This window comes from Euleptes europaea, chromosome 9 (assembly GCF_029931775.1).
Source record: "Euleptes europaea isolate rEulEur1 chromosome 9, rEulEur1.hap1, whole genome shotgun sequence".
In the NCBI taxonomy this organism is placed as follows: domain Eukaryota; kingdom Metazoa; phylum Chordata; class Lepidosauria; order Squamata; family Sphaerodactylidae; genus Euleptes; species Euleptes europaea.
This window is the reverse complement of record NC_079320.1, coordinates 63,910,329-64,198,686: the sequence shown is the minus strand read 5'-3', so window position 1 is coordinate 64,198,686 and position 288,358 is coordinate 63,910,329. Positions and strand designations below refer to the sequence as shown.

Here is a 288,358-nt window from a genome sequence, read left to right as displayed (position 1 = left end):
TGCTAATCAATTCCATTTGCCTTATGCAGTAGAATGTACCTGATTGCACGTAAAGCTTTTCCCCTCCGTGTGGACTAGCATGCTGCCTGTACATCATGCATAGTTCAACATGCTATGCCGAGGTTCCATGTAGTTTTGGATTAAAGGTACTCCCCTGTGCAAGCACCGGGTCATTACTGAACCATGGGGAAATTGAAATAATAAAGGAAGAGACATGGGGAATTTCTCACATCCCAATATAATTTATACAGCTCAAATCAAATTTATTAATATGGACAACTGACCAATCACATGCCAACACATCAAAATTTCCAGAGTCAATAGTTTTGCACCGCAGAATCACAGACTGCCCATACAAATCAAGGTGTAAGATCAATAAAAACAACCCCTGGTTAAAATTATCACTTTAAAATTGATAAAATTGTAAAATATTCTAACAATCATTCTCTGATAGAGTTCTGCGTATTTTAATAGCAACAGCGCAGAACTTGGCAGTTTGGAGCATAAGCTGAGGATCTTCTCCTAATAGGAGCTTCTTTGCCAAAAGCTCAACTGACTCTTCAGGGAATTTACCAAGCAGGGGGGAAATAAGCTTTGATCTAACTTTGCGGTAGAGTGGGCAACATATCAGTGCATGTTTGATGGTTTCAATGTCCCCTGTCCCACACGGACATAACCTCTCTGATCTAGGGATCTTCTTATATTTCCCTTCTAAAACAGCCGATGGTAGGGCCTGGCATCTGGCAAGGGTAAAGGCCTTCCTATAATTAATAATTTATACAGATCATAGAATCCAGCTCTTCCAAATACATATATTGGATTGCATTGATGCAAGGGAGACTTTTCTCCCCCAACCACAGATGATTTACAACTCTACATTCAAATAAAATGTCAATTTCTTCCTTAAGGGGGAAAATCAGTAGGCAGGTAATGAGAAACAGCAGACACTTATATAACCTGAAGCAAAAAGCTGATTGTAAACACCAGTTAGCTAGCACTGAAAGGCAAATTTCCTAAGGCTAGGGCCCCTTCTGAATAAGAAGCTCTTCACCATGTGATTTTCAAGGTGTTCAGACCAGTGCAAACCATACTAGCATTAGTGATATGGCTTCAGATAACAACCATCTTAGGCCTGCCTCTTCTCTTGCTAGAGGGCAATGTACAAACTGTTTTTACTCCTGCATGCATGCTAAGAGCATAAGAACAGGGCATGTCAAGTTGCATGTATCCTTCTCGGGAAGGAAACAGGACAGAGCAAAAAAAAAAAAAAAAGCTTTAATCCAATGCAGTAATTTTGGATGAGGAAAGAATTATATTTTCCTATAGCATTCTCTGTTTATTCCTTTTAACTGACAGACTGTTTCTGAATTAAGCTGTGGAGAATAGCATTATAGTGATGTCATGCAAACATGTGCGTGTACACACACCACAATTACTTGGTTGGCAATACACAGTTCCTAATACTTTGATGTATTATGAACTGGACATAATTTCTCTCACAAGTTCTACCTGGATGTGAAATGAGATTCTGTACCTGTGCAGTCTTCCGTCTCCCCACCATGAACAGCTCAGAGTAATTGAGTTGTATTTAATATTGAGGCTTTGGGACACTTCATCATCAGTTTAAAATGTCAACAAAATTGAGGCTTAGGGGAAATATTAGGAACCAAATAAATAAAAAGTCCTTGCTGGGTTGGGAAGCTTTTTGGAGGCTGGGACTGCGTGGCTTCTTCCCCCCCCCCCCCCAAGGCTCTCGGGCTATTCTTGGCAGTCTGAAGGTAAGATGGGAGAGAATAATTTAGCTCTGTGTTAGAGGTCCTTAAGAGTCCATTCCATGGACAAACACAAAGATTTAAACTGCAGCATATTCTTTGCATATATAGACTCTCATTTTACATGATAAGTCAATTTAGAACTCTTGGGGGGGAATGAAGGCTATTTTTTAATGATTTCCAATTATGATCATAATTGTGGATTCCGTTAATTTCCTAAATATTGAATAACAGTTAGGACAGCAGACACATTCTGTATTTTTGATAAACCTCCTGTAAATGAACTGTTTACAAATATCACTGAACAAACTAATTAGGGACACAAATATAATCTTGCTCTGATGTTTTAGACCCATCATGTGTATGTGTAAGCAGACAGGTGTTTGGGGTCGCTGAAAACTACACCTTTTGAATTTGAGTTCCTGATTTGTGAGGACAAGGTATAGTTAACTGATGGTGAGTGGCAAAGCTCATTGCAAAGAATTAGAGACAACCTGCTCTTTGTTCTTCAGTCACCTGTTCCAAGGTAGAGATCTTATGGAACCCAGCCCAAATCTTATTCACATTAGAATTAGGATTGGGGCTATGAGATAATTTTAAAAAGAGAATTTGGAACAGAATATGTGGCTTTAACAAAGCAAACTACTTTTACAGGATTATAGCAAGACTTTCCAAAATCCACATTACTCTAGATCACATGAACACATGAAGCTGCCTTATACTGAATCAGACCCTGGGTTCATCGAAGTCAGTGTTGTCTACTCAGACCAGCAACGGCTCTCCAGGGTCTCAGGCAGGGGTCTTTCACATCACCTATTTGCCTAGTCCCTTTAATTGGAGATGCCGGGGATTGAACCTGGGACCTTCTGCATGCCAAACAGATGCTCTACCACTGAGCCATGGCCCCACTGATCCACTTCATGTCCATCCAGGAAGTCCTCTGTTGTTTGGCAAAGAAATAAACTATGAGGCAGAATAGTTTATCATGCAGTTTACATTTAAAAAGAGAACAATTCATGCAGTATATAACCTTAAGAAGAAAATAAAAAGACCATAAAATGAGTGCATACACTCTAGAACAAAACACGCACACACAATACAGGACTTGTAGATCAGTCAATAATGAATCCAATTGTTCCTTGATTGCAAAAGGGAGGACGGGGTTCTTTTTGACCACCCAAAAGACTATGCTGGGGACTGTGAGACCTGCATGGACAAAAGCTATGCGGGATGTGAGTTGTTAAGAAGCAGAACTGGGTGAGATTGTGGGGAAAAACTGGCTGGATCCAGTCAAATGTTCTGAATACATGAAGCTGCCTTATTTTGATTCAAACTATGGATCTATCAGTCTCGTTACTGTCTACTCACACTGGCAGCAGCTCTCCAGGGAGTCAGGTAGAGGTCTTTCACATCACCCTGCCAGATCCTTTGCAATGGAGATGTCAGAGATTGCATCTAGAACCTTCTGCATGCAAAGCAGCTGCTCTACCACTGAGCCATGGCATTCCCAAATGTAATACTTATGCAAGTTCCTTCTAAGATTCACAGCTGGTAATGGATTTTGTACAGAAAATTATAGTGAGAAAGAAAATGGAATTCCACCTTTAGGTCCCAAACCTCTCTTTAGAAGAATTTTCTGAAGTACTCTGCATGGTTGCCTCTTTGTCACAAGGCTGTAGAAAAATAATTCATGTGATAAGAGCACAGGTCAGGTCCTGTTGATAGGGTTGCCAACCTCCAGGTACTAGCTGGAGATCTCCTGCTATTACAACTGATCTCCTGCCGATAGAGATCAGTTCACCTGGAGGAAATGGCCGCTTTGGCAACTGGATTCTATGGCATTAAAGTCCTTCCCTTCCCCAAACCCTGCCCTTTTCAGGCTTTGCCCCAAAAACCTACCGCCAGTGGCAAAGAGGGACCTGACAACCCTACCTGTTGAAGACCATGAAGAACAGCATTATATCTAAAGTGGACATATCAGCGGAGAGTTCCTGGGAAGCATTAAAGATATCAAACAATTTTATGTTTTATAGAGAGAGCAACAGTCAGATGTCAAATAACGCTGCTCAATTTGGGCTGCCTAGTATCATCAGGATTGCTGGACACCATTGCTTGCTCGCTCAGAGTGATTGTACTCCTCAAGACAGATATAGCATTTACCGCTAGGATTAGGGCTGCGAGGTCCCTCTTCGCAACCGGTGGGAGATTTTGGGGGCGGAGCCTGAGGAAGGCGGGGTTTGGGGAGGGGAGGGACTTCAATGCCATAGAGTTCAATTGCCAAAACGGCCATTTTCCCCAGGGGAACTGATCTCTATCGGCTGGAGATCAGTTGTAATAGCAGGAGATCTCCAGCTACTACCTGGAAGTTGGCAACCCTGCTGGGTGTAGAAGGGAGTCACTCTGTGTAAGAGCGCCCCAACACTCCTCAGTGTGACAGGGGGGAAATCAGAAGGGTGATAAAAGAGAGAGGGGTTTTTTTTGGGGGGGGGGAAGGTCCCTACTCTAGTCACAGGGGGAGGAATAGTCTCTGAGGAAAGAGGTATTCCTGGCCCAAGTATTGTAAGGGAACTGCTTTAAGTTCTGTGAAGTAATTCCATAGAGAGAAAGAGGGAGGGAGAATCTCCACACTTCCTAGTTTTAGGCGCCAGAGTATACACATGAACCTCTGTGTGCCGATTCTGGGACTAAGCTACCTTAAAGAGTTAAGTAAAATAAGTAAAATAACATCTGTGCTGGATTTGTTGAGCAACTCATGATTCATACAAAAAATGTGTACCTTTCCTTAACACTAGTTTTTCTTCCAATACCTTTCCTGTTTAGTACAATAAAATTCTGCTATTTTATTGTTGGACTGAATAAAGCCTCTGGCATCTCAATTATCTGAGGTAAAACGAAGAAGGGGACTTGGGGGAGATTCTCCCCCCCCCCCGTCACAGTCAGATACTTCCTTCATCAAGTAACTTTCAGGAATCAATGAACATATACCAACACAGCACTGCCTCTTTGAGTGCCTCTCTAAAGAAGGCATTCTGTGCAGCTGCGTACATGGATTTTAGGATTGCAAGGTTTTCAATTGTAGATGACGAATGGAAGCAGAAGAACACTTTTGCTCAACAGTCTTCTCCCTGGAATACACCTGGAATACATCTGGAATATATCTTGCTAAAGTTCAAGTCAAATTAGACTTTGTCAATGTATATTAGAGAGCTGGTGGAAGATACTCACTAATTGGTCCTGCCAATTAATTTCATTTGATTGTGTCCTAGCTTTGAACACCAATAAATCAGCATTCTACTTTTTTATGTTAGATGATGTATAGGTATACAGAAATTGCATAGAAAATTAGGTCAACATGAATACACAACACAGATGAACCTACTAGAACCAAAGCCCTAGACAAAAATATAAAGAAATACAGAAGAAATGGAATAGTAAGGGCCCATTCCTGAAAAAGGCCCACACCGCCAGCGCCCGGAAGGCACACGCCGACGTGAGCTGCCCCAGTGCCAGCGTGCAGGGCCAGGCGCCACTCCCTGACCAACGCCGCCGACCACTGGCACAGGCCACCGCGGCGAGCCGGGAGGTGTTCCTGCGCCCCAGGAGGCGTTCCTGGGGCATCACAGTGCTGGCTGAGGGGTGGGGCCGACATTAGTCGGCCTCTCAAGCACTTTCAGCTCGGGAATGCCCTTTTTTATTTTTGTTAAGATACGCCAGCTTTTAGCTGGCGTATCTCAGAGTTGCATGGGTTTTTGGCACCAGGCACCAGGCACTGCCGAAACCTCTTTAGGAGGCAACGCCGCCAGTTTGCCTCCTAAGCCCTGCGCGGGCATTCCTTTCAGGAATGCACTGTAAATACTTGATTATCTCTAGATACACAATATTCTAAATATGAATGTAGGGCAGTATTAGAGATGTTAAGTTCCTTCCTATTTTATTTTCAGCACATTTTATTATACTTCTGAAAACCGGATTTGACTTTTTTCATTGCCACAACAAACATGCTCAGCTGACATTTGAGGGAGCTTTCAGCCATGATGCCAATATATCTTGCTAAAGTTCAAGTCAAATTAGACTTTGTCAATGTATATGCAAACCATATGAAATAGATATGCAACCCAACAGGGGACTTTTTCATGAAAACAGAAAAAGTGTGCTTTTGAAACCATTAGTTTCCTTGTATTCAAATGTATTCAGATGTTTGCCTATTTATTTCTAGAACTCTGAACGTCAAAGTTTTCTGAGGACCCTTACACAAACCATTCAAAACCTTACACATACCAATATTTAGATATAAATGACTAAACATGGAGACAACAAGAACAATGTGACACCTAAAAAAAGCAGCAGCAGCTAAAGATCAGAATATTAAAATAGTGAGACATATGCAGATTTAACCGATTGATTAATCAACAAACCCTGTAAACCTAAAAAGAATTTTACCCTTCTAAGACCATTGACTTCAATGGACTTAGAAGGGTGTAACTCTGTTCAGGATTGCACTACATGATATGGTGATGGACCTCATTATTTCTAAAGTTCTTGGGTTTGCTATTTGTGTGTAGCATTAAAATGTGACAGATTCTCCAAAATTAAGTTTATCTGAATTCATTTCAGCCCCATGTACTGGGTTGGCAATCTTGTGTAAGTAATCCTGTTTATCCAGATTTCTGATCACCTAAGTGTCGAGCTATTCCTAGGCTATGCAGATAAATCAGAAAGTACTGAACTGCATTTCAAATCTAAAGCACAGTCCAAAGTACAGAGAAACAATCTATACTTCAGCACAGCGGCTTTGTGTTAAGATTAATTTAGACAAGGCTTGTACTGGGAAAAACTGACACAGAAGGTCAGTATTTTAAGGAACTGAGAAATGCAATCGAGCGCTACCAGTTAATACATTTCGAAGATATGTACATTATTGCATGGCTGCCAACTGGAATTTAGTTTCATTAAGATTCTTGGAGGTAAGAGCTTGAAGTTCCAATGTAAGCTTGCTGGAGTGACACAGTTCATTTTCCTTTGAGCTAAATTAAATGGGATTGTAGCTACATGTTTTGCTTCTCCCACCCTAAACATCATTTCAAGTCTTCACTATTTTCTGCAGTAATGTAGTATCATCAGCATATCTCAAATTGTTAATGCCCCCCCCCAACAATTTTCACCCCACCGTCATCTAAATCTAATCGAGCTTTTCTTATGGTATGTTCTGCATATAGATTTCAGAGGCTATCACTTATTTCTCATCATGTACAGTTTAGTCCTTGGGGTGCAGCTGGACTAGGCTTTACATTAGGAAGGATTAACCCACAAGGCTCATGTAATCCCTACCTAGTTATGGGCTAGCGCAAGAACTGCAGATTGTGCAGACAGAGCAGATATTCCATTCCGCAATGCCTAATAGGCAGGTGATAGCAATGGGGCAAGCCTAAACTCTCTACCAAGCTTCTGTAGTCAATCCTGGTTTTTTTACCTGAGTAGTGACAAAACTTCTATGTTCATATTATTTTCTGGTTGAGTTACAGTTGCCAGAATTTTGCCCAGAGAATAAAGAGAGTGTTGGGGCGCTCTTATGCAGAGTGACTCCCTTCTACACCCAGTAGGGTTGCCAGCCTCCAGGTAGTTTTGTAAATTAGCACAGGAACAAAAGATGTAACAAAGTGCAAAAGGTATATTAATATACTACACAATTATACCATGAAATATACTATGAAACTCTAATGTAACAACTATATCTATCCTAAACTAAAGTACAAGAGTAGTAAAAGGGTACACTATGAATACTAATGAGGGGGCGTGGCCACACTCATGAATATTAATGAGTGTGACCACACCCCCTCCACGTCACAGGAAATGGCGTTAGATGGCCGCACCCACCACCGGAAGTGGGTACACTCATGAATATTCATGAGTGTGACCACACCCCCTCCACATCACAGGATGTGACGTTAGATGGTCACGCCCACCACCAGAAGTGGGTACACTATGAATACTAATGAACTAATTTGTATATTTCATGAATATTTATGAGGTCGCCGGAAGTGATGTGAAATAACCAGTCCCACACTGCCACGTCACCGGATGTGATGCGCACACATACATATGCGGCCCCACCCCACACAGCAGCGGAAGTGAGGTTGCCAGGCCATACCCCCCTCCCACAGCAACACCAGAAGTGAACTTACCAGGCCGCTCTCTTCAATGTAAATGGATGGTCTTTCTCTAGTACAACCCACCTCTGCAGCATGGAACTTCCTCCAGCGCTTCTCCGCCCCGGAAAGGGGCTATCCACCAGTGGGAAGGGTTGAAGGCCACCATGTGACCACGTTGAGCAACAGGCCCCACCCCTTGACCAATAGTAAAGGGGCAGGGGCCCACTCTGCCCCCTGCTCTCCCCCCCCCCAACCCAGGGGTGGTTTAAAGGAAAGAAGCCATTTCTGTTAGCAGACACGCGCTCACGCTCTTGGGGAGAACATGGAAACGCCAGGCCAGCAGCTCGAATTGTTCAGCCCTCCACCCATGGTGAGACCAAGTTTTAAAAGACTTTATCACAGTGGGTCTGATGCAGAAGATTTTGTGCCTAAGAAACTCCAGTTTTCCTCGACGGTGCTTGATGATGAGACGCGAACTAGTTTCACCAATGGGGCAGGAGAAGAAGCCATTCCACAGCCTGAAATGGAAGATTCGCAAATGTTGGCTGCTGTAGAAGAATTGTGTCCAGATTCCCAGCCTTTGTTTCCATCATGGATTTCCCAAGCACAGGTAAGAAGAGAGATGGAGGGGTGGTGGTGGTGGCAGGAGGCAGAGATTTCACTCAAGAGAGCTTTTGAGTGAAAAATATGCTATTTATTTTGTAGGAACCCATAGTAATTAGTTCCAGTATTGAATCAATGCCTGAAATTGAAGATTTCCAATTGCCTGAAGTCCTATCAGAATTGTGCCCAGATGCCCAACCTTTATTTTCATCACCATTGCTCTCCCAAACACAGGTAATTTAAGAGCGAGAGAGAGAGGGTAAGGGTGTGGGGTGGTGGTGGCCCAGAGCTATGGGGTAAAATATGCTATTTATTTTGTAGGAACCCAGTAATGCAGCAGCAGCAGCAGACATGGTTCCACTGCCTGAAATTGAAGACTATTTGATGCTTCAAGCTCTAGCAGAAGTGTGCCCAGAGCCCCAGGACCTGATTTCAACAGAGCGCCGCCAGACACAGGTAATTTAAAAGAGAGAAAGAGAGAGAGAGATGGAAGGGGGGGGGAGATCTGTATACAGTACAGGCTATGTAAAGAGCTTCTGAGTAATACATGCTTTTTATTTTTTTAGGACCCAACTACCAGTACATCTGAATCTTCAGAGAAACGGACCAACGCTATTCCAGCAAAGAGCATTCCTCCACCGGGATCAGCTGTGGCTATTGGGATGACTCAGGTTGAGAGACTGGCGGCCATGAAAAGCTATTTGCGCTTGCAAATGGACGAGACTATAGACTTTATTCCGCCTCAGAAACGCAAAGAGGCCATGAAGAGCATTGTCAGAGCCACAGTATATGGGGTTTTGAAACACTGTGTTAAAGAATTTTTGTATGAATCTTGTAATGGATGTGTCCAGCAACAGCCAGCGCAAGAAGCGCATGAATGTCTGACTTGGTCGGTGAAAATGATTGATCAGAAAGTAAAATTTGTCTGTGATGAAATATGCACCTCTCCTATTATCCTGCTTGTAACTTCATTAGCTTATTGTTTTCAAGGGCTCATCTTTACACAGGAAAATATGGACCAAATTTTCAATTTGTTAAACAGAGTAGGAGATGCATTAGATTCACAGAGGACTCTTAAAATGATTTTGAAAGAGAGTGATAAAAGAATGTTACAACATGTTCAAGGATATATTAATGATAAACATTATAAGTCCTTTTTTATCAACCGGCAAAATAAATAAAATGCGCAATGTTACATGTAATTTTTTTGGGGGAGGGGAGATTGCAATGTCTTTTGGTTTTCTGTAAAAAAAAAACTTTAAATAAAGGAATCATGATGCTGACAATCAGTGCTGTTTTTGCCCAGACATGACCCATTGGGGGGGGGGGTATGTAGTGAATTTAAAAAGGGGAAGTCACCATTTTTCAGCAGGCCATGTGCTTGTAAGGGTGGGGTGGGGGGGGGAGGGGAGGCCAGCACGATGATGCATACCCACCATTTGAGGGAGATTGGGGTGGATGGGGGAGTCACCATTTTTCAGCAGGCCATGTGCTTGTAAGGGGGTGGGGAGAGGGGAGGCCAGCACGATGATGCATACCCACCATATGAGGGAGATTGGGGGGATATAGCTAATTTTTTTAAAATGGGGAACTTACCATGTGCTTGTACAGAGAGAGAGAGATGCATCCATAATGGCAGAAGGAGGGGGGAGTGGGTGGGGAGGGGTACTTTGTATGCATGTTTCAATGGCTGCAACACACCATGTGATTACAGTAGCCAACCATAAAGCCTCTTTAAAAGCACACAAAAGACTGGCCAGAAAGTGTCACATGATTAAATTACCCAATCAGGCTTCTTTAAAGAACAGAAGAGGCAGCAATTTAAAAAGATTGGACAGAATGCACCATGTGATTAAATCAACCAATCATGAAGCGGCCAGCTGCTTGGGAAGGATTAGTAGGGGTGTAGCATAGTCCATTTGGAAAGCACATGTTCAGGAAGATGGAGGAGGAGGGCAGAGCTCTTACGCTTGTAAGTAACTCAGACATTTTTTGCTTTATTGGGACTAAAATGTTAGATATTTGGAAGCCTGTAATATAGAACTAGTGTGGTTTTAAATATTCCATTGAAAGAATGGCGGTTTTGTTGCATTTTCACAAAGCAGGACAGACTTTGTTTTTGTAATGGGTAGCTGGGAATTGGGGACTAGCCTGGTTTTTAAAATATTTGTTTTTCAATTATAGAGGGAAAACTAAATAATGCTATGGCTGAAGGAAAGCCTGCAAAACAACCAGGTATCTTTTGTGTACTTTCTTACTCTGCAGTTTGAAGAGAGTTTGCATGTTAACAGAAACATTTTGTGGAGGGGCGAGGGGGGGGGGGAGGAAGGAGAGACATGCCCAGGCACGTTCCAGCGTGTCCAGGCCTGTTCCATTGAAAGAAGGGTGATGTAGTTATTTTAAATGGGAAATTTATTTTTATTTTGTTTGGCTCTATAGAGCAAGTCAGTCCTGAAAGAGCTTCAGGCATCCTACATCAGAGCCCTGGCCCAAGCCCACAACCTGGAACTTCGGGGGTCTCTTGCAAATCTACTGGCAAACCCACTAAGCATTACAAACATCAGCAGAAAAAAATAAACATTATGGCTGCAGGTATCTTTTAGATCTATTTCTTTGCTTTGCAGTTTGAAGAGAGTTTGCATGTTAACAGAAACATTTTGTGGGGTGGGGTGCGTGTGGGGGGGGGTGAGGGGGGGGAGGAAGGAGAGACATGCCCAGGCATGTGCCAGCGTGTCCAGGCCTGTTCCATTGAAAGAAGGGGGATGTAGTTATTTTAAATGGGAAATTTATTTTTATTTTGTTTGTTTCTATAGAGCAAGTCAGTCCTGAAAGAGCTTCTGTCTTCGTACATCAGAGCCCTGGTCCAAGCCCACAACCTGGAACTTCGGGGGTCTCTTGCAAAGCTACTGGCAAACCCACAAATCCCCACAAGCAGCCTCAGACCTGCATGAAAGGAGCATCAAAACCTCTCAAGGCGAAAGCATGCGGTAAATCAAAAACACAACACAGAGACACTATGGGCTATAAACGCAAACAAAAGGGATATGTTTCTGCACCACCCAGAAAGAAACAGAAAATGGACACTACTAACCTGATTGCTGCTGTGAATGCCATATGTGAAAGTTTTAAAGCGCAGATGGTAGCAGTGCTTCAGAACTTTGTAAATCCTATGGTGGTCAGGCAAAGGGGGGCAGGGCGGGTCAGCAGGCGTTGTCATGCACAACAAAGGAAAACCAAGCGTTTAAAACTGAAAAAGTTATGGCAAAGAGTTATTAAAAAACGTCTAAATAATGCTAAAATGGTTAAATCACGGCAAAAAAGAAGTGAATCTCTCTTAAAGTTCCTTAGCAAGGTTAAAAAGTCTAAGAGACCAAAAGAGAGTGCGGCTGATGGCCAACCCCTCCGCACAGAGGGAGATCCCTTAGCCGCTCCCATTTTGGCAAATAACTCAGCTGTGCAACCGGTATGTGATTCCCCTGGAGAGGGACCATCCACAGCCCTTTTGGCAAATAACACCGTTGTGCAACCGGTATGTGATTCCCCTGGAGAGGGACCATCCACAGCCCTTTTGGCAAATAACACCGTTGTGCAACCGGTATGTGATTCCCCTGGAGAGGGACCATCCACAGCCCTTTTGGCAAATAACACCGCAGTGCCCCCTTTATGTGATTCCTCTGAAGAAAACCCCTTAGATCTGCCCCCGCAAGATTCGCCCCCTCCCCCCAATCACCCAAGTGTTTACCTAGAAAGGGAAGACCATTGGGAACGGCAATTGCAGCGCCTGCCAATGGATCAATATGTAGAAATGTTCAGATTTGTGAACTTGGAACAGGTGGCCCATCCTTTGCAAGCACAGGAGGCTATTCGCCAGTCTCTTCAGGGGCTTCTCAATGACTTGAGGCGTAGAGTCCATGAGGGTGATTTAGTCCAGCTCCACCTCCAGGGAGGCGGTTTAAGTGACCCTCTTCGTTCTGTGAGGAAGTCCGTGGGGGATTTCTCTGCAGATGATTTTATTAACCAGATGTCAAACCTTATGCAGAGTAATGCAGAAATCCATCTTCATGGGTCCCTGCGTTTAGTTATGACAGTTATCAGAAACAGAGGTGGGCGGGCAAGGAGAGTTATAGGCAGTGTCCTCTACAGTGCAGTCATTTCTAAGAAAAAGCACTACTTATTAGATCCAAATAATGCCACTAATAACTGGTGCTTTGGGATAAGTCTCTTGGGAGTCATGTCAAAGGAGTTGGTTACCATCCCAGAACTAGCAGAAAGTGCTCGCCGACTGTATAGGGAACTGGGGTTTTCTGATGAGCAGAAAATATTACTATCTGACGTGGTCACATTTGAAAAACATTTAAAGGTTAATATAGGTGTGGTGATCAATGAAGGGAAAGGCTGGGAAATCTTTAGAAGCGGTCCACCAGTCTACCCCCAAACACACTTCGTCCTCCTGTACGATAATCATTTCTGTGGCATAAAAAATATTAAGGCATTTTTTGGCCAAAGAAATTATTGCACAGTCTGCGGCAATGTTTATAGCCATTCACATTCCTGCCGGTATAGATGCCGCTTATGCTTGGCCCCCCAGTGCGATCTGCAGCCGCCGGAGGAGAGGTGCCCTAATTGCAAATTATACTGTAAATCCAGAGCCTGTTTAGAAAGGCACAGGTCTCTGGCAAGCAGCTGCAAAACTAAAATCTATTGCCATTCATGTCATGGTTATGCTCCAAAGAATCACACATGCAGGGTTCGGTGGTGTAAGCAGTGTAAGGAGCCCGTTGGCGAAATTAACAGCCATTGCTGCTTTATGCCGCCTCTTAAAGAGAGTGAAATAACAGAAAAATATATCTTTTATGATTTTGAATGTACGCAAGAAACAGGCGTACATATACCAAATTATATTTTTGCAATGGGGGTGGCTGAATGTGATACCTATGAGTTCAAAGGAACCCAGTGTGTTTCAAATTTTGTTAAAAAATTCATTGACAAAAAATTCCAGGGGTACAGTTTTCTTGGTCATAATGCGAAAGGATACGACAGTTACTTTATCATTAGACAACTTCTGGTTGAAAAGGTAGATGTAAACCTCCTTACACAGGGTGGAAAACTGATGTGTGTTACTGTTAAAAAGCTGAAAATCAGGTTTCTGGACAGTTTAAACTTTTTGCCTATGAAGCTGGCCAAATTACCACAGGCCATGGGCTTTGATGGCTGCAAGGGCTTCTTTCCCCATTACTTTAATACGGCAGCAAATTATAACTATGTTGGGCCGATGCCTAGGGCGGAAGATTATGGCGTTGGTCATATGATGCAGGGGGAGAGAAGTGAGTTTCTTTCCTGGTACCAGGAGAATGAAGGCCGTGTTTTTAACCTCCAAAAAGATCTGGCCTACTATTGCCAACAGGATGTTAAAATCCTGAGAAAGGCCTGTCTCCTGTATAGGAAAGAGATTATTTCCATGGCTGGAATCGATCCTTTTAATCATATAACTCTTGCAGGGGTGTGCATGGCCATGTTTAGATTCATGTTTTTAAAACCAGATACAATTGCGCTGTTGCCACATGACCATTACCATAGGCAAACAAAGAGGTTTTCAACCCCCTCTATACAATGGCTAATGTATCTTGAATACAAAGAAGGCATTGAGATACAGCATGCCTTGAAGGGCGGAGAGTTTATAATAGGTTCTTATTTTTTGGACGGATACGCAGTGATTGGAGGCCGCCCTACAGCCTTTGAATTCAACGGGTGCTTCTTCCATGGCTGCCCAACCTGCTATAGTGCCACTGAAAGGAACCCTCTGACAGATTCTACCTTTGGTGAGCTGTACTATCGAACACAAATGAAAGAGAGTTATTTGAAAAGCCAGGGGTTTGCAGTTAGGGCTCTGTGGGAACATGAGTGGCGGGAGATGGTGGAGGCGGACGGGGATCTTGGCACTTTTCTAAGCAAGAAAAAATTCCCTTCACCTCTGATCCCCAGAGATGCTCTCTTTGGGGGACGGACAAATGCCATCTGCTTGTATTACAAGGTAAAGGCAGGTGAAAAAATAAATTATTACGATTTCACAAGCCTCTATCCATTTGTTAACAAAACAAAGAAATACCCAATTGGGCACCCCACAATTATTTATAAGGACTTTGCCCCACTATCTGAATATTTTGGCATAGCCAAAGTTAAGGTCCTACCGCCTCGGGGCCTCTTTTTCCCTGTTCTACCCCTTAAGACGGGGGGCAAACTTCTGTTCCCCCTGTGTCGTACATGCGCAGAAGGTAAACTGAAAGGGCCATGTGTGCATTCAGATGAGGAAAGGGCTCTAGAAGGGACATGGTGTACTATTGAGCTGGTGAAAGCTCTAGAGAAGGGCTACAAGATTATATCTATTAGTGAGGTGTGGCATTTTGAAAAAAGCTCTGAAGACCTGTTTTCAGAATATATTAAAATGCACCTTCGACAAAAACAGGAAGCTTCTGGCTACCCCAACTGGTGTACAGATGATGAAAAGAAGGCAAAATATATTACCGATTACCTAGAGAAAGAAGAAATTCAATTGCGTGCTGAACACATAGCTGTGAACCCCGCAAAGCGGCAAATTGCGAAATTATTTTTAAACTCTTTGTGGGGTAAGTTTGGCCAGCGCACAAACTTGGTGAATACAGATATAGTGAGGGATGCGACAAAACTTTTAGAATATGCCTTTTCTCCTGCATATGATGTTTCAGGGTTTGATGTAATTGATGATGAGACCGCAAGTGTGTCCTGGAAGCACTCAAAGGATTCTGTAACTTTAACAGGCAATACAAATGTACTGATTGCCTGTTTTACAACTGCTAATGCCCGGCTATGCCTTTATGAAGTGCTAGACAAGCTGCAAGATCGTTGTTTGTACCATGATACAGATTCGGTGATATTTGTAAGTAAGGACGGGGACTGGAATCCGCCTCTGGGGGACTATTTAGGTGACCTCACAAGTGAAATACCACCAGATGAACACATCACCGAGTTCACGTCAGGTGGCCCCAAAACGTATGGGTACCGGTTAGCAGGGGGAAAGGTGTGTATGAAGGCTAAGGGCATCACGCTCAATGTATCAAATTCTGAAAAAATCAACTTTGACACATTGAAGGACCTGGTCCTAGATTACGGCTCAGAATCCGAGACTCCGCCTAAAGAGATCCAAGTCCAGCAGCCCGCCATTAAAAGAAACAAAAAACAGTGGCTCATTGAGACAGGGCCGCTTAAGAAAACATTGAAAGTTGTTTATGATAAGAGGGTTCTTGTGGACAATTACAAAACCTTGCCATACGGTTTTTAGGATGGATGTGCGATGGAAACATCCATTTTCCGCAGTAGTGGCAGGGCCAAGTAACTGCGGGAAGAGTTTCTTTGTAAAAAATATTTTGGACAATGCCCCGCATGTGCTTTCTGTCATTCCTGAAAATCTTGTGTGGTGTTACAGTTGCTGGCAGAATCTGTATGATGAAATCCTCTGTAAATATCCCTTTGTAAAGTTTGTTGAAGGACTGCCTGAAACACTTAATGATGATCAACTGTTCCCCACTAATAAAGTAAATATGATCATCGTGGATGATTTGATGGACTCTGCTTGTGAAAACACCGAAATTGAGAAAGCCTTTACCAAATACGTGCATCATCGGAACCTGAGCATTTTATTTATTACTCAGAATATTTTCTTTCGTGGAAAAAGCAACCGCACCATCAGCTTAAATACCAAATATCTGGTGCTGTTTAAGAACCCCAGGGACAAATTACAGATTGCCACGTTGGCACGCCAAATGTACCCAGGGAAGTCACAGTTCTTTCTGGAGGCTTTTGAGGATGCCACCCAAAAACCATATGGGTATCTGGTTGTGGACTTAAATGCCGCCACACCAGATTCTTACAGATTAAGAGCGGGTCTTTTCCCCCCCGAATGGCCTGTGGCGTATGTGTTAAAAACAAAACAGACAACCACTGGTTACAAAAGGAAACAGCCAACCCACTAAACACTCTGTTAGACCTAAATCCTCCAAAGGGCAACATGTCCCGTTGTGTAAAGAGAAATTTGGAGCTCCTAAAACTACTTATCAAGGCCTCCCCACAACAGAGGAAGGCCATTCTCTGCGCAGCTTCAGATGATCTTGTCGCGGCTATCTCAGAAATTGCGCTCAATACTCTAAAAGGCAACATCCCCCTATCTCAGCGTCAGGTTTGTGTGCTGCGGAAAAGACGCCGTTTTATTAAAAACCTGAGTGACAAAAAAGTATCTCTGAAAAAGAAGAAGCGACTTGTAAAGCAGTCTGGGGGGTTTATTGCACCTCTGTTAAGCTTTGCTATACCCCTCTTAACTGGCCTTTTAACAAGCCAGTAATGGCATATGCTGAAAAAATGTACTTGGTTCCTAGCCATCAGCTAGAACAAATAAGGAATCCTGTTCCCCCTAAGGAGGAAAACATCAGAACCACCACAATGCAGGCCTTGGATACTGAAATGAAGGGGGTTCTCCAAAGGCGTGACTTAACAGAATATGACAGGGTCAAGCATTTTGAGGCCCTGCTGCAAAAATTTTTAGCTCATGTGAAGCTGAGGGACAATGAACAATCTAAATTGAGCCTGTTTCTGTCACAGCCCGAGACGGCCTCTGTAGAAAGCCCTGTGAGTTCTGATGAAGTCTACCAAGAAATAGTGGACACCATGCCTGCTAGAGATAGGAGCCGTGCAAAGCTGTTATTAAACAAAATGAAACAGAACAAAAGTGTTTCTTCTTGGGATGACCGTGGAACTTTTGTATATAGAGGAGAAAGTATTAAAGGCTCTCATATTATGGATTTGGTGAAGGGGATTACTCAAACAAATGCCGTGCCTAGCCATCGCCTGCCTAAAGGTTGGACTGTTTTCATGAAGTCCTTGGCTGAGCTGAATGTACCCGCTTCTGTTGTGGGCAACCCAGCTAATCGCCAAACTTTGGAGCAGCTGAAAAACCCTCCCCCCCGTTACAGAGACCCGTCCCCTTTCTCGCAGAGCCTCTAAAAAACAACAAGCTACCACTGCACCCCCCTGGATCAGCTTCTAATTCTGTAAAAAATAAAGTGGATATTTTTTTAGAAAATTGATTGTGTGCGTTTTTTAAAAAATAACAACAGGCAAAAGGTTATCTTTTAACCCCACGGGGGGCACTTTTATTTAAATACAATGTTGTTGTTGTGAAACTCACTGCATGTTACACATGCCTGGGCTTGCTCAAAGAAGTTGGGGGCAAGTCTGGGCTTGCCCTTCTTGTTTTTTACAAATTGCTCCACCATTAGATCATTCTGTGCTAAATCATCAGAATACAGCTCTTGAATCTGTTGAAAAGATAGTCCCTTACTGCGCAGCTGCAGAAAAAATATGCAATGATATCCACAGACCACAGAGTCAGATGCTTGCAATTGGCAGGGCTGGAATACAGTCTCTCTGGTGTTTTTTCTCAAAAACCTCACAATGGTTTTGGGAAACAAAGGGGAGTCTGGAGGGTGCCCATAAGAGTCAAAGAACTCGCCATGTCCATCCTCTGTCAAGTATATGGCTAGCCAGTGTTCCCCAGGGCGGTTGTGGGGGTGGGTATTCACAACTAGTCCTGCTGGTCTTTGCTGTAATCTCTGTTTGGGGAGCCAGTCACTTGGGAACACACCCATAAAAGTCTTTTTGGTGTAGGGGTTTGTAGATAGCACAGACATTAGCTGCAATGTGTCCATGTTACATATAGTCAAATAAAACATTTCGCCTATGGTTTATCTCTATAACGTTGTCAAAAACACCATAGACAATCATGTTGACGGTGTGCGGCAATGCTCTAGCAAAGCGTACTTCAGCCCGCAGGTTCCCTGTTTTAATCAAGGAATAGTGGTCTGCACATTCCTGATCTGGTGAAAGGTCAAAAGCAAGCAGCGTGTAGCCCTGGGCAAACTCCTCACGGTTAACTAACAAAGATCTGTCTTTCATATGTTTACCAGCTGCCTGAACGAGATGCATGTATTCCCTCACGCAGTTTCCCGATGCAAAGTCCGGTTGCAGAGGCTTAGCAGGTACCTGTTCGCCATCCATGTAGAGAGCCACAAAATTGATGTCGTAGTGTTTAAAGTTAAATGGATTTTTATTATGGGCCCCGCTGAAGGCATCGTTATCCACCAGTCCAATAACTAACAGCTTGGGCAATTGTCCCAAAAACAAATTCTCCTGGTTGCTGACACGGCTTCCAGCAGGGATGCTAAACACCTTCATGCCAACGCGATCCACAGGGTATTTGGCATTAGCTGTAAAGAGCGCCTCTGCGTGGCCTAAACGGACACCAGGGGCTACTCTTACTTTCTTTACAAAAAGGGAGGCTGCCACGATTTGTACTTTGCAACCCCTGTTCGGACCATCTGTCATGAGGCAAAAGGCATCTTTGCTACGTGTCAGTTTAATCTTAACATCAACTCCATTTAGCAGCAGCTTTTCTTGAAAAAATAGGTCGCTGTGAAGGCGTCCCAGCAAATCTATTTTTCGGCTTTCGGCTGTGAAGGTGGCTCTTTTAATAAACCCTTCATTATTTCCAGGCACGTCTGTTGACTCATGTCCTCCAGGCGTGTCTTTGTAAAACAGGCCTGCAGAGAACTGTGTGGCTAGCGTGTCATTGCTATAATTGAGGACCGATTCTATAAATGCCCTGTAAGGATAGCAGTTGCTACTCTGACTGATGAGGCGGTCTCCCAGTGTCACATCCAGCTGACTAAAGATGGACGCTATTGGGTAGTTCACCAGACTTACCCGTGCATCTCTGTCCAAGTTTGTCCCATCTTCTTTCACAATTTTGCAGCACAGATAAAGTAGGGTGTTATTTAAATCCATGTAATCTTCACCATTTCCAGCGATGAAAAAGTCCAGCGGTGCTGTTTCTGATAAGGCCGCCAGGGGTGGGACTTCGATATATAGGCATCTCTCAATGCTAGTTTGAGTAGGGGCTATTTGGAACAGGTCTAGTTCGGATTTCGTGCATTCTTCTGAGCCGCTGTGAATAAAAGCCATTGCTGTTTAAAATATATCTCCTGGGCTGAGAGGTCGTCTCTTTGCCCTTCTCTTTGCCTTCCGCTTCTGAGGTGGCTGCCGCTTCACGCCTTTTCTTTTAAAGGGCTGTGGGGGGCCAGTTAGTTTCTTTTAACCCCTCTCTTCCTTTTAAGATACATGAGGCCCAGCCCCTCTTGCGGCATAGGCGGGTTCACTTTATTCAGAACGGCTTCAGAAACATGCCCTACTACATCTTTAGCAATATTTCGGGCTGCAGTTTTCACGTGGGGTTTTATGAGTTCAAATCCCCTCCTCAAAAGCGGTACCGCTTTTCGAAAAAGGCTCCTAAATATGCCCCCTACCCCTGCACCGTACATAACCGGGGCTCCATGGTAACCAGGGAGGGCATAACCTGCTTGATTCCTGTAGTACTGCCTATAAAGATCAGGATCACCGTAGCTTTTTAAGATGACCATTTTGCACGCTTAAAAGACCAGGCCTTTCCGAGGACGAAAGTGGAGCTTTACTATTACCTTGCCAAATCGAAATGACACATTTTTACGTTGGTCCGTCTTAATTTCAATAGTGATGGTGTCTATGTGCTGCTTATTCACAGGGATGTAGTGAGGCTTGTCGTAGATATTGCTGATACAGTCACCGGTCTCCCCCCGCACTGGGATACAACGCAGTAAGGGCACATATGCATCTCCCACAATTTGGTGATCCACAATGTCTGTGTAAATGTACAAAGTATTGAACCCCCCCGTGATGTCTGCTGTAAACAAGATTTTTTTACTTGGCTGCTGCGGGACTGCCCCTAAAATGTAGGCCAATACTGAAGAAGCTGAAAACATGTAAGTAGGTGGTGCTTTTAGTATGACCTTCCTAAGCACTCGGTCATAGTCCAGGCGTATCTCAGGGGGGTTTTGGTGAGACTGCATGATGCTGTTCATTTTCCCCACTAGGTCAGTAATACTTGAATAATAGCCTCGAGGGACCGTGAAAGCCCACCGTTTCTTCCCGTCTATTATTCCAAAGGCAGAATCTTCATTGAGGGTGTTCCAACTGTGTGGATATTGTATCTCCACCAGCCCTACATCCCAGGCCCCTGGCAGCTCCAATGGACGCGCTAGATGGATGGTGAAGGCAGAAGCAGTGTTCTGTGGAAAAACAGTTGCGCTGGCGTTGCTCGGGAGGGTAACGTAAAAACCGCTGTCAGCCATTTTTTTTTTTTTATACAGGGTCGCAAAGTTGAGAAGCTGGAACCCAGCTGTTAAACTTATCGGGCCACCCTAACCACTTAACTAGATGGTATTTTCTTTTGCCCTGCCCTTTTGAGTCTATAATTTTTTCAATCCGATAGACTCTGTCTCCTTTACTCTTAATTTTCAGCAACTCTTCAGGATAGAACGACCCTATGACAGGGTCTCCAGCATAATCCTTTAGCCGGTATACCGGTCTCCTGCCTCTACAGATGACCTGCGCCACTAAGAATATCTCATCTGTGTAGCTCTGTTCATATCCCTTTACAAAAAGTCCTTTGCTTTTAGAGACACGCACATGGTCTCCTTTTCTAAACAGGGGTCTCTCCACATCCTTTTCATTTCTCCCAACATGGTCTCCATAAACCCTTTTCCATACTGTCTGTGCATTGGTTGCATTTACATCCACAGGGCGGGTCCCAATTGTCCTGTGAAAGCTGTGATTGTAACTTTGTATGAGCAGCGGCAACACATCGGTATATCTGAATGTATTGTTAGCTGTAAAATACCGCCACATTTTTGTTTTTAAGGTTCGATTGAAGCGTTCCACAATGGCCGCTTTGACTTCGTTATTGGTGAAAAAGTGGTGAACTCCATGCTGCTTTAGCAGTTGTCTTACAGACTGGTTTAGAAACTCTTTACCGCGATCAGTCTGAAGCTTGGCAGGTATTCTGCCTTGTTTGAAAATATCCTTAAAGGCCTTTGACACACCCTCCCCTGTCTTGTTTTTTAAGACTGATGCCCAGGCGTATTTAGACAATATGTCAATCACTGTTAAAATGTACTTGTAGCCATCATTATGTTTGGAAAACTTCTGCATATCCACTAAATCAGCCTGCCACTGTGCATCCAGACTAGAAACGATTGTCTTGTTTCTCTTAAAGTGGATCCGTGGCTGTTTATGCAATGTGTAAGCATCTTGCTCTGAAAGCCAGGTAGCAACATTATTTTGTGTAAGAGTTTTACACTGCTTTTTGGCAGCCTGGAAAAGAGGCCTCACCCCGCCAAGGCACCCTGCTTCTCCAGGTGTGTAATATATGTTCCTTAAGACCTCCTCTTGACTGGGTGTCTCCATTGCCCCCCCCCTCTTAACAACAGAATGACCACACAGGGCTAAAAAATACATGTTTTTATTGCAACAAAACTAGCTCTTCTTTTTCTTGTCACACGCTTGTACACTGGAACAAAAACACGATACGCAGGAGACATTCACGTCAACAGGGTTACCGATGTGAAGATTGGCAAAAGCCTGGATAAAATCATCATCAAGCTGCAACAGAGTAACAATAAAAAAGTATAGTACCGTGAAAATGCCTCGGCAGTTGCCATCCCCAGCTTTATTTTCAACCCACCACAAACATTTATTTACCTGATTACCTGTGAGCTTGATAATGTGTTTTCTACGTTCATGGTTTCATTTAAAGCATTTTCCTTGTCTTGCTCCTCCTCTAAAGCATCTTCCTTTTCTTGCTCCGCCAGCGTTTCCTCATCTGCAAACTCATCAACTGGGGTCCGGTAAATACACCGCAATGGATTGGGTATTCCAAAGTCCATCTCATCAGCAGGGTCACTGGAAAGTTCCATCTGTTTTAAAAGAGACCTCCCAAAGGCAGACCTCACCAATGGTGGCGGGGTGGTAAATTCCAAACGTCTGGCTGGAGTTTCCATGTTCTCCCCAAGGGCGTGAGCGCGTGTCTGCTAACAGAAATGGCTTCTTTCCTTTAAACCACCCCTGGGTTGGGGGGGGGAGCAGGGGGCAGAGTGGGCCCCTGCCCATTTACTATTGGTCAAGGGGTGGGGCCTGTTGCTCAACGTGGTCACATTGTGGCCTTCAACCCTTCCCACTGGTGGATAGCCCCTTTCCGGGGCGGAGAAGCGCTGGAGGAAGTTCCATGCTGCAGAGGTGGGTTGTACTAGAGAAAGACCATCCATTTACATTGAAGAGAGCGGCCTGGTAAGTTCACTTCTGGTGTTGCTGTGGGAGGGGGGTATGGCCTGGCAACCTCACTTCCGCTGCTGTGTGGGGTGGGGCCGCATATGTATGTGTGCGCATCACATCCGGTGACGTGGCAGTGTGGGACTGGTTATTTCACATCACTTCCGGCGACCTCATAAATATTCATGAAATATACAAATTAGTTCATTAGTATTCATAGTGTACCCACTTCTGGTGGTGGGCGTGACCATCTAACGTCACATCCTGTGATGTGGAGGGGGTGTGGTCACACTCATGAATATTCATGAGTGTACCCACTTCCGGTGGTGGGTGCGGCCATCTAACGCCATTTCCTGTGACGTGGAGGGGGTGTGGTCACACTCATTAATATTCATGAGTGTGGCCACGCCCCCTCATTAGTATTCATAGTGTACCCTTTTACTACTTACAAGAAATCACCACAATTAACATGAAAGTCACAATAGTACAAAGTCAAAGGTCTCCATACAGGTAAGGTGGTGGAATATTCACATAAATGAGATATAATGCTGTTATGTCTATATGTTCTTCTTATTCTCTAGGATCCTTCCACAAGGTATCAGAGCAGGAGAAATATAATCCAGAAGGGGACACAGCCTTTTCGGAGTCTTCAACAGTCCCACAGCTATCTCATGTTCAGGCAAAATGTTTAGTGTCTGTCTTCAAGAAGAAAGCAAGTTGTGGAGAAGAGAGAGGCAGACATTTTACCCAGTTCTTATCCAGTTCTTTGAAGAAACTGTTTCTGCTTGTATTTGCTCATATTTCCTGTGAGGTGGAAAGGGCTAGCATCAAACTTGGAGGAACAACCTGTAGTCTTTGTGACAACACCGTTGCTTCTTTCAGGCCCAGATTTGACATTGGCTCAGAGGAGGGGGGGGAGGAGGAGAAGAAGAAGAACAGTTGGTTTTTATATGCTGACTTTCTCTACCACTTAAGAAAAATCAAACCGGCTTACCTTCCCCTCCCCACAACAGGCACCCTGTGAGGTAGGTGGGACTGAGAGAGCTCTAAGAGAGCTATGACTAGCCAGAGGTCACCCAGCTGGCTTCATGTGTGGGAGTGGGGAAACCAACCTGGTTCAACTAATTAGCGTCTGCCGCTCATGTGGAGGAGTGGGGAATCAAACCTGGTTCTCCAGATCAGAGTTCACCGCTTCAAACCACTGCTCTTAACCACTACACCACTCTGGCTCTCTATGTTATGTGTGCGGCTGGAAGCTGCAACTCTGTTGAGCTTGGAGTTTCTCCAGGCTCCTGCGCTTGTGTGTCCTTATTGGCTTTAAGGGCTGCAGCCGCCCAATCACGGACTTGGGGTGTGTGGCCTGCGTGACCGAGGGGGCATATATGCAAGGGTGCATTACTCAGTTCTCCAGTTCTAGTTCTCGTTCTGTTCCTGCTCCCCGAATAAAGCAGTTGCTGTTGGAACTCCGTCTCTGGTATCGTGTCTCACCCACGCATACATAATACTCTACATATTAATCCACTCCCAAACTTAAAGTGCACTGGAAGGACAAAAGAGGAGGTAAGTGCTAGAAGCAAGTTAGTCGTTTCTGTCACTCTGGTGGAAAAGGAACTTTTTATTAAACTCCGTATTTGTCTAACAGAGCTGCCTTCTGAGTGCCATGCTGGGTCTTCTGGCTATAACCCAGCCTAAGAGCCAGAAGCCAGTCTTGCTGTGCTTCGTTCTCTTCCCCTTCTCATAAAAGGCAGCTCTCTTGCTTTATTGACTGCAGTCTGAGGCTGCCATTCGCTTAACAGTAAAAGAATCACTGATGTGCCCACAGTCATAAACCCACACAGAGTGAGGTGAGAGAAGGATCAGATCTCTCCATGTCAGAAGATTTCTTTCTTTGTCCGCAGGAACAGATTCATGCGCAAGCTCACCTGTTAAAAAAAGGTGAAGTTTTCCCACCACCACAAAACCAGACTGTGAAGGTAAGGATACACAAGCTATACTTGCTATTCATGTTACCTTGATGTGCTGAGTGCTTGGCGGTTAGACGTAATTTTTGTTCCCTTCAAAGCCTGCTCTGAAATGAGAATTTTAATTGCCTCTAGAATGTCTCTTTCTCCCATGCACCATAAATTTGGGAGGAGAGTCCATTGGATGAGGGGTACAAACCTTGAAAATGTCATCCTGGCTGGGTTGAGTGAGAAAGTGACTGATGAAACTATGCTTCCAATTGAGTCTAACAGAAACGGCTACAGAATTAAGCGGTACTAAAGACTCTAAACAAAATTAAGGAGTGGGAAAAGGAGCCAAAGATGAATATCTGAGCTCATCCTTAGACCGAACATGGAACTTTTAACACTGCCCTGAGGGGCTGTGGCTTGGTGGTAAAGCAGAAGGTCTCAGGTTTAATCCCTGGCATCCCCAGTTAAAGGATCAGGTAATCGGCGATGAGAAAGGGGCTATGGCTCAGTGATAGAGCATCTACTTGGCATGCAGAAGGTCCCAGGTTCAATCCCCTCTATTTCCAGTTAAAGGGACTAGGCAAGTAGGTGATGTGAAAGACCTCTGCCTGATCCTGCAGAGCTGCTGCCGGTCTGAGGAGACAATACTGACTTTGATGGACCAAGGGTCTGATTCAGTATAAGGCAGCTTCATGTGTTCAAAGACCTCTGCCTGAGATCCTGGAGAGCCACTGTCAATCTAAGTAGGCCATACTGACTTTGATGGACCAAAGGTTTGATTCAGTATAAGGCTGCATCATGTGTTCATAAGATATAGAACTGGTACAACGCAAGGAAGCAGCAATTTCATCAGCACTGGTTTGTGCCATATCCAAGACTTTCATTGTGCCATTTTTCTACTTGATTCAGTGCTTATCACATAAAAATTGGTGTTCCGTCATGTTTGTTTCTTAGTTCTGTTGCTGTCCTCATTGCCGCTGATGCTGCCAACTCCTTGGTTTTCACATCTATAAATCCTCGAAGAGCGGAAACTGTTCATTTCATGCCATTATTAGTTTCATTTTCCTGGTTCCTGGCATTGCACAACACTGATCATCCAAGCAGGATATCCAGTGTTCACTGTCGTGGTTACCTATCTCCTAGGCATTTTGGAGTGCCAGTGGCTTCATTGTGCATCATGGTCCCCATTCCCAGGTACTTCTATAAGCTCTATGATGCAGATCTGAATTGTTTTGTAGTGCACTGCAGAATGGCTTATACACTCACTCCCATCGTTGTGTGCATGTGCATGCGATGCCTCTTTGGGATAGGTATTGGCAACAAAGGATAAGCAATTTTCACATCAAGAGCAGAAAATCATGGCTATTCACTACAGTCCTAATCAACATTGCCCAATACCCTGTATCAACCAATCAAATTCTGTATGTCCTACCTGAAGACATGTCATCATGACAGAGGATGGTACAAGCTGTCTTACTAGGCAACTGGGCACATTAATTAAATATAGAAAAACAGCTAAAATTTTCAAAACAGGGCACAATGCCAAAAAAAAGTTTTGAAAAAATACCAGTAAAGTAATCTAAAATGCGAAAGGCAGTTTTAACCCAGCCGTTGTTTTGCAAATAATTGATTTTCTCTTTGCCAGTTTTTTTAGTCTTTCAGAATCAGAACGATAAATGCTATTTTGAAGAATTCTTTTAATTCACTTCTACTCAAAAGAATGTAAATCAGCACCTTTCCATTGAACATTTGTTCCCTTTCTGAATTCAGCATCCCTTCCAGCTTTTTCAAGGACAAAATCATTCTTATTTTTAAAAAAATCTGTTTGCATTTGGGAGCCAACAATGGCAGAGAAGTGCCAGAGTGAGACAATTGACAATTAGTCTATTGAACAGACCAGAATGGCTTTGATATATCTGCGAACCAAAGGGTCGCTTGATGCCCACCTGCATAGCCCGTTATCCCTGTGATTGTTAGGGGGAAGAATAGTTGCTCAGGAAATTAGTTATACTTTCAAATTATTATGTCTTATATAACCAGAAGCGCTAAACAGGCGCAGTGCGATGGTCATCTCAACTTGAGGTTGTTGAGTTGATGACAGGAAGAAAAAACAAACACAAGTACAATATGCTTCGCAAACAAAGAAATGTTCCTGACTGTCAGAGGGTTCTTAAAGCCCATGAAGGAGCAAGGGCCATGTGTGGTATGGCTTGTCTCATTTTCATGCTTTTGTCCCCCTCTCCCAGTCTAAAGCTGATTCAGAACTTCCACAGACCCCCATTTACCTTTATTTGTGTCTAGATTTCCTCTGCACTGGCTGTTATTTTGAGGTAGACTTTATGTTCCCACTTTCAAGGTAAAGACAGTGGAAATGTCCTGGTTTCAAGCATTTTTTGATAATCAGTATGACTAGGAAGATGTCTGCATCAAATTTTCTCTGTGTTTGAGAAGAAGAAGAAGAAGAAGAAGAAAAAGAAGAAGAAAAAGAAGAAGAAAAAGAAAAAGAAAAAGAAAAAGAAAAAGAAAAAGAAAAAGAAAAAGAAAAAGAAAAAGAAAAAGAAAAAGAAAAAGAAGGAGAAGGAGAAGGTTTTTATGTGCCACTTAAGGAAGAATCAAACCGGTTTACAATCGCCTTCTTTTCCCCTCCCCAAAACAGACACCCTGTGAGGTAGGTGGGGCTGAGAGCTCTGCAAGAGAACTGTGACTAGCCCAAGGTCACCCAGCGGGCTTCATGCGTAGGAGTGGGGAAACCAACCCAGGTCACCATATTAGCATCTGCCGCTCATGCGGAGGAGTGGGGAATCAAAGTCAGTTCTCCAGATTAGAGTACACTGCTCCAAACCACCGCTCTTCACCACTATACCACATTGGCTTTCCTGAAGTACCTTATCATTTTAATGTCTCAGTCACTGAGTATCCTGTCTTGGTTGCTTAACGCCCAAGGGGAAAGGATGTCTACTTGGAACTAACTGAAGCTGCATGGACAGGGAAACACCAAATGCATGAATGGAGGGCACATGATATCTTATGTATGTTCAAAATTTAAGAAATCTAAAGCTTGATTTATAGACACAATTAAATGAATCTCTGCCAAATTTTGTCTCTTTGCCTCAGTTTTTAAATTTTGCATTCAGATTATTCTCAGAAGATTAAATTTAGAAAATATATTATTACTGAAACCTTGTAACATTGGAGGCTGATGGCACAGGCTTAACATCAGTACACTGAGTGATCCAATACACTTTTTAATCTAAAAATAAAAGCTCTGGTGTGACTATTTGGGAACCAACTCTTCTGAAATCGCTGGAACTAAAATTGAAGCAAATAGATTGCATCTGGACAATGTTTTTGCTCAATCGTGGCCAATCCCCACTTCACTACAGCCTGTATGTGTGTGTGTGTAAAGTGCCGTCAAGTCGCAGCCGACTTATGGCGACCCCTTTTGGGGTTTTCATGGCAAGCGACTAACAGAGGTGGTTTGCCAGTGCCTTCCTCTGCAAAGCAACCCTGGACTTCCTTGGTGGTCTCCCATCCAAATACTAACCAGGGCTGACTCTGCTTAGCTTCTGAGATCTGACGAGATCAGGCTAGCCTGGGCCATCTAGGTCAGGGCACAGCCTGTATACTATTTTTGTTCATGCAGGTCCCATGATACCCAATAGAGTCTTTTTTGGTAATCAAGGGGGTTCGTTCTTTCCTTTTCACCAATGGAAAAACTGGCTGGATCCAACCCATAATGTTTATGTATCAAGAGCCACAGTGCTAGTTCCTTGCTCCACCTAGAATGCTGGATGACAGAGAGAAGTGCAGGCTCTTCAGGCCTGTACACTGTCACCATAGCTCAGAATCTTCCTGGTTGCAGAACAATCAGGGTAAGCAAGAGAGCCAGTCATCATCATCATCATTAACCTTTATTGGCATGCCAGAGGACAAAAATAGAATATACCTCCAAAGGACAATACATATAATTCACAATTCAGGTTAATAAAACTTTTCTTGTTCTTTAAAAACTCCTGTAAGAAATTCAGCCACAGTAGCCGTAATTTTAGGATCCTGATCCCTCAAGAGAAATTTACATTTCACTTCATTGCTCCTGTATCTCATGGACTGGAGCAAAGTAAATAACAGTTTGTCCCGCAGAGTCACATAAAGAGGGCAATCTAAGAGGATGTGATCAATTGTATCAAGCAAATTTAAACCACATGGGCATAAGTGTTCGTGCCTGGGGATCTGAAGATATCGGCCTGAGAGGATCCTAGATGGGAATGCATTAACCCTAGCTAATAAAAAAGCACGGCGTTGAGAAGGTACCTCTAGATCCAAATACCTAGCCATTTTACCCAAGACGTTATTAAGGCCGGAGAACAGATGGAGGGTAGAGCTGGGTTAAGATTCTGCAGTTCTACATCCAGGAGACGTTGTTTAATTCTTTTAAAAATATAAGATTAATTGGCTAGAGTAAGGTTATCTAAATCAATTCCAATTTGACAAAGTTTAGATCTAATTAACATGTCCCATGAAGAGTAGTGAAGTTCACTTTTCAAAAGATTTGAAAGGGAACCTGGCTCAGTTTGGAAATATAATTTGAGCCAATATCTTATTGTTTGAATCCAAGCTTTAGTGGTAATCAAGTTTTGCCCGATTTCGAGGCTTCTCCTGGCTGTGCCGGGACCTCCCAGTCTCCCGACCTCGCCTCGCGGGGAGAGGCGAAGAGTTTTAGCAGCTTTTGTGCTCACCCAGGATGCCATTATGATCTTCATTGATGCGGCCGCTCTTGCGTGCGTCCTGGTTTGAACTCATACTTACCAACTCGTTTGGGGATCTCTACATCATGGTCTCCTTTTCTCTATTGGCATCGTTTAAGCCTGAGATATGGTTTGGTAGTGTATATATTTATAAAGCAGCATAAGGAAATGAGAATTTACATTGTATTAAGAAATTTGTAAAACAATTATAAGAGTATTGTGATACATTGAGCTTGTGTGCTGTTGATTTCCTAACTACCTGTATTACAGCACCTTTGGTTTGTTTCTTGGTTGTAACCTGCCGGCCCATAGAGATCAGTTCACCTGGAGAAATGGCCGCATTGCCAATTGGACTCTATGGCATTGAAGTGCCTCCCCAAACCCCGCCCTCCTCAGGCTCCATCCAAAAACCTCTCGCCGGTGGTGAAGAGGGACCTGGCAACCCTACTCCCTAGCCATCTCTCTCTCCCTCCCTCTCCCTCCCTCTCCCTCCCTCTCCCTCTCCCTCTCCCTCTCCCTCTCTCTCTCTCTCTCTCTCTCTCTCTCTCTCTCTCTCTCTCTCTCTTTCTCTCTCTTTAAGTTTACTGACTCCTTGACTGCCTTCTGCCCCAGGAACTTGCCAGCCTTTATAATGCAATTCTTGAGGTTACAATTTGAAAGGTAGACAAAAACCCCTATCATTCTTCTCAGGCCTAAGGAAGCAATGAATGAAGCTGGGTAAATCTAAGTACTTTGGCCAAAGGAGATAGACAACTGTGAGGTGTTTTTTTTCCTTTCCAGGCCCTCTTTCCAAACTGTGAAGCCCTGATACCTACAACCATTTTGTTGTCTGTCATTGTGGGGTTTCTAGGAAGCCAAAGCCAGAGAGCCCATTAGTGTCAAGGAAGCAAGATTTATTTTGTCCCTGGTTTGTATTTCTAATGAACTGGTATGGGAAATGAAAAGGAAATAAATACTCTGCTTGCATGGGGAATAGTCCTGCAAACTCCTGGATGTTATCCTTTTAGCTCACATTTCCACCTGGATAGACAATGGAAGGGATCGGTTGTCATTAAAGCAGCAGAAAGCAAGCTGAGAAAGCCCTGGCCATATTATCTTCTACTCACTCAGCTGAAACCACACCTACTGTGGTTGCTGACATTTCTTTTCATTCATTTGTGCCTCTGTAACTTTTCAGGAAGCCTCCCACTATTTGCTCATCATCTGTAATGATATATCTGTATATGCACATCAGGGATTCTGAGCTGTCATGCTCTATTTGCCTAATTTTTAAAATTTCAAGTGAATCATAGAATCATAGAGTTGGAAGGGACCACCAGGGTCAACTAGTCCAACCCCTGCAAAGTGCAGAAAATTCACAACTACCTCCCCCCCACACAAACACCCATGCCCAAAAGATGGCCAAGATGCATCTCATGATCTGCCTAAGGTCATAGAATCAGCATTGCTGACAGATGGCCATGCAGCTTCTGCTTAAAAACCTCAAGGAAGAGTTTACTACCTCCTGAGGAAGCCTGTTCCACTGAGGAACCACTTTAACTGCTAGAAAATTCTTCCTAATGTCAAGACGGAAACTCTTTTGATTTAATTTCAACCCGTTGGTTCTGGTCCAACCTTCTGGGGCAACAGAAAACAACTCAGCACCATCCTCTATATGACAGCCCCTCAAGTACTTGAAGATGGTTATCATATCCCCTCTCAGTCTTCTCTTCAGGCTAAACATACCCAGCTCCTTCAACCTTTGCTACCGGTGGGAGATTTTGGGGGTAGGGACTGAGGAGGGCGGTGTTTGTGGAGGGGAGGGACTTCAATGCCATAGAGTCCAATTGCCAAAGTAGCCATTTTCCCGAGGTGAACTGATTTCTATCAGCTGGAGATGAGTTGTAATAGCAGGAGATCTGCAGCTACTACCTGGACGTTGGCAACCCTAGCTCCCAGCCACATGCATCACCTGCATGCTCTTTCCCCAGTGGTGCTGGGCAGCATGCGCAGCCAGGTGGCAGGCCAAGGAAGGCAATGGCAGTGGTCACATGGTCACATGAAGCTGCTTATACTGAATCAGACCCCTGGTCCATCAAAGTCAGTATTGTCTACTCAGACCGGCAGCAGCTCTCCAGGGTTTCAAGCAGAGGTCTTTAACATCACCTCCTTGCCTAGTCCCTTTAGCTGGGGATGCCAGGGATTGAACCTGGGACCTTCTGCACACCAAGCAGATGCTCTACCACTGAGCCACGGCCCACTCTCTGCTGGAAGGTCTGGGTCTTTGTAGTATGCTGATAGCAGCCCTGGTACAGAGGTATAAGTGGTTGCCCATTACAGGCTACCTCCTATCCTAGTGAGATTTGGACCTTGCTGAGAACAGGGCAAAGGCAATGTCAACCCACTGTCTATCAAGATAATGTTACCGAGGCAAAATGCAAAGCTATTACTTTATTTCTCTCCTTCTTAAATGACTGTCATTGTGAAGGGCACTGGAGGTCTCAAGAAAGTTGAAATATCCCTTTGGGACAGCATGCGCTGTTAGAACAGGAGGAAGAAGGGGGAAAGGGGGAAGAGTGATAGGAAGGTACATGGTAAAATGGGACAAGGGACTGTTTTGTGAGGAGGGGGGATGCTAACAGCTAGAGGATTTATTAGAAGACAAATAACTAGCCTGTGATGATGACCTTCAGTGCATAGATAAAAACCTAGCTCCACATTCTCTCTCATGTATTCAAAGACATCAAATAAAGAAGAGAAACCTACATTATCTTGTACTTGAAATTGCTTTCCAAACAGGGAGGTCACCTTTGGTAAACCGATGTATGCCTTACTTCAGAGCTTTCTATACTTTGTGACACCTTATTCATCGACTATAATATGGTGTTCCAGGAGCTCCTGTTCTGAGTAAAGAAATGGCAGGAAAGGAAAGATTTAACCAGTAGCTCCCCATTCTGAATCACAGTCACCAAGACTGTTCTGTATTTTACTATGCAGGTTTCCTATCAGCCCGATTTATAATACTTTTGCTCTTGGTGAATAGGTTTGAATCCCCACACTGCCATGGAAGCTTGCTGCATGACTTTGCCAGGTCCCTCTTCGCCACCGGCGGGAGATTTTTGGGGCGGAACCTCAGGAGGGCAGGGTTTGGGGAGGGGAGGGACTTCAATGCCATAGAGTTCAATTGCCAAAGTGGCCATTTTTCTCCAGGTGATCTGATCTCTATCGGCTGGAGATCAGTTGTAATAGCAGGAGATCTCCTGCTACTACCTGGCAGTTGGCAGCCCTGTGTAGAGGGTTCATATCTAAATAACTAACATGGCATCTGTGAAAACCCAAGGGCACGTGTCTGTGGACTTGGGGGCCACTACAGAGAATGCATTTGCATGGGCAGTTGATCTTACTGATTTGCAGGGTAGTACCTAGGGTTGCCAACCTCCAGGTTGTAGCTGGAGATCTCCTGCTATGACAACTGATATCCAGCCAATAGAGATCAGTTCTCCTGGAGAAAATGGCCACTTTGGCAATTGGACTCTATGGCATTGAAGCCCCTCCCCTCCCCAAACACTGCCCTCCTCAGACTCTGCCCCTAAAATCTCCCACCAATGGCAAAGAGGGACCTGGCAACCCCATTAGTACCTGCAGGTGGCCCTACTCAACTGAGCGAAGCTGTGGTAGCAGAGCTTAGCAGGAGAGGTGGTCCTGCAGATATGGGTGTCTAGGCCATAAAGGGCTTTATATGTGATGACTAGTACCTTGAAATGAGCCTGGTAGCTGATGGGCAGCCAACGAAGTGACTGCAGAATAGGTGTAATTTGCATATTCTGCCAAGCTCCTGCTAATAACCAAGCTGCGGCATTACACACTAAATGGAGTCCCCAAGTTGCCTTAGAGGGGAAACCTATGTAGAGTCTAGGTTCAACATTACTATGGCATGGATCCAGGTTGCCAGATTGGCCAAGTCTGGGGCCACCTTCCAGGCTAAAGTAAGTTGGAAGAAAGCAATTTTTTTCCATTTCTGGATTAATCTGTTTCTCTTGCCCCCAGGCTCTTAACCAACTCAGCAAGGGTCAGCTGATCCCTGCTGAAAACGAGAAGCACAATCTCTTTCAAGACCTCAGGCCTCCCAACCAACATTACCTGCCTTATCAGGGTTCAGTTTCAATTGTCTTATTTTCAATTTATTTTTATTTACTGTATTTACAGTCTGCCTTTCTCACTGAGGCTCAAGGAACCTAAACCTGTCTGTCTAGTGGTTGCTCCCAATTGTCTTTGTGTTCAAGGGTTTACATTTAGTTATAAAAGGGTTTTTTTTTACTCACAACCTTTTGGTATGAATGGACTACACAGGAATCTAACATTTAGCCAGGTTGCTCCGTCTACACTGAACAGGAGAGAGAAGAACAGAGAGAGGGAAAGAAGTGGGGGAAAGTCACAGAAACCCTAAAAACCTCTAGCTCGTCCTGATGAACACACACACCTCCCAGAATTTCTGGTGTATAAATAGGGTTTCCAGCTCCGGGTTGGGAAATACCTGGAGATTTTTGGGACGGAGCCTGAGGAGGGCGGGGTTACTTCAGTGCCGTAGAGTCCAATTGCCAAAGCGGCCATTTTCTCCAGGTTAACTGATCTCTATCGGCTGGAGATCAGTTGTAATAGCAGGAGATCTCCAGCTAGTACCTGGAGGTTGGCAACCTTATGTATAAAAGTGCCAGAACAAAAGCATAAAACAAGTGGGAGTCTCTTGATGGTGCCAGCTCAGCTACAAGAATAACAACCCCAGGTAGAAAGGTCTTGGAAAGGAAAAAGTTAACAGTCACACCTCAATGCAGGGCAGCTGGGGACCGGAAGGGGAAGTTTTGGGAGTGTGAATCTTCAGAATAAGAACCCTTAGCATTTAGATGGCTCAAAGTGCTTTACATTTGCAATCCTAGATATCTTGCAACAACCTTCCTAATGTAGGGCAGTGTAATGTAGGGCAGTGGTTTTGTGCCCCTGTAACGAATGAGGAGCTAAGGCTCAGAGGCAGTGGCTAGTAGTAGTAGTAGTAGTAGAAGGAGAAGAAGAAGAGAGTTGGTTTTTATATGCCGACTTTCTCTACCACTTAAGGAAGAATCAAACTGGCTTTCCACTCCCCACAACAGACACTCAGTGAGGTAGGTAGGGCTGAGAGAGCTCTAAGAGAGCTGTGACTAGCCCAAGGTCACCCACCTGGCTTCATGTGTAGGAGTGGGGAAACAAATCCAGTTTACCAGATTAGCCTCCACCACTCATGTGGAGGAGTGGGGAATCAAACCTGGTTCTCCAGATCAGACTCCACCGCTCCATACCACTGCTCTTAACCATTACACCACGCTGTATAAGGCAGAGGCAAGATGGAAACAGGGAAGTTTCTGATTCTTAGCAGAGCCAGCTATACCATTAGGTTGGCTGAGATAGCCATGGCAAATTTTGAGAGGCAGAAAAATATTAGTTATTCTTGCATTTTCACCACTGTGGAGGAAAGGAACAAGGCAGCATTTGTATTATTCTTTTTTTTTGCCTCAGGCATCAAATATTTTAGGCCATCTCTGTTTCGTAGCTGAGCCTCTCAGCTATTTTGTTACAACATCTCTTAATATATGAATAAATTAACATTTTCCTGGCCTGCCTTACGGTTCTTTCCCACTTAAGTATTCCAAACACCTCCCACTTTTCTCCCCTACTATTTTCCATTCACATTCCCCCCCACCCTCGGTCTTTCTCACATTTTCTCCACAGCTCCTATAGCATGGATGCACTGAAGTGACTGACATTTCCAACAGCAAGAAAACCTTATTTGGAATGTGATGCCTGGCGCTGACAGACAGGACAGGATAGAGCAGTTGCGGATTAGAACCTGGGAAGAATAGGTGCCAGCAGCCCCAAACAGAGAGGAAGTCCCAGCAAGAAGTAATTTAATTGGGGGAAAAAAAGGAACAGAGGCAAGCAGACTTGCAGGGGAGTTGCTGAGGTGCCAGCGATTAATTATTAAGAATATAATAGCATTCTGAACAGGACTTTGCCATCTCATACATTCTCGTATATTTTGTCATGTCACTCTTGGCAAACAATTGAAAAATAGCAAGACTGGCGTTCGATGCAGTCAGCAATATTTATGAAACTATTTTGGGTGTCTTCGATATTTTAATACATTGCCTTCCTCCTGATAAGCAGGGCGACTCTATTGTCCCTGGCACGACTTCATGAAAGGCCCACAGAACAATGACAAGCCAACGTGTCTTAGGGAATGTCTATGAAAGACTTATCAATGGACAGGTCCTTTTCTGGGATATCATTAATGCAGGACATTTTTTTGTGGTGTTATAGATATGGGGGTATTCTTCACGGAGATTTGCTGCTGTTTCGACGCTGATTTGCGTCAGAGTCAAATTTTGGTTATTCACTGCAGATCCGTGTTTTCCCCCACCGAGCAAAATAAGCCGCGTTAAAAGAGAGGCAATCCAAACCACTTTTGAGACGATCTTTCCTGTGGACACGTGTTTTGTTGCTCGGATGCCCATGAAAAAATGTTTGCTTCGCTCCCAGGACGTCTCCTTTCTCCTCCCCCAAGAACGGTGATTGGCTGGGAGAGTTTCGTGCTCGGACAAGAATACCGCCCCTTTGGCTGCCTGCCTAGAATCCTGGCACTTCTCTCCCTCCGTCCCCGCATGCCTTCCCCGCCCCTCACCCGGGATGGGCCTTGGAGCTGGGCCCACATCTCCAAGCCCAGGGGGATGTTGGACGGACGGCTCCAGGGGGAGACCGGCGGGGCCACGCCATGTGCTCCTCGTACGCTGGGGGTGGTGGTGGCGGCAGCTCAGTTTAGGGCAGCTGGACCCGTGGGGGGGGGATGTTCAAGGGAAGGGGCTGTTGGCCCCTCTGCCCCAGAGGGGAGGGGGGATTTTTGAGAAATCGGATGGGAAAAATGTGCATCCTGAGAGTGGAAAACCCAAGGCAAAACTCCCTCCCATCACTCTTCTGAAGAGTGGCGGCCAGCCTGCTCTTATCTCCCTCCTGTCTCTCACGATGCAATGTGGCCGGATCATGGCCGGCGTGCAATCCAGGGGCCTTCTTTCCTCTCCCCCCCCCCGCCATGCACACTGGCTGGATCGGGGCTGGTGAGCAAGCTAGGAGCCCTCCTGTCTCTCACGATGCAATGTGGCCGGATCATGGCCGGCATGCAATCCAGGGGCCTTCTTTCCTCTCCCCCCCCCGCCATGCACACTGGCTGGATCGGGGCTGGTGCGCAAGCTAGGAGCCCTCCTGTCTCTCACGATGCAATGTGGCCGGATCATGGCCGGCGCGCAATCCAGGGGCCTTCTTTCCTCTCTCCCCCCCCCCCGCCATGCACACTGGCAGGATCGGGGCTGGTGCGCAAGCTAGGAGCCCTCCTGTCTCTCACGATGCAATGTGGCCGGATCATGGCTGGCGCGCAATCCAGGGGCCTTCTTTCCTCTCCCCCCCCCCCACCATGCACACTGGCTGGATCGGGGCTGGCGTGCAAGATAGAAGCCCTCCTGTCTCTCACCATGCAATGTGGCCAGATCATGGCCGGTGCGCAAGCCAGGGGCCTTCTTTCCTCTCCCCCCCCCCCGCCATTCCCACTTCCAGCTAAACACTTCTCTGGGCACATGGATTCCCTGCCCCCCCCAATCCTGTCTATCATTAAAGGGCAATGGGTTCCACACCTATAGAAAATAGAGGGAAGCTTTGAGGAAAGCGCTGCCTTGCCCCCCCCCCCAATTTGGAATCTGACTGTTCCAAAAGCAGAACAGAGCGAGAATGGAAGAAAAGTGGAGGAGACCAGAGGGACTGGTGCTTGTTTTTTGCGCTGGGGCTAGTGAACCGCACGAGGTAATCTGCTGGGCGGAGTTGGGGCGGAGCTGGGGGCAGGCATAAACAATGAGCCTGTTGGAAGGGGAGGCCTCCTGCAAAAGGGACAGACCAAACCATTGTCAAATACAGCGTACTTTGTTCCCATGAAAAACCAAATCTACAGATAATTGACGGGGATAAATCGCGGCCATGAAAAAAACATTTAAATTGTATTTTTTTTTTAGTCTGTGGCAAAACAGAAGCAAAATCTACCGTGAAAAATGCCCCATAGATCTCCCTCCCTCCCTCCCTCCCTCCCTCCCTATCTATCTATCTATCTATCTATCTATCTATCTATCTATCTATCTATCTATCTATCTATCTATCTATCTCTTTATTAATGCGGCCGTAGACTAGCACGAATCACAGCAAAATTCAAAACAGGTAAAAGAAATAATTAAAATTAACTCCCCCACAGGTGTTGGCTTGTAATTTAGGGGGAAAGAACTTGAGTAGAATAATAAGGTGGTTAAAAATTCTGTAATATAAAGCTAAAAATGTAAACAGTCAGTGTTTGGCGAATTTTACAGACTGCCTCTTTAGATATGGGATTTTATTGATATGTTTTATTTTGTGGACTCTTCATCTGACTGATACTGTTTTTATTACAAATTTATGTTACTCCTGATTATAGAATCATAGAGCCATAGAGTTGGACCACCAGGGTCATCTAGTCCAACCCCCTGCACAATGCAGGACATTCACAACTACTAGATGTGTTCTATTTTTTGGTCAAGTGACCGTAAAATAAAAACTAACTAACTGACTGCCCACTGGTTTAGGCATGTACTGCAATAGTCTATGAGGCAGTCTGTAAAATTTGATAAGTAATATACAAGCGTAAACCGAGTCTAATCAACCGGGATACCTACTAAGGGATATGTTTTGTGGAAATCTGGAAGGTTCAGGGACACAAAAGACTGCTGGAGAAGGGAGTTATGTATATATGGGGGCAAGTGTCTGAGGGGTCTGGAGACCAAGTCCTATGAGGGACCTAGCAACCCTACTGGGAGCACAGATGTTGGGAGTGCTCACAGGGGGATGATATACCAGTTGGGCAGTGGTGGAGGAACTCAAAGGCAGGTGAGCAGGTGCATGGGAAGAGGTGCAGTCGGGGAGTGGCAGTAGGGAGGGGCCCCTGAACACTCTCTTCTCAAGGACCTCCCAGATTTGGAACTGGCCCTGCTCTATACAAAACCATCATTCTCACTGTCTCCCCAAGTAGCAGCTTCTCCTCTATAGGTGGAAAGAAGCTTGTGAGAGTGAATTTGAACAGACAAATAAGAGGACAGGAAAGGGCTTTCCAGCTGATTATCACAGCCGCTATAATAATTGGTCTGTGTACTCACACAATAGCCTCACTTTCATAACCTCTGGCACCTCAATTACTTTCTCTCAGCCATTAGAAGCGGATTTGCTTGCATCAGAGGTGAATCTATATAAGGGGTACCTCCCCTCAAGAAAAAATCAAGTTTCTTCCTGCCTTTTCCCACTAGTTTATGAGTATGCTAGTTTAAGCCATGGTGACCTTAGCTCATTAGGGTGTTTGTGTGAGCCACAACTCAAGATCATTTCAATTCCATTTTAAAGGTTTATTTAGCACCAGAGAGATACAAGGAGGATAAAAACAGATTTCAAAAGGAAATTAAAACAAAATCCTGTTGAAATGCCATTCTCTAGGCCCCGTCCAAATAATTAACCATCATTATGTGAAAAATGACCAGACAGCAGAGAATGGAAAGTAATTAATTAGACTCACAGGAGAAAGAATTTAAAAGGACAGTACTTGCAGGGAGCCTCAATAGAATTCCAGTTATCCATACTGGACAATCTACTGCCACAAGCGTATGCATTTTACACCCTCCTCATGTAGTTTGTGGGGGGACAGGGGGGAACCAAGAAAAACAAAACAGAATGTAATGGCCAAGGCTAGCCTGATCTTGACAGATTTTGGAAGCTAAGCAGGGTTGGTCCTGACTAGTATTTGGATGGGAGACCACCAAGAAAGTCCAGGGTCACTGAGCAGAGGCAGGCAATGGCAAATCACCTCTGAGTGTCTCTTGCCTTGAAAACTCTAAGGAATTGTAGTCATCTGTGACTTGATGACACTTTCCACCAACAATTGTTGAGGGTTGGGGGTACCCTGACTTCCGCTAGGAGCAGAGATGAGCTACTGGAGAGCCAGCAAGTTGCCGCACTAGGTGGCAGTGTTCTGACCACAGCAGGAGCTCCATGGCTATTCAACTGGGGCCAACAGCACAAATATTGCCCAGAAGGACAGGCTGGTCTTGGCTGTAGGCAGCAGAAGAGCCAACTGAGGGAAAGGAAGAGAAGGATGGGGTGAACCTTGAACTTCCTCCCCTTTTCAGTGCTGATGCCTTAAAAGGAGCAGGGGAGCAGCCTATTGGAAGGGAGCTTGAGCATGGACTGTGACAGCAACCTCATCTGGATAGTTTGTAAATAAATAAGAGTGCCTGAATCTTGGTAATTGTAGACTAAATGGCTCACATAAAACCAGCCTGTGTGTGTGTGTAAATGCCGTCAAGTCACAGCCGACTTATGGCGACCCCTTTTGGGGTTTTCATGGCAAGAGACTAACAGAGGTGGTTTGCCAGTGCCTTCCTCTGCAAAGCAACCCTGGTATTCCTTGGTGGTCTCCCATCCAAATACTAACCAGGGCTGACCCTGCTTAGTGTCTGTGATCTGACAAGATCAGGCTAGCCTGGGCCTTCCAGGTCAGGGAAGAACCAGCCTACCCTAAATGAAATAAAAGATTCTACAACCACTCACAAAAGCATTTTTCACTCAGTGGAAATGATGTAGATTAGCAACCAAGGCTGTGAAAGATAGGGCATTTTGGAGGACATTGATTCATAGGGTCACCATGAGTTGGAAGCGACTTGACGGCATTTACACACACACACACACACACACACACAGAGAGAGAGAGAGAGAGAGAGAGAGAGAGAGAGAGAGAGAGAGAGAGAGATCCATGATGGAACATTGAAGTCCTCCTGGTCACAATCTCAGTGAACACATGGGAGTTGGAGGTGTGGGGGAGTTCACACCTCCTGCCCATGTCTCTGAATATGTCTTCAGCAGAATGTGCGTTTATAGCTGTGTACTATGTATATATGCAAATAGCCCCTTGCCATGCACATGTTAATGAATGCACTGAGAATAGGAGATTGAGATTGCCACCATGACCCACCACTCCCATAAAGTTAATGGGAACATACTCTTCATGTGCACCGAGCTTGAGTGATTTCTTTACATCATTTCTTTATGTTATTTCTATAGATTATTTATACCGTGTTTCTCACTTGGACTAACTTGAAACCCAGAAATAAGCCAATTTCTGATATTTACAGGTATGGGTATTCGGCTTATTTCAGGTTTACCAAAAGAAATCAGGCCCAATAAACCCGAACCCGAAATTTACGGATTATTATTTTTTTTTTTTTTTGCACAACCATAATTTGGAGCAACCACTTTTTCAACTTCTACTTTATTTGCAGATAGCCATCAGAACAGGAATTAGACTGTTGAGAAAGACAGGTGCAATGCAAGCACAGAGACTGACAATGCAATCCTAAGAAAGAGTCTTTCTTCTAAGTCATTGAAGTTATTGGGCTTAGAAAAGTGCAAATCTGTTTAGGATGGCACTGCAAAAGACTTTGTTATTTGATCGGGCTTTCTTTCTTTCTTTCTTTCTTTCTTTCTTTCTTTCTTTCTTTCTTTCTTTCGCAAATACAGTTGTCTTAAGTTTCCCAGTGTCCTCCATAAACACCTTGTCCTCATATGAAAGGTTATTTATCTTACTGTGCCCTTCACTAAAGTCATCTGTTCCCTTAGGAATCTGGCACACACTTGCCCTGAACAATCAGGAACCCTGTATCCCAGTTGAAAGGAATTCTACAGTGATAAATATTTTATAGATGTAGATCCAGAAAACTTCAGTCAAGTGAAGGTTGTGTTGAACTGAGAAATGTAAATATATAGTTTGCACTGAAAAACATTTTCCCTACTTCTGTGGACTATAGAACTTTTCTTTCAGGTTTGGCACTACCGTTTCACAGATGGAGATGGCACATTTCATGTGGCACATTTTGAGTATTAGTAACTAATGGCAAACTGCAAATAATTCAGTTTTTTTTTATTATGTTTTTACCACAGTGGGGGTTACCACTGGGATTTTCTCCTTAAGACATGAGTTATCTTAGACTTATCTTTTCCCTTCCTGACAAGTGGTAAATAGTTTTTACTATATATAAAATGTGAAGAACATTGCTTGCTTCTAAATAGGATTGCCAACAATCCTGGATAAAGACGTCCTGTTGCTCTAATAGAGCTTTAATGTGTGGAAATAAGCAGTTGAAGCTTTTCATGGCATGGAGATAAAGAACGTCACCTGGTAAATAACATTCCATTAAGTCTCTGTTAAAGGTCCAGGAGATTATTTTTCTCCAGGCAGTTGGCAATTTTGAAATTTTGAAACCCTGAATTTACAAGTATGCACAGGACCAGCTTTCGATTTCGGATTGAGGCAGGCATTAAACTTGGGGTAGAACAGCATCCACAAAACATGGGGGAAATGTGAGGGGAGAGCGAGGCAACTTCTAAAGGTTGGGAAATGCATGCATATTGAAATCAAAGCCCCAAAATACTCGAGGCTTGACGACAATGGAAACAACCCATGTATAAAAGGCCCATGTCCCTAAACAAGAAATGTGGGGAAGCCTTATCATTTGGTGAAGCTCCCATCTTCACCACAGAGCATACTATTACAAAGTTTCAACAAAATCTGAGAAATAAAAGGTTAGGACACCTTTCACCAGAGAAAATGCATTGCATGGTATGGGTCATTCTTATCAAAGTATACCTTCAAGCATACTGATCCAAAAACACAAGAACGTTCTTCTAGGATTACTTTCTCATAAGTATATCGAGTCACTTAAAATCCAAAAACAGCTGATGAATATGTTTTTGGATTTAACACATATGAGCAATCCCTACATCAGAAATAAAGGGATTGAGTATATTGGGGCACTGACTTGCAACAGCAAAGGGCTGGATCCAAAAGTCATTTTCTGCTTGTGTAACCTAGCCAATTTTAGTAAAGTTCCTCCTTCCTGCTGCTACCCACTGAACCTCTTGGAATGCTGCTCCTAGAACCCCCAGAAATGTGGGGATGGGGCAGTGGAGATTGGCAGTGAACAGGGGAATTGGCAAAAATAGCCTTCCCTTCCATTGGTAAGAAATGAATTTGGAGTCAACCCAGCACCGATAGTCAGATAAAGGACTGGATAATTACTTGAATACATATTGATTATATAATTGGTCTATGTGAATGCCTTTCACTTTTATAAAACTAGCAACTGATTCTGAGTCTTGAATCTGAGATAATCTCTGCTGCTTTTCCAGTATCTTCCTGCTTTAAAAAGAGGGAATTAAATTACACACATCTCATGAGATGGTTTCTGTGATCTCAAGGACACTTTCCTGGGAGTAAGCCCAACTGAATAACATATGGGTTACTTTCAAGTAGACCTGCTTAGGTTTGCTCCCGGTGGCCCTATAAAAAAGGAAAGAAAATCCTTAACTTCACGGCCACGATCTGACAGATCCCTACCACCTGCTGTCTTCAGAGTCCATGGACTTGGGAGAGGTTAGGTGGCAGAGATCTGAATGTTGGGCCCCCTACAAAGTCCACATGGACTTCAGAGGGGGCAGGTGGTGCAGAATTGACCACTGGGCTCCACAGATCGCAATGTTCAGCTTTGTGCGGTGTATTTTTCAGGTTCAGGTTTACTAAACCGCAAAATATCCAGTTATTTAAAGAATAACTTTTGGCTTTTACAAATTTTTCGGATTTATTAATCCTGAACATGAAAAATACTGGGGGCGGGAGTGCACAACCCTCTCAGGAACCCATCTGTTGACAATCCCACCACTTAGGGTGGCCTGTCTGACACCAACCAGAGCCTGGGCTTTTCCCACTGTGGCTTTGGTTCCGGCCCCTGAAGAGCTGAGAGGGGCCCCCTCCTTGGAGATATTCAGGAAGCGCTGCAAGACGTACCTGTTTTGTAGGGTTGCCAGGTCCATGTTTGCCACCAGCGGGAGGTTTTTAGGGCAGAGCCTGAGGAGGGTGGGGTTTGGGGAGGGGAGGGACTTCAATGCCATAGAGTCCAATTACCAAAGCAGCCATTTTCTCCAGGTGAACTGATCTCTATTGGCTGGAGATCAGTTGTAATAGGAGGAGATCTTCAGCTAGTACCTGGAGGTTGGCAACCCTACTGTTTTGCCAGGGCATTTGAGAGGGTTTGAACAGCAGGTATCTTTTAAGAGTGGAGGGGAGGGAGTTTGAGCTTGTTATTTTATCTTTGGTTCTAGCTGGCAATGCGTTAATTATTATTGTTAGCCACCTTGAACCAGGAGGAAAGGCAGGATATAAATGTTTTAATGGATTAAGTAATAAATATCAAAACAGTTCATCTCCATAAATATCAGCTCTTCCTAAGATGAAAGTTTCCCTGCTCTCATCCATAACAGTAATCTTCCTTGAGTCTAAGCAAGAAAAGTGGAATATAAATGAAGTAAATAAGTAAGTAAATATGTTTCAGATCCTGAATCAGCAGCTCTCTGAGAGAGATGATCCAGTCCTTTATCATCATTGGTCACTCTCATGTCTCTCTTTAGCCCTGTTCCCATGACATCAACTAGCATGTTACTTGTACGATGTCTCAGTATGCACTGGCCGCAGGCAAAAATTTCCCTTCACATTGAATGTGCCGCAATTTATGTTGTTTGGGGCCCTGAAATTTTAACATTGCTTTCCATTGTATTGTGCTTTTTTGTTGTTTTAATTATCACTGCTTGGACAGTTGTCATTATATTGCAACAGCCTTTGGCCACATGCAATAAATATTTACCTGCCTTACAGCGTAAATGCATGTACATCCTATTATTGGGAGGGGGTTACGTTATTAAAGTCCCACGTGTGAATACTGAGCTCTGTTGATGAGGAGGTGGGGGTGGGATCCGTTCAACTCCTTGCTGACCCCTCCTGGTGGGCAAGGGGCTCACTGTGTCTACTCGGGAATGGATCGTGCCCTTAATTTTCAGTTATTTTTCAGGATGTTGACTTTAAATACACTTCAGAATAAAAAGCTTTGTTACCTTGCAGTTTTTACGAACGATAGGTTTTATTAACTAATCTTATCATCATAGTACCTTCAATATTAAACTAATAGAGAAAAACATACATAAATACATTCGCTAACAGTGTTAAGCTGCAGTACTGCAGTCAAAAGCTCTGCTCACGACCTGAGTTCGATCTCGACGGAAGTCGGTTTCAGGTAGCCGGCTCAAGGTTGACTCAGCCTTCCATCCTTCCGAGGTTGGTCAAATGAGTACCCAGCTTGCTGGGGGTAAAGGGAAGATGACTGGGGAAGGCACTGGCAAACCACACCGTAAACAAAATCTGCCTAGGAAACGTCGGGATGTGACATCACCCCATGGGTCAGGAATGACCAGGTGCTTGCACCGGGGACCTTTACCTAACCTTACCTAACAGGACTTATCATGGGATGCAGAAATTTAAAGTGTTTCAATAATTGAGCACTGTATATGATTTCTTGCCCAGTTTCTTTTTATAAAGGAAGCATCCTTGCTTTAGTTGTTGTTTTTCGCTTAGAGACAGGACTGCAGAGCTGTGCAACTTATTAAAGAGCATGTGCCTAACCACTTGAAACCGTAAGCTTGTAATATGCGGTCCTAATATGATTGGCAGGAACATGTAATAACTAAACTGTGAAATTGAGTCGTACAGTGCCCTGAGTCAAACGTTTCAAACAAAATGAACTCTTTGACTTCAGAAGAGGTGCACGTTGAAAGGACACAGAAGCTGCCACAGCCAAAGACTACCCATTACTGAAGGCACACCAGGACGGTGGGAGGTTATAAATTGCTACAGCAAGAGAGTTAGTGACCTAAATTTAATATTTTTAACTGTCCAAAGTTATTTTCTTAAAGAAGTTGCATATAATTGATTTGACAGTTTTGGCATAACAGCAAAATGGCTTTTCAAATATAGTTGTGAATAACTAAATTAGTATTTGTTTTTCTAATACCCTGGATGGAGTTACCATAGCAGATTTTATTTGGTTAACCACAGGGTACCACACTGTGGCGTGGTGGGGTGGTAGTGATTAACCTGGGAGGAGGATTTTACCCTTTGGTCCTCATCAGTTTGACATAGTTATCATTAGTTCATTTAAAAAAAAACCTTTTTTTGCTGTAAAGTAACATCTGACTTATAATGACCTCTGGCGGGGTTTTCAAGGCAAGAGACAGAGGCAGAGGTGGTTTGCCATTGCCTGCCTCTGCGTCACGACCCTGGTATTCCTTGGAGGTCTCCCATAGGTTTGTGCAAAAAAAAAAAAAAAAAAAAAGGTAAAATTTGGGTTTGGTTTTATTGGGCCCCATTTTTTTGGTAAACCAAGAATAAGCTGAATACCCATACTGGTAAATATCGATATTTGGCTTATTACCAGGTTTACCAAAAAAATTTGAGTCCATTATAGTCTTTGGAGATTTGTTTAAGCTCCTGTGGGGGCATTTTTGGAGGTAGAGTCCCCAAATTTGCAGCATGGCTGCAAGGGACTCTCCTTAGACAGTCACCAAAATTTTATGGGCCTGCAAAGAGGTTGCACCCATTCTCCAGGCATTTGCAAGCCGAGCTATCCATGGGTTTTCAGGTTCAGAAGTTCAGCATTGCCGAGGACTGGCGGAAAGAGCTGATTGGCAGGCTGGCACTTCAAAGTCTGGGGGTTCCCTTCATATCTGGGTTGCATACCATGATGTCCACGCAAATTAGCTTCCAAACTGAGGAAAATGGCTCAGAAAAATAAGGTATGGAAAACATTTCTTTTGGTGGCAAATTACTTCCTGTGAACAGTCCTTTATTGTGGTCTTCAGCTTCTGAACATTCTTCAAGAGTATCCCCAAGTACAACTCATTGCAGTAGTCCAGATTAGATGTAACTAAGGCATGGATCTTTGTGGCTAGATCTGACTGATCCAGGAACAGATGCACCCGACTCACCAGCTGATGCTGGCTAAAAGCACTCCAAACAACAGCAGCCACCTGGTTTTCTAAGGCGATCTCTGTGTTGATCAGCAAACCTGGCTTTTCAAGGGGAGTGTAACCCCATTCAAGAGAAGGGAGATGTCAAGTTACTGTTCTGCCTTTCTACTAACACAGAACACCTCTGTCTTGTGAGAATTAAGTTTCAGATTGTTCATCCTCGTCCAACTCATTACTGACTTCAAGGACTGCATTAGGATATTAACAGCTTGCTCAGAATTAGGTGGGGGGGGGGAAGGTAGCACTCGGTGGTTAAAGTCCTTTCTAGGAGGTCAGTCCCAGAAGGTGATGCTGGGGGATTCCTGCTCTGCCCCATGGCCGTTGGGATTCCTCAGGGCTCGATCTTATAGAATCATAGAGTTGGAAGGGACCACCAGAGTCATCAAGTCCAACCCCCTGCACGATGTAGGAAATTCACAACTACCTCCCCCCCCACACCCCCAGTGATCAAAAGATGGTCAAGATGCCTTCCCTCTCATCATCTGCCTAAGGTCACAGAATCAGCATTGCTGACAGATGGCCATCTAACCTCTTCTTAACAACTTCCATGAAAGGAGAGCTTACCACCTCCTGAGGAAGCCCGTTTCACTGAGGAACCGCTCTGTTAGAAAATTCTACCTAATGCCTAGATGGCAACTCTTTTGATTTAATTTCAACCCACTGGTTCTGGTATGACCTTCTTGAGCAACAGAAAACAACTCAGCACCATCCTCTATATGACAACCCCTCAAGTACTTGAAGATGGTTATCATATCCCCTCTCAGTCTCCTCCTCTTCTGGCTAAACATACCCAGCTCCTTCAGCCTTTCCTCATAGGACTTGGTCTCCAGACCCCTCACCACCTTTATCCCCCATGCTATTTAATATCTACATGAAACCACTGGGAGATGTCATTGGGAGGTTTGGGCTGCAGTGTCACCAATATGGAGATCATGTTACTCAGCTGAGGTGGGGAACAAACTGCAGAGCATTCCCCCCCCCCCGAGTCTAGGAGGTCTCATTGTATTGTGTTGTACCACCATGTAAACATGTGCAGACATTTAAACTTCTCGCACCTTACCTAACTTGTCTGTGACCCACTAGTATAAAGATGGGCTGTTTCTTCAGGATTTGATATTTTCTCTGCAGTTGAGTACCAAGGGCCTTTGGTACTTGTTGCTCATAGGGAAGAAAAGTATTTGAAAAAGAAACCTGTGTTCTGTTACTTGGCTCTGTTCAGATGTGGTTCCAGCTGTTCATCTTTGACAGACATTTTATGTTCTTTGGAACGCTGTTGGATCTCCAGGCGGTGCCAACCTTTTGTTCAGAGCATCTCAGCTTAACAATGTACACCCTTTTCTTCTCTGGTGTCACACAGTTGGAACCTCAAGATCTGAAACATAAAAATAAGTGTGTTTATATATTAACATATTGAGGAAAAGACTGACTTTGATACAGGCTCTGATAGTTGAACCTCTGCCTCATAGTACTTTGCTGATAGTGTATACCTTTGGGGATTCTTGCCAAGAACTTTTGCTTTGTTTTTCAGCATTATTTCTTTTCTGATCACCACTGTTTCTGTGTAACAATGCAAAAAAAAAAAAAAGAGGTAGTTTCAGAAGTACTTTAAATAACTTACCTTGAAATGAAGAGTTGATTTGATGTTTTTTTCTTTGTGTTGCTCAACACTTTCACTGAAAAATACTCATAACTTCAATCAATATCAATTTCATAAAAAATATAAGAACATAAGAAAGGCCATGCTGGATCAGACCAAGGTCCATCAAGTCCAGCAGTCTATTCACACAGAGGTCAACCAGGTGCCACTAGGAAGCCCACAAACAAGATGACTGCAGCAGCATTGTCCTGCCTGTGTTCCAAAGCACCTAATATAATAGTCATGCTCATCTGATCCTGGAGAGAACAGGTATGCATCATGACTAGTATCCATTTTTACTAGTAGCTGTGAATAGCCCTCTCTTCCATGAAAATGTCCATTCCCCTCTTAAAGCCTTCCAAGTTGGCAGCCATCACCACATCCTGGGGCAGGGAGTTTCTCAATTTAACTATACAGAATTGTGGAACTTCATTTGTAAAACACAATATCACATAGTATCTAACAACAGCCATAGTCCCAGACTGCCAAAAAATATAGATCATGCTAACTATATGGCCATTCAGCCCAGTGTTCGATGCACATCTCTCTTATGTTAACCAGATCCTACATTTCTAGATGACTACTGCTTTTCAGTTGTATAATGGTCTGGAGGGGGCCAAATGCCCATCCTGTGCACATTCATCTCCTGCCATCCAAATATATTTGTGACTTCTTCCCGCATTGGTTCTTTATGTCTCTGCATCCATGCAGACCACTGAAAAACACCGTGTGCTAAAAACAAAACAAAAAGTCCCAGACGTCCAGTTCAGAATGCAAGTAATTGTCCTCTGGACTGGGTGTCCTTTGTTTAGGGTTGCCAACCTCCAGGTACTAGCTGGCAATCTCCCGCTATTACAACTGATCTCCAGCCGATAGTAACCAGTTCACCTGGAGAAAATGGCCACTTTGGCAATTGGGCTCTATGTCATTGAAGTCCCTCCCCTCTCCAAACCTCACCCTCCTCAGACTCCACCCAAAAATCTCCAGGTATTTCCCAACCAGAACTGGCTCTGTTCTTCCCCCTCCCATTAACAGTTTAGTAGTTTCTCAGCACTGGCATGTACAATAAGGAAGAAAAGGTGGTAAGACCTTTAAACACCAACAGAGCCTCTTTTGCTAGAGGAAGTGCCCCTGCTGATAGAGGCGGGAGGAGAGATCTCACTTGACTTGCTATGCATGTAGGTTTGCCAGCCTCCCATATATGCAGATCAAAGGGAAATGTGGGGGAAAAGTTACTTCAAGTACCTTGCACTAAAGCTACTTAGGATTTATTTGTTTTATTTATAGTCTGACGTTCTCGCTGAGACTCAAGGTGGATTACAGGATATAAACAGTGCAATCCGGCAGCATAAAGTAACTGATAAATAACGCAATAGGAATAGGATTACAGAATTAGAGAGCAATGTGAACGACAACCTATCAAAGGCAGGTAAACTATAAATTATACAGAAAGTGGATTACAAGGTGAAGACAATGCAGAAAAAGTAGGGTGATTCATACAATAATAATTTCAGTGGACCATTCCACTATAAAGGTGCCCTCATGGGCACCATACAAAGTATATAACCCATAACACCCAGAATGACATGAATAAAAGTTTTAAAACGTTACATGATTTAAACATTATAGTTCCCCTAAAATATTCTTACTATGGCAACTTCGGAGCCTAATTTTCAACAAATTTCTTCCTTGACTTAGATGCGAACATGATTTAAAATAACCACACTAAGCGTGATCTTAGAATTAACATCTGGCATTAAAAAATCTAACTCGGCCCTCAACTATATCTAATACAACTGGGATATGCTGGGTTAATTTAAAACGAATGGGCAACTGAACAAAATATGTGGGAGGTCCTCTATTGAACCTGTGGAATAGGGATATCTTTTGGGTCCCATGCATTTAAGATTTCCAGCAAAGGCAATTTATACAATTGTAGGATTGGTATATTAATCTCTTTTTAAAAATGCCATCTTGAACTTTTTCATTTTGCCCATTCTGCGGAAGCATGGAAGTCTCCCTGACCTCCTCAGGCAAGCCATTCCATGAGGTGCAAGCTGCCACTGAGAATGCACGAGAACGGACAGCTGCCGATCTCACACCCCCAGGGTGGCACCTTCAGAAGGTTTTGCTCAGATGAGTGAAGCTGTTGCAGCAGAGCACAGCGGAAGAGATGGTTGTGCGGGTATATAGGTCCAAGGCCATTCGGGGCTTTGCAGATAAGAGTTAAAAACTTGAACTTGGTAACTGATCAGTAACCAATGGAGTATCTGCAGAATGGGTGTGATATGTACATCCCACCTGGTGCCCAATAGTAACCAGGCCATGGCATTCTTCACTAACAGAGGCCATTTATTCATGGAAGGTTTTGCATTGGATTTGTCACTCTATAGATGCACCTTTTCCCCATCTGAATTCTCAAAACTCTGCACGGCAGCTTATTGTTGAGTTTTGAGAATACGGATAGGGAAAAAGTGCATCTAAAGGGTGGCAAATCCAACGCAAAACCTTCCATGAATAAATGGCCAGAGTTGTCTTTTTTCAAAGATCAGGAAATCTTGGTCTGCACTGGTTCAGGAAGGATCATAAGCAGTTATTATCATATATCCTCTTTTACTAATTTTCATTTATTTTAGTATTATTTTATTCTATATTTTAGTGTTGACGAATGATTATCAATCATATGGAGTCTGATTGATGATATATTTATATTTATAACCTATGTTACACTTTTAGTTCTATGTGTATAACAACATTCTGGTCTAAGACTGTAATAAATATGTACTTACTTATTTACATAGTTGTCTTTAAGATCAGATCTATTTAGCGTGTGTTACAGTGGTCTAGCTTAGAAGTAGCCACTCCATTATCTCTCATATGTAAATTATTTCAAAGTCACTGCTCAAGGTCTATTTACCAGTCATCTTGTAAACTCATCTCTTTGAGCTCTACTATGTGTCAGTTTTATCCACACAGAATTTTTATACGCAGTGCTTATATTGGGATACATCCAATATCATTTTTTTTAGCTCTGATGTCCCAAAGACATCAGTGTGCTGCTCCATCACCTTTGTAATCCATCAGGAGTTAATATGTGAGTCTCACCCTAGGCTATAAAGGTTCTTTGGGGGAAAAGAGTAGAGGAGGTAACATCTAAGCAGCCTAAAATGAAAGCTGCAAAATGGACCTGACAAGGCCAGGATAAACCATAATATTTATATTCCTCCTTCTTAAAACAGATGGGGAAACAGTCATTGTATTTTTGGTGCTATGTATTGTTGGGCTACTACCTGCCTGTAAAAAAGAAACCAATGAGGATGCTATTGTCACACCAAATTACATCCTACATTTAAAAAACGGTAGCATTATTTATTCATTTAGCTTATTTATATGTTTCCTATTATAGAAGTTGTACAGAGAAATATCTGTAAATCTAGCTGCTAGAGAATATACCAAATGTGACAGATTATTTCAGTCCTGTTTCAAGAATCCTGTGGATGAATGCGTGTTTTTTTTTAAAAAAAATCTAATTCCCCCTTATTGCTGCAACACTCAGTTCTGTGGTGCATTTTGTTTGCAAGGCTCTCCCAAATCTGAAAGAGAAGTTTCCTTTAACCCAGGAAAGAAAAGTTTCCTTTTCCGCTCATTAGAAATCCATACATTTAGATGAGCTTTCTTATTTTCAAGGTGTAATGCCTTAGACTCAGCTGAGATGCAAGGGAGATAAAATAAAATTATTGCAGAAGAATGCAAATGCCTATTTTGTCTAGATCGAGTCAATTCTCTAGCCCACATTGTTTTACCATGTTCACAAAAGAGCATTGTATGAAATAAATATATCACTCCCTGGATAAAACAGTTAATGACAGTTTCTGAGAAGTGGATACTGTATTATCTGCGGTGAATTGCGTGAGAGATGTGGCAACGTTTCTCTTTATAGTGTCAAGAAAAAAATTAATCTTCAGTCTCCCCCCCTTTTTTTAAAGTGTGAAATGGCAGATGAATAGCCAATGGCTGTTAAATCTAGGGAGTGGAAAGAGGAGTTTAGTGATAAACTGATGGCAGGCTGCTGAGGAAAGAGAAGGCATGAAAAGATCTGTTGTTGCCATCATCTTCCACAAGCTTTTCTGCTGGATTCAACCAAGTGGGGCACCAGAAAACCTCACAGTGTGGCAGGTTTCAATTCACTTATAAATGTAAGAAATAATTTGGAATGCACTTTGAATATTTCCAATCTTTTACAAAGGATCTATGTGAAAGGCCTTTTCTACTAACCGAGGGGACCCACTCAACCTCTTATGGTTTTGGGGGACTGGATTTGTTTTAAACTGTAAAACTTCCCCCCAGTTTTGAGATGTTCTTAGGGTAGCATGTGTAAAGGCGCTGGATTTGCTGAAGCGAGGTAAGTTTTGGGCTGAGCCGATAGAACACGGAGAACACTGAGGCAAGGGTTGTAAGTAAATAACAAAGAAGATTTATTTATTTACAGGTTGGCTTTAAAGAACAGATCTGCAGCACAGGCCTCCAGACAGTCAAAGGCAACCTGGCTGAGGCACATAACTTTAAGCTTGTTATGGCTTCAGAGTGTGGTTTGAATTCCATTTAATGCTTACCACACAAACAGGCTTTTACTGACTTGCCACTAATTTAGATCCCTTCACACAGAGAGAACACCACTCACACCAGTCTTCCCTTTCCCAAGAGACTCTGTGCGAAAACACATGGTCACTTTAGCCTCCTTTATTCCCTGTTTCAGCCAGGATTCAGCCAGGATCTAACCCACGTTCGGCAAAATGCATGCGTTCGATCCTGGTGGAATCCTGGCTGAAACAGGGAATAAAGGAGGCTAAAGCGACCGCGCCTTTTCGCCCTATGGTATGCTCATCATCACCAGAGCCAGGCTTAACAATCAGGTAATCTATTCTCTCCCAGAGGTAGAATTAAACCATGCGACCATGCAGAGCTGCCCTTCATACTGTCTGTTCTTTTCCCGAGGCAGACCCAAAACTATCTCCGCACTCTCCCTGAGGCAGATCTGAACTGAACTCTCGCTCCGGGCGAAAACGCACGGTCGCTTTATCCTCCTTTAATCCCTGTTTTAGCGAGGATCGAGCGCACATTAGGTGAAACGCATGCATTTGATCCTGGCTGAATCCTGGCTGAAACAGGGATTAACGGAGGATAAAGCGTCCATGCGTTTTCGCCCTATGCTTCCCTAGAATATTCCTTCCCCCTCCTGAAAGGTGATTGGATGCTGGAGCAGCCCTTACATAGGCTCAGGTGAGTGGCTGTTTTTTCCCTTCAGGGGCAGGAAAGCCTCCTGTCTTCCCAGTCTGGTTCAAGCCCTTTTACTGGTTAGTACATTTCAGGTGGGTAGGGAAGGCAACGTAGTATAGCCCAATCTCATCAGATCTCAGAAACTAAGGATCAGTACTTTGACGGGAGACCACCAAGGAAGACTCTGCAGAGGAAGACCATGGCAACCATCTCTGCTTCTCACTTGTCTTTCAAGCCCCTTGCTGGGATCTCCATAAATTGGTTGTGACTTGATACCACTTACTAGGGTTTCCAGCTCCGGGTTGGGAAATACCTGGAGATTTTGGAGGTGGAGCCTGAGGAGGGCAGGGTTTGGAGAGGGGAGGGACTTCAATGCCATAGAGTCCAATTGCAAAAGCAGCCATTATCTCCAGGTGAACTTATCTCTGTCGCCTGGAGATCAATTGTAATAACGGGAGCTCACCAGCTACCATCTGGAGGTTGGCAACCCTAGCGCTTACATATGTAAATTTCTGATGGTACTTTCCAACTGGAAGGACTGATTCACTGGGAAATTTCCACATAGGTGGCAAAACAGAAGAGCATCGACAGGGGGTAAACGCTTAGAGGAGCTGGATATGATCCTTGGGCCCTGCATTTCTCACTCTTGACTTAGCCTTATGTCATTTGGATTAATTCTTTCCCTCAACTTTAATTAAAAGTCAAGAGCTAAAAAAACCAGCAAGAATATGTGAAATGCTGGTTGGATTATTCAAAGGTAGGAAATGGCCTAATAGTGAGACTATAATTAATTTGGGAGGGGGGTGTTGGTGGGAGACAGCATTGTCCTTGTTAGTACTGTGGAAAAATTGTATCAATGTGCATCATTGTACTTCTGGAATTAAATTGTCTTTATGTGCTCCCTTGCCTTTTAAACAAAGGCTTTCTGTAGAAAACAAAAGAGGTTTTCATCGTAAAGACTACTATAAATTCATTTGGATGGGGGAAAAGGTACATGAATATGGTTTAGACAAGAAACTGAAACAATTCCTTTCCATGATCTTTGCAAGAAATATGCTCTTTTTGTTCATCATGAGCCAATTATGTGTTCCTTCCCTAGTAACCATCGATGAAAGCAATTCTTTGAAGACTTATTTAATTACACAGAGCCTTATTACCTCTTTGTTAGATTCAAATTGCCAACACGTAAACGGTTATTGTCATTATATCTCTGTAAAGAAGTGACTCAATGCAATGTTAAAAGATCAGGCAGTAATAAGGCAGAATCAGAATCCTCTGGAACAGAAATGGAAATCTTTTGTGAAAGAGTTCATGGGCAGAACCAACTTTTCTTGTTCAACTCTGATGCTCTTCTCGACTTTCCAACTATTACACAGAGAATAGTTTTTCTACAAGTGCTAGAGCAGAGAGAAAATGTGTCAGAGACCGACAGATGAAGGCTTGGATCCTACCTAGAACTTCTATGTGGACAGGTTGGGGGTGATTCTAGCTGACTTGCCTCGCCAGTGGGAGACCTCTGATCCCCCCTCCAACCTATTCCTGGGATACCCCAGTTTTGAGGTACCACAAGAAGAGAGAACCAGGGAACTCTCTTGCCTAATCAAGGCTTTCTATATTTAAGAGTTTGGCAATATAAAAGTTGTTTCTCAGTTAATAAGTTGTTTCTCATTTAATAAACAGTTAAATTATTGGAACAACATGTTTGTATCATGCCTAAGTAAGAATTCTCTGGTGTGTGTGTGTGTGTGTGTGGTCACATAGGCACCAATCCTAAGGATGCATTCATGAGCATAAGCCCCTTGAATAACACGGGACTTACTTAGGGTTGCTTACTTTACGGTAGATTCCAACGAACTCCCCGGTCTATGAGACTTTGTCCCTGCTCAAATGATTCTGTAGAGACAGTCCCTGGTGTTTTATTTTACTGTGCTTTGTATGTTGCTGAGAGAAAATGGTTAATCGAACCTTTATTACAGCGTTTTACCTTAGCGGAAATTCCTTACACCAGCCTGAGAGCTTTTTCTTGAGATATCTCTTGGAAGACAAGAATACGGGGGTTACACGTTTGGTAGCAAAAATTTTGTTCATTGCAATTACCAAATGTAAGGCACTCACAAACAAACCAGGTTCCCCGCAGTCAGATAAACACTGAGACTTTTTTACCACAGTGTAAATTATTATGCATGGATTTTAATTGGTCAGTCATGTATAAGACCTATATAATGTTTATAATTAATTCTTAGGTGTTTACATGTTTTGGATTACTTTATATTCCTCCTAAACTTAATATTTTTATTTTCTGTATACGTGACGGATATTTTGAGTGGTCATGGACCATTTCAATAAACTGACTGACTGACTACTTAGGGTTGCCATTGCCAACCTCCAGGTGGCACCTGGAGATCTCCACTATTACAAGTGATCTCCACGCAAACAAGATCAGTCCCCCTGGAGAAAATGGCTGCTTTGGAGGGTGGGCTCTATGGCAATATAACCCGCTGAGGTCCCTCCTCTCCCCAAGCCCAGCCCTCCCCAGACTCCACCTCCAAAATCTTCAGGTATTTCTCCACCTAGAGCTGGCAACCCTAAACTTACTTTTTAATAGACCTATTTAGGATTGCTCCCATAAACTCGGAGGTTGCACAGAAACCTTGGTCTCAAGGCAAGGGAGAGTCCATGAGCTATGGTCTGTGGACTCCTTCAGGGACGAACTTTACAAATCAGACAGGGAAGGGGGGTGCGCACAGTTCCCTCTGAGCTGCAATTAATATCCAGAACTTGGAAAAACACGATTTTCATGTCATTTGCTTAGTGGTTCAGTGAAAGGTTCTGCCTGATCAGACATGCAAATTTCCATACAAAATTCAAAACTCACAACTCGGCTGCAAAGGGAAGCAAAGAGCCTGGCAGATTATTGCTAACATTTCAATACAATATGTTTCTCTTCCCCGCATGGGCTAGTGCAACCAATCGGGTTTACAGAAGATTGCTTTCATTTTATATGTATTAACTGCTTCAGAGTGCGCATCTCCCACCCCTGCTCCAATTGAAACTGGCATATTAATTCTGTGCCCGGGCCAAGAAAAGTAAGTGATTTCCATTTCATAAACGCAATTAGCATTAATAGGAAAACATGCACTTTGAAATTTCAGATAATATAGTTGCATTCCTTCCCTTCCCTAGTTGATTACAAATGATTCCAAAATAAGCCTCCCTCTAATTAAATTGTTTTAACAGGGATAAGTCAGCAGGATGAACGTTTAGAGCTCAGTAGTGCTTCATGTTTGGAATAACCTTTCTCAAAAGAGATTTAGGAGGATAAAAAAAGAAACTCGATTATCAAGGATTTTTTTTCTAAGCTGTGTTGTATGGAGATTTAGATCTTTATCACGGTGCAGTAAGTTTTTATTATTACTTTCCACAGCTATCTTTGAGCAATTTCTTGTAAATGTAAGTCCAGGCACATGCTTAGCTCTTCAGAAGAGTTTGTCCCAGTTTTTGGAGAGCCAGAGCGGTGTAGTGATTAAGAGCAGCGGACTCCGATCTGGAGAATCGGGTTGGATTCCCCACTCCTCCACATGAGCGGCAGACTCTAATCTGGGGAACCGGGTTGGTTTCCCCACCTCTCCACATGAAGCCGGCTGGGTGACCTTGTGTTAGTCACAGTTCTCCTTGAACTCTCTCAGGCCCACCTACCTCACAAGGTGTCTGTTGTGGGGAGAGGAAGGGAAGGTGAATGTACGCCGGATTGATTCTCCTTGAAAGATAGAGAAAATTGGCATATAAAAACAACTTCTTTGTTGGACTGTATACTTTTCTTTTTTGTTGCTACAAATACTCTGGTTTCTCTTCAGATCGTATGGATCTTTCGCCTTTTACTCACATATATAACTGAGTAATGAACCCTCCATTATTTTTATAAACAGAAACATTTTAAACCTGACCTACTTGACCCATAATCTTCAAGCATTTCCAGCCTGGGGTCTACGTTTACCATGCAATCCTGAAGAGGAGGAGCTGGCATGACCCATAGGAGCTGGCATGACCCTGTGCTGGCGTAAGTGCTCATTTAACCCATGATAACAGGCACATGGCTAGGATTGCCAGCTCCGGGTTGGGAAATACCTGGATATTTTGGTGGTGGAGCCTAAAGAGGGTAGGGTTTGTGGAGGGGGGCCTTCAATTCCATAGATGGGGTTGCCAGGTCCCTCTTCACCATCGGCGAAAGGTTTTTGGGGCAGAGCCTAAGGAGGGTGAGGTTTGGGGAGGGGAGGGACTTCAATGCCATAGAGTCCAATGGCCAAAGCGGCCATTTTCTCCAGGGGAACTGATCTCTGTCATCTGGAGATCAATTGTAGTAGCAGGAGATAGGCTTGCCAGGCCCTGCAGCTCCACCGGCGGGAGCTTCGCGGGGCTGTGGCATTAGCGCGATGTGCCTACGTCACTTCCGGGTTAAACCGGAAGTGACGGCGACGCTCTAGATATCCCATCAAAAACTCTATGGTTTTCATAGAGTTTTAGCCGAGGGTGCTAGAGCGTCTGCCCAAAAGTGACGTGTGCGCCGCATCTGCGCACGTGTGCCTGCAGTGCCTGCCGGCCCTCAGCTGGCTGGCGGGCAGCCCGGTGGATGGGAGGTAGTTTATCCGCCACCACTGGGCAATTGGCAACCCTAGCAGATCTCCAGCTAGTACCTGGAGGTTGGCAACCCTAGCCATAGAGTCCAATTGGACACCCCCCCCCATATTTTGTTTTCCTCCAACCCCAGCAGAGGTAAAAGCAACATGGGCATGCATTTTTCAGTAGAAATATAGCAAGGAATGGAAGGGATAAGAAGTCTCTCTTCCCCTGTGCCAATTTGCCCCTCAAAAAACCATCCCCATCTTCTGCATTTGGAGAATGTTTCTTTTAAAACAATTATGGAACTACACATAACATGTAGCTAGGGATGCCAGCCTCCAGGTAGGACTTGGGGATCTCCCAGAATTATACCTCATCTCCATACTCCAGGGATCAGTCCCCCTGGAGAAAATGGATGCTTTGGAGGGTGGACTTTGTGGCATTGTACCCCACTGAGGTCCCTGTCCACTAGGGTTGCCAGGTCCCTCTTCACCACTGGCAACCCTACTGTCCTCCCCAGGCTCCTTCCCCAAATCTCCAGGAGATTCCCAACCTGGATCTGGCATCCCTACCCTTAGGGTTACCAGGTCCCTCTTCACCACTGGCAGGAGGTTTTGGGGGCGGAGCCTGAGGAGGGTGTGGGTTGGGGAGGGCCACAGAGTCCAATTGCCAAAGCGGCCATTTTCTCCAGGTGAACTGATCTCTATCAAGTGGAGATCAGTTGTAATAGCGGGAGATCTTCAGCTACTACCTGGAGGTTGGCAACCCTATCTATCCCCATCCCCCACTGGTGGCCAAGGGGGACCTGGCAACCCTGCATGTAGTTCAGTGTGAATTACCTAGAGAAAGTCTAATGTAGGAATGACTTAGATCCACCAGAGAATTTCTGCAGACAGAATGGGGGTCAGCATAACAGGGAATGTTGTGGGCAACAACAGAAGGGGAGTAAGAAAGGGAAAGACAAATCCCTTCTGTCAGTGGAAATTCCTGGTGACGTATAACATTTGCTGTAATGCAAAAATCTGTTGGTGTAATGCAAAAATCCGCATTTTGATTTTACTTGTTGCTTCTACGAATCGACCCCCTGAAGATTTTCATTCTATTTTCTCTTTCACTGTACTGCCGTTTTTCATTAAAATGAATACAATTTCAGTGTTATTTTTCTGTGACTTGTGTATGAATGGCAGAAGAGAAACAAAGCAGCAGTGAAAAGCAGCAGTGAATGCCAGCAGTGAAAAGCAGCAGAATGAAATGGCTGACAACAACGAAAGGAAACCCGAACGGGTACAACTGGTACACCTCTTGTCCAACATATACCAACACTTCCAGAAAAGTAGCTCTTATCTGCTGCTAGGCCCTGAAATACTGAGAAAAGATAACTCACTGTCCATTTGCCTGGATTTAGATCCAATCCCTTTCTTATTCTCCCCACCCCAGCAAAAAAAAAAAGGGGGGGGGATGGAATCCTGGGCCATTTGGTTCATCAGGATTTATTGTACCAGTTTCTTGCTTGATAGAAGCACCATTTGTCTCTCTACACAAAGAAGACAGATGCACCACATTAATAAGTGATCTGTGGTGCTGTTAACATCAGTTTGCCTAGTAACAGTTAGGCGCGGCATACTAATACTGCCGAAGGAAAAGATACACATGTTCAGATGGGCTTGGGAAGCAGCTGCATTGCCACCTGTCTAAGTTTGATGAGGACATTTCAGCTTTTTATGGCTGTCACCTCAAATCTTCTTTTGGGTAGCTGCCAGGAATGGTGTTTTTCATGTTTACTGTCGGGATGCCTATAGAATGCGGCCACAGTGCAAATGCCCCCCCCCCCCCAAATACATCAGGGCAGTTTTTCAATTCTTTGATCAGACAGAAGCATTGGCATCAGCATATATATATATATACCGACTCACCTTCTGATCATAAACAGCTGCAGTGAGCGGCAAGGTTTGAAGAATTAAGTTAACTGCTTCCCAAACTTTAGCTGTGTTTGGCTGATGAAAAACACAGTTGCATGGCTGGAAGTAGGGTTGCCAGGTCCCTCTTTGCCACCAGCGGGAGAATTTTGGGGTGGAGCCTGAGGAGGGAGGGATTTGGGGAGGGGAGGGACTTAAACACCATAGAGTTCAATTGCCAAAGAGGCCATTTTTCTCCAGGTGATCTGATCTCTATCGGCTGGAGATCAGTTGTATTAGCAGGAGATCTCCTGCTACTACCTGGAAGTTGGGGGAGAAACAGGCACCTCTATACTAATACCAAAGGTTAGGAAAATAGTATAGGAGCAAAGAACATTTACAAACAAGGTGCAATTTATGTAAGCTACTGAGATACCTATATACATACAATGTACAAACACAAGTAACCACACTATAACCAACACACAGTATGTACAAAATATACAATCAAAGGACAAAAAGTCTTTCAAAGGTCTCAGCAAAGTACCAAGTAAGTAATGAGTTCAAGTTCATTATTCAAGATGAATGAGAAGCCACAATCTTCAATAAGATATGGCCGTTTCAAATTCACAATAATGTAGAATCCTTCTTCAGTCCTTCAGAGAATTGCTTCTAAAGAGTGTATAGTCATACACAATCATTTTCATATCCCACACAGGGTAAGTATAAATCAGGTTACTATAAGACATCCAAAAGGTACTTCACATCATGCAGCATTAGAGAATTAGAAACCCAATTCCAACACGGAAAAGAGTTTGTTGCTCTTTAACTTACAGCCGACATTCAAATGCCATTCAGCAGATAATTAAGAAACATTGGCATATGCTTTCCACTATCCCAGGCTGTTCTCCTCCGCCCCTCTTTGGCTTAAAAAGAAATACCTCTTTAAGAGATATGTTAGTTCATTCTGACATCGTAGCTAGACGCCTGCCCCCTACAGCTGTCGGTCATTTTCCTTGCGGCTCGTGCTCTATGTGTCCCTTGAGTCTTCCAGTGAAAGAATTTTCATCCACCACCTCCGATTTTAAATTCAAAATTACACACTTTTCCAACTGTTCCACGAGCCGTGTGGTTTATTGTGTCACGTGCAAATGTGGATTACTCTACGTAGGTAGCACGAAGCGCGCAATGAAGTTGCGCATCGGCAAACACAAGTCCAGGATTAGGTCGCAGAATTTAGATGCGCCCCAACTTCACATTTTATAGAGAAGCACCATAACGAAAATGATCTTAGATTCTTTGTTATTTGGACTTACAAGGGTAACACATTTGATGTTGAAAACGTGCAGAAGATCCTATTGAGACAGGAAAGCAAGTTCATTTATTTATTTAAATCTTATTCTCCCTTTGGTCTTAACAATGAATTAGACCTTTCCTGTTATTTATAACTAGTAGCAAGTTTTCTCAGACTCAGTCCCTTGCCACTTCTTTCTATACTTTGAATGAATAAATTCGTTAGCACTTGCTATGCAACTTTAGCTACAGCCATTTGGAGCAGCCCTCTGGCGCAGTTAGAACGAACTTACTTTTCTGCATAAGTTTGCTATTATTGCATCTACTAAGGTATGTTAATCTAATATGTAATTATATTATATTAAGGAAGGGTTCTGTTTATAAGAAACGTTTGTAAGAGAATAGTGATATATCGTTTTTATATAGCATGTAATTTTTAATATATGTATATATTTATTATCTTTATTATACTTTATAGATAAGTTATTTAATATTTATGAAGATGTTAGCTGATGCAGCTGCAATTTTGCAGTGAAAACGCTTGATGACATCCGGACGGCGTTACTATTTATTGTTCCATCTTCAACCTTCCTTGAGTCAAGGCTCTAAGAAGAAACAAAGATAAGAATCCATATTTACCTTTGAAGAGACTCTTTTGTTCAGTGGTCCTTTTTGGACTTGTTTGTTCACTTATTGTATTGACATTCACCTTCATGTTCACTTACTTGTAGATGTTATACGTGTTCCATAATAAATGTTTGCATAGTTGCTTGTGTATTATTACTTTTGAGCTAGTACTATAGTACCTGGAGGTTGGCAACCCTTGCCATGGAAGGCTATCCAGACTCCATCTTGGACATGTGCTACAGACAAAGGTGACAAGCCTCAAAACGTGGGACAGGGGTAATGTACTTTGGCAATAATCTTTGGCATGGAATGTGCTCCTGCGGCAATTTCACACAGTCCAGATCAACGCAGGGCCACATTCAGATGGGCGGCAGATACTTACCTATGGTGTGATAAACACATGTAACAAGGTGTCAGTTGTCCCTTTCTCATACTCAAATCATCCCTTGATCAGCATTATCAAGTAACAAGAAAGCAAATGAAGAATGTGTGAGGTGAATACTCAGATGTCAGAGAAAGTGCTCTTTATCAATAACAGTAATTAACCTTCAGACAAGTAAATTGCCTATAAGAATAATGGGCCACTCCATTATTAAATAACTGGGGTGGGGGGAGTCCAACTTTGTATCTTCCAATGTGGCAAAATAACAAACAAACCCTTCTACCCGGTGCAGGATCAATGATAAACTTCCCTTCATGCTTCAATAGGCTGGCAAGACACTACTCAGAAGTGGAGAAATGTGTAGGCAGTGTTTTCTATTACAGATGTTATGTTGACATGAATGAAGGTAATTCTTCTAGTATTTTGAGCACAAAGAATCGTTCAAGTAAATGGTGTAACATCAGTAAGGAGATGGAAAGCCAACCAATAGGGGCTTCAGTAATGTCTGGCTGTGCCACAGTGACCAGGGCCATCAATGAAGCTGAGATTAGGGTTGCCAGGTGGTGGCTGGAGATCTCCTGCTATTACAACTGATCTCCAGGCGACAGAGATCAATTGACCTGGATAAAATGGCTGCTTTGGAAGGAGGACTCTATAGCATATACCCCATTGAAGTCCCTCCCCAAATCCCGCCCTCCGCAGGCCCTGCCCCCCAAATCTCCAAGGGCAGGAGAACTTCCGGAGAACTTCCGGAGCCGAGTTACCATCTCCTCCGCCTGAAAAAGAAAATGAAATTGACCAAAAACAAGCCAAGCTTATCACACGAACTATTCTGTTATTAAAAATTAGCACTGTTGGCTGTTTGCTTTTCTTTTCTTGTCTTTGTACAACGCTTCATTGTTTCCTTGTTGCTTTGTAACCCAGGTTACTTAGCCTGGTTTGTGACTTTAGTCTCTTCTAAGTTACAATATACCTACAGTCTTTGACTGTGTGCATTCTATTGCTTGTTGTTTATTTCTTCAGCCTACTACTGTTTTGTTTGGTTGCAATATCTTTTACAGTAGAGTGAGTTGTTTGCTTAACCTCCAGGTAATGGCTGGAGATCTCCTGCTATTACAACTGATCTTCTGCCGATAGAGATCAGTTCACCTGGAGAAAACGGCTGCTTTGCCAATTGGACCCTATGGGATTGAAGTCCCTCCCCTCCCCAAACCCCTCTCTCCTTAGGCTCCACCCCAAAAACCTCCCACCGGTGGCGAAGAGGGACCTGGCAACCCTGGTCACTGGTGCAACAAAGAACCAGCTTCATTTCCATTTGCTCTTGAAGCTTCAGCTGCCTTGTCCCTGCCATTACACTGAAGACCAATTATACTCATTCATTAAAATATTGCCTTCAAACAAGGTTGTCTTCTTTTTTAAAAAAAGATATTTTATTAACATTTTCAAAAAAATATAACAAACAAACATATACATACACTTCCATCCGCACAGTTTACACTTAATTCTGGGGTCACCATATATCTTAAACATTACTCCATTATTATTATGATGTTCCCTTAATACTCTCAATCTATGATAATTAACCAATATTCTACTTCAAATTAATAGTTGTTGCTTTTATCTGTGTTTATATTCTAAGTTGATCTTAATCTATATCTTATTCCAAGCATCATATTCGATCTGTTGTAAATAAATCTAAGCTTTCCAGTTAGCATATTGAAAGTAATTTTCCCATTTCTTCTGTATATCTTCCATCAGTCTTCCTTTCAACATATTAGTCTGTCCATCACCGCAAATTCTTCCATTTTTTGTTGCCACTTTTCTAATTCTGGAATAATCTCTTGCTTCCATGATGTTGCCAACACTATTCTTGCTGCGGTTGTCAAATAACCGAATAGTTCTCTTCTGTGGATCGATTCTACCAGCAGGGGCATTTTGTCCCTATGGACGGAGCTGCTAGCAGAGCGGATCCATAGGACGCAACCTCTCAAACTACAACCTATATATCTAGTTCTGAAGTATGGCCCCTGCCTGTGGATACTTAAATCCGCAGATAGGGAGCCCATTTCCCTCCAACATGCCCAGACAACTCTCTTACCCCCTTAGAGCTCGGCGGCAGTTGTGGTGGCTCATCTCTCCTTTCTCGGCAGCTACATAATCTTACTTTTAGGATGTATATTCAGTGCAAATAGTCTACCTCTGGAATATATAAAGCAAAAACAGCATTAACAATGGCTTGGGAGTGCATTTCCTTTACTACCAGACCCCCCACTCATACATATCTGTGGGAAAGATACCGCCAGAGCAGCTCATACTAAGTGGTTTCCAGGCATTCTAGAGCCATGGCTTCTAACTCTCTGGGGCCCTCTTCCTTTCTTCTCTCCATCTGCCACAGTGGCCACTTGAAAATGTTATTATTTTCTTTATCAGAGATGTACATGCTGGGGCAGAAAGCTGCATCAATTATTGATAAGTGTAAAAATTAATTAATGGAGATATGCCGTGTTGGCTAACCAGCTGTGAAATAAGCATCGAGGTAAATGGCATCTGATTTTCCTAAAGTTCACTTACCATGATGCTTATGGCCGAACCAGAGACTGATCTGGCATGGTTAAATGATGCTTGGTAACACGCCTCATTATTGAATGTGATTTCTTGCTGTATACGCTGACTAATGTATTGTGAAGACCCATAGTAGGGTGGTCTCCAGTTCATGAGGTATGTATTTTTTAATATTTTTACGTGTGTGTGATCAAAATACGATAGCCTCAGTTTAGTCATTTTAGCTTCTAGGGTCAGTTCAGGCTTGATTTGATCTATAACCCACTGATTTGTTTTTATAGGGTAATATTATTCATGTGAATCTTTATAGGGTGATGGTGTTCTGGGGAAGTATTAGTATTGTTAGATACATCATGCTTTCTTTATATTATTATTCTTTCCAGCAATTATAACTGTCTATTGGGCTGATAAAGTATATCTTATATGAAATGGTGTGATTCTGGAAATACCGTTCCCGTTTTCATAAGATTTTTTGGATCATGCATATATTGGCTCCCTGATGAGTGGATGACCACGTGGGACCGTCCAGAAAAACCTTTGTTGTTCTTATAGAGACTGGAATTTGGCTTTTGGTTACCTAATCACCACATGGACACTATTTATCTGTTGATTATCTTTGGTTGTAATATTTATGTACACATGTATGGTATTACACTTTAATGAGAATATGTTAATAAGAAATACACAGTATATTGCTTATGAATAAGCTGGTTTGTGGCCATTTATGCTTTATTTTGAGTAGATTTATAGCCGAACTCAAGCAATGGGCCCCACAGAGGCTCTCTTGTGAGAGCGCCATCGATATTAATGGCTTCTTGGACTTTTGTCTTAGTTATTTTGGTGCTGGGGCAACAAGTCAGTCTTTTATCCGCGGTGTTCCCCACACCCCTCTTCTTGGCCATTATTCTAGGTATTATTCCAGCTCTTTTCAGCTCTTTCTGTTCCTAATGATAAGCTGGCAAGCTTTTCTGAAAGTTAATCTTCTGTTAGTTTTGCTATTTGTACCGCTGGAGTTGATTTGCTTTTTCCTAATCCAGACTGAATCTCTTCCTTATGTACATATGAGTATTTCCTCTAAAATTAGTTTCAGTCGCCTGCCAATAGAATTTAAATGAGATTGAGGGAATTTTTATTGGGTTTCCAGTGCACTCCTAAGAATGGTGATACCCTTTTAAATCCACTGAAAGCAATAAACTAAGAAGGGTTAACTCATTTGAGGATTGCAGTGTTAATTGGATGCTTGCAAACTTGCAATCTACTCGCCCTAGTGCAGTGATGGCGAACCTTTTAGAGACCGAGTGCCCAAACTGCAACCGAAAACCCACTTATTTATCGCCGAGTGCCAATGAGGCAATTTAACCTGAATACCACCCCCAGAGGGGGCCCAGAGGGAGAGGCTAGGGTTGCCAAGTTCCTCTTCGCCATGAGTGGGAGGTTTTTGGGGTGGCGCCTGAGGAGGGCGGGGTTTGGGGAAGGACTTCAGTGCCATAGAGTCCAATTGCCAAAGTGGCAATTTTTTCCAGGGAAACTGATCTCTATTGGTTGGAGATCACCCGGGGTGGGGCAGAGCCGGAAAGGCCAGCGGCTTGGAGGAACCGCGCGTGCCGGCAGAGAGGGCCACGCGTGCCGGAAGTGGCACGCGTGCCATAGGTTCGCCAACACGGCCCTAGTGCAATAGTAGCCATCTTGTTTGTATGTGTGCCATGGAATCCAAAGCATGAGATGATGCTATTCTAGTGCATACTGCAGCATGTATGTAGCCTCTTTCACCCTTGATTCAAGGTACAGTACTGCAAAGGCTGTCAAGAGGGTAGTCTGATATTAAGTCTAACCTCAGGCCTGTTGGCCTCCAAGTGGGGCCTGGAAATCTCCCAGAATTACAACTAGAGTTGCCAGGTCCCTCTTCGCCACCGACAGGAGGTTTTGGGAGTGGAGCCTGAGGAGGGCAGAGTTTGGGGAGAGGAGGGACTTCAATGCCATAGAGTCCAATCGCCAAAGCGGCCATTTTCTCCAAGTGAACTGATCTCTGTCGGCTGGAGATCAGTTGAAATAGCGGGAGATCTCCAGCTAGTACCTGAAGGATGTGCAAATCCCTAAGGAAAAAATTCTGAGTACACAGCCACTATGACCTTAAATATATTCAATAATGTTTGATTCTAAAGCATCAACATCAACGTGTACAAGTCTTTACAACCGTTACCAATTTTAAAGAACAACTCTTTATACTTTCTTCTTAAGTTTAAATAATACAAGGTGGCCCTGTTATACAGAAAAACACCTTTGGTAGCAAATAAAAACCCCAGGGGGAAAAAGTCCATACGTCCGGCAGCAAAATCCTATGTGCTGTGCTAGAAGGATGCACTGGATGTTGCGGTCAGCTGACAAGTGCTGGCCAATCACGCCTCTTAAATCTCGCGACTGTTGGGCAGGCTGGCGAGCCCGAGTCTCCTGGCTGCTGGATTAGCTAGCATTATTTCTACTAGCAGTAATGCTATGATATTTTGCACATAGATTACAAGATCCCGGTTGTTTCTTGTTTCGTGTTGAAGTTCAACTTGAAGTTCAACTTGCTTCCTCAGACTGTGCAATTTATTCTGACTGCAGACTTGCAGTTCATAAGAATGACACCTAGACCTAGATCTCCAGCTCAACAAGGTCTGTGAGTCTTGGGCGCCGCAAAATAAAAGTGGCTCCAAGTGAAGCTAGTTTTGTGTCGGGCTTTGCCCGAGCTGACTCGCGCCCGCCATTTCCCCTTCTTTTCCCCCCACCTCGCCTTTCTGATTATCCCCGCAAAAGACTCAAAAATAGTGGTTGCCATTTCGGGCGGGCCACATTAAGCCTGTTGAAATTACCGACCTGAGAAGAGTCTCCCAGCAATCCTGAATCGCAGAGACTTAAAGAAAACTGCAAGTAGAATTAAATAAAGAGATTTTAAAGAAGAGATGGGGTGGAAAAATAATAGGGGGCATCAAATGGGTGGAGAAGAATAAAACAGGACATCAATTAGGCGGAAAGAAGAGAAAAGGAAAAAGAGAGGGGAGATTTCCATCGTTGGGTCTCGGGCGACCGCATTTAACTACCCTGTCTTCCCGTTAAAGTCTGCTAAAGCTGCGGCCACCCAAAAACAAAAGCCCCCTTCCAATTTTAAACTGACTTAAACAGACTTTAAAGCTTCCAACCTTGCTTGTGCAGACTTGAAATAAGCTGTCAGCTCTGATCGGGAAAACATGGCTAGTTGCTAGAAGACTGCCATTGAATAAGCCAACAGTTTCGGTTTCTTTAAGGAAGATAATAGAGTGGAGTATAGAGAAGGCGAAAACCAACCAGAAGAAAAAAGCGACACCCAGTGGAAATTACAAAAATTACAATTTGCTATTAAAAGTTCTCCACAGCTATAAAATGTTTTGTACCAGTTTTCTCTCACTTCTTGAGAGACGGTGTATTTCATTTCGGAAGTACAAAGTTTTTCCCATAAATCCATATTAATCATTTCTCCAAAATTTTGCATCCATTTTATCATATTAATTTTCACTTGTTCCTCTTCTGTTTCGTATTTCAGAAGAAGCTTATAGATTTTTCCTAATAAGTGTGAGTCATTTTTGGATGTTATCTGCTTGAATTCTGTTAGTTCACAAAATGGCTGGGGATATAAACAGTCTTTTTGTAAATTAGACCTCAGTTGTAAATAAGTCAGCCAATTCAATTTTTGAAAGTCTTCTTGAAGATTGGTCAGGGTCTTAATTTCTCCTGTGGGCTCGATCATATGATTATAAGTAAAATGGACACCCGGTTTTAGTTTAACATCATCGTGATAAGCTTCAACTGGTGACATAATGGATGGTGGAGAGGGACTTATTCTCTTTTTGTATTTCTTCCATACTCTCAGTAACGCTGTTTTCACATCGCAGTCTTCTGGTATTTTATCCTTTCGGATTTTCGTTGTAGAGTCCCACAGAGCTTTGTGGAAACCTTGTCCAAGGTCCGCTCGTTCTAAAATAACACGTCTGGCGTTAGGGCGCTTTATCCATTCTGTAATCCAAGTCAAACAGGCGGCATGATAATATAATTTAAAATTAGGTAGTGCTAAACCTCCTCTTTTCTTTTCGTCTTGTAACACTTTAAATCTGATTCTTGGTTTTTTCCCGTTCCAAACGAATCGGTTAATTTGTTTTTGCCAACTTTCTATTGTTCTGTCTGGAATTTCAATTGGCAAAAATTGAAATAAAAAGTTCAATCTAGGAAGTACATTCATCTTAATCGCCGATATCCTACCCAACCAAGAAATATTCATCTTTGACCATTGACTTAAGTCCTTTTCTATTTTTCCCCAGATTTTCAAATAGTTTGACCTTAAAAATGTCTTATTCTGTGGAGATATATTGACACCCAAATATTTAACTGATTCCTTGGCAATCTGACAACCAGTAACTTCTTTGATATGCTTATCTTCATCAATTGTAGTGTTAAAGGTCATAATTTTCATCTTTGTCTTGTTCAATTTGTAACCAGAATGCTTTGCATATTTCATAATATGGTTATAAACCTGTGGAAGTGTTTGTCCGGGGTTCTGACAGATTAAAACAACATCGTCTGCATAACTTTTAATTTTGTGTTCTTCGTTTCCTATTGTAAGACCTTTAATCTTTGAATCATTTCTTATATAGTTCGAAAGTATTTGCAGTGATAAATCGAAAAGAAGTGGAGATAATGGACAGCCTTGTCTTGTACCTTTTGTGATGGCAAATTCTGTTGAGAGTGAACCGTTTATCAGAAGACGAGCTTTCTGCACGGAATATATAGCATTAAAAATGGTTAAAAGAGTGTCTCTACAGTCCATTTGTTGTAAAGTCTTAGAAATGAAATGCCAAGAAACGTTGTCGAAAGCTTTCTCCGCGTCTAGAAAAATAATTGCAGTTTTTAATGATTTAGACTTTATGTGTTTAATTGCACTGAGGATCAGTCGTACATTGTCTCTCATAAGTCTCTTCGGGTTAAAGCCAGTTTGATCTGGATGTACCAATTTACCAACATATTTTTGAAATCTTTTAGTAATTATAGAAACAAAAATTTTGTAGTCAATGTTCAGCAATGAAATCGGTCTGTAAGCTTGGGGAAGATATTGATCAGTACCTTCTTTTTATAGATGGTATTTGACTCCTAATATGCTTTCCCAGATGACGACCCCTGGAAAAAAAGGTGCCTGTTGGAAATGCCAAGATACTGATGGTTCTTATTTTCATGTCTGGTGGACATGCTCAAAGATACAAACATATTGGAAAAGAATTCATCAAGAAATTCAGTTAATGTTAAATATCAAGTTAACATTTGACCCCAAATTCTATCTACTCAGTATAGTGCCACTGAATTTACCTGCGAAATCTCAGGACGTTTTTAAATATGCTACTACTGCAGCTAGAACGGTTCTTGCAAGAACTTGGAAACAAACCAACATACCCGAAATAGAAGACTGGAAAGAAAAACTATTGGAATATGCTAGCATGGCTAAGATGACTTTCGAGATTAACTCAAAATCTACTGAATCTACAGAGCAATTCCATGATAAGTGGATGTCATTCTATACCTATATGAATTCTAGTTAATTGAATGTAATATGACGGTTATGTAATATTCAATTTGTTATACACAATAGTAATGTAATTTTAGACCTTCATACAATAAGAATACTAATATAAGTAATAACAGAATGACACTATGTAATAGTTTTTTTTAGTATAGAGAATGTCTCTTAATATACAATTGAGCTTATTTTTTATTATTGTATTGTTTTTATACTCATAATATTCAATCCCTTCCTTTTTTTTCCCTGTACCCCATCAATTATATAAATAAAATTAAAAAAAAAGTTCTCCACAGCTATTAACAACATTTGAGCCTGCTTGTAGATGCCAGAATTATCCCAATAACATTGCAATCTTAATCTTAACACTAATTAACTCTAACCAATTAATTTCAGGAACAAACTATTAACATGAATTAATTACCATAACAAATCTAATAATATTAATTAAGTTTTTATTTTTATTTTTAGCATTAATTTTGTTTTAAGCTTAATATTTTTAGTATTGATACAGTGGGTTGAAATTGATGTACTGAACTGGGAGAAAATTGTGTTTTGAATTGTTCATCTAAAATTGATTGTTTAATTAATTCTGTGGTTTTGTCCTGATTAAATCTTCAAATATAAAGCTAATAAGTGTAAAATATTTGAAAAGTGAGATCATAGAGAAGGCTAAATGAACTCAATGTTATTATGAAAAAGACCTTACCAACACTAAAAGAAGAATCCAAGGAAATTGTTCCAGTCGAATTAGAAAAGATAAAAGAAGACCACAAACCCAAGACCACAATTTCAATTTTATCATATAATTTCCAGAATTTTTTACCACATTCTGGGATGCCAAAACACAAAAAAAGGAGATGAAGAAGACACACAAATAGACGATCTTAAAAAATTGATTATACAATTAAGTGAAGAGAACGCCAAGAAATTAGAAGAGAGCCAAAAAAATTACAAGAATCATTTCAACAGAGTTTGTAAGAAAGTCATCAAAAGCTTCAAGACACTTTACAAGAATCTCTAACAAGAATTGAGAAAAAAATTGATGACAACACCAAGGAAATAAAGTCACTTCAAACCAAACAAAAGAGAATTGAAGAAGAACAAATACAACAAGCTATAACTTTGAATTTACATGAAAATAAACATAACTTCGCGGAAGAAAGATTTGATAATCAAGACATAATAAATAAAGAACAGAATCTTAAATTCAGAGGCTTTGGAGAAAAATTCGGGTTAACAGATTTAGAATCAGAATTGCAACTTTTACTCCAAGACACCTATGATCTTAAAAAAGAATTTCTTCAGATAGAAAAAAATTTCAGAATAAATTCAACTTATTCCACAAGATACAACACTCCCAGAGACATCCTGGTCAAGTTTACACATCAAAGGACAAGAGATCAGATTCTACATCTCCAAAGAGAACAATGTCTTCAACACGAAGGAAAAGATATCCTGGTTTTGGCTGATCTACCTTCAGCAGTGATTCAAAAGAGAAAGCAGTTTGATGAATTGAGAGCGGCACTACACAAACGTAACATCAGATTTCGCTGGATCGCTCCATATGCGTTGGATATTTCTTTACCGGAAGGAAGACGGATAGTAAGGAACAGAGAAGAAGCAGACCATCTTTTAGCAGAATTGGAAGTACAAGATAGGAGTGGAGCTAGCAGAAATTCTCAAACTAATTCCAAATCTTCGTCCGGTCATTCTTCAAGAGACGGGCACACAAGAAGATACAAATTAAGAGATTCTCTTCTGGGCTTAGCGCAAGTTGGACCTGGAACTCCTCAACCAGAGAGAAAACAAGTGAATGCTTTCATTGATGCAGTCAAGCCATTTGTTTCACCAGAGAGTTTGTTAGAAATTGAGAAAGAGGAGAAAAGGCAAGCAGAAATACTAGCTTCCGGAGGAGCAATATCAGAAGAAGAAGAAGAAATTCCAGAAGAACTCAAATTAGATGAAGCAGCAGCTACAAATTAAAATGGACGACTTGAAGATATTGTAGGTTAATGTTAATGGATTGAATTCCACTGCTAAAAGGAAGAAAATATTCCACAAGTTAATAAAAGAAAATTGTGATATTGTTTGTATCCAGGAACCCCATGTCAAAAATACTCATAAAAAATTCTTAGAATGTAAGAAATTGGGGAAAGCATATATATCATCAGAGTCCACAAAAAAAGGGAGTGGCAGCATATATAAAAGGCAATAAGGTGAATGTGATAGACATTTAAAATGACAAAAATGGAAGATACCAAATAGCTGTGACACAAGGAGCAAACGGAAGAATTACCACAATTGTGAATGTATATGCCCCGAACCATTCAAAAGAAAACTTCTATACCAAGTTTTTTTTTTAGAGATTTAATAGATATTCATCAAGGAGAATTACTAATCATTGGAGACATGAATGGTGTATTAGATCCAAACCTGGACAAATCTTCTCAATCAAAAGGGAGTCAACTACCAAAAACAGTCTTTCAGTTTATGAATGATTGGACCAGGATAGAAGCCTGGAGATTTAAGCATTTGAAAGAAAGAGACTACACCTACTTCTCTAACAGGCACAATTCCTAGTCCAGAATTGATTTGTGTTTAGCATCAAAGACTCTGTTGAACTCCGTAGAGGAAATCTCAATTCGACCTTCAACGTAGGCAGACCACAATCTGCTATATTTGAAATTCTGGCAAGAAAAGAAAGGTCTAAGAAGATGGCGCATGAATAACAACATAATATTAAGGAAAGATGTCGCAGTACAATTACAAGAAGAAGTAAAGGAATTTTTTGATATAAATTCTACCCCAGATCAAAACCCAGACTCAATTTGGGATGCAAGCAAAGCATATATAAGAGGAAGAATGATAGCAATAACATCAAAAATAAAAAAGCACAAAGAACGCAATGAGACCAATTAAACAAACAACTTCAACAATTAGAAGAGGACCATAAGAAAACAAGTAACAAATAATGGCCAAGATTCAAGAAATTAGACACAAAATTAATGAGATTGAAATGGAAGAAATGCAGAAAAAACTGAAATTATTTTTTTCGAGCATTCAAATAAACCAGGACGATTACTGTCTTCAAAAAGGAATCTGAAAAAAGGAGAATATTAGCAGTTCTCAAGAACGACCAAATGTCAAACAAAGAAGAAGACATACAGGAGGAATTTCTGAATTATTACAAGAAACTTTATCAAAACACTGACACACAACAAATTGGTCTAGATGAATACATACAAACTGCTTGTCCAAATAAATTTTCTGATGAAGATCGCCAATATTTGAACCAATCCATTACTATTCAAGAAATATCAGATGCCATAAGAAAACTGAAACCCGACAAGGCACCTGGCCCGGATGGAATAACCTCTAAATATTACAAACTGATGGAACATATTTTGACTCCACATCTACAGAAAACTTTTAACAAAGTATTACAAGAAGGAATAATTCCAGATTCTTGGAAAGAGGCCCACATTTCATTAATTCCCAAAGATGAAAGAGAACATCATATGCCAAAAGGCTTATTAAATGTGGTTTACAAAATAATGGCTGCAATATTGATTGAAAGACTGCAGAGACACATTTCAAAAATAATTCACCCTGAGCAAACTGGATTTATGCCTAAAAGACAACTGAAAGACAACATAAGAGTAGTATTAGCAGCGATTCACAATATCAAAATACATAAAAAGAAAGCAGCAATGTTATTCTTAGACGCAGAGAAAGCTTTTGACAACATTTCTTGGATTTTTCTTAAACAGACACTGCAATATTTCGACTGTGGATTACAATTTATGAACACTGTAAATGCAATTTATTCATCACAAAAAGCAAGACTACTTATAAACGGCATGTTAATGGAGCAATTTGACATCGAAAAGGAACAAGACAAGGATGCCCATTGTCACCCTTATTATTTAACTTGGCAATGGAAGTTCTAGCAAACAAGATAAGAAAAGACCCAGAATTATATGGACTGAAATTTGAAGACCAGGAATATAAGATCAGAAGTTACGTGGATGATGTTGTATTAATTTATCAACAACCCAAAAAATCCATAGAAAGAATTCTTCACCAAATTAATTCATTTAGTTACTATGCTGGATACAAGTTAAACAGAAATAAAAACAATTTGATGAAATTTATTTATCTCTTCAAAAAAGAAAAGAACTCCAGGATGTTTTACAATGTGAAATGCCAAGAAAAGATTCCAACAGGATCAGAAACATTATTTGACTTAAACTATAAAGTACTATGGGAAAAAATAGAAGAAGGACCTTGAAAGATGGAAAAAACTCTCAATATCTTGGTTTGGCAGAATTGCGACAATCAAAATGAACATTTTACCAAGAATAAATTTTCTTTTTTTGTCATTACCAATTGGAATTCCAAAGACTACTCTTGAGAAGTGGCAAAGAACCATCAATAAATTTATTTGGAACGGGAAAAAACCAATAATAAGATTTTCTGTACTTCAAGATGAAAAGAAGAAAGGCGGATTAGCCGTGCCTAACTTGAAAATCTATCACCAAGCAGCATCATTAGTGGCAATATCGGAATGGATAAAAAAAACAGAAAACCGATCGCTAAGGCTTCAGAAATCATGTATAGACGGAGCCTTTCACCATTGGTTATGTCCAGAGAAGAAAATACCAATTCCAAAAGACAAGTCTCAAGAAAACTTTACATTCCAACTATTAAGAAAATGGCAAGACTTGAAAAACATTGTCAGTCCAACTCCGCCAGAGATGATGTCTCTTACAGAGGCGTATTGGGACTGGAAAACTAGACAAAAGTATGACTTTTTGACTCACAAGGACTTAATTAACAATCAAGGTCACATTAAAACCTTTCAAGATCAACTGTTGAGAATATTAAAATATCTTGGTTTTCATACATGCAAATAATTCATGCACTCAAAATTGATTATCTCTGCAAGGGGAAAATAAGAAAGTCAACAGAATTTGAAATCATAATTAGTAAAACTCAGGATCATTTATTGTCTAAAATCTATAAAATGTTATTGACATTAGAAACAACTCCAGAACAAGTAAAAGTTTGTATGGTGAAATGGATTGCATTTGGTGAAATGATACCTCTACAGATATGGGGGAAAATGTGGCAACAAGACATAAAATTTACAGGTTCTCAAGCATTAAGAGAAAACTGGTACAAGATGTTTTATAGATGGCACTTTGCACCAAAAGATCTACAAAAAATGTACAAATCAAGCAAATTGTTGGAAATGCACAGAGACTCAGGGTACGTTTTTCCATCAATGGTGGAATTGTAAAAAGGCACAAAAGTATTGGAAGGATATACATGGGAAAATGCAAAAAATAATGAACTCAACCTTTGACTTTCAACCAAAATATTTCTTGCTAGGTATGTTCCCATCACAGATAAGTTCAATACACAAAGAGTTCTTTCAAAACAGAATGACTGCTGCAAGAATTCTATATGCACAATACTGGAAAGATAAAAGAACACCAACTCTAGAACAATGGATTACAAAAATGCACGAACACGCTGACATGGCAAGACTTTCTAACTGGATGAAAGAAAAACCACCAGATGAACATCAACAACGCTGGCAACTATTCTACAATAGATATGCGACCAAAGAAAGCACAAGACAACTAGCCTGCTCTAGTCACTCTGGACGTTGACTAGTCTATGCACGTCAGTAGATGAAAGGATTTCAGAAGATTAGATGAAGTAATAAGACTTTAAGATAATTGTGAAGTTTTTATTAACACTAACCATTTTAGGTAAAATCATTGAAAATAGCCAGATAGGATATAGAGTATAAATATTAACAAAAGCTCCTAATGTTAGACACTAGATTTTGGTAGATGTCGAATAATGAACCAAAAGAAATGATGAATAAGATGTGAGCCTGTCCTTAATGTCAATCACGTATGATATCATAACTGTTCCTATACCCTTTTTCCCTATTCTTTTTGTATAAGCCTAGTGGCTAGGGTTGCCAACTCTGACTTGTGAGATTCCTGGAGATTTGGGGGCTGGAACCTGGGGAGGGTGGAGTTTGAAAAGAGAAGGGCTCTCAGCAGGGTATAATGTCATACAAACCAGCCTCCAAAGCAGCCATTTTCTCCAGGGGAAACATTTCTGTCGTCTGGAGACCAGGTATAATTCCAGGAGCTCTCCAAGCCCTGCCTGGAGGTTGGTAACCCAAATGCTGACAACCCTAGCATAGTCCTGTAAACCTCTAACTTCTGCCAGTTTGTTCTTGGAGTCACAGTAATTAGAGGATTGCATGTGCACAGTTGATGAAGAGCTGAGAATTCCAGGTGCTCTGTACTGACCATTCATAAGTTAGCTCTTGAGCTTCATAAACTAGGTAACATCAGGATCATATTATAGGTACCCAACCCAACAGCAGGCCTGTACCACTGCTCTAAGAACAGTTGCATATGTAACCATGGCTAGATTATCAGTCCTCCCTCTCTCCTCTCTTTCACAGACTGTCTTCCTTGCTTTGCAGTTCAGGCTATGGTTAGTATTCTGTGTTCATCACTGATAATAATAATAATAATAATAATAATAATAATAATAATAATAATAATAATTTATTAATATGGTCACTGACAAGCAAAAACAACCAAACAAGCAAAAACAACCAAACAAGCAAACAAACAACAGCCACAATAGATAATATGAAAACCACAACAACAGCTGCTACTGCTACTACAAATAATCCAAGCCTAAAATTACATATTATGTGTATGAATAAATTTATATAAACATCGTATAACTTGGTGTGGCCCCCTTAATATTTTGAGTAATAAAGTATTTCTGTTACTCTAATCCTGTCAGGGTACAACGTATTTTAATAGCTGCAGCACAGAATATAGCAGCCAAGAGCGTAAACTGTGATTTTTTCATCAGTTAAGAGCTTCTTAGCCAGAAACCCATCTGGTTGGTCAGGGCAAGTGTTAAGCAAAGGGGAAAGAAGCCTTGTGCGGACTTCTTGGTAGAACGAGAGGCGTATCAAGACAAGTTCTGAAGTTTCTATTGCCCCTGACCCACGAGGGCAAAGCGTTTCTGCTATAGGGACCTTCTTATATCTTCCCTCCAATATCGCCAAAGGTAAGACCTGGCACATAGAGAGGGTGAAAGCTTTCCTATGATTGATAAGTTCTAATTGGGAAAGATATGCTGCTGGGGAGACTATGTACCTAGATTTTTCAGGTGATAGGAAAAACGGTGATCTCCCGAGATCTGCCTGATGTTCTAACCATTCACCCTTTGCTTCAGAAGGCATATTGTCTGATCTTTACCCTGAGCCAACAAGGTAAGTGGAGAGTCACTTTATACTGACTAGGGTTTGGTGCAGATGTAAACAGTAACCATAGCTAGCTCCGAAATTGAAAGAGAGGTGGTAATGACAGAAGGAGATAGCTGCAAGTGAGCGAGCCCATCTTGGGTTGCCAACTTCCAGGTCATGGCTGGAGATCGCCCACTATTACAACTGATCTCCAGGAGACAGAGATGAGTTCACCCAGAGAAAATGGCTGCTTTGGAAGGTGGACTCTATGGCGTTATACCCCACAGAAGCCCCTCGCCTCCCCAAAACCTTCCCTCTCCAGACTCCACCCCCAGAATCTCCAGGTATTTCCCAACCTGGAGTTGGCAACCCTAAGCCCATCAGGCCCCTCCAGCTGTTCATTCCAGGACAAATCATTGAGAAATCACAGGCCTGTCGTTAGATATTTAGCTCAATCCATATTTCACCCTGTATTGCCTAAGAATTCTGTTCAAGCACTTAGTTTCTGATGGCTGCCAAATCGAGTTGTCTTGGTTCAGGACTCTGATGACAGTTCGTTGCCAAGAAAGACGAGTTTTCAGGATTGGTGGAAAGTAAAGGTGGTAAAATCAGTTATTGCACTCAGGTCCTTTGTCAGACTGTCCATTTAGATATGATGATGTGCCATGATTAATATTCCCATTACAAAATCAGCGCTTAGGTATGAACCCAGATGCAATTTTTCTTCCTACTTATTCTCCAGTTTGCATCTTTGTCATTCTAATATTTCCAATAGCATAGATCACTCAGAATGAAAAATTATGTCACTTGTAACTTAACTTTGTTTTTTTGCCAAGTACCAGATTTGACTGTTTGGCAGGGGTGCTCCATCCTCAATCCCCAAAATCGTTAGATACTAATGAAGGGCTCAGGAAATATATTTTAGTTAAATACAGGTTGAATTTCTTCCAATGGGCTTTTTAATTTTTGAAATTATTAAACACATTAAAGGCGAAAATAAACGAACAGTAAAAGCTAACATTTTTTAAAGTACTGTTACCTATTTGTATTGCAACTTTGCCCAGGAAGTATAAATTCTAGTAGACTCAATTTATAAGAGCCCCGTGGTGCAGAGTGGTAAGCTGCAGTACTGCAGTCCAAGCTCTGCTCGTGACCTGAGTTGAATCCCAATGGAAATTGGTTTCAGGTAGCCGGCTCAAGGTTGACTCAGCCTTCCATCCTTCCAAGGTCGGTAAAATGAGTACCCAGCTTGCTGGGGGTAAAGGGAAGATGACTGGGGAAGGCACTGGCAAACCACCCCATAAACAAAGTCTGCCCAGGAAACGTTCGGATGTGATGTTCACCCCATGGGTCAGGAATGACCCGGTGCTTGCACAGGGAACCTTTACCTTTTACCACTACGGTATGCAGGTACCAGTTCTGTTCTCCTTTATTACATCTTTCAAACTCAATAAACCATCTGCCACATCACCTTAGTCAAAGACCAAGCTCTCCCCTGTTCTTAAATTGATTTGCTTCAGGATCCATCAGCAGCTTTACCAGAGCCATTAGGAACAGTTGCCAATGGAATAAGAAGTGCTTAAGGTTGACTCAGCCTTCCATCCTTCCAAGGTCGGTAAAATGAGTACCCAGCTTGCTGGGGTAAAGGGAAGATGACTGGGGAAGGCACTGGCAAACCACCCCGTAAACAAAGTCTGCCTAGTAAACGTCGAGACGTGAAATCACCCCATGGGTCAGGAATGACCCGGTGCTTGCACAGGGGACCTCTACCTTTTAGACTCAATTTATCTAGCACAATAATTCCAGAAGTCAATTGTGCAATGTTGAGGACTTTATATATAAGTAGGGTTGCCAGGTCCCTCCAACCCAAAAATCTCCAGGTATTTCCCAACCCAGAGATGGCAACCATATTCCAACCTCCAGGAGAGCCAGGGAGATCTCCCAGAATTACAAATATTCTCCAGACTACAGAGATCAGTTCCCTTGGAGAAAATGCCTGCTTTGGAAGGTGGACTCTATTCCATGTAGAGGCCCAACCAGCCCTCACTTAGCAGATGAGATTTGTAAGATCCAACCCATTATTTTTCGCTGGTTTTTCTCGCTAATTCTAATTTGCAATCATCTTACATTGAATTACACTTCTACTTGTTCTGAATCCAGACGTATTTTTAAGGTTAAAAAAAAGTGTATGGGCAATAAATCTTTTGCAGACAGATTATTGCCATGAGCCAAATCAATCAGTGAGACTACAGTGCTGAAGAGCAGCTTTTTAATATAACCACTTTCAATAGAAATAAATGACTTACAGATATTAATTTCTTTAAAAAGCAACAAACGAGTTCTTGAATGAATTTTGTTGGGGGGTAGGGGGTAGCACACATGAAGCTGCCATATATAGAGTCAGATCATTCATCTATCAAGATCTGTCTTGTCTACTCTGAGTGTCAGTAGCTCTCCAGGGTCTCAGATAGAGGATTTCCCACATCACCTCTTACTTTTAAATACCAGACAGATAGATGCGTGTGGTTACTGGGAATGCCAAGAATTGAACCTGCATGAAAAGAATATGCTCTACCACTGACACACACACACACACACACACACACACACACCATCCTACCTGCACAGTTCAATAAACACTTTATGGAGGAATTTATTTTTACAAAGGCAACTTTGCAATCAGTCTATTTTAGGCATTCTAAAACGACCAGCCAAATATTGAACTGTCTCTCCCAATTTTGGAAAGTTAGAAGAATGTAACATCAGATATATCAAGGGAAACATTATAGAAGTTTATAGAATTATGAACAGCATGAAGAAAATTGATAGAAGGAAAGTTTTCTCCCTTTTGTCACGAACTGGAAGTTAGCATCATCCAGTGATGCTTATTTGTGGAAAGCTCAGGACAAAAGTAATGCTTCATACCTAGCGTAATTAACTTAAGCAATTCAGTTTAATGAAATAGCTAGGAATTTGAAAAGAATTAGACAAACTCATGGTTGATAGATCTTTCAAGAATTTTTAGCCATGATCCTAAATAAATACATGCATAGCCCTGCATTAGACTAACCCATTTCATACAGTGAACACATGTTCAGTCCATGTGCAGTATACACTTGATATTTTAAATACCAGGCAGGTAGATGTGTGTGGTTATTAATAAGGGGAAAGCACTCTACAAATGTACAGAGAGTTTGCAGTTTCATCATTCAAAGAACTAGTTTTTCTTGGCATAGATTTGTGCAGATACCACTAAATCCTGTTGTTGTTGTTTTGTTGTTTTAATGAGAGGTGATGGAACTTAAGAATGTATGGATTCCCCACCAGCCTTTTTGCCTTTTTGCCCAGTAAAACACCTATTTTTCTGTTGTGAAAGATTTTAGTGTTTGAATCTCCTTGAGGATTATGCCTCTTCTGTCCTAATTCAAGATTGGGGGAATGAGGGAAGAAGAAGAAGAGGAGGAGGAGGAGGAGTAGTAGTTGGTTTTTATATGCCGACTCTCTCTGCCACTTAAGGGAGACTCAAACTGGTTTACAATCACCTTCTCTTCCCCTCCCCACAACAGACACCCTGTGAGGTAAGTGGGGCTGAGAGAGTGTGACTAGCCCAAGGTCACCCAGCTGGCTTCATGTGTAGGAGTGGGGAAACAAATCCAGTTTCCAGTTCACCAGATTAGCCTCCGCCGCTCATGTGGAGGAGTGGGGAATCAAACCCGGCTCTCCAGATCAGAGTTCACTGCTCCAAACCACTACTCTTAACCACTACACCATGCTGGCTCGATAGCTGCTATTCACTGGTGTGTAAAAGGCATTCTGCGCATGCTTAGAGGCATGTATTGCTTTACACAGACAAGTTACTGCAAGGTGGTTTACAATTCATGATTAAAAGCAGAAACCAGTCTGAGTAAAATTGGGAATTTGCTATTCTGCTCTCCTACACTCCTGTGACCCATTTACTCCTCAGACAAATATTCCACTTCAAAACAAAGGAGGCAACCCCAAAATAGAATAAATCTCACTGCAGTTTTCTGCCTCGTGTTTTGACTTACTAATGTGAATATTAAGGAGGAGAGAAACATGCAAGAGAGAAGCAAAAGGCCCAAAGGGGAAGGGTGATGAAGCAGAATAGATGAGAATGAATTTGGTTAGGAATAGGGTTGTCAAGTTCCTCTTCCCCACGAGTGGGAGGTTTTTGGGTGGAGCCTGAGGAGGGCAGGATTTGGGGAGGGGAGGGACTTCAATGCCATAGAGTCCAATTGCCAAAGTGGCCATTTTCTCCAGGGGAACTGATCTCTATCGGCTGGAGATCAGTGGTAATAGCAGGAGATCTCCTGCTACTACCTGGAGGTTAGCAACCCTAGTCAGGAAGGTCTAACTGCAGCTCACTCTCCCCCATTCTCTCCAAGGTAATCCAGATGCTTGCATGTTTTCCCTTGAATCTTGCATGTTTTCCCTTGAATCTCCTCAATGAAAAGGATAGAGACTTTCTTTTCTTTTCTTTTTTTAAAGGAAGCTAGGAATTCACAGGAGCGACATGACATATTTGGGCAGAAGAGTACACCAAAATGTTGCTTCCATAATTGTAGTTTTACTGCTAGATCAAACCAAAGACCATCTAGCTGTTTCACACAGTGGCCAAACAATACCCCCCGTGTCTTGAGCATGAACAATACCACCACCACCCCGGTGTCTTGAGATTCTGATATTCAGAGGTATACTGCCTATAAATATGGGTGCTTATTTTACCTTTGGCAGTAATTTAGCTGCCATGGCCAATAGCTATTCCCCAACAGGCAGAGCAATCCTGAAGGAGGGGGCAGAGCTGCTCAGGAGCTGGCGTGACCCCTACGCTGGCATAAGTGCCACTTGCACTGACTAAGTGGGCACAGACGTCAGCGCAGGGCCCTTTGGGGTATATTTTGTTAATGTTAATGCTGGCTTTGGGGAGCCGAACAACGAGGCTCAGGCGCCGGCACTGCCTCCTCGGCAGCATTGCTCTGGTGCAAGGCCTCGTGCCAGCATCAACGGGGGTATTCCCGGGAATGCCCCCTTTTGCAGGCAGCTGCTTGCACCTGCAAAATAGATGGTGTAGCCCCGTGAAACTCAATGGAGGACTTTCATGGGGGTTTGTGCCAATCATCTTTTTTGCTTGTTATTTTGGGCTGGGGAAAGTCTCAGGAAGCGGTGAGGCGGTTCGGCGGTGCCGTCCCCGGCCCCAACCCCCACCCACACCCACACCCCAGGATTGTGCAATAAAGGAGCTAGTGTCTTTACCCAAGATGGCTAATGGCTTCAATCATATCCAATGCTAGGGAATTCCACAAGTAAATGATGTGTTATGCAAAATAACTGTTCTGTCTGTTCTGAAGCTGCTCAAAATCAATAATGATGGGTGATTGCTTTTTGACAGTGCTTGGATTATTCAAAGAATACAGAGGCCTACTTTCAATGGCTCAGATTTCATCAAGAAAGTTACAGAATCTAGGGCAGCTGCTGGCCTCTCTTCTCATTGTCTGACCTATATTCTGGAGCTACATTCCAGTTCCTTATATGTCACAGAATGGTCTTTGCTGCAGTTCGCCCTGTTGTACAGGAGGGCTACCTATCCGACCAACCCTAAGCCCCAGTATTATAAAAAAAGAGAAATCTTTTTTTATTCTCATTCTCTGTATCATTCAGGCTTTTCTTAACTTCCATCCTGTCCTGTCTCCCCTGAACAGTTTTGTCCAACACTGTTTTACTTTTTCACTTCTGCTGCACACTAAGTTGAAATTTTCATTGAGCAATTCACTAGAATTCCAGGTTCTCTTTCCTGTGTACATGTAGCCAGTTCAGATCCCACCATTGCATATATCTTATAATATACTGAATATCATTCCTCTATGTTAATCACTTTGTGTTTAATTAATGTTGAACTTTATTTGATATTTTGCTGCTCAGATATTCAGTTTAGAGAGATCTTTTGAGTTCTGCTTGGAATTTCTCCATTCTCAATTATTTGGTTACCTCTCTGTTCCATATATTTTATGAAGAACAGACATAGAATCATAGAACCACAGAATCATAGAGTTGGAAGGGACCACCAGGGTCATCTAGTCCAAGCCCATGCACAATACAGGGAATTCACAACATAGACCCAGACCAGATCTATGGTTGCCAGGTCCCTCTTCACCACTGGCGGGAGGTTTTTGGGGCGAAGCCTGAGGAGGGTGGGGTTTGGGGAGGGGAGGGACTTCAATGCCATAGAGTCCAATTGCCAACGTGTCCATTTTCTCCAGCTGAACTGATCTCTATCGGCTAGAGATCAGTGGTAATAGCAGGAGATCTCCTGCTAGTACCTGGAGGTTGGAAACCCTAGCAGGATCTAGTTAAAATGGGGATTTGAACCTAGGTCTCCCTAACCACCACACCCCACGGGCTTCTAATTGCATTAATTAAATTGCATTGGCTATCTGCATCCTTCTCAAGTCAATGTTATATGTTTACATGACGATGCGTTTATCTTCTGTTTAGATGAGTAGGTCAACATAGGTTTCTCTTCGCTATTGGAGGGAGGTTTTTGGGGTGGAGCCTGAGGAGGGCAGGGTTTGGGGAGGGGAGGGACTTCAATGCTGCTCTGAGCCCGGCCTTGGCCAGGAAAGAGCAGGTTATAAATAGGGTTGCCAGGTCCCTCTTAACCACTGGCAGGAGGTTTTTGGGGCAGAGCCTGAGGAGGGCGGGGTTTGGGAGGGGACTTCAATGCCATAGAGTCCTATTGCCAAAGCAGCCATTTTCTCCAGGTGAACTGATCTCTATCAGCTGGAGATCAGTTGTAATAGCAGGAGACCTCCTGCTAGCACCTGGAGGTTGAAAATAAAAGTTACAGCCTGAGGCTTCAATAATGCAATATATTCAAAGATTATAAAAAGGGCAAAGTTTACTGAATTGCCTTTGCATATGTTTTCATCAAACAAGCACATCATACCGGAAGCTTGTTCTGCTCAAACGGGGGATTTTCATATGAAATTATGTATATTTATACTTGTAACCGTTGAGCTGTTCTTGTTTAGCATCAAACCATACTGCTTTGTGAAAACAATCAACAAAACAGTCTTGTGAAAATAACAAGCAAAGAAATATATGTGAGAAATACGGTATATGTGATTGATGAAAACATATGCATAGGCAATTCAGTAAACTTTGCCCTTTTTATAATCTTTGAATATATTGCATTATTGAAGCCTCAGGCTGTAACTTTTATTTTCAATACTAGTACTACAGCTTTATGTTTACTTATATTGAGTACCTGGAGGTTGGCAACCCTAGGTCAAGAGAATGAACGGGCTTTTTTGCAGGATTATATTTATTGAGGCTGTTTGCAATCCTTTGCACACTTAATTAAGAGCCAGTACCACTGCATATAGAGAGCCCCGTGGCGCAGATTGGTCAGCTGCAGTCCAAGCTCTGCTCACCACCTGAGTTCGATCCCAACAGGAGTCGGTTTCAGGTAGCCGGCTGAAGGTTGACTCAGCCTTCCATCCTTCCGAGGCCGGTCAAATGAGGACCCAGCTTGCTGGCGGTGAAGGGAAATTGACTGGGGAAGGCACTGGCAAACTACCCCGTAAACAAAGGCTGCTTAGGAAACGTCGGGCTGTGACGTCACCCCATGAGTCAGGAATGACCTGGTGCTTGCACAGGGGACCTTTACCTTTTACCACTACAGTGGGCAGGTACCAGTTCTGTTCTCCTTTATCTTTCATACTCGTTCATGTTCTCCTTTTATCTTTCATATCTTTCATACTCAATAAACCATCTGCCACATCACCTTAGATGACAGGGGAAGGCACTGGCAAACCACCCCGTAAAGCAGTGGTTCCCAACGTGGGGCACGTGCCCCAAAGGGGGAAATTTGATTTTTAAGGGGGGCAATTCAAGAATGAGTTATTAACAGTGATTTTTTTTCTTTTGCATTTCTTATGGTTCTTGGGGCCTCATATACAGTATATAAATATATATTGCGACATACACATTTTTTAAATTAAAATCAGAATGTACACGGCTGTCAGCTGGTGACGATGGAGAAGGGGGAAAGCCCGCTAATAGAGAGGAGCGGTGAATAGGAGTTCACTTTTTGAATAATAAGAATTATATGTCACAGGGGGTGGGGGCATCAGGATTTTAGAGATGCTTAGGTGGGGCATGGCCCAAAAAAAGGTTGGGAACCACTGCCGCAAACAAAGGCCCTTTATGCATGGGAGGTTTTGCCTTGGATCTGCTGCTCTCTAGGTGCCCATTTCGCCCATCCAAATTCTTCAAACTCAACAATAAGCCCCCATGTAGAGTTCTGAGAATCTGGATGGGGGAAATGTGCAAAATCCAATGCAAACCCTTCCACGCAGAAATGGCAAAGGCCTGCCTAGGATGTGACGTCACCCCACGGGTCAGGAATGCTTGCACAGGGGGCCTTCCCCTTTTTATCTCTGAAGGCAGCGCGATGCCCTTCTGAGCAGACTCGTTTCGTATAAGGGCATAGTAAGGGACCCCAAGGCTACATTATCAGTGGCAAGATTTGTTTCAATCCTTATATCCCTCCAACACTAGATACGTGCTGCTCAAGATCAACGGATCAAGGAGCTTCTAAGGGATAAAAGGAATATGCAAAAGGACAAAGTGGGGGGGGGGCGGGGGCGAGAGGGCGCCAGAGGCGCAGGAGCGGAGCAAGCCCGGGCCGCGCCCAGAACACTACATTTCCCAAGATGCTCGGCCCTCCCGAAGAGCGGCTCGAGGATTGGCTCCCGCCGGAGCCCAATCAGCGAGGAAGGAGGCGGCGGGGGATAACGGCGTTCGCAGGTAGCGGGCGAGAGGCTGGTTGGGCGCCGCTGGGGAGGCATGGCAGCGTCGCGGCGGCTCGGGCCGCACCTGCCCGCGGGGGGCTGCCTGCTCTTCCTCCTCCTCTTCCTCTGCGTCGAGTTCGGGGGAGGCCAAAAGAAGAAGGAGGTATAGAGCTGTTCTCTTCCCCCCCCCTCTCTCCCTCTCTCCCTCCCGTCTCATCACACCCGTTCCCCTCCTCCACGATGCAGAATCTTGGCTTCTGGTTGCTTCCCAGCACCTCTTGTGTTGTCCATATGAATGGCTGCGTGCAAAATATACCGGCCTCCTTTGTCTTAGCAATTAAACTTTCTTTCTTTCTTTCTTTCTTTCTTTCTTTCTTTCTTTCTTTCTTTCTTTCTTTCTTTCTTTCTTTCTTTCTTTCTTTCTTTCTTTCTTTCTTTCTTTCAATTTTTTTATTTTTCTTCATTTAATATATCAACAAAAACAATATAATAATAATAATAAGAAAAACAAATAGTGTTTCTTTATATATTTTTATTTTTCTTCATTTAATATATCAACAAAAACAATATAATAATGATAATAAAAAGAAAAACAAATAGTGTTTCTTTCTATATATTTTTATTTTTCTTCATTTAATATATCAACAAAAAATATAATACTAATAATAATAAGAAAAACAAATAGTGTTTCTTTATATATTTTTTATTTGTCTTCATTTAATATATCAACAAAAACAATATAATAATAATAAGAAAAACAAATAGTGTTTCTTTATGTTTTTTTATTTTTCTTCATTTAATGTATCAACAAAAACAATATAATAATAATAAAAAGAAAAACAAAGTGTTTATATATTTTTTAGTTTTCTTCATTTAATATATCAACAAAAACAGTATAATAATAATAATAAAAAGAAAAAACAAATAGTGTTTCTAATTTCACAATCAAATGACTAACCCCCTCTCCCTCTTCCATCTAATGTAAAATTGTATAATCTTTTGCTAACAGAACTAATCCCTGAAGTTTTCTTTCTTTTTTTAAAAAAGAAACCGCCCTTAAAAAAAAAAAAAAATTAAAACTCACGTTCAAAACCAAGCCCCACGCGCTTTCCTATTAGATTTCCTTCCTAGGAGTGTAGCCCTCCCCTCCTCCTTCTCATTGGCGGTTACCGCACTTTGTATTCCCAGTGGTGTATTAAGAGTGTGAAAATGTTGTAAAAAACATCGCTTTAAAAGGTTTTTTTTTGGATACCACGGCTTATGAATGGTTGGATGACATCTTCACAGCTAAAGAGGCCAAAGAAAGTGCGAACAGTATTTTTTTATAACGTTTTCAAACTCTTAATACATCGGCGGGAATACATAGAAAGTGCGAACAGTATTTTTTATAATGTTGTTTTCAAACTCAATACATCGGTGGGAATACATATAAAGTGCGAACAGTATTTTTTATAACATTTTCGAACTCTTAATACATCGCTGGGAATACAAGTGCGGTAACCCCCATTGTTTGTCGCCTTTATCCCTTAGAAGCTCCTTGATCCATTGATCTTGAGCAGCATGTATCTAAAGTTTGAGGGATATAAGGACTGAAACAAATCGTGCCACTGACAATGTAGCCTTGGGGTCCCTGCCACTTAGTTAAAAAAAAAAAAAGGCATTATGCCAGACACAGAGGCATTAGATTTATATGTTAAAAGGGGAGAGATATAACGTGATCACAGTTCCTCGTAAAAGCGGCATTCCAAGAGGGCCTGAGCTAATAAATCTCTAGAGCCAGAAGAGCAAGGACAGGTCCTTCTCGTTGTTTCTTGCAGTTCACAGGTTGAGCATATGAGAAAGGGGTTGAAGGTTTCTGACGATAAGGGTATGAAAAGCAAGACATATGTGTGTGTGTTCTACTCAGTAGACATGCCACCACCCAAAAGAATATTTGGAATTAATTGTGTCCACCACATATACGTTAGATTGCACATGGGCTTCACCCCAGTGCCAATATTTGATTATTGTGAATACATAGATCTGTGTTTGACAATATTTCTAGCACGGTGCAAGCAGAGTAAATGGTGTTGCTGGAAATTGTGATGCAGGATCGCATCAGGCAGTGCCTTTGAGCATGTGAAGACTGTCTCGTCGGGTGTAATTGCCACAAGATTGCACGTATTGTGAAATGGAACAATTCTGGGTCACAAGGTGTCATTTCAATTATTCCTTTTAAGTTGTTCTTCCGCGGTCTTGCTATTCCCCCCAAATTCCAGTGTTTTAAGGCCTTTTGTGATACTTCTGCATCACTTAGATAGTTCTGGGTTTCCTTGCTCAGAGTACATGTGAGTCTCACTTTTCCTTCACGTTACCGATAATAAAGACCTTCCTTTGGTTCTGCATTAGCATTTACCTCCATGGATTAGCAATACCGCTTTGTAAGTAGGCATTGGAGGGTGGGAAAAGAGCTTCTGAGTTATATTTAGTAAGGTAAATGAGTTATCTCTGAAAACTCTTTAACTTATAGGAGGCTTCTAGAGGGCCTGTTTGTTGGCTAGGGTAGAAAGTTCCTTCATTAAGAGCATTTGTAGTTCACACCTAAGCAATGTTGCACCCTTCTATACCTGTTGACTTGAGTGGACTGAGAAGGGTGTAACTCTACTTAGGATTGCCAGTGAGTGAGATCAAATGTGGCTGATTAACTTTCTGACATTATGCAATGATGATAGACATTAGGTGAGGTTAGAAATTCTAAATTTCAGTGTACAACATGTGTGATTCTCTTTGTTTTCTGGTTCGTGAGCCCGTCAGTAATTGTATCTTACCTCGTTGTATCACATTGTTTGTGGTCATAGAAGGTAGAAACATAATTTAAATGTGAGCAAAATGTTGTCATGTAAACAAATACTGTGATGACTGGCCTTAGCAGTTATTATTAGAGAAAGATTTTAAAAAGTAAGAGCCCGATGCTTATCTGCTGCCTGCATTAAGGGATTCGAACCTGGGTCTCCGATATCCTAGTCCGACACTCTTAACCGCATAAATCCTGTGTATACTGTAGACATGTACAACATACTTTCAAGGACACCTTTTTGTTTAAATGTAAATAATTTTGGCAACAATTCATAGGTTATAATGTGTTTAGTGGTAATATATTATTTTAAAAGTCCAACGTTACGACATTTGAGTTGATATTCAAATATGCTAACAATCCTACATATTGTGACAGTATGAGAGTGTTTCTGTCCAATTAATGAACTACAGAATTGATCTTCTACCTTCCATTTTTATTTTTTCCTATTTCTCAGATGGCAAAAATTAGGAGACGCGCTGTGGTAGTATAGGGTGAAACATTTTGCAACTTGTCAAGAATTGGGTGTATTTGAAAAAAATTTCTTATTAAAAAGAACTCAACATACTTTTAAATTCCACAAATCCTAAAATAGTAGGATTTTATATGCTAGCTAAGTTCTACATGATGCATTTTATATTGTTAAGTCACTAAAGTAGGTTTAGGTTTGCTGGGAAGAAGAGTTGGTTTTTATACGCCGACTTTCTCTACCACTTAAGGGAGACTCAAACCAGCTTACAATCACCTTCCCTTCCCCTCCCCACAACAGAGACCCTGTGAGGTAGGTGGGGCTGAGAGAGTGTGACTTGCCCAAGGTCACCCAGCTGGCTTCATGTGTAGGAAGGGGAAACAAATCCAGTTCACCAGATTAGCCTCTGCCGCTCATGTGGAGGAGTGGGGAATCAAACCCAGTTCTCCAGATCAGACTCCATCGCTCCAAACCACTGCTCTTAAACACTACACCATGCTGTCGTATGGTAAACGAGAGCTATGGTTTTGAAAATGTTGTAAAGCGGACAGCAGCATGACTTGGTGGCAGCCTAAAGATAGGGATCAAACAAGAGAAGAACCCATAAAGAACATCAAGACTTTGCCCTGATCTTCAGTTGTCAGTGGGTATGACGTGTGCACAAGAAGAGAAAGGCTTGTGAAGAAAGGTAGAATGATCCATCTTGGACTTGTTGCATTTGAGGTAGTAAGCTTGAAATATCCAAGGGGGAAAAGGAAGGTGGACATACATGGTTGGTTGGGGGTAGAAAGCCTTTCTCTATCAGAAGATGTCATTCTCCATTCTCCATACTGGTCTTGATCCCTTGACGAAAAACTTGGCAGAAGGGATACATAGGATCCATCCCTGAAATTCTTTATAAATGCTTAAAAAGAACTGTGCATTGTTGATGCCATTATCTTTGCAAATGACATTATCCTGAGACGGAAAGTAAGAAAACACTGGAATTTCCTGATCTTGTCCATGAAACGGAATGAGGAAATCTCTGAATCACCATTGCTCAGAAAGCACTGGATAAAGAGAGCAGGATGAATTGGCAAGAGGCAATATTGAGGAAAGCCTGCCTCCAATTTAAATCCAGGAAAAAAAAATAGGCTTTGGATATCTAAAGTTTGAAAAACACTCCTTTGCCTGGGGAGATGAAATGTTCTCCTCCACTCTCCTCTCTCTCTCAATTTGCGGCTATTCTTCTGCACTTGTAAACCTTTAAAAAAAAAAAAAGCAGCTGTTGTTCCAATGAAATGGATTCCTGCACCTCTTTCCTTGGACTCGCTCATGCCCATACACCTTTCTGCCCATGGGAACTCGGGAATCAAGCATTTATTTTTTCCCAAACCTAGCAAGCCTGCTATCTCTTGGCCTTCCTTTCCTTTAGAAAAAGAGAATCTCCAGTCAAAATGCAGCATGTGCAGAAAAGTCTTGGAATCAGACTTCGGATCAATTTTGTCTTAATTGTGCTGCTGTTGACTCTTGGCCAGGTTGCTATTACTGGAGAACAAATGAATGCCAGTAAACAGTAAAAGGTGAAGGTGTCCTCTTTTGCATTTTTGGACCGAATTCAGAAGCTGCTTGCTGAGATTCTCGACGAAGGTAGCTCTGGCCAATGAAATAGACGATGGACTTCTTCCACTGGAAAGAGCACGGCAAGGAGGAATCCCTAATTTTAGATGTAACTCTGCCTTTCAACAGTCTTCTGCCCGTGAAGTTTGCTTTGTTTCCCACTCCACCTGGTTTCCCGCAGAGATGACAAAGGAATACTTCAGAATTTCTGTGCCGAAACCTAGTTCACAGAGCCTTTTCCCGTGTGTCAAAGGCTTTCTAAAAATTCTTGAATAACAAATATTCTTCTAAAACTCTGGGGTGGGATGGGGAGGAACAGAGGATGACAGAATTGAAGTCAGCCATGTGGTATTTCAAACACAACCAGAAAGCTGAGCTTGTAGTAGAGAGCTTTTTGTTTTTTTAAAAGCCTTTTGTCCATTCTTCTATGCAACATCACAAGCTGTTTGAACAGTGGCTAGCAATATAGTATTGGGCGACGATGCAGGGCTGGGTTTTTCAGTTCTCTTCTGCACACTTGAGCTCTTGTTTGGTTTTCTTCAATTTATATCAAAGCACATTTGGATACATTTTTCTGGGTTTCCTTTCTCCCCCACCTAAAAGAAAAGATACATTAGAGTAAAACATTCTAGAGCAGTGGTTCTCAACCTTTTTTGCTCCATTCCCCCTTTCACCATTGTTCAGAATATAATTCCCCCCTTCCCAAGATAGTCTAACTCAAAAGGTGCATTCCAAATAATATGCATATTTGCTGAATAGTGGTCCCAATTCCCCCCCCCCCCCGAACCCTAAAATGCGCCCCTGGGGGAATTCCCCCCTTGTTGAGAACCCCTGTCCTAGAGCCAGCGTGGTGTGGTGGTTAAGAGTGGTGGACTCTAACTCTGGAGAACTGGGTTTGATTCCCCACTGCTCCACATGAGCCGGGTTGGTTTTCCCACTCCTCCACGTGAAGCCAGCTGGGTGACCTTGGGCTAGCCACAGCTCTCTAGTTCTCTTTGAGCTCTCTCTGCCTCACCTGCCTCACAGGTGGGGAGAGGAAGGGAAGGAGATTGTAAGCCATCTCTTCTTCTACTACTACTTTATGCTTAGGGATGCCAGCCATCAGATGGGACTTTTCCCCCTCCTCGGAGTCCAGGTCTACCGCCAAGGAAGCCAGTGGGTAGACATGGCCTCCCAATGGGTCTACCAAAGGAAGCCCGCCCCGCCCAACAGCTGATAGGCGGGGGGGCAGGAACCGCCGAGCCTCCCGCCCAGCAATCGCGCGGCTAGAGGGGAGGGGAGGCTTTAGCCTCCCAACCATTGTCGGCAAGGGAAAGGGGGACCCAGCCATTCTCCACAGCTGGGGGGGGGGGAGAGACAGTGCACCCGCTCGCCCGCTCTCTCTCTCAGGCGCGCTGGCTCCGCAGCCCGACTGCCGGCACGAGCGGGTGCGAGAGCAGGGGCTCGGAACCAAGTTCGGAGAGCCGCACTCAATGGGCCAAAGAGCCGCATGCGGCTCTGGAGCCGCAGTTTCGAGACCCCTGGCTTAGACCACTGAAGAAGGCTGTATGGCCGAAACGTGTATGGTCAGAGTCTAATTGTGTGGTTTTATGTCATTGTGTTATATGAGCATGTCAATTTGGTAGGCATTTGCAGGGCCTTATATGTGGTATTAGATTTTATCCTGAAATAAATATATTCATATTTTGTACTGACATAATTTTTAGATTGTATCACCTTTGGCCTTGGAGGTTTATTTTTTCTTGACCTTTTGGGTACTTAATTCTGAGATTGGGATCGGCCAGATGACTTCCCCTTAGAATAAAACAACCTCTGAGCATAGCACCGAAACAGCAGTTGAGCAGTAAACAAGATGAATGTTTGCAGGACTTTTAGGATTTGGGGCAAAATCCTCTCCTTCCAACACTACTTTTGTCCTGAAAAACAGAATGAGCAAACATTCAACAAAGCCCTAAATATATCACCTTTTGGACAGCCGGAATGGAATACTGCCAGTGCTCATTTGTTTGTGTTCACTGTGAATATATGCAAGCTTAACTCGTGTCCACTGATTATTATTGAGGCCAGGCTAGAAAAAATAGGTTAATTTAAAAACTGTAACTGTAATGTTATCCTACCCTAGTTGTTAGCAAGTGATAACATGTATAACCTCTAGAAGAAATCAGCCAATTAAACACCGTGGAAGAAAGCTACTGTGCACTGTCTTAACTCTTTTCTAGCTTTAGTTTAAGTTTTATAGTCATGGTGCCAATTCTCACATTGTATAGTAGACATATAACCTGTGCATGGCTTCCTCTAGTTTTCCTTTGGTCCCCATTCAAGACAAAGTTAGACGTAATTAGGAACAATGGGCTTTAAGTGTGGTTAAAAATCTGGAAATGTTAGACATGGGTGAAGTTATAGGAAGCAATACTCTTTTTTATTGCAGTAAATCCAATGGAAATGTGTATAAAACATGCTGCATAAAATTATATGAGTGAGAAGCAAGACTTCTGAGGAAACATGCTTAATTTTTTAAATTTTTGGCATAATATTTGAACCACATTGCATAAAAGTGAATCTTTAATCCTATACCTTTTTAACCCCCCCCCCCCAAATCCTAAGCAAAACAATTTGGTAACCTATGGTACACCTGGAAGGTATTTGTCCTGTTTTTTTTTTTTACAATTCAATGTCATGTTTGCCAATTGAAACGTAGCTGTGAATTTCAGCTAGGCTTTATAACTTAAGCTTGTCATGGCCTTTGGTAGGTTTGCCCTGTATGAAGAGATCCTCCTCAAATTGGGTGCCAACTTTATTTGACAACTATGTGAGGAATACTTTGTGCACCTTGTGGCTGTTCTATTTGATGATAGCATACCCATAATTTGTCAGCTTATCTTTGGGATATCTACTTCTTGCCTTTGTTAAACTCGATATTACCCATAGGATATTTACACTTTTTTCATAGTGCGGTAATTATAAAGCCATCCTAGTCTCCCAAAGCAGCTAATGCATTGTTTCTGCTTCTGTTCTTGCATCTGGAGGTAAATAACAGTACCTGCAGAGCTTCTTATTCCATTGGCAACTGTTCCTAATGGCTCTGAGAAGAAAGCGAGGTGGTAAAGCTGCTGATGGATCCTGATGCAAATCAATTTAAGAACAGGGAAGGACTTGGTCTTTGAGTAAGGTGATGTGGCAGATGGTTTATTGAGCATGAAAGATGTAGTAAAGGAGAACAGAACTGGTACCTGCACACTGTAGTAGTAAAAGGTAAAGGTCCCCTGTGCAAGCACCGGGTCATTCCTGACCCATGGGGTGACGTCACATCCCGACGTTTCCTAGGCAGCCTTTGTTTACGGGTAGTTTGCCAGGGCCTTCCCCAGTCATCTTCCTTTTACCCCCAGCAAGCTGGGTACTCATGTGACTGACCTCGGAAGGATGGAAGGCTGAGTCCACCTTGAGCCGGCTACCTGAAACCAACTTCCATCGGGATCAAACTCAGGTCGTGAGCAGAGCTTTTGACTGCAGTACTGCAGCTTACCACTCTGCGCCACAGGGCTCCTCACACTGTAGTGGATAAGAGTATAAAAAGTGAGCTGAGATACCACAAGTCAGATATCTTCTCAGTCATAAATTCACTAGGGAGCCTTAATGGCACTTCAAATGTGCCTTTCCACCTCCATGTGGCAACCCCATTTGTAGTAGTGCAAATAACCCGTTAATGATGAAATAGTGACAATTAAAACAGAAAAATATAAGAAAATTGTGGTAAATTTAGGGGAGTCAAATGACTAAGGTAGGTCAAAGGTGAACTGAAACTGACATCTTGTGTGGCAATGCTTAAGGGGGTATAGATCTGGCACAGGTCTTGTGAGTCAAAGAATTGAAAGTCTGAGCTGAGCAAAACAGTGGAGAAGGTCCTGTCATACATACTCACCTGGCTGTACTTCTGACAGTGATGGGCTTGTGCTGGTGACCAGCATACACTGTTAGAATCATGTGGGAGTAGGTGGTCTTTAATATTTCTGGAGACGCAAGTTAAAACAGCTGCAAAAACTCTGTATTTCATCTTCATTTAGCCTGGAAGATGGCTTAGGGTTGCCAGCTCTGGGTTGGGAAAAGCCTGGAGATGTTTGGGGCAGAGCCTGAGGAGGATGGGGTTTGGGGAGGGAGGGACTTCAATGCCATAGAGTCCAATTGCCAAAGCAGCCATTTTCTCCAGGTGAACTGATCTCTGTCGGCTGGAGATCAGTTGTAATAGCAGATTTCCAGCTAGTACCTGGAGGTTGGCAGCCCTAAAGATGGCCTTGGCCAATCCATTCCATTGTGACCCCTGACTAGACAATTGTAAGGCACTCTGTATGGGTCTGCCCTTGAAGTCAACTGAAACTCCAGTTGGTATGGAATGCTGCAGCTTGGTTTCTGTTGGGAGTTAGGTGGAGTGTACATACTACATGCATCCTGCAAGCACTTCATTAGCTATCTGTCAACTATTGGGTTCGATTCAAAGTGCTGGTAATCACATACAAAGCCCTTCATGGCCTAGGGCCCACATATCTGCAGAACCACCTCTCCTGCTCTCCTCCACCATGAATCTTGGCGCATCTGAGCTAAAGCTTCTGTAGGTGCCACAATGCAAATGGTAAATATCTAGCGCTGCCCATACATGTGTAATCTCTGTTACGGTTACCACCTTGTGGAATTGCCTGCTTGAAGGCTCTCACATGTCCATCATTCCCCAAACTACCACTGAGCCACAGGCCCTCCTTGGTGCAAAAAAGTACAAGCTTTTAATACAGGGACAGTACCTCATAGTTTTAAGGTTGTCTGGGTCTGTTTAATTATTATATATTCCAATTGGATATGTTACATGTTATCTTCTGAACATGTGTACCTGTACCAGGGTTGGAATTGTGCCCTTTGTTTTGGTAATCTCTTAAAGAATATTGAAATAAATTGATTTCAGGAGTACTGGTGGGTGCGATGCCTGAAAGTACCATCGTTCTGTGGAATTTTGTCAGATCGTAGCATATATGAATAAAAGAGTTCTGTATTGGAAACACTCTTCAAAAAGACAATGGTGGTACCTTTTTTTTTTGTTATGCCCAATAAATGAAAAAAAATTGTGCTTATAAAAGCCCAGAAGCACTCCTGTAATTAGATTATGTGGAACTTTGTTCCCATCCAGATGTCTGTAGTTGGCAGGACAGTTGCTGCAAGACAGATCAGCAACTTAATTGATCTTTCTCACCAAACTGTGCTGCAAGGACTTCGGCAGCACTTCTGGAGCAGCCACGTGGAAAATGCAGATTGTTTATTCCAGTTTAAGGTTGTTCTGAGTAAATCTTGTCGTAATGAATTGGACTCTGCAGTCACAGCGAAAAGGTGCTCGTTGCTTGTAAAACGTATTTCAAAATTGGTTGGATGCTTCGGGCTGGGTAATAAAAGGAGAAGAAAATAATTGTATCGAGATTGCATTTTAATAGGCAGGGTTTCTTGGACCCTTTGGAAAGCCTGCTTCAGCCATAGTATAAGGTAGGCATGCCAGGTTTCTTCGCTCCACTGGCGGGAGCTCTTCAGCAGTGCGCAAGCCGCGCCACTGCCTTGCGCGACGCACCCGGAAGTGATGCGGACGCTCTATCAATCTCTGCCAAAACTCTGTGGTTTCCATAGAGATGACAGCTGCAGTTGAAAAGGAAAGAATGAAAATATGGTGGCTTAATGGAAACGGATCAAGTTAATGACTTCCCATAGGTTCAGCAAATTACCATGACCATTTTTAGCTAAACAAGATGAAGAATGTTTAACCATTGAATTCCTTAGGCCTGGAAAGCTTCCTGGATATTGTACAAGAAATAACAATGGCTGTTTAGCTTGGAAAGAAGGCAGTTAAAAGGTCTGTAAAATTATGCATGGTATGGAGAGAATGGACAGGGAGAAGCTTTTCTCCCTCTCTCATAATACTAGAATGTGGGGTCATCTGCTGAAGCTGGAGAGTGAGATCTTTTCAGCCCCCCACCATCAGCCTTTCAGGGGTCTCAGGACTGCTATGGGTAGAGGAAGGAGCAGAAAACTTGCCTCAGCAATTGCCTTCAGCTTGCCATCCCTAGGGGGCAACTATTTGTTTTGTTTGTCAGAAGCACAGTAGATCAGGTGGGCACTGTACAAGTTTTAAAAGCCATGCTTTATCACTATTTTATAATTTTATTTTTTTCCATTACAGGTTTGTGTGTTTTGGAAATGCAATTCTATATGTAGCCCCAAGTTTGACCATTATGACTTCAGCACTGGTAAATATTTATGATAATGTGGACCTCTAAAGTCTGGGGATAAATTTAGCAGAGGAGAATGTCATAAGCATACCTTTACAGAAGTACTAATGGTATGTGTCTTCCTGGACCATGGAGGTAGGATTGGAAGAGTACCAGTTCAGATAAAATTTCCCTTGAAGACCAGATACACAGCTTGGGTGTGTTGTTTAATCCAACCCCACAAAATGTTGTCTGTATCGCGGTGCGGATTTTGCCAACTTCATTCCGTGTAGATAGATCGTGATGAGTAGCCGTGCTAGTCTGTCTGTAGCAGTAGAAAAGAGCAACAGTCTAGTATCACCTTAAAGACTAACAAAATTTCTGGCAGGTTATGAGCTTTCATGAACTGCAACTCTGAAGAAGTGAACTGCAACTCAGGAAAGCTCATACCCTACCAGAAATTTTGTTAGTCTTTAAGGTGCTACTAGACTCTTGCTCTTTTCATTCTGTGTGTCAGCTGTATCCCTTTTACCAGTCATTCACACCCTGGTACTATCTATCTATATATTTTGAGGATTTATATTCTGCCTTATCTAAGGCTGAACACAGCGTAAAATAAACCAGAGATAAAAATAAGAGTTGGTTTTTATACCCCCCCTTTTCACTACCTTTAAGGCATCATAAAGCAGCTTACAATCGCCTTTCCTTCCCCTCCCCACAATGGGCACCTTGTGAGGTGTGCGGGGCTGAGAGAGTTCTGAGAGAACTGTGACTGGCCCAAGGTAACAATACACCCTGTCTAAAAACAATCTAAAAAATCCAGTGACCCATTAAAGCAAATGAGGGTTAAGTAGAAGGATATTACCAATAAAAAGAAAGAGCAGCTTTGCAGGCCCGATGAACTGTGAGCGGAGGAGGCATCTTCTGCGCTTCAGTCGTGATTATTGCAATGCATTAAAAAAACTGAAGCTGCCTTTGAAAACTGCTCAGAAATTATAGCTGGCCCATGTTACTACACAAATGCAATCCTAAATAGCGTTACACCCATTGAAATCAGTGGGCTTAGAAGAATATAACACTGGTCAGGTTTGCACTGTTAGATTATTACTATTAAGTCCGCGTGGAGGAACACACGAGGTTGGAGACGGAGTTCCAACAGCAACCGCTTTACTGTACGAACAAGAACAGAACTAACTACAGTGACCAGACCCCTGCTTATATGCCCGCTTGGCCGCCTGCGGCCACTCCCCCCACAACCGTGATTGGGGGGGGGGAACCCCAGTAGCCAATGGGAGCATACAGTTCAGGAGCCTTGGGGAACTGTAAGCTGCCCAAGGGTTTCCCCTGATGCAATTACAAGGAGCTTCATTCCTTTGATTCAATCACAAACACACGCACACAAAACAATTACCTTCTACAAAATGCAATCCATATATTTTTTTTCTTGGTATGTACAGCCTTCCTTGGTTTTCAGTCATTTTCAAGGGGGGTTGCCAACCTCCCTCCAGATGGTGGCTGGAGAGCTCCTGCTATTGCAAGTGATCTCCAGGCGACAGAGATCAGTTCCCCCGGAGAAAATGGCCACTTTGGCAATTGGACTCTATGGCATTGAAGTCCCTCCCCTCCACAAATCCCGCCCTCCTCAGGCTCTGCCCCAAAAACCTCTTGCCGGTGGAGAGGGGGGACCTGGCAACCCTAGGGCCCATTACAAAGTTCAGGTTTTGATCTATTTAGTTGTCTGGAACCAGGATCTCTAAAGGACTTTGGAAGTTGGACTGTATGGCACTATACCTCATTGAAGTCCCCCCTCCCCAAACCCTGCTCTTTCTAGGCTCCACCCCACAAATCTCCAGTTATTTCCCAAGTTGGAGCTGGCAACCTTATTTTCAGGGCACATTAGGATTACAAACCTCCAGGTACTCGCTGGAGAGCTCCTGCTATTACAACTGATCTCCAGCCGATAGAGATCAGTTCAGCTGGAGAAAATGGCCACGTTGGCAATTGGACTCTATGGCATTGAAGTCCCTCCCCTCCCCAAACCCCGCCCTCCTCAGGCTCTGCCCCAAAAAACCTTCTGCCAGCGGAGTGGGGGGAGCTGGCAATGCTAGGGCACATGACAAAGTTCTGGTTTTGATCTATTTAGTTGTCTGGAACCGGGATATCTAATGGACTACCCCCTCACATGTGTACCTACCCACCTAAGATCTTTGTCTGGGGGTCTTCTCTGGGTTCCCCTGCCTTTGAAGGTATACAGATCCCTGCCAGAGAGCAGATAAGTTCTGGGCATCAGCTCCAGTTGTGGAATTCCCTTTCCAAACAAATATTTACGATGTTTACTACATGTCTATCAACTTTCAAATGCTTGGTCGACTCTGGTTACTCGGACATCCGATAACAATTCACTTCAATTTTTAAAACATGTTCTTATTTTATGCGGTTCTATTGCCGTTTCCTTTTGTTGTCATTGATGTCCAGTCTATTTTTAATGATTTGGTATTTTATTGTTTTATTTTGCATATAACTACCCTTAGGATTTTCAGCAGAAAGATGAAGGGAAAGCATACTTTAAATAATGTATGGAAGTACTAGGAACAGGGTTTTTCTCCACATATTTTTTTCATATTTGCTTTCAATATCTACTTTGTGTTGTGTAGAGATTATTTTCCTTGTTTATGGCAAATCCTCTGCATTACTCAATCAGAACCCACAATTGTGTAACATCCTTATATGTTCATATCTAAAGATGAATCTATTTATGGCCAGATTGACCCTCCTAAAGCATGTGGCATTGTTCATTTCTAACTGACAGAGAATATTCTTAAGAAATTATTTAAGCTTTAACAGTTTTTTTTGTTAGTACATTCATCTTGCTGTGCTTTATAATACACTGGGATTGGTGCCCTGAAGCCTCCTCTGCTTTCTTATACTGTATTATTCAAAATTCATTTCAATAAGCTATCCAATTTTCATTTCCCAAAGTTGGCTAGGACTATGTTAGTGGAGGAAAAAGGACTGAATTAAGTATCTGAGAAGGGGGGGGAAACATGATTGCATGCTGTTTTAATGTAATTGGAGCCTATTGCCACCCATGCTAAAGGCTCATGAGAGTATATCTTAGCTCAGAGGAGTCAAAACATTATTGCTTAAAAAGGCATGTGAAACTCATAACCCAGTGTTGGGACCTGCTGCAATCAGTATATGTGCGTACAATAGGATGTATTTGCAGTGAAGGGAATGCCCTTGCTGAGGACTACAAAGGACAGCCGAGTATGATGCTAGGGTACCATTTGGGAAACAGAGTAGCAGGGATGTAATCCCGTTCTTGTGAGACCAGTAACCTTTGATGGGGTTGGAGGACTAAAGGGACAGCACGTGTCTGTCAGCGCAAGGATTTGAGAAGACAGCAGGGCACAGCAGTGGAGAAATGTCAGCGAGTGAAAAGGGAAGAAAAAGCTGGTCAGTATGATCGCTCGTCTTCTCTCTGATCCAACACAATCGCTGCAGCTTCATCTGTTGCCGACATACATATCGCTATGTGAGTGAAGGGTTAAGGGATCAGTTGAGCTAACAGGTATTCTCTATGAGTGGCCAAAGGTGAGAAGGAGGTCCTGGGAATATTTCCACAGGAGGAAAGGGGTGAGTTCTGAGCTGGGAGACAGCGTGTGGGAGAGGTTCTTTAGTTATCCCATTGAACTGAAGTTTGGGTGGGAGTTACTAGCTGTCCCAATTAGATTACTGTGGATTGAACACCTCTTGACAGGGAATGCTAATGTAGGCTTGGTTCTTTTTACGGTCTGATTCTTTATACCACTATGATCAGTCATTGAGAAGCTTTGATGAATTATCTCAGGGCCACATTCGGTGTGAAGTTTAGTTCTCTAGTGCTACTGTCCCCAGTGAGTATGATGCAGTTTTGCCTCTTTATGCTGATGGACTCTCAACCTGGCAGATGGCTCAAAACTCATTTTCTGAGCCTCATGTGACTGGAAGGGAGCAGCTGGTCTTGATGTCAAGTTGGGAAGAGGGGAGGGGAGAAAGGCAGGACAAAATGAAGGCATTGGCAACAAGCAGGGTCAGATTTTTCTCTTAGCAACTGACCCCATAGAACATCCAAACTGACCCCCTAGAACATCCCAACTATCTCTAAATTTCCTCAAGTTTTAAAAGCAGTTAAGGACAATCTCAGGATTGAATAGCTTTTCAGAAACCGATCCATTCATGCATTCATTCGTCTGCATCATACTCTTCGCACAGATAGCAGTTCGACTCAACGTTACAATGATGGCTGTCTACTCTGGAGCTCCCCTGTCAAGATGCCCAAACTCCACGTGGTCTTTGATGGGTTCTGCAATTATTCCACAGAATGCAGCAGGAGAAGCAAAATCATTCAAAGACTTCGCATTCCAGCTGCTTCTGCAAATGCCAGGATAGAATAGCACATTGCCATTAGGGTATTTGAAGGCCTTGGCTGCTCGCTGAACCCTGAACTGGATATCCTGAAACCAGCAACCTCTTCTCGTCAAATCTCCATGATCCCTCCTGGAGTAGCGGTCAGGCTCTCCTCTTGGGCTTCTCCGTGATGAATTTCTTGTACGTTTGGTACAGAAGCTAGAAATGCTGTAAAGAGCCAGCGTGGTCTAGTGGTTCAGAGCGGTGGTTTGATGTGGTGGACTCTAATCTGGAGAACCAGGTTTGATTCCCCACTCCTCCACATGAGTGGCAGAAGCTAATCTGGTGAACCAGGTTGGTTTCCCCACTCTCGCACATGAAGCCAGCTTGGTGAACTTGGGCTAGTCACAGTTTTCTTAGAGCTCTCTCAGCCCCACCTACCTCACAGGGTGTCTATTGTGGGGAGGGGAAGGTGATTGTAAGCCACTAACTCTTCTTCTTCCTTCTCCTCCTTCTCCTCCTCTTCCTCCTCTTCCTCCTCTTCTTCTTCCTCCTCTTCCTCTTCTTCTCCCCCCCCCCATTATTCAACTAATTCATATCCAAGCAGGCAGTATTCTGGTGCTAAAACCTTCCCACTGGATCCAGATTTTGATTGTACTTTGATGTAACTGGCATTGTATGTTATTTAAAAAGCCAATCAAACAGTGTGTCCATTTTTTAGCTCACTGTTACAGTGGTAGCCTGTCAGTTGGTCTAAAAACCATTAGGAACCTAGAATGTTAAAAATGCCATTGGGGTAATCCATTTAGCCTGAACTACTACCGTAAGCAGCTGCTTCTACCCAACAGTACATCAAGGAACAGAAGTATTTTGATTTATTGTTTTTACATATGCTGTTGGTGGATGTACTTCTAACTGCAACCATCTATCTTGGGGGAAATGGGATGTATTAATCAACAGTTTAAAATAGGATCGAATAGCACGTTTTCTCCGGAAGCAATTTCCCTTGACATATTTTGGGGTTGCATCGCAAAAGCAACTGGGAGGCAAACTTGGGAAAACATAAATGAATTTGCAGAAGCGTATAAGAATTTGCATGCTCCATCTAATTTCAACTTCTTGCCAAAGTCGTACTGAGGAGAATGGCATGGATTAGCCACTGGAATATGTAGGTGTTTTACAAATGGCCATGAAGCCACAATGCCTTTCTAAGTGGCCATTAGTTTATCCCCAGAACATGGTGGTGATAGCCATCTTCTATTATTGTAACCATTTTTAGGATTTTGATGTGTGTGTGTGTGTGTCAAATTTGTGTGTGTCAAATGTTTAACATCACCTATTGAGCTGTTGCCCCATTGACCTCTTTGGAGAGCCCCTTTCAATTCCTTTTGCCAGCCCCCTTGGAACCTTGCTATCCTGAGCGATTTGGGTATGAACTGTAAAGTTGGCGAGTCAGAACGCAGAACCGTATTCATCAGTTTAGGCTGTGAAGATTATGTGAGCATGACATTTTGGTCTAATCTGTCAAAACATGAATATGGGGCGAGAGGAAAGACTGAACAGTTTTGACCCTCTGTTGTAAGAAAGCTTTCACTGCCTTCTCTACAAGTAATAATGTTTGTGTTGTAAAAAAAAGAAAATATTCCTCCTATGCTGCCTTTACCACTGAGTTGTAAAATTCCAGAGATCTTGATGGTAGTATTGCAAGGAATGGCCAAACAGCATGTGTGTTGCCAGTAGACCCAACAGTAATATCCTTCAGCAGCTGCTTCTGAATATTACTTAAAGTTTTATGACCTGGACTAATAATCTGGATTCTGTCCAGTAGCTGTTATGCACTAATTGGAAGAGAGAGAGAAGTAATGCAATGAAAATGATCCAGATTGTTTGGAAAGAAATATACAATATAATTAGGGGGCTGCAACTTTAATTGGTCGATTAATCATCTGAATTTCAGGTGATTAATTGATGGGGCAATTTTAATCAGCAAGGGCAAGTTTTAATGAGCAGACCAAGAGTTTACGGGCATTTTTTATTCTTTGAGGATATTTTTGTTCTGATGTGTTATCACAATAGGAAACAAAATAAAAGATATTAATTGCTTTACAGTGAATGGTAGCTTGGGTTTATGATATTAAATTTTTCTCACTTTCTTGATATCTCAGAGGCACTTATCATGAAGTTTTGGTATTATGTAGATTTAAATCTAAATCAATTAGTCTGATTAAAAAGCATACAACCAACTACAAATTATTTAATTAGCCTTGAATAATGCCATATGTTTGGAACCTCCACACTTGGGATGGCCCTGATCACAGGTTTTTTTGGGGGGTGGGAATGAAGTTACAGACTGAGTTTTGGGCAGAGGCTTTAAAAATCGTGAGAAGCTGGGGTGGAGATTCTTGTGGGGGTGTTTTATTTGGCACCCGTGCAAGACTCTGCCAGCCAAGCTCTGTATCTCTTCTCAGTTTGCAACCAGAATAAAAGATCAAAGTGAGTAACTACGTATGTGTTGGTTTTGTATATGTATGTCAGGTTTGCTTAGTATATGGGCACAAAATGTGGCTTACAGTGCAATCCTGAAGGGGCCGAAAGAGGTTTGCAGGCGGCATGACCCCTGCGGCGGGGTAAGTGTCACTCGCACTGTCTAAATGGGCGCTTTCGCCACCGCAGGGCCACTTACGACGGCACTGGGGGGGCCGCGTGGCAGCCTGAGGCATGGGTGCAGGCGCAGCTGCCACACAAGCATTTGACCAGCACAAAGGATTGTGCTGGCACCAAAGGGGGCATTCCAGGGGGGGGGGCAGGACCGACTTTAGTCAGCTCCCTGAGCCCTTTTGCCCCAGGGATGCCCTCTTTTGCCAGAGCAAGCTTGCACCTGCAAAAGCGGTGGCACAGCCCTGTGAAACTGAATGGAGCAGTTTCATGGGTAGGGCTGCCAATCTCCAGGTACTAGCTGGAGATCTCCTGCTATTACAAGTGATCTCCAGCCGATAGAGATCAGTTCCCCTGGAGAAAGTGGCCGCTTTGGCCATTGAACTCTATGGCACTGAAGTCCCTCCCCTCCCCAAACCCCACCCTCCTCAGACTCCGCCCCCCAAACCTCCCGTTGTTAGTGAAGAGGGACCTGGCAACCCTATTCATGAGGTTTTCAGTAAATTACATTTTTGGCTTTGGCACCAGGCCAGCAAGCTGCTCAGGAGGTGGTGCGACTGCACTGTCCCTGGCTGGGCCTGCCACAACTACCCCCTGTTTAGGATTGCTCTGCTCATGTGTTGGGTATAGTTGCCTTATCAGTAGGAGTTCTGGAATGTTCCTGGTTTCATTTCTTAACATTTTGTCAATGCTGAATGCTAACAAACCAGAGGGTTTCCCCCCCCACACACACAATGTTTTCTGTTCTTTGTTGTTCCTTGTTGTTGTTTTTTATGTCCATATTCGTCATACTGATTTACTGATGTACGAACAATGACAAATTTGTGCATATTATAGGAACTGCAAGGAAACACAATAATATATTAATAAATAATCCCACAATTGAATCAATCAACATTAAAAAAAATCGGAACTTTGAGGCTAAAACATGAGAAATTCAGAATCTCACCCCTGTTTACTTGGAAACAGATCGTGTTTTATCTGACAAATGTTGATCATCTTTCACTAGTAAGTTGAGTCTAATGGAAGTGTGTGCTACATTGAGATCATTAGGAAGAATTTTCTAATAGTTAGAGAGGTTACTCAGTGGAACAGGCTTTCTCGGGAGGTGGCGGGCTCTCCTTCCCTGGAAGTTTTTAAGAAGAGATTAGATGGCCATCTGTCAGCAATGCTGATTCTATGACCTTAAACAGATGATGAGAGGGAGGGCATCTTGCCTATATTCTGGGCATGGAGTAGGAGTCACTGGGTGTGTGGGGTGGAGGTACTTGTTCATTTCCTGCATTGTGCAGGGGTTTGTACTAGATGACCCTGGTAGGTCCCTTCCAGCTCCGTGATTCTATTCTATGATCAACACAGTCCTAATGAAATAAATGAGATCCTAGTAGAGTAACATAGTGGCCAAGCGTGGGAGCCATGAACCAGCTGCCGTAAGGATTACTGATGTCACGCTTGTTGAGCACTTCGGACACCTGGGATGCACTATTTCTTACTACTGGATGGCTCCCTTAGGTTTCTGAATACTGTGCTTGCAATCCTGAAGCATTTGAGCTCATGCTTTTTTGGAACAGTGGCTATCTCAGCTTTTTTTTATGTTTCGAAAATCAAGGGGGTTGCCTTTCTGTCAAATCAAACCTGTATATTTGGAGCCAACCCCCCCCCCAACCAAAATCCTTTGCTTGAAAAGAACAGTTAATGCAGCGTGCTTTCATGCAGAACTCATGCTTACTTTGCTATCAGAGAGTAAATTATAAGTTTGTTAGCTGAAACAGCAGTTTGTTTTCAAAGCAATTAAAGCTCGGCGCTGTTGTTACATGAAGAGAGATTTTTTTTCCACACTTGAAATTAAATGAGCAATTTTCATATGCAATATTGTCTTGGGTAACTGTTATTTTTCCTAAACTGTCTCACCAAACCCCTTTCTTTGGAGTTTTGATTATTCTATGCTAACTGCTGCTGTATGTAAATTCTGAAATTGCAGAGTATTGATGAATGGCACTTCATATCTAAAGCTCAAGTTCCTAAACATGTAATACAAAATTTGAACAACAATACCATTTGGGGGGCAAATCACCCGTTTCGTAGCTTTCATTCATTTTAGATTTCAGCGGTAACTTTCTGTTCTTAAAGTTATGCTAGCAGGCGTAATGGTTTCACTCTGCCATTCATCACTGTCTTAGTGGGGGGGATTGCTGTGTCCCCCCCCCAAAGTGAGCAAGTAAGTGTAGAATCTGTATCCAGACTTACCTTTCTTGCCCTGCAGCTGTATTTGCCACATCTCCACCGTTATTGCTAATACCACCCTTGTCTGTTAGAGCCAAGAGTGACAGGCCTATGATCCTCTTTCAAAATAAAGCAATACAGCAGGTAGTGTGCATATGTGTGCACACATGTGTCCTCCTTTTAGCTTTAAAGTCAGTTCTGGCTATAGTGGGTACCTGGAATAGTGCAGCAGTAGATCTGGTGGTAGGCACCAGTGGCTAGAAGCAGGCACTAGTCCAGGGGTGTCAAACATAAGGCCCGAGGGCCGGATCCGGCCCCTTGAGAGCTCTTATCCGGCCCGCAAGCCAGCTGAGGCAGCCACCACCCCACTCTAAATCTGGACTGACGAGGCATGACCTGGCCCGACCAAGAGGTATTGATGTCATATCTGGCCCTTGTAATAACTGAGTTTGACTCCCCTGCGACTAGTCCCTTGTTACCGCAGAGCTTTTGTGCTCGCTCGTTCGAATGCTGCTGCTTCGGCATTGTTAAATGGAAGATACGGTAACTTACCTTATTCAGATAGACGTTGTCCAAGTGATCTGAAGAGAATTGACACACTACTTCATATGATGTTGGCATGTCCCCAACACAATTCTTACCGCGGTCAATTGATTACCCCTATTTTAATCAAATTACCAGCCACTGTAACAAAGGATAAAATAGTCCCCTTTTTGCTGGTGGATAGAAATTCATGAACAACACTGGCGGCGGCCAAGTATCCCTCCACCATATTTTCCTTAAAGAAATAAAGGCTCCCCATTTACTGCTCAAGACCTTTGGGTCGTGGGAGCTTGAAAAAGAAAAGCAGACACTCTAGGGCATCTGAACTGTTAAATCCTAAAATGTACAACTGTTCAATCCTGTGTATCTTTGGCCCTGTTTACAGGAAATCCCCGTGCATAGAGAAGAATAGTATGGCATTGTTCACAAACCAGAAATGAATTGATATGGAACAACTGGATGAAATGTCCGGCATTGTTTAATGACCTTAATGGTTCTTCTCTGGAAAGGTATCTGACTAGGAGCAGCAAGAGTTCCTCGATATGCGTGCATGCCTGGAGCTCTGCTGTGAGATTAGATTGGTTGTGTGGGCATATCCACTCCCTATAAACCCAAGCCCTTACTAGAGCCAAGGTGTAACAGCATTTTTGTTTGCACAAAAGATCTGGTCTCAGTACACTGTTCTCAAGCCTGTCTTTCCCGCTTCCAATTTAACACTAAAGTACGAACTCAGAACTGGGTTGTAAAGACTTTCTTGAGCTGTATTGTCTGTGTTTGCATATTGAATCCACTTCCATGTATATATATATATATATATATAAAATGATGTACGTAGCCAAATAGCATGCAATTGAAAAGGCTGGGCTAAATCCTTCTCCCTGAAACTGTTGACATGTAAGACTGTACATGGCAAGCAGATGTAAAAGATCTAAGTGACAGCCAGGTGATTGGTGGTGTCACATGACAGCTCAATGACTGAGCAGAAAAACTGGCTTGTACTGGACTGAACTAGATGGTCCTGGAGACAAGGCAGCCAACAGTTGATTGGCTGGGAGACTATGCCAGATATGTATATAAGTGTATCATATATGTATTGGGTTGTGGGTTGTGAGAAGTAGATGCTTTGCGTAGCACTTTGTCACTGTATAATAAAATAGCAATAAAGGAGCATCCAACAAGCAATTGCCTTCCTGCAGCCTGAAGTGGTGGAATCCCAGAAGATCTTTGCCATTTCATAGAATGATAGAGTTGGAAGGGACCACCAGGGTCATCTAGTCCTACCCCCTGCACAAAGCAGGAAATTCACAACTATCTCCCCCTCCACACACCCAGTGACCCATACTCCATGCCCAGAAGATGCCCAAGATGCCCTCTCTCTCATGATCTGCCTAAGGTAATAGAATCAGCATTCTATAACCTTAGCTGACAGATGGCCATCTAGCCTCTGCTTAAAAACGTCCAGGGAAGGAGAGCTTACCACCTCCCAAGGAAGCCCGTTCCACTGAGGAACTGCTCTGACTGTTAGAAAATTCTTCCTAATGTCTAGATGGAAACTCTTTTGATTTAATTTCAACCCGTTGGTTCTGGTCCGACCTTCTGGGGCAACAGAAAACAACTCGGCACCATCCTCTATATGACAGCCCTTCGGTACTTGAAGATGGTTGTCATATCCCCACTCAGTTTTCTCCTCTGCAGGCTAAACATACCCAGCTCCTTCAACCTTTCCTCATAGGACTTGGTCTCCAGACCCCTCACCATCTTCGTTGCCCTCCTCTGGACACGTTCCAGCTTGTCTACATCCTTCTTAAATTGCGGTGCCCAAAACTGAACATTTGGTTCAGCTGCTTATATAAACCAGAAGCAGATGATGCATCTTTATAAATACCCTTCAAGGAGTGAGGTGTAAATCAGGATGGGCTCTGGTGGACTACTGTCCGTGTTTTAGTGCGGGGGGAAACTACAACTTAACTAGCACTTACTGGTTGCTGGCATTCTTGCAGAGAATCGCTGGATTAAGCAGATCTTGATCTTATCCCGCAAAGCACTTCTTAACAGCAGTTCAGATTTTGATCTTTAGATCTGTATGATCTGCGTGTTCAGTTTGTTCCCGGATTGCTCCATGGGGTACTACAAATGCTGAGGTGGTAGTAGAGTTTCTTTTTGAGTGTTTGTGTGTATCTATATAAGCACTCCTAGAACTCTGGAGAGCAATTTGTCCAAGTCCTCCTTTGCTGGGGCCCTGCGTTTAAAATGTATGCATTTTGTTATCGAAGAACCATGCGGGGAGAAAATGCCATGTCAGTGTAAAATTTTATTGGGGATGTTTGCCTTGCGCGAGGCAGATAATTCAATACTCTGAATTGTGTTTATTTTTAATGTAATTCTTTTTAAAGGTAGGTTTTTAAAAAAGAATAAATGGTGCTGGGGGTGGGGAGGAATAGACTCAGCAAACTGACCTTAGCGGGGGTTTTCCTTCCCAAATGTGCTTCATTCAAAATGGAGAAACTTCAACTTTAATGGAAACTAAATTGGACTGTTCGAATGTGGGGACTGCTGAAGGGACCGCTGCAGATGTTATGCGGAGTGTAAAACAATTTTCCAGAGAGTCTATTTTTATTTCCCCTCAAGGTTGTAGCCTCTGCCTCCCGCCTCCTTGTTAAAACATTTTAAAAAATGCAAATCTGTCTTGCTGGTTTGTGGTAATTGTGGATCCAGTGTTTCCATGCTGAAATTAGCAGTGGTGGCATTAAAGTCTAATGTGCTATGTAATAAATGTTGCCGTGCCAGGGCATCTTCATTTTTTGAATGGAAACAATCCACAGAAAAAGTAAAAAGCTTACTACTCAATTTACAAAGAAATTATGCTAATAAAAATGGAGAGGGCAGATGTGATTTTTAAAATGCGCAATTCTTACCCTAAAGCCTGGCTTTTCAAAATATGGCTGGAACCAGAGCTGAATCATTCTCTCAAATGGCTGCAACACAGTCTCTCGTGTTGTGCCTCAGCCAAAGCTCTTGTCAGCACTTCTTACAAATACGGAAAAGAAGTTAGCAGGTTCTCTGACGCCTTCTAGTCTTTGTATTAGTTTGGTAGTCTAGGGCTTTGCGCAGACCTTTAGGATCCCACCAAGAAGAGCATAGCCACCAACCGAACCTCAATTCTGTCATGGGGTTGGAAAGGATGGTTATTGGAAAGGTAGCCAAATGAGAAAAATAGCACGCTTCACTGTTTCCCCCCCTTTCTCTTCTCAACCTCAAAATATTCCCACTGGACCTGTTGCCCTAGAAGACTGAATTGGTCTTACCCTAGGGGGCCATGTATGATGCTATAGACTGATTGTCCCCAGATTGGTGCCTGTGTTAACCATGGTGCTCATCAATGGGTTTCCTGGTGCACATCTGCTTCTTCCTCAAAGCAAATGTCCAGTCCTGGCTTTCTGCTATCTCACTGTAGCAGGAGGAGCTTCAGAAGGTCCCAGGAGACATACCCTTTCTCTGGACTGAGAACATTAGCTACAATTTCTATAAATGCGAACGATTCACTGAACATATTTTTATTTTGGCTTTTGTCCTAGAACATCAGGATCTGCCTACAATTATAATGAAAAAATAAAACAGAAATAAAGCAAAGTAACTGGTATTTTTTTAAAAGCCTAAAATTAGTTTTTTTAAAGTATTTTGTGTTTGTGACAAAAGGTAAAAAGCCAGGGTTCCCCCCCCCTTGCAGTGTTGTTACAGTCCAGATAACCAAATTGCATGGAATGTGTGTGTGTGTGTGTGTGTACTCCCTGGTGTCTGCAGCAAACATGACTGCTTGCATTTGCGTGAGAGCCAGTGTGGGGTCATTATGAGAGAGTTGTTGCCTTGTAGCAAGCGAAATATGACTGTCTTGCATAAATTGAATGGTTGTTCTACATGAAGTATGGTAACGTCCAACTGAATGAGCGCAGATGGCGAATCCATAGACCATCTCATTGGGCATGAGTAGACATTAACAATGCAATCCTAAAGAGAGTTACTCCAGACTAAGCCCATTCATTTCAGTGGGCTTAGACTGGAGTAACTCTCTTTAGGACTGCTCTGTGACAGTATGCCTGGCCATATCGATGCAGTGCTATGAAAATCTGAAATGTACACTTCCTTATTTCTTCAGAACACATTTCTGGCGACAGGTTCTTAAACCAATGCTGTCGGAGCAATTATATCAATTCTGCAATCTGTTCAGGTTTGCTGTCAAATGACCCTTTCATGGCATTCTTTGTTACATTCAGCCACAAAACTGAGCCAGCTTGGCATCAGCGGGCACCATGGGACTTGCCATGTGAGTTTTATGATCTCTCATAGCTTTGTTGCATGTTTTCACAAAAATAGTGCAAGCTCAGTTGTACATTTTCCTAATAACCCCTTTCAAAACTCATCTCTGCTAAACCAAATCTATTCATATGTTATCAATTTGTGTGTAACTAGTTCCGTTCAGAGAATAAATGTGACATTAAAAAAATGTATTTTCCTCATTGAGTGCCTCATCAAGAATATCCATGTTTATTGACTTTATAGTGTATAGGGTTGCCAGGTCCCTCTTCGCCACTGACGGGAGATTTTTGGGGCGGAGCCTGAGGAGGGTGGGGTTTGGGGAGGGGAGGGACTTCAATGCCATAGAGTCCAATTGCCAAAGCGGCCATTTTCTCCAGGCGAACTGATCTCTGTCGGCTGGAGATCTCCAGCTAGTACCTGGAGGTTGGCGACCCTAATGGTATATAAGCTTATTAGCTTTAGTTTGCTGGAATGGTTACACCAGTCACTGTTCTAATACAGTTCAGGAAGTTGTCTGTTGCTCCTGTGTCCTTCTGCAATGCCTATTAATACAATGGCTGGCCTTGTGGAATAAGCGCATAAGTTATGTAGGCCCACTGCAGCCCACTCCAATGTGGCTGGGTGAAAGTTTCTTCCCCCTGCTGATTCCATGGCCATGATCCTGTGCAGTACTTAGTACTTTGGTCTGAACATAGCCTTCTTTGCTTTTCATCAGTTCCAGAATAGTTTAGCTACCATACCAAAATCTCCAGTTGTCTGGATCGTATCCTCTTCACTTACAAAAAAGAAAAGAAAAAGAAATACTGTATGACCTAGTGTTCCCATTATATCATTACTGATTTATGCTATCCTGTTCCAGGCTGTGTCACCAGAATGAGACTGAGACTTTTCTTTGAATTTTGCCCTTCTTCTCTGGTTATATTTAGGAATGAAAGTGTAAAATTGCCTGGAGGAATGAAAGAGGACATAGAGCGGGGAGGGGGATAGAGGCGAAAGTAAGGTGTCCCGCCCCCCAAAAGTCCTTGAGGGTTCCCTTTCATGCAAGTGGGCCTGGCCCTAGGGCTGCCAACCTCCAGGTACTAGCAGGAGATCTACTGCTGGTTCAACTGATGGTCCAGCCAATAGAGATCAGTTCACATGGAGAAAATGGCCACTTTGGCAATTGGACTGTATGTCATTGAAGTCCCTCCCCAAGCCCTGCCCTCCTCAGGCTCTGTGAAGAGGGACCTGGCAACCCCACCTGGCCCAGTGGCTGGCACCACAAAACTGTGCCATAGTTTTCCTTGGTAGAGACTGTCGGGGTGGGGGGGAACTGAATACAGAGAGGCGAATAAAGGTAGGTTTGCTGTTTGGTGGGAAGGAGAGAAGGAAGCAGAAAAAGGGGACAGGCTATGGGGGAGGGGAAGAGGAAATAGTGGGGGAGGGGAAATGAGATGCCTCCCGCAAGTCCTTGCGGGTTCCCACTTGTAGAATTATATTTGGAGCCTAGGTAGGGGATAAGAGAGTAGAGTTTAAATAAAAACACGTTAACATGTAGAAGTAGTAGTTATAGATGTCAGATGAATATTATGAAGACACGCACCCAGACTGAAAGACGACAAGCGTTTAATGGAAACATCAGAACGTATCCGTTTGTAACAAAACTGGCACATTGCCGAAACATCAGGTCAGCACTTGGGGATTCAGTTCAGAGCGCAATGCCCCCCTTAAAAATCATAGCCAGTGCTTCAGTTCTTTTTGATCCTATCCCCCCCCCCCATTCTTCCTTCCATTTTTATTATCCCTGAGCAGATGACCTGTCTGTGCACAGGCTCACTTTGCGAGGAAGGAAAGCAGGCATGAGTGTGCAGGTCCTGATGGCAGCTCCACATAATCACCACATTGTCTGCACAATGGGAGTGTGTGGAGGAAGTGTCAGGCGCATGCCCCTTCCCCCTTATCAGCAGCATTTGGAAAACAGCACTGCTGATTATGGGGAGTGGGTTGCATGTGGACACCCCCTCTACATGTTTGCACTTCGCAGATGACTCAGCAGTCACATGGGGGGAGGAGCAGCTTGCTCCTGTCTGCTCTTAGAATCAGAGTCATAGAGTTGGACCACCAGGGTCATCTAGTCCAACCCTCTGCACAATGCAGGAAATTCACAACTACCTCCCCCCCACACCCCCAGTGATCCCTATTCCATGCCCAGAAGATGGCCAAGATGCCCTCCCTCTCATGATCTGCCTAAGGTCATAAGAGTCAGCATTGCTGACAGATGACCATCTAGCCTCTGCTTAAGAACCTCCCAAGGAAGCCTGTTCCGTTGAGGAACCACTCTTAGAAAATTCTTCCTTATGTCTAGACAGAAACTGTTTTGATTTAATTTCAACCCGTTCTGGTCCGACCTTCTGGGGCAACAGAGAACAACTTGGCACCATCCTCTATATGACAACCCTTCGGTACTTGAAGATGGTTGTCATATCCCCACTCAGTCTTCTCCTCTGCAGGCTAAACATACCCAGCTCCTTCAACCTTTCCTCATAGGACTTAGTCTCCAGATCCTTCACCATCTTCATCCCTTCACTGTGCACAAATTGGTTGTCTGTACAGGGCTGTTGTCATGAATGGTACCCAGGGTAGCATAAGAGCAACACTTTCCCCATCTGCTCTAGAATGCCTAGATATTATTCCCCAGAGAATGGTTTGAGGACACATTATATATGTGTTACCTTGGTCATTATCCAGATGGAGGGGTGTGTTAGATGCTATGACTTGAGATGAATGCATTTGTTTTTTTAAAATAGGGACAAATGCTCTGTGGTAGAGCATGGTGTTTGCATAGAGACAGGCTGGGTTTGATACCTGTTTTCTCAAGATAATGCCTTGGATCCCCCATAGAATTTATGTTGGCAACATTTTTGCTGATTTCCCCCTTCTGGCAGTAACCCATAACCCCCCCATGCTGCTTTCAGGAAGGCAGGGGACCCCTAGTAATAGCTTGGAGGGTTAGCGGTATTCCATGGGAGGGACTGTGGCTCAGTGGTAGAGCCTCTGCTTGGCATGCAGAAGGTCCCAGGTTCAATCAGTGAAAGGGACTAGGTGGAACGCAGGTTTTTAGTAGGCAAGTAGGTGATGTGAAAGACCTCTGCCTGAGACCCTGGAGAGCTGCTGCCCGCCAGTCTGTGTAGACAATACTGACTTTGATGGGTCATCGGTCTGATTCAGTGTAAGGCAGCTTCAAGTGTACATGTGTGTATTCGTGTGGAAAACGTAGGTGAGATCCAACCCACATTATCATGGAAAATAGTTCTTAAAGAGCCCTCTTTTTGAGAGCTTGGAAAGTTTCTGTCTGACTGAATAGGCAATTGGGGGAAAGAAACACTAATGTGAGAGGCTGGCCCATCAGTTGATTGGGAGAAGAGAAGCCAGGTTGTTCTGCCTCTGTTTTACTTCCACTTCTTTGGCTACTCTATGATCACATCAAATGAAATTGCCTACTTCTGCTTTCAAAACTCTGTGATATTCTGGTCTTGAGATACCAGTGGCAGATTAATTGCACTAATTATACCAGTTTTTATGCAAGATATTGATGGGGCTTGTGGTGATTCTTTTACATGTATGCATGTAATGAAAGGAAATCGATTAATGCTGGACAGTACTGTTGTCAAACTGTGTTAATGTCACTCTGAGCCAATGGTCTGGAACGACAGCAGTTAAGTTCTCTAATGCATTTTGCATTCGCTGTAGTTATGGGAAATCATAATATCTTTATGCTCTGATTCGGTTAACTGTGTCCATCTCTTATGCTATTGGTGTGCATGTCTCATAAGTGATTTACAAACTAGATATTCGGCATCTGTTCATTGAACAGGCTTGGACCTGAATCTTTATCTTTAATTTTTGCATGACATTACTGGGGTTTTATGCTACAAATTCAGTATGCTACAAATTCTTTTTCTTTACTGATTGGGGGTAAATATTTAATCTTGAATATTTTTGATTGCTTCCCCCCCCCCTGAAATTAGATTGGGTTGGATTCTGTCCAGATTTCTGTAGGTGCAAGGGTGTGTGTATGAGTTTTGGCAATCCTACCCCCTTGGCTGACAAAATCTCCTCCTAAAGTTCTGTTCCTGTGGGATGGGGGGCCATATGAAGTTTGGTGGGTAACTGCAGGTCTCCTGTGTGTGGGAGAATTGGATGACCCCCCCAATGCTCTGAGAAACATAAGTGGTACCCAACCCTTTGTCTTATTTCTGCTTTATGAACTCTTGTGTAAAGAACATCTGCATTATCAGTGGTCTGTCTAGGGTTGCCAGGTCCCCCTTCGCCACCAGCAGAAGGTTTTTGGGGTGGAGCCTGAGTAGAACAGGGTTTGGGGATGGGAGGGACTTCAATGCCATAGAGTCCAATGGCCAAAGCGGCCCTTTTCTCCAGGTGAACTGATCTCTATTGGCGGATGATCAGTTGTAATAGCAGGACATCTCCAGCTAGTACCTGGAGGTTGGCAACCCTAGGTCTATCTGGTCCAACATCCTGTCTCACACAGTAGCCAGCGAGTTACTCTGGAGGGCCAACAATAGCCTCCTGGCACTAGTAGTCAGAGGTTTACTGCTTCTGGACGTGGGGGTTCCCTCTAGTCCCCATGGCTTGGTATTGTAACCACTGATATCCTCTATGACCCTGTCTAATCCCCTTTTAAAGTGACTATGCCTCTGGCAGTGAATTCCACATTTTAATCATTGTTGAGTGAAGAAGTATTTCACTTTGTCCATCCTGCCCATCAACTTCATTGGGCGCCCTGGTGTTCTAGTATTTTGGGAGAAAGAGAAAATGCTTTCTCTGTCCACTCTCTCTTTCCTCGTGCATACTTTTATAAACCCCTATCATGTCTCCCCTTATCTGATGCTTTTCTAAACTGAAAAGTCCCTGACTCTTCAGCCTTTTCTCAACCCCTGGATCATATTGGTAGCCTTTGTCTGTTCTTTTCCAGCTGTGCAATATCCTTTTTGAGATATGGAGACTAGAACTGCCAACACTATTCCAAATAAGGCCGCTCCATAGATCCATACAGGGGCATTGTAATATTGTCTGTCTTATTTTCGATCCCTTTCCTACAATCCCCAGCATACATAAGAACATAAGAAAGGCCATGCTGGATCAGACTAAAGTCCATCATGTCCAGCAATCTGTTCACACAGTGGCCAACCATGTGCTTCCAGGAAGCCCACAAGCAAGACGTCTTGCTTGTATTTGGATGGGAGACCTCCAAAGTCACCTTTGCCAGGAGCTGGACTGACCCTCATGGAAACATCACCCCGCCCTCATCCTGCAACATATCACCTCCCCCTCTAGAAGCCACCAGGAGCAAGGGAACCTTCATCTGCCAGTCACACCCCACATGGGCACATGTCAGTCCTGCCTTCAAACGCTCTCATGCACCCACCACACCATATCGGAGAGCATGCCTCTTGCCCCTTTCTCTACCCACAGTGCCCCCCCTTGCTTTGGGGTTGCGTGCCCACGAGCTCTCCCTCCCCCCACTTACCTGTCCTTGCCACCAACAGTTTGCCTTTTTTCACTTCTGTGGCTCATTGACTTGATATTTTCATTGAACTATCTGCTACAGCCTCAGTGTCTCTTTCCCTCTCATTCTCAGCAAGTTCAGACCCCGTTAGCATGTGCCTAAAGTCCCCCCCAATAGGCATCACGTTACACTTACCTACAGTGAACTTCATTTGCCACACTGTTGCCCGCTTGCCAGATTTATTGAGATTCTCCTGGAGCTCGTCTGCCTTGGTTTTAACCATACTGAATAATTTTGTATCGTCTGCAAACTTGGCCATTACACCGCTCACCCCCAGTTCCAGATCATTTATGAACAAATTGAATAGCATCTTCCCCAATACGAATCCTTGTGGGACCCCACTGCTTACTTCCCTGTTGAGAGAGCTGTCCATTTATTCCTACTGTTTGCTTCCTGTTGGTTAGCTAGTTTTTAATCCATAAAAGGGCCCTCTTATCCCTTGACTGCTAAGCTTCCCGAGGAGTCTTTGTTGAGGTACCTTGTCAAAAGCCTTTTGAAAGTCCAAGTATATAATTTCTACCAGTTCGCCTTTATCTGAATGGTTGTTCAGTTTCTGAAAGAACTCCAAAAGATTCGTTGGGCAGGGCTTCCATTTGCAGAAGACATGCTGATTTTCTCTCAGCAGGCTTTGTTCCTCTATGTGACTAATAATTCTGTCTTTGATTACAGTTTCTACTAATTTGCCTGGGACCAACATTAAGCCAACTGTCCTCTAGTTTCCTGGTTCTTCTCTAGACCTCCCCTGGTGCAATTTTGCTACTCTTTAGTCATCTGGTATATAGTGGTTGATTTTAGTGATAAGTTAGTAGGTCAATAATTTCAAATTTGACTTCTCTAAGAACTCTTGTTTGTATGCCATGAGGACATGGAGATTTATTGGTTTTCAGTTTCCCAAGTGGGTCTAGAACTTCTTCTCTTGCCACCTCAATTTGACTCTGAAGAACTGACTCCATTCCGGAAAACCATTGATCTGACCTGGGTATATACCTTGCATCTTATACAATGAACCCAGATGTAAATGTGTTAACTTCCAAAGCTGGCCTTTAACTTTTGTATTTTATTTTATTAAATTTGTATCCCACCCTCCCTAGCAAAACTGGGATCAGGGTGGTGCACAACATATTTAAAACATTCTTGAATAAAATTAGCCCCATAAAATCAAACTATTAAATATCTGCCTCATTTTTGGCGCACTTATTGCGATATAAAAAACTGTAGTGGATCTAATCAGCCAGCACCCCGATATACTTCAAAATAACAGTAGTGTGAATAGAAAAGGGGGTTGGGAGGCCAGCGTTGGTGGTGAAGTCCGTATCTGACCTCAACCATAGGCCTGGCGGAATAGCTCAGTCTTGCAGGCCCTGCGGAATTCCCTGAAGTCCCACAGGGCCCTGGTCTCATTAGAAAAGGTATTCTACCAAACAGGGGCCAGGGGACCACCAGAAGGTTGTTATTTGCTGAATGAAGTATTCTCTGGGCCACATACCAGAAGAGGCGGTCCCGCAGATGCAAAGGTCCCAGACCGTGTAAGGGTTTAAAGGTTAAAACCAGCACATTAATCCCGACCTGGTATTCCATCTGGAGCCAGTGCAGCTGTCAGAGCATTGACTGAATATGTGCTCACAGCGGGGTCCCCGTAAGGAACCTCGCAGTGGCGTTCTGAACCAGATGGAGTTTTCAGGTCATTCTCAAGGGCAGCCCTACATAGAGTTACAGTAATCTAATCTGGAGGTGACCATTGCATGAATCACTGTGGCTAAATCAGGGCAGGAGAGGTAAGGCACTAACTGCTGGGCCTGGTGGAGATAAAAGAAGAAGAGGAGGAGGAGTTGGTTTTTATATGCTGACTTTCTCTACCACTTAAGGAAGAATCAAACCGGCTTAAAATCACCTTCCCCTCCCCACAACAGACACCCTGTGAGGGAGGTGGGGCTGAGAGAATGTGACTTGCCCAACGTCACCCAGCTGGCTTCTTGTGTAGGAGTGGGGAAACCAATCCAGTTCACCAGATTAGCCTCCGCTGCTCATGTGGAGGAGTGGGGGATAAAGCCCAGTTCTCCAGATCACAGTCCACCACTCCAAACCACCGCTCTTAACTACACCACGCTTGCCCCGTCCGGGCCACAGCTGTGACCTGTTCCTCCATTGACAAGGAAGCATCAGAGATTTTGAAGTATCACTGGTGAGACTGAATTTCTCTTATTGTACAAGCTGTCCAGTACTGTATCTTTGCTCTGATAAAATTTACCAGCATTAATTTGAAGTGCTGAATTTTTTTCAGGGGATTGTGCCCCATCTTATAGGGTGGCATGGATCTTTGTCTGGCAGCTGTTAATCTGAGAAGAAAGCAGATGTTAAGATTCTTTGATTTATTTGGAAAGGTAAACGCTGCACCTTTTGGCTACTGTCTCTTTGGTAACGTTTTCAAGAGCAAATTAGCTGGGTATCAAGTTTTATATGAATTAGCTCAGTGCCAAGTTGGATGGTTGCAAGCAAGTTAGAGGCTATTGCTCTTCCTTTTGATTCTAACAGCAAGGCATCTGGATCTCTTTCATTTAGTATTAATGGTATTAAATTGAACGTTTGGAACAGTTGGAGGTATTTTTCTTGAATTGTTCATTCAATGTAATGGCATAGTTTTCTTCAGACATTTATAAATTGCATTAACATAGTGCCATCTTAAAAAGCACTTCTGCAAATTTATGTCCTTTTGGAAGAGTACAATTATACTTAGCGGTTTGTATAGGACTTCCACTGTTCAAATCATGTCACAACAATACAGTAATCCTCACAACAAGTTTGTAAGTTAGGCAACTAGTTATTATCCCCATATTGTAGTAGGAGACTGAGAAGAGAGTGGCTTGCTTGAGGTTACCTAATGAGTTTGTGGTGGGGATGAAATTGGAGCTGGCAGCCTTCTGGATCTCAGCTTATTTGTTTAGCCATCGGGATGTCCCTCTGCTGTGTAGGAATAGTTTGGGGTAACACTGCAAGTGAGCAACTGATAGGTAAGGTAAAGGTAAAGGTCCCCTGTGCAAGCACCAGGTCATTCTTGACCCATGGGGTGATGTCACATCCCGACATTTTCTAGGCAGACTTTGTTTACCGGGTGGTTTGCCAGTGCCTTCCCCAGTCATTTTTCATGACTCATGATTGTACGTATGGTACAGGGTCATGGATTTCCCCCGTCCTTCATGTGACAATTTTTATTGAGCCTAGAGCAATCATACTTTTTATGATGCTGTATTAAATTTGTCATTGTGTTATAACAATCAAGCTAGCTGTGTTTTAGGAGTGTTATTTTGTTCACCTTCCCCCCTTTTTATTATTTTCTTACATTTGTATATGAGGCTGCCTTACACTAATTCAGAGCACTGGTCCATCTAGGCCTGCACTGTGTACTTCGACAGGCTGTGCTACTTGGACACATGAAGCTGCCTTATACTGAATCAGAACCTTGGTCCATCAAAGTCCTTATCGTCTACTCAGACCAGCAGCGGCTCTCCAGGGTCTCAGGCAGGGGTCTTTCACATCACCTACTTGCCTAGTCCCTTGAACAGGAGGTGCCGGGGATTGAACCTGAGACCTTCTGCACGCCAAGCAGATGCTCTACCATTGAGCCACAGACCCTCCCTGATACTTTGAACTGGAGGTTCTCAAGGACAGAACTCTTCTGCATACGAAATACGTGATCCACCACTGAGCCACGGCTTTTCTCATCACTATTAAAGACCCTTCTTCCTTCATGGCTATTTCCACTGCTCGTATCTTCAGACACAGCACCTGAACTTGAATCATTTGGTAGTAATAGATTTATTTAGAATTTTGAATTTGTGTATCGTGTTTAACAGTGAACTGATATACTTTCAGGTATCCCATGGAGCATAAGGTCTGTTGCTCTAGATTTGCTGTCCTTGATTTTTTTTTAAAGAAAAGAAATGATAAAGCATGCCTCTGTAAAAAAAAAAGAAAAAAAAAAGATTGGACTTTCCTCTAAGGGATGGATGAAGGAAAATATGTATTAAATTGGGGAAACACAGCATTCATAATCAGACAATAAGAATAAAAGATGTCAGCTTAAAAACTAATTTAAAAGAGGCATAATCTTTACAGAGTGCTGTGCAAAATATGGATTTAAAGTTTTTCCCCTTCCAAATAGGCTGCTTTTGTGTTGATAAGTCACTTTTATATAAAAGCATGAGGAAAGTCTTGCTAGGTCACACCCAGGATCCATGCAGTATAGCATTTTGTTTCCAACAGTGGCCAGCTTATGTGTTTGGAAAGCTTGCCAGTGGCGTGTGAATAGGGTTGCCAACCTCCAGGTGCTAGCTGGAGATCTCTTGCTGTTACTTCTGATCTCCAGCTGACAGTGATCAGTTTACCTGGAGAAAATGGCTGCTTTGGCCATTGGCCTCTGTGGCATTGAAATCCCCTCCCCAAACCCCGCCCTCCTTAGGCTCTGTCCCAGAAGAAGAGGAGGAGTTGGTTTTTATATGCCGACTTTCTTAAGGGAGACTCAAACCGGCTTATAATCACCTTTCCTTTCCCTCCCCACAACAGACACCCTGTGAGGTAGGTGGGGATGAGAGACCTCTAACAGAGCTGTAACTTGCCAACGGTCACCGAGCTGGCTTCATGTGGGGAAACAAATCCAGTTCACTAGATAAGCCTCCACCGCTCATGTGGAGGAGTGGGGAATCAAACCCGGTTCTCCAGATCAGACTCCACTGCTCCAAGCCACCGCTCTTAACCGCTACACTACGCTGGCCGGTGACGAAGAGGGACCTGGCAACCCTGTGTGTGAAGGCGATGACCATCTCATCCCTGGCGTGTGGTATACATCCTCTGCCAAACATATTTGTCTCCCAAAGCCATAAAGCCATAAATCCATTCACTAGTGTGTGTGTTTCCCCCCCCCCAATAGTTGCAGTTCCTCATAAACTGACAACCTGTTTAGGCAGCTGTGCCCCTTTCTCTCTATTGTCTCTCTGGTTTTGGAACAGCTTAGTTTGTCCATCTTCAGGCTGGCCATGGGATCTGCTCAGCAGCTTCTCATTACTGGCTTGGTTAAAATCATGCATCATCTTGCCCTTCTGTTATTGGGCATTGCACGCATCATCTTGTGCTTCGTGCATTAATATCCTGGACTGAACAGCCTGTACTCCCAATTCATTCCCCCCCCCCTTAGTATTGGCGAAAGCACTTTCATAGTAAAATTCTTAATGGGTCACACAGCAAAATCTTGGATTAATGAGTTCAACTTGTTCGCAAAGCAGGTTGCTAAGTTTGGAAGCCAATAATAATAATAAAAGAACACATTGACCCTGCAGGACGAGGATAATGGCACTGTGAGGCAATCGGAGAAGTTAGCTTTTGAGGTCAGTTGTTAAAACCATTGGTCAGAAGACCTTCCAAGATGCTGCCATGCATTTCTGAATGTAGAGCCCCTGTATGTTATTTCCTATCTGAAATGTTATTATTACAGTGCAACCTCTAAATCAGGGGTCCTCAAACTAAGGCCCGAGGGCCAAATCCGGCCCCCGGAGGGCTTTTGTCCGGCCCGGGGACCAAGGAAGCCAGTCCCCCCTTGCCCCCCTCCCCAGAGCTTTTCTGGGCTTCCTGGCTGTGTACGCACAACTGGAAGCCTCCCTCCCGCCCCAGTCGACCCCTTCCCTGCTCCCTCTCCAGCCACAAACCCCTTTCCTGGGCACACAAGGCATCTTGCTGCTTCTCGTGCCGCCCGGTCGCCCCCTTCCCCCTCTCCCTCCCAGGCCCAAAACCTCCTTTCCTGGGTGCGCGAGGCGTCTTGCTGCCTCGCACGCCGCCCAGTCGCCCCCTTCCTGTCCTGGCGTTCCTGTTTTGGCCACAGTTGGCAGCGTTCTCACGGCTCGGGGCTCTCTCTCCTCCTGGGGGTATCCTTGTGGCCTGGAGGTAATTGTAGGGGCCCCTTGGGGGGGGGGCTGGGCATATCTCCAGGGAGAAGAAAAAGACTTGTGGCCATTTATGCACAGGAGGTTTTGCCTTGGATTTGCCGCTCTCCAGATGCACATTTTCCCCATCCGAATTCTCAGAACTCAAAAGTAAATTTCCCCCCCCACCCCAGGGGAGAGTTTGGAGAATTCGGATGGGGAAAATGTGCATCTGGAGAGCGGCAAATCCAAGGCAAACCCTTCCATGTATAAATGGCCTTGGTTTTTACATGCCAACTTTCTCTACCACTAAAGGGAGACTCAAATTGCCTTACAATCCTCTTCCCATACCCTCCCACAACAGACTCCCTGTGAGGCAGGTGGGGCTGAGAGAGCGCTAACAGAGCTGTAACTTGCCCAAGGTCAGCCAGCTGGCTTCGTGAGTAGGGGTGGGGAAACCAACCAGGTTCACCAGATTAGCCTCCGCTTCTCACGTGGAGGAGTGGGGAATCAAACCCGGTTCTCTAGAGTCCCCGCTCCCAACCACCACTCTTAACCACTACAGGGGGAATGACCGGGCTTGTAAGGAGGATGCTTTTCCGGAGAGCCCCCTCGCGCCGCCTCCTCCTCCCCCGAAACAGTCCGGCCCCCAACAGTGTTTGAGGGACAGTGAACTGGCCCCCTGTTTAAAAAGTTTGAGGACCCCTGCTCTAAATGAACACTTTGACTACATTTTCTTGCTTGTCAGCGTTTGCAACTCGGAAACATTGATTTTCCAAAGATTCCGGGGAGGAAAAAAAGGTATTTACATTGCAAAGGTCAGGATTCCTTTGAAAACCTTTTCACACTGTATCAAACCTTATGAGTCTCATTGTATCTTTGACCCAGTAGATTAACAGGAAAAAAAATGTGAGGCTGTACCCTTTTCTTTAGCTCCCCTGGCCTTGATGTTTCTGCATCTGAAATGCAACGGAAATAACGCTGCTTATGTTTTCATCTTTTTGCATATACAATTCATGGAAAAGATTAAGAGACTCTTATTCAGCAGGGTTGGTTGACTTTTATTCAGTTTTGCTTCAGAATAATGAGAATGTAGTTGTTTTTTTTTAAGTACTGTAAAACTAACCAGCCTAGCAGTTTAAGCATAACCGCTATGTAGTCGATTTCCCCCTAAAGGAGCAGGCTTATATATGGGGCAGGGGTGCCGCTGGTCCCAGGCCTCCTGTTGGATAAGCAGGTGACAGTGGAGGCCAGGGGTGTCTTTCACCAGCTTTGTCTGGTGAGCCAGCTGCAGCCCTTCCTGTGCCACTGTGCTGCAGACCCTGGTTAACACCTGGATTAGATTACTGCAATGCCCTCTTACGTGGGGCTGCCCTTGAAGACTGTCCAGAAGCTACATTTGGTACAGAATGTTGACTGGAGTGGGTCATATTACTCCAGCCTTGTTCCATCTACACTGGCTTCCAGTTTGCTTCCGGGAACAATTCAGGGTGTTAGTATTGACCTTTATATGGCTTCGGGCCAGCATACCTTAAGACCTGTGTACTCCCTTATAAAGTTACCTGTCCACTCCGGTCACTTTTGGAGGCCCTGGTTTGGGTGCTCCAGCCATCTGAGATTAGATGTATGGAAACCCAAGCAAGGGCCTTCTCAGTTATGCCGCTGGAACTTTCAAACTCTCTCCCCAGCGAATCATCCGTCTCCTTCTACTGTTGTATTCTTGAAGATTTTGTTTTGTTTTGTTTGTCATTGCACCATTAACTGTTCATGGCCCTCATCCCTGGTTGTGGTGTGATGTGTGTTTATATGTCTTATTGAACCGTTTAAATATTTTAGACCAGTGGTTCTCAACCTTTTTTGCTCCATTCCCCCCTTTCACCATTATTCAGAATATAATCCCCCCTTCCCAAGATAGTCTAACCCTAAAATTCCCCCGGGGGGGGGGATTCCCCCCTTGTTGAGAACAGGGGTTTTAGACACAATTATTTTAAATGCTGTTTTAATGTCTTGATGTTAAAATGTTTTAACGTTTTGATCTTCACTGTCTTGGGGACTCTACTTAAGTGGAAAGATGGCACAGAAATGTTTTTAGTAGTCAGGGAATAGAAAACTACACATTGTTTAAGAAATATTATGAATGAATTAAACAAATTTAGAAACTCATGGCAGACAGTGAACAGATTAAATTAACAATTTATGCATGGTAGATATCCTGTAAAAATATAAACATAAATAACTATGGTCATATAAATTGTGAAGATCTAATTTTATAATCATATTAGAAATAATAAGGGTGAATTACTGAGTTGTCTCTCTTCTCTGTTTCCTAATTTTATATTATTTACAATTAATGCTGCCAAAGAAGGAAAGTGGAAGAGAATAGCAATATTTTGAGCAAGAACTGATATATTTGATATAAAGTAGATTAGGCAAGATTTTGTAAAATTAAGATAGAATGAATTTTGACCAAGATGTAACAGTCTGTGTTGTGTTTGTACGGTGTATGTGTTAGATGTATAATGTTTGTAACCTGTAAGTTAAAAAAAAAAGTTCTTCAATAAAAGAAAAGAAATGGTTTAAATAAATGAACACTTCCACTAGGAGCCAATGAACTATTGTAAGTATGCCCTAAATCAGGGGTATCAGACATAAGTCCTGGGGGTAGATCTGACCCCTGGAGGGTTCTTATCCGGCCCACAAGCCAGCTGAAGCAGCCACACACACACACACTCCTGGGTTGGCAAGCCCGCTGTAGGCTCACCAGTCGAGGCACCCCCCAGTCCCGATCTGGGTTGCCGAGTCCGCTGTGGGCTCGCCAGCCAAGGCAGCCACCTCCTCCAGTCCCGAGGTGTCAATGATCAAAGACTGTTAAATAAAAGAAAATACTGCAAGAGCGTTGTCGTTTTAAGCACGTTTGTATTTTAAGAAAAAAATAAAGTTGATAAAAACAATAATTAATTGGCTTTGCCTGTGTCTTCTATAAAGTTTGTATCTCCGGTACCTGACATTAAATTTTATGGTACACATGGCCCGGCCCGACCAAGTGACATTTTTGTCATATCCGGCCCTCCTGACAAATGAGTTCGACAGCCCTTCCCTAAAGTCTTAGGCATGCTCAGGGGGGTGGTGATTTGATTTGCATGGCCTAGCCTGATGCCCCATCACAGTCTGCTTTTGAAACTTTGCATTCCAAGGGAGTTTTAATTAGAGACCTGGTGTACAAGAAACACAAAGCCCTCTTAGATGCGCAGTCTTATAGATGTATTTTATATGTACGCAAGGGTCAGTCACTGTGATGGGCCACTGTGATTGAAATCAAGTTAAATTGAAATTCAGCAGACTATTTGATTGTGTGGTTTCCTATTTAGTATGTAGTTCTGTTGGAGCACTCAAAGTACTTCAAATGGTATCGTTCAGAGTGAGTGGAGGGAAGGCAGCAAGGCACCCCTTTCATTGTGTTTGAACTCAGCTTTTCTTCCCTCTCAATGTCCAACTGCAGCTGCTGAGGCCATCAGGAGAGGAAGCAGCCAGGTATCATTCCAGTGTGCCTGGCCTTAACTTGTGCTCAGCTTCCCTCCTCTGGCTCCCCACCGCACTGGTGAAGCAATAAGAAGGAGCACTGCAAGATACCAGGTTTTTGCTTCTGCACAGAAAAAACAACCGCACCCTAAGACTGATCATGTTTGGTAGCTAACAACCCATTCCTGAGCTGAGTGGGCAAAAGTCATTTGGAGGTATGCACGGGCCCGCGCCAGCGTCAGCAGCACTTGCACTGGCATCTGCACCACTTGTGCCAGCACCCGGGCCACTTGCACCACCATGACTGGCATGGACTCTGGCATTGGAGCGCGTAAGATAGCCTCCCAGCGCTGCCACAGCAGCGCGGCCCCGGGACACTGGCATGGCCTCCCATGCCTCCCAGGGGGCATTCCGGGGGTGGAGTTGCCTTTAAGCGTTCTCCTAACCCCTTTTCAGGCAGGGAACACCCCCTTTGCCCTAACTTGCATTTATGCCACCTTTTTAGGTAGCATGGCCCCATGGAACGCTATGGAGCAGTTCCATGGGACTTGCAAGTAAGGGCAGCTTTCTGCCTTCAGGGGGGCTGAATCCTCCTTTGGAGGTGGTGTGGAATTTTAATTAATTTTGTAAACCTCTCGGAGGCTGTCCGTAGTGGAAAGGCAGGTTAAAAAGAGCTTCCAAGTTAATCATTTCAGGAATTTCAGTATTTCTGAAGCTAAGGTAGGGAATGCGTAGAGCTTGGTGGAAAGAATTGTATGTGCTCTGCTCTTAAAAGGTCAGAATGGTGGAATGCATGTTCTGCATTGCTGATTACACACTTCAGGTGTTGAGAAAAGCATGAGTTTTGGACTTGATGAACCAATGGTATAAGACATTCATAAATATTTATATGTGAAAAACATAAACCTTTTTGATCAGGATGATGACATGACACAAGAAAAGAATATGTAGCATTTCTTAAGTGATATTCCTCATCTGGATAGGCCAGGGTAGCCTTGTGTTGTCAGGTCTCGGAAGCGAAACAGTATTGGCCCTGGTTAGTACTTGGATGGGAGACTACCAAGGAACTCCAGGGTTGCGACCCAGAGGCAGGCAATGGCAAACTACCTCTAAAAGTCTCTTGCCTTGAAAACTCTACATGGCTACCATTAGGGGTGTGCATTTGGCTAAAGCCGAACCGAAAAACTCCCAAGAAAGACCTTTTCATTATTTTGGGGTTTTTTACTGGTAAAAAAATGCAGACAACTAAAGGGAGCTGAAAATGGATTATTTTTTTTTTGCATTATTCAGGGTCGCTTGATGCCATTTCCCTCCCCTTCTCCCTCCCCCCTCCCCCCTTACTTACCTGCTGGCTGAGTCCTGTGGAGCCCAGTGTTCAGCTCTGCACTGTGTATTTTTGTGCTGGGGTTTAATTAACCTGAAAAATTTTGATTTTTTTCAAAAAAGTTGAATCCTTTATATTCAGATTTTCCAAAAAAATCTGGGTTTATTAGACGCGAACAATACCGAAAATGGTGCTCAGCCCTAGTTGCCCCTAAGTTCGCTGTGACTAGATGGGAAGGAAGGAAGGAAGGAAGGAAGGAAGGAAGGAAGGAAGGAAGGAAGGAAGGAAGAAAGGAAGAAAGGAAGAAAGAAAGAAAGAAAGAAAAAGTTTTAACATTGGCTTCGGCTCCCTGCCAGTCTCTAGCTTTTGTGTTTCAGTATGGCCTGTTATAAAACTTTTCTGTACCAGCAAAATAAATTTAGGCTGGTGTGTACTAATCATTATGCTAGTAAATGCTGCAAGACTTAAGATTGTTGGTACTGCAGGGATATAACAAACGTTGTAAGCAGGTAGGTGTGCTCGGTAAGTGTTTGGTGCCAAGATACAAAATCTGTTGTTGTGGCATTTAACTACTTGTTAAAGCTAAAGCTTTCTGTGTGCAAAATAGTGACTCAGTCACTCAATGGATTACATTTTTTGTAAAATTCTGGTAAGCAGCCATCTGGCTGACAAGCTTCCTTTGATGGCATATACTTTAAATACTTGGATTCCATGGTTTTATTGATCTCCCAAACCATATGTCCTCATGCTTTAGACAAATTAATATTTTGATGAAAATACTTAATGTATCTTTTCACCTTGTGCTAGGAACGGTATGATTTTTGTCAGTTGCTGCAGAACAAGCACAAGGCTAATGTGTCTCTGGCATATTCCGAGGCAACTGTGTGTGTATTTCAAATGGTTGCCATAAATGTAATATCGCTAGTTAAACATCAAGCCGGAGAGTTGCCATCTAGATAACGACATCTTCAATGTGCAATATTTAGAACCAGTTGTTCCAGGCGGCCATTAGAACGTGTCTGTCTTTCGTATATTTTTAGAAATATCCATTTACTCTGCTGTAGTTGTACATTCTGAGCTGTGCATTCTGTTGCTTTGCTAATACTCTGGTTTCTCTTCAGATCGTATAAATCTTTCGCCCTTTTATTAATGTTGCTTTGCTAATTGCTTATTTGTCAGTTAACTTCCCTTTTCCATAGGGCTGGTTCATGCAAGCACTGGGCCGGTAGTCCAGCTTGCATGGTGGAACAGTGTCACAAGAGTCTCCCTTCTCAGGGTGGAAGGGTGGGTTCCACTGGCAGAATGCTCCAAACACCCAACCTACCAATAGCCCCCTCCTTTTAAATGTCCAGCGGAGACCAAACTGGAGCTGCCAATCTGCAGATCTGCCAGCCCTTCTCCCCTAGCCATAAAACTGGCCACGAGAGAGTGATGCAGGGCATGGCTGTCCAGAAATCTCCTGCTACCTTCCTTTCTACCACCCAGGTACAATAGATACCCCAGCATAAACCTTGGAGTTAAACTTGTGCCCAGAGTGGGAACCTGACAGAAGCAGAGGGAGAGAAGGATGACATTAAGCTTGTGCATATTGATAAACCCGAGTGGGGGGGAGTCTCCCTTCTGTCACAAGCACATAACATCATGTAGGACTTGGTTGTTCCCAAAAAAGTGGCCTTCTTTCCTTAATCGTTCCTTCGAATGCAGTCAGATAGTCTCCCCGTTTAAGGCAGCCTATCTGGCATACAGTAGAGCTCTCACTTTTTGTATAGTGGACCCCCCTCCCCCACCATGGAATGGGCTTTCCGAGGAGGTGACATCTGTAGAAGTTTTCAAAAGGCACTGTGAGGTGACTTTATTGACTTGGGCTCTTAATGGGTTGTAAGCTGCAAGAATTTTTTTTGGGGGGGGGAGATTTAATTGGGGTTTTATGTTTTAAAATTTGGAATTTATTTTATTTATGTTATTGCACTTTTACCCCGCCCTCCCCAGCCCGAAGGATGGGCTCAGGGCAGCTGACAAACAGAATTACACCAAAAACAATAAAAAAATATTAAAATATAATTGAAAATACACTTTAAAATAGCCCAAACCATTTCATTGGTAGGGCAATAATGCCCCTGATGGCGCTAGAATCAAAAATAACCATCTGCAGTTGGGCAATTAGATGTAATCACCTCCAAGATGGTATAAGGGGGGGGGGGACCTCAGCAGTGGGGGAGGAGAAGAGATTAGGGGGGCCAGTATTTATAGGGAGAAACCGTCGCTGGCCTCAACCATAAGCCCAGCTGAATAGCTCCATCTTGCAGGCCCTGCGGAATTCTTGAAGATCCTGCAGGGCCATGATCTCACTAGGGAGGCTATTCCACCAGGCAGGGGCCAGGGCAGAAAAAGCTCTGGCCAAGGCCAACCAGACACTCCTTGAGCCGGGGATCACCAGTAGCCTGTTATTACATGAACACCAGCTTCTCTGGGGAACATACCAAAATTATAAGCTGCTTTGAGCCAGAAGGGCTGTGTCTATCAATAATCCTTCCCCCTTGTGCCATTGTGCAAACAGGCCTCCTTGTTGCTAGTCAGCTACCTTGTATGGTGATATATGGTGTGGTGGAGGAGAGGGGCTTGTGCTTTTCCATGACCTGGAGTACCAGCCTGGTAAATAAACCGAAGCACTGCCTGCCTGCTGATGGTAGCCAAGAAGTAATCTAAATAAATGAATGGCATAAAGTGGCCCAGCAGCCTGAATAGCCCAGAATAGCCTGAACATGTCGGAGGTTGGAAGCTAAGCTGGATCAGCCCTGGTTAATAGAAGACCAGGAATGCTATGCAGAAGAAGGCAATGGCAAACAACCTCTGCTTGTCTCTTGCCTTTAAACCCCATGAAGGTTCACCATAGGTTGGGTGCTACTGTACACCCTTGACCGGAAATTGGTACAGTCCTTCTGTCTGGGATTGTCGTCCTCTTCCACCAAGCGCGCAGCTTCAGGAGGGATGCATGTGGAGCAGTGAGGAAGGTTGCGGACACCCGCCTAACCGTCCAGATCGGCCAAATCAACCCTGGCAATCAATGGAGTGACAGATGTCTCAGCCAGATCACCCTCACAACCACAAATTGGTTGAGACTTGGCAGCACTTAGTTATTATTAAAAATATTATTAAATTATTATTTAAAAGTATTCTTAGAGGTCTTGTGTGGTCTGTTGCATTCCATCTTGGCCTTGCTAATATGCTCTTTGCTAGGCTTTTGACATAAGTCATGCCCTCTTAGCTTCCCTCTTCAGTTCCCAGTGCCTCTGGTCCCAATCCAAGATAGTATCTTCAGGGCATTTTGTGTAAGGCTCGCTTAAAATATTAAGGATCCTGTTGGACAAAACACAGTCTTTTCTCCAAATACGAACAGTGGCAGAAAAGCCTTTGAGCTGCAAGCCTCTTTATATAGGACAAGAGTATCTCCTTCTCTTGTAGTACCAGATGAATCAATTGCTGGCAGATGAACACACTCCATTCCCTAGATATGCTTTGATGGCTTTTCTGAATTAAGTCCCCACGCTACTTCTTCATGTTCCTCTTTGAAATCCAAAGAGGTAAATAGGATTTTCCCTCTTTTCTTTGGATAAGGTCTGCAAGACCAGGAACTTTACTTGGCCCGCCAAGTAGAAAAGTTTCTGATACACGTAGTGATGAATTTATGATGCTATTTCACTTAACATCCATGGTGCTAGAAGTAATTTGAATTTTAAAAAATGCTACAACCCTTAACATGCACCTAGTTTGATACGTAGAATAGCATTGGGTTTTTTGTAATACTGAAAGCTTTTTTTTGTTTAGCGCTTGCTTCAGATGAGACCAGTAATTGTTCATGAAAAGTTCATCTTATTTATAATGAAAATCTTTGTCTAAGGCATTCAATATCTTTGTTCACTTACCCATACAATATAGTTTTTAAAAGGTAAAAGCAGTGCCTCACTGCACATTTGACATTGGTTCCACATTTCCTTACTTGTTTATACATATGTTGTTGATATATAGAATATCAATTTTGTTCTATAAGTGTGTGTTAATGCATATGCTTGAAGGAGAAATAAAAGGACCGCACCAGTCACAGAAGATTAAAAATAATAATAATAAGGGCAAGGCCAATAGTGCAAAGTAAAGGTAAAAATAATTTTAAAATTTTTACCTTATTTTCCATCATTGACCTTGGCCTTATTTTGTATCTCCTGTGCATATGTTTGTATAAACACACATATACATCAAAAGTAGCTGCAAAAGCCCAACACAATCTCACTTGATTTCAAAATAGGCTACTTTTTTTTTTTTTAAAGAAGGGACTTAAAAAGAAGAAGAGTTGGTTTTTATATGCTGACTTTCTCTACCACTTAAGGGAGACTCAAACCAGCTTACAACCACCTTCCCTTCCCCTCCCCACAACAGACACTCTGTGAGGTAGGTGGGGCTGAGAGACTAGCCCAAGGTCACCCAGCTGGCTTTGTGTGTAGGAGTGGGGAAACAAATCCAGTTCACCAGATTAAGGAAGTTATCACTGAGTCTTAAAGGATGCTAGTGTGGCTAATTACCTTTGTCAAGGAAGCCATGAAAGGCAAAAATGCTTCCTTTAGAAAGTGAAAGGTTTACTCCAAGTGAATAGAAAGGAGCACAGGTTCAGGCAAAACAAATGTAAGCTGACAATGAGGTGAGCAAAACAAGTATTTGAGGAGCAGATTGTTCATCTTGTAGAGCAGCTGGGTGGCCATTTTGCATGCAGAAGGCCACAGGTTCAATCCCTGGCATCTCCAATTAAAAAGGGAACCAGGTGGGAGGTTATGTGAAAAACCTGGGAGGGCTGCTGCCAGTCAGAGTGGGCAATACAGATCTTGATAAACCAAATCAGAGAAGATCATACTGAAGAATAGCGCTTTTAAAATATATTCTAAGGCTAGGTCTGCATGCATTAGTAATCCCCTGGCTGAAACAGTTGGACATTTCATAAGAATTTAGATGGTAAGTTTCTTGAGGGTAGTGACCTTTTGTGCTTATAGTTGGTGTTGTGTAAATGGTAATGTCATGTATCTCATCCTTCCATTTTTTGGCTTGGTACGCCAGGTGTTTTTCCTTCATTGTTGATAAAGTGTTCTTGGTCTAAAAAAGGCAATTACGGTTTTCTGTGTAACTAGAGTTCTTTGTTGTCAAAAGTAACTCCAGAGAGGGTGTGGGGCCAGAAAAAAATGCCATTTTAGGATTATATCTATGTGTGATGATGCTAGTATATTCTGGATCAGTGCAGCAATTTTCCCTGGCTATGAGACCAATGTATTGGTAGAGAGGAACATTGCCTGCATACCAGGGGGTAATTTTTCTTATGTCTTTTGAATGAATGAATGAATGAATGAATGTGCAATGTACCTCTATATTTACTATCAATTTTATCTTCTGTCTTAAAAAAAAATATTGCTTTCAACTGTGTGCTTGGACGTATGAATAGAAATTTAATGAAAATATCCTGGTGGTTCCCACTGCTTTTTTGGTTAGATATATAAGCCTTGTGGTTTATTACAGAATTTAAATTGATTCTAGGTCCCAGAAGCAGTGGTAACCGTGTAATAAATATAGCACTTCCATTTCAATACTTGAGCCACATTTAGAAAGTTCGACAGGGTAGATTGTTTAACTTCAGGTCCATCATGTCCTTATGGAGTGGGCTGGAGATTTGGAGAAACGAGAATGCTTTTTAATTGCTGTGCAAGGTTATAGGGAAATAATTCTGAAGGATCATTATTCATGTCCATGTAGCTTTAGTGTGACGTTGTCGATAAGGAATGTTGTGCTTTAACTTGATACTTGGCAAAAAAAAAATTGTGGTCTCATTCCACAGCAGCAGTTGGGAAGCTTGTCCAGGGCCTAGGCTGGAGATCCACAAAGGGTTCCAATAGAAGCTAAGTGTGTGTGGAGTATAGTCAGGCAGGTGGTGAAGCAGGAAAAGAATTTCACAATCAGGCAGATGGGGGGGGGGAAATCAGCTCAGGCTGCTACTTGAGTGAGAACCTGATCGGTTTCAGGCTTACGGACAGAGTCATCCACTTAAAGGGTCAGATGGGACCCTACGTGGTACTTGTCACCTGGTCTCTGCTGAGGTGGATGACTTTGGATCCCTCTCTACCCATCTGCAGCAATGATGGTGTAGAGTGGCTAAAATCAGGCCTGGGACTTGTTAGTGCCAGCTACTATGCTAGTACAAGGAGTCAGGTGACTGGCCTTGCTGCCATGTCTGTGTTAAGTGATGCCAAGTCGCTCCCGATTCATGGCGACCCTAGGAATCAATGTTCTCCAAAACGTCCTGTCCTAAACAGCCTTGCTCAGGTCTTGCAAACTGAGGGCCGTGGCTTCCTTTATAGAGTCAATCCATTTCTTGTTGGGTCTTCCTCTTTTCCTGCTTCCTTCAACTTTTCCTAGCATGATTGTCTTTTCTAGTGACTCTTGTCTTCTCACAATGTGCCCAAAGTACAATAGCCTCAGTTTAGTCATTTTAGCTTTTAGGGTCAGTTCCGGCTTGATTTGATCTATAACCCACTGATTTGTTTTTTTGGCAGTCCACAGTATCCGTAACACTCTCCTCCAACACCACATTTCAAAGGTGTCTACTTTCTTCCTATCAACTTTCTTCATTGTCAAGCTTTCACACCCATACATAGTAACAGGGAATACAATGGCATGAATTAACTTGATCTTGGTGGCCAGACACATCCTTACACTTAAGAATCTTTTCTAGCTCCTTCATGGCTGCTCTTCCCAGTCTCAAATCTCCTTCTGATTTCTTAGCTGCAGTCTCCCTTTTGGTTGATAACGCTACCATAATACCTAGTTTTAAGACCTCAGGGCTTTATATCTATTTTATTTTATTCAGTTTACACACTGCCCTGCTCCTGCCACGCTGGAGTCAGGGCTCAGTTTGTTCTTTGTTTGGTGAGAAACGTCTTTGCTGGAAACAAACTGGCAGCAACCAGTGAAAACTCTTTGGTACCTGACAAAAGAAGCGTTCTGGCATTGTCTGCTTTTATGAGGATCATGAGGATCATTTATGAGGATATCCTATTTACCCATGTTTTCACGTTATAGAATTGGACATCAGGAGTAAGGTTGTCAAACTCCAGGTGGTGGCTGGAGATCTCCTGCTATTACAACTGATCTCCAGGCAACAGAGGTCAGTTCACCTGGAGAAAATGGCTGCTTTGGAAGGTGGACTCTGGCATTATACACCACTGAAGTCCCTCCCCTCCCCAAAACCCGCCCTCCTCGGGCTCCACCCCCAAAATCTCTAGGTATTTCCCAGCCTGGACCTGCAACCCTAACTAGGAGGCCTTATCTGAGACTTTCCTGGAGCAAACTTAATAGTCAATATTCCTGTTCAAATGGTAGCCTTTCAGTGAGCTAAGGCCTTAATGGAAGCTTCCCTGTGCCTGTAGAGGTTACCAGTTCCAGCAGACTTTACAAGTACACACAACGGGAATGTCTCCTTCCCACTATCTCTTGACATTGCCTCTCCAGAAGGAGTTATTCACTGTTCTTGTAGATTTTTTTTTTTTTTTGCTACACGGTATTAGTGAATGTGGATCAACCATGACTTTTCATTCCAGATGTCACTATGGAAAAGGTTGAGTGGGAAGGAGACATTGTACAAATATGTGGCTGTAGAGTTTTTCTTAGTAACTGCTACATGACAACAAAGACTGCCATTAATCTGATAGTTCAAAAGGCTGCTTCCTGAATTGTCTTGGCTCTTCCTTGCCCTCTTCTAACTGCAATACCACCCTTCTTCCTTGTGCTTGATTACAGAACCTTTTAGCTGAAAAAGTGGAACAACTTATGGAATGGAGTTCAAGGCGCTCAGTCATCCGCATGAATGGAGACAAATTCAGAAGGTTTGTGAAGGCCCCGCCTCGCAACTATTCAGTGATTGTGATGTTTACCGCTCTCCAACCACAGAGGCAATGCTCCGTTTGCAGGCAAGTTATAGCTCAATAGCTCCTCTTCCAATCTTCTGTCTTGAATAATTATATACATCAAAATGATTCCCCCCTAACCAAATAATTGACTCACTAAATCTTTGTCTTATCTGTGCTCATGGTAATCGAAATATTCACCTCCTTTTAAATAAACATTTACGCATTTACTTTTCATTCATTCATTTTAGTAGCTAAATAATGTTTTACCTAATGTTGATACATCTGAGTGCATTTTGATTGTAGGTTCTTTGGGTTGCGTATAATGGTTTTAAGACATTTGGCAGGTTTCAGACCGACTATTTTCTGCTGAGATCTTTGACACCATTTCTACATACTCTCTTTTGGGAGGGAAGGTAATCTCTTGTGGCCCACTGCTTAACTTGCACTCAGTCCTGCGTAAAATATTGCTGAAATCTTGTGACTTAATGTATTTCTCTGTTGTGTTAATGCCACCCTTTTTAGCCAGACTGGCTTCCAACATGGCTTCCAATTAAAGTAGATCACATTTTTAAAATCCTGTTGCTGAAATGCGCAGTTCTGTGGGGTTTTTTTACACAATGAAAGAAGCTTCCCCAGTCTAGATGAGGTGCTCCTTGAAGATTAAAAAATTATCCACGCCTGTTGCAATAATATAAGGTGGATCCTAGTTTGTAACAGACGTAGGATTCCATGTAAATCAAAGATAATGCTGATTAGGAACCCTTGATACCTAGGCACCAAAGGACTACTTCATACCTGATGTTGTATGGTGGTGATGTACTAGACTTGTGTATGGGAGTTTGTTTCATTTTTTGTTTTTGTTACTATTTCCAAAAGGGACTGTTTCATTATTGGGTTATTTGTCTGGTTTTGTTTCCGTGTTGTTGTTTTGTTTTCAGCATTCTCTTTTGCCTTTATTTCCCTTTGGTTTCAATGGAAGACACCGCTGCCCCTTTTTTCAGGCCTGTACCTTCATGGTTTTCCATCCACACTGGACAAAACTCAAGGGGCTGGTAGTACTCCTCTGGGATACCTACACTGCCACATTTCAGACCGCTAGGATTGCCGACCTCCAGATAGTAGCTGGAGATTTCCTGCTATTACAACTGATCTCCTGCCGCCAGAGATCAGTTCCCCTGGAGAAAATGGCAATTGGACTCTATGGCATTGAAGTCCCACCCCTCCACAAACCCTGACCTCCTCAGGTTCCACCCCAAAAACCTGCCGATGGTGAAGAGGGACCTGGCAAACCTACAGACAGAATAAATCCCCCACCATTTTGAGGCAATGAAAGGCACCCATGTTCAGTATTTAAGTCTGTGGGAGAATTGAAGAGGCAGACATTTGGTGGCACAAGGAGGGTAAGGCATCTGGGAAGGCAGAAAGAAGCATGAGGACCTTGAGGCAGATTTTCTTGGATGGGGGGATAAAGTTTTTAGAACTGCAGGGGAGTGCAGACTACATTTGACACAGCAGGGCAGGGAACTGGAAGAAGATAGGATGACAAAGTCCCACCCCACATCCTCCAGGATTGGAATACCTCGCGCATGTATGTAATCCTAGTGGCTACAGTTTGCAGTCAATCAAGAAAGCCCAGAGCCTCTCTCTTCCCTCCCCCTAAGGAACACTGGACTCTCTTTGTCCTTATTAGGAAAATATTGTCTGTCTTATTAGTGAAACTAACAGAAGCAGAGACTTCAATAACAAAAGAAACCAGAACAAAACTAAAGAAAAACATATTTTTTTCATTATAGTCTGTTTAGACAGGGAATTTGTTTCATAGTCGTATTAATTACAATAATTACAAAACATCTCATTTTCTTAATTATTGTCATTAATAGCAAAAGAAATGCACAAGTCTAGTGGGAAAGGTGGGGTGGATATATACTTATACTACCACTTCACTAAGCAAATTTTATTTATTCATGGAGTTATTTAATAAAACTTTTATACCCCACCTTTCCTTTTGGCTCAGATTTTAAGTCTTCCTCCAATCTAAGGTGCCTTCCTTCAAATTAAGTGTTCTCTTCCATTGGAGGAGGAGCCCTTTAAGTTAGAGGAACGCTCCTTAGGATGGGGAAAGACTACTTAGAAGATTGTTTGATCCACCCCACATTATTGGATGTACTTGTATTGCATATATACCCATTGTGTTCCCTGTAGTGTTCATGGACAACAGTATGGTTTAAAAAAATTATTCTGTATATTTACTGTACATAGTGATGGTAGTTCTTTTGAAAATGACAAGAGATCACAAAGGAGTTACTTTGACAATTGGAATGTGGCCAGTTTTCTCAAGAAACTTCTCAACCTTTGTAGTCTTGAAGTTCTGCGGCTTTATATTGTTTCTCTTCTCATTACAATGTTAAATGGCGAGGAACTGATTCCCTTATGTTGGTTGATGTCTTTTGTTGTTGGATTTTAATGCTGTCCAAATATTGTCATTTAATAAGGGGGTACTGTTTAGTGCAGTGGAAAAGGGGCTTCAGGTTCACCCTGTTATATGCCAGAGACCCTAAACACGTTTCCCATTAATGTCAGTGAAATTCATTTCCAAGTAAATATTAGGACCGCAGGCGTAGTCATTTCAGCGGAATGCAGCTGGACATCTAAAATAGGAAACAATTAACTCATTGCTTCTAGTTCAAAACATTTAAAATAAATGTGAAAATGAGATCTGGCTTTGCTGTAGGGTATAATATGAATTAAACGGAGTTGATGATGCTGCACCTGAAAATAATCTCAGAAAATTGAAGTCACTCAAATTTCTAAGTAATTAATAGACGGGAGTTGTATATAAATACTTTATGCTAGCTATACAATGGGTAATATGGGTTTGTCTGTGAACAGTCTAGGATATTATATTCTGAGGATTATTCCTCTAGTGTTTAGCTGTCAGCCATCAAGAGGTTTTTAGAATAACTGCAAACCACATAGCAGTGTACTTTCTCAAATCTGAATTCTTTTTAACCTAGAAAATTTAACAAAACTAATAATCTTTTTTGTCTGTTCAGTGTGTAGTATATATCTGAAAGGGGTGTTTTTGACTTTGCAGTTCATTCTTGGGCTCATAACGTGAATGGCACATTAATAGATTGAAAAGCTACTGTTGTATTGAAACAAGTATTGGGAAATATTTTAATCATAGCCCTTTAACTGTCATTTCTGCAGAAAGATATGTACTTTGCCATACCCAACTGTGTGTAAACGAAAAGGGAAAGGGTTCACGATGTGTGGCTCTCAAGAAAATTGGGGCATGGGCGAGGTTGTCTGCATTTCACACTTCTGTGATCATACTGCCTAAGTGTGGAATTGGATATTGAGTGCAGACTTTAGTTTATTGAGGTTTCTCATCTTGATTTCCCCCCTGAAAGTTTCTAGTTTTTATTGTCATCAAACTATCTATGTGGGCAGATGCATCCTGAAGTCAAAGTGGGGGTGGGGTAGGGGAGGTCGTTCTACTGTTAGTTTTTCCTTGTTTTTTTTCTCCATGGCTAATTGAAAGATTCTTCAGTGTAAGGATGTGTTTCTGGTGGCCAAGATCAAGTTACTATGTATGGGTGTGAAAGTTGGACTATAGAAAAAGGTGACAGGAAGAAAGTTGATTAGTTTGAAATGTGGTGTTGGAGTAGACTTTTACGGACCGCCAATAAAACAAATCACTGGGTTCTAGATCAAATCAAGCCTGAACTCTCCCTAGAAACTAAAATGACTAAACTGAGGCTATCGTACTTTGATCACATTATGAGAAGACCAGCATCACTGGAAAAGACAGTAAAGCTAAGAGAAGCTGGAGGCAGAAGCAAAAGAGGAAGACCCAATATGAGATGGATTACCGTAACTCTATAAAGGAAGCCATGCCCCTCAGTTTGCAAGACCTGAGCAAAGCTGTTAACAATACGACGTTTTGGAGGACATTGATTCATAGGGTTACCATGAGTCGGAAGCAACTTGACAGCACTTAACACACACAACTGAAAGAGAATAAATTGGGCAAAAGAAGTTTCTCAACTTCTTCTGGTTGAAGAATTATGCTTATTGGGATTTCTTTAGCATAGACTAGACCTAACCCTTACCTAAGCAGAGCTGACCCTTATACTACAGGGCAACGTTTCCCTGTATCTTCTCTTTTCTCTTGCTCAGCAGGAAGTTGGTTCTTTTACCTGAAATGCTTCAGCCTACCCTGCCTCAGATGACTGTGTTAATGAAGAACGTTAGAACATCACTTAGGTCCCTTATCAGTAACTCTCAGATGATCATTTGGGAGCTAATGATTAGCTCCATGGAAATTATTTCAGGGGTTTTTTCTCTGTGAAACTGTCAACTTTCCTTAACAGGTGTAACATAGATCCTTAGCTCTGTTTATACAGCGATTATACCTTTTTGAACTAAACTAGATACTTAAAAAAAGTTTTGTCTATGGGAGAACAATCTAAGCAGATAAGCTCAACTTGGGTCTCTTCAGTGGATCTTACTCACAGAAAAGTGTCCTTAGGATTGCACTGTAAAAGCTTGTTACTGGACTCACCATAAGAGACTTTAAGGCTGATTGACACATTACTATGTTGACTGATCCTCTCATCGCAGATCCTTTTTGTTTGGTCTTCCTGTGCTCTGTTTCTTGGGTAATTTCTTAGGCTGTTCTAACCTCTGTTTTGCAGTCTTCTCCAGTGTTTTGATTTCTATTCCACCTCCCAGGCATAAGGCTCTTGAGGAGGTATATGAGGTATACAAACTACTAAAATGAACTCAGCATTGCAGCAAAAGAGCTTTCTTTCTTTCTTTCTTTCTTTCTTTCTTTCTTTCTTTCTTTCTTTCTTTCTTTCTTTCTTTCTTTCTTTCTTTCTTTCTTTCTTTCTTTCTTTCTTTCTTTCTTTCTTTCTTTCTTTCTTTCTTTCTTTCTTTCTTTCTTCATAACATGAGGCTATAATCAGCAATGTAATCTTCAGTATAATGTAAAAGCCTAACCAAAAATACAAAGCAACCTGTTAACAATATGTTAAATGCTTGGGCTAACAAAAACATTTTTAATTGGGCCCCTAAAATTTAACAGGGAAGATGCCAAGCAGTTAGTGGTGGGGAGTGAGAGCCGGCTTGGTGTAGTGGTTAAGAGCAGTGATTTGGAGTGGTGTACTCTGATCTGGAGAACCGGGTTTGATTCCCCACTCTTCCACATGATCAGCGGAGGCTAATCTGGTGAACTGGATTTGTTTCCCCACTCCTACACACGAAGCCAGCTGGGTGACCTTGGGCAAGTCACACTCTCTCAGCCCCACCTACTTCCCAGGGTGTCTGTTGTGGAGAGGGGAAGGAAAGGTGATTGTAAGCCGGTTTGATTCTTCCTGAAGTGGTAGAGAAAGCCGACATATAAAAACCAACTCCTTTTTCTTCTTCTTCTGAGTTCCCCAAGCAAAGTACCACTACAGAAGATTTGTAAAAGCCACCCACTTTACCTCAGTGAATGGGGTTACACATAACAGGGCCCATATATAGATCTAAGTGCTTCCTCATGCTGATACAGGAGGAGGTAGTTAACTTGCAAGCTGTGATTATGTAGCAATCTGATACTTCACTGTAATTTTAAAAGTTAACATTAGGTCAAATATGCTGTTATTTGTTATGAACTGAGCTAGAAGGAAAGGGTTTGTGCTAAAGGATTGTAATGCAGCACTAGGGTAGTCGCTGTGGGGGAATGCGTAGGCCCAGCCCATCTTTAAGCTTAATGCAATTCCTGATAGATGGTCATCTACACCTCTGGTTCCTCAGGTAACCTACTTCATTATCCAACAGTTTAGAACTTGAAAAAGTCCTAGTATCTAAACTCAATTTTCTTTGCTGCATCTTGAATGTACTGCCTCTGGTAGAAGAAAAGCAATGTAAATAGATGGTTCCAGTCTTCTTCCTGCTGGTTTTTTAAAGTAGTTGACAATGATACTATTTTAATCTTATTCTTCACAGTCTCTTTGGATTTTCCTTTAAAATCTAAACTGTCACTATTGCTCCTCTCCTTTAAAAATTGAACAATAGCGTACCTTCAATATTGTTTTCAAAGGAATAGTTGAGAATGATTCAGAGGGATTTAATTTTATTTCATGAGTAAGGTAGCTATATGTCTTCTCAGCTTGGTTTTGGACCACATAGTGATCCTATAAGGGCACCTAGCCTATGGACAGTAAGGAAGCTGAACTGCTGCTGCAGGACAGGGAGACCCCCATCATAAGCTGATACCTATCCCAGCTGTCCCCTAAGCTGCTTTCTCTGCTTGCGTTTATGGGTCAATTATGTGGGAGAGACCTACTCTCAGGTTCACTATGAGGACCCAGCCAGGTTTTCCTCCAGAAAAAGGGAGGGTGGGGTGTCCACTTTGATCATGAAAAAAGCTGTTGAAGATTAGGGGATCTCCATAGACGGAAGTCAAGTGGGGATGGAGGCTATAGATGGCGGTGGGGCTTGGTGAAAAAGTTGTCTGGATCCATCCCTTGAGTACAATCTAAGGGCGCTTTCACACATCCTAAATAATGCACTTTCAGTCCGCTTTCAATGCACTTTGCAGCTGGATTTTACTGTGTGAAACGGCAACATCCACCTGCAAACGATTGTTAAAGTGCACTGAAAGTGGACTGAAAATGCGTTATTCAGGATGTGTGAAAGCGCCCTAACACTTTGCAGGCCGTTCATATCCCGACATCACAAATCAGCACTACTGAGACTGCTGGGACAACACCATCCTTTTGGAGAACCACTGCCTCCTAGCATACCAAGTGCAATTCAGAAATGCCCTGGCGAACGGAGGTGCCTGTATACCTCTTTACTCAATTTGCTCAACTTAAAATATTCCTTATATATTGGGCAGTTATTGATATTTTGAAGAGCTGGTGGGTATTGCAGAGGTTCTGTGAACGTTGTGCTTCAAATTCCGGCATTCCTTTGTTCAGCTTCAAAGAATCTCCACCTAAATTAAAAGTTTCCAAAGCTTTGAACAAATTTTTACTACTTGGTAGTCTCTGTGCACCACACTGATGGGCATGAAACCCCTCCCCTGTAGTTTGAAGCAGCATAGCCCAACATTAGATAGCCTTACTGGATGCAGGGTTGATGTAACATTGCTCTGTGAGGAGAGATGGAGAAAAATGAGCCTATATCTACTTATGCACCTTTATTTTGAAGAACAGGGAGAACTTTTGCATGTGTAAAGACTTCTTAATTCTTCTTTATAATGGAAATATTGATATCCCTATCCACTAACCCACGGGATGCGACTCCTGTGACAGCTGTAAAAAATATAGTAAAACCAACATTGAAGAAGAAGAAGAGTTGGTTTTAAATATGCCAACTTTCTCTACCACTTAAGGAAGAATCAATCCAGCTTACAATCACCTTCCCTTCCCCTTCCCACAACAGGTACCCTGTGAGGTAGGTGGGGCTGAGAGAGTGTGACTAGCCCAAGGTCACCCAGCTGGCTTCATGTGCAGGAGTGGCTTCATGTGCAGGAGAATCCAGTTCACCAAATTAGCATCCGCCACTCATGTGGAGGAGTGGGGAATCAAACCCGGTTCTCCAGATCAGAGTCCACCACTCCAAACCACTGCTCTTAACCACTACCCCATGCTGAAAAAAAAGAAAATTCATCAGCAGCAATAACATCAGCTGGGGAGCAACAGAAAATAAATGTCAGTATTAAGAAAGGTCTAAGGTAAAGGTAAAGGTCCCCTGTTCAAGCACTGGGTCATTCCTGACCCATGGGTGATGTCACATCCCGACGTTTCCTAGGCAGACTTTGTTTATGGGGTGGTTTGCCAGTGCCTTCCACAGTCGTCTTCCCTTTACCCCCAGCAAGCTGGGTACTCATTTTACCGACCTCGGAAGGATGGAAGGCTGAGTCAACCTTGAGCCGGCTCCCTGAAACCGACTTCCGTCGAGATTGAACTCAGGTCGTGAGCAGAGCTTTTGACTGCACTACTGCAGCTTACCACTCTGCGCCACGGGGCTCCTACAGCATTAAGAAAGGTCTGCATAAATAATAATAACAAACCAACTCGATGCCTCGAACTCAGCGATGAGAACACCAGACAGATGATGGAGGGAGTTTCATAAACAAAATGTCACAACAGAGAATACTCTGGTTGCCGCACACCTCACCCTATCAGGTTGTGGCACACAGTGCAGAAATTCCTAATAGTCATGCAGGCTTGTATGCAAACAGATGGTCCGTCACAGGCCTCAGTCCCAGACCTTTTAGGCTTTAACAGTATGATTCAGCAAGTTGTGCCTGGAAAAACAAAAACTGGAAATCAGTTAAAAATACTTGTATTAGTAAGATGTTTAGATATATTGGTGATATGTGTCTAGTATACACTGGAATTATTATCAATATGTAGATTAGCTTGCATAAAATATTCATATTCTGAGTGAGTAGAACTTTGCCTTAAAAACATTTCACTTATTTAAAGAAAGAATATTTCATAGCACTTTATTAGCCCTTCTCCTAATTTCCAATTTTCCCATTGGAAATGCTAGGGAGGGGCTGTGGCTCAGTGCTAGAGCATCTGTTTAATATGCGAAAGGTCCCAGGTTCAATCCCTTGCACCTCCAGTTAAAGGGACTAGGCAAGTAGGTGATGTGAAAGACCTCTGCCTGAGACCCTGGAGAGCCGCTGCCGGTCTTAGTAGACAATACTGACTTTGATGGACCAAGGGTCTGATTCAGTATAAGGCAGCTTCATGTGTTCCTTTGCGGGTGGGGCTGTGGCTCAGTGGTAGAGCATTTGCTTGGCATGCAGAAGGTCCCAAGGTTCAATCCCTGGTGTCTCCATTTAAAAGGACTAGGCAAGTAGGTGATGCAACCCTGGAGAACCACTGCCAGTCTGAGCAGATAATGCTGACTCCTGGACCAAGGGTCTGATTCAGTAGAAGGCAGCTTCATGTGTCCTCTCTGTGTGTGTACTTTCCCCCATATTTCCCCCTTTTTTTCCCCTTGGGCCTTTAAATCTCTAAACTATAACCGCCTGTCCTTCACTAGGCTAGGGCCATTGTAATGCTGGCAAAATTCTCGAACTGAGTGGAAGTGTGAAGTAAGAGCTTAAGTTGTTACATTGAATCAGTTCTAAAGGCTAACATTAAACTCTCTTAATAGCACTGGAAATGTAACCTGTTAAAAGAATTAGGATGATATTACTTCTTAGAACACTTCGCCACAGTGCAGCCTTTTATCTAAAGGAAATAAATTATTGGTTAAGGAAATATTCCTCAGGTAAATGGTAGAATTGGAAATACAAAAGAGGATAAAAAGAATTGCCCCCGTAACAGTTAAACTACTTTCCTGTGTTAGATCACAATTGTAATTGTTGTACCTTTTCTTCACGTTGAGCGTTTTGATTGTCAAGCACTCAAATTACTTTCTGTCCTCCAGACGGGCTGCATTATGTTTCTGTTGGTTTTGTTAATCTCAAATCCTAAAAACGTGTGCCTTGGCACGGTCAAGGACAAGTTCCTTTTAATGTAAATCATCTTTGCCCAGAACAGCTCAATGTGCTTGCTTTATTTTGACCTCCGTTTTTCAGACTTCATTCGAAAGGGGAATATGGAAAGAGTGTGACTGTAGGGCATGTGGAAGAACAATGCGAGGCCGCTAGGAAGTGCTTGAAAACTTCTCTAGTGTTCTTTGGTAGTTTTCATTATTTTGATAAAAGTACCTTTATGCTTGATCTTTTCTGATTTCCTTCTTTCCTGTAGCCACTGTCCCTATGTGGTTTTTGTCTACGTGGGCTCACAGTCCCATAAGTAGCCTTTTTGGTGGTCGAAAAGGGCCGCCACCTTCCTCTTTTGCCAGCGGGAAAGCTGGTAGGATGCTGCACTTTCTAACTATTTATTTATTTTAAAGCACTTCATGCCACATTTTGACGCAATTCAGGGTTCCCAAGGTGGTGAACATTAAAACCCACAAAAGCATTAAAACACATAGATAAGCACACAAAAAGGGAGGACGGCTAATAAGAGTGAGGGAACACTAAACAAAGGGAAAAAAAGTCTTCACCCACTGGTAGAAGACAGCAAGAGAAGGAGACAGATCAACCTCTCTGGGGAGGAAGTTCCAAAGTTTCAACACTATAATCAGGAATGCCTTTTCATGGGTTGCCACTTATCTAGTTTGAAGTGGCAGGGACACCCAGTGCAGGGGCTCTAAAGATAACCAGAGTGGTTAGGTAAGTTCATATGGGAGTAAATGGTCCTTAAGGTATGCTGGCCCCAAGCCTTATAGGGCTTTAAAGGTCAATACCATCATCTTAGGAGCCCCGTGGCGCAGAGTGGTAAGCTGCAGTACTGCAGTCCAAGCTCTGCTCATGACCTGAGTTCAATCCCGACGGAAGTTGGCTTCAGGTAGCCGGCTCAAGGTTGACTCAGCCTTCCATCCTTCCGAGATCGGTAAAATGAGTACCCAGCTTGCTGGGGGTAAAGGGAAGATGACTGGGGAAGGCACTGGCAAACTACCCCGTAAACAATGTCTGCCTAGTAAACGTCGGGATGTGACGTCAACCCATGGGTCAGGAATGACCCAGTGCTTGTACAGGGGACCTTTACCTTACTTTACCATCATCTTGAATTGGGCCTGGAAGCAAAATGGGAGCCATTGTAGATGGAACGAGACTGGGGTTATATGGTCCCTATGACCCACTCCAGTCAACATTCTGGCCATAGAATTTAGTACTGGACATTCCAGGGCAGGTTGGCTTTGCATGTGGGCCATAGAATCATTTTGCAGGTCACTGCAGCTCAGAATACAGAATCGAAAAAATGTTACAGAAGAGATTTCTCCAAATTTTAAAAGGCACCCCAGTACACTGATGCCCTGATCTACTTGACCCATAAAATTGTGGGACCATGCCTCTGACCATGGGCTTCCCGAGCTGTGGGAGGAAGTGCTTGTGCAAATGGGTGGTGATCACCTGTTTGATGAGTGTGGGTGAGGAAGGAAGGAAGGAGAGACTTTTCAGTCTCATCAATTTCCCCTTTCCTTGGTATAAGTAATTGGTGTTGTTGCTGGTAATTTGATGGGGGCGGCTCAGATGTGCCAACCTGTCAGTCATGCTGAGGATAGGCATCAGTGTCTATATGTAAATGCGGAATCCTAGTTCTGTATACTCATATGACTGCATGTTTTGGTATTACAGTGTAAGATTATTCCAAAGAATAGGTGCCTTTACTTGGTAGGCTGAACAAGCTGTAGATGGATTGTAAGAAGAAAGAATGTTCATCATCTCTCTTGGCAAAATGTCTTTCTTTCTTTCCCCCTGTTCTTAAACAAGGTCTTGAACAATAAAACCATAACACTTAAATAAGACCCATCTCTAAAAACACCTCCCTTCCTCTCTTCTCTGCAGCCTCCAAAACATGAGCAACAAAATTAGTATGTTGAGGGTCAGAGTCCTCGAAGAGGAACTGAACCTTTTGCTCTGAAGTTGCTCGAGAAGATGTGGACCATTTGTTAAAACATGGTATAACCCATTTCAGCCTAAGTTAGTATACATAAGGACAGTGCAAAAGGATATGTACCAGGGAGTCCACTGACTGAGGAGGGCAGGGACACAGCCGGTCTGAAAAAGGGATCTTTAGCATACAGCCCAGCAAAACCATTGAAAAAGGGCAATTAAATCTTGAAAGCATAAGGCAAGATGTCCTATTGTACATACTGAATTAGATTGATCAGATAAGATGTTTGATTTAGTATCCTGTCCAGATTTGCATGGTATGAAACTTGGGGGCGGGGGATAAAAAGTAAAGCGTAGACCAACCACATTGGCAGAGGGATGCAATCATACCCCCCCTCCGGTTGTTCAAGTTCCAGATTTGGGGGTCAGTCATAGGGCACCTAGCTTCTGATGGTATCCAAGAAGAGCAAGTAGAAGGGAGTGGGAATCGACTGGTAGCTGATTCTCCCCTCCTGTTTCCCAGGCCTGTGTGATGCTGTTCTGTCTATGCTCCTCCTTCCCCCCTCCCCTTTCTCACTCTGATCCTTTTGCGCCACAATAATTGCTCTCCGGTTATGCAACACTTTCATTTTCACCTTTATAAAATTAGCGCTCAGGCATGCTGAGCGAGTGTGAGGGACGGGTGGGGGATGCAAGCTGGGTGAGCTCCGCTTTGCAGATCAGCCTCTTAACAAAGCCCGTGCCCGGCGCAAGATGAAAAACAGCTTGTGTAGCTTGATACCTGCTGTGCCTGCTGTCAGCAATACTGTATGTTCTTAATCACCATTCCTATGCGAAGAACGAGGTGGATCTTGCCAAGAATATTTTATTCAAGACGCTAATGCGATCTCGCGTGCTGCTTCTGTTTCCCTCTCTTGCCGAAATGTTGTGCCTTTGGTAGCTAAATCAGGGTTTGCCCAAACGGCGGAGAATCTTTCCCCCTGACAGATGCTGGGGGAATGCAGCAGCGTGGCCTTGTTGCAAAAGTGCTCCCTTGTTTGAAAATAGGTGGGCGGAAAATTAACAAAATATGAAACTGGGGGATAGAGGATGGATGGTCTATCTGAAGAAATCTTGGTTGGGGGAGTAGAATGCCTAGCTGGGTGTCATGGTCTACTCCACTCTCCATTGAAAAGGTGATGTACAGAGTGGTTAAGACGAAGAAGAGAAGAATTGTTTTTTTATATGCCGACTTTCTCTACCACTTAAGGGAGACTCAAACTGGCTTACAATTACCTTCCCTTCCCCTCCCCACAACAGGCACCCTGCGAGGTAGGTGGGGCTGAGAGAGCTCTAACAGAGCTGTAACTTGCCCAAGGTCACCCAGCTGGCTTCGTGCTTAGAAGTAGGGGGAAAAAATCCAGTTCACCAGATTAGACCCCGCCGCTCAACTGGAGGAGTGGGGAATCAAACCTGGTTCTCCAGATCAGAGTCCACCACTCCAAACCACCGCTCTTAACCACTACACCACGCTGGCTATCTATGAAGTTCTGGGAGGGAAGGCAGCATGTTATGGCCTGATCTCATCAGATCTTGGAAGCTAAGCAGGGTCAGCCCTGGTTAGTATTTGGATGGGTGACCACCGAGAAATACCAGGGTTGCTATGCAGAGGAAGGCACTGGCAAACCACCTCTGTTAGTCCCTTGCCTTGAAAACCCCATAGGGGGTCACCATAAGTTAGCTGCGACTTAAGGGTACTTTACACAAATGCATGAAGCTCTGATTTCGCAGAGCAGGTAGATGGGGAATAGGCAGCAGGCCATTGTGCTTCAAAATGTAAGGTTAAAAAAAAGATACTAACAATCTTTATTGGTTTTTCCAGTTTAGTAAACAGTAGAATCAAATGCCAGGCTAAACCTGGAGCTGTAAGTTTGTGTATGTGTTTGTTTGTTTGTTCCTTTTACTTCCAAGACCTAGTGTAGTTATTCCAGCATTTAGGCTGCACCATTTACTGGCCCTCAGATTATTTCCCAGCTCATTTGCCTTCTTATAACTCTATTGGGCATTTGCGCTTTGAAAAAGTACTGATGTTAGCTTTACTGCCTGGTCATCCTAGGCCGCACGGGTCGCAAAAGTACGGCTCCCGAGCCGCATGCGGCTCTTTGAGCCCTTGAGTGCGGCTCTTTCCAGTCCCACCCAGCTGGCCAGCGGGGGTTTGAAGCGCTTCCCGCCCTTTCCACCTTCCCCGAACTTCCAAGGACCCTCCCGGTTTCCAGCCCCGCCCCTTTCCTCTCCTGCGGGTGGTCTGGTCGGGGGGCTGTCTGGTGTCCGTCCGGGCCCGTCTTCCCGCCAGCCTGCTACCTCCCCCCCCGGGGCCTCCTCTAGGCTGCCCCGCTTTGGCTCCCCTCTCCCTTGTTGTAAGGGCCGCCTGGTGCTGGAGCCGTCGGCGTCTGCGCACCGGCCCGCTGGGGCGTTGCCCTGCCCCGGGTCACTCCTGGCCTCGCCTCTCAGCCCCGGCATGCTGGCCGGGAGAATGCCTTTCCGGCCCGCCCTCCTGTCAGGGATGGCTGTCGGGCCCCCCGCCGCTCGCCCCTCCCTGCTCGGCCCGGCATAGCGGCTTGGCTCCGTCCACGCTGTGCTCCCGCCGCACTGCGCCGCCTGTTCCCCGGGCTCGGAGGTAAGTGGGGCGCGGGTCCCGTCAGTGTCCGCCCGGGGCAGTCCTGGGTTGGGTCTTGAGGAAGGTAGGAAGGAGCCCAGGCGGCAGCGAGGAGGAGGAGGTCTTGGATTTGCCACTCAGATGCACATTTTCCCCATCCAGATTCTCAAAACTCTGCATGGGGGGCTATTGGCCATTTATGAATGGGAGGTTTTGCCTTGGATTTGCCACTCAGATGCACAACTCAACAATAAGACCCCCTGCAGAGTTTTGAGAATGCAGATGGGGAAAATGTACAGTGTTTGTCAGTCATTGTCATGATTTAATTTTATGGATGCCTTACTTACTTTTTTCCCTCCTCAGAGGCCATGTCTACCCACTGGCTTTCTTGTCGGTAGACCTGTACTCCGAGGAGGGGGAAAAGTCCCCCTTCAGAGGCCAGGTCTACCAATTGGCTTCTATGGGCCTCCGGAGGCCAGGTCTACTGCCAAGAAAGCCAATGGGTAGACCTGGCCTCCCAATGGGACTCAGCCGGAGGCCAGGTCTACCAATAGACTTTTATGGCTGTAGACCAGGCCTCCAGACGAGGACTCCGGATGGGGAGGGGGAAATGGAAGGGACTTACCATTTAATTTTTATCAGTAAAAAAGATCATTATTAAGTATGATATCAAGTTTTATTCAGTGTACCTATAGTTTAATTAAGACTTAAAACTTTTAATTAAAGTTTATTAAGTTAATAAACAGTGTACCTACCTATATAGTTTAAGTTTAAGAAATTTGGCTCTCAAAAGGAATCTCAATTGTTGTACTGTTGATATTTGGCTCTTTTGACTAATGAATTTGCCGATCCCTAGGGGATGGTCTTACTACAAAAGGAGTGTTGTTGTTTTTTAAAAAAATCTTCCCTGGATCTGAAAATACCTGGTTCAGTTATGCTTCTGTCTTGTATAAAGTGGAACAGGCAATTCATTATTTTTGTAATATTCTTTGGGTTCTTACATCAAAATAGATAAACGTTTTCCAATAAAGCATATGGATTTTTTTATCGTTTTTCGTGGATCAGTAAATTAGTATTGCACATCATATGTATAAACGATTACTGTGTGCAGAAATTGCATATCAGAGCCATATGACAGGCATACCCTGTGCAGAGATGCCTGCTAAATCTTCAGTGAAAAGCAGGATACCAAAAAAGACCAATGGCTATAGTAGGAAAAAAGAATGAAAAAGAGTGTTTGCTCAAACCTGAGCACAAACATTCAGGTGAATGACTGTTAATAAGCCTGAGTTATTTCAGCTTCTCTGTCATCAAATACCTTTCCCCCACACCCATAAACAATACCTCCCCCCACACACACACCCATGAAGAAATGGCACATTTGGAGATAAGTTCAGCTAAAATGCACAGAATTCCAGTGGAACTTAAGGTGGGCAGAATGAGCCCTTCCTGCAAGAAGCCAAAGGCACTGTATGCACCTTGATCCCACTTTATCCTCCCAACATCTGAAGAAAGTTAACTATGAGTAGGCGTCTTGTTACCAAGTGTGCTTTGTGGTTTAAAGAAAAGAATTTAGACCAGGTTTTTCTTCCTCCCTCCTCTTCTCCTCCCCCCTCCCCCAGTTTCCATTACAAGTCTCCAGTTTCACGTACAGCCAATTTTTTCCAAGGTGAGAATATTTGCTTACTTTTTGTCTCCATGACCTTGTGCCTCAAGGGACCCATAATATTTTCTCCACCTGTCTGAAAAGAATCGGAAAAAATTGGGTGCGTTGTGCAGAGGGAATTTAAATCAAATGTGGCTCCCCCCCCTTCATTAACATGTGGGGAAAAATGGGTATAGCTTTGTATTTTCAGCCACCTTCCAGTCAGTCATTCCAACTACCCTGCAGGGACTGAGTTGGGCCTACAAATAGTGTGTGCTTCACCCAAAAGTGTGTTGTTCTTCTCAGTCTAAAGGGTTCATCTCTTTAAAACTATCTTGCATCTTTTTTTCCCATTTACTCTGATTAAATTGTCTCTGGCTTACTCTCCCACTGCTGAAAATATAAATGAATGAAAAATAACAAGCTAGAGATTCCAGAAAGAGTCAACACTTTCCCCAAAAGGTAGTAAACATTCATTAATTAGCAACTGAGTTTAATTTAAACATACAAAGTGCTTGAATGCAGCAGATGTCCAGGCTGACATGGCCATGTTCTCTGCATGTTTTCACGCTTTTACGTAAATAGCTGGCAATGAACAAGGATGAAGACAATGATCGAGTCGGACTTGAAGAGATGCTGCCATTTTTTGTTCTTCTATTAAAACTTCAGCATTTCTATTAGTGTTGGTTTAACACGGCTCTTTCATACGATTATGACTTAAGCCTCGGCAGGATTAATCCGATGTTGCATGACTGCCCTCTACAGGATGCTAGAACAGTTCATTACGAAGTGGCTGCTTCCAGGTGATGATAAGAACATTGCCATTCGACCCTGCCATACAATAAATGAGACTCGGGAAGAAATGAATAACTCTCCGCTCACCAACCGACAGCAGAAAAGCTAACGTTTGGCTTTCTTTCTATTTCAAACGAGAGCATCCAGCATCAGGCAGCTTGGTTTCGTTCTCTCTGTGGTGCAAAACTATTGTTTTGTTTTTAATTCTCACAGTGCCTGTGGCAGAATTGTCTTTTTCTCTCCAAAGCAAGGGGTTCAAGATCCAATTTCGTTTCAGTATCTTCTGCTGGTTGACTTGGTTACCGGTGATTGCATCTGTCTTACTCGAATGTCTTCATTCTTCCGGGTATGAAAGTACGGCTGTGCTGCAGCAGAGAGAAGGAAAAGATAGGTGTTGCCGGACGTTGTGGCAGGGAAAACCCCCACCCGAGCCTTTCATTGCCCATTGTCTGGCAGTTAGTACAGACATGCATTTGCATCATTAAGGGCATTGTCTTTGAGAGGACGTTACCTGATTTGATCTTAGCTGACACTGCTATCAGAAGGTGACAAACCAGCCCCAAACCCAACAACACCTTCTTCTGAGATATTAGACATTGTTAGAGGTGGCATTAGATGGCTGGTGCTGAAGAGCCAAGAGAAATTTGATCTGTGGGTATTTGTTAGGCCAGGTAAGATCAGGAAGGTATTTTCTCTCCCAGGTTGGATTGCTTATTAAACTATTTATAACCCGTCCTTATTGCTCAAGGCAGCATACCATTCCAAAAGTTAAAAACATCCAAAATCCAGTATATCCCATTTATCCTTCTCCAAGAAAATGCCTGCAGAGTAGCCTTATTAAAGTGCCTACAAATAAAATGGATTTGAAGTGGTTCCTTAAAACTTGGAAGGCGGTGCCCCTCTGAGGTTGGTGATGGTGGTGTTGGGGAAAGAATTTTACTTTAGTTTTGCAAACAAGTCCACAGAAGTTACCAACTCACACTTTTTACTGTCTCACCTGTCCACCCACTGAATTAAAAAAAAAAAGCCCTTTTCAAATACTAATAAAACTATTCAATAACAGTAATAATAGTAATAGCGGACACTTAAAAGTAATAGTATAAAAACAACTGTTCTGGGTTTAGAGGATTAAAGGGAGAAATAGATGAAAAGAAGGGAAAGTATTCAGTATTTTTACCTTGAAGTAACTTCAGAGAAACTATTTTCCTTTTCTTCTCAAAATCCAAAGAGACTCTTTGCCTATACTGACACAGGCTCCCGGTACCTATGCATGTTTAATTTCAAGTAAATCCCACTGGTTTAAGTAGGATTAATACTTGGCAATGTGCACAAGATTACAGCCAAGGAAACATGCATAGGTACAGGAGACTTGTGAATAGATCAATTTCCCCCCCCCCCCAGCCTTTTCCTGAGAGAGAGAGCTGCAAATACAAAGGTTTTGTAAGTCATTTCACCTCCCTGAGTGATGGGGATTTTCTTGTGCAAGTGTTTATTCCTTGTTTTGTCTTGAAATGTGGGTTTTGGATGCTCCTTGTTTGCTGTTCCGAATTAACATGCTGCTGGCTAACTGTAGTCAAGTTTGGATCTGAAGGAATATTTGTTTTTTTATATATGGCACTAAGCCACACGTGAACATCTTCTGTTGTTTGCCATTTATCTTTTGTTTACAGGAAAGCAGTGAGTGGTTGGTACAGGCCTCCAATGTGCAGGTTTTTGCTTCAACCATGGCTGTTACTTGCATTTGTTAAAATATGTATATCCTGCCTTTCCCTTGTGGCTGCAGGCGGCTGCCAGTTCTAAATTAAAGCCGTCTGTAAAACAATAAAACCCCATTAACCACCTTCCCCCAAATGCCAGTAGCTCAAACCCAATTAAAAGCCCTAGCACATAAAACAGGCTTAAAGCGTGGGGTTGCCAGGTCCCTCTTCACCACCGGTGGGAGGTTTTTGGGGCAGAGCCTGATGAGGGCCAGGTTTGGGGAGGGGTGGGACTTCAACGCCATAGAGTCCTATGGCCAAAGCAGCCATTTTCTCCGGGTGAACTGATCTCTATTGGCTGGATATCAGTTGTAATAGCAGGAGGTATCTAGTACCTGGAGGTTGGCAACCCTATTAAAGTGCCTTGAAAGAACTTCTAAGGACAGTGCCCGTGTCACCTTCTCAGGGAGACACAATTGAAAAGAAACAGGCTCTAGTAGGCGCCAGGCTGGCAGCCTTAAGAAGCTGGACAACCAGAAGGCGGCAGCTAGAGGACCATAGTTGGCTCTTGGGAACATAGAGACGGCCCTGCATTCAGGTGGGGCCAAAGCCATGAAGGACTCCAAAGGCCATAATCAGCACCTTGGATTTAACTTTGAAACAAACTGGCAGCTAACCTAAGGGGCAAGGCATTCACATATTCCACCTGAGACTGTTGAATGGGAGAAGTGACTGTTTTAGAGTTTGAGGAATATTTTTGTACACAGTTAAAAAGGAACGGGGCGGGGGGAGAGAGATACATAGGCAGAGGGAAGCCGTTTCAGGAGCTGTTTTGGGCCAGTGGATAATGTGTGGCTTTAGACCACTGGTTCCCAACCAGGGGTCCATGGACCCCCAGGGGTCCGCGAGAACTAAATTAAGGTCCGCGAAACAAAGTTATAAACCCATAATAAATTAATATTTTCAATTAAAAGTTCTCTATTATAAAATATATATTCAGATATAATTCTAAGTTTAATGTTTAACTAACAGTTATGATTAAAGTTTATTTTCAAATTCCCTGAATTTTTATTTTGAACCTTGGGGTCCCTGCACCGAACAAAAAAGTCCTAGTGGTCCCTGGTCAAAAAAAGGTTGAGAATCACTGCTTTAGACAATTGCATGTAGTCCAAATTAGATCAATCTGAAATGACAACCTTCCTCGGGAAACGATTATATGAAGGATGGTGTGTCCCCCCCCCCTTGGCAGAGGATAACACCTTGGGTTTATTTTGTGGCTAAAGCCATAGCGATTGATCATTAGGAGGCCTTGATTAATATTCTGATGGCCTGTTCTGAAAACGGCCTTATTCTACTCCATTTAGTATGATGAAGTCAGGTGCAGTCCCTCTCCCTCTGTGTCTTGTTGCCTTATGTGACACCCAGAGAGAAGCTGGTCCCAGCATCAAAATGGGAGTGGGGCGCGTGAGAGGAGAAATGGACACAAATGAAAGTTTATTTGCAAGAAGGCCGTTTGGGGTGTCACGTGTTTTTTTCTTTAGTTTTATTTCGCCTGGTGGTTGTGAAGTACGGTTGCCAGGCCCCACTTTACCACTGGCGGGAGAATTTGGGGGTGGGACCTGAGGAGGGCGGGGTTTGGGGAGGGGAGAGACTTCGACGCCATAGAGTCCAATTGCCAAAGCAGCCATTTTCTCCAGGTGAACTGTCCTCGATCGGCTGGAGAACAGTTGTAATAGCAGGAGATCTCCAGCCAGTACCTGGAGGTTAGCAAACAAAGAAACAGCTTCAAACTGCAAAACAATACAAGTTTGTATTAAACAACAAATAATCATGCACCATACATATGGTACAACAAACATGGACAATGTCCAGCCAAGTAAATTCTACATACAATTGAAGCCATCGCAGGGAATATTTACAGTCCTGGGCTTGAGAGCATCTTTTCTCTTCAAGAGGTAAGGTAATAAGTCAATGCTTATGCGTGTGAATACAGCTAGCGTTGAGCCCCTGAGGAAGGCTGACATAAGCCGAAACAGAAAGTGAACCGGACTTCTGTAGCACTGACTTATTACCTTACCTCTTGAAGAGAAAAGATGCTCTCAAGCCCAGGACTGTAAATATTCCCTGGCTTCAATTGTATATAGAATTTACTTGGCTGGACATTGTCCATGTTTGTTGTACCATATGTATGGTGCATGATTATTGGTTGTTTAATACAAACTTGTATTGTTTTGCAGTTTGAAGCTGTTTCTTTGTTTGCTACCTAACTTACAGCTTGCTGATTTGTGTGTGCCCAGTACCTGGAGGTTGGCAACCCTGTTGTGAAGACAGTAACTCTTACAGCATTTTGCACTTGAGAAATATGATATACAGTGTATATATGATGAAGCCTGTTAATCTTTTTAGCTTGGAAAGAGATGAACACATGGTTAAATATTACTTCACTGCTTATCGAATCCAGCCTAATGAAAATGTGCATTGGTGGCGCGGACAGTGAATCAGTGCTGCTGCTCATAATGGCTTGTTAGCGCGCATTCAGTTGTTCTGTGGGTGCAGTAGAGAGCAACCAATTGTTCTTCTGCCACAGACCAGGTTGGGCGAGATCCGTAAAGGGTCATTTTCAAGTAAACCGTCCTGAAGCCCGAGTCCTGAAGAGATTCAGGCCTAAGAGAGGTTGAGTAGCCGTCTCTTTAGGGCAGCAGTACTGAAACGATACCTCGATGCCACGTGCTTGCTCTTGGTATGAAATTCTTTCCTCAGCATTCGTTCCTCCTTTTTTGTTCTTTTCTCTAGACTTACGGTCTATTTTGCCTGGTGTTTGTTTCAGACATCAGTGCCAGGGTTAGAGTTGCCAACCTCCAGGTGGCGACCGGAGATCTCCCACTATTGCAACTGATCCCCAGGCGACAGAGATCAGTTCACCAGGCGAAAATGGATGCGTTGGAAGATGGACTCTATAGTGTTATACCTCATTGAAGTCCATCCCCTCCCCAAATCCTGCCCTCCTCAGGTTCTTCCCCCCAAATCCAGGTATTTACCAACCTGGAGCTGGCAACCCTAAACAGGGTCTATCGGCATGGACTCTGGGTTCTAAAGTGCATGCAACATCTCCTTAAAATCTCTTACAGAAGTAATTTTAAGACCTCTGATTTCAGGAGGGCTTTTCTGTGGAATATCATTTTTTAAAATGACGACATTATTGAGTTAACTGTAAATTAGCTCAGCAAACTTAATTCAAGATAGCATTCTTTTTTTTTAACCTGCTATCGATAATCTGAGCATATTGCAATAGTATAAACAGGGGTCTTTCAACCATACGCTGATATTTCCTTTTCATGTTGTTACAGCAAGTGAGTATTATTAAGATCATATATGTGAAGCACTTCACATCATTCACTGTTTTTGTTGCTGTTTCTGTGGTTTTTCTCCCTCCCCCCCCCCCCAAGTGTCTTTAACTTAGTTACAGGGTTTTCTTATATGTACGGATAGTAAAAGTTGTGGAAAATAAAGCATGTAGCATTTTTATGTTAGGTTAATGTTGTATGTAATTATGAGGAACCTGAATGTATCTGTCTCTTCTCTCTGTCTCTCCCCCTCCTCGTCTTCCTTCTAGGCAAGCCAATGAGGAATACCAAGTGCTGGCTAACTCGTGGCGATACTCTTCAGCATTTTCAAATAAACTTTTCTTTACCATAGTTGATTATGATGAAGGAGCAGATGTTTTTCAGCAGGTAAGAATGTGAGATAAATGTTAGCATGTGTATGATTCTCTTTTTAAAATGAGTACATTGGTTGGCTTCATTATATACCCCCTTTCAGATTTTTTTTAAAGCCTATGTAAGCACACATATTTGTTGAGGTTACTAATGTGAACATAACCAACATTCTATAACCAAATATAGAAGCTGGGCATTTTTGCCATTCTAAGATATAAATTCAAATTTCAAATACCTTTATTGGCATAGTACAATTTGCAGTATATAAAAAGAAAAAAGTTAAAATAAAATAAAATTAATATAAATCATTCCCTAATGTTGTGATTCTACTTTTATGATTCCCATTGGTTGACTGCTATCGTCAGAAATTTTGCCACGTTTTCGGTTATCTCAGGATCCTTATCAGCTAATAGTTTGTGAAGTATTTTTGTGTTATTTGAGAAGTTCGAAACTATAGGTTTTATGAGGTTTCCTCTTGGGGAATCATAAAGATGGCAATCCAAAAGAATATGAGACAGGGAGTCAGGACATCCTACGCCACATCTGCAGACTCTTTCTGCATAAGGTGTTTTCAGGAATCTGCCACGGAGGATCGCCGAAGGCAATGTGTTAGTCCTAGCGTGCATAAAGACTTTCCTGAGTTTAGGATTGTCAAGACGGTCCAGGTAGTTTAAACAGAAATTAGGTGGGAGTCCTAAGTATTGAGGTGAGCAAATTGGCAGCGTTAAAGGAAATTTGTGCTGGAACTCATGATCGGCTAGTCTTTGTTTTATTAGCCTTAGGACATAACTCTCGCTGGACAGAAGCAGGGAGTCCAGGTCGATGCCTATCTAGGCAATTTTCTTTTTTATCTTGATTGTCCATTCAGAATCTAAGATATATAAAATGAGTAGAGTGCATTGGTAGGTTTCCACTAATAGGAGGCAGTTTTCGCCAACTCTCCTTTTCCACGTCAGACCTCTAACTTGCTCTTCATACTGTTCCTGAGGTCCCTGTCCCCCAGGATGAGGATGTGACGCTGCAGCAGGATGAGAGAGGCCTGTTCTGCTGAGGGAAACCCCTTCTGTTAATGAAAACACTGCTTTTTGCAGCCCAGTGGTTTTTCTTGTCGTCGTTTCTTGGGTTGATGGCAGAAGGAGCTGGGAAAGCATATGGAGAAATGTTCTCTTCCTTGGTTTATATGGGGAAACCTTTAAAGTGACAGAAACAGTCTGGGTTGATTAAAATATGTCAACAGACTCGCTTCATCACTTTCAGCCAAACTACAACTTATGGAGTGGTTGTCCAAAGCAGCCATTTTATGTTATCCTCTCTCCCTGCAATGTGTAATTGTAGTTTGTCTATAATGTGATGCTGTGCAGTACATTTTCCTGTCATCACTTTGCATCACTGGCTACTGCTGGTGGAGAGATATGCAGCATGCCAAGACCACATTGTGAGTAAGTAAAACTGTACTTTAAAAAGAGTGAGGAGTCATAGGCCATAGCATGCTTTGCCTAATGTGTTATTTTGCATTTCCTAATTTCCTGTAAATGCATATCATGTCATGTCACGTGATTAGATATTTTTTTTAAAAAATCTTTGCTTCTGCTACATGAAAACACAACTTATTCAGTACATCAAGGCTATCATCTGGAAGAATGAAAAAAATGCATTTTATATCTTCTGGTAGTCTGCTATCTTAAAGCATATTTGTCTGTCAATAGACATTCAGTGGGAGGAGAGAATATACTGTAATTAGGAAAAATATAATTATTTACTATTCAACTTGATGTTTGTAATGTGGATTTGTGAAATTTAAGTAATATATTTTTGTCTCATAAAATTAAACAATTTTCATTTTGTATCCAGCACACAGTATTGATAATGAAAATGACTGTGTAATATTACGTATGCATTATAAAAACAATCTGGTTCCATCCTTGTTATTACACCCTTCACCCCAGCCTCAATGTGATTTTATTTATAAGTATACACACCTGTATGAAAATTCTGATTCAGAATCTGGAATTGTGACCACCCAAACTTAGATAATTTGAATTTCCTAATATTTGGAATTCCATTAAGGTCTGTAGGAAATAACACTTTACTACTCAAAGCAAGGTGAACTGTTTCTTTAAAAAGGTTTTCCCTCAGTCCTCTGCCCCTTTCCTAGAGCCTGTGCCATCGGCAAGGGGTTGAGGAGCAGGTAAGGACAAACACAGTTTCCAGGCAATAGTGCCTGGGCGTTGAGCAGTTACTATAATCTGGTATTCAGATTGTCACTACAATAGGTTTGGTCATGACAGAGTAAAGCAGAGAAAAGTGTTGCCTTCTCTAGATGCTGCATGCTCCTACTCAAACAAGACCTCTCAGAAGCTCTGCATTAGCAGATTCACATGAAGTAAAACCAGTTCATCGGCATGGCTTCTGTGCAGGCACACATGGGTACTGCGCAGGCCAACCGTGGAGAACTTCAGCTGGAAAGCTCTAGAATATTCGGTCCGCTCTTCCCCCTCCCCCGTCGGAGGCTCTTCCCGCCCAAGCGGTCATGTGACGGGGAGGGGCGAGCGGCCGTCCCTCCAGTTCTTTCTTCGCCGCCGCGTGAGTTAGAACATTTTCTGGTGAGCTCTTCAATTATAGCGTCGTCATATGGAAGGTATGATGGCCGTTTTCAAAAAGTGTTCCTCGTGCGGGTACAAGATGTCCCAACTAGATGAACCCGACGAATGCATCTACTGCCTGGGGGAGGGTCATATTACTGCGTCCTTCAGACATTGCAGCTCGCTCACCCACCGCTTCCGCCAGGACAGGGCCTTGAAGCTCAAGGCGCACTTATACGAGCAATCCCTTGCTCCAGTCCTCAAAGTTTCCTCAAAGAAATCCTCATCATCTTCGTCCAAAAAGAAGAAGAAGGCGGATGCCGCTTCTACTTCCAAAGAGGCGGCATCTTTCTCTACCGCTACGGGGACCTCTGTTAGATCTCCCTGTCAGCAGAAGGAACCGAGTCTCCAGCGTCGGTCGCCGTCAAAGAAGGATTCGACGTCGAGCAGAAAGTCAGCGTCGAGGAAGGAGTTGACGTCAAGTCACCCTCCTAACCCCGAGGAAGACTCGGTGCCGAGGAGCAGTTCCGTAACCAGAGAGGCAGAGACGAAGGAGAGATAGCTGTTGCAAACATCCTTTTCTCCACCAGCCTCTCTCAAGGATATCCCTCTTCGATCCCCCTCATCTCAGCGTCGTGGCTCCAGTGAACGCCACCCACGCTCCATTAGATCTGGCGAGTCGCTTCTCCCCTCACCAACATCTTCTCATGGACAGCGTAGCCGTGCACCGTCCCGAGGAGGGGAACCCAGGGAGCAGAGGTCATCTAACTCCCCTAAACGTAGGAGGTATTCTTGTGAGGAGCAACTGTACCGCTCCCCTTCAGACCACAATGTGATTGTGATCCCTGACTTCCATTCGGATTCCGATTCGTGATCCCGTCATTACGCGGAATACCACCGTAGCGAATGCTATAGATCATGTCGGTACTGGGACCAGAGAGGAAATTGTTCCTGCTGCCATTTTCCACCTCCCAGACAAAGGGATAGTCGATGCCAAGAATCACCTCAGCGCCATGACTCACCAAGGGACGCCGATCGCTGCCGAGAACCCTTGCGGCGGAGCTTCGGTCGGCACCGTTCCCCACATTCCCCGGAGCGACGTCGGGAGGATCAGTACCATAAGGGGAACCCACCCGACTCTCGGCGCCATGCTTCGACATCGAGGGGGCATTCCAGGTCGCCGAGAGAGCGTGGAACGAGAGCACCGACGCCGAAGGCTTTGACGTCGAGAGTGCCCGCGCATCGAGGCAGGTCTTTCTCTCCGACCCCTCGGACTCAGAGGAGGACTCTAGATTGTCCCACAAGGGTTCCAAAACTTCGTCCTGGCCCTCACCAGACGATGTCGTGGGTGACCCATTCCCTGTTTCCCCGTCAGAGGACATTAGAGGGTATAATGAACAACTGGCCAGAATGGCCAAAGCCCTAGGTCTCAAGGTAGACCCTGCACAGTCTAGGGAGGAGGACCCCATAATGCACGTCCTTTACTCACCAGAGGCTGAACCAGTTGCCATCCCAATGGTAAAAGGCATCAGAGGGGTTGCCCTCACTAACTGGGCTAAACTGGCCTCCTATTCCCTGATTCCCCGAAAAGTGGATAACTTGTATAAGGTTCAGGAAGGAAAATTTCCCTGCCTCTACCAACACCCTCAAAGTAGTTCCCTGGTAGCCGACACCCTCCCAGCCAGGGGGAAGGCTGGCTCCCACTCATCTCTCTCAGATAAAGAGGGCAGAAAATTGGATCTCTTGGGTCACAGACTGTATTCTGCAGGCTCACTGGGTTTGCGGGTAGCTAATCATAGTGCCTTGATGGGTCGCTATCAGATGCTACTCTGGGAGCATGTCACCGATTTATTCCCTGAAGTGCATGAGGAGAAGTTGAAAGTAGCTAAGGCCATGCAGTCAGAAGGCTACAGACTGGGCTATCATCAATTATATGCAGCCAGGCATGCTGCAGACGTTGCCAGTAAAACCATGGCGTCCAGTGTAGCATTAAGACGTTTCTCCTGGCTTCGTTCTTCTAATTTGCCACAGGAAGCCAAGAACAGACTAGAGGACATGCCGTTCGATGAACGAGCCCTCTTTAATCAAGCTTCCGATGAATACCTTCATAAATACAAGAAGGATCGAGCGGTTGCTAAGTCCTTGGGTATCACAACACCTTGGTCATCCCAGCTGATGACCAAGCCCTTTGAGCCTTTGGCTTCTTGTGCGCTTTATTACCTCAGTTACAAAGTAGCATTTCTGGTGGCCATTACATCGGCCAGGAGGGTTAGTGATCTGTCTGCCTTACGTCATGACCCTCCGTTCCTTAAGGTGCATGGTGATAGGGTGGTTCTGCGCACCAGTGTTGACTTCCTTCCTAAAGTGGTTTCTGCATTCCACACATCTCAGGATATATTTTTGCCCACCTTCTTCCCGGATCCCCAGACGGAAGAGGAAAGACGCCTGCACACACTGGGTGTCAGGCGGGCACTTTTATTTTATTTGCACAGGTCTAAACAATATCGTAAGGATGATAATCTGTTTGTGTGTTTTTTTGGCCCACGGAAGGGATGTAAGGCCTCACCTCAGACCATCGCTCGATGGGTAACCAAGGCCATCTCCATTGCCTATCAGTCAGCGGGCAGGGAGTGTCCCCTCAACCTTAGGGCTCATCCCACCAGGGCGGTGGCTTCTTCGGCCGCTTTCCTGGGATCGGCTAGTTTGTTGGATATTTGTCGGGCTGCAACCTGGTCCAACCCGGCTACTTTTGTTTGCCACTACTCCATGGATCTGGGTACCCGCTGCGACTCAGCAGTGGGGGTGGCAGTCTTGAACACAGTTCTGTAGGGAGAAATAAAGGACTGTTAGTTGCAACCTTACTCCCGCCTCCTGTGTTTTATTAGCGTGCTATTCTCCCATGTGGGACTGCACGGAAGCCACGCCGATGAAAAACAGTGTTGCTTACCAGTAACTATTGTTCATCTAGTGGTCTTCTGTGCAGGCACACATCCCTCCCTCCATCCCCACTGTGGGTTGCTCTTTGTTTTTTGTTTTTTGTTTTTGGGTAGGTCAATTTTGCGGCGGCGAAGTGGAGAACTGGAGGGACGGCCGCTTGCCCCTCCCCGTCACATGACCGCTTGGGCGGGAAGAGCCTCCGACAGGGGAGGGGGAAGAGCGGACCGAATATTCTAGAGCTTTCCAGCTGAAGTTCTCTGCAGTTGGCTTGTGCGTGCGCAGTACCCATGTGTGCCTGCACAGAAGACCACTAGTTGAACAACAGCTACAGGTAAGCAACACTGTTTTTCCAGGTGTGAGTGGCATGGCCTGACAATATCTCCTACCTGGTAGCTAGGGTTGCCAACCTCCAGGTGGTGGCTGGAGATCTCCTGCTATTACAACTGATCTCCAGGCGACAGAGATCAGTTTCCCTTGAGAAAATGGCCACTTTGGAGTGTGGACTTTATGACATACCCCACTGAAGTCCCTCCCCTCCCCAAACCCCACCCTCTTCAAGCTCCACCACCCCAATCTCCAGGTATTTCCCAACCCAGAGCTGGCAACCCTACTGGTAGAACATCTGCTCACAGGCACACGTGGAAGGCAGCACATCAATCCCAACACCAGCTTATCCAGCCAATGTGCCTTTGGTTTTCAGTAGGTACAGATCATGTTCCTGTAGCCTTCTCCATGTGCCAACCCCTTTCATGCCTATTTTTTATGTTGCTGTCACACAAGCTCATTCTTCTCTAAAAATCCACCAATATCTGATTCCTCAGATAGGAAAAGCATGTGAATCTCTTTTTCTCGCTGTGTATAAAATCTGCAGATCTACTTAATCCAACTAACGAACCTTATTTTTGTAGATCTAAAAAGGGACCTAAAAACATAAAATTTTCCTGTTGCGCTGTACTAATGAATGTACCAATCCAAAACCTTATGCATTAATATTAAGTAAATATATACACTAAAGGGGGTAAACTGGAAATCAAATGGATGATGAGATGCTTGGAAAAGAACACATAGATCTGTTTGAGCATGCATAGCAGTAATCAAGAATAAATGATCAGGGAGGAGCAAGGGGATAATAAAGCAGCTGTGTCTGGCTTTTAGTTGGAAAGGACCAAGGTGAAAGTGTTTTCCAATGTCTGAGCCTCATTGAGAATTCCGTAAATGCTGAAAGATATCAGTCATATGCATAGACTTTACTATTTTGTCCTTTCTAAACTATACACAGGCATTGTTGGCAAGTGCAGATATGTGGACCCTTGAGCAGATGAGATTATTCTTGAATATGCTTCCTAGGCAGTGTGTTATTAAAAAAAAGCTTGCTTAACGCTTTTAGGACTGAGGCTCTAACACTCCCTGCTTTTTGTTCTCATTAGGCATCGTAAAAAATGCAAGCATCTGCCCCCCCCCTTAAAAAGCTACATGGTAAGATGGCAAATGAAAACATGTGCCGAAGTTATGCTTTCTTACAAACATACATGATAGGGTTTATATGATCTAAATAGAGACACCGCATATCTAATTCCAAACCAGGCTGCAGATCATAGGAGTAATAGATATGCAAAATGGAGCTAGGGACAGGTAAAGGGGGAGGGGTTCTCCACAAACCTGAAGGTTCCAAATTTTCAGAAAAATCTGACATCTTAAAAAATGGGGGATAAAAACACCCAAAAATAATAGAAGCCATGTCTGTAGCTTTAAGAAAAGAATGCCCACTGAAGTCTCTGCTTGGAAATTGCTCGGCAACTGCAACGATATTGTTGAGACCTCCAAGTCTAGGTTTCTGTAAAGCAAAACTATGGATGGTCAAGGATGCCAAAACAACCCGTCCATGTTATGTCCACTGGTGGAGGAGGGTAGTCCCGGAAGTGGCCACTGGAAATCGCTAGCCAGACCACTCAGCCAGTCTCAGAAGCCTCTGTGCAACTGGGCCTGGCCTGCAGAAGTAACTTTTTAACTTCCATGCATCTGATATAGTAGTCTTTTGTGTTCAAAACTCATGTCACAATAAAATCTTTAAGATACCATAACATGATTGATCATTTCACATGAGGCAATGAAATTGGAGGTTTTTCATAATAGACATAAACTTGGTTAAATTGTCAGACTTGCCTGCTGTGTCTCTGCTCTCCGTACACAAAGATCAAAGATGAAAGTCTTCAACTAACCCCATTTTGTGTGACATATAAATGTGTGTGCCTTATTGATGTGAAGATACTTTCCTTGCCATTGTGGTTTAGAAGTCCAATTATTGGGGAAAGAAACTAACCACAGTCTGTTATGGCAGCAGAATTTGTTGAAGTTTTGTATCTCTGATCTCAGTGCACCTGGAGGAGAACACGAGCATCTGAGTCTCGCAATTACCAGGTCCATGTCCTTCACTAGCAAACTCTGTTTTATTTGTGATCTCTGAAATGAGCAGTTGTAGAATGTTGCCTTTACATATTCAAATTGGAAACTAGTTTTAACGTGTGCACATAACTACTATGTCATCCACCGCTTCCTGAATTCCAGATTATGGTAAATTGCTGCTTCCCAACTGATGGAATCATTTTGGATAATTATAAGAAGGTGGAAAGGTGGGGGGGACCAGATATTCTTTTTTAAATATTTGATGGCGTCTTTGTTGTCTGTTGCAGCTCAATATGAACTCTGCTCCGACGTTCATGCATTTCCCTCCAAAAGGTAAGCCCAAGAGAGCTGACACATTTGACCTGCAGAGAATTGGATTCGCAGCGGAACAGTTAGCTAAGTGGATAGCTGACAGGACTGATGTTCATGTAAGTCACTTGACAAAGTTAAGAGACTGATCTGTACTTATCTTCATGTTCTGTGATGAATTGACACCAGGAACTGGGGCTCTCCCTCTCCCTCCTCCTTCTCCCAATGCCCTTTTCCCCCAGAGGAGTCCTCCAAAAAATGTATTAAAAATAATAAAAGTACCAGCTGTGCTACTCCATTACTCTGTGGTAACTCAAACCATTTTTAATGATGTATTTCAATCTTGCTTTGGTAGCTAAAATATTAATCTGGCTGTCTCTTAGCAGAACATGAGGAATGATAGTGTACCAATTAGTTGATTAATGCGAGCATGTACTTGAAATATTACTTATTGCAAGTAATAACTCCATAAATCTGAAGATTTTTTTAGCTCTATAGACAGTCAGTAAATATGCTGAAGAACTTTATTTAACTGTTTACAGATGTATGTAAGAAAGCTGTGCAAAACACTTTCTTAAAGGAAAACCTGAAGTGTCTCAGTTAAGCAGCTCACTTGGAATTCTACAGTGAGACTATGTTAAAAACAGTTCCAAGGACTTAAGATATTAGGAACCTCTTAGAGTTTATTAATTTAAATATTTATATCCCACTTTTTCCCCTCATGGGACCCAAAGTGGCTTCTAACAACAGAAATAAAACCTGATATAAGTAAACCAATGAACTACAGTCTAGTCCAGGGGTATCAAACATATACAGCTTGTGGGCCAAATCCGACCCGTTGAGAGCTCTTCTCCAGCCCACGAACCAGCCGAGGCAGCCACCCCCGATCTTGCTGTGGGCTGGCGAGGCATGGCTTGGCCCGACTAAGTGACATTTATGTCATATCTGGCCCTTGTAACAAATGAGTTCGACAACCCTTTGGTGGGTCCTGTATACAATGGTTAGCTCATCCGATGTGAACCACAGACAAAAATGTGAAGGGATAAAGATCCTTTGGCTCATGTCTTCAGGGCCGTGCTTCTGGTCACTCTCAGTGATTATGCTTGCAGACATGAAAGAGTCATAAAAACACATTGGAGTTGGTGCATCTGGCAAGATGTCCCCCAACAACAGCAGCCATAAGTTATACTTGATTGATTCCTGTGTAACATTGGGGATGGGGTAACTGGTTCACTTCTCAAATGGTTCCTATGCCTGTAGACTTCTTTGTGCACAAAAAATATTGGGCCGCAACTCATGAGGAAGTTCTTTTGTGCGAGCCTCCATGAAATTGTTGGCACTGCAGAAGAGCTCTTGTACAGTTTCCTTCATGTCACTGGATCATGGCATGGGGGAATTACTCAAGAGACTTATGACCTGAATCTGCAAATGTATCATATGTGTGACTTGCCTCCTAATGTGAATTAATAGCCCTCTTGCTCTTGTCACTTCTATATATTATAGTATTGTTCCTAATGCTTCCGGTATCTAAATGTTGTTTGCACATGTTATGCTGAGTTTTTGGTTCTGATTTTACCCATAAACAGTTTCTTTTTTAGGAAAGCAAGACAGCATTTTGTCAGGGTTTGTCATAAGAACATCAGAAAAGCCATGCTGGATCAGACCAAGGCCCATCAAGTCCAGCCGTCTGCTCACACAGTGGCCAACCAGGTGCCAGACCAACAGGATTTTCTTTGTGACTTCTTCCAGAGGTTCACATTAAGAGGAAGACGGGGATGGAGGCAACCAGCTCTTCTGCTGGTTAAAATAAGTGGAAGGGGTTTCCTTTGACCACCCAAAAAGGCTATTCTGATTACCATGAAGCCTGTATGGCCAAAAGCCATCTGGGATAGTGGCTGTAGCAAGGAGGACAATCCAGACTGCATCCAACACATCGATTGCAAGAACTTTTGTGAGCTGTCACTGTTTGGGCTCCAGCTTCTGGGTTTTACGCAGAGAAAATTGTAGTTTATCAGAGGCCTCCATTTTCCTAGGGTTGGTCTGGCCTCAGATTGTTTGCAGGCTTAGAGCTGTGGCGCTCTTCAAGTCACAATGCATCAATTCCTTTGCCTTAATAGGCAATGTCCCCTTTCTCACCTGGTGAGGGCTTTTGAGGAACTTAAGTGAGCTTTAAGTACAGATGTACACGTATGCAAGTCTATGAGGAGAGGATTATGGCCTTCCTGCAGTTCTTGCTATGTCAGGCTGAATTGTGGAGGCTGAGAGGTTGGTTCTGTATTGACACCTCGTCCCTCCACTATTGCAGACCATTATGTGTTATTTGTTTAGGAACCCTTGCAGGTGTGGTAGAGATCTGATCCACACACACTTGCACTGGACACTGTGAATTTGTAACATTTCCTCCTTTAAAAAGATTCTGTGGTAAGTATAGCATGACTGTACAGGCCAGCGTGGTGTAGTGGTTAAGAGCAGTGGTTTGGAGCGGTGGAGTCTAATCTGGAGAACCGGGTTTGATTCCCCACTCCACATGAGCGGCAGAGGCTAATCTGGTGAACTGGATTTGTTTCCCCACTCCTACACACGAAGCCAGCTGGGTGACCTTGGGCAAGTCATGCTCTCCCAGCCTCATCTACCTCACAGGGTATCTGTTGTGGGGAGGGGAAGGGAAGGGAAGGTGACTGTAAGCCTGCTTGATTCTGCCTCAAGTGGTAGAGAAAGTTGGCGTATAAAAACCAACTCTTCTTCTTTTATATCCAGATTGCAGCTTGTGGTTTTGTGGGTCTTCATGAAGTGATTTGTGTTTTCACTACAATAGGCATTCAAAATGTTTAATGTGTACACTTGCATACTGTTCTATTGAACTCATCTGAAATAAATGGTATAACCTGAGAACTGTGAAAAAAATTATGTGGGCGTCATATCATTGACCAAAAACTTGATCGTGAAAACCAATAAGAAATCATCGTAAGCAGTTTAACTCCTGAGTTGGCCCATTCTACTTGGTTGGACTCAATAAAGATGAGAATCAAAATGAGCACTTGGTTTTGCTTCATATTTAAAATATTTTGTTAAAATAAGGTATGCTTTCATGCACAGGAAAGTGTGTGTGCACATGAATGTATATCATTGTATCAGAACATGGACTCATGCTTGCTATTTTATCCCTCTTCTGCAGATTAGAGTATTCAGGCCACCAAACTACTCAGGTACTATTGCTTTGGCGCTTCTGGTTTCGCTGGTCGGTGGTTTGCTCTACTTGCGGCGAAATAACTTGGAGTTCATCTACAACAAGACTGGCTGGGCAATGGCAGCATTGGTAGGCCAATTTCTAAAAATGTTTGATTATATATAAGTGTGTGTGTGTGTGTGTGTATATATATATATATACACATATATATACACACACAGCAAGATTTCAAATCCAGGGTAATTGTAACTGGTCCTAATATGGTTGGTGGGGAGTTGGCTACGTTGGCTTATTGTACTTTGCTGTAAGTGCCAGGGCGTGAAGGTTGTAAGGCTTTGCACGGAACTGGCGGGCCAGTGTTGATGCAACTAAAATAATGCATTCAGAATTTAAGGTTGCTTTACAGGAACCCAGAAAAGTAGAGGCAGAACTGGGTTCCTTGGCAGTCAGCATGAAAAGAAAAAGAAAAAACAGAAGCCAAATGGCTGCTGCTAATTTCAGGTGCTTGCTAAAATAATTTCTATGATGTTTTTATGACCATGGTATGTGCTTAACTGTAGTGGTTGAGGTGTATCATATCTATCATACAGCCCTCTGAGTTGTCCTTATTGTAACAGTTTGAATTAGACTTTAAAAGACTTTAATATACTTTTCTCCTCTCGCATTGTTTTATAATCAATTAGGATTCCTTAGTACTAGTTTTCAATATTTTATTTTTATTGCTCCCAAATTTTTAATGTTCTTTGCAACAGCAAGACACTTTTTATTTAAAATGATGGGTTTAATAAAAAAGTGCTTTTGATTTTCTCTGTCTCTACTCCTTTTCAGTCTAAAAAAGAAATGTGTGGTGAATCTTCAAAGACTATGGGAATTGTTTGGCCATCACGCACTCTAGCACCTAGCCTAAGAACAAGATATTTGCCACCAGATGATAGCTATTGAGGTCAGTCGGTGTACCTGGGTACACCACTTTCAGGGGTTGCCCCATGACACCCACTTTCACATGACTGGGACGACTGCCTCCCTGAAGGAGGAATCGATCATTAACTCATGTACTGCAACAAACTGTAACCATGTGTGTGTGTGTTAAGTGCCGTCAAGTCGCTTCCGACTCATGGCGACCCTATGAATCAATGTCCTCCAAAATGTCCCATCTTTGACAGCCTTGCTCAGATCTTGCAAATTGAGGGCTGTGGCTTCCTTCGTTGAGTCAATCCATCTCTTGTTGGGTCTTCCTCTTTTCTTGCTGCCCTCAAGTTTTCCTAGCATGACTGTCTTTTCCAGTGACTCTTGTCTTCTTATAATGTGACCAAAATACAATAGTCTCAGTTTAGTCATTTTAGCTTCTAGAGTCAGTTCAGGCTTGACTTGATCTATAACCCACTGATTTGTTTTTTTGGCAGTCCATGGTATCCGTACCACTCTCCTCCAACACCACATTTACAAGGAATCTACTTTCTTCCTATCAGCTTTCTTCATTGTCCAGCTTTCACACCATACATAATAATAGGGAATGCGATGGCATTAATTGACTTAATCTTGGTGGCCAGTGACACATCCTTACACTTCAGAATCTTTTCTAGCTCCTTCATGGCTGCCCTTCTCAGTCTCATTCTCCTTCTGATTTCTTGGCTGCAGTCTCCCCTTTGGTGGATGATGGAGCCAAGGAATAGAAACTGTAACTATATACTATATTTAGCCCTCAATTTAAAAATCTCATTGTCCTTCTCCTGCTTCTGGAGAAATAGGTTGTTATGACAATTTGCGCCACAATACATGATACTGTTTAATGTGTCGCAAGACTCTTTGGAGTTCAGGTAGACACAATAACACATCTTTACTTTTATTGTCATTAGGATCATTGATGGTCAGAAAACAATAACATATCCTTTCACCCTTCATTTTCTAGACCATTTGAAAGCCCATAATGCATTTGGGACACTCGGGCAGCATATTTACAGAAAGCTTACAGTTTCCTACCCCTCTTGAAGGCCATGCAGAGCTGGGAAGATGGAAAGGAGTCATTTTAGCATTCTTCTCCCCCCCCCCAATCATAATCAGCAAGTGCAGCTAAAGGGTTTGACAAATTGCCTGTTGAAGCAGCTTTCCTATCTTGAATTCCTCCATAGTGGTATCTTCAAAGATAAGACTTGTGTTGGTGGTGATTTGTTGCTGGCTTTTAAAATTCTCTCATTATTCATACAAAATCATTTCTCTCGTTCGGAAGTATCTGACTGCTAAGCAGCCTTAAAAGTTTTGTTAGATAATTGTTTTTTCTTTCTTTAAAAAAATCTGCCTTTTAAAGCCACCCAGCTCCTGCCTTCTATTCCCTTCATTCCCATTAACACTTTTTATAGGCCATGAAATGCTAATCTATAGTGCGTAGACTGGTTTCTTATGGAAAGTAATTCTAAGATGCTGCCTTTACAGAGCCAAATACCTAAAGTGGAAAGAAGGTTTTTTTTTTTAAAAAAAAATTATCTTAATTTGCAGGGCAGAATAGATGAGACAGTGGCAGACCTGCGTGTCATAACTGAGACGTCACTGATTTCCCAAAAGAAACAGGAAAGAGACAACTTAAAGTGAAACGTGAACGTATACAAACTCCCCTGTCCCTCTCCCCCTCCCCCGGGCTTTTTCATGACTGCTTTTATCCTGGGGAGTTTCTACCAGTCTCAAAGCATAGAAGAAAAATGGGGGAGAGAAGTCGAAGAGGAAAATAGTTGTAAAGAAGCAGAATTCCTGGGTGGATGGGAGGAATGCGGGTAAAGAGAATAGGATGCTCTTTAAATTCCACACAGCTGCACATAGGGCATTGCCATGACCTGCCTTTTGTGACTTACATTGAGTCATTGTACGTTCTGGTCTGTTCCTGTCATTTCTCCTGAGCATTAATTGGCTTGTCACGCCAAGATGTAAATAATTCCAAAGTTCATGCAGGGCCTTGCACGAGACCAGAAGACCACTTCCATCTTTTGAACAATTTTTGTGTCATTGCATTCATGTGTTGGAACTCCCTCAAGGTATCATATTTGCCATGGGACTTGGGAGGTAGCATGGGAGGTGTTGCCATTCACCAAACAAACAAAAATAAAATGGGTTTTTTTAAAATAGTTCCACTTTTTTTGTGTGGCCCTAGTCTCCATTTTGATCTTCTCATTTACCCAATCCTCGCTTGCTTCTGTCACCAAATGACCTTTAAGATTGTACTGGTGATATCTTAGTTGAATGGTTGTACTTTTTTTTCATACGTACTCTGCTGTGCCTAGGAGAGTTGTTGGTCAAAACTTTGTTCAGCTTTGTAAAAATTGCCTTCTTAAAAACAGACAAAATGCATTTGAGGCTAAACATGTTGACCCAATAAGGAGCAGCATCTGCAGAGCCCCCTTCCCCCAGTGGGAGAGTCTCATGAAATGCATTGCGGCTGAAAGTTTGTTTTTTTTTAAAAAAAGAAGAGGAAGAAGCCTGTAGGGGGACTTTGCTTCCCTTAATTCTTAAACTGAGAAGACAGGCCATCTTAAAAATGCAGCAGATTTGTTCTTAGCTGCGCAGCTTTGCAGATGGTCTCAGGAAGGGTCAGCTTAACTCCTGTTAATGTATCCATCCTCCATGCGGATATGTCTAAGATGTATTGAAAGGAGCCCTCCTTGTCCAAATTTTTTTTTTAAAAAAATAAGGAAGGCTTCATGGTAAAAATCTGTGGAGGTATAGTGAGTGGGTAGACTATTAGACTTGGAGATCTTGCATTCAAGTTGCTATTCAGCTGTGTGGTTCTGAAGTTTAACCAGTCATTATCTCGCGAAACCTACCTAGGGAAGGTTTAGGTAGTTACCAGAAAATCTGGTACCTTAGAATGCGGACATTTATCCTATTGTAGGATTACATTAGGACAGCCTTATATGAAAGCTTAATTCCTTGGAAGAGGACATAAATATAATGTTCAATGTGAGCAAAATCTTTGCTGTTAACATAATGCAGAAGCATTATCCACTTTTAGTCTTCTAATAACACCTCAGTGAGCACTAATTCAGTGGCATTCAGAAAATTCTAGTTTTCTTTTAAACTTCCCTTGCTAAATTTTAATCATGGCACAACTAATCAAAACTACACAAATATTATGCATAAGCTATATGTTCCCAAATAGGAATGAGGGGTTGTTTTTCTTCTTTGCATAGTAGAATGTAGGGCGCTAGCCAAATGTTATCATGTTATCAAGTAGATTGATGACCTCACAGTGAAACCTAAGATAGCTCTAAGGAGCCAATACTATGGATGGGGAAGTTCACTCGAATATCCTAGGAAATGTTTTTATTATTTTTTCTCCAAAAATAAAACAACTCACAGTTTTCAACTTTGAAAAAGCAAGAGCAGCTTGGGAGAAAGTGAAAAGAACACATGAACACATGAAACTGCCTTATATTGACTCAGACCCTTAGTCCATCAAAGTCAGTATTGTCTACTCAGACCGGCAGCGGCTTTCCAGGGTCTCAGGTAGAGGTCTTTCACATCATCTCCTTGCCTAGTCCCTTTAACAGGAGATGCTAGGGATTGAACCTAGGACCTTCTGCATTCCAAGCAGAGGCTCTACAATCTGGGCCACTCTCCCAGAACCTGTGCCCATAATCATCCAGGGAGCAGGAGTCCTGTAGTGGCTTGAAACTCCCTTTGCCCCCACAGGCCATCTACAAATTCAAATGACCTATTAACACAGCCCATTAGCTACCTACTATTTAGATGTTAGCCTGTTGATTATGAGCAGGTGGTACTTAAAGCAGTGAAGAAGACAACCTGCTCTGGTCCTCCATGAAATATTTCATGCAGGCTGTCATGCAGTAGGTGTGCAGCTGTCAAATCCACCCTTAACAGTATTCGTGTCAATCAGTAGTCGGTTTGTGCTTCGAAGCTTTCCGCGGCCTCAAAAGGCTGCAGGCTTCAAGACGCATGCGGCTCCCTGCTGGACCTGGGATTAGCATATGTCTGTCTTTTAGGTTCACTAAGCCAGAGAGTGGGGAGCACAATTCATTAATTTGAATTTGGGCATAAAGATAAAGCAGCAGCTTAAGTCCCTTCCAGTGTATTCTCTTACCTGTGGTATGAGGGATGTGGGTGGGCAGGCGCTGCCAATAAGTAGATAATTACAGAATTGATAAGAGGAGCTTCACCATCCTTCTGCAGGAAAGTGAGGGTTTCCATCTCCTAGGACTGAATAGTTACTGAGTTGTGTAAGGTAAGGAAAATCTTTTTTTCCTCTTCACAAGTTTGACTCTCCATGCCTCATTTTCCCACTGAACTGCTGTGCCAGGCAGGGTACAAATAGTACAGATGCACAGTTGTGATAGGAGAGGGATGAGAAAACATGGTTTAGGTTACAGGGAAGGCTGTAGGTTGGATCCAACCAGCTTTCCTGGTTGCTGAAACAGGGAGGAAGTGGTTGTCTTCGACCGCCAAGAAGGCTATGTTGGGGGTCGTGGGACTTGCATGAATAAAAACCATGTGAGATGGGACTTGTAATAAGGAAGGGCACTTGGTGAGATTGAGTGAAAAAGCTGGTTGGATCCAACCTTATGTTTAGGAATAGGGTTGCCGACCTCCAGGTACCAGCTGGAGATCTCCTTCTATTACAATGGTCGATAGAGAGCAGTTGACCTAGAGAAAATGGCTGTATAATAAGTCTACTCAGAACTCTTGTGGAACAGATAGGTATTTAGATAGTTAGTTCCATGTCGCATACATGGCTACACTTGTGAATGTTACCCTTCGTGGGAATTGAACTATATCCAGCACTTTGTAATTTATTATAAAGATGTGCAATATAAGAGGAAAATGCTTGAAGGACTGATGAAGAATTCAAATTGTCAAGAATTTGAAACGGCCGTATCCTCCATGAAGTTAATCCTCCTGAATTAATATTTATTACCTCTACTTACCTGCTTACCTGCATGGAATGAATACAGAAGACTGTTGAGCATATCTTGAGAGAAACTGCACCTTTTATTGAACTTTTTCCACTCACCACCATCCTAGAGATGATTTTGTGTATGTGTGTTACAACTGTATGAATGGTTCTTTTTATATATTTATGAAGTGCGTATTGTATTAGACACTGTAGCATATAAATATTTGTTTGCACTTATAAGTATTCTTCGCTCCTGTACTGAACCTCCAGGTGGTGGCTGGAGATCTCCCACTATTACAACTGATCTCCAGGCGACAGAGATCAGTTCCCCTGGAGAAAATGGCCTCTTTGGCAATTGGACTTTATGGCATTGAAGTCCCTCCCCTCTCCAAACCCCGCCCTCTCTAGGCTCCACCCCAAATATCTCCAGGTATTTCCCGACCTGGGGCTGTCAACCCTAGAGGAGGGGGAGGTATTTGCAAAACGAAAGCTATGAATCTGAACCCTCAGATACCCAAAATAGACAAAGAGGAATTCCTAGAATCTAGTCCAAGCCCAACTATACTAATCTAACACCTTTGCCATTGCAAGTTGTTTGGGTCAGAATACCTAAGTCAAATTTGAGTTAACGTAGATATGAAATAATACAGGAATTATTGATAGCTGTCAGAGTGGCATTCATTAATAAGAGGCAAAAAAAATTATTCCATTTTTGCTAGGACGATTAGTCACATTCCAGACACTTAGGATATTACATAATACACTAACATCATTTGCTGCTGTGAAAGAAAACAAAAATAAGTTTCTAACAAATTAGATTTCGTTTTGTTGCTTTTTATGAAAACCCATACAGCTTGTTTTCTTGTTCTTAAATGTGTATGCATGCAATGCCTTCAATTAAATAATGGTCCAAGGCATCAGACAACAACAAAACGAAAGACCAAGTCTACTCATTATGCAAATACTCATCCAGGCCCTCTCTGCCTTTCCATATACAGTCCAGCCACTTGGTGGGCATTTCTCTAATTAAAGTGTTTGTGCTTCAGTGATTGGTTGCAAATAATTTGTTTGTTGATTTGCATTATGTATGTGCTCCACCAGCCAGTACACATTTGCAAATCCACGGACTTCATAGATTTTTACCACTCTAACTCTTCAGTTGGCAGTTGAAAATGTCATATTTGTTTTCTTTCCACCAAAGCCAGTGACCAATATCTTCTAGAGCCAGCATAGCATATTAGACAAATATTCCCATGTAGACCTTGCCTGAGATTTTTTCCATGTTGGTTGTCAGAGGTTCAGTTCAGGATAAGAAGTATTAAGTCAACCTAAAACGTGGTTGATAGAAATACTCTGGGTATTCATAAAAAGTATAGACTGCAATCCTTTCTTTATAGTAGACATGAAACACCGGAGAGACCTCTCAAAGCTTTTCCTCTGGCTGGTCTTTTCTGAAGTTTGGACAGATCACAACTGACCTGCACCTTTCTGTTTTCTTTCTCCCTCTTGCCCTTGCTTATCATGGCTATAAAATAACTGCCATCCTAACTCCAGGAATTTCAGAAATGTTTCTGTTAAGGATCGATTCCCTGATCATGTAACCCTCTGAGCTTTTCTTGTTTCTTCCCTTTTATAACAATGTCTTATCTCTTTCTTTCTTTTTTACAGTGTGTTGTGTTTGCTATGACTTCTGGCCAAATGTGGAATCATATTCGTGGCCCCCCGTATGCTCATAAAAATCCTCAGAATGGGCAAGTGGTAAGTGCTCTTGTTGTACCAGTGTACAAAATGAACAATATTACCATGGAGGCCTATCAATCCAAGTTGTGGAGGAATCGAGTATGAAAATATGTGAATGTTATTTATCTTAAGGGACCGTTTTTCAAGAGTCTGTTGCCCAATGTATGCTGCTGGTAGCACATAAATGTAATGGAGCTCTCCTGTAAAAATGTGCCTTGCACTTAAGCCAATGCTTGATGTGTTAATGGAATTCATCATAATGAAGTTAGATGACTGCTGATTTTCTTCCTTCTTAGTAGATGAGAAACGTGTGTGTTCTTGGTGGTTTTCTGTTCTCTCTATGGGTCCTTCAGTGCAAAACTTCTACTGACTGTGTAATGGCACTAGGCTTCATACAAGTGCAAGCAACCTCTACAGTACCACCTCTAGCCTGAAATAGGTCACAAGCTGATCAGAATGCAACTTAGCTTCCAATAGAGGTGTCTTGCATAAAGTTTGGCTATGGTACTGAGGAGACTAATTGGCCCGTAGTTTTGGGGGTCGGTAATAGACTTTTTTTTGTGTATCGGAACAACAGCCACCTCCCATCCTCTAGGTAATCTTCCCGTTTTATCAATAAGTGTAAAGAGTTTGGCTAGTGTTAGAATCCATCATTCCTCATTACTTTTAATTAAAGTACCCATCCACCCACTGTGCTGAAGTTCCTACCACTTTCTCATTGCTAGTTAATGGAGAACAATTGGCTTAGTTGTGCAAGAGGAAATCCATTCTTAGTTTTCTTTGTCTCATATCTTAATTAGAGTAAGGGGGGGAAAGAGATGGACTGAATTTGATGACCGATCTGCTTGGTGACAGGAGGACACGAGCTGATTGATGGCATAAAATGACATATTTGATCTGGCAGCTGTGTTACGCAGAACTCAGACTAAGGAAGTAATAAATAACCATGTCACTAAAACACTGTGTTTAGAGCAGCACAGATTTTCTTCATTACTCCATTTCACTGTTTAATTTATGATGTCTCTTATGGAGAGTGACAGAAAGGTGAGTGATGGCAGAGAGCAGACACTGGTACTAACAATTAAATGAGCTCTTCATATGGGCTTTTCTTTTTTTATAATTATCAATTTTCGTATATTTTGTTTTGCCTCTCCTGCTTAGAGGAGGATAATAAGTGTCTATTTTATTGCTTTTTGCCTTTTTCTGTAAGCGCTTAAAGTGTGTTGTCAGTCTCCCCTCTCCCACCCCCAGTGACAGTTCCTGCCCTGTAACAGTTTCTTTTTGAAGAAATGAGTTGGCTGCAGGTACCGTTTACAATTAGCAAATTTCCCTAATCTCTCGAGAGGCGTACCAGTAGGATGAAGAGGCAGCATACATGTTTTTCTTCTAGTGAGAAAAGCAACCTGAATGACTTGGCACATTGAAAGGTCCCTGCTAATAGGCAAAGGGAACTAGCAATGACTGAAGTTTTAATTATCTTAATTATAGTAAGGATGAAGGGATGGATCTAATTTGATAATTGATCCACTTGGTAACAGGCGGATAGGAATTGACTTGAAGTTAGAGATGAGAAGGCTGGGGGTGGGGAACTGAAACTGTTGGGAGAAAAGAACTCTGGGCGCTTTCACATATCCTGAATATTGCACTTTCAATGTGCTTTAACAACTGTTTGCAAGTGGATTTTGCCGTTTCATACAATGAAATCCAGCTGCAGTGTGCATTGAAAGTGGATTGAAACTGCATTATTCAGGATGTGTTTTTAATGTAACAATGATAATACCTATGTATACTGTGAGGTTCACATTTTCAAGAATATTGTAAATTAAATGGAAAAATTATGTAATTAGGGCAATATGCCACAATGTGTCCATTGGTAATGTTTTATCAAAGTGTTCAGTGTTTTCAATGCTATAAAGTTTAACTTGATATCCAAATATGGTGGTATTTCTTCCTATGATGACTGTATGGGAGTGTTTCTGTCCAAATAATACACTCCTTTTGTTAAGTACAGAATTTGTTTTCTTCCTTTGACTTATTTTTTGCCATTTGAAAGGTAGAAAAAAATAAGATATATGTGCTAAGGTAGTATAGGATGGATATTTTTTTCTCATGGAAAACCAAGATATTTATATTTCTGAGACTCAACTAGTACAATTTTATCTAAGTTATAAATGGTGCATAGTAAGTTAAATCAGTAAAATAAGCTGGAGTTTAATAGGCAAAGCTGCATATATTTTAATTTTCCCCAGGTTTCCATTTCTTTCTGGGTCCCCCCTTGGGTTGGTGAATAAATTGCACTTGCAATGACTAGAATAGTATGTTCTTGAACAAATAGTCTTGAACAACTTGGCGGAGGACCAAAGGGCTTTCATGCATGCACTTCTATTCATGAGCTACTGACTTCTGAGAAAAAAGAATTCCTTGAACTATACTAAATTTCAAGAAACCCACAGTGCTCCCTCCCTCCATAAGCAACCTTGGCCAGGAGAGAAGGGGGAAAGCGTTCTTAGCCCATGACATCCATCTGTTTCCTGTGCAGGCACTTGCCTCCTTGGCTTCCTTAACCAAGAGGGATTGCCTGTTTTTACAGCATGCGTAGATGCGTTACAAGTTGTGCCCCACTTCAGGCACACAAGACACCGCTGGAGTTTTGGAGCCGAGTACCACTCTTGAGTTTTAGAGCCAGCGTGGTATAGTGGTTAAGAGTGGTGGAGTCTGATCTGCAGAACTGGCTTTGATTCCCCACTCCTCCACATGAGCAGCGGAGGCTAATCTGGTGAACTGGATTTGTTTCCCCACTCCTACACATGAAGCCAGCTGGGTGACCTGGGGCTAGTCACACTCTCTCACCCCCACCTACCTCACAGGGTGTCTGTTGTGGGGAGGGGAAGGGAAGGTGATTGTAAACCGGTTTGATTCTTCCTTAAGTAGGAGAGAAAGTCGGCATATAAAAACCAACTCTTCTTCTTCTTCCCTTGTACAGGGGTAGATTGGCCATTGACTTTATTGGGAAAACTCCCGGTGGGCTGCTCTCTTGGAGGACTGTCTGTCCCAGAGCCCGGCCTGTGCAGAAGGGCCAGCAAAAGGAGCATAACCATGCTTGTTCTGCTCCACTGGCCTGGGCATGTGGGGGCCAGAGGTGGAGCAAGGTAGTGCCTCCTTGCTCTCTAGCTAGCTTTTTGTCTCCTCCATCTGTCGATGTGGTGTGGGGAGCAGTCCAGCCCTATTCTTGGATTTGGTTAGATTGTCCATTCTTTGGCTGCTTGCACAGGGCATGTTTGCTGATTGTTACAAAACAAAACAAAATATTTCAATGGAATTAGCAGCACAGGCAGCATTGATATATATTGATGTTTAGTGAAGCAGGCAAAAGATCTCTTCATCTCTTGCCAGATAGGAACTTAAGAAGGGACAGTAGGGTGTCATTTTAAATCATGTCAAGAACAATATATCTGTGTGTTGAAATCAAAAATTGCAGTAGTATTGGTTAAAGATCTCCAAAAAAACCAGGATGGATGCTTTGACCAAACAGTGTTTTTATAGTAATGCCCTGCAGTCAGCCACGCTCCATAAGAGTGTGCTTTAGGCTATGGAAAATGTAAAGATGCCCCTCTGTAATAGCCAGAAAACTTGAGTCTGGGCTGCAAAATTTGGGGTTACGATGTCCTGAACAAACAAATGTGAGGGAGGGGAAAAGTATGGGTTGGGTCCTGTGGATCTCTTCCGTTAAGGGCAGTGTTTTCCTCCGGTACCCAGAACAGTCTGCCTATAGGAGTATCACGCCTCTTCTGACTCAAACAGGTACTTGGATTTCCTTACCCGCCACAGTATTTTACAAGGCAGATTTTGGTGAATTTTCCATTTTCGTTTGTTTCTTTTATAGAATTTATAGATTTTTAATGCAGTTGACTCAAAGAAGGGTCAATTTTAATGGAAATATTACTATTGAGTTCCATTAGTGTGGTCGGAAGAAAGTATGACCACAGCATGGAGAAACAATAACACAAAAGTGAACTTTTGAATGGAAGCAGAGTTGATGCAAAATTCCATAACAATCACATTTTGAAGGTCAGCCAAACAAACTGTTTACACTTATAGTCTGAACTGAAAGGTTACAGACTTTGGCAAAGTCATGATCCATCAGATGCATAACACATGGTGGTTTGCAGCCCTTCTGGGTCTATACTAAGCTATAAACCATAATCATAAGGGAATTTTACTAAGAGTAAGCCCCTTTGAATAACATGAGACCATGAAGGTTGTGTGCATACGAGTCCATGTGCACACACTTATGCAGAATAAAAAAGCAGTACACACATTTTTTTTAAAAAAAATAATACTGTCTATTTGGCCAGCCAGAAGTTAGTTTATCATATTGTCCAACTTGATAAAACTGTAAAATCTGTTACAAATTACAAAAACTGATTTAAAAAAAACTGGTATTAGTAAGATATACAAAATGAGTGCATGACACAAAAGTGGCTTGCCAATTTAAGATTACTAAAAATATAAAAGTATAAAAGAGTTGAACAGTTTTTTTCCACCTTATTTTTGCGTATTTTAATTACAATGGCACAGAATTTAGCAGTGTGGAGTGAAAGAGGAGGAATCTCCCCCATCAGAAGCTTCTTAGACATCTGGGAATCCACTGATCAGGGGATCAATAAGTCTAATACGAGCCCCATGATAAAATGGACAGCTGAACAATACATGTTCGATGGTTTCTATGTCACCTGTCCTACAAGGGCACAGCCTTTCAGATCTTGGGATCTTATATTTTCCATCTAAAACTGCTGATGGCAGGGCTTGGCATTGGGCTAAAGTGTAGGCTAATGAGTTCCAAATGGGAGAAGCAGTGCACACATAAAATGCTGTTATTTTGAAAATGTGGGAGTTCTGAAGGGTTAATTCAATTGCCAACACTGCAGCAGCATTATCCTGCCTGTGTTCCACAGCACCTAATATTTAGGCATGTTCCTCTCATCCTGGAGAGAATAGGTATGCATCATGACTAGTATCCAATTTTATTAGTAGCCATTGATAGCCCTATCCTCTATGAACATGCCCATTCCCCTCTTAAAGTCTTCCAAGTTGTTTGTTTGTTACTGTCACTGTTTGTTACCGTTAGAGCAGGATATTAATAAATGGTATTGCAGTTCTTAAAATGCTGTCACAGGTTAATAGTCAATATTTGCTTTTAGCTTCCATAAAAATTCCACAAAAAGCTACAGAACTCTTTGGACCTTGCTGGAGCCTCCTGGGTCTGGGCTACACTGAGAGAGTGGCACTTCAGTGTGGGGATGACTTGGCAGAAGGGTTGGCTTGATTTGCTCACGGAGCCCTCTCCTGTCCTCCTCCTTAGCTGCCACCTTTTAGACCTCAATGATGTGCAGCCACCCACCTCCTTAGCTTCCTGAGCCCTCTTTTATGGAGGCAGCCCCAGAACAACCTAGGCCCAGAACCCCACTCCATGACTCATTGCAGGGGACCACTGTCATTTTGAGGGAAAAGCCCATCTCCCTTAAATGGGCCTCCTGCTCCCTTCCATTTCATTGTGGAGATGCAGCCACCCTCAGCCTTTCCCATCAGGTGAAGTTGCTGTGGCCAATAGAGCTGGGGTCCATGCCCAGCCCAGGGGCCCTGCTGATACAATGGGACCCTTCAGGCTTTTGGTTGCCATGGCGGTTTGCAGGCCGTTTGCGCCTGGGCCCCTAACTGGGGGAAGACCGTCACTCAGCAAGGAGGCATCTGAGGGTCATGGCTGGCAAAGTTGAATCCAAGGCCACTGAGGTGGGATCCGGTTGGTAATACATTCTGAGTAATAGTTTTCCTTTAAAGGAATTGCAAAATTTGAGGGCCAGAACAGGCTCAGGGAATTGGCTGATCAAATTACCTGGTATTATGGGAAAAGCTAGCAAATTATTTGTTGGGGAGGGAGGAATAATAAACTGAAGAGTGAAACGAAGATTGTACTGGCATGGAAACTCTCCAAAGCCATTACCCATGGGAAGTCTCTGAACTTTTTCGGATGTGAAAAGTTTCATTTAACTAACACCTGCTCAATTGTATGACAAAATATTGTAGGGCGCTGGTGCTCAACCGTGCTGACCCCTTTCTCCTCCGGGACCCTGAAGGGCCGTGCCAGGGGAGCCTCCTCGGCCTCAGACCATTCCAAGGGAGAGTCAGAATCAACCTCTCCCTCGGATGCAGCCAGACTCTCCTGTTTCACCACAGGCTGGAGACTCAAGTCTGCCTCTCTCCTCCTCGGCCTCCGCCCCCCTGGCGTTTTGTAGGCCCTTCCTCCCAAACCCAGCCTCCCAAGTCCTTATCAGGATTGGGCAGCGCCGGCCCGCCCCCGTCCCAGGCATGCCCTGCCGCCTCTCAGCTGGGAGGTGGAGCTGTAACCAGCAAGCCACACGGTTTCGTTGGGAGAGACCTCTTCCCCTCGCTCCTGTCAGCTCCTGGCCCGGCCGACCCTGGGCTTGTCCGTTTCCCGTTGGGGTGTGAGGTAGGTGGTGTCGCGTCTCGCGGTTCCCCGTCCTTGCGGGCTGCTGGTCTGGCGTCCCTGGTCCCTTCCATGGCCAGCTCCTGTGGAGGAAACAAGTCGGGGTGGAAAGGGACCGTCGCCCGTCCTGCCCGATTCCTCGGTGTCCCTTTTCCCGCCACCCCATGTTGCAGCAATTCCTCCCTGTAGGGGAGGGGCCGCCAAATCTGAGCGGACCCCCTTAGGGTCCATCTCGTGACACACACCCCCTCTAGGCGAAGACATCTCCGTAACCCCTTCAAATACACGGGACATGTAATCGGCCAACAGGTGCCGGGCACCTGGACAGTGTTGTATGGAGAACTTGAAAGGTAATAAAGAAATATACCACCTGAGTATCCGTGGATTGTGGTCCTTCATCCGGGACATCCATTGTAGCGAGCCGTGGTCGGTTATGAGGACAAAGGGGTTGTTCGTCAGATAGAACTGTAGTGCCCCTACTGCCCACTTAACTGCCAGGGCTTCTTTTTCCACCGTAGCATAACGTTGTTCTGCTCCTTGTAGCTTGCGGCTTAGAAAAAGAATGGGATGATCCTGGCCGTCAAAGTCTTGATAGAGGACTGCTCCGAGGCCGATGTCGGAGGCATCTGTGTGGACCTTGAAGGGGCCGATGAAGTCAGGACTCTTCAAGACTGGATCACGGGACAAGGCTGCACGTAGATCAGCAAAAGCGGTTGAGCGCAGGCCCGTCCACTGGAGCTGGTTTGGTTCGGTCTTCCGCAAACAGTCAGTCAAAGGGGCAGCCCGACTGGCGAAATGTGGGATGAAGCGACTATAATAGCCCACAATCCCTAAAAATCTCCGGAGCTGTTTTTTGGTGTTAGGCCTCGGGGCGAACTCCAAGGTAGTTATTTTGTCAGGTATTGGGCGCAGTTGCCCATTCCCTACAATGTACCCCAGGTACCGAAGCTCTTGGAAGCCTACATGGCTCTTGGCCGGATTGACCTTGAGGCCCGCCTCATGGAGGGCCCGGAGCACTGTCTCGAGATGTTGGAGGTGAGTGTTCCAGTCGGGACTGTAGATGACAATGTCATCGATATAAGCGAGTGCATACCCATGACATTGGCCCGATACTGTATCCACAATCCTTTGGAATGTGGCTGCAGCCCCATGGAGCCCGAAGGGCATTACCCTAGACTGATAGAGACCTGAGGGGGAAGCGAATGCGGTTTTCTCGCGGTCTTCGGGTCGCATGGGGATTTGCCAATACCATTTTGTTAAGTCGAGGGCCGAGATGTATCTGACAGAGCCCAATTGGTCAACCAAGATGTCGGCCCGCAGCATAGGGTAGGCGTCAAAGGCGGCCAATTTATTCACTTCTCGATAATCTATGCAGAAACGGACAGTCCTGTCCGGTTTGGGCACCAGGACGATGGGGCTTCTCCAAGCGCTATGGGACGGTTCGATCATCCCCTTCTGGAGCATCTTGGCTACCTCCGTTTCCACAATTTCCCATAATTTCCTAGGGACGGGTCTCCACGGTGCCCGGGCCACCTTTCCCTCAGGGGTGCGAATTTAGTGTTCTACCCTAGTGGTGAGACCGGCAAAACCCTGTTGTCAAATATGGGTGGTAGTTGTCGGATTACCTCTTCAATCTGTGCCTTTTGTTTGGGAGTTAGGGCATCTGCCACCCGAGGACCTGTCGGGTTGTTATTCTCTTCTGCCCATGGGAGGTCTCCTTCTAAGAGTTCCAATGCTTCGTTCCCCAGGTGACACTCACTGTTCAGGGCCTCTCGACCTACCCATTCCAGGTCATTAATGTGTAATTATTTTCTTTGACGCCCCCGGGTTCCACACCGTATTTCATATGTGCACGGTCCAATCACTTTGGTTACTTCAAACATGCCCCGCCAAGGGTCGCCTTCGCTCACCCCAAATATGTGAGCCTTTACCAACACTTGGTTTCCTACCTGAAAAGCTCGCTTCACGGTTGTTTTATCATAGTAGGTTTTCTGAGCGTCTTGGGCTTGTAGCAGATTTTGAGATGCCAGCTCCGAAGAGGTCTCTAATCGCTCCCTTAACTGCCTCACATACTCGGAGGGCTCCTGCCCTTCTATGGTTGGGGTTCCCCCTTTTCACTCCCTTTCTATCAAGCCCAGTATTCCTCTAGGCTTGTGCCCATATAACAGCTCAAAAGGGGCATATTTCGTAGATGCTTGTGGAGTCTCTCTAACCGCGAACAACACCGGATCTACCATTAGATCCCATTGAGTTGGGTGATCCCTAGCCACCTTCCTTAACATGCTCTTGAGAGTTTGGTTGAACCGCTCCACCAGCCCATTGGTGTGGGGGTGGACGACGGAGGTAAATATCTGTTTGACTCCGAGCGTTCGACACAGGGTTATCAATCCGGTAAAGGAAGCTCCTCGATCGGATATAACCTCCCTGGGTAGACCTACCCTGGCAAACAGTTGCACCAATACCTTACAAACCCCTGTGGCTTGCATATTGCGTAGTGGGATCGCTTCAGGGAATCGGGTGGCATAATCGAGAATAACCAGAATGAATCTATTCCCTCTCGGTGTTCTTGGTAATGACCCCACGAAATCCATAGCAATATGGTCAAATGGGGTGTTAATAATGGGCAATGGATTTAAGGGAGCTCGGGCGGGGCCTCTATGTGTATATCGTTGACACTGTGGACAGGACCGCAAAACCCTTTCACATCCCTCGACAGGGAAGGCCAAAAAAACTTCTCTTGCAGACAGTTTAACGTATTTTTAACTCTCTGATGCCCCGCCCATGCATAGTCATGGCTCAATTGCAACAATCGTTCCTGATAGTCCTGAGGGACTAGCAGTTGCGCTGTCTCACCCCTGGGACCCTTCACTACCCTATACCACAGGCCTTTGTCCTGTATGATTTGGGGCCATCTCTGAGCTCGGCATGTATCCAGTACCACTCCTTCACTTACCGCCACCATGCCTCTCAGTGCCGCAAGGGTGGGGTCCAGTTGTTGTAGCCATCGAAAGTCTTCATCGCCTTCCCAAGATGCTAGCGGGTTTCCGGCCTCTTCCTCCTGTCTACTGGTAGAGGGCCCTGGTTGCTCGTCGCTTTCCTTGCCTAAGTGAGTCTCTTCTGTGGTGTGGGGGTTGGTCCTTTGCAGGAGTACTCTCATCATCTCCTCAAAGCAAGGGGCACCCCGCCCAATCAAGGCCGGATAGGGTAACTTCTCTCTGGCCATGGGTAACCTATACTCCCGGCCGTTCCACTTCAGGGTCACCTGGATCACTGGCAACTGCTCCACATGTTGGTGAAAACAGGCTACTGTTGCCACCTGGACCACTGGTAAGTTCTGTGGTAGTAAAGCGGTCAGAATCATAGATATAGAAGATCCACTGTCTACCAGAGCTTGAAGAGATCTGTCTTGGAGTGTCAGCCTTATCAACAAAGGGGTGGGCGATGCTGTACGACTTCGGCTTGCATCGCCTGCTCCCAACTCAGATCGTACTCTATCAAGGGGCATTCGTGACAGAAATGGCCCCATTGACCACATGTAAAGCACGGTCCTTTAGAGGTGCCTTCGGATGATGTTCCCTCCTTTGGCGTACCCCCTCCCGGTCCCTCGCCTGGCAGGTTTCCTGTGGGCCGCAGGGTTGTCGGTGGGGGTGTCCAGAGTCGGGGCCCTTAGTCCCCAGGGAACTGGGGCAGCTGCCAAGCACGGCCCCCGCGGGTCCCTCTGGAGCTGAGGGAACTCCGGTTATCATTCTTGTACCCTTCCCCACCAGCTCCTTTCGGCTCTAAGGCTGACACATTTTCCAGTTTAGTAGGCTTGTTACATAGCAGCCACTCCTTGGCTCTGATAGGCACATCTTGAACTAGCTGCTCCAAGACTACTTTCTCTACTACTACTTGGCTGTTGTTCTTTTCCAGTTGTAGCCAGCGATCTGCCATGTCTTTTAGGGCGGTCACAAAGGCCCGGGGTGGTTCCCCCCTTTTCCAGGACATCTGGTGGAACTTCTGCCTATATGTTTCTTCTAAAATGGCGTATCGTGCCATTATGGCTTCTTTGAGTTTCTCATACTTCGCGCTATCCACCTTAGGCAAGGATTTCAGGGCCTTCTGGGCGGGCCCCGTCAAGTAAGGCCCAATAATGAAAGACCACCGGTCCTTTGGCCATCCAGAGGCTTCGGCCATTCTCTCAAACTCCTCTTAGATAACCATCCACCTCATCCTCTGGCCCTAATTTTGTCAGAGGTATGGGTTGCATCTTTGGGTTGGCTCTGCCTGCTCCTTCTCCCACCTCTAGGCAGCCCGCCTCCAACGTCTTGTATACATCCTGCATTAAACTTGCTTGAGCTTCTTGGTGCTGGAGGTTCATGTCTCTCACCAGACATTGTTGTGCCTCCTGTTGTTGCCAGAGCTCCTTCATCATTCAGCCCTGCTGCTCCATCATCCACTGGCTGAATTGCCCAAAGTCCATAGCCGTTGGGGTGGGGTTGCCAGCAGGTTCCATCTTGAGCTTCTCCGCTTTGTGAACCGTCAATGTGGGTGGTCGCAGCAAGGCACGTCTTCTCCACCCAGGGTAGACGGGGATGTGAGATGGGGGTCTCTTGGCTACCGCCCCTCTGCCTACATTCTCCACCACTGTAGGGCGCAGGTGCTCAACCGTGCCGACCCCTTTCTCCTCTGGGACCCCGAAGGGCCGCAACAGGGGAGCCTCCTCAGCCTCAGACCATTCCGAGGGAGAGTCGGAATCAACCTCTCCCTCGGATGCAGCCAGCCTCTCTCCTGTTCCACCACAGGCTGGAGACTCAAGTCTGCCTCTCTCCTCCTCAGCCTCTGCCCCCTGGCATTTTGTAGGCCCTTCCTCCTGCCAAACCCCGCCTCCCAAGTCCTTCTCAGGATCAGGCAGCACCGTCCCGCCCCCATCCCGGGCGCGCCCTGCCACCTCTCAGCTGGGAGGTGGAGCTGTAACCAGCAAGCCGCACAGCTTCGTCGGGGAGACCTCTTCCTCTCGCTCCTGTCGGCTCCTGGCCTGGCCGACCCTGGGCTCGGCCGTTTCCCATTGGGGTGTGAGGTAGGTCAGGTCGCATCTCGCGGTTCCCCGTCCTCGTGGGCTGCCGGTCTGGTGTCCTTGGTCCCTTCCATGGCTGGCTCCTGCAGAGGAAACAAGCCGGGGTGGAAAGGGACCGCCGCCCACCCTGCCCGATTCCTCGGCGTCCCTTCTCCCGCCGCCTCATGTTGCAGCGGTTCCTCCCTGTAGGGGAGGGGCCGCCAAGTCCGAGCGGACCCCCGCAGGGTCCGTCTCGTGACATATATTAAAATGTGCCATTTTATCATGGCCAAAGACAGGAGTCCTTACAGATACCATAATTTTACTCTTCTACCCAAAACAAAACCCCTCAAAGTATTCTTTGCTTACTTCTTTCCACAACAGCTCTTGAGATGAATGCGTTTGAGCTTATTGATTTAGTGTCACCAAGTAAATGCCATCGCTCACTGCGGACTTGAAGCTGGGACTCTCAAAATCCAAGCTCAGTATTTGATCAGCTGTATTCACACTGACCAAGAAGCAATAATAACTTAGCAGAAGGTCTCCAAGTCTACTGAGGCAGCAAGGAAGCCAGCGTTCCAAAAGTTTCCACTGTCCTGGTAGGCTCAACGGTCACCTGGGGCCTTCCCTCTCAGGCTACTTCCATTCTACAGAAAAAAAGAGGGGGGGGTCTTTTACCTCAACCTGTCTGACTCAACTGCTAGTCACCCCTCTGTCAGCATCTAGAGAGGGAGGGAGAAACTGAGTCGCAATCCATTGGCTTGCTTTTATCAACATATAGTTTTATATGTTCATACATACATACATACATACATGTGTGTGTGTGTGAAGTGCCTTCAAGTCACAGCCGACTTACGGCGACCCCTTTTGGGGGTTTTCATGGCAAGAGACTGACACAGGTGGTTTTGCCAGTGCCTTCCTCTGGACAGCAACCCTGGACTTCCTTGGTGGTCTCCCATCCAAATACTAACCAGGGCTGACCCTGCTTAGCTTCTGAGATATGACGAGATCAGGCTAGCCTGGGCCATCCAGGTCAGGGCACATACATACATACATACATACATACATGTGTGTGTGTGTTGAGTGCTGTCAAATCGCTTCCGACTCATGGCGACCCTATGAATGAAAGTCCTCCAAAATGTCCTGTGTTTGACAGCCTTGCTCAGATCTTGCAAATTGAAGGCTGTGGCTTCCTTTATTGAGTCAATCCATCTCTTGTTGGGTACATACATACATACATACATGCAATTTTATTTATTATTGCCTGAGATATGTTATGGAAATGCAGAATAAATAAAAACACTCTAAAGTAATTAAATAGGGTAGAGACTCTGGACGAAAACAGCAGCTGGAGATAATGAGAAAATAATCATCTGATGAAGAGTTGTTGATGATTGTTTAGACAAACCAGCACCTCGTTTGTCAAAACATAATGCTAGCTCCGTTAATTTTCATATTCTTTAAAACCTATGGAAATGCCCCGTGCTCTTTCCCATACGTTCGGTGACAGGGCAACTGAAGACACCTCTGGTCGTCCACGTGAGAATTTGTTCTTAGGCTGTCCAAATTATTTTAGCCAAGCAGGGATGAGATGAAATTGAATTTTTCAGTATGCTGGCAACATGAGTTACTGGGGCTATTCTAATTAAAGTAAATTGAACTCCTTCTTAGAATAATTTATAAGAAACACCAGCTTTCCTTTTCAAGTGCTGTAAGGTCTAGTGTCCTTTATTACCTTCCTGTGTTCTACCTTCAAGAGCTAATGTTCGAAGCGTAGAAACTGTGGTTCAGCATCACAGAATTTGCAATGGTTAGTACAGAACAGACAATGGGAATTTTAAAATTTGGCTTTTTGGCTTGGAAACGATCCCCTCACTGTTCTGCTCGTCTGGTGAGTACTGTGAAGGGTGGCAGAGATGGAGGCAACCAGTGGCTCACAGCAATTGCGTTGCTGGCTTTCTTTTTTCCTGCTGTTCACAGGAGGAGGTTGTGTGACATACTTCTTTTGGACAGTTGGGAAGAGGGCTACTTTGGCTTCTTTCTTCCTTGGTGGCTTGGTTAAATTTGCCAGGACACTCTATGGAATATCTATCATGTCTGGAATTGGGGTGGGGGGGAGATCCCACAGTGCAGAAAAACATCCAGGATCCACCAGGTGCATACATAAAAGGAAATGTACCCTACATGCGTGAAGGATGGTGCATTATGACTAACTGGAACCCTCCACTGTCCTATGCTTACACCCGTGCCACCCATTCTTCACTTTGAAAAGGCCAGCTTGTAATGTTGGAAACACATAAATTATCTAAAGCATGTGTTTTCCGCCTCGCTGCCTGAAACATAAACCACTGGTTGCCAAACGGCATTCCAGGGAGCCCTGGCCTGGCTTGATGAGGAGGTTGGTAGTAGAGGAAAAAGCTTCCCTGAACAACGGTTTGTTCAGTGTTTTCCTGTAATGTTTCAAAGGTTTGCAGTTTTTCTGGGGGGCAACAGTCTTGGCCAGGGTTATTAACTGCTACTTAGTTATGAGAGCCAGCATGGTGTAGTGGTTAAGAACGGTGGTTTGAAGCAGTGGACTCTAATCTGGAGAACCATTTTTATCTATGGATTTGTTGAGCAATTAATATTGTTTTATGGTGATCGTATGTTATTTTGATTTGGTCAAATGACTGTAAATTAAAGATTGGTTGATTGAATCTGGAGAACCAGGTTTGATTTCCCACTCTTCTACATGAGCGGCGGAGGCTAATCTGGTGAACTGGATTTGTTTCCTCACTCCTACACATGAAGCCAGCTGGGTGACCTTGGGCTAGTCACACTCTCAGCCTCACCTACCTCACAGGGTGTCTGTTGTGGGGAGGGGAAGGTGATTGTAAACTGGTTTGATTCTTCCTTAAGTGGTGGAGGAAGTCGGTATATAAAAACCAACTCTTCTTCTTTTCTTCTTCTTCCTCCTCCTCTAAAATAGACCATGGACTCTTATTTAGGAAGTAGGTGCGGCCAAGTAACTATGAAAGTGCAATCCTGAGCTGGATTTCTCCATCCTAAACCCATTGATTTCACCTCAGCATAGTGTTAATTGTGCATAAGGTTACAGTAACTGGAAAGGCCCCAGTCTGAAATCTTGCCTCTGCAAAAAAATGAGAATCTGCCTTCTTGAGAGAGGGCTTTCTCTCCCACTGGCCCTCCCCTCTCTTTTAGTAGCCGCCCCCATTCACGCTCTGTGTTTTCTTTTGCTGCCCACAGCTTGAGACACAGATAAAGGCTACTGGAATGTGTCTGCACTGCTTCACACCACTCCTCCTCCCTGGCTAGTTAACTGTTGCCCAGTCAGGAGTTTGTGGCCTATATGTGGATGAGCTGTAGGGTGATCTGAGTGAGATCTTTTACCATAGTCAGCGTTCTTTAAGAGGAAAAAGATATTTATTTACCAAAATACATTCTCAATTCACTAAAGCACCAGAGCACTGTAAAACTATATCGAAGCACTACAGAGTGTTAACAGAACTAAGAAAAGCAATGTGTGTGAAGTGCCGTCAAGTCGCTTCCGATTCATGGAGACCCTATGAATCATTGTCCTCCAAAAAGTCCTATCTTTAACAGCCATGCTCAGATCTTGCAAATTGAGGCCGCGTGTGAGCCCTTGGTCCAAAAGAACCAGAAACCACATCATAGACAATCAGGTCCAAAGAAGCTGGTCTTTACTGGACAAATGGATTAACAGAGCATAATAGGAAGGGTGACAGCTATGAGGCTGGCTGGCTTGAACCTTGGTAATATAAAAGCACTGAAAAGGCGAGAGATTACATATCAAAAACAAAGCTGTGTTCCCAGAGCTTCAGTGTTCAGTAGGCATAACAGTCCTTGAGTCTGGTCGGCGGGAAAGCGAAAGTAAACATCAGCTGAGATACAGGCCTGTCATTGCGGCTCCCTTTATGGAGTTGGTCCATCTCTTGTTGGGTCTTCCTCTTTACCTGCTGCCTTCAACTTTTCCTAGCATGATGGTCTTTTTCAGTGACTCTTGTCTTCTCATAATATGACCAAAGTACGACAGCCTCAGTTTAGTCATTTTAGCTTCTAGGGTCAGTTCAGGCTTGATTTGATCCATAAGCCACTGATTTGGGGTTTTTTTGGCAGTCCACTGTATCCGTAACACTCTCCTCCAACACCACATTTCAAAGGAATCTACTTTCCTATCAGCTTTCTTCATTGTCCAGCTTTCTTCATTGCCCAGCTTTCTGATAACAAATGAAAATGTTCAATCACTGTTGTTACTCGGGCATTTCTTTCTGGGGAATGGTTGCAAGAGCCACTGGAACTTCAAACATAGCGGCTGGTCCAGACAGGCTTGACTCCGTTTCCCCACTCTTCCCCCGTTCTTGGCTTATATGGCTTTTACATTTTTCCATTTATTTACTAGCTCCTTTGACCAAAGGTCTTGAGCTTAAATATGGCTTTTACAATGTGTCCAGACTTTTTTAACCCTTTCTGCCCCAGCTGGTTTGAGTCCCCACAGGTGCTGCCTTGCACCTTTTCTCCAATCAAATCAAGGTGCGTGTCCCAAAACCTTTAATGGTCCAACTCGGGCTATCCAAACAGCTGCCTGTTGTGCCCCTTGCTGGCAGCCAGGCAAATGGTCATCTACATCCTGCCTGTTTGTCTGCATAAAGAAAAACTCATCTCCTCTCTGCCTGAAATCTGATGAATTTGCTGCTTCATTCCTAGGAAATAATGTTTTCTTTGAGATCGGGGCCTCCCTGAGTGTTAATCAAGGTATCCTGTAATCCTCTATCATAACAGACTCTGCCACGAACTTTCTAGGATGGCCTTAGGCCAATGTCTCTGTTTTTCCCCCTCTCTCAGCTCCTAATGGCAGCGTGGCATCAATACACGCATTACCATTCAGGATTGCTGTAAGGCTAATGTATGGGATAATGCATGCATTTAGACTTCTTGACAAACAAAGCCTTGTCTTTAATGGGCAGAAACCCCACTTGTTTTCCTGTGGGCCCCTTCCTCCTCTCTCGTACATGGAGAGTGATCAAAAGCTTCTTGGCTTCGGAAGCCTTGAATCAAACTCTGATTCCCCATTATGACCAAATGCAGGCATATGAGTGAATTAGAACTTAACTGTGGTTTCCCAAAATGGGGAAGTTTGCAATCCTGCTCTGCATGCAATGGGAGGGAAGGGAGGGGGCATATGAGCACAAGTACAGAATGGATTGGTGCCCTTCACAGACAAACCTCTGTTTATTCTGATGGCTGAAAACAGCCCATGTGAAATGTTTAGAATAGTATAATCATTATATAAATGTGGAGTGTTATTTATTCTAGTTGTTTCTGTGGTCCTGATGAGGTTAATTTATAAAGGAGGAATATAATTTAGGCACATCTAGGCATCTCTAGAGATTGTGCTATTGCTGTACTGTGGCAGTCCTTCACAAATAATTTTCCTGTGTAGACCAGACAATCCTGTGTGGACAAAATAACAGTGAAAGACCTTTGTTAGGCAACCCAGTGTACCAGGACTAGGAATGTGCAAAAAAAATATTTTTAGGGAAATTTGGATTTGGGTATATTGGACCCCAACATTTTTGGGATTCCCAAATATTCCTGAATTCCCATGCTGGTATGTTTTTTTTTTTTCCCTTGGGGGGGGGGGGTCGGGAATCTGGAAAAGTTGGCTCCATTGTAGCCTATGGGGAATCTTTCCAGGGCTCTTGGTGGGGGCTGTTGTTTAAGGTAGAGGCACCAAATGTACAGCATAGCTGCTGGTGATTCGCCTTTGAAGAACACCCATGTTTGGTAAAGATTGAGTTACGGGGACCAATTCTATGGGCCCCCAGACAGGGTGCCCCACCCATCCGCCATTGTTTCCAATGGAGGAAAAATGGGGACCCATAAAATTGGACACACACACCCCTTTTACCAAACTGTGGGTTCCTCTAAGGAGAGTCACTATAGCTATGCTACAAATTTGGTGCCTCTACTTTAAAAAACAGCCCACCCAGAGCCCTGGAAAAATTCCCCATAGGCTAATATGGAGCCAAAGGGGCATGGGGTGTGTTAAATTTTAAAGCCCAGCAGAACCGGCACATCCTCCATTGTTTCCAATTGAGGGGGAAAACAGCCTTTTTTCCTCCAGGAGCATAGGAAAGAGGCATGTCTGTGAGCAACCACAGGTCACTGCCTCCCACTCCAAGAACCAACACAAACCCAACAGAATAAAACCCGAGCCCAGGAATCCAGCAGAACCACAAGCCAGTATGGCAAAGCCTAATAGAACCAATGTCAAACCAGAGAATCACAGCACAAAAAATCAAACAGACAGTCACTCTTTTGCTAGCCCAGACGGAACTAAATGCAATGTGCAGGTGCCCACCAGAACCCAGGTCCACTGTGGCAGTGAAAGCCCAACAGAATCATTGCCAAACCAGAGAATGCCAACATTTTTTAAAACATTTTTTGGGTTTTGGTTCTGCCTTTAAAAACAGCCCCGCAAGCCCCGGAATGATTCCCCATAGGCTACAATGGAGCTGAAGGTGGGGGTTAAACTTTAAACCCCTGCAGAACCTGGTGCGAATGCGCGAAAGAACTCTCCCGTTTTAACAAGTTTTCTTCCCTTTCTACTATTGTAGCCTGCAATCTCAAAATGATACCGGTAAAGTATTTTTTCGGCTATTTTTTTCAGTTCAGCTTTTCCCCTAATCAGTACCAGTCTAGAGCATGTTTATTTTCCTTGCTTTCGTCTATTTAAAATTGTTTAATTTCTTTAAATTGATGATTAAATGGTTACATTGTATTTTGATAATTTTGTAAGCTACACTTTGGGGGGAAAGCATCCTAAAAATGCCCAAACAGATAAAAATACCTCTTTTGTAGTTTTAGTATGCTTCATGTGTCATAGCAGTTTCATGCTAAAGCCCTGAGAATTTCTATAGGATTACAAATTCAGAAGTTACTGCCTTGTGAATTCTTGCTTCAAAAGAAAAAGGAGCTGAACTCTGCATCTATTATTTAGTTAGTCCTTGTTTATGCCCCTGCTAGAGACTTAACTTATTCTATTGGATTCTCTAAAATACAGTAATGGTGTGATCATTAATCTGATAAATTGGGAGGCTAGTTTAAAGTGAAAACTGTTAAATCAGTTGCACTGATATAGTTAATGAGACTTCACTTGCCAGGATAGTTTATTATGCACTCATTACATTATATATCTTTGTATAATAAGTGACCATTGTTAAATTAGTTACACCCTTGGTTTCAGCTTGTTAAAATAAAGCTTAGAAGGTTTTAAGTTTTCTGTTGGGTGTTTTGTTTTTATTTTTGCCACAAATAGCAACAAATCTTAACAGTTTGGTTCCAGGATGGACATTCTGGTTTGTAAAGGGAGATGTCTTATTCTCATTTTTATTGCTGGTATGCATCCACTTTTTAAGTGGTGCTCTCTTCTTATGGTTTTAGTTATCCATACTTTTTTATTCATTGGACCCCTTGGAGATGAGCTGTAGAAATGCAAAAAACTCCAGACTTCCTAGGATGAGGTGGATTATCTAAACCCATTTCAACCCTGTTTCCGGTTTTTAATGGAACTAAAACTGCCTCCATCACTGTGACTGACTTCTGTTGGGTTCACTGTGTGTGAAGGAAGATGATATAAGTATAGATCTAATCAACGGCACCATAGATCCATACGACATCATTATTGTATTTAATAATGTATGGAGTTTGCATTTTTCACTGCTGCTACACCCTTAGTCATTTTCATTGAACTATCCACTACAACCCCAAAATATTTCATGGAAACTTCAGTTGATTCAAAATGCAGTGGTGATCTCGTTGACTGGTATGAGGGAACATGCGTTGCCAGTTTTCAAACAACTAAGCTAACTGCCAGTTCATTTCCAGATACAGTTCTGTGTTCTAGTTCTTAAATTCCAAGACCTAAATAATCCGGGGCCAGGGTATTTGCACCCAGATTAGGAGTCTTTTCTCCTATGGCAATTTGCTTAGGCTCTCTCCCCATAGCTATTTACCTGGAGCCAAACTTACTGAGCTATATTTATATTTATTTTCGGAGGGGGGGTGATCTTTACTGATCCTGTTAATTATGTGTTGCCCGTCCCCCGCCCCCAGCCAAGTTAATTTGTGTTCCGATTCTGATGTTTCCCTGACCTGGATGGCTCAGGCTAGCCCGATCTCCTCAGATTTCAGAAGCTAAGCAGGGTCGGCCCTGGTTAGTACTTGGGTGGGAGGTCACCCAGGAAGTCCAGGGTCACTATGCAGAGGCAAGCAATGGCAAACAATGTCTGAATGTTTCTTGCCTTGAAAACCCTACAGGGTCACCATAAATCGGCTGCGACTTGATGGGATTTTTCACCCCCATTCTGATGTTACTGTTGATCATATTGATCTGGGTGTAATTTTTGTATATTGTAGCTTGTCACTGACTTATTCTTTGGGTGTGCTGGGAATTATTTTATTGTTTAATATGGCTGGGTGCCACCCCAGGAGCCTGTGTGCCAAAACTGCTGTACGCAGCTATTTAATAAACGGAAGTTGTCTTTTAATTCAAGCAAGAGAAGTGTAGCTTGGCAACATGTCTGCTGTGAGTAGGATCCAAGGAGATGCATAGCTAGTTGTGTGAGCCAGAAGAGAATCTGTGATTCTTGAACAGGAGCTCACATGACAAATTATTTTTGAAAATGTTGTCTTATTCATCGGGGGGAGGAGATATGTGATAAGACATGCTGGGCTAGTCCAGGACATAGGTCATGCACTTGGATCTTGCTCTATGCCTCCAGAAAACATTTTATTGTTGAATGTAGCAATGTTGCGACTAGCAATCTCTTGCACTGGGTAGAGTTGGCGTCCATATGGCGGGGAGCAACATATAATTACATACTTGCATAATTTTTGTCCTCATATAAAATTGTACTTTTGCAAAACAAAAGAAAGTTGGGGGTTTCTATTCTATTCACTTTACATTCCATGAGGGTAGCACTTATTCTTTATTTCCTTTAATGAAATATTAACATTCCAATTTAATTTGGTAAATGTGAAAGTTTATGTATGCTATAAATTCTGCAGCTGATGTCTTCTCTTCTAAATGAGAGGATGTTAATATCTTGTTCAGGCATATCTAGTGGGCTTCAATGTTCTCCAAAGTAATAAAATGCAATTTTCAGCATGAAATAGATCTTCAGGTTTGGAGCTATTTGAGGTCAATGGTAGCGGTGGCTTGTATCCAGGATTCTGCGTGGGGGTTAGTGACTTTGCCAACCAGTGTCAGCCCTTGCAGACATGCAACATGTTCTCTGGGTGCCACTAAAGGTTATTAGTTGGCAAACACACAGCATCCCTGGTGGCTGTGACAAAAACCAAGGGGGTACACAACCTCTTCAGATTTGGGGGGGGGGAATCAAGTTTGTCTAAATACAACCTTCCCCATACCTCTTCCCCTCAGTTAAAATATGTGCCTGCGGTATCAAATATGGGGTTTGCTGCTGTGAGGTAATTGTGTGGTAGTGGGCCACAAAGATCTCTGAGTCAGGAATTCAAAAGAAGAACAAAGATGGTTTATCTGTGTTGCAGAAGTTTAAAAAACACTTCAGTTGGCCTGGGCTTCCAAACACACTCAAAAACAACCTGGCTAAGGCACTTATACTCGTTCAGTAGTTAACAGCTTCATTTGGAATATAAGTTCACTGTAACATATGAGATTGCAGACTTTGAGCCTCAAACCAGCACTGACTGATACATTAGTTATTCAGCCTTTCATCATTCAGGGCCTTTCCCTTGAAGCTGATTGTTTCCGATTTGCCTAAATAGTAAGTTAGACCCTCTCACACACAGGAGTTCTAACCCCACCAGTCTGTCCTTTACTCAAGAGTCAGACTAAACAGGTCTGCTCATCACCTGAGATGGGCTTAAAACTTTGTCCTCTTCCAGAGGTAGATCCCACTCTGTACTCCTACTGAGGCAGACCAGAAACTATCAATTGCTGCACCTCCACCCCCCTACTGGTGCCCGACATTCAGTCAACACCCTAAAAAGTGATTGGATGTTAGACCAGCATTTAAACAGGCCCAGTAACTAACCACTAAATTGGCTGTTTCATAGGGTTGCCAACCTCCAGGTAGTAGCTGGAGATCTCCCGCTATTACAACTGATCTCCAGCCCGATAGAGGTCAGTTCACCAGGAGAAAATGGCCGCTTTGGCAATTGGACTCTATGGCATTGAAGTCCCTCCCCTCCCCAAACCCCGCCCTCTTCAGGCTCTGCCCCAAAAACCTCCTGCCAGTGACAAAGAGGGACCTGGCAACCCTACTGTTTCACCTTCAGGAGCTGTACAGCCTCCTGTCCATTACAGTGATTCTATAGCTGGCATTTGGATATTGATGACCTGATGAAATGTCTGATATGGTATCAGATCATCAATATCTGATTCCTCATAAGGCACTTCTGATAATTACAGATTGTGTTATTTTCACTCCCAATAATATCGGATTTGGGGGTGGGGGTTGGCAGGCTTTTCTGCAGTATTTTGTTTTCCTGGTTCCTGGGAAACAGGAGGGTGGGGATAAAGGGAGGCAGCTCTTGTAGCCAATTTAATCCCAGGGAAGGTTCAGAAGAGCTGCCAGTCAAGCAGTCCTCCTTGGCCAAGAGGGAGGGGGGAAGAGGGGGAGAAACAGGGCTTTTTCTGTGGCTTCAGAATTTATGGAAATTTGACATCTCTAAACCATCTCAGTTGATTACCATTCTCCCAACAAGAATAACTGAAATATTCAAAAGGCTAAACCCACTGGCCCAGGCTAGCCTGATCTCGTCAGATCTCGGAAGCTAAGCAGGGTCAGCCTTGGTTAGTATTTGGATGGGAGACCACCAAGGAACACCAGGGTTGCTGTGCAGAGGAAGGCACTGGCAAACCACCTCTGTTAGTCTCTTGCCATGAAAACCCCAAAAGGGGTCGCCATAAATTGGCTGCGACTTGAAGGCACTTTACACACACACAAACCCACTGTATTTCTTCCACCTTAAGGAGACTTCTCCTACTTGATTTACTCTTTCTCCAGTGGAAGAGCTGCAAGTTGGAGGAAGGCAGTTTAGGATGGATAGAGACTTCAGATTTTGTGGTACAGAGTGCCTGGGTCAGCCCCAATTTAGTTGATTACACCATAATCTGTACTCTGTGCAACACCAATCAGAAGTGTTTGTTACAGGAAATAGCCCTTCCAGGAAATCCCCTTTACTCAGAATTGTGGGTACAACTTGGTGTGACTAAACATTAGCAAAGTTTTCATTTCACAAATGCTGTTATTTTTTTAATCTGTTCATTTGGTGGAGCCCTTCCAGTTATGTCTTAGCTTTTCAATTATGTCACCTTAGTGTTCACGGTGATGTACTTGTTTCTTAAGCCATCAGTATTGCTTTGAGCTAAGCTAGAAGTGGAAAGAGGTTGTAAAATGCCATCCTGCTAGTCAAAGAGGCCCTATATGTGGAGCTCTATCAGTATTGGTTGTCATGGTGCGAACTGAGCATAGTTTAGCTGTTGTCACTGTTCATAATTTTCATGAGTTGTCCATATTCTGCAACGAATGCTTTAAAAAACAAAACCCCAAAAACAAAACCCTCTTGCAGATAATTTTCTGTAGTTTTGGTGAAGACAGTAATCTATGTCTATATGACTTCAATCAATCCTGCCTTCCATTTCAAAAGAATAAGCAAGAGAAAGTCTGTTCTGGAGGCAAAAAAAAAAAAAAAAAAAAACAAGGATCAATAACAAATTTGCCATAAAAAATTAATAGGGGCAAGTTGCCTAGTAAAACTGAATTATGCATGGTGTACTTGGTTTGTCTTGCCCGTTCTGCAAACTAAAATTGTTGTCTAGGAAAATAAGGGGCTGTCAAGAACCTTAGATTGTAGGGATTCGCTTTTGCAATTTCTGTTAAAAGCCATGCGATAAAGGCATCTTCTAGACTGCAGCCCTGATCTGGATGTTCTCGGCCACCGGGGGCATCTCTGATGATAGCGTGATTGGGGCCATGGCGATTCATTCAGTGTACGTACAGTCTAACATTGGATCACTGGAAGGAGCTGGGTATGTTTAGACTGAGAGGTGATATGATAACCATCTTCAAGTACTTGAAGGGCTGTCATATAGGGGATGGTGCTGAGTTGTTTTCTGTTGCCCCAGAAGGTTGGACCAACGGGTTGAAATTAAATCAAAAGAGTTTCCGTCTAAACATTAGAAGAACTTTGTAACCGTTAGAGCGGTTCCTCAGTGGAACAGCCTTCCTCGGGGGGCAGTAAGTGCCCTAGAGGTCTTTAAGCAGAGCCTAGATAGTGATCTGTCAGCAATGCTGATTCTATGACCTTAGGCAGTTCATGAGAGGGAGGGCATCTTGGCCATCTTCTGGGCATGGAGTAGGGGTCACTGGGGTTGTGTGGGGAAGGTAATTGTGAATTTCCTGCATTGTGCAGGGGGTTGGACTGGATGACCCTGGTGGTCCCTTCTAACTCTATGATTCTGTATACTACTATATATACTGAATGCACTGAATGAATAAATTTATTTTCATAGGGCCCTGGGCCATGAGAAAACACCATCAACAAACACTGACACATTATAACATAAATATGCATAATAAAATCGAGCTATAAAATTGGAATTTCAATAATATAAATGACCTTAAAATAATTAATTTTGATAAAACAAGATAAACAACAACCAGAGACAAAATCAGTTTTACATAACTGCTCTTGCAGAGACAGCTGGGCCCTTATTTTCTTTGCTGCCAAGGCGTACAGTGCCATTTTGTAGGATATATGATCATCAACATCTGATAGCAGGAATATTATTTTCTCTTTGTCAGAATAAAGGCTTAAACTAACTAATATCCCAGCGAGAATCTTGCTCCTGGGTTGTACATACATTGGGCAATCAAGTACATAATGGACTAAATCTTCTGCATAGCTCTTTTTAATTGTCGTGTCTTCTTCAGTACATATGCAAATGTTGCATCTCTTTATATGCACGATGAAATACAAAATCAAATCGGGGTGCTTCACGCTTAGATATTCTCTTTATACAAATGAAATTTCAGTCAACTTTGGAAGAGATTTTTTTCCAGTTGTAACGTCTCCTCTATTCATTTTGAAAATGCCAGCATAGTTATTCTTGATGCTTTTGTTATCATCTGGTCAGGTCTGGCAAAGAAGACGAGAGCAGATTCAAATGAATGGAAGTTTCATTAAAAAAAAAAGACTGAATTGCTCTCTCAGAGCATTTTAAGTCAGATAAGGGTACATCATACAGTATTAAAAGTACTAGTTTTAAGCAAGACAATTAAAAGAGTAACCTTCAAACTTTCCCTCCAACTTTCAGTCTCTTATCAGTCATAGAAATGTCAGAATCATAATGCATGTTCTCAAAGATTTTGAACTGTGAATAGAGGAAGCTTCTTTTTAAGTTTATATTTGGTGGAATAGAAAAAGATAACAGCATTATCAGGTTTTTTTTTATAGTGTAACCAATTTCTCACTGCATATACTTAATGTGGCTCAAATATTGCTAAGTATTTCAGATGTGTGAAATAAATGTGGAACATTGCTGTTAGAACAGATGTGGCACAAACAGCAATTGCAGAAATGTTTGGAGGAAATTATCTTCTGGAATTTCAGTCAGAAGATCCATAGTCAGTGTTTGGCCCAGGGTACTGATGCAGCAGAATGAGATACTAGACCTTGGAATTGGCAAAAGGGTCTATACAGACTGCAAGGAGTCATATTTTATGTCCTCTGATACACAGATTGAGCTTTAAAAAAAGTAGGGAGAAGATTCTAGCCTAGTTCTTAACAAGTTGAGTTAGTGTCCAGTTCCAGAAGAGTGCTGATATAAAGAACCTTTGAAAACTGTATTCCCTCACCTTCAGTATGAAGTACAGTCTATCATTGTGCTGCATGTATAGACCTGGTCACTGGTTCACTTTAGGAATGGTGTGTGTATGTATGTATATGTCTGTCTATAGATCAAGTCTCTGGGACTTCGAGATCAAGGGATGATTGTTGAGTGTGACCAGGTCATGTTTCCTCCCATCTGTTGTTTTGCCATTGTGTTACATTCCACCTGTTCTCCAAGGAGCTCATTTGGTTCTATTTTATCCTCACAAAAACACTTCGAGGTAGGCTAAGGGTGACTGTCCAACGCTCACACAGTGACCTTCATGTCAGTGGGGATTTGAACCTGGGCCTCCCATCCCATACCAGCACTCTAACTGGTTTTCCTCATGACTTCAAACACGACACTTCTTACTGCAGTCAATTTGTGCATTCAACTATTGGACACCAAGAGCTGAGAAATGCAATTGTGAACCTACCTGACGGATATGGTCCTCTTCGGAGGCCCTGCTTCATGTGTTCCTGCCTTCTGAGACTAGGCAAGTGGCAACCCGGCAGAGGTACCAAAACTCTGGAACACTCTCCCCAGGGAAATTTGTCTGTCCCCTTCTGTTACCATCTTCTGCCAATGGGTGAAGAAGACTTTTTTTGTTCATTTTGTTTCAGTTTGCTTGGTTCAGTCCATGGTTATTATATTTCTAGATGCCTCCATCTAGTTGTCTGCTGTACCAAATAAATGGCATTTCGATATTTTTAGTTCACTTTTACTTATTATTATTTATTTATTACATTTCTACCCCGCTCTCCCCAACCCGAAGGTCAGGCTCAGAGCGGCTTACACAATCTAAAACTCAATAAAACAATAACCCATTAAAATAGTTTAAAATACTAATATTAAAATAGCCCAATAATGCCCCTCAATGGCACCAAACACTCCACTGAAATACAGGCTTATTTGTTTCAAGTATATTCGCTAAACTCCCCTTGTTATTGCTGGCCATGGCTAAACACAACACAGTAGAACCACAGGGAGGGTCTCTTGCCTGCTTCCAGTTGCCTTGTGTTTAGTTAGGGATAAAAATGTAACCCCAAACTAGACCTCAGATTAAAGCCCTTCAATGTGATTTTAGGAGTCTTTTTTTCTCCTCTAAGTGCTGGAAAAATGCTACAGAGGGATGCTACTTTAAGGTGCTACTAGACGAATCTTGCTGTTCTACTACAGACCAACATGACTTCCCACCTGAAACAGAATAATTATAGCTGTATCTGAAGAAGCGGGCTGTGGCTCACGAAAGCTCACACCCTGCCAGAAACTGTGTTAGTCTTTAAGGTGCTAATTGACTCTTGCTCTTTTCTACACCTGAAACAGAATAATGCTGTTTCTGGAAGTATGAGCTAGTAAAAGTTGGGGGGTGGCTGGAGGTATTCAAAGCAGGGATTAGAAACTGGGACATCCTAGGAGTTGGACTATTGAAAATGTTAATAAACTTGGGCTTTACTACATATCACTTCTGTGCGAAGTGAGCCAGTCTGTTTTCTTGGAAAGTGCATTCCCTGTGAACAGACAGGTCTGCTGTTCCTCTGCATAGGTATCTCCAGCTGACAACAGGTGCCTCCACGATGATAAACAGGTAGGTACTTCTCTTATACCAAATCTTGAAACTTCTCTTATACCAAATCTTGAAACAGAGACCCTACTGCAAAAGAGATCCTGTGTGGTATAACTCTTTCTCCTGCCCTTATGTATATACATTGCTTATAAGAAGCAGTGAAGGGACCGAGAAGACACTACTCCCAAACTTTGAATGGGCAGTGTATTTAGGAAAGCCAAGAACCATGGAAGATTTAGTCAGGCTGGAGAAAGCACCCCCCATATATCAGGTTACCCGATCTGATCAAAAGTCCTCATGAGTTTTCTGGATTATACATGCAGGGTATTTCTCAGAGGCCATTTATGCAGGGTCAATTTTTGATGCTGGCTCAAAGCTGTGTTTTTTTTTTTTTTAAATGCGACCTTTAAAATGCCTATTCATGGTCCCGATGCAAAAGGAGAAATTCCACCCACCCACCCCCACTTGCCTGCTCCTTCATTCCTGTTTGCATAGCCATTAACAATGCACAGCTGTAATTTTGCATGGTTCCTTGAGGGGATTCTTTGCAGCAGGGCAAACACAAAAGGTCCCATTAAAGGGGCTTTTAAGAAATGCGAAGCAGGTATGTGCCGGCTTAGCAGTCCCTTCCTGAATGATGGTTCAGCATAAAAAACTAAAAAAAATATGCGGGGCGATTCAGCCTGGAACCTGCTGCTAATTACCAAGCATAAATGGCCAGAGTATATCGGGAAAAGATGTTTACCTGTCCTTAAGGCATGCTCTGGAAGAGTGATCTAGCTTTCACCAGCATTGTATTTGTATGTCATTCTGAGCTGAAACGGGTGGCAGGAACCTTGACAGTGCCATGGAGACCACATTTCCAGGGGAGCATCTTCAGAAAGGAGGGAGCTTTCGAGAAAGGGATTCAGCTCCGAAGCAGAAAAGCTTTCACCGATCCAAATGAACAGATGCCAATATAAGCCCCGTTCCTTTGCATGTTTGAATAGAGCTGTGCTTGTTTGCTCTCCCTGGGGCAACATTAATTTTGCTATGTTGTGTAGCTGTGGTACATGATAATAAACCCCACGCATCAATATTTAGAGGTTATGGAGATTTAAATCATCAAAATAGCGGCTTATAGCAACAAAATGACCGTATAATGAGTTGAGCATAAATTTGAAAAGAATAGTAAAACCCAGTTGTACTGCTAGGAAATCGGCCACATCCTTCATGATTTAAATTTTAATATGTTAAGTGTTTATGTAGTGATGTGCTGAAAATAATTGGTACAATAAAGCGTCTCATCCTATAAAGCTTTACCCTCATAAACCTCATTCACACTAGTACTTCCATTAACTCCAGTAAAAGATGTGTATATATTTATAGACACGATAGTAGCACCATACTTACACTTATAGCACTTTCAGTGTCTATTTTGAGATGCTCATAATCATCTGAATAGTTTGGAAAGAAATCGTCTATGTCACAGACCTGTCTAAAGACTCAGATTGGGGAGGATGTTTCAGGGGAGATGGCTGAGACATTGCTGAGATGAAATGTTGCTTTCCACGTGTGACACAGGCAGGTTTTGCCTGTCACTGGACAACTCTAGCGCTTCTTCAAAATCAAGGAAGACAAGTCTTCAGAATTGGGCCTAAATTTTACCCAAAGTGTTATCAGGGACCTCAGTAGGGTTGCCAGGTCCCTCTTTGCCACTGACAAGAGTTTTTAGGGTGGAGCCTGAAGAGGGCTGAGTTTGGGGAGGGGAGGGACTTCAGTGCCATAGAGTCCAGTTGCCAAAGCAGCCATTTTTTCCAGGTGAACTGAACTCTATCGGCTGGAAATCAGTTGTAATAACAGGAGATCTCCAGCTAGTACCTGGAGGTTAGCAACCCTAGACCCCAGGCCACCCATTTCCATTCCCTGCACAAAGCAGGATCCTCTTTGAGGGGAAAACATTTGTTCCTCGTTACCTCTAAGCCCAAGTTGAAGCTGCGTGGTGTGTTGCACAAGACTCTTCCTTGCTCTTGCCACCATGCTTGCTTCCTTGCTCTTGCCACCATGCTTCCTAACACATACATAACATTTCTGAGTACCATCATCTGGAGACTTGAGGTGAGGTTTTATCAGTTTGCAGGTGGCCCCAGTGGTCTCTCTTGTCTCACCTAGGTTACTCCAAAAGAGAAATGCTAAGCATGTATTTGAAGTCAATGGATTTATTGAAACAGAACTAAGCAAACAGCAGAAAAAACAAATCATACCAATAAAAACAGAATTGGTTTAGTCAAATGCTTAGATAAAGAAATGTTTTGGGATGGTGCCTAAGGGAAAGTCAAGTAGGTACCAGGGAAGCCTCAAGGAGGAGGGCATTCCAAGAGTGAGGTGCCATGGGATGGATCAAGCAAATTGATTGCACCTTGGTCCAGAGAAGAAGAAAAAGAGGAGGAAAGGAGGAGGAATTGGTTTTTATATGCTGATTTTCTCTACCTTTTCTGGAGAATCAAACTGGCTTACAATCTCCTTCCCTTCCTCTACCTATAACAGACACCTTGTGAGGTAGATGAGGCTCAGAGAGAGCTAAGAGAACTGTAACTAGCCCAAGGTCACCCAGCTGACTTCACGTGGAGGAGTGGGGAATCAAACCTGGTTCTCCAGATTAGAGTTCACCACTCCTAACCACTATACCACACTGGTTCCAGAAGATGGAGGAGCTGTTGGTCATTGGCTGCACTATCAACCAAAATGATGCTCAGCCTGTTTATGGATGGGATCATATTCCCTGTTAAGGATCCAGGTGCACAGCTTGGATTCAGTCCTGACTTTGGAGGTCTAGGTAGTACCTGTGGCATGCTTAGGTTGGTACTCAAGCAGTAGTCCATGAGTGTGTGTGTGTGTGGGGGGGGGTTGTAGGTATGATTTGTGAATCACGTAAAAGCAGTAAACTGGTACAAAACAGATTAAAAGGTAGGCCTTGCCTAATGGATTTTTAATCTAATTTGGGTGAGGAGGCCCAAAACAAAACAAAAAAATGTAAAAATTAGGTCTCTACCATATCTGTGACTTCAAACATTGTCAGAACAAGAGAAAGGATTTGGAGAAAATGTTTCCTGGCTCCTTCCCATGTTTACTCCTTTTAATCCTATTCAGTCATGTTCGCATCACCCTGTTAAAATCTGTCTCTTCTGTCATGTAGTCACAGCTTTTGTGTCTGAGCTGACATCATTAAGGGCATTAGCACACCCTCAATGACACTGGTAGGTAGCCAGATCTCACAAGTTACTATCAGTTTCACTGTTTGAAGAAGCAGAATATAGGGAAAATGGTACAGATACCGCAGCTGATTATAGGTACATAGTGGATTATTTAAGGGGATGCTGCTGCTACCCAAAATATATTGGGGAAAGAGTCCTTAACCTTTGGGGAAATGGAACTAATGCATAGGACCATGGCTACCTGAAGTGGAACCCTTTTTTTCCAGTGGTGAGCTATGCACATTCAATGGAGTGAGTGTCCCCTTTTTTGGAAGTACCTCCTTCCCCATCTACAGAAAAATCTGCCTCTACCCTCCAGCGCAGGAACAAGCAAAGTGAGAAACCAGGTGCACAAATTTGAGCCCTTGCAAATGCCCGAAGAGGGGGGTCTCCCTAGATCACAAATGAGAGGAGTAAGAGAGATGAGTACTTCATTAATGATACTGAAGCCCCACAAGAATAGATTGGGCAACGTTGCAAAATATTGAGAGAGTTTCTCTCTTCCCTACCGATATTATCAGGCAATTAAGGTAACAGGAAATTAATTTTGATTCATGGGGCCTGCCTTGGTAGCGATTATTACAGGGAGGAAGAACAATTGCCCTCTTGACCTTGTGCAGAGTCGCATCGCAACGTGCCTATTATTTTGCATAAGATGGTAACTTCCAGGCTGCAGCAAGTATTTCAGGGATACAGCGGCATCCCGTTGATTTCATTGAGTGTCCGGGCTGGATGTGAAAGTGTTCAGGCCTTTGGGATATTGTCTTTCAAATCAACTAATCTTAATCATCCAGCACACCTCTGGAGTTTGCTCTGAATTTGGAAACTTATGTCACCATTCTGCCTTGGTGTCATGTGAGCTTTACTGAGGGCCAGCCCAATTGTTCCATTTAGCCAAAGGGCTGGCCGGGGAGGGCACCTGACTCCCCCCCCCCTTTATTTCAAAACAGTGCAATGCAGTAGCATAACTTCAATGCATGAAATAAAAATCACAAAACAAAGAGTTTTAGAAAGCAGCAGAGGTTCAATGTGACATGCCTCCATTTGGAAGCAATGAAATTCACAGAAATCCAAGTGATAGGATGACTTCTTGTCAGAGAAGGCTGCAGAATTAAAGGGGCGGGGGGAAGTGCAGGGAGTTAAATCTCCCTGTAATGATCCAAAAACAATAGAGTTTAAAATGAGAGAAAAGTAAAGATGAAGTGCCTATTTTGGAGAGTATTGTTGCTTACAAGAACTATTGAGGGGATGAACATTGAGGAGCTGAACTACTTCTTCATCTTCATCTTCCCCCCACCCTCCCCAGCCGAAACCAGGCTTCATTACATGAAGCTTGTATCCTACACATTTTTTAAAGGGGAAGTTTCTACAGAAAAGAAGAATAGAGCAAAGAACCAGGTGGACAACACTTTTCCTGCCCACTTTTTTCCAACTCTACAACTTTCTTAAGTACCCCCTGTCCACATGAGGTTCAGTTGTGTTTGCAAGGGTACACTTCAACTAGATTCCAACCAAGAAGGGGTGGGAAGAGAAAGCAAGCTGAGAAATGGCAAAAGGTAAACACATGTGCCTCCCACATCAGGTTCTTCCTTGGACACTTATGTTGCTTAATTTATGTTTATTTTATTTACTTCTGAATTTATATCCCACTCTCCCCCAGCTGAAGCTGGGCTCAGAGCAGTTTACATCATTAAAACAGCATTTCAGACATTCATCCGTACAAATTAATTCAAAAATAATCACTATTAAAACTGTGTCATAATTCTAAATATATAATACATGAACACATGAAGCTGCCTTATGCTGAATCGGGCCCTTGGTCCATCAAAGTCAGTATTGTCTATTTAGACTGGCAGCGGCTCTCCAGGGTCTCCTGCAGAGGTCTTTCACATCACCTACTTGCCTAGTCCCTTTAACTGGAGATGCCGGGGATTGAACCTGGGACCTTCTGCATGCCAAGCAGATGCACTACCAATATGCTACAGCCCTTCCTCAGTCCTTATTATTGATAAAAATAATCATCGAATATCATATTCCTAGAGAAAGATGAGCCCAGTGATGTCATACTGCCAAATATGGGTATTCACAGGATGATCCAAGACCATTTTCTGACAAAACTTTTTCATACCCTGGCACTTAATGTGTGTGTGTTAAGTGCCGTCAAGTCGCTTCCGACTAATGGCGACCCTATGAATGAAAGTCCTCCAAAATGTCCTATCTTTGACAGCCCTGCTCAGATCTTGCAAATTGAAGGCTGTGGCTTCCTTTATTGAGTCAATCCATCTCTTGTTGGGTCTTCCTCTTTTCCTGCTGCCCTCAACTTTTCCTACCATGATTGTCTTTTCCAGTGACTCTTGTCGTCTCATGACGTGACCAAAATACAATAGTCTCAGTTTAGTCATTTTAGCTTCTAGGGTCAGTTCAGGCTTGATTTGATCTATAACCCACTGATTTATTTTTTTTGGCAGTCCACAGAATCCGTAACACTCTCCTCCAACGTGGCACTTAATACCTAGGCAGATAGAACATAGTTTTGAAAGCACCCGACTGCCGCCTTCCACCACCATCCTTTTGAGGGTTGTCACCTCTGCATGATCCTTGCCCTGGAAAAGTTGTTTTTTGACTTATATTCCACCTCACCCCCCCATTCAATCTCCACCAGTGTTTGCCATTTGGGGAGGCAGTTAGAACTTTCCTTTGAAGCATTTATTGCGGGAAGCTAAAATAAGAATTTTTTTTTACGTTCAAACAGTGAGTGCCAGCAGAAACGGGAAGAAGGACCAATCAGGATGAGAACTTTTAATAGGATATTGTTTGATGTTAACGATGATTTAGTAAAGATCTTGGCCCCAACTTGGATCCGATGTAGCTTTTGGGGTTGTTGTTTTTTTTCTGTTGCCGATGATTAGAGGCCTTTGTGAAGACGGAACAAAATGTCCTACTAATGTAATGAAGGTAGTATTATTAGGACTGTGGAAACTGACAACAGGCATTTCCGTCAAAGGCACAATGTAAACATGGCATGCTCTCAGGTGACAGTTGAGATAGCCTGCGATGCTATTGTGATGTTTTCATTTGACTTTCCTTCTCTGGAGTCTGGTAAATAAGATGCTACGCCTTAGGGTCGCCAATTGGTATTCACTGTGCGTGCATTAGTATTACAGCTTGGTGTGTGATTGACTTTGTGCCGGTTGATGAAGATGAAAGGTTGAAAAGACTCCCGCAGGACAGAGATCACAGATGAGGCAGGGAAGAGGTGAGGCAGAAATACCAAAGACCTTCCCTAATTGCAGACGTCTAAGAGGAACAGCAGCACTGTCGGTATGTGGCTCTGGGCCTTGTCACGCTTGCTTTTGAGCAGAAAGATCATTTTAAGGCATGTTAAGGGGTTTATTGTGGCATGAGCTTTCATGGACGCCATAACTTCATCCAAGGCAGGAAGACTATAAGAGTGACAGGGCATATATAAAATATGTTATGTGGCTACATTGTCACGTTATCCAGAATCCCCCTGTATTTTGTTGATTTGGAAATATTTTTATTCTGCTTCTCCCACTTCCCTTATTATTTATGTTCATGCTGCCTCTCCAGGAACCTGCCTCGGCTTGTGTGTGCGTTAAGTGCTTCCATCTAATGCGACCCTATGAATTAATGTCCTCCAAAATGCCATCAAACTGCTCCCACTTATGGCTACCCTATGAATTAATGACCTCCAAAGCATCCTATCGCTAACAGCCTTGCTCGGGTCTTGCAAACGGAGGGCCATGGCTTCCTTTACTGAGTTACTCCATCTCATGTTAGGTCTTCCTCTTTCCCTGCTGCCTTCAACTTATCCTGGCATTATTGTCTTTTCCAGTAACTCTTGTCTTCTCACAATGTGACCAAAGTACACTAGTCTCAGTTTAGTTATTTTAGCTTCTAGGGACAGTTCAGGGTTGATTTGATTTCTCTTTTTTGCTGTCCACCGTATCCACAAAACTCTCCTCCAACACTATGCTTCAAAGGAAGCAACTTTCTTCCTGTCAGCTTTCTTCATTGCCCAAGTTTCACATCCATGCATAGTAATGGGGAATACTATGACATGAATTAACTTGATCTTGTTTGCTAGAGACACATCCTTACAGTTAAGAACATTTTCTAGCTCCTTCATGGCTGCCCTTCCTAGTCTCAATCTCCTTGTGTAAGCTTCTGAGGCAGTTTGCAAAATAAAAACAAAGTATTGAAACATTAATTAAAATCCAGCATTAGAAAAGAAAGCCAGCCCGGCATAAAAACTTAAGACAATTGAGCAGCTTGAACTAATAACGAATTAAAATGGCATTAAAAAATTCAACCTTTAATTAACAGTGTCAGTGAACAGAAACGTTTTGGCATGGGGCCTAAAATAAAAATACCCTAGGTGCTAGGCAAGCCTCAACACTCCACAAGCGAGGTGCCACTACTGAAAAAGCCCTGTCTCTGGTTGCCACCTGCTCACCTCTGAAGGCAGGAGCATAGAGAGCAGGACTTGTGGGGGCAGATGTCAACTGGTGTGCTGGGCAATATGGGAAGGAGGTGTTCCTTTCACTATTCTGTACCCAAGCCATGTAAGGCTTTACAAGTCAGAACCAGCACTTTCCATTGTGCCTGGAAACAAATGTGCAGCCACTGCAGTCATCACTGGGGTGAACACTGCCTGTGTCCCACCCCTGACAATACCTTAGGCACTGCATTTTGGATGAGCTTAAGCTTCCAGACCATTTCCAAAAGCAGTCCCACATAAAGTGCATTACAGTAATCTAACCTGGATATAATCAGACCATGGATCATCACCGGAAAGTGCTTTTCAAGGAACAGCCATTGCTGGCGTATTGGCCAAAGCTGCACTAAGTGCCACACAGGAGATCTGGACCTCCAACTGTAGGAGAGGGTGCAGCTGTACCTCCAAGCTGCAGACCTGTTCCTTCAGTGGGAGGGCAACCCTTTCCAGGACAGGCTGACTCCTCAAACCTTGAGCAGCTGTGTCATTGACCAGCAGAATCTCAGTCTTGTCTGTTGAGCTTCAGTGTCTTATCCCACGTCTATCCCATTTCCATCTCCAAGCACACATTCAGAATTTCCACAGACCCACCTGACTCAACTGTTAATGAGAAGGAGTCATCTGCATATTGGTGGCATCTTTCTTCAAACCCCCTGATGATCTCTCCCAGTGGTTTCATGTGTATGTTAAAACTGCCTGGAGGACAAGATGGAACCCTGCAGGACCACATAGCATAAATGTCATCGGGCCAAGCTGCTGTCCCCCAATACCCCCCTCTGGAATCAGTCAAATAAGAGCAGAACCACTGAATTACAGCAACTCCTCCACTCCCAACTAAACCAGCCTCTCAAGCAGAATACCATAACCAATAGTATCAGACTCCCTGGAGAGGTCCAGGGACACACTATGCATGTCATTCTCCTGGCAAAGATCATCCATCAGGGCAACCAAAGCTGTTCTGTCCCAAACCCAGGCCTGAATCCAAATTGAAATGGGTCTGGATTATCCATCTCTTCCAGGACTGCAGGAAGCTTCATCACCACCACCCTCTGAAGTACCTTGTCCAAAAATGAAATGTTGGCCACTGGACAGTTGTTGTTCAGGTCAGAGGTCTTCTTCAGTTGGGGTCAGATGATGTTGTTTCCTTGAGACTGGAACTACACCCTCCTGCAAAGAGGCATTTATTACCTCCCTCATTTATTACCTCACCTAACTTTAGGTGTCTTTCAATGTAACTGAAAATGGAACAAATTGATTTCAGCGGTTGTTGTTTTTTAAAAAATGAATTCTAGTATCAGTTAGCAGCAGGGGTCTTTCATATCACCTACTTGCCTAGCCCCTTTAACTGGAGATGCCGGGGATTGAACCTGGGACCTTCTGCATGCTAAGCAGATGCTCTGCCACTGAGCCACAGCTCCTCCTCTAAAGGAGAGGCTTTCATAGCAGCATTCATAGCAGCTTTCATTTCCAAAAGGCCAGGCTTGGTAGAGTTTGGGCTATGTTGTTTTTTTACAGCTTTCCAGACTCTTTTTTCGAAAACAAAAAACTTTTCTGAACTTTGCCAAAATGCTCTCCCATGATGTCAGGTTATTAATTTAGATGGTGTTTAATTAAACCCACACACACACAATCCTCTCTAGACTATTTTTTTTCATCACCTGTACCAAGCCATTGAAGCAAGAAACCCATGCTGCTTCATTCAGGTAGCAGCACTGCAAGACCATTGTGGCATCTAAAATATGCAATCATGTTTAAATTTTAATGTGGGCTATTGCTGGAGCTAATTGAATTGCCTTGAGGACTAAAATGTAACTCACCCAGGTCTTGTTTCCAATTACCGTTTTCTATTTTATTTACACAGTTTAACAGGGAGAAAGGAATGAGTGCAATCTCCATTTAATGCAAGTGTCTCAGTGAACCGTGACAGATATCACTCTGGAGATCGCAAACATATGCAGTATTTAGAGAAATTCTTTGAAAAAATATAATCCATTATGGCTATCCTTGATTACTCTAGAGAGTGTGTGTAAAGTATATACCATCTCTGGTTCAGTTATGCTAAATAAGTCCAGGAGAGCTGATAAATACTTAATTTGCTTTTGCAGAAATATACATGTATTTGATTTTATTGGGTTTGAAAACTTTAGGCAGAACATTCCACTCTTATCATCTTCACGGAATCAAAGTCAGGATGAGGAGTAGAATTACAAACCCAAAAAGTACCATTCAAAAAGTCTAAGGCCCCTTATAACCAGTGTTTGTGATAGGGTTGCCAGGTCCCTTTTCACCACCGGCAGGAGGGTTTTGGGGTGGAGCCGGAGGAGGGCAGGGTTTGGGGAGGGGAGGGACTTCAATGCCATGGAGTCCAATAGCCAAAGCAGCCATTTTCTCCAGGTGAACTGATCTCTATTGGCTGGAGATCAGTTGTACTAGCAGGAGATCTCCAGCTAATACCTGGAGGTTAGCAACCCTACTGATCACTCTTTCCTCTATATATATATTGGTGTAGCTGTATCTAATGACTGAATATTCAGGTCTTGTACCCAATAGAATATGCTCTAACCGTAAACATTTGGGCAAAAAAAGAAAAAAAGATTGGATTCCTTTTTTGTTCTAATTTACTAGAATAGATTCATATGGCTATCCCTCTGGAATCAGTTACTGAATTACTGCAAAGTCCACATTATGGCTTAGACCAGGAGTGTGTTTTCCATAGCAGTGCTGAGTGCTTGAAGAGAAGTACCTCTGAGTATGCACATCCCTCACCACTGAATACCTGCAGTCTCCTGCCTCCCCATCCACTTAATAATTGAGAAGCAGATTGATGTGAGTAGGTGCATAGTTCAGCTAGGGGTCGATCTTCCCACGTCACGACACGCACCCCCATTCTCCTACCCCTCCTCCAACTCCTCCTTCAGCCATCCCCACCACAATGCCTGAGGAAGCCATATTGGAGATGGAGACAGAGGCAGCCATGGTCGGTTCCTTCTCAGTGCACCCTCGCTGCATTTTTTAATTGTTTTTCTGCTGCTCTGATGGCATATCGATATATCATCATATAATCCAAAATACTATTAAAAATGGCAGAGAGAGCCATTAGAGGCTAGATTGTATGTTTGTTTGCTCCCTCCCCCACCCCCAGCATGGTGTAGTGATTAAGAGTGGTGGTTTGCAGCAGTGGACTCTAATCTGGAGAACCGGGTTTGATTCCCCACTCCTCCACATGAGCGGCAGACACTAATCTGGTGAACTGGGTTGGTTTCCCCACTCCTCCACATAAAGCCAGTTGGGTGACCTTGGACTAGTCACAGCTGTCTCAGCCCCACCCACCTCACAAGGTGTCTGCTGTGGGGAGGGGAAGGGAAGGCGAGTCTTCCTTAAGTGGTAGAGAAAGTCAGCATATAAAAACCAACTCTTCTTCTTCCTCCTCCCCGCATTTGGGTGATGACTTACCCACCGGGGGGAGCGAGTGCACAATCCTAGGAGCAGCAGAAAAACGTGGTGAGGGGGCACAGAGAAGGAGGCTTCTATTTTAGTGATTTTCAAGAGAAAACTGCGGAGAATCCCCCCCACACACACACTTTCCTTTTGTGCAATTCACAGGGATTCTAGTCACTTTCAGCAGTGTGTGTACAAAGGAGAATCTCCCCAATTTTACTCTTGTGGAGGCAACTCTGTACTCCATTTTGGGTTGTGAAATGGCCACTTATGGGGGGGAGAGGGGGGAAACTGGAGGGGGTGGGGTGACTTTTTTGTCAGAGTCAGCACTACTGCCAATGACAATGCAGCATTGAAAGGGGCAGGGACTCAGGCACTTCCTGATTTCTCCTTGTGATTCTGCTGTGCTCAAGAGACCGTCGGGGACTTTCCTAACTACAAGCAACACCATGCATAAGGTTTTCCAATCTCGGGATATCAAAGTGTGAGACAAGAGAGCGACGAACCAGGGACATACTAACCATGCATAAATGACCTAGATCTTGGTAGCTTTGTCCTGGAATGCTTATCTGGAGTCAGCAATGAGCTTGATGAGGGTAAATAAATTGAACTTCTGACCATATAAAATGGATTCCAAATGAACTCAAATAAAATTGAGTTGTTGATGATGTTCTAGTCCAATGGAGGGGCAGAAAATGGGTCACTCTGCCCTAGAATACAGGTTGAGAGTTTGGGAATGTTCACGGCTCTGGATCTCTTCCTGGATGCATAAGTTATAGGTAATCAGTTTCCCTCGGTTCTGATCCACTATTATTCTACGGTTCTGTTATATCTTGGATTTCTGTTCCAGTTGTCTTTTAGAAAGAGGAATGAATTCCAAAAAGTCTATGATTGATTTCATGGAAGAAAAACGTGTATTAATTTGTCTTAAAAATCAGTTTACCTACAGGAAAAAAATTTCTTTTGCTATGAACTTTCTAAATGAATTACTTAAATGTAAGCTTCTGACTAGTGTCATGCTGCCATGCATTATCATTTGTGCTTATCAAAGAACCCAGATTTTGAATAGGTCACCTAGTAAGCAATATGAAAAGCCTACAGCTCTTTTCAACAGGTTGCAGTAAAGCCCCTAGAGATAGATCCATGTTATGAGCATCAGTGATTGCTTTAAATGGCATCACACACTCATATCAAGATTAGGAGATGAAATATTTTATCTTCTGCAGTTTTATAAGAAAGAAATTGTTAAAGCAGTGACCTTTAGTACTGAGTTAAGTCTTACTGAAGTCTTCTGGGCTTTGTGGCCATTGTGACTTGCCGTCGCAGTGACTTTGATAGCTAAAGTGGATTTGGAAAGGGAACACATCTGTTACAAGAAGACCTTGGTATAATCTTCAATAGTTGTACCTAAAGATCAGTAAATAAGGGAAGGCATCTAATTCAGCTGAGGTACTTGCCTTTGTTTCCGTATCAGCCCAGAAAGGTTCTTGTGGATGTGATATTACGTATTTTATGTTAAGGGAATATATCTCAGTGATGAGAAGTCTGTTGATATGCTCAAAAATTTTCCACATTGCCCTTGAAGGGTATAGCTAGTGTAATGCAACCATGTTGACTGGTGCCATGTCATGGGAATTCATGTTCTTGGTTGCTCCACTTGGGCAGATTGCCACCAGTAAGCAGTGTCCGTCAACCTGTTTATGGCAGGCCAGATGTTAACTTTTTTCATGTTGCTGTTTTCACAGAAATGCATCACATTGGAGGGTTTTAGTCTCTAGGAACCAGTGGTGTGACTAAACATTAGACAGTAGATTCAGAAGTGTTGGTGCATCTCTCTTCAAACCAGAACTGGGTCTGCTCAAGCAAAATCATACATCTGCATGTTTGCTTATAACTTTTGAAGCTGTGGCATTATGCCTCCATGGTATGGTTTAGGTTTTGAGATGTATCTTTGTTGGACAAATTCCTGTGTGTTTAGGGGCCATGCAACCATGATGGTTGTGACTGCATGGATACAGTAACAGGATCAGCAGAAGGTGCTTAATTCTTTTGTTAATTTCCATTCCTTAGGTAAACCTCCCTTCTGGTATGCTTAAGATTTGATAGCATTGCTCTGAGGCTCCTGCTTACTGAGGGAAGGGGATTCTGTTTATTCTATTTAAAGAGTTCGTGTAGTGGTGGGAGAGTTTAGAGAAAGCTGCCCAGACTACAGATATTAGGTAAGAAAGCTACTATGCTTGTTTTGGTAGAATCCAGTTTGTATCCACAGCAATTTCTACATTCCTGTATCTTTACAAATAGTAATTGGGTGGGGGGGGTGATCACCCAACTATTTAATCCCCTTGTGCTGTTGCTCCCGTTTGTCTTCTGCCAGTCTAAAATAAGGGCTGGGAAGTTGTCACTGTTGTATATGAAACCAGAAGGTTATCTTCAATGAGAATGTAAAAGAAGAAATTATGGAGAAATAATGTTAACAGTCTGCAACGGGTCAAAATCCTGTTTAAACAGCAGAACTTGGAACTTGAACTCATTCCTTCAATCACTGCAGATTGGTCCGTAATGTAAGTAGCTAACTCCCTTAGTCGTACCTAATTGCGACACTAATCTTGCCTCTCTGCCTTTCCCCATCATTCACTTTTCGTGGCTCTTGACTTACATTATAAGCCTGAGCGCAGGGCTTGTCTGTCTTCTATTTTATGTACAGTTATTAACCTTTACAGGTGCTCCAGAAAATATTATCGTACACACACTCACAAGCAGGGACCTGCAAGGAACTTGCGGGAGCAGCCATCCCATTAGCCATTTGCTGCTTCTCCTCTCCTTCCAACCCTTCTCTCACTTATTCTCTCTCTGTCTCTCTCTCTCGCTTTCTTTTTCTGCCCCCACCCCATCACTATTGTTCTCCCTCCCCATAACACCTCCTGACACTCTTCATCTCTCTCTCCATCCCAGTGCCTGTCAGTCTTCCTCTCATTCTCACTCCCCCCAACAACGGCTGTTACCAATTCTTTCCTTCTCCCCCAGTTCCTACTGTCATACTCTTTCTCACACACACACTTTGTCTCTTTCTTTCTCCATCCTCCCTCCCATCATTATTTCACTGTTTCTCTCTCTCTCTGCCTTGCTCCCATGCCTACTGCTGACTACGATAGTTCCTCCTCTCCCGCACCGCAAACAGGGTGCCGCTGCCAGAGAGGCTGCAAACGCGGGCCTGGCTGCTGGCAACAATTTTTTCTCCACTCCTGTCGGCCTCATCACCACCTCAGTGGGGGGGTGGCAGTGGTGATGACTCACCTACCTGGTTTGTTTAGAGGTTCTAGCAGGGGAGTGCAGCTATCGTATACCTTTGACCGAAGAACGGTACACAGGGAGCCAGCGTGATGTAGTGGTTAAGAGCGGTGGCTTGGAGCGGTGGAGTCTGATCTGGAGAACCGGGTTTGATTCCCCACTCTTCTACATGAACGGCGGAGGCTAATCTGGTGAACTGGATTTGTTTCCCCTCTCCTACACACGAAGCCAGCTGGGTGACCATGGGCAAGTCACACTTTCTCAGCTTCACCTACCTCACAGGGTGTATGTTATGGGGAGGGGAAGGGAAGGTGATTGTAAGCCGGTTTGAGTCTCCCTTAAGTGGTAGAGAAAGTCAACCTATAAAAACCAACTCTTCTTCTTCTGTCTGGGATGGCCATCCTCTTCCACCGAGCGTACAGCTTCGGGAGGGAGGCACTTGGGGCGATGAGGGAGGTAGCGGATACCCTTCTAGCCAGCCAGAGCAGCCAAATCAACCCTGGCGGTCAATGGAGTGACAGATGTTGCAGCCAGATCGCCCTCACACTCACCTACCTGTCTGCTTCACCACCTCAACAGCAGCAAAGGCGGCAACTCCTCCACCCTCCACTTTTGCTACCTCAACAGTGGTGGCAGCGGTGACTCCTCTGCCCGCCCAGCTGCTTCACTACCTCGGCAAGGAGCAGCGAATACGACTACCCTGCTCACCCTGCTTCCCACCCAGGGTAGTGCTTTGTCTCTGCTTGTGGATACAATGCTGTTGTTTTGGGGAGGATTGAAATCCCCCCTCCATTTGGGGGGTCATTTCACACTTCTTCTGGATAACTCTGGGGAAGTTCTTTGATGAGCTGCCCATGCTGCTAATTAATGTGTTTGTTCCTGTGGTCTTGGGTGGAAGCCATTAGAGCTGGGATGTTTTGGGTCCTCAAAGAAATGCAACTTATGCTGAGGAAAAATTCCCCATCAGGATTGCAGTGTCTTGAGTGCTTAGTGCATTTGGCAGTGATTGTAGAAGGGTTCTTCAGTAAGAGAGAGACCGAAATACGACTTAATCTTGCTCTATCGTTTTTAGGCTACTCTGGAGGTAACTGACAATTAAGATCTGTTTTCCATGTCCCCCTTCCCCTTTCTTGTAGTGTGCATAAATGAAAATGAGTGGGCTGCAGATTGTGATGAGGCATATGGTTCAGGGACATTTTATAATAGGAGCTCAGCATGAGTAGAAGATGAGGGGTTTGAATGTAATTAATGTTGCTGCAGTGAATTGCGATGTTTGTGAACGTCTGACAATACAGAGCCAGTCCAATTGCAGCCTAATTGCAGGCAAAGAAGTCAAAGTAAATGGGGATGCGCATCCATAAGGTGAGGGTCAGCCCAGTGTGCAATCACATGGGGTACCATCCCAGCAAGAAACACATGAACACATGAAGCTGCCTTATACTGGATCAGACCCTTGGTCCATCAAAGTCAGTCTTGTCTACTCAGACCAGCAGCGGCTCTCCAGGGTCTTAGGCAGGGGTCTTTCACATCACCTACTTGCCTTTCTAAGAACCTTCAGAAAGGGAAAACCTGGGGCCACATTTCAGCTTACACCAGGGGTTTGCAACATGGGGCTCTAGAGCCGAATGGGGCTCCCTTGATGTCCTGGCCACCAGGTTGGGAGGCAAGTCCCAGTCACCACAGGGTCTGACAGCAGGGGTTCATGGGTCACAGTTCAAAAGTCACAGTCCAGAGTCCAATAGCACAATCAAAGGCAAAGCCAGGAGGCAGCCCAAGGTAAAGTACGTATTCCAAAAGGCAGAATCAGAAGTGGTCCAAAAGCGGTCCCAAGACTGCAGTTGATCCCACACTAGCTGCAGCGTTTCTGTAGCCTTATTAGAGGGATTTTCCCTACAGGTGCCACTGCTTATCATGTTAGGCTCTTCCCTGCAAGCTGACTTAGCTCCTCTACTCGTGAGAAGTACTGGGTCCCAGATCCTATGTTGAATTATTTATCTCTTCCAGCATTTCCTTAGCAGAGGAAAGGCCGCAGGCGGCCAGATGCGCACCCCTGTGCCTGGTCCATTCCTCAGCCCTAGCCCTTCACCTCCTCTGCTCCTGGGGCGCTTTGGAAGACCGTGGCAGGTCTGGTTGTGGTCAGGTCCATGCTCCGGCCTCCAGGTTTGAGGGCCCTTGCTGGCTTGGGGGATGGTATCAGTGCTGGTTCAGGGTCCCTTTGGGAAAACCCTGAGACCCTGGCCTCACAGGAAGAGTCTGCCATGGCTGAGCTTGGAGACAGGTTGTGCTTCCCTTGCTCCCATGCTACACCAGTGTGGTCCATGAAACTGGAGAACCAAATTAATTAAAGTATATTAGAAGGATTAGTGGGATGCTAGAATAAGAGTGTTTATGTGATTAATGGAATGGAATGATGAAGAAAGGGATCTTGGGGTGGTAGTGGATAGCATGATGAAGACATCAACCCAGTGTGCAGTTGCTGTAAAAAAGGCAAATTCCATGTTGGCCGTAATTAGACGAGGAATTGAGAATAAAACTGCTGATATCATACTGCCCTTGTACAAATCTATGGTGAGACCACACTTGGAATACTGTGTACAGTTCTGGTCACCACACCTAAAAAAAGATATTACAGAGCTTGAGAAGGTGCAGAAAAGAGCAAACAAAATGATTAGGGAACTAGAGCAACTGCCCTATGAGGAGAGGTTAAAATGCTAAGGGCTGTTTAGTTTGGAAAGAAAGCGGCTGAGGGGAGACATGATAGAGGTCTATAAAATTATGCATGGATTGGAGAGAGTGGACAGGGAGAGGTTTTTCTCCCTCTCCCATAATACTAGAACACGGGGTCATCTGCTGAAGTTGGAGGGTGAGAGATTCAAAACTGATAAAAGGAAGTATTTCTTCACACAACGCATAGTTAAATTGTGGAACTCCCTGCCCCCAAAAGGGGTGATGGCTGCCAACTTGGAAGGCTTTCAGAGGGGAGTGGACATGTTCATGGAGGAGAGGGATATTCATGGCTACTAGTTAAAATGGATCCTAGTCATGATGCATACCTATTCTCTCCAGGATCAGAAGAGCATGCCTATTATCTTAGGAGCTGTGGAACACAGGCAGGATGCTGCTGCTGCAGTCGTCTTGCTTGGGGACTTCCTAGAGGCACCTGGCTGGCCACTGTGTGAACAGACGGCTGGACTTGATGGGCCTTGGTCTGCTCCAGCAGGGCTTTTCTGATGTTCTTATGTCTGTCCTGATTGTATAGGACTTATGGAGATGGACTCTGCACATATTTGTCAGTTGTTGTCGGAACTTGTATATGCCACTTTCTTATAACCAGTGTTAGGGTTGCAAAAGCTTTTTGTTAATCAGCATGTCAACGATCAGTAACGTGAAGTTGTATATTTCCAGTTATGTCAGTGGGCTTCCTCTTTGTTGATCTCCTGCTCTAAATTTTGACATAGTTTGGCTCTTTAATTATAAAAGATCACTGACCCTTGGCTTAGAGGTTAGAAGCTTGGCCCCGAGCAACGTCTGTTATTTTTAAATGGTTTAATAAATGGCTTTTTCCCCCCTTCCCGGGTAACGTCAGAAGTAGATGAGGTATGAATTACACCACCAACAACAAATAAATGTTGGCACTCGTGCTGAAAGTGCTTCAAAACCACACGGGCTGCTGGATGAATCTGAGGGCTCATCTCATGCCGTATTCCGTAGCAGCCAATCACTTGCCTCGGGGAGTGCACAGACAGGGCACGGAGGCCTCAGCCCTGCCCTGAGGGTTATTCCCAGCATTTAAAGTTATTTTGCTTGGAGCAAGAATGTATTAAGGTGCAGCTCTCCTGATACCTTCCTGTGTCTTCAGTCCATGCCCCTCTTCTCATAACTCAAATGTGGCTTATTACTATCAAGTATTGGCTTCGCTTTCTGTTCCACTCAAATCCTTCTAGCTATGTGTTTCGATTCCTCTTAGACTCGAACGACTTCAACTGGATGTCTCATATAGAACTAAAAATAAGGTCCCTCAGCATCACTATGGATTCCCTTTTTCTACTTACTGAATCTGCGGCCCTCTCAATTATAACAGCCAAATTATTTCAACATGAGCTCCATTCATTATATGAGTCTTCTACTAAGACATGCTCACCTCTTCACCATGGAATATTTCCTAAATCTGGTGAAACTGCCACGTATTTATATCAACTATACACTCCAGAAGTGCACAGGGCTTTTTCTTTAGCCAGACTTAATGTATTACCATCAGCCTTACTAACTGGCCGTCATACTGGTGTCCCCCTTCCCGATAGACTGTGCCCTTGCTCTATGGAAGAGACGGAAACCATTCAACATGTTCTCCTTCGGTGCCCCTTGCATCAAATCCTAGTTTGAGTCAGATGGAGGGACTTTCTAACTGTTCAAAGGTTCTCCCCCTTCTTAATAACCAGGACCCTAAAATCATAGAAATTGTGGCTAATTTTTTTGTTGGTGTGATGGCAATTCGCTCTTCTTTTTAATAAGTTATGTTACGTTTTTACTGTACTCGGATGAATGTTGGATATGCCAAAAAGGCCCCTTTTCTCTTTATGATTTGTGTTTTCAGGCTGGTTTTGTCTTTGTTGTGTGTGTTTTTTTAATTCTGTTCAAATATATCAGCACTAATGATGTCCTTGTTTAAATTTTCTGTGCAAAGTGATCTATTATTTATTTCTCTTCCTCTCTTTTTCCCCCCCTCAGAGTTACATACATGGAAGCAGCCAGGCACAGTTTGTTGCTGAATCTCATATTATACTGCTCCTGAGTATCCTTCAAGTATTGATGGATGGAACGAGGCAAGCTAAAGTGGAGTCCACTATTAAACGAAATGGCATTGACAGTGAATATCATTGAGGGTTTGAACAGCAATTGCATTTTCCTGTCTATTTCTTGCCTGATTAAGATGATGCTCCCATATTGTTGCTATTTATTTGTGGAGAAATCTGCAGTCGCCTTTTGGACTGTTTGTTTGCTTTTAAATTATTATTATGCAGCTGCTTCATCCTCTAAATTCTAGCTTGTTTTCTGGTGCCATGCTATTTAACTTTATTTCTTCCTATCAGTTGTCGGAAATGTTTTTGAGTATAGCGAGAGTCGATTCATAGTGTCGGTAAGGGTAAAATGGTTAGCTTATCTTTTGACGAACTTCCATGGATCAGTCACTGCCTAAGGGCTGGGTACTATGAACTCTGCACGCAGTGGGGTGTGGGAGCTACTCTCAGGATCATGCATGTGCTTTCATCTCCACCCGCACAAGTATAGAATGGGTTGGATCCAGACTAGATATTTCTGTGGGCACGATTCCCCTCCCACACACACCCACAGCAGCCTGAAATGACCCCTGAAATCCTGTTTCTGCGGGTCCCATTTTAGGGAAGGTGGAAAAATCTCACTCCATGGGCACTCCTTGCTCCCATGGAAATGTCTAGACTGGATCTAAGCCAATCTGATGTGTGATCAAGTTCATACTCCCGTAGATCTTAATGTGTGCATAGCTTGCCGACATAATCTGCTGTTGAAAAGGGATGGGTGGATCACATGGTTAGGCTATATTTCATGTAGGTGCACCATCAAATAGCACATTATGTAGACTGTGGAGTAAGAGTACACAGTTCCAAGGGTTATTCCAGATCCGTATGTCTGGGGTCAGTGTCACCTTTATTTTCATTGAATAGTTTCAGCAGTTTTGATGAAATATGGTCCAATTATTAGGCATGTAACGTGCAAAATATGTGAACTAGTGTGTTTGGGGTGCAGTATAGTCACTGTAATCATCTGAAGTCTTTAATGAGACTTTGTGCGTACATTTATAATGATGGAAGTGGATTATGCATTTTGATCCTGGTCTCATTAATGTCAATCTAATATTTATAAGAGATTACAACAGGAATACAAATGTTTTCTAGTGTTCCCTAATGTTGTGAAAGTCTGGAGCTCTTGTGCTCATTACTTTGGACATTTGTGTGTGTGCGTGCAGGGAGGGGGAGTTTTGTTGGTAGGTATCTGAACCTGCCCACTGTCTACTTCTGGGAGGCATATATCAGAAACATCGTACATAAATCGAAGGTTGTTACTGATGCTTTGTGTGTACGTATCCATACACTTGAGTTCTATAGTTCCACTGGATTTTGACCTAAACGGAGAGTTCTGGCCAAGTAAAGGCTGCCAGGTTCTTCTCAGTTTTGGAGACTCTGTGTATGGAATGTTTTTTTTGTTTTTTTTTAAAGGTAGGCAGACTTGGATTTTGCAGTATCATCGATAATGTTGAAACTCCCCTTGCATACACTAAACACTTCTTTCTTCAGCAAAATATTACAACCGGACTCAGGGCCGGATTTAGGTTTGATGAGGCCCTAAGCTACTGAAGGTAATGGGGCCCTTTATATGTCCAGCTGTCCTTTGTCAACAACAAATTGTCACTGTTTTTTTGTGTTGAATATATGCTATATGGAAATTTATGGACCTAATAGGTATCTAAAGCCATTTGCACATAACAAAATATGTATTTTATCAAAGTAATTGTTGAACTGAAATACAATTAAGGGAGCAGGCTAGCAGGCGGGTCCCATTACTTACATCATAGGAGCCTACACAACACAAAACACTGTTGCTGTATGTAGGTTTTATTTTATTTGTTTTTTATCATATATTTTGGAAATGTACATCCAGTTTTTTTTCCTTTACATTTTTTTGGGGGCCCCAAGAAAGTGGGGCCCTAAGCTATAGCTTGTTTAGCTTATACGTAAATCCGGCACTGACCGGACTCCATTGATGAAGCACTCTTTTGCATTGCCCTTATTCTGTAGAGCTGAGGCCAGCGCATAGACAGTAGTGATGCCTTTCTAGCTAGTAAACCCAAATTCATGCTCATGAGTTGGTGGAAATAGATTCAAACACTGCGTTCAGAGAATAGGCCCTAATAGAGAGGGCAAGCAAGATATTTTAGGAGCATGGAGGGAAAGCACCCCACGTTCCCTAAATATTTGGGCGCGAACAGCAGTATTTCAACAGTGTCTGTAAATTGTATTTGACTCTTTGGAGGAGACTGACCCTATGAGCCTCAAAAGAATACACACAAAGACAAGTCTTGTTGGTTTCAGTGGAAGCTGACTTCCAAATAAATACCCTTGGACTCAAAGCACCGTATACATCCAAGAAGTCAATTTATTTAGATCCCACTTTTCTTTCCAGTGGGAAACCCAGTCAGCTCACAGCAAGGTTCTCCCCTGTTCCGTTTTATCATCATGATGACAACCTTGTGAGGCTGATGAAGCTGAGAGTGTGACTTGCCCAAGATCACCCAGCAAACTTGCATGGCATTGTGGGGATTCAGAAGTGGGTCTGCCAAATCCCAGTCTGACATTCCAACCACTATGCCATGTTGGTTCTGTGATACTTTTTTTTTTTTACAATACTGGTTCATCATTCTCACTCTGTTTTGTATACATAGGGTTGCCAACCTCCAGGTAATTAGTAAACAAAGGTTAGCCTGCTGTATGATAGTTATGCAATAGAATCAGCAGTAATTGCCAAGAAAAATTCTACTATAACAATTTTGTAAAATGAAATATTAGTGATATTATATTTTCATATCACATATATATATATATATACGCAACTTATAGTACATAGACAACTTATAAGAACAGCAGATCCACGGATGGACAGCGTTTTGTGCATACGAGTGCAGTATTACAATGATGCAAAAAACAGCTATATTACTGCTCCTCAGTGTATATAATTGTGTGGTTCCAGTCTTCACTTATTGTAGTGAAGTATGATTCTTCTTTACAGAGATCCGGTTGTCACTCTGTTTCGACTAATAAGTCTTCTTCAGGGACCACTATTAAATATATTAATAAGGTATACATCAAAATTCAAAAACAGGCATTAAGGCATACTATCTCATCTGGTTTGACAAAGTAAAATCACATAGAAACAATGTATCATTAAGGTAAACATGCCTGATATTACATTGTTTCTATGTGATTTTACTTTGGCAAACCTGATGAGATTATATGCAAACTTTTACCTTTCAATAAAAAGTTGTTTGTATCATTGAAAGCTCTGTTATTGTGTTTTTCTTTTAAGGCAAAAGATGTTAACATATGAGTTGTTTTTTCTAAACTAAAACCTCAGTATTCAGGTTAAATTGCCGCATTGGCACTCGGCGATAAATAAGTGGGTTTTGGGTTGCAGTTTGGGCACTCGGTCTCTAAAAGGTTCGCCATCACTGCTCTAGGGCATTGAAGCCCCTCCCCGCCCCAAACCCTGCTCTCCTCAGGCTCCGCCCCAAAAACCTCCTGCCGGTGGCTAAGAGGAATTTGGCAACCCTACCAAGATTCTTTGGTGACAACCACAGTGTTCATCCAGCTCACGAAGAAAGCATATCAGCGCACCAGCTTCCAATATCCCTTTAGCTTCCTTGACAACATGCTTTTTTAAAAGGCAATTCTCAGATAGCCTAGCATAAAGTCTGCAAATGTTCTCTGATAATACTATCAAAGCATGTTGCCGTGAGCTTGCCGGGATTGCCTTCCTGCTCCTGCCATTTTCTAGCAGGTTTCTGTACAACGTTGAGCTTCTCGCCTGTCTCATTTACATCAGAGAAAATCCAGGCTAATTCTGTCAAAGTATATTCATTTAGGTCCATCTCAAGCTTGCTTAAGGGGTAATGAGGCTCCTAGAAGGCATTTCCCTGTTTCATAGCAAAATTTGAAAGGCGAAACTTGCCAAAATATGGACTTTTCTTCCTGGCGACAGATTGGCTTCCACCGACTAGCTTTCTTTTCAGGCGGTGCATCTGAGGACAGGTATTTTCAGGGGAAGGCAATGAATGCTGAATGCGGTTTGAGAATTGTTTTTTAGATTTGGATCGCTTTTAATCTGTCATTATAATAAGAGCGTAGTGCCATTTTTCCCCCAGCATCTGTTCTCATTTGTCTTCAACTGGCAAAGGCCTGTTTTCCTTCCTAAGAGCAACAGTTGCTGGTTATCAGGTGCAATTGAGAATGAAGCTTTATGTACTGTAAACAGATTTGTCACCAGCTCAGTTGGATGATAGTTGCCTGAAGGGGCCTGTATGTAATTTTCACAAAATAATAGTTTGTATTTTTAAGGCAGGCTTATATCAATATTTTGGTTGCCCTGCATTTTTTTTCCCTTAAAGGCACCAATAAATCATCCCAGAGGGTGAGATGTATTCACAATGGGTTGAATGACTCTCAGTATAACTAGAATTATCTACTCAATAGAAATCTGCATGCAGTAGACTTGCCTAAGCTCAAGGCACTTCCCTTTTAGTACGCTGACATAAAATAATTGTATTTGTTTGGCACCAGTGATGTTTTAGAGGCTTCCTAAAGACTTGAGGATGAGATCAATGTATATTCTTGTCTGTCTGTGGTCAGTTAGGTGGGAAAGAGTACAGTACCATAATGCTTACAAATGTTATAGTTCCTCTCTATATAGTGTTTAGTGATATTGGGTTTCGTAACTACAACACTCACTCTTGGGGCAAACAAGGGTATCTCCCCTGGAATATAACTTGCCCAGAATTTATGGTCTACAGTAGGGGGACAGAAGCCTGTGTAAACTGTATTTTTCTAACACAAATTAGCTTCTACTGAGGAAGAGAAATGTTGGTGGATCATAGCAGAGCAATTACAAGAATGGTTCTTCAGACTTCATGGGGGGAATCTCATGCTTAATTATTTCACCTTGGGAAAAGATGCTTCTTCTGGATATTATTTATTTTATCATTAGATTTATAACTAGGGTTGCCAGCCTCCAGGTAGTAGCAGGATATTTCCTGCTATTACAACTGATCTCCAGCCAATAGAGATCAGTTCACCTGGAGAAAATGGCCCCTTGGGCAATTGGACTCTATGGCATTGAAGTCCCTTCCCTCCCCAAACCCCGCCCTCCCCAGACTCTGCCAGTGGCTAAGTGGGACCTGGAAACCCTATTTATAACCTGCTCTTTTCCGGCCAAGGCCGGGCTCAGAGCAGCTAATAATCCATAATCAAAACATCATTGTTACATAAATTTCAGTTAACATATTACAATTAAAACCAATCAAATTTTTACAATAAAACCAATAAAAACCATTGGACTAGTTGGTGCACATTGATACACACTGGAGCCATAATGGGGGGGGGGAAGCAAGCCGGCCCACCAGGGTTAATGGAATAACATAGACACAAAGAAGGTGGGCAGGGATGTAACATATATACCTTTGCTGTCCTCAACCATAGGCCTGGCAGAAAATCTCTGTCTTACAGGCCCTGCGGAACTGCATTAGATCCTACAGGGCCAAAGAACATTACACTCCTCCTATCTGGGATGGTCGTCCTCTTCCACCAAGCACGCAGCTTCGGGAGGGACACACATGGAGCTGTGAGGGAGGTAGGGGACACCCGCCTAGCCAGCCAGATCAGCTGAATCAACCCTGGCGATCAATGTTAAAGTTTCTGGGTAGGATTTAAATTTTTAGTATTTGTCAAGGAGATTTGCACGTTGTAAAATTGTTTATAGGTTTATAGGTTATGTTTATCCTGCAGTTTGTGTTTGGTATATACCATGTTTGTTGGCAATTGCTACAATTAATACTTGTTTCAGCCAGGATCGAATGCATGCGTTTCACCTAATGTGCATTCGATCCTGGCTAAAACAGGGATTAAAGGAGGATAAAGTGACCATGCGTTTTCGCCCATTGTGAACTGATCTTATCCCTTTTGTTTATTCCCTGTACCTGTTTTTGTGCTGGTCGTGGACCGTAAAAAAGTTTTAATGTAATGATCCTACAGGGCCCTGATCTCATTAGGCAGAGAGTTTCACCAGGCCAGGCAAGAACCAAAAAAGTCCTGGCCCTAACTGAGGACAGCCGGACACTCTTCGGGCCAGGGACCACCAGTAGGTGGTAACTGCAGATACCTGTTCTAGTCTTCTCCCTGACACAGCTGGTTTCCTGTGCGCAGGAAAAACCCAAGCAAGAAGAAAGAAATTATGTCTATAGGAATCAAAATGTAGTCTCACACTTGGAACCAGAGCTTCACAATGTTACTTTCCTACCTGTGTAGTTCCCTTCCGACTTGAATTCTTGCTTCTAACATCTAATGGCTATGTATTAAACTCAACATATTGTTGAGGTTAGCATTAAAGATAGGGACATTATTCCCTTCCCCATTTATAGTTTATCTGTTCTCAGCCGTTCCATGCTTTGACTGTGTTGTTTTTTTAATGAAGCGAGAGGAATCACAAATTAATCTTTCCCTCTCCCCCCTCCCCAACCCAAATATACACTCATGGTGTTAGAATTTAGATAACATTTCTTCACCTGGCCAAACGTGTGCATCAATTCTCTGCATATTTACCCTAAGCTTTCATAATACCGGCTTCTGTTTTCTCACCCCAGAACACGGAAGATTAGCAACCCTAATCTGCACTGTTTTCATCCTTGCTGGTGCAAAAACATTCTGCTTAATGCAGCTTGGGTAATAAATATTTCCTTTATCAAAAGACTTTCCATTTTAAGTAATGTATTTGCTTGTACAGCAAGTGATAATTTGGAGGTTGTTATGATGGGGATTTACAATAACCTGCAGGGGTTTTCTCTCCCCCCCCCCATTATTAATTCTTCCCTTAATACACTTAACACAGATAAAAATGTTGGTAACTAAGCAGAAATGGAAAACAGTTTAAGTTTTCTAATTGGATATTGTTGGGTCAATTTTAACATGGCAGCAGCTTGCTGCTGCTCAGGTTGAATTTACATTTTAGTTGATGCCTGGTCTGTCCTTGTTTTTTAAAAAAACAATTAGGAAACAAAGTTTTTAGGGAGAGGCAGAGCAGGAAGTGATCAGAAACGATCAGTTCAGCTAAATGAAAGAATGAAGAAAATAGGTATAATTAAGAAAGGGATCGGGATTTGGAAAATAAGCTTTTTCCTACAAACCCATGTCCTTGGGGAGGGGACCGCAAACTTCTGCTCCCACTTCTCCAAAACGATGAACACAGGATATTTCTTGCTACTGAGAACAAATCAGTGTTTTATCACCTCTAGTCCACATACTTGGAATTTTTTTTTTAAGTGAAATTGTACATCCTTGTCTCAACTTTTATTTTAGGTTCCCATTTTCAATTTTTCAAAACCTATTTCCTCCAGCCAGTTTGACTGACACCTTTCAAAATAGTCCAGGTGTTATCTTGCTGAAAAGGAAAGATCTGAAAATCAGTGAGCTGCCATCCACTTAGCTGTGCTTCCGTACTCTGCCCATTGTAGCTGGACTAGGCTGAAATGGATTTAGAAATCTTTACCTTCACGGATCTGATAGCTTTAGATGGAATGTCAGTTCTCAGTGGCGTGGATCATCAAAAACATTCAGGCTTCATCAAAGCTTGTCTTAGGGGTGGTCTCATAAAAAAAACGTTTAAGACAAGAATTTTGCTGCTTTGAGGTTCCTACTAGGATGATATGCTTGGACTGACGTTGAAGGCTATCAGTTGGCAAGGACCCATGGTCTGTTTTGTTAGAATAATTATCATAGAATCATAGAGTTGGAAGGGACCGCCAGGCTCATCTAGTCCAACCCCCTGCACAATGGAGGAAATTCACAACTACCTCCCCCACACACACTCAGTGCCCAGAAGATGGCCAAGATGCCCTCCCTCTCATGAACTGCCTAAGTTCATAGAATCAGCATTGCTGACAGATGGCCATCTAGCCTCTGCTTAAAAACCTCCAGGGAAGGAAAGCTTATCACCTCCCAAAGAAGCCTGTCCCACTGAGGAACCGCTCTAATTATATTTTTACATAGAATTTCTCAGAGAAACTGTTTGGCAAAGTACCTTGTTCCACATTCACAATCAGACTGTGAGCTGATATGTTTGGATTGCATCAAGCAACACAAACAGCTGCTGAACGCTTAAGTTTGCATCTTACAGCTGATTGGGAGATGAGCTGGGGGGTCTTCTTCTGACCCCATCCCCTGAGCAAAATAGCTACATGGTGAAGTGGCAAACGGGGAAAGAAAGAGAGTTCCTTTCTCTTCCCTTCACTCTCTCACTGCCTAGTAAATGTTTGTTACATGTGTCCAAAAGCCATTACAAAGTTGGTCTAAATAAAACGTAAGTAAAATGTAGGAAGAATAAAAAGATCATCAAGGTAAGATGCCACACAATTAAAACAGATCACAAAACTACAGGTTTTAAGTTTCAGACACCACTTTTGCATGTATTTTCTCGGCGGCCAGAGTGTGCCATGCATGTTGGGTCTACATCTGCAAGAAAAAATATTATTTTCTCCCCAGCTGTGCATGCAGTCAGATTGGCCAAGATGACTACCAGAAATTTATATCTGGGTTCCCAATATACAAGACAACACAGATGGAGTGGGCAAGATCCTCAAGCTCTACCATACCACAGGCACGAATATGCTGAGGAACCTGTATGTATGAGTAGCATCCTGTTAACATGGCAGATTGTGTGGTGTGGAAGCAAATGGTTGTAAAGGCTGATCTTAGGTTGTAAAACGTAATGTTAGACAAGTAATGGGCTCTCTTGTGATCAGCTTTGAGCCATTTGTACCAGGGGGAGAACTCCATCCCCATATTTCTACTCCATATAGAAGTTAGGCTATAGCCTTGCTCTGATACAATTTCAGGGCAGTAACAATCAAAAAGCCTCCTTTGGTGGGACAGAATTTTAGAATGACCCCCAGAGTCCAAAGAACTGTGAGTTTTATTATTTCCAGGGGGGACTTCCAGGTGAGTGTTTCACAGGTACTCTGCGGTTTTTGAAGTTCCTACATTGAGCAATAGGAGTACTGTCAGCTCCTCAGCGTGGTGCAGTGGTTAAGAGCGGTGGTTTGGAGCGGTGGACTCTGATCTGGAGAACCGGGTTTGATTCCCCACTCATACACATGAGTGGTGGATGCTAATCTGGTGAACTGGATTTGTTTCCCCACTCCTCCACAGGAAGCCAGCTGGGTGACCTTGGGCTAGTCACAGCTCTCTCCCAGCTCTCCCAGCCCCACCTAACTCACAGGGTGTCTGTTGTGGGGAAGGGAAGGGATTGTAAGCCAGTTTGATTCCTCCTTAAGTGGTAGAGAAAGTCGGCATATAAAAGCCAACACTTCTTCTTCACCATCAGCTGGGAGTTCGCTTCTGATTGCTGCAAGTAGCCTGTTCTGGCGAACACACAAAAACAGATTACAAACAGCCAATAGCTTGTTGATCAATTGGCTGCCTGATCACCACTAGCAAACGAACACTGAGCTGAACTGGAAGATGTTCGAACATTTCTCTCTTATTAACCCAGGAGTAACACATTAGCAAATACCTGATCCGTTTCTTTCAATGCTGAGATGATACAGCTTCAAGTAAATGTATATGAAACTATGTGGAACCCTAACATTAGCATATTAAATGATGATCGCTCAATCTGTGTTGTGTATTTGTCCTGCCCTTCCTCAAGCCAGTCTGGCCAACATACGTTGTTCAGTCTTCTCCTTTTTATCCTTACCACAACCTCGTGAGGTGTAGGTTAAACTGATAGTGAGTGACTGACCCAAGGTTACCCAACAAGCTGCATGGAAAAGTTGGATCTTCCAGATCCAAGTCTGGCACTCTAACTGCTGTAGCATACTGGCTCATTTTCATAGCTAATAAAATGAATCTGCAGACATATCCCATTTAACTTGTAATCCTAGTGCAACCAGTGTCAAAGTGTCTAACGCATGTGAAACTTGCTTGCTTTTGTGTCAACAATGTTGTTCTTGTGTGGGAGACACTACACATAACGCTGTTCGAAATCAGACCTCTATGAAGGCTAGGCAAGTAGGTGATGTGAAAGGCCTTTACCTGAGACTGTGGAGAGCCGCTGTCGGTCTGAGTAGACAATATTGACTTTGATGGGCCAAGAGTCTGATTCAGGATAAGGCGGCTTCATTTGTTCATGTGTTCAAGGCTGCTTTGTCTAGTGTGCTCTCCACATGCAGATGGCAGCCGTGAGAATCTACTGCTTTTTCACTACAGAACAACACCCCCACCCCCCAAAAAAATCGGCAGCTCTGCCATTCAGGGACAGTTTGCTACACAGAACAACCTCTATGCACATCATGAACCTGACAGAGGAGCAGTGAGAATTTTAAGGGAAATTTCTGAGCAAGTTTTATACAGGAAGAAATTCTTTTTAAAACCCCGTCCTGTCATATGCTGATCAGTAGCAGTAAGGAAACCAGATGTATTCAAGTTAGCACTGGGATTTGTCCATTTGGTAGGTTTGTCTTATCTGCTGTTGTCTATGATGCATAACACTATTTGTTTGATATCACCCAGAGCCACTTCGACCCTGCATAGGCAGTTTGCTGTGGTGAAGAAAGCCTTGATGCTTCCACTACGTGAGAGTAACGCAAGCCATCTTTCTAGCTTCTTTCCAAGCACTGTTTGAATCCAATTTGGATCCTGTCTGCTATACCTCCATTGCAGCTGAAAGAGTTGAGACCTTTGCCAGTGTTCTGTGTTTTGGTGGAGTAGTCCGTCGGGATTCAGGCCACTTCCAAAATTCAGCAGCAGGGGAAATTCAAATTCTGCCACAATCTCTATCGGGATGGTGTGGTTCTCATTGGCACTGAGCTTATCATATTGCATACAAAAGACTTTCACAGCATAGCTGTGGTGTAGTGGTTAGGAGTGGCGGACTCTAATCTGGAGGACCGGGTTTGATTCCCTGCTCCTCCACATTAAACCAGCAGGATGACCTTGGGCCAGTCGCAGTTCTCTCTGAACTCTCAGCCTCACGAGGTGCCTGTTGTGGGGAGAGGAAGGGAAGGTGATTGTAAGCTGATTTGATTCTCCTTAAAAGGTAGAGAAAGTCAGGCTATAAAAACCAACTCTTCTTCTTCTTTTAGCTGTGGAGCCAATGGGTTTACAGCTCAGGCTGTTGAAGGTGCCTTCTACTCTTAGCTAGTCCAATCCCTCGTGTGATACGAAGCAAAAGAAACCATGTCAAACAGCTTTTGGCAGACACTGGATGTGGCAAGCATTGAGCTAAGAGGAACAGGAGACCCGATGGCCATGTTGTGTCTGCTGCTGTTCCATGCTTGTGAAGCACTATGAGTTTAAAGAGACTGGAAGTCACTGCGGGCCCCAAATTCTTGGCATTTTGCTTTGCTGCCATTGTGTACTCAACCCAGAGGAGATTACTCCATCTTCAGCCGGCACCAGACAGTGCAGAAGGATTGTGCAGCCATCAGAAGCCCATGAACATAGAGAAGCTGGCTGCATTTATTATTATTATTTTGCCTAGTTGGCTATGCTTGCGGCCCCTGCCCTCTTCTCTCATGCCAGGATTTGATAAATGTTGGTAATTATTATGGTATGAATAAATGACTTAAATAAATGCTGGCCCGGGGTAGGTTTGAGCGCCGCCTCTTGAAGCTTGAGGGTTGACCCTGACGCTCGTCCTTGTGCAAATTAAAATGGACACTTGAGTGGCCAACTCCTGGTGAGCAAATGACCTTTTATTTATTTATGCTTTCGTAATTTATTTGCACGGGATATCACCTCAGATGTAGCATCTGTGGGTTGTTGTTTTTTCCTCTGTGAGATTTTACTTTTTCAATTTTCCAGCTGAGTTGCCTGAAGGACAAGGAGGCCAAGAGTCTGCCCGTCTTCGTACAATGGACGAACAGCTCTGCCAGTTCTATTTTCCTTCCTTTTGAGCAGCTTAGTTAGAAGTGCCAGTGTCCCCTGTACGGCCGAAGGTCATTATTTTGCTCCGCCTCTGATTCAAATAAGCCAGTGGCTTTGGTTTTAAATCCTGAGGCCAGAATTAGTTACTCACCACCATTCATTGCAAATGGGCATTCAGGAAGAAGGCGGTGTTCATTTTCAGGGCTGCCTTTGCCGTTTAGGGGATTATTTGAGGGGAACCATTAAAAGGCAGCAAGTTGTCTATTTAATTCATTATTATTTTTACCACTGGGGCTAGGAATCACTGTGGATTTGTTCTTTAAAAAAAAATTAAAAGGTGTATAAGCTGCCTTTCTATTAAGCTTGCAACAGGCCACATCAGTGTTAAAGAGAAGATAATCAATAGTCATAAAACAAAATGCATGAGGTTCTGCTAGTTTAAAAACGTGTACTCCCTGTGTTTCATACTAGAGGGGCAAAGTTGATAACCCATTCTTGAGTCGTTCCTTGGCGTCTGCCCCTAACCTTCAGAACCCCCTCACGTGGGAACAATATGTGGTTCCCCCCTCATTCTTCCAGACCATCAAACATCACTTTAAGGCTTTTTTATTATTTCAAAAGGCCTTTTAAAATTAGTTTTTCTACCATGGCTTTAAAATGCTAAACTCTGGACAAATTTTATTGTTGGGACCTTGTGAATTCTTATCGCGATAGCTATGAGCACACTGCTTTATCGGTTTTTGAGTTGCCATAAGTGTTTCGTTGACCTAGGGAGGCGGCATATTAATAGTTGAAATAAATGATGCATCCATCCTTCTCCTGGTGCTGGAGAATGTGAGGATGATACAGCTAGAGAGTGAATCAGTGGGTCAGTGTAGTAAATTAATGGGATACATTAATCTATTAAAACATTTTTTTGACTAAAATGGTGCCCCAGTGTGACTAAGCAACAGACATCCATAATGGGACAGGGCCATGGCTCAGCGATAGAGGATCTGTGTTGCTTGCAGAAGGTCTCTGGTTCAACTCCCAATATCTCCTGTTAAAGGGATTCAGGTACAAGGGGATGTGAATCACATCCCCCTGAGACTCTGGAGAATAGGATTGCCAGTTCCCTCTTCGCTATCAGCGAGAGGTTTTTGGGGTGGAGCCTGAGGAGGGTGGGGTTTGGGGAGGGGAGGGACTTCGGTGCCATAGAGTCCAATTGCCAAAGCAGCCATTTTCTCCAGGGGAATTGATCTCTATCGCCTGGGGATCAGTTGCGGGAGATCTCCAACTAGTACCTGGAGGTTGGCAACCCTACTGGGGAACCACTGCCAGTCAGACAATACCGATCTTGAAAGAGAAATGGTTTCACTCAGTATAAGACAATTTCACGTGCTCAAGTGTTCAGTTTTGAGTATCTTTATGCTAAATACCTGGCAAACAGCAGTTACCCTCTTCCATCTTAGAAGAGACTGTTCTTCCTGTGTGACAGAGACATTATACCCAGCTGCAACACCAGTGCATCATCTCAAAACAAGATGTGTTGTTGTCTTTTTTCTCCTTAGGTTTTTTCTCACCTGCATGTGCACTCAATTAATACACTGAAATGCATACATTTAATTGACTTAAATGTCTGTGACCCAAGCGGCAGTCTCCTTTAAATCAAATGAATTCATGAGTCGTGGAGATTCTAGGGAGCCTTTTCAAATACATGACAGAACGTTGCTTGCCCGTAACATTTAATTTTATTTTGAGTACCTTATCGCAACTCCTGAGTTGCTCAGGCTTCCTTTTCTTTACATGCCCTGCAAAAGCCTGTCAAGCGAAAGAAATTAGAATAATATGATGAACAAGGAACCCCTGTCCGATTCCTCATTCAGACTGGCAAAGATAAGTGAAGGCAGCATGTTGAAGTCTCTCTTTGGGATTTAAAAAAAACAAAAACCCTAAAAACTAAAAATGCTTCTGAATTGACAGCCTTCCATCTATGTTATGATCAGTATTTGAGGTGTTAAAAGTTGTTTAAATGACAAATTTTGCATTCATAGAAGGGGCAGTTTGGCATACATCTCTGGAAGATAACAGGCCTCCTCCAACAGAAACCCACTCATACCATCTGAGTATGGGAGTAAGTAGCAGGTGAAGTTTCCACAAAGGTCGTTGGCACCATGAGGGTAAAAAGTGAAGACATTAGGAACCTTCCCCACTTGTGTGGAAAGAAGAGGAGTTTTAAGACAATTCAGAGGTCTCACCTGTTTTCTTTAAATTTGTATATGTGTACCAGAGACTGAGTGTACATGCCTTTCCCTATCTCATTGGAAGTGGACAGTGATGTCACATCTCAGCCGACTTATGGCGACTCCATAGGGTTTTCAAGGCAAGAGAGTGGTAGTTTGCCATTGCCTGCCTCTGTGTAGCAATCCTGGACTTCCTTGCTGGTGTCCCATCCGAGTAGTAACCAGGGCCAACCCTGCTTAGCTTCCAAGATCTGACAAGATAGTGCTAGCTTTGGCTATCCAGGTCAGGGTCTTTGTCTCATTACATCAGTAGATTTTCCCATGTGTTTTTTTTTAGCATTGCCTTAGGGACAGGAATTCTTACTTTACTGTATAAAGTAACGAGGCAAAATGCCTTGTTTCTGAGGTAAATCATTGTAAATATGCCACATTTGCATCTATTATGGGGCAAATTATGACCAGTTAGAATATGTCACCCCGACAGCATGGCGATTTAATTCGCCCCACATGGAGAAACCCAGTTCTGCCCAGTATCTGGCAGCTCTTTGTCTTCCAATAGGTGAACTGATTTAGTGCCCTTATACTGCAAATAGAAATCCTGAATTTCTCAATTGCTCCGCTCTGTCTGTGCAGACCCCAAATTCTATAGAGCAAAAGTCATGAGTGCTGAATGACCATAGATTTTCGATTATGCTGTTAGATGTGGTAACAAAGCTATTTGTTCCAATCGTTATAGAGCCAATTTGATGTATATGAATTATGGGGGGAAATGGAAACTTTCAATAAGTAGACTTTTTTCATGATAAATTCATTCCATCTTAGCTTTCATCCCCACAAACGTCCACGTGTGTACAAAGGGCAGTCCAGGGTGGTCATATATACACTAATAGATCCAACTCTTTATCTGGTAACTTTCTGCCCAAATCTTACGTTTTTGACTGCTGTATTCTTTTTGAAAGAGATCAAGTATTATATAGTGGCTAACGTGTCAGATTAGGATGTGGGAAACCTGAGTCTGAATCTTCACTATGCTGTGGAAGCTCTCTGAGTAACTTTGCCCCAGTCATCATCTTTCAGCCTAACCTACCTCACAGGGTTGTTATGAAGACAAATGGGAGAAGGGGAGAATGATGGTCCCCACTGGGTATAAATAACTTAATGGTCAACAGTGGTGTTTTTTAATGCAAGAATGGTTGCAAGAAGGGTGGTGCCCAGGAGATAATTTCAATTTATCATTGTAAGTACTAATGAGACAACTTAAAAAGAAAAAAAGATTATAAAATGGTTTCATTTTTATTTTGAAGTCTAGAAATAGATGCAGCTCCCACGATATATCAATCCTGCTTGTACGGTTGTGTGCCAAGTGCTTGGAACAGATGTTAATTACAGTAGTAACAGTTTCTTTTCATGGATACATTTTCAGACAATTATGTGAATGGCTTAGGATCCTGGCAAATTAGTTAAAATTATTTTATCATTATGTGCTTGTTTGCATTTGTAAAAGCTAGCAATTAAGAATCTAAAAATGGCTCGTGACTGAAAACTCTTGACGCTACAATGATTTTATTCCATTCTTGTGGCACATTGGGCAGATAGCATCCATCTTCGAAGGACGGGCTGAGACGCCACATACTTTCTCCTATTGAAATAGTTTAGCATGCATCAGTTAATCGGAGAATTAATGTAATTATTTTTATGCACCGTGTATCTGTCTCCTGGCGATATTCATTTTGCTCTTCCAAAATTGGTACACGAGTTTTCCAGATATCTCACAGGTTTATTGAAGGCTTTACGAAATTTACCTAATTTAACAAAGCATCATTAGCCTACTTACTGAAATTATTATTTTTTCCAAAAGAAACCTTAGCTACTCTGTCTCAGTGAATCACAGAAATCTAAAAGTTAGCTAAAAGTAAACAATCAACGCAGATTCTACATAGGATTGATCTCTTTTGAATGCTTTTTCCTCCTCTCCTGACTGCTTTGCATACATTCACAATACATAAATTGTAGAACAGAAGATGTTTGACACATTTTTTTCTCATTTAAATAAAATCAACACTCAAAGTTTGGAGGTGCACCTCTTGGCTTTGTGAGACTTCTGCGTTTCTATTGTTTCCTTGACAACGACAATATAGATGCTGCTATCACCATGGGAATGGTTCTTTTGAATGAAGCTGCTACTTCCAAAGGGGATGTTGGGAAACGGAGAAGTAAGTCCTTGGAATGCAATGAGCCCAATCACTACAGTTGTTCTCCTAATATCTGTGCATGTGATTATTATAGATTTGCATGAAGGTTTCCATATTTTGAAATACGTGTTCACTTTTTCTCCAGCGTACTTGCAGATGTGTTTATTTATGGTGAACACATTCTTACGTATTTGTAGATGTGCTGGTTTGGATTTCATATTATACAACAATGCAGGCCAGAATCCAAAGCGCTAATTTAGTGCCCAAGGTAGGGTTGCCAGGTCCCTCTTCGCCACCTGTGGGTTGTTGTTGTTTTTTTTGAGGTGGAGCCTGAGGAGGGTGGGGTTTGGAGAAGGGAGGGACTTCAACACCATAGAGTCCAGTTGCCAAAGTGGCCATTTTCTCCATGTGTCCAATTGCCAAAGTGGCCATTTTCTCCAAGTGAACTGATCTCTGTCAGCTGGAGATCAGTTGTAATAGCAGATCTCCAGCTGTCACCTGGAGGTTGGCAACCCTAGCCCAAAGGATTGCATATACTCAGTATGAAGATTGTGGTTCATGGACAGAGTGCATACTTTGCATGCAGAAGGTCCCAATTTTAGTCCTGGGCATGTTCTGGGAAAGGATCTCAGCTGGCAAGACCCTTCTCTCAGAATCAGGGCTGCTGAATGCGACCATGGGCCACTAGACAAAGACTCCACCTGCCCCCCCCCATATAACTCTGATCCAAACTAAATATCATAAAACGATGTTCTGTGGAATTCCTATTTGGGGGGTAACTCACAACCAGAAGTTAGAGTCAGCCCAGTCTATTTTTCTGCAGCGAATATTGGGAATTCCCAACTGTGTCCCTTACCCCACTCTTTGTCTAGAGACAGGGCTAGGTCTACTAGAAACTAGGGCCTGGTTACTTATTTTTAAGTTCTGGTTGAGGCTTCATTTTAGAGCCACCCCTTTGAGTTTGACGTGGCATATGCTATCGGATCACTTTGTTTCACCCTGGAGCAAGAATATCAGTGAGCAAATCAAATCTATGGGGGTATCTTTCGAGGCGCTACTCCCCCTAAATGAAGCACAAGCCTTTAGAACCCTAGAACTAAGGATTATTGATATTGAAAAACAAATGCTCCTTGCTAGAGCTACTAATTCTTGCTCACCCTTAGCTCTTGGTATCTACCCAGCCCCGGGCTCACTACCCAGCTACTTTTGCACTGTGACCTCCCCTTTTTTGAGGCGTCTCTTTATGCAAGCTCGTCTAAATTTTCTCCCCACGGCTTGGACCATGGGCAGATATGCCAGAGACGCCTATGAGAAAAGGCTATGTTCTTGTGCCTCTGGACAGGTTGAAACCGTGGCCCATGTACTAGTACATTGCAAGCATGGCTCACTTTTACAGGAACAGGTCATCGAACCCCTACAGACAGATTGCCCTGGTGGCACTGATAAGGAGCTAATTCGATTTCTTTTAAGTAATACTTATCCCCAGGTTACTGCAGGGGTTGCTAGCTTCCTGGGATTTATATTGAAATTTTAACTTTTAATGTTGTAAGGAAGATCTCCGTCAAAAACTTATAAATCTCCTTTAACCTCAATATGTACTCTATTTTTATGCCAAATAAAGGTGTGATTTGATTTGATTTGAAAACAAATCACTTTGCTTACTGTTACCTTGAATTTATAGTAATAAAAGAATTGGCCTGTCTTCATCTGACCATTTATGGCAGGCATAACTTCTCAGAGAATAAGAGTAGGAGACTCAAAATTGGCCACCAGCTTCAAGATAATTGTAGGAGTTCCAGGGACAAGATTGAAAGGCATAGGAATATCCTGGCCCAGGGGAGACAACCCCCTGCTATTTGCAATGGAAGCTAAGGGTCTCTGTTTGTGGCAGGCATAATTCATCAGAAAATAATGCTGCCCATTTGAAAACTGGCCACCCACTCCAGAATGAGGATGGCACTTGCAGTGCCAAATGAAGGGAATTAGAACACCCTGAAGAATATGAACAATAGACAACATGTTCCCCCACCTCCTCTTGGCAGCCCTGCTTGGAGTCAAGAAAGAGCTGTTGTCAGCATGCAAAGCAGTTCATTGATGGCCATGAAGCTGATTGTAGTTTTGCTTGAAAAACCAACAGTGTTAATGGCATCTGACCTCTTCCTGTAAACCTAAAGCAGTCTCCCTTTTATCAGCAGCGTTCGAATGGTTCTGAGCCAATGGCTTCCTGATGCATGAGTTCTGGGTGGCATGACTTGTAAACTTGTGGCAACGGGCTCTTGGGGTGTCACTTTTCTGCCCCCAAAGGGTCTGACATGCCACCAGGATCATTTGTCGTGAAGTTCACACTTCTAAATTCTTCAGCAACGAGCACCATGAAATGTTTTGCATGTTGCCAGCTTCCACTGCTTTTAGTCATGAGAAAGAGGTGACCCATTTGTTTTCTTATTGTCGGGTTATGTCAGTTGAAGCAGGTTGGCCACCAAGGGACAATATAGCAGACATATACTTTTGTATGTCAAAATACAGTAGTAAGTGTTGATAATGTTAACTAATACTGAATGTAATATCCTTTCTTGAGCTCTTTGCACTTTGACTGTTTCCCCCCCTCTAGTAATATGCCTGGTGGGCCTGGGGCTGGTCGTTTTCTTCTTCAGCTTCCTGCTGTCAATATTCCGCTCCAAGTACCATGGTTACCCATACAGGTAAGCTTCAAATATCTCAGCTAACCTTCCAAGTATCCTTTTGCTTCTTTGTTTGCTTGCTTCCAGCTCTCAGTCTTCTGTTCTGATATTCCTGAATCTATGAACAAGTAAATTGTGCCTCTACATTGAAGGACTTGTCTGGATGATCACTTCAAAGCATAACAGAGAATCAACACCACTTTTTTTACCAGCGTGATGTAGTGGTTAAGAACAGTGGACTCCAATCTGATGAACCGGGTTTGATTCCACACTCCTCCACATGAGCGGCGGACTCTAATCTGGTGAATTGGGTTGGTTTCCCCACTCCTCCACATGAAGCCGGCTGGGTGACCTTGGGCTAGTCACAGCTCTTAGAGCTCTCTCAGCCCCACTTACATCACAGGGTATCTGTTGTGGGGAGGGGAAGAGAAGGTGATTGTAAACTGGTTTGATTCTTCCTTAAGTGGTAGAGAAAGTCCGCATATAAAAACCAAATCTTCTTCTTTCCCACTCCTACACATGAAGCCATCTGGGTGACCTTGGGCCAGTGACAGTTCTCTTTGAGTTTTCTCAGCCTTATCTACCTCACAAAATGTCTGTTGTGGAGAGGAAGGGGGAAAGATTGTAAGCCCATTTGAGTCTCCTTTTAAAAGGTAGAGAAAATTGGCATATATAGAAACCAACTCTTCTTTTTCTACCCTTAATAAGATAGTTCTGCAAGCCACCGTTGACAAAAAATAGATAAGCCGGGAATCGATCCCACATGTAATTGAGGGACAGTAACCTTACTGCACAGAGAATAATTTCGCTGTAGGGATAGGGGATAATAGCTGTGCTTCTTGTTTCCCTTTCTCAAATTCCTTTCCCCCCAAACTCTGAGAGATTGCACTTGGAATCCATGGAAAGAGATTCTGAGGGAACAAGAACATGCAACCCTTGTGGCAAAACCCAAGTCATGGGATGGCAAGAGTATCATAGACATTGAGGGGGAAATTAATGGAGGGAGGATGAAGCAAGACACTCCCTTGACTAGAGTTTTCTTAACCTGAACTTGTGAGTTATAGGTGCTGACAGTATGGCACAGTCATATTTCTGGGACCAAGACTTTGAAATGTAAAGGAACTTCATGATGCAAGGTTTAGCTCCATTATCATTTCTTTTCATTCTTTCCTTTGTCTGAACAGAAACTCAGCCTCTTTAAATTCTGCATAAAAAATCAATAAACAGCATGCAGCATTATAGGTTATGATTTTCAAAAGAACTTTCTCTATGTGCGTTTGGCGCTATTGAAGAACTCGGTATGGGAGGGGATGAAAACACAGTTTTTCCAACACATTTTTTTTTCATGGCAGGCATACTGGAAAATAATATTTCTATTACGCTGGCCTTCTTCGCTCAGCCATAGAAAAATCGTTTGGCTCTTCCATATCAAGATTTTGTCTCTGTATTAGCCTCTTAGATGTCAATCATGAAAACAGACAGGGGTATGATTCATGTGGGTTTTGACTTTTTGGCAAACTCTCTACAGGGATACTGGATGAAACATGCTTATCTTTGGGAAGAATGAAAAATAGTAAGGTGGGCAGAGTTGTATAATATTTGAGATGAAGAAAAGTCACGTTTCCAGGCCCCATCACCTGCATGGTGAAGCTCTACACACTGCAAACTACCAGAAACACTATCTTGATTGTTCTGTCAGGGCTCCAGGATTGGTCAACAAAGGCTTATAGAGCTATATTCTCAGAGGATTCCTCATAACTAAACTCTCATTTCCTGGAGACTCAATAAAGCATCAGCCAAATTCTCTTTTGGAAGCATTGCATGAATGTTGGGTGGCCAGGATTAAACATTTTTTGGTCCATCTGGGCTTGCTTTAAAAAAAAAGGATTATGTTAAGTGCATTTTAAATTATAACTTGTTCCAGCCCTTCACAGTAGAATGAGCAAGAAGTCCAAAGACTGGATGTTGCCCTGCATTTTCCTAAACACCAGTGTTAACACCAGTGGTTTGAGTTTCAGCCCATCTTTCTATCCTCTCACTTACAAAAAAAAAAAAAAAAGTATATCTGCCATCTAATCCTAGTCCATTGCTCAAGATTTTGAATCTTGTTCTAGGATACAGAGGTAGTTCATATCAGGTGTTAGCCAGACTTCTTGGGCCTTGCTGTTGACCTGGGTAAACTGAGTGTATATCCCAGAGCATATTCAACAGTACCTAGGTGCTCAAAATTGCAGAAGAAAATTAATGCAGTCACAATGTTTTTCAGGGACGATTGTCAGGCATTACTGATCTTCTAATTAAGAAAGCCCAACATTCCCAGAAACACAATGTGAAAACCATGTTTATATCATGCGGAAACTTTTGTCTCAGAGGAGTCAGGAAGGTCTCCTTAACTCAGATCCATGGTGACTCCTTCATAGAATCATAGAGTTGGAAGGGACCACCAGAGTCATCTAGTCCAACGCCCTGCACAATGCAGGAAACTCACAACTACCTCCCCCCCACACACACACACCCAGTGCCCAGAAGATGGGTAAGATGCCCCCTTCCCATGAACTGCCCTTCAAGCAGTTCAAAACTGAATTTGGGCCTAAGACCCAGAGTTTTGTTTAATTTTTTAAAGCTTTTTTCCTGCTATGGGAACAGAATATATTCAGAGTGGGCAAAAGGAAGAAGTATTTATTCACACAATGAGTAATTAAGAAAGCCCAACGTTCCCAGAAACACAATTCCCAATGTGAAACCCAAATATTTATATCATACAGAAACTTCTGTCTCACAGGATTCAGGAAGGTCTCCTTAACTCAAATCTATGGTAACTCCTTCAAGCAGTTCAAAACTTAATTTTGTCCTAAGACACAGAGTTTTGTTTTTTAAAGCTTTTTCTGGCTGTGGGAACAATATATTCAGGATGGACAAAAGGAAGTATTTATTCACTCAGTGAGTAATTAAATTGTGGAATTCACTGCCAGTGGATATAGTGATGGCTTTAAAAGGGGATTACGCACTCATGGAGGAAAGGTCCATCAATGGCTACTAGCCGTGGAGACGAAAGTGAACGTCCAGAGCAACTGGTTGGCCACTGTGTGAAAAAGGTGCTAGTCTAAGGACTGCGGTTCTGATCCAGCAGGGCACCTCATATGTCCTAACTTTACACCAACAGCCACTGGATTTCCAAAAACGTTTTTCACCTGTATACTTGGGGCTTTTTCTAATAGGTTTCACAAAGGGGGGGGGGACATCTTTTCTGAGGCAAAACTTGAAGCAAGACGTTTATTTCAGATCAGTACCTCTGAGGTAAAAGATTTAAAAAAAAAAAATTCCTGGATTCTCCTTACTGCTTTGCAAGTAATTGGAATCACATAACCTAGTTTTCACTCTTCGGTCTTGCTATATAGGAGAGTCTCTGGTGGTTGGCTGCATAACTCCGTTCGCACCTAAATATATACTAGCTTTCTCATTCAATATTTTATAATTCTTCCGGCCTAGTTTTCTGCTCTAATACCATGTCAAAATTTCTGAAAGTTACACACTCCCCCTTGGAGAGTTCTCTTACCCAACTCTCCAGAGATATTAGAGCCCTTCAGTACAGCATTGCTGGATTCATTAGGCTTTTCGCGAGATCGGTTTTGTCTCCCTCGGTAATCTTCAGTGACTGTACTGAAATATTGCCTGTTTGTCTCCTGTAGGTTAAATATTCACATCTAGACATGCATGTAATTCTCGCTAATTTTAATGGAAATTATATTGTGTGTACCAGCCACTTCAGAGGTCCCCTGTCTTTAAACAGGTTCGAGGAAAATGAATCTCCCTTTGCTCTGCTTGATGTCATTACATGTGCAACTTTCACTTTAATAATAATGATTTCTATTTAATAATAGGTGGCCCAGGCTAGCCTGATCTCGTCAGATCTCAGAAGCTAAGCAGGGTCAGCCCTGGTTAGTATTTGGATGGGAGACCACCAAGGAATACCAGGGTTGCTGTGCAGAGGAAGGCACTGGCAAACCAATCTCTTGCCATGAAAACCCCAAAAAGGGGTCTCCATAAGTGGGCTACGACTTGACAGCACTTTACACACACACACATTAATTTATTATTTATTTTTGTGGCTATTCTTTTGCTCTGTATCCTCTTGTAGCCCAACAGTTAGTTTCAGCATAAGCTTCTGTTATTTACTGGGCATCAGCCAGCCTATCTGAGACCACAGCATGGCGAGAGGGAAGTGCCTGTGTAGTGTCTGAGTGGCAACATTTCAGTTTGTTCCTCCTCCCTGCTTGGAAACAAATGGGCAACCAAAGAAAGAAGGACCACATATCTTGCTTCCATCTTTCTCTGTGCTATGGGAAGTCCAAAATATATCTCTTGGGGGGAAAGGTCAAGAGCACCTGAAAGTGCAAGGGAAGGGATTTCTAAGGCAGGGGGGGTGCAATCGTTACCAAGGCCCCTTCAAATGTCAGCTTGGAGGTACAAGGTGCTGTCAAGTCACAGCCAATGTATGACACCACTATAGGATATTCAAGGCAAGAGACAAACAAAGATGGTTTGCTATTCCCTGCCTTTGTGTAGCAACCCTGGACTTTCTTGGTGGTCTTCCATCCAAATAATAACCAGGGCTAATCCTGCTTAGCTTCCAAGATCTGATGAGAGTTGGCTAGTTTAGCTAAGTCTGTTTTGTAATATAAATAAATATTCCATCAGCAGAGCTGCACTTGTAGGGTGCGATTACTCCAGCCCACAGAAATCAGTTCATGAAAATGGCCGCTTTGGCAATTGGACTCTATGGCATTGAAGTCCTTCCTCTCCCTAAACCCTGCCTCCTCAGGCTTCACCCCAAAAACCTCCCGCCAGTGGCACAGAGAGACCTGGCAACCCTAGTCTTGCCTAGACCTCACCTTAATAAGAAATAAGCTGCTTAAATCTATACTGGAAGAATGTACTAAACAGCCTAAATTCTACTAAAAGAGTCCTTTACTTAGCAGGGGAAAGACTTTTAGTGGGACATTTGATCCAAATCTGAGCATTTTTTTAAAAATTCGCTATCATAGTAATCGCTCAAGTACAATATTACTGTCATGAAAAATGAAAAATCATGAGCACGTTTTGCTGCTGATTAATTAATAAAGATTCTCCCCACTGCTTTTCCAGAGAAGGAACAGGAATACATTCAGAATGCTGGAGCACAGATGGTGACTAATGAACCGCCATGGAGAATTAGAAGCTGCTTTAGAAAGAAATGTTTTTCTCTCCCTCTTTAAGTCCTTGCAGCCTCTGTTGTTTACAGGCTCCTTCTGATTCTCCATGGGGCTTTATTAGTTACTTTTCATTCATTTGTAGTGTGCCTGCATTCCAGAATGTCCTCCTAATAATCAGTTCTTTCTCTCCTCCTTCTAAAGCCAGCCCTGTTCCATTCAAATTCTTGAGCGGTCCAAACGCTATGGAGTTCTTAATTGGAGCCTAACTCTAAACACCCTAAAGACTAACAAAAATATTTTCTGGTAGGGTATGAGCTTTCGTGAGCCACAGCTCACTTCTTCAGATACCTGAAGAAGTGAGCTGTGGCTCACGAAAGCTCATACCCTACCAGAAAATATTTTTGTTAGTCTTTAAGGTGCTACTGGACTCTTGCCCTTTTTGACTACTGCAAACAGACTAACACGGCTACCCACTGTGAATTATCTAAACACCCTGTTTACCAAAAAGGAAGAGCAAGTTTCTTTCCAGGTGTGTGGTCATGAAAAAGAGACTTCAGTTTGCATACAAGTATGTTCAATATGGGGGTGAGCTTTTGTATAAAACCTTTTTTAGGGGGATCATCTTACATTCAGGGTTGTCTTCCTTTTGAGTAAATAGTCACAGTTGGGAGGGGTTTCTAAAGTGAGAGATTCAGGGTATTGATCTGTAAATGAAGTACCCTTCATTTACATGAAGTATGAAGCACCTTTCATACAAAATAAACAGCTAACCTAAGTGCAGGTATACCGTTCTAAGTCCAGTGACATGAATGGATATGGTAATGGAAATTGCCGTCAAGTCGCAGATGACTTATAGCAACCCCACAGGGTTTTCTAGGCAAGAGACATTCAGAGGTGGTTTGCCATTGCCTGCCTCTTCATAGCGACCCTGGAGTTCCTTGGTGGTCTCCCATCCAAAATAATAACCAGGGCTGACCCTGCTTAGCTTCCATGATCTGACATGTTTGGGCTAGCCTAGGCCATCCGGGTCAGGGCAAATTGATTTAGAAGTGTGTAACTCTGTACAGAGAACCAGCATGGTTAAGAGCGGTGGACTCTGATTTGGTGAACTGAGTTAATTCCCCCACTCCTCCACATGAAGCCTGCTGGATGACCTGGGGCCAGTCGTAGTTCTCTTAGAACTCTCTCAGCCCACATTGAGGAAGGCAATGGCAAACTACCTCTGAATGTCTCTTGCCTTGAAAACCCTATGGGGCTGCCATAAATCAGCTGTGCCTTGACAGGCACTTTCCACCACCAATTCTGTATAGGACGGCACTGGAAATGTCTTCCTTCATGTCAGCCACATCCATGTTGAAATAGGAGGGAGTCCTGCATGTAGATCATCATGTATGGGTAACTCAACATGTGAAACAGCCAGTTCATAGAATCATAGAGTTGGAAGGGACCACCAGGGTCATCGAGTCCAACCCCCTGCACAATGCAGGAAATTCACAACTACCTTCCCCACACACCCCCAGTGACCCCTACTCCTCGCCCAGAAGATCCCCCCCCCCAAAAAAATACCCTCCAGGATCTCTGGCCAATCTGGGTGGAGGAAATTTGCTTCCTGGCCCCAATATTCTATGATTCTATGAAAAGAAGATATACTTTAACCTATGGTATCTATATGACCCCGAGCTCTTTACCTGGCTATTTTTACACTCTGACCTCCCCTTTCTTGAGACGCCTTTTTATGCAAGCTCGCCTAAATTTCCTCCCCACGGCCTGGACCACGGGCAGATATGCCAAAGTCCCCTACGAGAAAAGGCTATGTTCCTGTGCCGCTGGACAAGTCGAAACCATGGCCCATGTATTGCTACACTGTGAGCATGGCTCACCCTCACAAGCACAGATCATTGAACCCCTCTTGAAAGATTGCCCTGGTGGCACAGATAAGGAGCTAGTCAGATTTCTTTTAAATGACAGCTATCCTCAGGCTACTGCAGGGGTTGCTAGCTTCTTGGGACTTATTTGAAAAAATTTTAAACCTCGCATATGACCTAAGGAAGAGACTTGTTCAAAATTTTAAAACTTCCTTTTAACCTCAATGTGTATGTATTTATTTATTTTTATGCCAATAAAGGTCTGATTTAATTTGATTTGAAAAGAAGGTATAATTGCTATTTGCTGAACAACAGGGCTAATGTTAAAATATTTTACTCTGCAGCAGTAAATTGCAAAGTTTTGCAATCTGATTCTTTTCACTTGCGCTCTGGAACTACTAGAGCATCGAGTGTGGGAGACTCATCGGTGAAGCCATAAAAATCAATCTGCATCTCCCTCCCTGCGTTCAGCTGAGCATTGTGACAGAAGATGGAGAAAAAAGAGCCATGTCAAACACTGACAAATAGCAAAGGGGAACAAATCTCCTGAGCTGCACTAGAAATATAAAAAATTCATATCCAGAAACTCATTTCAGATTTGTAATGTTTATATAATGAAAATAAAACTCAGACATGAACTATTGAATGATTACTTAAGAAATATCAGGTCAGGCAACCAAAGCAAAAAAAAAAAAGAAGGCTTGCTGTTTGGAGTTGTAAAACCTATGTTTTACATACAATGGATCATAACAAGAGTTTGGTCTTTTCATACATCACACTGCAGGAAACCTGAGCGTACACTCAATGGGGATCTGCTGCTAGTCAGAGGTCTCTGAGAACATGTACCATTTATAAAAAGTTAGCCTGGAAATTTGACTATGTTGACATCGCAGTTCACCTAGAGAAGCTTCCAAAATTTGCTCCCTTCCGTAGTTCTGGGGACGTCCAAATGACCAGGTTTTCGGTTTCAGAGCTTCTTCCATGGTGTCTTCCACGCAGGGATGGAATTTTGTTGTTTCCTGGTTGCTGCTGCAGCTACAGATTAAGCACAGCAGCAATGGGGCTTCCACATGGCAGGTTTTCCCAGTTTCCCTGCCCTGATCCCCCCACAAAGGAAGGAGCTAGAGAGACACTTTATTTTTAAAAAAATGAAAGCTGGGAATTCAGAGAACCTGCTGCACCTATCGTTACCACAGTATATCAATATGATACACCAGTGTTGATTTTTAAAAAGCATAATAAAAAGCCCCCCAGTGGCATGGGAGGAAATGACTGCTGCAAGGACGGCGTCAGGGAAAATGGCTGCCACATGAGCCAGCAAAATCCAAATTTTCCCACAGGTGCAACTGCCATGCCAGCTTTACTGCAATCTCTCTCCCAAAACTTTGAAGTAAAGCAGGTTTGAAACAGATTGGGAAAAGGCCAGGGGGACCACTGTGTTGTCTGTAAGCAGGAAACAAAACCAACTTCCACAAATAGGGTTGCCTGGTGCCCCCACCCCCCCAAAAAAATTGGGGGTTGAGTATTAAATCGGCCATGGCGAAGCAGCGCCTCTGAAAGTAAAACCAGAAGTGATGTCATCATATGCGCACAACCATGCATGCCGCCACCCTATCCCCGCCCCCTAGAACCTCCCGCCAATCAGGAGGGGGGACCTGGCAATCCTATCCCTGAAGCATTGAATTTTGGGCAGATAATCTATGTGGAAGACCCCAGTGTCTTAATTTTCTGCCCTGTTTGCTTTGAATCTCCAGACTTTCTAAAGACTGCCGTGTGTGGTTTGCTTTTGCCACCACTTTCTCTCTCTGCCCCTTGTTCGCTCCCCCGCCCCCTTGCGGCTAAGCCATGTGCACAAATGATTGTGCCCATTAAAACAGCAGTTAAATTTAACTGCAGGATTGCATCAGTATTACCTTTAGTTAAAGTACCTGATAAATTAGCTAGAGGCTTTGTTTTAGCTGAAGCCAGTTAAAATGCTGAACAATGCCTCCCTGATAACGTCCATTAAGCAGAGCCTGCAGCTAATTTACCGTACTTCCAATCACATGATTAAATAAAAGGGGGGGAAATTACTTAAAAAATTAATTTTTTCAAACACATGGTACATGTCCTTGGGCTGCTTTCTTTGTACAAGTTTACAGAAGTGCAAATCACCTTGAATGGTCTTGTGCGTTTCACTAGAAGTGAACAGCCAGCTTTCCGTGACCACTCTTAGGTGGATCTCCATATGTAGACTGGAGTCAAGTCAAGTTTATTAATACGGTCTATTTGACCAGCCAGAAGTTAGTATATCATATTATCCAACTTGATAAAACTGTAAAAACTATTACAAATTACAAAAATTGATAAAAATCTGGTATTGATAAGATATACAAAATTAGTGCATGACATGACAGAAGGCCAGGAGAGTGGGAGCTTTCCTAACCTCTGTATCACGATCGGTCAGATTCAGTATGAGTTCTCAACCAATATTTTTCTAGATGTCTCCCAACCATTTTCAGATTACCCTGCTCTGTGGTAAACCAGGAAGCTGGGTTTTGTCCCAAGGGCAGGAAAGGGCAGTGAGGGGCAAAACCATATTTCACGTTTCCACTGCAGTCTCAACAGAGAACATTTGGAATCCTAACTTCCTCCAGAGCATTCTGGAATCCAGTAGGATTCATGAGCCCCTGTGGACAGACCATTTTAACCGGACCCCCTCTCGTGCAGGGTGTTGGGACCACATTCACCTTGGTAAAGCATGTAGTGGTTAGAGCATGGCTCAGGCCCATTCTCCAGCCCTGAAACCAAACCTTCCCTCAAAAGCTCAGTACAAAAGATTAAATCCAGAGTATGAGCTCTTACATGTGTTGGGTGGGTCAGTCACAATTTGGGAGAGCCCCAGTACAGTCGCAGCAGCAATAAAATCCTGGGCCAGTCCTGCCAAGCTATCATCGGTATAAATGTTGAAGCTTCCCAGAATGGTCAGTTTAGGAGTCTTCAGCACCACATCCGGCAATACCTCTGCCAAGTCATTGAAGATGCCCAATGGAAAACTAGGTTTCTGTTACGCAAACCAGATCAGTATCTTCTTCCTGCAACATCTCATAGCAATGTACAGTTTTGGGTTTCACTGATCTGGTGTTGCACAGCATTAGTGTAGATGTAGGGGAAATAGGGACCCTTGTTTCGTCAACTCTCGGGATGCTACAGAGGTTAGACAGGCAGCAAGTATCCTTGCCTAAGACTGGCCAACTATGATCATCCCTTTCCCATACCTACCAGCTCCCATTTGCACTGGAATCGTGTATCCCTCAAACATCCTTTTCCAGATAATGCTACTAATAAACCTTTCCAGTACCCATCAATCAGTATTCTAGTGTCCACAAAAAGCCATGTAGCAGTCCAGGAGCAAAGTCATTATGTGCTGAGATTACAGATGTATAACAGGTATTGTTCTATGTCACTACTACATCCTGGTAAGTAACTGGTGTAGATTAATCTCCAGTGGTGGTGAGGGTAGGATTGCCAGGTCCCTCTTTGCCACCGGCGGGAGGGTTTTGGGGCAGAGCCTGAGGAGGTTGGGGTTTGGGGAGGGGAGGGACTTCAATGCCAAAGAGTCCAATTGCCAATGTGGTCATTTTCTTCAGGTGAACTGATCTCTATCAGCTGGAGATCAGTTGTAATAGCAGGAAATCTCCAGCTAGTACCTGGAAGTTGGCAACCCAAGGTGGGGGGGGGACCTTCTTCAACGTCGCATATAGTGCCAGGGCCCTGGATCTGCACCCCAGTCAAAGAGCCACAGGCCAAGTGCCCTTGTGATCTCGCCCTTAAAATGCTGGGGCCTACCTGTGAAAAGAAGGGGAGGAGTGGAGTACCAGTGTCCACTGCATCCCTAAGCCAGATCAAAGATGACAAACCTCCCAGAGGCAAGCCCTCTGCCTGTTAGACTCTTCTCAACTACTGTGGATTCTGCTGAGAAACTTCAGAGTGTTGAGTTATTTATTGTAGGGTCCAATTTTGTATAGTTAGGAAAACCTGCTCTATGATATTCAAATTAATAACACTAAGTAAGTGGAAGTCACAACTGTCACAGAATACCTAATTGGCATGTGAAGTGCAATACTGAAAATTGAATTTTTTCCTTACTGGACCTCCAGGTTAGTGATATGCTAGGAAGCTATCACATATAATTGATAGAATGCTCCTGACACCTTCACCTTTATGTGGCAAGATTTCTCTCTCTTTTTCTCTGAGCAGTGACTCTTTGTTTTAACGGGATGTTTCTGCTGCTCACTTTTCTTTTTCTCCTGGATCTCATTTTCCATATCCTTCCATTTTATTTTCCTGTATTCAGTCTTTTTGTCTTTTTAATTCCTTACTTATAGGGATCCAGTATTACTACAATTTTAAATTTTTACTGCATATTTGCTTTGGTTTTATGGGTTTGCGGTTTTAGTAATGAAGCTACCAAAGATCAAATTGGCAAGACTGGTGAACCCTTGCGGTTCAAAACGTCTCATGTTGGGCCCAGACCCCTCTCAGTCCATGCCTATCTTAAAATGAATCTTTCTTCTACCATGCAATTCCTTCACTTCCAGGCCTTTTTTTCCTACAAGGGGTTGTGGCCCGCAGTAGAGAAGACTCGCTTAACACTACAAAGACCTATTTGGGCGTCTCTCCTCACAATTGCAGTTTGCATCATCCTTTGCTGTTGTTCCTTGCTGGGAACAATGGGAGTTGTGGTTTTCTCCACCTTCTGAATTGCATTAGGAGGCCAAGAAAATGAAAATGCCCATCCTCCCAGCAGTAATGTAAAGCCAAGGAAGATGGGAATTGCATACTTTCGAGAAGGACAGGCCCTCCAAAGGCCTGTCAGTGGTTCTGTGAGGTAAACACTTGTTTCTCGGAAGGTGGGGAGCTGCTAATGGGGTTGACACCCATTTCTGACATGGATATGTATATGATAGTGGTCCCATTCCCCCGGTGGGTCCCTTCCTCTGCTTCTGTTGCCCACCACTGCTCTGACTGGCAGTGTGAGGGGAAACACAGTGCCAGCTGCGGTGCCCATCACTTCTGGTAAAAAAAGGGGGGGGGAATTGTCATAAGGTAATTCTGGGAATCACTGGAAACTCTGTGGTAATTCCATAGAGCTTCTAGTGATCCCTAAAGCTACCTGTGTGCACCCCATATCCTCATCCACAGCCCTTCCACCAGTAGCCAGGTAGTGCCTTGTCAACCCTAGTATGTGTGTTTGTGGTGGGGGGTGAGCATTCCTTTTAGGTGCTCAAAAGCACTCAACAGGGATCCTTTTCAACAAGAAATATTATTTCAGGTCAAGCCCATCACTAGCTATTACAAAGAATAAGTTACAAACCTTAGTCTTTCAAAACAGGAGTGAAGCAAAAGCTACACGTGCACAGTTTTTAATCCTTTTTTTTTCTATCTTTGCAGCTTCTTAATTAAGTGAACCCGCATAAGGCTAATGTTTACTACGAAGATAAGCAGCTCCTGATAGTATCTGCTTAGCAACATTACATTTCTTCAGGAGTCTGTGTTTGGTTCGTCTGTTTCCTGTGATAAATTACAGTGTTCGTGTAGAGAAGAAAATTTTGTGTGTGTGTGGTTTTTTTTTACCTGATGTACCAAATGCTTCATCTAATTTATAATGCATAGCAAATATTGGATAGCTAAATGGAGGATGTGATAAACTGCATGAGGGTGGGAATATGCTTGGTGGCTCTGAATGTTAAATAAAGCTAGCTTTAATGGGAAAGTTTTATTGTTGTGTATTGCAGTTGTATAGATTTCAGTTGACAAAAAATCAGGCCCATTGAGATTTTGAAAACAGTGACATGAAGATGTAAGATTTATTACTACCATTCAGCTTTGCCTAATAAAGAAAACAAAAACTACATAAGAGATGAAGGCTCCATAGTCGTTTATTAGCATGTATTGTGTGTGGCAGTATCTTAACATTGGAATCTTGGAATATGAGAGTCTCATATTCTATATTCCACATATGTTGGAAAGGCGGAAAAATAAGAGAGAGATTGAGCATGCTAGACTAAGATGGGGAGAAAACATTGTTTGAAAAGTGCAAAGGAGGAACACTAGACCATGGCTAAGTGGATGGGAAAGAAGGATCCATATTTACATTCTATCAAAAGTTGAAAACACAAAAATCTCTGTTAGCTAATGACATTCGCCTGAGAGCCAGTGTGGTGTAGTGGTTAAGAGTGGTGGACTCTAATCTGGAGAACCGGGTTCGATTCCCCACTCCTCCACATGAACCCCTCTGGGTGGCCTTGGGCCAGTCACAGTTCTCTCAGAACTCTCCCAGCCCACATGGAGGCAGGCAATGGCAAACCGCCTCTGAAAGTCTCTTAGCATGAAAACCCTATGGGGTCACCGTAAGTCAGCTGTAATTTAATGGCACACACAGACACAAGGACATTTGCCCACCTTTAGCCATGAGGAAAGATGGGGTATAAATGGTTTAGTTAATAAATAAATTCCCTAAAAAAGCTGGCTTAGTTGGAAAAAACGAAGAGAACGAGAGCCAAAATTACACATTACTTGGAAGATCTGATTCAATCTGACAGCATTTTTCTTAACATTAAGTGTTTGGGTGGTCTGCTGCAGGTACATTTGGATCAGAGTTGCAGTGCTGGGGAAAGGAGGGTTAACTCCTCCCTAGTGCGCTTTTCTCAATAGAATTGTTCTCCCCACACTACTATGGAGCTAATAGTTGTGGGAAATGAGGAGAGAGAAAGATACCTGTAGTGTAGCTACTCACAGGGACAATTTTAGATACATTTGGAATGCTCGGTGTCTGGTTAGTGATTTATATATCCTGCTCCTTTAAAGTGTTTGGTGTCAACACCTTAGTATTGCCAAGACTTGGAATGCACAAGTCAGCTAAGGGGCAGGAATACCTCCCTAGGCTTGCTACAAAGTGGGTGAGGGGGTGAGAAGAGGCCAAGCCAGCAGCAGGGATGAATTCTTTATAAAAACCCACCAATGTGCCCTCTCTGTTTGTTTTTGTTCTTGTTGGAGGGGGGGGGGGGCTTATCCTTCTAACTTGCAGCCCGTTTCTGACACTTCCAGGAAGTCTGCTCTGCTATATTTGTGTGTGGCTGTGATCAGCCCGTACAATCTAATGACACCTTTTCAAAGCAAAGAATTATATTTTATGCTTTGTTGTTGATTTATTTTTCAAGGAGGATGACCAAAAAAAAAGTCCTTCCTTGGGAATCTTAATCACAAGATGACAGCAGCAAGTCACCTTGTGAGCAGGAGACTCCAAACCTATCCCCCGAGAGGCAAACGTTAACAGGGAACTTGCATGGGCCTTTGACCACAGAAAGGAAAATCCGCTGGGAATTAAAATGGCAATCTTCACTGTAAAATATATGCTGTCTCTACCATGGGTATCTGTACACCCCCTTCCATATTTTGACATAAATGCAAGAGCATATAATGCCACTTCGTCCTCAGAGACTTCATTCGCATTCTGTGTATTTTTATACAGGCAACCTTTTATATTCAGGGCTTTTGAGTTATCTGGAGCCAGCTGTACAAAAGCCCCAAAAGAGTCCATTGAAAAGGCTAATATGGAATAATAAGAGTGACAAACAGCTGGAGAGGCCAGTGGTGGTGGTGGTTGGAAGCCTGCTGGCATTCATAAGCAATGCAAAGAGAAAGGACTGCAATCTTCGATCCCATCCTCGTTGAGAACCGAACTCCATTCAGCCTGGAGGCGACCTCGTATGTACCGGGCAGATTGCCGCTAAGGGACAGGACCAGACATTTGTATGCAGTGGTCACAGAAAGAAGGAACATGGATTTTGTTATGTATTCTATGCCCTTGCCAGAAACAAGAATTGTTTTCCAGGCCCAGGCTAAAGGATAAGTAGTGCAGGAGCGGCTTGTGTTAAGCCACACTTGAGGTCTCCACAATATTTATGTATTAAGATTTCAGTCTCTCCTTCTAAAAGACTTGGAGAATGTAACAACAATGCAAATAATAAGTAAAACAACACTTGACTATAGAATGAATTATAAATGCACCATTAAGACTGCTTTTCTTCCTTGCCCACTGATTCAGCAGCAAGCATTGGATCATTCCATTTACTCCCATTTATTCCCCATATGGTCTCCCTGTGTAGAAGTGCAAGCCAGAATGGGGCAAATTGCCCTAGAGTCCCACAAGGCAAAGAGACCCTGACATTTTACTTATGTGTTTGAGTTTTTAGTATGTTTTAATCCTTCGTTTCCTCCCCGCCTCCATTTTCTGCTCACAACATATTTTTGAGGTATGTAAGGCTCAGGGAAAGTAACTGGCTCAAGGTCACCCCGTAGGCCTGAGGGCAGAGTGGGGACTTGATGCTGGTTCTTTTGTATCCTAGCCCATCACTCTAATCAATATATTGGTTCTTATTGTCTAAGATTAGACAAAGAGGTTGTGCCCATCTGACCTTTTACCTTCATGACAGCAATGTACAGAGCTGAAGAGTATGTCTATTTGCCTATTTAAAGAATGGGCATTCATGGTGGTAATTGAATTTATCACAATTCATCATCATCATCATCATTCCTTTACTGGCATACAAACACACTACAAAATGTTACAAAAGGAATGGAAAGGTTAAAAAGTACCCTTTATAAAATGGTTAAAAAGGCGGTTACATTGAGAAATACCGTTTTGTTGGTACTGCCACCTAATTAGCTGCTTGGCGGGCTTTTAAAACAAACTTAAAAAACTGAGCTACCATCTCCAATATTTGGGGTGAACGACTGTTCAATAAATAGAGAGCGTTAAAAGAATCTGAGACATTCAATCTATTTACCAACAGGGGGCTTAATAGTTCATTACGAGATTCTGAGTAGAAACTACAATAAAATAAAACGTGAGCGACTGTTTCAATACAATTAATCACAGCATGCTAAACCGTAAACTAAATTTGTTGTGCTGATATTCTATGAAGTTGAATGTACAACCTTATCTACTGGCAGCATACCAAGGAAGAACTATGTTTTGCCCTGGTTATCTCTTGGACTGGTCCACCAGCTTCAGTCACCTAAACAACTGGGAAAAAGTTGGAAAAGAAGCTATCCCTAGAGATAGGTTGGGGTAGTCATTTGCTTCTTGTCTCCTGCAGGGAAGTGTAAGGAAAGAATGCATGTGCGGTGTGAGCATGATATGATGTTAAGCAATCTGGGGAGAACACAAATCAGTTGTTAGATCTGACATCCTGCCTTCTATATTCTTAACAAAACATCTCTGTCAAATCAATTCTGCTATCGCGAATAATCTTGACTTGTTAGAACAACAATGACAGCTAACACATAGTCTTTTCAGATGTAAAGCATTCTGTCTTCCTAATATAGACTGTTGGGTTAACTAGTAATTTACACATTGCTGTTGATTTCAAAGAAGTTCGCCCATCCCACCCCCTATTTCTTGTTCAACCTGACTTGTTGCAGAAATAGGATTTACTTGGAAGAAATGTTAAACCATCAGATTTGGTGCCCATTTTTAGAGATTTGCCTGAACTTAAAAATAAAGGATACGTGCTTATTTACACTTAAAAAAAATATCCTGCTTTTCTCCCTCAGTGGGGACTTATAAATGAGTATGGCTTGTGTGTTAATTTTACTGCAGCAGGATGCTGCTGCAGTCATCTTGTTTGTGGGCTTCCTAGAGGCACCTGGTTGGCCACTGTGTGAACAGACTGTTGGACTTGATGGGCCTTGGTCTGACCCAGCATGGCTTTTCTTATGTTCTTACTATGTCAGAAGTATGATACATAAATGTGTAGGGACCCCGCCCCCTCCTCCAGCTGAGACCCCTCAGAAAGTTTTTTCTTTTGGACTTAGTTGTTTTGATAGGCACCCCCTTTTAGAGCCTAAATGCCAGGGGTCTGAAATTTGGGCAGTCTCAGAAAGACGCCTGGGTTCAGCCATGACACTAGAGAGCCCCAGGGAAGAGATAGGGCGTTGCTGGAATGAAAACAGATTAAGTGCAATCTCCCACATCTCCATAGCATGTCTTTCTAAAGAACAAAAAACTTTTCAATGCTGAGGACATTACCCAGTGTCTGCCTAGCCCAAGGTTGGTGACTCAATGGAGGAAGGCACTCAAGTCACTAAGTTGCCCTCCACCTTAATCTCAGTCGTTTTTCCATTCCCCAGGTCTTTGTGCCCACATAGATCTGGCTCACAATAGCCTAATCAAGGTAAGTTCCCAATACTTACAGCCCAAGTATGACAGGAGTTAACTTTAAAACATCCAGTAAATTTTAAACTTCTTATCTTGACCCAATCCAAAACCAGGATGGTCAAACTCCCAACAGGACCCCGGACCTTCTGTCCATAAATAAAGACCCCACGCCCCAGCAAAGTGTTCCTCAGATCTCCAGTCCATAGCTTTGCTGGTCAGAACTCTTGTTTCCCTCTGAGAACCCCTGATGGACTCTGCAGGTATTTTCTCCCTGCTTTGCTGGCTCCTCACTCTGCTCCTCAGACCTCTGCTGTGTCAATCCCTGGACCTCTCCAGACCCCAAGTCCCAGATTTAAGTCCCAGATTTAAACTTCCCAATTTCATCCCTTTTCCCTCTAATAAGGTGTGCCCTCTTGTTGGTGTGTGTGCGTGCATGTGTGAGTACTTAGGGAATCAATTCTCAGATGCTTAGTGTGGGTTCTTTACCATTTTTGTTCTATTTTTATACAATAAAATTATTTGTGTTTACAATCACTTTCGATCTCATATTATAATTGTATTTTGGTGTATTGCTACCGAGATCCACTCTGGTATACATAGACTACAAGATCTCGCATTATTCCTTTCTGGAACCCTGTAATAAGCTACTTTCCCCTTCTCTGGGTCCAGTTCAGGTAACAAATTGGTTTGTGCTGGATATTCACTATGCGATAGTTTTGGGATATGTTGGACATAACTTCATATAAAAGTACATATGAGCTTTGTGCAATCTGTATTTTAGCTATATTACATTATTGCCTGTATGAAAATACAGATTCGGCTTCTTGATAATGGTTAACAAATATTCCTCCCTACAGGAAAGGACTTCAGTACACATAATCTCTGTTGGCAACTTTTTTAAAAAAAATATTTTATTGGATTTTTTAGGATACAGAAAAAGAAGAAAGGGGAAGGGGAAGGCAAAATATTGAAACATAATTGGGTCCGTGTCTGGACCAAGCCTCCATTAACATGCTTGAAAAAGAAAAAGTATTTTAATCCATTGACAACTTAATATTTAATTCAGTTAATCTTACTATGTCAATACTATAGAGATTAAGTTTCTTATAAAGTTAATCATCACTATCCAAAGTATATGATCTTTCTCTCACTATCATAATAGTTATACAGTAAAACTCACAGTTACCTAAAATGATATAATCTGAGTCTACTATTGTTTCTTTATGTATAAACAGTGCTACTAAAATGAAGCATATCTGTCATAGAAGAGTTGCCATCTATCCAAAGTATATGATCTTTCTCTCACTATCATAATAGTTATACAGTAAAACTCACAGTTACCTAAAATGATATAATCTGAGTCTACTATTGTTTCTTTATGTATAAACAGTGCTACTAAAATGAAGCATATCTGTCATAGAAGAGTTGCCATCTCTATCTGTGGTCGTCTATCATCTCTCTTTGAAGCAAGTTGGTTAACTTTGCCATAGATGCATATTCATACATTTTTGTAATCCACTATGGTAACTCTGGTGTCTTCCTGCCTTTCCAGTACTTTGCAAACAAGATTCAGAATCTTTTGGCAACTTTAGATTGTATTACAAACAAGAAGTTAGGAGCAAATAGTTATTGTTCTTGGATACATCTCTGTACTTTGATATTTTTATGACCTTTCTAGAAAAACAGCGACTTCAATCACTGAGTCATGTGTTGGGGTCCCGTGGGCCAGGCTAGGTGGGGGAAGGGACGATCGCGGGGAGGCGGGGGGCACCGCTGCTCTTGCCCACGCATGCGATATTCGGCTCGCCCCTTCCCCTCTGCATTCCGGACGCCGGAGGGTGACGCCAGCGCTCCTGTCTCCCTGGCCCCTCCCCGTGCCTATTTAAGGGCACGCCACCCATTCACAGGCCCGTTTGGTGGCAGGTGGGGAGTTTTTATGAACTCTCTAGAATAGCAGTTCCTAGTGAGTGGGTCACGATATCAAGTAAATTTGGACTTGTGGGTCGCAATACCAATAAGATTAGGAACAACTGCTCTAGAGTCTAGAACATGGCTGTAGGATGGCTACTTAAGTTGTTGGCATACCAGCAATTTCTGCTGCACTGTGATTCAGAGCCAACATAGGAGCTACACATAGATCCTTAGGAGGAAGTGCCAGTAGTCCACACGTACAATTTGGTGTTGATGTTTGGGGCGAAGTTTGGATGTGTAGTGTGAGAATGTGCATAGAGACAGAAATACTAGAGTAAGGCATACCCTTCATTTTCAATTTGATTGGGGAGATCAATCAGATCTGCCAGTTGGGTGGAGTTGGCAAAGAAAAAGAAATCTGGCACAGTATGGTAGGTGGGGCAAGCCATGATGACTGGTGGTGCACACTGTAAACCTGATCGTACAAGGACACCTCCATGCAATATTGATGTTCCACCTATGATATGGAATATTTTCTAACAGTATTTTGGCCACTAGGGACCTTAATAATACCTTTTGAGTTTCATTTCTCTATCAGTAACATTTCCCAGAAGAGTGAAGACATGTTTTCCCTGTGTTGATGGGAAACAGAAAATTACCAGTTTTGCTTTAACAGGTTATAAAATCTCCCTCCTCCCCGCCACCGCCTATTTAGGTTTGTGATTATTGTTAACTGCTGTGTACATTTTTGGTAAAGTATACATTTGGGCATTAATAGAGACAAGATTAAGGTAGTTTGCCTGAATCCTTGTTTCTGTTTCCACCGGATAAAATTACTTCCCCCCATGGAAATTTCCCCCTCTCATTCCAGACCTCTCCTTTGGCACCACGCTGTTCCTAGGGGGTTGAATGACAACTCCCTGGAGTGGGCAATTCTGCTTCAATTCTGATCTGCAACTAGAATTTTAGAGGATATTTGACATTGTTGGCATGCATGCATTTCAATGCATTTCTCCTTTTCCTTTCCACAGACAAGTATTTTTTTTTTTAGCAGCAACTGGATCACAGAGGTGACTAGAGAATCCACCCATAGGGGCACTTTGTGGCTGCCTAGCAACCATTGTCCACACTAGGACTGCTCTTAAGGCTTAACTGTCAACTTGCCATTAATCCAGTAAGCCTTTGGGGATATCTATGCTTTTGTGGTTGACTTTACATGTATATTGTATTTGCTTTCTTTTCTTTTGTGAGCTGCCTTGAGCCTGTCTTTTTTCCCTCTGTAAAGATGGCATAGAAAATGACCTAAACAAATAATAAGGTCCATGAGATCCATACACCTTAAGCTTCTTCAAACTGAAGGCAAGTGCCATTCATTCTGACCTGCCAGGTGTTTTAAACACCCTATTCTCTGTTGTCACTGGTGGGTTGAGCAGGCAGAAAGTTCACATGGCCTTGGTGAGCCACAATAGCAGTTTAGCCCAATGGGTCACCAGCTGACGAAGTCCTGGTGTTTATGATCTGTGCAATGGATTGGATCCAGCTAACTTTCCAACTCAATCTTACCCAATTCTCCTCCTTACTACTATTGAGAGAGCCAGGGTGGTATAGTGGTTAAGAGCGGTGGACTCTAATCTGGTGAATTGGGTTGGTTTCCCCTCTCCTACACATGAAGCCAGCAGAGTGACCTTGGGCTAGTCAGTTCTCTCCGAACTCTTTCAGCCTCACCTACCTCACAAGGTGTCTGTTGTGAGGAGAGGAAGGGAAGCCAATTGTAAGCTGGTTTGATTCTCCTTAAAAGATAGAGAAAATCTCCTCCTCCTCCCTCATGGCCTTTTCCATGCAAGTCCCCATGGTCTATATCAGTGATGGCGAACCTTTTAGAGACTGAGTGCCCAAACTGCATCCCAAAACCCACTTATTTATTGCAAAGTGCCAACACGGCAATTTAACCTGAATACTGAGGTTTCCTCCGAGCTCGGCAAGGGGGGGGGCAGGGGAGTCCAGGGAAGGGGGGTGGCTTTGAACGGCTCCGCGCTCCCTTCAAAGCCCCCGCCGCCCCCGCGCGTGCCCACAGAGAGGGCTCGGCGTGCCGGACTTGGCACACGTGCCATAGGTTCGCCAACATGGGGCTATATCTGGGATGGGGAACCTCAGGCCCGGGGGCCGTATGCGGCCCCTGAGGACATTTTTTATGGCCCTCGGGAGCTCCGAGGCCCTGCCGCAGAGGCGGGGCACAGGGTGGCCCTCCCCGAGGGTCTTCCTGGGGCCGCGGCTTACAGGGGCGCTGTGGCGCCCTTTGGACCTCCTCTTGGCGACTGTCGGCTAATGGTCTGCGAGAGGAGAGGGGAGGGGGAGGAACGTTTTCCCCATGGCTGCCCCCTACAGCCGCGGCGTGCAGGAACGATGCAGCACATTGTAAGCCCCTCTCTCTGCCTGTTGGCTGTTGAGCAGCAAGGGGGAGGGAAGAGGCCGGCGGCTCCTGGTGGCAGAGTATGCATGCGGGAGTCGATTGGGCTTCGGGGGGGGGCTTTTGTGGACTCTGGGGGGGAGGATATGGAGACTGGGGCCTGGTTGCGTGGGGCTCCGTGCGCCACTGTGTGTGTGTGGGTGAGGGAGGCAGGGAGGCTGGGGCCCGGTTGCGCAGGGCTGGCGTGCGCGGGTGTGTGTGTGCGTGGGAAGGCTTTTCTCTCTTTTCTTCCTCTTTTTCTGTCACTCTTTCTCCTTTCTCTCCCTCTCTTCCTCCCTCTTTTTCTGTCTCTTTGTCTCCCTCCGTCCTTTTCTTTCTTTCCCTCCGTCCTTTTCTTTCTTTCTCCCCCTCTCTCCATTTCTTTCTCCCTTTCTCTCTCTTTCTCCCCCCTCCCTTTTCCTCTTTCTCTGTTTTCCTTCCTCCCTTCCTCCCTTGCCGATCGACTGTGGGCTGCGCCCCCCTGGTGCCTTGTTTGCTCAGGCTCACCGCTGGCTGCCCTCCCACCTGGGAGGGGGGAGCAGGGGCGCCCTGCAGGCCTTCTCTGTGTGGCCTCCCCTGGGGTTGCCAACCTCCAGGTGGTGGCTGGAGACCTGGCGACCCTAGCCTCTCCCCCCCCCTGGGAGATCTACACCTGGTATGGCCCCTGAATGATGTCATAAATGTGCAAATGGCCCTTGGCAGGAAAAAGGTTCCCCACCCCTGGTCTATATCATAGCCTTTTTGGTGGTCAGAGGGGATCCCCACCTCTCTTTCTTTGGCATTGAAAAGCTAGTAGGATCCAACCCATTGTGCTAAGGTCCTTTGATGTTCCAAAGTGATTACTTAAGCCATTTCTTAATTTTTTTTTGTCAATCAATGATAGTTTTAAAGAGCCTACTTTTAGTACTTAACACATTTTTCCATAACACTGGGAGATTACTCCATGCTAATATTAATAAGCCCCACTAATTTATGCACTGTGTTCCTAAAAACAAGGAGAGGAGAAGCAATGATAGGTACTTGAAGACTAAAAGATAAATGCCTTTGAAGAGTGTACATTGAAATGCTTATCCCGTGGTTCCTCAGTGCCTCAATTTACATTTGCTTTATTCTGCAAAGATATAGGAAACATGATTGAGGACTACCTTTTGTTTCCTTGTCAGGTTCCCTGGGATATGCAAGGCATATAAGAAACTTAATTGCATTGTCAGTATTCATTAAACTGAGTTTCAGTTCCCTTTCTGCCATGAATGCAAGCTCTGAGAATCGTCATCACTTCTGCAGGAAAGACCAGCTGAATTCTTCCATCCAAGAGCCTTGTGCTTGAAAGTCTTCATAGCTTGAAGGCTGGGTCCTAATCCTACCACCCCATGTGTGCATGAATCAAGAGAAATGCTTGTATCTGTTGAGGCGGAATCATATGTTAGGAGAATTGTTGGTGTAAGTAGAGAGATAATAAGGGAAGTATGATGTCCCCTAGATTGTAAATGGGGTGATTCTGAGTGGGATGCACAAATGTTTGCACAATATAATGCCAGCTCTCTCTTCTTTTGGGGGCGGCTAATATTAACCATTTCTCTACCTTATTTAAGCCCCTGACTCACATGGCTTTTGACAAAGCAAGACCCATGATCTGCAGCCTAACCTTTTTTGGGGAGTCAAACCCTTTTCTTCCCTTTTCACCAGTAGAAAAGCTGGTTGCATCCAATTTAATGTGACTAAATAAGCAGAAATGGATATGTATCTTGGAACACATTCTGGGGTTTCCTGAGATGGGTTTTTGGGAATAAATTTGTGATGCAGAGATTCAGCAAATCAACCAACATTTTTTTTTACACAGTGAAGATAATTGAGTGCTCATTATTTTACATTGTGTATATTACAAACCAGGCATAGAAGGGATATGTGATCTGGAGTTCCATTGGTTTTCTTTTGGGGGAAGTATTAATATTTTATATTTATTTATATGACTTTATAAATAAATATAATATTGTTTATTTATATGAGAACTTTGTAATATATTATGAGTATCAGATAGTGTTTAGGGGTGTATGCTGAGAATTTTTTTATATATAATTCTGGATCGGGGCTTTGGAATTTTTACTGTGATTTCTTCTTTTCTGGTAGATCATTACCAGTTTGTGATTCAAATCCATGTGGTTCTGGAGTTTGGTCCCATTATTTTCAATAGGGAATATATATGAGGGTCTGGGGCAGCTGTTTATAAAGATAATACCATGAAATTTGCAACAACACATTCCTCCCTGTAATCTAAAGACCCCCCCCCCAATCTTTTTAAGTGAATTGGACCAAGGTGTTCAATTTTATAGAACCCCGAAGTATATGCCTCCCAGTGCAAACTCAGTTTTCTCCAGTGATTCCTAAAATGGTGAACTGGGTTGGTTTCCCCCCTCCTCCACATGAAGCCAGCTGGGTGACCTTGGGCTAGTCACAGTTCTCTCCAAACTCTCTCAGCCCCACCTACTTCACAAGGTGCCTGTTGTGGAGAGGAGAAGGGAAGGTGGTTGTGAGCCGGTTTGATTCTTCCTTAAGTGGGAAAGAAAGTCGGCACATAAAAACCAACTCCTTCTTTTTAATTACACTGTCCAGGAGTGGCAGCCCCACCCCTGTAGTCACCTGCCTCAGAAGAGACACTGGTGGGGGTGGCCATATGGCTGCAAATTGTAAAGAAAACTAAATTGTGGTGATTAAGTGAAGGGAACCTAGTCTGCCTTTGTTTCTTATTGGGGAGCCTCTGAGAAGTTCAGGATTCCCCAGAAAACTCACCCAACAAAGTGATTTGTTGAGTACCTTTTAAACCAGTGGTTCCCACAGTGGGCAGTACCACCCCCTGGGGTTACCTAGGGGGGCACTAAGAGGCAAGGGGGCAGCAGGTGGCGCTAGAGGTGGGCTCCTTCAACTGTGTTGTTGGATAGGGTAGGGGGCACTGGGGTTGGGTTTGTGGAACCAAGTGGGCGTTGGCCCGAAAAGTTTGGGAGCCACTGTTTTAAACCAATAATTCCATGTCTGTCTGGGAAGGCTGCAAATTGGCGCACAAATAGTTAAGCACTAACGTGTGTAAACAGAGGTCATATTGCCCAAGTGGATTCCACCGAAAAAAATAACTGCACGGAGCTATCAGTTCCAGGAGGTGCTGTCAAGGGTCCTTTTCATTACGAACATGATGCAGTTCTAGAGAAGACCTTTTAAATCCAGTACAGTCAACAAGGAACACAAGCATTTGCATATTCGGCAAATGCTATATAATTACCATAGAGTTATTATGTAAATGTTTGCCCCCTGGGTCAAAGTGCTGAGGATTTGCGCATTTTCTCATTATGATGCTCAGCGGTCAGTAACAATACAACATCCCTTTGACCCTTTAGATAAAGCAGTTCCCTGATGTTTACTTTTGGAAAGTTGCTAAACTTTATGAATGCTTGGTATGGATTGCTTTGTAAGGGAGGAGAAGGTGGAATAGCTAGCAGGGAAGTCACCAAGCAGGCAAGTGAACTGTGGTTAATTTGTTAATATCTTTCATGCCATGTGCCTGGCAAGTTTTCTCCTTATGCTCTGGTGAGTAGTGGCTAAATTAAAAGGCTGCTACAAATATCAGCAGTTTTCTCAGCTGCAGATAAATGCTCCCAAAATAACTAGGGTTGTCAGGTCCCTCTTTGCCACTGGAGGGAGGTTTTTGGGATGGAGCTTGAGGAGGGCAGGGTTTAGGGAGGGACTTCAATGCCATATAGTCCAATTGCCAAAGAGGTCATTTTCTCCAGGTGAAATTATCTCTATTGGCTGGAGATCCACTGTAATAGAAGGAGATCTCCAGTTAGTATCTGGAGGTTGGCAACCCTAAAAATATCAGGTTTCCAACCCGTTATCATGAAGAATAAGAATGTACCATCATGTTGCAGCCAACTCATGGCAACTGCTTCCATAAGGTGTTCCAGGCAACAGATGAGCAGAGGTGGTTTGCCATTGCCTTCCTCTGCATAGCAACCTCAGTCTTCCTTGGAGGTCTCTCATCTGAGTACTGACTGTAGCCAACCCTGTTTAGCTCCCAAGCTCCGACAAGCTCACTAGCTCAGGCTAAGCCTGGCTCTTCAAGCTGCTAGCTAGGAAACCCTTATCATTGATCTATCAACCCCCTACTCTCCCCCCAAAAAACAATGTGTTTCAGACTGTTGTACCATTAAGCCAATTTCACAGAAAGGGACAGGATGAACAATATCCAGGCCAACAGGATGGGATCTTATGAACGCCACTCAATGCTTTGGAGAACTACATGACCCCTCTCTCTCTGTGTGTGTGTGTGTGTATGGCAACCCAGTAAGGTTTTCAAGGCAAGAGACATTCAGAGGTGGATTGCCATTGCATTTCTCTGCATAGCTTCCCTGGTATTCCTTGGTGGTATCATCTAAAATAAAACAGGATCATAACAATGTCAATGTTACTTCCTTGAAGCTTTCCTCAAGATAGCTTTATCAGAAATAGTAATGTGAAAGAGCCCCCGGGCTCCAGTTGAATTCACTTGGCAAATGTTTTAACAGTCTTTGCTTCAGCAGCAACAATTGGGCACTAGGGTGTACCAGAAGAAGTCGTAGGGGAGAAACCCTGTCCACCCATTGGCTGGCTTGCAGCAGTCTCAGATGCAGAATCTAAAATGCTGGAAGGAGCTGGAAGAGCAGCAGCGGAAGCAAGAGAGATCCTGCCACCCAGCTGCTGTCTGGAGGGGCCTCATAGGAACATTTACCCACAGCCACCTGGCCCAGCATAATCGCTACAGCTGGGGAGGAACAGTGTTTTTGTTTCCTGCAGGGTAACAGTCTGTTGCAGTGTCTTTTTCAGGAGGGGGAATGACAGAAGAACGCCCCTTTCCTTGACACACTGTTCTCCCCTTCTGAAAAGCAGCCCCAGTGGTGGCACTGGGAAAAGAAAGAATTTAAAAATTCTGTCATTCTGCTGCAAGTTGCCTAAGGCCTTGGCTTATGAGAAGTTGCAGGAGCTTCATCATAAGCCAGTTTTCTTTTGAATCATAGAATCATAGAGTTGGAAGGGGCCATACAGGCCCAACCCCCCTGCTCAAAGCAGGATCAGCCTAGAGCATCCCTGACAAGTGCATGTCCAGCCTCTGCTTAAAGGCTGCCAGTGAGGGGGAGCTCACCACCTCCCTAGGTAGCTGATTCCACTGTCAAACAACTCTTACTGTAAAAAAAAAAAAATCCTAATATCCAGCCGGTACCTTTCCGCCCACAATTTAAACCCATTATTGTGAGTCCTATCCTCTGCTGCCAACAGGAACAGCTCCCTGCCCTCCTCTAAGTGACAGCCCTTCAAATACTTAAAGAGAGCAATCATGTCCCCCCTCAACCTCCTCTTCTCCTGACTAAACATTCCCAACTCCCTCAGCCTTTCCTCATAGGGCTTGGTCTCCAGGCCACTTGGTGGGTCTGGTGCCCTTTTCTTCCTTACCTGAAAGTCATTGTTACTCCAGAGGTTTTGTAGTAACTACATTCATGAGACTTGGTCATATGCATGGTAAACATATCTGTGGGAACTTCTATCTTCTTGTTTTCAACTATTGGGCAGCTCACAATACTTTCCACCCTGAGTTTGCCATTGTAGCTTTGATCTTTCCTTGTCTGTGCAGTCTCTCCAACCATCCCTTGCAAAATGCTCATTCAGGAGATAGCAGTGTAAACATGCTGCAGATAATATTATAGAACAAATGTGGTATATAAGAACCCTTCTTTTGAGATGCTGCTGAGTTCTCTGTGGATGCCTCCTATCTGCACCACCAAAAATAGCACGAGGCATTCTGTCGTCTTTCTGGCTGCCTGGTTGTGTGCTCTGCGTGGAAAGTTGTGTTCTGGGTAGACAGTTGTGCATGAGCAATTCCACGGAATGGATTGGTGGCCTCTGGGGGCATCATCATTGCTGAATGATGCATGATCAGTGAGTAGCAGCAGAGGCTCTGGGGACATTCCTAATATCCAGCCAGTACCTTTCCACCCATAATTTAAACCCATTATTGTGAGTCCTATCCTCTGCTGCCAACAGGACCAGCTCCCTGCTGGGGAGGAGCCATGGCTCTGTGGTAGAGCATCTATTTGGCAGGCAGAAGGTCCCAGGTTCAATCTCCGGCATCTCCAGTTAAAGGGACTAGGCAAGTAGTGATGTGAAAGACCTCAGCGTGAGACCCTGGAGAGGCGTTGCCGTCTGAATAGACAATACTGACTTTGATGGACCAAGGATCTGATTCAGTAGAAGGCAGCTTCATGTGTTCATGTGACATTTTGGGAGTGGTTATAAATGTTAACTTGTCTTTCTACATGTGTTGTGCTCTGGACTCTGATACTGGTGTAGCATAGGACTGTGATATTTTTAAGTTAACTCTGGCTGCCTAGCATACTACAACAGTTGCCCTTCACGTCCCTTAAAACCATTTTGTCCTATAGAGGAATGCCAAGGTAATATACCTCTCAATGCATGTTGGTGCATTTTGAAAAGGACAAAAAAAAAATTACATTGTCAACAGTGTCCTAAATATCAAACTTGCAAGTGACATTGGGAGAGTGTGGTCTGCGACGCACATTGATTGCTGCTGCTTTAATGGGTTTCTCGTTAATGTATGTCGGAAATATCTTATGTTTTCTATCCCTGATGACAATGAGAGCTGGTAGAGTAGCGGCTGTGTCATCTGCAGGCAAGAACGCCTCTGGCAACTAATGCTCATGTTGAGCACTTTTTTATCCAGCACCTCTGGTGCAGAGGTGGCTGCAAAAGCCATGGTATAGCCTGAAGGTTATTTTTCATTCTACCAAATGTCTATAGGAGATAAGAGTCACTTTGTTTTACCCAACTTAGTCCGAAGAACACTTTTTTTCAAGTGCTATTTTAAATAGGGGATTTGTGCTATTTTTTCCCCAGACATCCTTTTATGCAGACAACCGGAGCAAACATCCCCCTCCCTGAATCAGCATCCTCTAATGATCAAGCCACAAATGGTCTTGCAAGCATTGTGTGGGACAGGGTGATAGAAAAGCAGGGATTGTTGGTGTCTAATATTGGAGGCCAATGATGTGACAATCATGCCTATCAATGTTCTAGGGGAACATTGTTCTAGGGGGGGAAATCGTCAAACTTTCTTTGTACCTTGCTTTCCTCACAACTGGAGTCTTGTGTTAGTATATCCTGCTGACAGTTTTGGTGAGGAAGAAGGTGTTTGTTTGTTTGTTTGTTTGTTTTTTTGGGAAGGAGCCATTCAGCATTTGCCAAAATTGACTGTGAAAGCTCTGTCTCAGACATCTTGGAATGCTACATGCTGGAGCAGATGCTGTCGAACTGGTTTCGCTGCAGTCACCACAACTAGCTGATGTGTTAGAAGTGCTTTCTCGTGCTTCATTATTATGGATCTTCATTATTATGGATACATGCAAGCAAAAAAACATACTTAGCCATCTTTGTACCCAACTAGGATGCAAAAGATAATAAACAATTTTAAAAATAATACATATGTTTAAAGTTACCAATTAAAGTTTTGGATTGTGATATTGGTTAGAGGGTTAAATTAGCACCATCAAAGATGTAACTATTGGTGTAAAAATGTAATAATAGATTTCTCAATATTAATAATAAGTTTTCTTCTCGAATTAGCGATGGCTCCTTTGATCCTTTCTTCCTGTGTTGAGTGATAAAATTAAGTTCTCTCTATGAAATAGTTGGGACTGTTCAGCTGCTTAAGCATTTGGGGGGGTGAGGATTGGCCTCTTCCCTTTCAGTGAAGTGGACAAACTTTTCTGCAGCGCAATATTTGTACTGCTTTTACATGAATGTCCTTTGTATTGAATAGTGCTCCAAATAAAATCATAGAAGACTTTCTTTTTTCCTTTCTGGTTTTATACACAGTAATAAAAATAACTTAGAAAGTAAAATTTTGTTATGATCTTTTTACCAAATTGAAATGGAAAAATGGAAGAAGGAAAAGTAGCGCCAAAGGGGAGAGACCAAATGGAAGGGGTGTGGTTAGAGGCAAAAGGGGCTGTACCAAAGGGGAAAGGGGGCACAATTATACACTACTGCCAATGGCCCACGCCAGCCTGGAGCCAGCCCTGGTGAGATCCTACCAGCTTTTCCCCTTATGCAACAGGGAGGAGGGGACCCTGTTGACTTCCCTTCCCAAAAGGCTTTCTTGGGAATCATTTGAGATGAGATTGGGCTGCAGTGAGGAGGAGAATTGGGCCAGATTTTCCTTCCTCCCCATTGTGCCACTGGGAAAGCTGATAGGATCCAACCCATAGTGACATCATTGTCCCCCAGTTGCTATGGAGGGAGCTCATTTATGAATGGAATGCATATGTTGATCAGTTCCCTCTATCAATCTGAATGGGGAAGTAGTTTATAGTAATAATTGGTAATGTTAATATGAAACCATTAAGGCTGTTAGGGAATTAAAAAAACACAGAACGATAGCCTCCACCTTCTCTGCCTACCACTGCTTGGTGGGGTGGTGGTGGAGAAATGGCATGTTGCAACTTCCTGCAAATAACCAATGGCATGATCTCACTTCCAGTGAATAACCAGAAGTGATGTTACTGTCAGTGAGACATTCTAGGATTCCACAGCAAACTCTACAATCTTAGAACACCACACTGATGCAGTGACATTTCTTCTGGTTATTCGCTGGATGTTGCATGAGGATAATTCTAAAACCTTTTGCATCCCAGCCCCCTCTTTTACCCCCATGCCCCCTGCTGGTTGCCAGCCAGTGGTTGAGGGACATGCCCATGGGCTTAAGATCTGCATGCCCAAACATAAAAGGGGAGGTGAGAAATTTCCTCAAAAAGAGGTAATTGCAGATAGGAGAGTGCTTTATAGCATGCTTTTGAACTTGCAAATCAGATTGCAATTTTTAAAACGAGCATTATTTAACAATCAGTGTAGGAAGATGTAGGAACTTGTTTTCCTTGTTATGCCAACTTACTCCCCTCCCTCCCTTCCGAGTGTTCCAAATGTAGAGGTTCAAACATTGTTGTTGTAATTATAATAGAGCTGGACATCTGTGGACTCTGGTGTGGACTGAAAGGATGCCCAGAGCATTAGTGACAGTAATGTGAATGAAGCGATTGTCGACTTCTTTCGAGCTGTGGCTCGACAATGGTCTCAGTCTTATTGCACTCAGCGTCAGGAAGTTGTTTGTTGCATGCACTCTCTACTGCATCTTTAATGACACCCGCAGTCCCCTTAGACCAATTAAATCTTCTGTTTACATTTCCATTTGGTGTAGTTGTTCCCCAGTTTGGCATTAGATGCCACAATCAGGCCGCTAGTATTCTAATTTATTGTTTGCTTGCTCTTCAGAGGTTATAAATCTACACGTTCCACAGCACTGTTTATTAGCCACCTAAGTTTACATCACAATTCTAAAACTTGTAAATGTCTGTAAGAGTTGGAGTTAGACTTGTGGAAAGAGCTACTGAGTATCTCTCCACTTGGTGCCTGGACTCCATACACAATATTTTGAGATCTGTGAAATCTTTTGCTGCGTCATCTGAGTCTGGAAATCCTGGTCTCCCAAATGTCACACATAAAGTTGAAAGTGGACAACACAGACAGGTACATAGTACTTTCAAGACCCAGAGATCAGAAGCCCCCCCCCCCCCGCACATATACACACACACAAAGAGCACTATCACCGACTTTTAAAGTGGTCTACCAAGCAGGGTAAGTTTAATCATTGTCTATAAACTTCCTAGAGAGCCAGCATGGTGTAGTGGTTAGGGTGTTGGACTAGGACCTGGGGAGCCCAGGTTCAAATTCCTACTCATGCCATGGAAGCTTATTGGGTAACCTTGAGCCTAGTCACATACTCCCAGCTTTGACCCTGGCTGTATTTGGATGGGATACTTCCAAGGAATACCGGGGTCATGACACGGAGGCAGGCAATGGCAAACCACCTCTGAACGTCTCTTGCCTTGAAAACCATACTGTGTTGCCATAACTCAGCTGTCACTTGATGTCAAAAAAAACCCACAAAACCCTTCCTTAGCTCCTCACAGGTCCCACTTATACTAAGTATCCTCAATAATAGGTCATTCTTGGAGAATGCATAATAGGTCATTCTTGTGCATAATAGGTTATTCTTGGAGAATTATACTGGTTGACAGGTGATCTGTTATTTGAAATAAAAGGTTACTCCATGGTTTGGCCACCCCATGTCATTGAACATCTATACACCACTGCTTTAAGGGGGGAGTGGACATGTTCATGGAGGATAAGGCTATCCATGGCTACTAGTAAAAATTAATACTACTCATGATGCATACTTATTCTCTCCAGTAACAGAGGAGCATGCCTATTATATTAGGTGCTGGGAAACACAGGCAGGGTGCTGCTGCAGTCATCTTGTTTGTGGGCTTCCTAGAGGCACCTGGTTGGCCACTGTGTGAACAGACTACTGGACCTGATGGGCCTTGGTCTGATCCAGCATGGCCTTTCTTATGTTCTTAAGGCAATTGTAATTTTGGACTGAGTCAATGTGGTATAATGGTTAGAATGTCAGACTAGGATCTGGGAGATATAGGCCAAATCTATTCAATATCCATGGTGATATTGTTGGTAATTTGGGGTGACTTGGAAGAGGATGGCTGCTTGCTTTAGGCAGGACCACAAAGCTGCTCCTAGATCCTGCTTTGAAACTTCATTCTCAAATGCTCATAACCAGGAATTTTACCTATCCAGTAAGCTTGTGGCACCTGATCTACTTTGCCACAATTATCTGTCCTATAACCCACAAGCTTATCACGTAACATCATAATGTCACTTCCTGACATGTAACTGGAAGTTATGATGCTCTAACAATTCCCATGGTAAAACCACAGAGATTTGGGTGATTGCTAGATTATCATGGCAACATGTGACATCCCTTCTGGCTATGCAACTGGAAGGGGCACTGTCACAATGGCATTCCCCCCCCCCCCCTCAATCCATGCATTAATAGTTATCAGTCTGGGTTATGGCAATATGCTCTGTGTAGGTCAAGGTGATATGGATACGTGAACTGTGGGGTACTATGAGAAGGAGAGGCTATAGGGAGCACATCAGGCTATCTTACACTGCCTTCCAGTTTGTTTTCAGGCCTTCTTCTCATGTTAATTATTGCTGGTGATGGTGGATCCAAAACGGTTGGATCCCATGGAAGATTTCAACATGTACATCAGTCCTTGAACAAGTGGAAGTACTAAAATTACTCCTCCATGGCCTCTAAGTGTGATTGCAACCCCTCTATTGTTTCCACATTCACAAGACATAGCACAAAGTATCTCTTCTCATACAGTTTCAAAAGCAAATTAAATGAAATCATGTGAACTACCTGCGAAGACTTCCATTACTCCAGATGCACAGTTATTTCATCAAAAATTACTAGGGTTGCCAGGTCTCTGTTTGCCACCAGGGTTTTTTGGGGGGTGGAGCCTGGGGAGGGCAGGTTTTGGGGAAGGGAGGGACTTCAATGCCATAGAGTCTAATTGCCTAAGCGGCCATTTTCTCCAGGTGAACTGATCTCTATCGGATGGCGATTAGTTGTAATAGCAGGAGATCTCCAGCTACTACCTGGAGATTGGCAACCCTAAAAATTACCCTGAAGCGCTCTGTGTTGCTGCAGCTCTTGTTCTATTGCTTGTGCAAGTGGAACTGCACCAAGTGCATTTTCTTTTCCACTTCAACCCAAAGTTTGAAAATAACAGACTCAGTATGAATTTACTGAATTTGCATTACACAACTGCATTTAGAAAGGAAGATGCTGTGTTGGCACAAGTTCATTGATTGCAGAAATTGACTTCATGGTTTTTCAAATGGGTGCATAATGATAGAATGCTATCTTGGCTCCTGAGAGTCATGACTCAAATAATCAAAGAGCTCCTGAACATCATGTACATTCCACGGGCAGCACATGTATCATGCAAATGCTGCCTTTAAAGCTTCACATTAGCCAAAAATTGAGGTGGGGGGGGTGGGGAAATGAACCAGGCATAATGGTGTGAGGTGGCTGTTCTGCACAAAATGTGCATAAGGAAAAGGAGTATTGCTAGACTGCCTAATCAATTGATGGCTTCCTCACTTCCCACTGCCCTGAAATTCCCAAGTAGCAGGAAGCCAGCATGGTGTAGTGGTTAAGAGCGATGGTTTGGAGCGGTGGACTCTGATCTGGAGAACCGGGTTTGATTCCCCACTCCTCCACATGAGCGGCGGAGGCTAATCTGGTGAACTGGATTTGTTTCTCTACTCCTACACATGAAGCCAGCTGGGTGACCTTGGGCTAGTCACACTCTCTCCGCCCTATAGGGCTGTCAACAAAAAAAAAATTTGGTACAGTTCGGATTCGGCCAAATTTGGCCCTTGTGGGTTCGGTACGTGCCGAAGTCCGAACTCCCCCACTTCGGGTCCGTTCAATTCGGCAGGAATTCAAAGTTCGGGGAAAAAATTCGGCCGAATAAAGCCATTAAAAACACAACCGCGCCTTTCCGCGGCTCGGGGGGGGGGGCATTTTTGGGCTTAGAGGTCCCAAACTTTTGGCAGAGCTTCAAAGGACGTTTATTGAAAGACTCCCCAAGTTTTGTAAAGATTGGGTCGGGGGGGCTGAGATATGGCCCCTGAAAGGGGTCCCCCCCACCCTTAATGTTGTGCATCTCTCAGCAGAGCTTGCCGCCCACGTACAAAGCTCCCAGCCCGACAACAGCGGAGAAATTAGCAAAACAACTGCAAACACAACCTTGTTAAACAACACCTTTGCAACACACAACTGAAACCTCCCCCCTCAAACCAGGGAGCGAGAGACTCGAGGGGGAACACACACCCCAGGCAGAACCGATGAAAGCCCCCTTTGGCTTCCCCCCCACCCACAGAAACTGCTCCCTCCCCACACACACACAGACTCTGCTTTCCCCCCCACACACACACATACACAGGAGAAAAATTATAGATTAAAGCCCCCAAAGGGGTCTTACTGTGGCTGTCTTCTGTTCCATCAGGACGGGCTGTAATCCAAGATGATTCCAATTAGGCACGGAACGTTTTGCTCTGGAGAGATGCACACAGGATCGGATCGGCTGCCCCATTCATCCCAATAGGGGAAAGGGGAAAGGGGAAAGCCCATATCTCGGGACCCCCTGACCCAATGTTCACAAAACTTGGGGGGTTCCTTAAGAAGCTTAATCTAAAGTTCCAGTGAAAGTTTTGTGTCTGCACCCCCAAAAATGCACCCCCTCCAGCCATGGAAAGAGAAAAGGGGGGGAGGCGATATTTCTGCCCCCACTGAACCCATCTTTACAAAACATGGGTAGTATCTTAAGAATAATTCACTGAAGCTATGCTAAACGTTTGGGGGCTATATCCCCAAAAAAGCGCCCCCTGCAGCCACATAAATGGAAAGGGGGGAGGGAAAAGGGGGAGAGCCCATATCTCGAGACCCCCTGACCCAATGTTTACAAAACTTGGGGGGTATCTTAAGAACACTGGTCTGAAACTCCGCTCAAAGTTTGGGATTTGTACCCCCAAAAATGTGCCCCCTGCAGCCATGGAAAGAAAAAGGGGGGAGCCCATATCTCGGGACCCCCTGACCCAATGTTTACAAAACTTGGGGGGTACCTTAAGAAGCTTCATCTGAAGTTCCAGTGAAAGTTTTGTGTGTGCACCCCAAAAAATGCGCCCCCTGCAGCCACAGAAAGGAACGAATGTGCACAAGCACCCCACACACACACATACGAGGATTTCGCTCTCTCTCTCTCTCTCCCTGGCCGGGCTGCACATCAGCTGATTCCTCCAGTACTCAATCCTGACTGATTGGCCAGAAGAAGACCCAGCTTGCCCACCGATTGGCCGGGGGAGGAGAATGCTGCTTACTGACGGTTATGCTGCTTACTGATGGCCGAATTGGCCGAATTTATTCGCGAACTCCCGAACTCGCTGAATTCGGCCCCCCCGGTTGCCCGCCAGTTTTGAGTTCGGATCCGTCCGAACAGAAAAGCACCGAATCAGGGGAAATTCGGTTGATTTTCAGTTCAGACCGAACCGAATTGACAGCCCTACCGCCCTACCTACCTCACAAGGTGTCTGTTGTGGGGAGGGGAAGGGAAGGTGATTGTAAGCCGGTTTTATTCTTCCTTAAGTGGTAGAGAAAGTCAGCATATAAAAACCAACTCTTCTTCTTCAGGGCGGGAACAAGCACGTTCAATACACAAGCAAACTCTGTACAAAAAGTGATTTCCTACTACCACTGCCTGAGCATTCCCAGATGCCAATCATAATTGCTGATGCATTAATCATTTAAACTTCAAAAGAATTTGTCATTCACTATGTATTCCCATTAGTTCGGATCTTCAGTAGTATTTACTTTCTCTCAAATTCCTTCTCTTCACTTAATCAGACTTTTTCTTTTGGTTCCTCTCCTGTGGCAATACATCATACAGTGATGTACTACTTAAAACTAGGGATGCTTCCAAATTCCTTCACAATAGAAATCCTCCTTAGCACATGTTTTTCCACTCTACGTTGTCCATAACGTGGAATGAAACTCACAGGAGCATTCTTTTTTGTTTATTTTTCATTGATACAGAAGGGTGATATACATTCCAATATATACATTTTCTGGAAATAGTATGAAAGACAACTACATTGCCCAGTGACCAAAGGTCTACTGCTATCTGGACAATAGGAACCATGCAGAAGAGTGTCAAGGATTCTAAACAGAATGCTGATAATACTGCAGAGAAAATACTTGTGTTGAAGAGAGGTTGTGGTTCATTGGATCAGTCTATAGCATCTCTTGATCAATAATTTTAGGGTACAGTCGACCTTCCTCTGCCTGAGAGTTTGAAGAGCTACTGCCAGTAAGAGTAGCCAATACTTTGCTAAGTGGACCAATAGTATAAGGCAATTTCATATGCCTATGGATATTTAAATAGCAACACATAGTAAACCTGTGGTGAGGAGTGTCTTCTATAACCTGCATCCGGTTCAACTCTCTAGTGTAGTGGTTAAGAGTGTGGACTCTAATCTGGAGAACTGGGTTTGATTCCCCACTCCTCAACATGAGCGGCAGACTCTCATCTGGTGAACCAGGTTGGTTTCCCCACTCCTCCACATGCAGCCTGCTGGGTAGCCTAGGGCAGTGGTTGGCAAACTCATTAGTCAAGAGAGCCAAATATCAACCATTGAGTACAACCATTGAGATTTCTTTTGAGAGCCAAATTTCTTAAACTATATAGGTAGGTACACTGTTTATTAACTTAATAAACTTTAATTAAAGTTTTAAGTCTTAATTAAACTATAGGTACACTGAATAAAACTTGATATCATACTCAATAATGATCTTATTTATTGATAAAAATTAAATTGTAAGTAAGGTATCCATAAAATTAAATCATGACAATGACTGACAAACACTTAATGTGAAAAATGGCCTTGGGGAAGAAAGGCAGCCTGGAGCTGGACTTTTGGGAGCCGCCTGAGGGGGATGAGGAGGAGGAAGGCGGCGAGGAGGAGAGTTTACCCCTTCCAAGTGGGCCGGTGATTAAGGCGCGAAATCCGCCCCCCCCCCCGCCCTGGAAGTTCCCCCATAAGATCCCGGCCGGGCAAGACGCGGCCTGGGCGGGGGGAAGGCAATGCGCCGGACTGGTGCCAAACTCTCAGACTGAGTCGCGGGGAGGACGAAGTGAGCTTGATCCTGGCCCAGTAAGCATCGTCGCCTTCCCTGCCCGGGGCCAGGCAGAGCCAACAGGAGGAGGTGGGGGGTGAGAGGTCGCCCAGCTCCGGTCGCCTATAGAGACAGAGGAGGGAAGGCGGCAGTGGCCGAAACGAGGACCGGACAGCCACACCTCACTCCTCATGGTGGAGAGAAGAAAGGGGGGAGGGAGGGAGGAGCCCCCTCTCTGCCAAACCAAGGCGCGCAGCCGGGCGGCAAGAAAAGATGGGGGGTGGCAGCTGAGGGGCTCTTGTCGTTCTCCGGCCACCACCGCAATGGTGGGAGGCGGGGACGGCGCTGGGGCAAGAAGGAGGAAGGGCCACTCCTTCCTCTCTCGGAGACCCTCCCGCTGCTTCGGCCGGCCTAGGGCGGTGCTTCCGCATGTGGGAAGAGCCGCACACAGGGGCCCAAAGAGCCACTTGCGGCTCGGGAGCCACGCTTTTGCGACCCCTGGCCTAGGGCTAGTCACAGTTCTCTCAGAACTCTTTCAGCTCCACCTGCCTCACAAGGTGTTTGTTGTGAGGAAGGGAGGGGAAGGCGATTGTAAGTCGCTTTGAGACACCTTAAAGCTAGCGAAAAGCAGGGTAGAAAAACCAATTCTTCTCCTTCGTCTTCTTTTTAGACTCAGCCAATCTGGTCATGCTGATCCATGATTTTGTAAATTAGCAGTTGGACTACTGTCATGTGCTCTGCATTGGGTTGCCCTTGAAGACCCAGAAACTGCAGCTGGGACAGAATGTGGGTGTCTGAATGTTGTCAAGGGCTAGCTTGTGAAAACATATCTTGCCCATTTTGAAAGTTTACTTCAACTTCAGTGTTTACTTTAAAGCTTTTCGTGGCCTGGGAGTCACATAGTTGAAGGACCTCCTCCCATGTGTTACTATGTGCCATCTATGGTAGTCAGACTGTCACCTGTTGGCTGTTCCCTTACTCAGAGTGGCCCTCCTGGTGTCAACCAGAGCCTGGGACTTTCCCAACATGGGTCCCACTTTGTGAAGTGTGTTCCTTAAAGAGCTGAGCCCCCACGCTGGAAAATTTTAGGAGGCTCTTCAAAGCTTGCTTGTTTGCCAGGGCTGTTGCGGGGGTATGAACAGCAGGCATCTTCTCGGGGGGGGGGAGATGTTTAGGGTTTTTAATTTGCTTTTAATCTGCAATGCTTTCATTATTATTTGTAAACTGCCTTGACCCAAGAGGGAAAGCAAGTACAAATCTATTGTGAGACCACACTTGGAATACTGTGTACAGTTCTGGTCACCACATCTCAAAAAGGATATTGCAGAGCTTGAGAAGGTGCAGAAAAGAGCAACCAAAATGATTAGGGGACTAGAGCAACTGTCCTATGGAGAGCGGTTAAGAGGGCTGTTTAGCTTGGAAAGAAGGCAGCTAAGGGGAGACATGATAGAGGTCTATAAAATTATGAATGGTTTGGAGAGAGTGGACCGGGAGAAGTTTTTCTTCCTCTACCATAATACTAGAACACGGGGTCATCTGCTGAAGCTGGAGAGTGAGAGATTCAAAACAGATAAAAGGAAGTATTTTTTCACACAACGCATAGTTAAATTGTGGAACTCCCTGCCCCAGGATTGGTGATGGCTGCCAGCTTGGAGGGCTTTAAGAGGGGAGAGTACATATTCATGGAGGAGAGGGGTATTCATGGCTATTAGTTAGAACGGATACTAGTCATGCTGCATACCTATTCTCTCTAGTATCAGAGGAGCATGCCTATTATATTGGGTGCGGTGGAACACAGGCAGGATGGTGCTGCTGCAGTCATCTTGTTTGTGGCTAGCTAGAGGCATCTGGTTGGCCACCGTGTGAGCAGACTGCTGGACTTGATGGGCCTTGGTCTGATCCAGCAGGGCCTTTCCTATGTTCTTATGTTCTAAGGTACAAATATTTTAATTACAATAAATAAAGGTGTATACAACATATATAAATCACGTTCACATAAATATTATAACTGTTGACCCAAAAGCAACATGCATGAGATCTCATTGATGGAATCTGAGCAGCAGCTTTCACTGAAAGACTCTTTACCTAGAGGAGCAAATTGTTACTTTAAAAAAACAAAAACAAAGAGGGATCATGCTCTGTTCACAAAAGGTAATGCTTAAAACCCATGCCAGATCATGGGGAGGAAGGTGGGCATATAAACAAACAAGCCTGGTTAGTACAATTCAAAGCTCCTTAGAAGACTCATGAGAACCTTCTGCAGCATGTAGATGTCCCTTGCCTCGCATGAAGAGGTGTCTCAGTAGATATGGAAAAATGAGAGTTAGAGCATTGGTCCAGTTAATTTAATACCGTCAAGTCTGTCTGGCAGCAGATCTCCAGGCTGTCACACAAACAAAGCTCTCTCCTCCAACTCCTGCTGTCTGAGATCCTTAACTGGAAACACCAGATTTTGAACCTGGGACATTCTGTGTGCCAAGCAAGTGCTCTTCCACTGAGCCACAGAACTTGTGTAGGAAGACACACACAGAAACCCTTTTGGTTGACAGATTACATGCCTTCCCAATCCCAAATATTAGGCTATGGGTTTAATTCAAAGGGTGGGAGTTGTAACCATTCCTACCAGTGGGTTGCACATCTGCGTGTGGGTTGGTTTTATATTGGTTCTAGTAGTAGCTCTGTGTTCTGGGAGAGTTGAAAGAAGAAGAAGAAGAAGAGTTGGTTTTAAATGCTGACTTTCTCAGTCACTTAAGGAAGAATCAAACCAGTTTACAATCTCCTTCCCTTCTCCTCCCCCCAACAGACACCCTGTGAGGTGGGGGGGAGGGCTGAGAGAGCTCTAAGAGAGCTGTTACTAGCCCAAGGTCACCCAGCTGGCTTCGTGTGTAGGAGGGGGGAAACCAACCCGTTTCACCAGATTAGCATCCACCACTTATGTGGAGGAGTGGGGAATCAAACCTGGTTCTCCAGATCAAAGCCCACTGCTCCAAACCACCACTGTTAACCACTACACCATGCTGGCTCTCTGTTGTGTAACTGTTTTAAGATCTGTGCTGGAGACTGTGTGGAAGGCCACTTGGAAATCTTTTATCAAAGTTTATTCTGTAAACAAGTATGTTATAACTGTAATGCAGCCCCAGGAATCTTGAAACTATAATGTTTGAAAACCAATAGGGTGAGCCACAGAGAGGCAGATCTGTGTAAAGGAATGTAGATGCCCACCCAATTATTCTCAAGTTCAAAAAGTACACCATTTTCAGTACATTGTTATAGCAACTGAAGAGATCTATTCTTCAGTTTCAACAATTAATACTGAAGCAGTGTGCCGTTTTTAAATGTAGCGCTTTAAAGGAGATCATGGTTGCTTAGGGCATTTTTGTTCAAGTTGTTTTCTATTAAAGGTATTGCTGGAGATCGTTCATCTTCAACTCTGTGTTTCCTTTGGGCTTCTCCAGCTACACCTGCTATGTCAGCCCCATTGTGGTGGGGACAGTGATTTATCAGAGACATTAATCTGCCATAAATCTGGCTGGCATCGCTTGTTTTCCAAATCTTCCATCTTCAGAGTGTCCCCCTTAACCTGCCCTGACCTTCCAGTTTCAGATTTGTGTGGCTTTACAGAAACGACATTTGGTTTTATTAGCAAACTGTATTTCGAGGGGAAATATAGCGCAGATTGTAGGGAACTTGTCAGAAGAGTAAGAGAAATGACTGGGATGTGCGAAGCCAGATTGGCCCAGGATGTCTGCACCTTTCCAGTCTGATTTTAGTCCAGCCTTTCTGATATGTTGCTGTCTCCTTTACTTCCTCCACTCCATAAACATGTCTAGTCGGTTCTTCAGATGATTTCTGCTATTTGCTTTCCGAGCCAAATAGCACCGGTTTGAACCCAATCCCTGTGGTTTGGTTAAGCAGAGCAATTCCTAGGGAGAATATTTGGATGAGATATTATTTAGCACTGAGCTGGAAATAGTTGTCAGGTTTTGCATGCTTGGCAAAAGGAAGTCAAAGAGCATTTTTTTCTTTTTTTAAAATGTTTTTGGTACCCACTGTGTGAAGACACATTGTTAGATGCTAATTCTCATTGTCATGTTTCTTCTCCTTCTTTGCCATCACAGCCTTCAACCTTATTTCATGCTTTTTTTATTTCTAGTGGCTATGATGCCTCACATGACTTTGTCAACGGCACAGTGCCGTACATCTGTTATGGTGAAATCACAGGTGCCCATAAAAGGGAATTTATTCAATCGAATACAATGGGGATGTGGATAAATGGGAACTAGGACTGTGGGGCAAAGAAGAAGGTAGAAAATGGCATTGAGAAGAAGCACCAGTAGCAGCATGGGAAGAAAATTGCTCTGAGTGGCAGCAAACTGACATCTATGGCTGATGTGGAAATATTCAGCCCAGCCTTCTTGAAACTATCTTTCTCTTTATGTTTGCTAATTGCAACATGTCCTGATCTGGATGGCCCAGGCTAGCCTGATCTCATCAAATCTCAGAAGGCAAGCAGCGTCATCCCTGATTCGTAATTGGATGGGAGACCACCAAGGTATGCCAGGGTTGTTGTGCAGAGGAAGGCAATGGCAAACCACCTCTGTTAGTCTCTAGCCTTGAAAACCCTACAGAGTTGCTATAAGTCGGCTACAACTTGATGGCACTTTATACATACAATGGCAACATAATGTTGGCAGCTAAAAACTGAGATGGGGGGAAAGGAATTCTTAGCTTGCCCATAGCGAGGAGGAGGAAGAAAAGAAAGGAGGAGGAGGAGGAGGAGGAAGAGGAGGAGGAAGAAGAAGAAGAAGAAGAAGAAGAGTTGGTTTTTATATGCCAACTTTCTCTACCACTTAAGGAACAATCAAACTGCTTATGGTCACCTTCCCTTCCCCTCCCCACAACAGACACCCTGTGAGGTAGGTGAGGATAAGAGAGCTCTAAGAGAGCTGTGACAAGCCCAAGATCACCTATCTGGCTTCATGTGTAGGAGTGGGGAAACCAACCTGATTCACCAGATTAGCATCTGCCACTCATGTGGAGGAGAAGGGAATCAAACTATTCTCCAGATTAGCGTCCACCACTCCAAACCACCACTCTTAACCACTACACCACGCTGGCTGCCATGCTGGTACCCATGGTAAGTTATTGGGTAGTGGATTCAGGTGGGTGGAAGTTTTAGGTTTAGTGACTGTCATAAACATCATAGGAATGTCAGGCCCAATTGGCGACCCAGACACTCACTTGAAAGTGTGTCCTGCCACATCCAAAGGCTAGCTTGGGTACTTATGTTTGGATCAGAAGTAAGTGGCAGCATGAGTTTTATAGAAGCCTGTGAGATACAAATCCCACATGGGGACTCTAGTGCAGTGGGGTTTCCCCCCTGTAATTTGGGGACCGAGATACTAGCAGCCCACTCAGGTAGCCTGAGAGCCCATACAGCTGGGGGTTCCCGCACTACAAGCCCCCGGGAAAATTTTGAAATTTGACCAATTACAGGGACATTTTTGAGGCCATATGAAATGGATATTAGAATATATTCTAAGGTCAATATTAAATATTTCAACCCATTGGCTTATGCTTCTATCACTAAAATAGCCTTATTTTAACAAACACTTAAAAAAACCTCCATCGATTTTGTTGAAAAATCACTCAAAAAGGAAAAAAAGAAGTTGCCTCAGGGCCCCTCCGGGATTAGGGGCCCTGAAGCTTAAGCTTCATTAGTTTCATAGTAGATCTGCAACTGCAAGAAGCTATTGGATACTGGAGGTGACATAGACTCCAAGCCAGAGCACAGACTGTGTAAGAATGGGTTGTATGGTTGAGATGACCTGAGGCTGGGTGGGATAAATAAAATATGTAGATAATGGAAATATAATTTATTTAAGGTGCTATGTCATGATAAAAATTATTTTAAAAAATGTTAAAACAGCACAATGGCATTTCCTAAGGTTGATATCTATAACCACATGCCAGACACTGTATAAAAAATACAGTTCTGAGTACTCATATCTCCAACTTATGTCAAAAACTCTCAAGTATTTTCAATGTCACATTTTTGTTTATACTCTACAACACGGTCCCCTAACTGTAGGAACAAGCAAATGTGGCATACTAATGAGCGTAATAAATATTTTTTCCCCTGAATTTATGGGCAGGCGGTTTCTTTTGCTCTGCTTTGGCATTAAACTAATTTCTAACTTTATTTTGTGTAATAAAACAAAATAAAGATGAGTAATATTTTTCTGAAGCTGATTTTTTTTTAAAAAAAATGTCTTTGGTTCTTTGTGTGGAAGTGTGCTATGTGTATGGAATGATTGAAGTCTTGTTAATAAGTCATTTGTTCTTCAGGGTACCATACCACTGGTTTAGTGACATGTCTCTTGACAGTATTGCGCTGTGTGCTCCAGATGCACGCAGAGGGCATTTACTGTGCACATCCACCCTTTCTATTTTTGAATATAACATATTAGGTTATTATCTTCAGATGTGAATCCACAGGACTAGGGCTGCCAACTTCACTTTAGGAAATCTCTGGAGATTTGGGGGCGGTAACTATGGAGGGTGGAGTTTACAGAGGGATCTTGTAGGTTATCCGGGCTGTGTGACCGTGGTCTTGGTATTTTCTTTCCTGACGTTTCGCCAGCAGCTGTGGCAGGCATCTTCAGAGAAGTAACACTGAAGGACAGCGTCTCTCAGTGTCACAAGAGAGACACTGTCCTTCAGTGTTACTCCTCTGAAGATGCCTGCCACAGCTGCTGGCGAAACGTCAGGAAAGAAAATACCAAGACCATGGTTACACAGCCCGGATAACCTACAAGAACCGATGAACTCTGACCGTGAAAGCCTTCGACAATATTTTTTACAGAGGGAGCTCAGCAGGGATATAATTGGTGTTGATATTATCACATATAAAACATATCAAGATAGCTTTTTCAATGTTTTATAGACAATCATTTTGGTAATTGGTGTACTAAAATGTACCCAGAACTGCAAACATACATATAGATTAGCAAGTAGTTATGGATGGGATAAACTGCAAGCCAGACCTCTTCCCAGCAGCCCCTTATGATCCCCAAAAGGACAGTTCCACTGGTAGACAAAACAAAGAAGATATACCAAGAAGGGCTCCAGAGAAGTTGCCCCTCCTCTTTTGTTAGGGTTGCCAGGTCCCTCTTTGCTACCGGTAGGAGGTTTTGGGGGCGGAGCCTGAGGAGGGCAGGGTTTGGGGAGGGGAGGGACTTCAATGCCATAGACTCCAGTTGCCAAAGTGGCCATTTTCTCCAGGGGAACTGATCTCTATCGGCTGGAGATCCACTGTAATAGCAGTACCTGGAGCTAGTACCTGGTACGGCTAGTACCTGGAGCTTGGCAACTCTATCTCTTGTCCAATGGCGCAAGAGTAGGGTTGCCAGCTCCGGGTTGGGAAATACCTGGAGTTGTTTTTTTTGTGGTAGAGCCTGAGGAGGGTGGGGTTTGGGGAGGGGAGGGACTTAGAATCCGTAGAATCCAATTGCCAAAGCGGCCATTTTCTCCTGGTGAACTGATCTCTATTGGCTGGAGATCGCCGGCTAGTACCTGGAGGTTGGTGACCCTACACAAGAGGTTATACTGATGGAAGGAGGGGAAATACAGTTTCATCCAGTTTCCCTTCCTCATTTCATCCTCCTGAGCTGCATGGCTCCCCCCCCAAGGTCCGCCCAAACCCTAGGAATGCCTTTTTGGGGTCACAGGGAACTATTGGGAAATAGGAAAGCAGCAAAGATCTATTTCCACAAGCACATCACAGTCAGTCTCCAGTCCCAGACATTTAACTTCTATTTTCATCCTAAATACACTCAGCTTATGCATAAAGAACTGTATGTTGACATTATTAATGAGAGATGCCACATATTCACCTCAAAATAAATGGCAGAGTAGTTTCTGGATTTAGTTACATTTGCCATAATGGAAACGGGCTAAAATGAGTTTTTATGTAAATTAGAATTGCTACAGGAGGGCTGTTTTTCATTTTTTCTTGGAGAAATTGAATGTCGTTCTACCAAACTCTATTTACATATGTTTCAGTCGATGGATTATATGTCTAAATTATGAAAATTATTGCTTACTATTATTTTGATTTATTTGGATGTGACAGTTGCAAGGCTGGGAAATAAGTAATGGCTAGTAAAGAAGGTATGCCCGGGACACTTCCTTGCAGAGATAAGTATACTTGGTGGCCCCTTCCTGATTTCTGTGATATTGGTTCTTCATCAAAAATCTTATTACATTAAATAATCACATTTTGTGAAAGAATGACATTCACACCATGTGGTGCTATAGTATAATACCTTAATACAGTTGCACGGCTCCACTTTAATAAATTTCATAGGGTTTTATAAACTAGGTTTTATTGCCTGAAGCTGCGTGGGACGACATCATTTTGATAGACAAGAAAACCCTTTTCTTCCTTTTCGTGGGCATTTGTTTCTCAAAAATGTGTTGTGATTTATTTATTTTTGGTCAAAAAGGAAAGTCACTTCATGGACCATAAAGCAAATATCCCATAATGTTTTGTTTGGATCCCAGGGTATTAAAGGGGATCAAAGGGCTTGGTTTGGAGAGAAGGAGAATCGCATGAAAGTTACGGTTACTGGGCTTGCAAGAAACTCTCTTGTGATTAATGGGCAGGCTAAGGCGTTGGCAGTACTGGGGAATGTATCTTTGGATTCATTCCACAACCAGTTAATTTCCCATTA

General features: G+C 43.4%; 2 protein-coding genes across 2 annotated transcripts; one reads left to right on the top strand and one right to left on the bottom strand.

The window, feature by feature from the left end:
- Positions 1–18,259: 18,259 nt before the first annotated feature.
- On the bottom strand, positions 18,260–19,570 carry LOC130482372 (uncharacterized protein F54H12.2-like). Its single transcript, XM_056855078.1, has one exon. The coding sequence runs from the start codon at positions 19,568–19,570 to the stop codon at positions 18,260–18,262; it is 1,311 nt and encodes a 436-aa protein (XP_056711056.1).
- A 66,931-nt stretch (positions 19,571–86,501) lies between these two features.
- On the top strand, positions 86,502–255,224 carry TUSC3 (tumor suppressor candidate 3). The gene is made up of 10 exons (XM_056855197.1): positions 86,502–86,612; positions 135,853–136,022; positions 157,812–157,929; positions 166,124–166,264; positions 169,321–169,461; positions 176,897–176,986; positions 223,224–223,287; positions 239,577–239,651; positions 242,242–242,332; positions 254,802–255,224. Exons 1-10 carry the CDS (start codon positions 86,505–86,507, stop codon positions 254,815–254,817), a joined length of 1,014 nt encoding a protein of 337 aa, XP_056711175.1. The 5' UTR covers positions 86,502–86,504; the 3' UTR covers positions 254,818–255,224.
- Positions 255,225–288,358: the final 33,134 nt, after the last annotated feature.

Bases quoted from the DNA above. Each gene is read 5' to 3' on its own strand.
- LOC130482372 (XM_056855078.1), bottom strand. From the start codon at position 19,570: ATGGCTTTTATTCACAGCGGCTCAGAAGAATGCACGAAATCCGAACTA.
- TUSC3 (XM_056855197.1), top strand. From the start codon at position 86,505: ATGGCAGCGTCGCGGCGGCTCGGGCCGCACCTGCCCGCGGGGGGCTGC. The intron at 136,023-157,811 runs GCAAGTTATAGC...TCTTCCTTCTAG, and splicing joins AGGCAATGCTCCGTTTGCAG to GCAAGCCAATGAGGAATACC. The intron at 239,652-242,241 runs GTAAGTCCTTGG...CCCCCCCTCTAG, and splicing joins GGATGTTGGGAAACGGAGAA to TAATATGCCTGGTGGGCCTG.